General features: G+C 39.4%; 16 protein-coding genes and 9 long non-coding RNA genes across 30 annotated transcripts; 11 read left to right on the forward strand and 14 right to left on the reverse strand.

Moving 5' to 3' along the window:
- Positions 1 to 2,045: 2,045 nt before the first annotated feature.
- LOC106090844 (early boundary activity protein 2) lies at positions 2,046 to 3,499 on the reverse strand. The gene has a single exon (XM_013257178.2). The coding sequence runs from the start codon at positions 2,868 to 2,870 to the stop codon at positions 2,046 to 2,048; it is 825 nt and encodes a 274-aa protein (XP_013112632.2). The 5' UTR covers positions 2,871 to 3,499.
- A 77-nt stretch (positions 3,500 to 3,576) lies between these two features.
- On the reverse strand, positions 3,577 to 15,167 carry LOC106090848 (uncharacterized). Its single transcript, XM_013257181.2, has 3 exons — positions 14,849 to 15,167; positions 14,495 to 14,788; positions 3,577 to 3,999 (listed from the first exon to the last, which is right to left on the reverse strand). The coding sequence occupies exons 1-3, from the start codon at positions 15,140 to 15,142 to the stop codon at positions 3,817 to 3,819; spliced, it is 771 nt and encodes a 256-aa protein (XP_013112635.1). The 5' UTR covers positions 15,143 to 15,167; the 3' UTR covers positions 3,577 to 3,816.
- Positions 15,168 to 28,408: 13,241 nt separating this feature from the next.
- On the reverse strand, positions 28,409 to 29,952 carry LOC131996328 (uncharacterized). Its single transcript, XR_009397776.1, has 2 exons — positions 29,794 to 29,952; positions 28,409 to 29,683 (listed from the first exon to the last, which is right to left on the reverse strand). It is a non-coding gene; the product is annotated as an uncharacterized LOC131996328 (long non-coding RNA).
- A 557-nt stretch (positions 29,953 to 30,509) lies between these two features.
- On the forward strand, positions 30,510 to 33,470 carry LOC106090845 (protein insensitive). The gene is made up of 3 exons (XM_013257179.2): positions 30,510 to 30,657; positions 30,717 to 31,092; positions 31,500 to 33,470. Exons 2-3 carry the CDS (start codon positions 31,078 to 31,080, stop codon positions 32,922 to 32,924), a joined length of 1,440 nt encoding a protein of 479 aa, XP_013112633.1. The 5' UTR covers positions 30,510 to 30,657; positions 30,717 to 31,077; the 3' UTR covers positions 32,925 to 33,470.
- A 2,808-nt stretch (positions 33,471 to 36,278) lies between these two features.
- On the forward strand, positions 36,279 to 50,928 carry LOC106090851 (uncharacterized). The gene is made up of 5 exons (XM_013257186.2): positions 36,279 to 36,754; positions 43,377 to 43,558; positions 43,654 to 43,777; positions 43,949 to 44,279; positions 49,422 to 50,928. Exons 1-5 carry the CDS (start codon positions 36,699 to 36,701, stop codon positions 49,698 to 49,700), a joined length of 972 nt encoding a protein of 323 aa, XP_013112640.1. The 5' UTR covers positions 36,279 to 36,698; the 3' UTR covers positions 49,701 to 50,928.
- A 6,064-nt stretch (positions 50,929 to 56,992) lies between these two features.
- On the forward strand, positions 56,993 to 59,010 carry LOC131995692 (uncharacterized). Its single transcript, XR_009397552.1, has 3 exons — positions 56,993 to 57,325; positions 57,399 to 57,759; positions 57,836 to 59,010. It is a non-coding gene; the product is annotated as an uncharacterized LOC131995692 (long non-coding RNA).
- An 8,204-nt stretch (positions 59,011 to 67,214) lies between these two features.
- On the reverse strand, positions 67,215 to 70,294 carry LOC106093898 (NADH dehydrogenase [ubiquinone] iron-sulfur protein 6, mitochondrial). Its single transcript, XM_013261063.2, has 3 exons — positions 70,121 to 70,294; positions 69,828 to 70,004; positions 67,215 to 67,382 (listed from the first exon to the last, which is right to left on the reverse strand). The coding sequence occupies exons 1-3, from the start codon at positions 70,256 to 70,258 to the stop codon at positions 67,311 to 67,313; spliced, it is 387 nt and encodes a 128-aa protein (XP_013116517.1). The 5' UTR covers positions 70,259 to 70,294; the 3' UTR covers positions 67,215 to 67,310.
- A 5,200-nt stretch (positions 70,295 to 75,494) lies between these two features.
- Positions 75,495 to 84,777, reverse strand: LOC106093896 (sorting nexin-2). Of its 2 annotated transcripts, none has more exons than XM_013261061.2 (8): positions 84,653 to 84,777; positions 77,853 to 77,974; positions 77,622 to 77,776; positions 77,382 to 77,551; positions 77,207 to 77,323; positions 76,693 to 77,136; positions 76,476 to 76,628; positions 75,495 to 76,411 (listed from the first exon to the last, which is right to left on the reverse strand). In XM_013261061.2, exons 2-8 carry the CDS (start codon positions 77,951 to 77,953, stop codon positions 76,361 to 76,363), a joined length of 1,191 nt encoding a protein of 396 aa, XP_013116515.1. In that variant the 5' UTR covers positions 77,954 to 77,974; positions 84,653 to 84,777; the 3' UTR covers positions 75,495 to 76,360. The 2 variants fall into 2 exon arrangements, with proteins under 2 accessions (XP_013116515.1, XP_013116514.1); XM_013261060.2 differs by lacking the exon at positions 84,653 to 84,777 and adding an exon at positions 83,929 to 84,223.
- A 452-nt stretch (positions 84,778 to 85,229) lies between these two features.
- On the reverse strand, positions 85,230 to 86,052 carry LOC131995693 (uncharacterized). Its single transcript, XR_009397553.1, has 3 exons — positions 85,533 to 86,052; positions 85,348 to 85,469; positions 85,230 to 85,275 (listed from the first exon to the last, which is right to left on the reverse strand). It is a non-coding gene; the product is annotated as an uncharacterized LOC131995693 (long non-coding RNA).
- A 268-nt stretch (positions 86,053 to 86,320) lies between these two features.
- LOC106093897 (ras-related protein Rab6) lies at positions 86,321 to 87,489 on the forward strand. The gene has a single exon (XM_013261062.2). It carries the CDS (start codon positions 86,598 to 86,600, stop codon positions 87,237 to 87,239), a length of 642 nt encoding a protein of 213 aa, XP_013116516.1. The 5' UTR covers positions 86,321 to 86,597; the 3' UTR covers positions 87,240 to 87,489.
- Positions 87,490 to 103,914: 16,425 nt separating this feature from the next.
- Positions 103,915 to 105,666, reverse strand: LOC131995691 (uncharacterized). Its single transcript, XR_009397551.1, has 3 exons — positions 105,332 to 105,666; positions 104,877 to 105,021; positions 103,915 to 104,806 (listed from the first exon to the last, which is right to left on the reverse strand). It is a non-coding gene; the product is annotated as an uncharacterized LOC131995691 (long non-coding RNA).
- A 3,141-nt stretch (positions 105,667 to 108,807) lies between these two features.
- LOC106093893 (ras-related protein Rab6) lies at positions 108,808 to 110,457 on the forward strand. The gene has a single exon (XM_013261056.2). It carries the CDS (start codon positions 109,304 to 109,306, stop codon positions 109,928 to 109,930), a length of 627 nt encoding a protein of 208 aa, XP_013116510.2. The 5' UTR covers positions 108,808 to 109,303; the 3' UTR covers positions 109,931 to 110,457.
- A 7,099-nt stretch (positions 110,458 to 117,556) lies between these two features.
- LOC106093899 (threonine--tRNA ligase 1, cytoplasmic) lies at positions 117,557 to 127,921 on the reverse strand. Of its 3 annotated transcripts, none has more exons than XM_013261065.2 (5): positions 127,821 to 127,921; positions 124,349 to 124,406; positions 119,471 to 119,910; positions 118,736 to 119,406; positions 117,557 to 118,680 (listed from the first exon to the last, which is right to left on the reverse strand). In XM_013261065.2, the coding sequence occupies exons 1-5, from the start codon at positions 127,872 to 127,874 to the stop codon at positions 117,765 to 117,767; spliced, it is 2,139 nt and encodes a 712-aa protein (XP_013116519.2). In that variant the 5' UTR covers positions 127,875 to 127,921; the 3' UTR covers positions 117,557 to 117,764. The 3 variants fall into 3 exon arrangements, with proteins under 3 accessions (XP_013116519.2, XP_013116518.2, XP_013116520.2); XM_013261064.2 differs by lacking the exon at positions 127,821 to 127,921 and adding an exon at positions 127,557 to 127,814; XM_013261066.2 differs by lacking the exon at positions 127,821 to 127,921 and adding an exon at positions 124,698 to 124,805.
- Positions 127,922 to 128,222: 301 nt separating this feature from the next.
- On the forward strand, positions 128,223 to 129,686 carry LOC131995681 (uncharacterized). Its single transcript, XR_009397547.1, has 2 exons — positions 128,223 to 128,475; positions 128,648 to 129,686. It is a non-coding gene; the product is annotated as an uncharacterized LOC131995681 (long non-coding RNA).
- Positions 128,598 to 130,655, reverse strand: LOC131995680 (uncharacterized). The gene is made up of 2 exons (XR_009397545.1): positions 129,238 to 130,655; positions 128,598 to 129,148 (listed from the first exon to the last, which is right to left on the reverse strand). It is a non-coding gene; the product is annotated as an uncharacterized LOC131995680 (long non-coding RNA).
- Positions 130,656 to 131,135: 480 nt separating this feature from the next.
- On the forward strand, positions 131,136 to 135,728 carry LOC131996064 (uncharacterized). Its single transcript, XM_059365511.1, has 3 exons — positions 131,136 to 132,698; positions 132,893 to 135,559; positions 135,723 to 135,728. Exons 1-3 carry the CDS (start codon positions 131,136 to 131,138, stop codon positions 135,726 to 135,728), a joined length of 4,236 nt encoding a protein of 1,411 aa, XP_059221494.1.
- A 60-nt stretch (positions 135,729 to 135,788) lies between these two features.
- LOC106090661 (uncharacterized) lies at positions 135,789 to 139,470 on the reverse strand. The gene is made up of 3 exons (XR_009397546.1): positions 139,395 to 139,470; positions 137,760 to 138,333; positions 135,789 to 137,699 (listed from the first exon to the last, which is right to left on the reverse strand). It is a non-coding gene; the product is annotated as an uncharacterized LOC106090661 (long non-coding RNA).
- A 469-nt stretch (positions 139,471 to 139,939) lies between these two features.
- On the forward strand, positions 139,940 to 141,432 carry LOC131995682 (uncharacterized). The gene is made up of 2 exons (XR_009397548.1): positions 139,940 to 140,221; positions 140,394 to 141,432. It is a non-coding gene; the product is annotated as an uncharacterized LOC131995682 (long non-coding RNA).
- LOC131995679 (uncharacterized) lies at positions 140,344 to 141,890 on the reverse strand. The gene is made up of 2 exons (XR_009397544.1): positions 140,984 to 141,890; positions 140,344 to 140,894 (listed from the first exon to the last, which is right to left on the reverse strand). It is a non-coding gene; the product is annotated as an uncharacterized LOC131995679 (long non-coding RNA).
- An 869-nt stretch (positions 141,891 to 142,759) lies between these two features.
- Positions 142,760 to 152,575, forward strand: LOC106093901 (engulfment and cell motility protein 1). Of its 2 annotated transcripts, none has more exons than XM_013261067.2 (3): positions 142,760 to 142,993; positions 150,113 to 151,663; positions 151,722 to 152,575. In XM_013261067.2, exons 1-3 carry the CDS (start codon positions 142,882 to 142,884, stop codon positions 152,219 to 152,221), a joined length of 2,163 nt encoding a protein of 720 aa, XP_013116521.1. In that variant the 5' UTR covers positions 142,760 to 142,881; the 3' UTR covers positions 152,222 to 152,575. The 2 variants fall into 2 exon arrangements, with proteins under 2 accessions (XP_013116521.1, XP_059221185.1); XM_059365202.1 differs by lacking the exon at positions 142,760 to 142,993 and adding an exon at positions 143,095 to 143,194.
- Positions 152,576 to 157,297: 4,722 nt separating this feature from the next.
- Positions 157,298 to 178,944, reverse strand: LOC106093892 (uncharacterized). Its single transcript, XM_059365512.1, has 4 exons — positions 178,921 to 178,944; positions 173,170 to 174,549; positions 167,875 to 168,366; positions 157,298 to 157,887 (listed from the first exon to the last, which is right to left on the reverse strand). Exons 1-4 carry the CDS (start codon positions 178,942 to 178,944, stop codon positions 157,696 to 157,698), a joined length of 2,088 nt encoding a protein of 695 aa, XP_059221495.1. The 3' UTR covers positions 157,298 to 157,695.
- Positions 178,945 to 179,733: 789 nt separating this feature from the next.
- LOC106093894 (methanethiol oxidase) lies at positions 179,734 to 181,841 on the forward strand. Its single transcript, XM_013261057.2, has 6 exons — positions 179,734 to 179,840; positions 179,977 to 180,140; positions 180,239 to 180,708; positions 180,773 to 181,265; positions 181,331 to 181,456; positions 181,524 to 181,841. The coding sequence occupies exons 1-6, from the start codon at positions 179,828 to 179,830 to the stop codon at positions 181,710 to 181,712; spliced, it is 1,455 nt and encodes a 484-aa protein (XP_013116511.2). The 5' UTR covers positions 179,734 to 179,827; the 3' UTR covers positions 181,713 to 181,841.
- Positions 181,842 to 184,830: 2,989 nt separating this feature from the next.
- Positions 184,831 to 188,364, reverse strand: LOC106093895 (TBP-related factor). Of its 2 annotated transcripts, none has more exons than XM_013261059.2 (3): positions 188,176 to 188,364; positions 188,015 to 188,100; positions 184,831 to 185,517 (listed from the first exon to the last, which is right to left on the reverse strand). In XM_013261059.2, the coding sequence occupies exons 1-3, from the start codon at positions 188,224 to 188,226 to the stop codon at positions 184,998 to 185,000; spliced, it is 657 nt and encodes a 218-aa protein (XP_013116513.1). In that variant the 5' UTR covers positions 188,227 to 188,364; the 3' UTR covers positions 184,831 to 184,997. The 2 variants fall into 2 exon arrangements, with proteins under 2 accessions (XP_013116513.1, XP_013116512.1); XM_013261058.2 differs by having other exon boundaries at positions 188,170 to 188,363.
- A 2,019-nt stretch (positions 188,365 to 190,383) lies between these two features.
- LOC106090418 (protein purity of essence) lies at positions 190,384 to 221,286 on the forward strand. The gene is made up of 11 exons (XM_013256585.2): positions 190,384 to 190,510; positions 190,694 to 190,788; positions 195,147 to 195,649; positions 195,717 to 197,877; positions 197,934 to 198,446; positions 198,504 to 203,560; positions 209,691 to 211,030; positions 211,100 to 211,304; positions 211,372 to 212,112; positions 215,064 to 220,884; positions 220,943 to 221,286. Exons 1-11 carry the CDS (start codon positions 190,389 to 190,391, stop codon positions 221,065 to 221,067), a joined length of 16,683 nt encoding a protein of 5,560 aa, XP_013112039.2. The 5' UTR covers positions 190,384 to 190,388; the 3' UTR covers positions 221,068 to 221,286.
- A 17,200-nt stretch (positions 221,287 to 238,486) lies between these two features.
- LOC106090416 (lectizyme-like) lies at positions 238,487 to 239,549 on the reverse strand. The gene is given in 1 exon segment (NM_001311243.1): positions 238,487 to 239,549. A coding segment is annotated over 1 exon segment (828 nt). The 5' UTR covers positions 239,531 to 239,549; the 3' UTR covers positions 238,487 to 238,702.
- Positions 239,550 to 257,297: the final 17,748 nt, after the last annotated feature.

Here is a 257,297-nt window from a genome sequence, read left to right on the forward strand (position 1 = left end):
AACTTGGTGTCAGAGATTTTAGAATGAGCGCAGAAGATCGATGCGCTTGGAACGCTATTCAGCGGTCGGTTAGTGGAACAAATGTTCTGTCATAGCCCATTTAAGTAGGTTAGGTTGAAAAGAGGGTGGCACTATGGACATACATCTAAGCCAGTAATCGGCTTGTTGTGCGCTCCAAAATCTATAAAGTAACCTCTAAAAAGAAAATTTTAAGTTAGGAATTCCGTGCTACTTACAAAATCCTTAATTGTTTTCAATACCACTCCCCTAAGTTGATTCATGTCTGATATTGTGTCTCCACCTAAGTACCGGTATCAGTTGGACACGAAAGCCCGATTTTACATTAGTGAGCTCGTAGTCCGTTATGATACCAATAGCTATACTGACCTCCCTTCTTGCCTCCTTTCAGAAATAGCCTCGTCTTCTCACGATCTGGACCCCCGTAGGATTTTCGCCGTCCTACCAACCGTTTCGCTGTACCACAATGTTGCATGCGCATTCGCCGCCCACTCTTTAAACTCGGACTGCGTCGTACCGAAAGTCTTCGGGTTAACCAAGTTTATTGACGGCAGTCCTCTGGCCTTCACCGCCAAATCGTCTGCCCTTTCATTTCCCCTTACTCCGTTATGGCCCGGCACCCAAACGATGTGGATTTTCCCATCCTCAGAGAAGGCGTTAGTCTCCTTCTTGCATTGCAAGACTGTTCGTGACCTTACCGTCCTGGTTGTTATTGCCTTTATGGCAATTTTACTGTCGGTAAAGATGTTCACACTCGATGTGCTCGCGTTAGCACCATACCACTTCACGCATTCCGTGATCGCCCAGATCTCCGTCTGCAGGACCGTATTATGGTCAGGCAGTCTAAAACAGATCTCAGTTCTTTTGGATTCTCAATTAAAAACCCCCAGGCCCATTCTGTCCTTTAGCTTTGATCCATCCGTGTAACATGATCCTCCAGATGGCAATACAAGGGTTCCGTCAATCCAAGACTGTGCCGATGGCAGCAGAGCCTCGCACTCGACTTCAAGGTTAATCTCAGGTATGCGATCGGAAACCTCTTCCCTTCCTTCCAGATTTCTTTTCGTCGCCTCGATTATACCGCGGCAAACGTAAGTGTAACACAATACTTGCTCTCATAGAAAAAGGTCTGCTGACCAAAAAAGATTTTACAAAATTTGACTTTTCCTTACACTGATAGGAAGTATGTGTGCAAAATTTCAAGTGCATAGCTTTACTCCTTCGAGGTAGCATGTTTTCCACAGACAGACAGACGGACGGATATGGCTAGATCGACTTAAAATTTTATGGCGATCTAGAATATATATACTTTATGGGGTTTTAGAGCAATATTTCGATGAGTTACAAACCGAATGGCGAAGTTAGTATACCCCCATTTCAATGGTGAAGTAGTCTATTTGAAAGTAAATATGGGAGGAGCACACAAAATTTCCCCGAGCGAAGCATGGATGGGATCGTAAAACTATTTTACCAGAGCTAGATTGAAGCCAAACACAGTAAAGTGCAAAAGAGGAAGCCGCTCCATATGCATGCCCTCAATATTCGAAGCTAAGATGTTATATGCAAGTTTTTAAAGTATTTATTTCAACGTTCCATCTTCTGAAAAGAACAAAAATGTTTGCTGCTTTAGCAAAAAATTAGAGCTTTTCCTTTTTAGGCAGATTTTCTGTGGTTATAGCAAACATTTTTGTTATGCTTGCCGGTTGTGGAATCAATCAAATGTGGAGTTCTTTAACATCATCGAGAAAGTTTCACACGTGCACCAACTTTTATCATATGATGGTAAAGATATTCGTTGATTACTTCGCCCCTACGAGTTTAAGGCATTAACCTACTGATTCAGAATGTTTTGTTTACTGGTCATTGAGTTGAGGTGATGCTAAAGATTCAAAAATCATCAAATATCTTTAAAATTATGTTCTTATTTATTATGTATATACAGATTCATAAAAAAAACACTTAATACTATCATAACACATAAATATTTACAAATTATACGAAATCCGTAACACCCGCTAACTAGAAGTTCACATTTTATTCATTGAAGTATCTATTTGCTTCTGACAACGTCTTTTATATTTTTTGGATGTATCCGAGCATTTGGTTGTGATGGCTGCTCGGATTTCGCGTTCGGTACAATGAAATTTGGATTTCACGCAGTGGATGATATCGGCAGCTTTAATGGGGTCCAATTGCATTTTCGCGGGTCTTTCGCGGCCATAGAAAGCAGGTGACGGCTTACCAGTTAGAGTGTGGGTGGCCAAAACATCGCTACTGAATACGAAGCCCAATAATTGCCTGGTGGCTGAGGCGGATGATGACCATATAATGCTGCTGTAAGATCGGACATCAATTTCGGTGCCATTGGGTCCCAAAACAACCACATCCCCAACTTGTTGGGGATATTTATCGGCTAAGCTTTGGTGATTTTGGTTAACTGGGGAAAAGGCCATATCATCTTCTGCCGAGAACTCCTCGTATTCGTCGTCAATTATTTTACGTTTCGCAGAGAGGGAAGTGGTGCGTTGGTAGCAGCGATTTTCGTTTCTTGACGGTGGCGAGGCTGTAGAAGACGAGGATGAAACGCCAGACGATGCATTGGAGTACGCATAATTGTGATCGGCAATGAATGTAGGATCTTTTGTCATCACTTGGCTACAGACGGCTGGTTGAAAGTTTTCCTCAATTTGATCGATGATCACTTGCAAGCGACTGAACATAGAGGTACTGTCCATTTGACGCTTGGTAATGCGTTTCAAACGCATCTCAGCGGTCAAAGCATCCACATACTTATTGCAGTATGAGGGTTTTGCGGATATGTGCAAATTGCAAAGAATTTGTTCGAATGCCATTGGGAAGAGGAGAAATGTGCAATGCTTCGAAGGTCTGATGTGTTGTGTATCGCTCGATGTTCACGAGGGAACTGTGCTCAATTCATTGAGAAGTTGATGTTTAAATACCACGCTTTCGCTTGAAGAGTTTAGGTTCTTCGCTTCGCTGTGCACCTTGCAGCAACCTGTCTAGGTCGATTTGCAAACAGGTACACTGGTGAAAACAAAACGTGTCCATTACCAACATGCCATCATGCAATTGTGTATCTGCACATCCTTATATGCATCTTAGTCATAATCCTTTTCTACCTGTTGCACGCACCAATCTCAGGGATCATAAATTGCACCTTCTCCAGATGCAAGTTACTGGTGATGTGGTGCAAGCTGAAACCTTGTTTTATGACATGAATGATCTCTCTGCCCTAGGCAGAAGAAGTAAGAAAATGCAAAAGCATCCATTTTGCGATTTTCTTTGTAAACTCAATTGGTCTTCACTGTCGTATTTGCTTTGGGCAAATCTGGCCCTGGGTCGAAGAACGAAAGAACAGCCGACCGACCACCTATGGTTTTGTTGTGTGCTGTGGGCGTGTATGAATGACAATGCTGGCAATGTTTAAGCGTTTGTCACCATAGCGGAACACAAAAGCCAGAAAGACGCACCAATAAAAACAAGCCATGCATAAGCTAAAACGCATCCCTAGTCCTTACTTAAGAATTGCACATCTGCTTAAGGATTAGCGCATTTATTAGGCATTAAAGAAAATATTCCTAAAAAAATAACAAAAACAGGTCACTTACATACAAACATACTTACAGCTGATTCTTAACAATAAAATATTCACTACATTCATGGATCTTTTATGCGGTGCGCATTTGTGCACGTTGTCAGCGGGTCAGCAGGTTACGCAAACTCATATTCTACGTATAATGACAATGATGGAATAAGTTTCTGTATAACGCAACACTTTCATTGATTCATTTCAATAAGGTGCTGCAAATACTCCAATCGTTTTTCCAAACGCATTTTACTCTTATCCACTGCCTGGAATGCCTTTAGAAGCAGCTTACTTTCGCAATACATTCGATTGTCTAGTACGGCTATTTTTTCATGAAACTCTTGAAATTTTTTTGTCGGATCCAAAAGTGTTTGCTGTAAAAGATGAATTTCACTCACATTAATATTTATGCGGTTAAGTGTTTACATAGGTTGTAAAATCTACACCTAGGCAAATTTGTTAGGTTAGGTTAGGTTAAGTGGCAGTCTGCCGTCAGACTCAAATGCAAATTTTGCCCATGAACATTCCACTAAGGAACAGGGGCAAACTTCTCACATATCAATGAGTGCAGTTCGATTCAAGTTAGAGCTCAATGATAAGGGGCCTCCATTTTATAGCCGAGTCCGAACGGCGTGCCGCAGTGCGACACCTCTTTGGAGAGAAGTTTTACATGGCATAGTACCTCACAAATATTGCCAGCATTAGGTTTCCCCTCCTACCACCGCTGCCATCAGACTCACTTACACGTTTTCGTCCATTGTGATACCACAGGAACAGAAGAAGGAAGATGCCATCCGCTAAGTCAGACAGGTTCTCCAAAAAATGAGAACCTAAAGTGGAAGTCTTTCTGACTGCTAGTGCGGGTCACACACAAAGAAGGTGTTCTATAGTCTCTTCTTCTTCGATGTCCTCACAGCTCCTGCAAAAGTCGTTGCTGGCAACCTTCAGTCTGTCAGAATATTTTCCGATTAGACAGTGAGCTGTCATGACGGACACAATGACTGAGACGTCTGTTCTAGCCAATGATAGCAAAGCGGTAGACCTCTTTGAGTCTAGATTAGGCCACGTAGTTTTGAAATGCTCACAGCCCCCTCTTTGTGACCATATATCATTCGTTGTCCTTCGGGCCTGGTCCTGAAAACTTAGCTTACATGTCGCTAGAGGCATACTCACAGATTCCAGTATCCCTGGAATGGTTAGGGTAGTTTATAGTCTCGCAAGAATTCCCTGGGATATCTCTGTGGTCCGGCACCCAGAACAGGGGAATTTTGAACTGTTCAGCCATCTCGTTGAGAGATCTGCGACAGTTGAGGACGGTTTTTGTATTCAGAAATACGTTCTCAAGGGATTTAATGGCTGCCTGGCTGTCTGAGAAGATATTTATGTCAATCGGTAATGACATTATATCTTAGCCATTCCACCACTTGCTTAATTGTAAGGATCTCTGCTTGATACACACTGCAGTGGTCGGGTAACCTTTTCGATATGACCAGTTCTAGATCATTAGAGTACACTCCAAAGCCCACCTGGTCGTTTAATTTACGTAAAGAAGTATATGTAACTTCTCTTGCCAGGGATATCGTAGTTCCAAGTGGGGTCTATCAGGAATAGTGGTACAGTAATTTTTATCAAAATTATCATCCTTTGGATCCGGTTAAGTATTGAGCAGTAGGTGGATTTTTTAAGCACCGTCCTCCAGACCACAACACCATATAGCATTATAGGTCTGACAATTGCAGTATATACCCAATGCGTGACACGCGGTATAAACTCCCAACTTTTGCCAATGTCTCTCTTGCAGGTGTATAGGGCAAAAGTGGCCTTTCTTGCCCTTTCCAAAATCTTGGATTTGAAGTTAAATTTACAGTCCAGCAAAATACCCAGATATTTTGCGCTTTCTGTAAATAAAACATTCTCTCCATCTAAGGAGACAGGTTCCACTGTAGGCAATATATCCTGCTGAAAAGAACTACTTCTGGGATGCACAGATTTATACCTAGACCACTTTCGGTAACCCAAATTGCTGTTGCACGTAGAGCTACCTGAAGTATATCTCTTAGAGTGTAGAGAAACTTTCTCCTAACCACAATTGCCATGTCTACAGCATACGCGACCACTTTTACCCCTTTTTCTTCCATAGAAAATAATATATTGTTAATGGCTATATTCCAAATTAGAAGAGACAGTACACCTCCTTGAGGTGTTCCTCTGCTGACCCATCTTTTTAGATCCACAGATCCCAAGCCTGCCGTAATGTTCCTTTTAGTAAGTAAGTTATTAATAAACTTTTTTACGGTAGAGTTGATGCCTAGAAACTCCAACTCCTTCATGATTGACGTCGGTTTTACATTATTGAAAGCACCTTCAATGTCAAGAAATCCTACCATTGTATATTCCTTGACAGCGAGAGAAACCTCTATGTAGCCGACTAGGTCGTGAAGGGCTGTTTCAGTGGATTTGCCTTTACTATATGCATGCTGCCGCCGCGACTGGCGATCTCCAGGAATCTTTTCCCTAGGATATGTTTCTATCAACCACTCAAGAGTCTCCAGCATAAAGGATGACAGATAGGACGAAAATCTTTCGCCTTCGTGTGGTAGGGTTTTCCAGCTTTCGGAATGAAAATGACCTTAGTGTCCCTGAATCCCACATGTATATATGACATGCTGATACAAGCAAAGTATATCTCCCTATGCCAGGGATCCAGTCTATCAGACACAGCTTGTAATTTAACCGGTGATACATCATCAGGGCCTGGCGACTTAAAGGAGTCGAAACTTCTTATCACCCAAATGATTTTCGACTCAGACGAAATTTCTCCAATAGCCTCCGACGAATGCATATCAGTGACAACCTCCTCTGGCGCCACTTTGTCCGTTGGAGAATTTCCCGGGAAATGTGTATCAACGAGTAGTTCTCGTGTTTCCTAACTAGACATTGTCCATACATTCTCTGACTTCTGAATATACCCTACCGTAATAGGTCTCGGACAGAATCATCCTTAGCCAAGAGGCCTTAGACGTATCCTCCACGGAGCTGCAGAAATCTACCCAGGATTTGTTCTGAGACTTTCTGAGCTCTCCCTTATATTTTCTTAGCTCAGCCTTATAGATGTCCCAATTGTGGCTTTTGCTCTGTTGAAGAGTTTTCTGCAGTCTTTTCTTAAACCAACCAGCTCTGGGGTCCCCCATGGTGGTCGCTGTTTGCCCCTTGACTTGGCACTAGGACATGCTGCCACAAGACACTATGTCTATACCCTCCACAGTTTCCACTTCCTTTTCTGATCTTGAAAGGATAGACGTGCAGAATTTGTGCCGAAATTTATCCCAATCCGCCTTTCTTCTGTTTAGCCGACGGACCACTTCTGCAGTATTTTCTCCAAGGCTGAAACTAATAGAACGATGATCAAAGAAGCTGTGGTCATCCAGCATTCGGAGCAACCCTGCAATCAGTAGCAACGCGCCAGATGAAGGAGAGGTATCGGGAAAAAAGGAGAGACGAGAAACGTCTCTTCCACAGAAAGAAAAGGAAATGGAAAGTCGCGAGTGTGAGCGATTTGAGATGTACAGGAGTTAAAATGAAGTCCGGAAATTCTACCCAAGAATCAAACATCAAGCCTATGGCTCTGGTGCAGGCACATCCTCCTGCGGATACAAAGAAAGAAATTCTGGTAACTGATACAGAGAGTGGGCTTGGGATATGGAACGATGGCGGCGTAGAAGATACCGCAAGACCAATCCCTAATGATGGTATAGAATGTTTACCTCGTAGTCAGAATGAGGTCCAAGTAGCAGTGACTGAAGAACAACAAGGCAGCAGGAGCCGATGGGTTGCCCGCTGAACTATTTAAGACTAGAGGTGACACGCTTATAAGGCGTATGCATCAGTTCGTCTGCGCGATCTGGGTAGAAGAACACATACCCTATGATTGGATACTATGTACAGTAGACAAGAAAGCAGACAAGATGGAATGTACCAACTACAGAGGAATAAGTCTCCTCCCCATCGCATACAAGATACTATCGAGCGTACTGTCTGAAAGATTAAAGTCTTAAGTCTTCGTTGACTATAAAGGCGCTTTCGGCAGCTCTATATGTTCAAAGGTATTTCAAGCCATGTCTGAGTTTGGTAACCCTGCAAAATTTGTTAATTTAATTTTAACAGTTTGTATAAGCAATATTGCTTCCAAGTCATAACACCAGTTTAAAGCTATTTCGTACAAACGACATTTGTAATTGCCAGATAATCAAAGTTTTGTGTCTAACGATTTAAAATGAAAAATACCAAAATCGAAATCGATTCTCAATCATCACACATTGATGGCAGAATACAAATTGGAATTTCTAGATTATCTGATATATTCGGATTAATTGGAGATAGATTTGCAGATCGTTAGTACAGATAGCGTTCGTATTAAATACCATTTCCTGATCCGCAATTGATTTACCCTTATATACTCTGCATCAATGATTTATTCTTTGGACTACTTACATTTATTAATGGGATCTAAAAACTTTTCCACATTATCAGATAAGAATTGCACTCCCCAGGTTCTTAAAAAGTCTACTCTGGAGATCGGGTTTTTTGGATTATAAGTCACAACGAAGTCATGCTAGCATGTCCACCTATGACGCTGAACGCTTGGTTTCGAATCCTGGCGAGAACATCTGAAAATTTTTTCAGCGGTGGGTATCCTCTCCTAATGGTGGCCTTGGAGGTACTTTCTCATGTAAAAACTTTTCCCCAAAGAGGTGTCGCTCTGCGGTACGCCGTTCGGACTTGGATTGCAAATTTGCAAAATTTGCCCATGAACATTCCACTACGGAACAGGGGCAAACTTCTCACATATCAACGAGTGCAGTCCGATTCAAGTTTAAGCTCGATGATAAAGGACCTCCTTTTTATAGCCGAGTCCGAACGGCGTGCCGCAGTGCGACAGCTCTTTGGAGAGAAGTTTTACATGGCATAGTACCTCACAAATGTTGCCAGCATTAGGAGGGGAAAACCACCGCTGAAAATTTTTTTCTGATTGTCTCGCCAGGATTCGAACCCAGGCGTTCGGCGTCATAGGCGGACATGCTAACCTCTGCGCTACGGTGGCCTCCGGACTTGGATATTAAGCTTAAACTTGAATCGGACAGCACTCGGTGCCCTTAATGCCCCTGTTCATGAGTAAATTTGCATCTCACATAACAAAATCTTTTTGCACAATTGGCTTACTTGGGAGATATCTACATACGAGACTTGGCTCATCAACTGTTTGACATCAATAAGAAGCATTGGTTCTGAAATTAGAGCAGCTAGCTATACGTGTTAAAAAGTTAGCGTGATTTCGCCAGAATCACACATCTTGGCGGATTTGATCTACTTAAAATATAAGTATCTTATAGAGTCTTACACCAATATTTGAGTAACCTATTCCATTCTGTAGTGTTTAAAAATAAGGTAAGCGGAACACCCTTTTGTATAAGCAAGGTTAGGTAAGTTTGAAAAGAGGTTAGTTGTATAAGCAAGATTAGGATAGTTTAGTTCCAGTGTCTCTTAGCCGCAAAGGCCCGGCAATGACATAGGATGTACTCCAACATCACATCCTTCCTGCATGCCCTATACATGCTATCACTTGCCGCACCGATTTTGCATAAGTGAAATCGTAGTCCTATGTGTCCCGTTATGATACCGAAAACTATACTGACCTCCTTCTTACTTCCTTTCGGTAATATCCTTGTCTTTTCGCGATTCGGATCTCCCCATAGGATTTTCGTCGTGACCGTTTCCACAGCGTTAAACGAGCGTTCGTAGCCCACGCCCCACTCGGACTGGGTCGCACTGTGGGATATAACCCCCAAAAAAAAAAACTAGTAAAAAATATGCCATTTGAGAACGGATAGAGATAACTCTTTGCAACGGTTAGAGCTGAGGTTATCAAGATCATTTGAAAAATTTCAAGGCCCTATGTGGTCATACAAAAGTTTTTAATTTTTAGTTTAATATGATCAAACAATGTTTGCTAATATCAGCAAAAAAAAAATTTTCCGGATGTTGTATAGATTTGTGTTAGAAAGGAAAGTAGTAATTTTTTACGAAAACACCAAATGTTTTCAAATGGTTAAAAATTTAATTGTAACCTTAAATAGTAAAAAATGCTTTAAATATCTGAAAAACTTACAAATTATTATAAGATTTTACGGTTATATGCATACGAGATTTTTTTCTAACGATTTGATATAACAGCAGACATAATATTTGTTGAAATCATATTTTAGACTTCAAAACAAAAAACAAATTTTTCTGTGTGTAGCACAAGATTGAGTTAAAAAAGAAAACTGTGGTGTTTTGCTAAAACGCCAAACGTTTTCAAATGGTAAAAACATAACTGTTACTTTAAATAGTAAAAATTGCTTTTGATAACTGCAAAACTTACAATTTATTGTAAAATTCTACGGTTATATGTATACGAGTAATACGAAAATTTTTCAACGATAGTATTTGTTAAAATCATATACGTATTAAGTTATAAAAAAACTTAAGCAAATGCTTTAATTGCCATATCAGGTTATGCAACAATTCGGGCGCACATGGTTACAGAAGATTTTCAACTTCCTGGTCCAATTGATCAGGCACGTCTTCCCATTTTATGTGTGAGATACTCTTTTAAAATTTGTTATATCCCTTATCGTTAGATGGGGGCATACTAATTTCATCATTCCCTTTGTAACACATTGAAATATTTGTCTAAGACCCCATAAATTATATCTATTCTTGATCGCTAACTTTTGAACCAGTAAAGCTAGGACCTGGAAATTTTGCACAAATACTTCCTATTTGTGTAGGTCAGTTGGGATCGTTCCTTATTTTGTTATAGCTCCCATATCAACCTATCTCCCAAATATACTTCTTGAGCCTCTAGATGGCGTGAATTCTTATCTCATTTGGCTTAAATTCTGCACAATGTTTTATCCTATACCTTCAACATACATGCCAAATATGGTCTGAATTGGTCTATAACCTGATATAGCTCCCATATAAACCGATCTTCCTATTATATTCCTCGAGTTTTTATAGGGCGTAATTCTTATCCGATTTGGCTGAAACTTTTTACAATGACTTCTGCTATGGTCTCCATCACCCAAACCAAGTGTGGTCTAAAACCTAATATAGCTCCCATGTAAACCAATCTCCCCTCTATACGGGGCAATTCTTATCCGATTTGACTCACATTTTGCACAATGCCTTCTACTACTAATCGATCCCTTGCTTGATATAGCTCCAAAAGCGTAGCAGTTCCTGTTCATTATTGTTTTTGTTTACACCCTACACCACTACTGTGGTACAGAGTATTATAAGTAAGTGAATTTGTTTAAAACACCCAAAAGGAAGTGAGATAGACCCATTGATAAGTATAAGTATACCAATCGACTCAGAATCACTTTCTGATTCGATTTAGCTATGTCCTTCTGTCTGTCTGTCCGTCTGTCCATGTTAATTTGTGTACAAAGTACAGGTCGCAGTTTTTATCCGATCGTCTTCAAATTTGGTACAGAAATGTTTTTCGGCCTAGAGACGAAGTCTATTGAAATTGGAAAAAATTGGTACAGATCTGGATATAGCTCCCATATATATGATCGTCCGATTTTCCGTAATAATACAATAAAATAGTCATTTGTTAACCGAATCTCTCGAAATTTGGCAGGAAGGATTTTTTACGACTCTCAACATTACTGGCGAATTTCATGGAAATCAGTTAAGATTTAGATATAGCTCTCATATATATATCGCCCGATTTTCACTCTTAGAGCCACTGCAAGCACATTTATTGACCAATCTTGCCAAAATATTGCACAACGCTTTCCTCGACGACTACCAAAATATTCATAGAGTTGGGTCAAAATCGGTTCAGATTTAGATATAGCTCCCATATATATGTTCGTCCGATTTGCAGTAACATTGCAATAAAATGGTCATTTGTAAACCGATTTTCTCGAAATTTGGCAGAAGGGAATTTCTCTTGATTCCTAATTTTTCTGGTGAATTTCATAGAAATTGGTTCAGATTTAGATATAGCTCTCATATATATATATATATATATATATATCGCCCGATTTTAACATCATTTGTAAACCGATTTTCTCGAAATTTGGCAGAAGGGAATTTCTTTTGACTCTTAATAACACTGGTGAATTTCATAGAAATCTTCATAGAAAATTTAGATATAGCTCTCATATTTATATATCGCCCGATTTTAGAGTCTTCTAGAGTCACAGCAAGCGCATTTATTGACACATCTTACCAAAATTTTGCAAAACGCGTTTTCTCGGCGACTGCCACAGTATCTGAGGAGTTTGCTCGAAATCGGATCAGATGTAGGTATAGCTCTCATATATATGTTCGTCCGAATTTGAGAAATATTGCAAAAAAGTGCTCATTTGTTAAGCGATTCTGTCTACATTTTCTCAATATTCTCTCAATATTACTGGTGAATTTCATAGAAATCGGCGCAGATTTAGATATAGCTGTCATATATGTATATCGCCAGATTTTCACCTCAAAAGCCACTACAAGCGCATTATTTAACCAATCTTGCCAAAATTTTGCACAACTTTTTTCTCGACGACTACCACATTATCTGAGAACTATGCTCGAAATCGGTTCAGAATTAGATATGGCTCCCATATATATGTTCGTCAGATTTTGTAATTTGCCATGATGTTGTAATATGTCAACAATAGTTTTTACAGTTTGAACATATTTGCTCGCCAAAGTCCATCAAAATTGGTTCAGAATCGGATGTAGGTCCTACATTGTACTTAAAGCGTAGGTGTAGGGTATTATACAGTCGGCACCGTCCCAATTTTGCCCTTCCTTACTGGTTTGTCTATAAAGTGATACCAGGCAAAGAACTTGACAAAGACGATCCGAACTTAGCACGCTCTTTGTGCAAAAATAAATTTTCTTGAACTTCAGGAGATTGCAATTTTAACAGCTTAACAGTTTCCAACAAATGTGCCTAGTGTGGTCTAAATCGGTGCATTGGTCGATCCACATCGCAATTATTTTATGTCAATACCAAATCGGTGTATAACCTGATATAGTTTCTCTAGAAACAGATTTAACTACTTGAGCACTCTAGACAACATATTTTTTTAAACGGAATTGGCTGAAATTTCTCACGATGACTTCTGCTATCAACTTTCAACGTTCATGGCAGATATGATTCTAATTATTTCATAGCCTGATAAACCAATCTCTCCAACATCCATGTCTTGTATAGTCCAAATCAGGGCGCGATATATTTATGAGCCACCCCAGAGTTGAAAGACAAATGGGCAGAACTATTTATATTGCAAATTTGCGCATGAACATCCCAGAGCTGCTGTCCAATTCAAGTTTAAACTCAATGCTAAGGGACCGCCTTTTTTAGCCGAGTCCGAACGGCGAGCCGAAGGGCGACACCTCTTTGAGAAGGGGTTTTTATATGCCTTAACACCTCACAAACCATCACTGAAAAGCGTTTTTCATGTTCTCGCCAGCATTCGAACCCAGGCGTTCACACGGGCACGCTAACCTATGCGCCACGGTGGCTTCCTGGACTATTTATACCATGATTAATTTCTCTACACTTCCCCATAAGTTACAAGTATATAATATTCATAACTAGCCGAACCGGGCCTGCTCCGCTGCACGTTTTTTAACTCTCTAATGTCTTTTTAGGGTTGGGACACTTCTCCCTTAATGTGTCCGCTAAATGCCTGCGTACGAAAACGTTGGTTATGCTCTCTTAATGCTGGTGAAATTTGCGGGGTCATGTAAATTCTCCCCAAAGAGGTTTCGCACTGCGGCACACCACTCTACTCCCAAATGTCTTTCCTTTGAGACCTATATTTCCATTTTGGTAAATATTTCCTGTTTACGGGGTATTTTGTGGGTGGGATGGCCACCCAATCACTTGGCCCTTGAAGTTTTTGATTCTACGGAACAAACAAACAAACCGAGTCCCATATAGTCCTAATAGGTTAATGTGCCCATTTGGGGAGTTTTCGGTGGGTTGGTGTGAGTCCCTATATCTTATTTTGCATACCAGATTCGTAATCTACTCACGAATACCTTTCATTTGAGCTCCATATGGATATGAACATTCAATTTGTCTGCTTGGAGGAGTTTTGGGGTTAGACCGACTTCCTGGGTACTTGGACACAATTTTTAATACCATATTCGCATTCTACTTTTCAATACCTTTCATTTGATACCCATATTGTCATTAACGGTCCACTTTTGATTTTGGGTGGCGTTTTTGGGGTTAAGGGGGAGGCTCCGTCCCCTTCCGATATCAATAATTTATAAATACTTTTCCTCCCTCCTGCCCATATTCAAATCTACTCCCGAATACCTCCCATTTCGGTCCCATATTGTCATGATCGTCCAAAAACCTATTGTAGGGGTTTTTGGGTTGGGGCGGCCCCCTAGTTACCTGGACCAATTCTTAATATGAAATTCGTACTCTTCTCCTGAATATCTTTCATTTCAGTCCAATATTATCGCCACACTTTTATTTTTGGGTAGTACTTTTGGGGTAAGGGGGAGGATCCGCCTTCTCTCCGATATCAAAAAATTATATAGCCTATGTTTCCTTCCAGACCAACCTACACAATCTGTGAAAATTTCTAGGTAATCGGTTCAGCCGTTTTTGAGTCTACATGGAACAAACAAACAAACCGAAAAAAAACACACAAACAAACACAAATTGATTTTTATATATAAGATTTTGTCTTCAGTCTTTCGATATGCCATTATTATGTGAATTTCAAGCAGTTGCTGCAAATAAACCTAAATATGTTGTACGCTGTATTATAAGTCTTCTCTACAAGAACTCACCTCTTGAAATGAATTCACCAATTCATTTCTTATGATGTCCATCATAAAAATCATGTCACTTAAATCGTTTGTTATCTTCACCACTTGTCCCTTATATGTGGCTTCGCCCTCCTGGACAAATGCCATCAGAGCATTTGATTGGTCCATTTTAATAATCACATCGTTTTTATTCAACACCGCATAGACTACCTGCTCTTCTTTTCTGGAGCTGCGGCTGTACATTACCAAAAGCCAAAAACTATGATTGAAATGTAGTCGATCCATAATGTCGCCATTTTCATGAGGCGAATACAACTGCAATTAAAATAATCCATATCGAAAAAATTGGTTTCAAAGCATCTTAAAATCACTTACCAATTGCATGCAAATTATCTGTAGAAATGTGTGATGATCGATGCATTCCTTCTGTGTACATGCTTTATAAATCACACAGCCCAAATGTAATTTCCCCTGATCCCGTATAAGAACATGCTCCTTTTTGCGTCCTCCAGCGTCTGAATATTCAATGTTCTGTAATTCCTCATTCCATATGAGATCGTCGAATTTAACTATTTTGCGCGTTAGCTTGTGTGGCTCTTCATCATATTGCACCAGAAACCATTCATTGTTGGATTTGGATATATCTATTGCAAAATCTTTGGAATCCATTGTAGTGTGTAATAATTATACAAAGCTGAATTATGTGCAAAGTCACACTATCTTTCTGTTATTGCTTGCGTGTAACAGTAACTGTTATTTATGCATGGTGTCCTCTTTTACCTTCTTTTCGTATGCGATCGTTGAGTTGCAAATCAGGTTAAGTCCATTGAAATGTCACAAATTCAAAACCGTAAATATCTAAGTACAAACGAGTTTCGATAATGTTGGATAGTTGTAAATCAGGACATAAAATTTTGCTTTTAAAATAATCTCAGATATGTTGGTGGCAACATTTGGTATGGCAGCCATGTAAAAACTTCTCCACAAAGAGGTGTCGAACTGCGGCACGCCGTTCGGACTGGGCAATAATAAGGAGGCCCCTTATCATTTACGCTTAAACTTGAATCGGACAGCACTCATTGATATATGTGAGAAGTTTGCCCCTGTTAATTAATGGAATGTTTATGGGCAAATTTGCAAGTTCATTATATGTATACAATTTAGTATATGTTACACTCAGAGAAATTTGTTAGTAGAAACAAGAAAACAGTTTGCTGTAAAGAGTTTCCCAATAGAATTTTTCCGAACTATCTAAAATTTAATTATTTCGTAATGATTTCAAACAACAGCATCAAAATATCTACTAAAATCATATTTACGCTTCTAAACAAAAAATAAACCCTTGCTAATATAAGCAAACACAGTCTGCTTATTATACCCTGCACCATGGGATGGGGTTGTACTAATTTCGTCATTCCGTTCCGTTTGTAACACTTCGAAATATGCATCTAAGACCCCAAAAAGTATATATATTCTTGATCGTTATGTCATTCTAAGTCGATCTAGCCATGTCCGTCCGTCCATCCGCTCGTCAGTCTGTCTGTTGGAAGCACGCAAACTTTCGAAGTGGCAAAGTTAGACGCTTGAAGTTTTGCACAAATACTTCTTATCAGTGTAGGTCAGTTGGATATTGGATCTTGACTTCTGCAGCCTTATTCGGTTTGGCTGAAATTTTGCATTAAGTGTTTTGTTATGATACTGTGCCAAATATGGTTCAAACCGGCCCATAACCTAATATAGATGCCATATAAACCGATCTGGGATCTTGACTTATTGAACCTCTAGAGGGCGTTATTATTATCCGATTTGTTGTATCAAAACGCACTCTTTCAAATTTCATCCAAATCGGATGAAAAATACTTATTTTATAGGCTCAATACTAATATGTTTCCAAATATTCAAATATGTTTCGATCTGGACGATATTCAACAAGCAGGTGTAGAGGTCCATCAATACTCACTGTTTAAAATTTCATCAAAATCGGATGAAAAATGCCTCTTTTACGGATTTAATACTATATATCTGGAGGTCGGTTTATATAGCAGCTATATCCAAATATGGTCCGATCTGGACGATATTCAACAAAAAGGTTTTATAGGTATACCGGAAACTCGCTGTGCCAAATTTCATTGAATAGGATGAAAAATGCTCCTTGGTGGTCGGTTTAAGGGCAGCTATATCCAAATATAGTCCGATCTGAACCGCATTTCCGGAAATAAATAGGGGTCTACCAGAACTTACGGTGCCAATTTCATCGAAATCAGATGAAAAATTATCAATTTATTGCCTCAAGACTTTAAGTCTGGAGATCGGTCTATATAGCGGCTATATGAAACTAAAATCCGATTTTATGAGATCAGAAGATCAGGTTTATATACAAAGAATACGAAATCATCAAAAATTTTTTATACCCAAGATATCTGCAAAATTATAAATACTCATATAAATACCCAAAAAAAGTATTTATTGGGTATTTACCAAATAAATACCTAAGCGTTGGATATTTACCCTGTAGAAACCCATCTCTAACTGTGCTCTCCAACATTCATTTCAATCGGACCATAACTTGATATAGCTCCAATAGCATAACAATTCTTATCCATTATTCTTTGTTTGGCTGAAAAGAGATGCCGCACAAAAAACTCGACAAATGCAATTCATGATGGAGGGTACATAAGATTCGGCCCGGTCGAACTTAGCACGCTGTTACTTATTTTAATTGATTTTTTTTTTCATTTGCAGTATAACGTTCCAAATACTTTAACAAAGCCTTTGTGATATATTAATATAACTTTTTGGTAATTTCAAATACATATTTTATCTGCTGTAGTAAATTGGAAACATTTTACGATAATACCCTTAAAATTAAGTGATAAGATGATGAATATACAATTTGATCAAGTGTTTTTTTTATTTTTTAGGCTACAGTCAACTTTTTACCATCTGAAAACATCATAAAATGTTTGCTGTTTTAGCGAAAAAATACTGCTGTCCCATGTTCAGCAATCTTTCTGTTTTTACAGCAAACATCTTTGCTGATTTGAAGTTATGGCTGACCACATATTGTGCTGTTTAAGGTATTATGGTCGGGGCCACTGTGACGCAGAGATTAGCATGTCCGCCTATGACGCCGAACGCCTGGGTTCAAACCCCGGCTTGAACATTAGAAAATTTTTCAGCTGTGGTTATCCCCTTACTAGTGCTGGCTACATTTGTGAGATATCCTGCCATGTTAAATCTTATTTGGCGGCACGCCGTTCGGACTCGTCACAAAAAAAGGAGGCACCTTATCATTGAGCTTAAACTTTAATCGAAACTGTACTCATTGATATGAGAGAAGCATCGCCTTTTCCTTAATGGAAGTTCATGAGAAATTTAGTTTAGTAGTTTAAGGTATAAGGGTCAGGCATATTTCAGCCTTATACGGGAATTCCAAATTAGTGTTTTATTCGCACTAGATTATGTGCTTTTTAGGTTACGCAAAACCCAAAAAGGTACGACTTAGTGTCAAATGAAAAAAACACAAAGTGGACGCTTTTTGCATTCTTAGTTATTGTCGCAATTTTGCTGTCGCTTTTTATCAAGGGGAGCCTTTTATTTAAAATCACTATTGAAAATTTCTCCCAAACACTCCTTTAAGGGACTCATCAATGAACAGAGTCCTACTTAAGTTTTGGCTCAATGGTGAAACCATTTTTGCCGAGACTGAATGGGGACCGCTTAGCGACACCTAATTGTATCCAACTTTAAGATGGCTGAATACCTTACAAATTTCGCCAGCATTAGTGAGGGAATAACCACCGCTGAACATGTTTTGATGTTCGTGTCGGGATTTGAACCCAGGCGTGCTGATGTGTCAAAAAAAACGATAACAGGGAGGTAGATGCGAAAACATTCAGGGGCGATGCCCCACTATTGGGCATCTATTCATACGGTGGTTGTAATTTTTTTGAGCTTTTTGGCGTACTCAAAGAGCTATTTAAATTTGAATCCATAATCGTAAATATTTTTTGTTAAAATTATATAAAAGTATTCATTAGGTTTGTAACATTTCCCAAAAATCAAAGTTAGTATTTTTTTAAGGAAGATTTGACTCTTTTTACCCTTTTTAAAAATTTTGTTATGTATTTTGCTGGTAAACTAAAAGAATAGTTGGCCCAAAATTTAGAATTTTTCCTGATTCCTAAGGTGGGGATCCAGATCGTGGGAAGACGAGGCTGTTACTGAAAGGAAGTAAGAAGGAGGTCAGTTTAACTATTGGTATCATAACGGTACACATAGGACTACGAGCTCACTTATGTAAAATCGTGTAGAGCATGCGGGGAAGATTATGAGACATTGGAGCATTTCCTTTGTCATTGCCCGGCTTTCGCGTCTAACAGATACCGGCACTAAGGTGGAGACACAATATCAGACATGAACGAACTTAGCGGAGAAAACAATTAAGGATTTTGTAAGTAACACGGAATTCCTAACTTAAAATTTTCTTTTTAAAGGTTACTTTATATCTGCACCCTCTTACCTCAACCTTACCTCCTTATTCCTAAGATTTAAGCTATTTTAGCTTAGATGCTATCTTTAAATGTAATCCTGTTTAGTAACGGACATGACCATCCGTTTCAAATTTTAATCGCTGATTAATTTCTATTGGGTTGCCCAAAAAGTAATTGTAGTAATATAGTCGGCGTTGACAACGGCTTGTGACTCTGCAATTGCATTTTTCTTCTGTCAGTTATCAGCTGTTACTTTTAGCTTGCTTTAGAAAAAAGTGCGCGAAATTTTGTTTACATTTGTTTGTTTGGCGTCAATTTTAATATGGGTACCACATGTATTGAAAGAAATTCATTTGACAAACTGAATCAACGCTTGTGATATGCACCTTAAACGCAATGAATTCGATCCGTTTTTAAAACGAATCATACCTGGAGATGAAAAATGGATTGTTTACTACAACGTTAGTCGAAAACGATCATGGTCCAAGCATGGCGCACCAGCTCAAACCACTTCAAAGGCTGATATCCACCAAAAAAGGTTATGCTGTCTGTTTGGTGGGATTGGCAGGGTGTGGTATATTTTGAACTGCTTCCAAGGAACCAAACGATTAATTCGGATGTTTACTGTAAATAATTGGACAAATTGAATACAGCCATCAAGGAGAAGCGACCAGAATTGGTCAATCGTAAAGGTGTCATATTCCACCAGGATAACGATCTTTGCAGAACTCCTTAAATGGTAAAACTTTCGGCAATGATGAGGCTATAAAATCGCACTTGGTTCAGTTTTTTGCAGATAAAGGCCAGAAGTTCTATGAGCGTGGAATACTAAATTTGCCAGGAAGATGGCAAAAGGTTATCGAACAAAATGGCAATTATATATTTGATTAAAGTTCATTCGAAGTCTTATTAAAAATGCATTTACTTTCTTTTAAAAAATCCGCAATTACTTTTTAGGCAACGCAATATTTTACTTCATAGATGGCTTCCAATTATTATTTTTTGAATTTTTTTAACTTAGCATCTAATCTTAAAAAAAAATAAACATCCGAAGACGCTCCTATTTGTAAGACTATTTTGCGTCTTTAACTACGGTTTACTGTTGTTTTGTCCCAAGGTTAATTTCCTAACTTTCAGCGATATTTTAACTTTCACTTTAGTTTTTTGTCTTTAAAAATAAGATTCAAAATTAAGGATTTATTAACTTACCATTTAAAACAAACCAGCAAGGAAGGGCAAAAGTCGGGCGGTGCCGACTGTATAGTTCCCTACACCTACCCTATAAGAACAATGTGGGAGCTATATCCAATTCTGAACCAATTTTGATGGACCTCGGCGGATGTTTTAAGTTTGATCATTAAAAAATCCGTATCAAATTTGGAGCAACATTATTGCAAATTACCTAAAACTGACGGACATATACATGAGAGCTATATCTAAATTAGAACCAATTTCGAGCAAACTCAGATATTGTGGTAGTTGTCGAGGATTTTTTGCCTAAATTTTGCCAAAATTGCTCAATAAATGCGCTTGCAATGGCTCTTGGAGTGAAAAACGAGCGATATACATATGTGGAAGCTATATCTAAATCTGGTCCGATTTGTATGAAATTCATCAGTAATGTCATAAGAAAATCCTTCCTGCCAAATTTCGAGAGAATCGGTTAACAAATGAGCACTTTATTGCAATATTTCTCAAAATCGAACGATCATATATATGGGAGCTATATCTAAATCGGAACCGATTTCGAGCAAACTTCTCATATATTGCGGTAGTCATCGAGGAAAGCGTTTTACACAATTTTGGGAAGATTGGTCAATTAATGCGCTAACATTGGGTCTAGGAGAGAAAATCGGGCGATATATATTTATATGACAGCTATATATGAATCTTAAACGATTACTATGAAATTGACCAGTAATATTAAGTCATAAGAAAATCCTTTCTGCCAAATTTCGAGAGAATCGATTCACAAATGAGCACTTTATTGCAATATTTCTCAAAATCGGATGAACATATACATGTGAGCTATATCTTAATCTGAACCTATTTCGACTTAACTTTATAGACATTGTGGAAGTGGTCGAGGAAATCGTTGTACACAATTTTGGGAAGATTGGTCGATAAATGCGCTAGGATTGAAAATCGGGCGATATATAAGAGAGCTATATCTACATCGATTTCTATGGAATTGACCAGTAATGTCGAACGTCAAGAGAAAATCCTTCCTACAAAATTTCAAGAGAATCGGTGAACAAAAGATAATTTTATTGCATTATTACTGCAAATCGGACGAACATATACATGGGAGCTATATCCAAATCTGAACCGATTTTTTCCAATTTCAATAGGCGTCGTCGCTAGTCGAGAAAAAAATGTCTGTACCAAATTTGAAGACGATCGGATAAAAATTGCGACCTCTAGTTTGTACACAAATTAACGTGGCAAATCGAATCAGAAAGTGATTCTGAGTCGATCGATATACTTATCAATGAGTCTATCTCTCTACCTTCTCGATGTAACAAACAAATGCACTAAGTTATAATACCCTGTACCACAGTATTGGTTTAGGGTATAAAAATCCTTAATATGAAGGAAAATATTTTTTACCAAAGCGAATGTTTCCTTAAAAAGTTAGAAAATTTACAAACATTTTTCCAGGAATCGGCTAGTTGCCACCTAAGCCAGTTAGTTGTGTTAAGGCTAGTTGTGCGCTCTACATAATATTTAAATAGTAACGTCGAAAAAGAAAATCAGGACGGTATGGTCACGAACAGTCTTAGAGTGTAAGAAAGAGATTAACTCCTTCTTTAAGGATGACACAATCCGCATCGGTTGGGTTGCCGGGAGAATGAAAGAGCAGACGATTGGCAGTGAAGACCAGAGGACTGCCGTCAATAAACTTGGCTAACCCGAAGTTGGAAAATTTATCATCTTCAAATTAAGTTTGCTAAACTTTGGCTCCAATCTTTAAAATAAGAACAAAAATTTTTTCAGTGTAAGTTGTTGGCATCACTGGTCTTATCCCACCTCTTATCTGCTTGTCTAAGATAGTACTTGGAGATGTCCCTTTTAACGACTCCGAATGCTTTTTAATTCTCGATAAGTCCCTTATACCTGGGGTTCCAATTCAATGAGAACTTCTGTAGCCACACGACCTACGAATGGTAAGGTTAGGTTGACAAGATTAATCCGCCCCATGCCACTAAGGACATACACCTAAGCCAGTAATCGGCTTGTTGTGCGCTCTAAGTAATAACAAGTGAAATCGTGCTAAGTTCGGTCATGCCGAATCTTATATACCCTCCACCATGGATCAAATTTGTCGAATTCTTTTCCCGGTATCTCAGGCTTTATTCAGGCTATACCCACGATGCTGTTTTAGACTATAGACCGATTCAGACCATATTTCATACGTATATTGATATAAGCCATGGGAGAAACCGTTGTACAAAACTTCAGCCAAATCGGATAATAATTGCACCCTATAGAGGCCCAAGAAGTCAAAATCCCCGATCGGTTTATATGACAGCTATATCAGGTTATGAACCGTTTTGCACCATACTTAGTACAGTTGTTGGAAGTCTTAACAAAACACTTCATGGCAAATTTCAGTCAAATCGGATAGGAAGTACGCCCTCTCGAGGCTCAAGAAGTAAAATAGAGAGATCGGTTTATATGGGAGCTGTATGTTATGGGAGAAACCGTTGTACCAAATTTCAGCCAAAACGATAATTACTGTTGTTGGAAGTCATACCAAAATCGGATAAGAATTGCGCCCTCTAAAGGCTCAAAAAGTCAAGATCCAAGATCGGTTTATATGGCAGATATATCAAAACATGGACCGATATGGCCCATTCCCAATCCCAACCGACCTACACTAATAAGAAGTATTTGTGTAAAATTTCCAGCGGTTAGCGTGCTTTCGACAGACAGACGGACGGACGGACATGGCTAGATCGACTTAAAATGTCATGTCGATCAAGAATATATATACTTTATGGGGTCTAAGACAAATATTTCGAGGAGTTACAAACAGAATGACGAAATTAGTATACCCTCATCCTGTGGTGGGTATAAAAAGTAGCATCGAAAAAGAAAATCTAAGTCACGATTTCAGTGCTACTTACAAAATCCCTAATTGTTTTCCATACCACGCCCCTAAGTTGGTTCATGTCTGGTATTGTGTCCCCACTTGTGCCGGTGTCTATAAGCCGCGATTAGATTTTGCAGATATCTTGGTTATAAAAACATTTGGCAAAATTTTTTTGATGATTTCTTATTCTTTGTATAAAAACCTGACCTTCTGATCTCATAAAATCGGAATTTAGTTGTATAAAGCCGCTATATAGACCTTTCTCCAGATTTAAAGCATTGAGGCAATAAATTGGTCATTTTTTATCCGATTTCCGTACCGTGAGTTCTGGTAGCCCCTACCCATTTCTGTGAAGTGTGACCAGATCGGATCATATTTGGATATAGCTGGCCTATAGGCCGACCGCCTGATCTCCTGATATAGGGTATTAAGACCATAAAAGATCCATTTATTACCCGATTTCGATGAAAATTGGCACTTACCAATTGCTGTCAAATGTTGTCAAGATCAGACCATATTTGGATATAGCTGCCATATAGACCGATCTCTTGAAATAGAGTATTGAGCCCATAAAAGTCATATTTTTCATCCGATTGTGATGAAATTTAAAACAGTGCGTTTTGGTACAATTCTTCACCTTCGCGGATAATGTCGTCCAGATCGGACTATATTTGTATATAGCGGCCATATAGGCCGATCTCCCGATATAGAGTTAGAGCCCATAAAAGGAGCATTCTTGATCCGATTTTTATGGAATCTGAAACAGTGAATATTGGTAGACTTCTACACCTTTTTGTTGAATATCGTCCATATCGGACCATTTTTGTATATAGCTCCTATATAGACCGATCTCCCGATATAGAGTTTTGAGCCGATTAAAGGAGCATTTTTCATCTAATTTTGATGAAATTTTAAACAGTGAGTTTTGGTAGACCTCTACACATTTTTCTTGAATATCATCCAGATTGTACTATATTTGGATACAGTTGCTCATAGATTGAGCCTATAAAAGGAGCATTTTTCATCCGATTTCGATAAAATTTGACACAATTAGTTTTGGTAAACCGTAGGGATTTACTGAATAGTACCATATTTTGGATATAGCTGCCATACAGACCGATCTCCCTAAATAGCGTATTGAGCCTATAAATAATTTTCCATAAAATTTCGATGAAATTTGAAACAGTGGGTCTTGGTATGCCTCTACACCTTCGCGTTGAATATCGTCCAGATCGGACCATATTTGGATATAGCTGCCATATAGACCGATCTCCCGATATAGAGTTTTGAGCCGATAAAAGAAGCATTTTGATACGATTTCGATGAAATCTGAATGAGTATTGGTAGACCTCTACACCTTTTTGTTGATTATTGGGCAGCATTGGGTATTTACCCGATAGAAACCTATCTGGCCTATTAAATTAATGACCATTAATAGAATTCTTCAGCATAACATAAGTCCATAAAGAGGCCACCGTAGCGGAGAGGTTAGCATATCCGCCTATGACTGTGAACGCCTGGGTTCGAATCCTGGCGAGACCATTAGAAAATATTTTCAGCGGAGGTTTTCCCCATCGAATGCTGGCAATATTTGTGAGGTACTATGCTATGTAGCACTGCGGCACGCCATTCGGACTCTGCTATAAAAAGGAGGAGCCTTATCATTGAGCTTAAACTTGAATCGAACTGCACTCATTGATATGTGAGAAGTTACCTCCTGTTCCTTAGTGGAAAGTTCATGGGCAAAATTTGCAATTTGTATAAGTCCAAAATGCAAGATCGTTGATAAATACTTTCGACAAAATTTAATTTGATATATGAATGTAGTAATTGAACCGAGATTTTTATTTTTCCTGAATACCACTTTGAAACCGCAAGCAGACTTTTATGCTTCATCCAACGCAAATCACAAAACGCAGCAGCAATAGTTCTACGTACTAAGAGTAAAATTCAGATTTATTTAACAAACAGCAAATCAACCAGTTCCTTTTGTGATATAGGGTACAAATACAAATTATTTTAATCTCTTAAATCTTTAAAAGTAACAAGTGGAAGGGGTGTTAAGCAAAATAAAATCCAAAATACTAATCAAGCAACATTGAGAATCAGCCTAACGTTTGCGAGGATGCCACTTTTATACCAACAAAAATGTTCAACTCTAATTTCAACAAACCTACATTCATAGACATTTCGTCAAATACAATGCGTACAATCACACATACCAAACTGCATGAAGATCCTTTTTGATCCTTACAAGACAAATGCAAACAAGAATCCTCAAAGCAATTCCAACAACAACCTCTAAAATTCCTCTGAATTCTATTCATAAAATCCAATACGCACATTTTATAGATATATGTATATGTGTGTACATGAAACTATGCCTGTATGAATGTATATGTAATGCTTACCGACTTCCTTAATAAAAACAAGACTTACTGCCATCGTATTAGGATCTGACACCAGCAAGCAATGTGTCACGCAGCATGCAAATGCTGCCCTATTTGGAAGTGCATAGTCAGTCCTTGAATTGGGAAATTCCCAGTTGTAAACCAATGTCGAATGCAAGCAAGCTCTTACGATGCACGACGAACACTTTCTACGAAGTAAAAAAAAATGCCTTTTATGACCCTGTAGTTTATAATATGTCTCTGCAGCAAAATCAGATAGACAAACGAAGACACACTCGAAACGGTGCACTGCTACCTGAATTATCCTTAAAAAAGATGTATGAAAGGTAGAGGATAATATAACAACAAAACCTATGGCAACCATCGTAATCATAGATCCTAAACCTTGAGTATTAGCTCCTTGTAGAAAGTAATCTGGTCGCAAATGTGATTCATATATATCCACATTCCTATGTATACATACTTAGAGGAGCCATACAAAATGGGCTTCTTATTAAGGGTTTAGTGTTTAATTTTGTTTTTGTATTTTAAGTCCTTCTACTCTGATATGAGAGCAATGACAAGCTGACACCGTCTTCATTCCAATAAGATATGCACCTATCTACATATCCAAAAATTAACACACACACGCACCAATTCAACTATCTGTCTGCATGTCCTTTTTCGTTAGTGTCTGCGCAAAGTATGAGTTAGTTTGATAGCTCAAACCAGCGTTGAGTGTATGTTGCTGGCCTAACTTAAATTGTAGGGAATATTTTAATGATACAGCTGTATTTGATTTAAGCGTGGATGAATGATAACTCCAATCTGTTGTATATTTTAAATAAATAAATAATAATTTTTTAAGTTCTCTCGCTAGTTGCATATGACGAAAATGGTTATTCTCCCAGAAAGGAAGATTGGCAATGTACAATTTGGTAACGGATGATGAAACTTTGGACAGGCGGCTTTAATTTGCAAGGGATGCGAAATTTTAGTGATATCACTATCCGATCAAAACTGGAAATTTTCCTTGGAATTTTTATTTTCGACTATTAAAGAGCTTTTAGTGAAATACCATGCTACGAAAATAGAATATCGCTTGACAAACAGTTTAACAATATAAGTGCCTTTATCTGAATCCCATATGATCTTTATTGGTCTACGAATTTAAGTTTGGATGTAAAGTGTACTCCATTCTTAATATACTTTATTTCGGCCGGATATTCTCATGATGTCTGATTTAGGGGTGTTTTTGGGGATGAGGTGGTCCCCCAGACACTTGGCCCTGAAAAATATCAGCATCGTGCTCTTCTCTCAATTACCATTTATTTAAACTCATTTTGCAATTGGTTTTGAGGGGAGTTTACAGGATGAGGCGTCCCCCAAACATATGGCCCCAAGATTGGTTATCAAATTCGTTTTCTAATCTCAAATACCTTTCATTTGAGCCACATATTGGCGTGGTCGAAAATTTTTTTCCTTTGGGGTGATGCCCTAAATACATGGTCCTACATTTGAATATCAAATTCGTATTCTACTCCCAAATACCTCTTTTTGAGCGCCATATTGCGAAGGTCTGTAAAAAAACATGTCCGGTTTGGAGAGTGGTTTGGGGGATGGGGCGGCCACTCAGTGACTTACCTTTGAAAATATATATCAGATTCGTATTATGCTTTAAAATACCTATTATTTGAGCCTCATATTGCAATATCAGCAAATACTTCCTATTTCGGTGGTGTTATGGGGGTGGAGTGGCCCCATAGATACTTTTCCCGAACATTGATATAAGATTCGTGCTTTAATTCCAAAGACCTTTCCTATGAGTCCCATATTGCTATGGTCGTAAATTTGTCTTCTTTGGGGTATGTTCTCGGGCGGTCCCCCAAACACTTGGTCCCACATCTGGATATCAGATTCGTATTCTACACTCAAATACCTTTTATTTAAGCCCCACATTGCCATGGTCAGTAAAGAAGTTATGTGTGGGGGTGTTTTGTGGAAGGGGAGGACCCCTAGAAACTTTGTCCCAAATTTGGATATCAAATTCGTATTTTACTCGCAAATACCTTTCATTTGAGTCCCATATTGCCATGGTCGGTAAATATGTCCGATTTAGGAATGTTTTGGGGTGGTCCCCCTAACACTTGGTCCGACAATTGGATATCAGATACGTTTTCTAATCTCAAATAGATTTACTTTATAGTTCTTAGAGCGCACAACAAGCCGATTACTGACTTAGGTGTATGTCCATAGTGCCATGGGGCGGATTAATATCTGCACCCTCTTTTCAACCTAACTCAACCTAATGCCTAGTACTATGATATATCAATTTATCTCGTCTAGTACAGACTTTATTCGCAGCAACAATGCCTATTAAATTATTGCGAAATCCGATGTACCCAGAACACAATTCGCTTTTAGCGAAATTTGTTCATGATTTCTTTTTGTAGATAATAGATTTTGAAGGAAAAAAAAAACTTGCTGATTTCATGGGGTCATTCTTTCATTACTTATGAAAAATTTTCATAAAAGCATTTTCATTGAGATTTGTACAGTGTTTCAAAAAAGTAACCGTGAAAAACATGAGTTTTCACCTGTGAAAAACGATTATGGTATCAGTCTTAAGACATAACAACTTTGAAACAGAGTTGATTGGTATCCATTTCGTGAGCATTTATAGTAATACAGCGACATGTCGCTGGTATTTTACTCATAAAACTCAGTACCACCTCTAAGGAATGTGTTTGCATGTCTTCGTCACCATTTTTTATAATGCTTTTTGACAGGTTTTCGTACGAAAAGATGAAGTCATTACTAGACTTAAACCAGAGCTTCTGTTCAGCTTTCGGAATAATTGTGAAAACCTTTAACTATCATAATTTTTTAAACATAATTACATGATTTTTTTGATTTTTTTTAAGCTCAATCTTCATTCATTCATATAACAATAGGATTGGTTGTTTTTAAGTGCTCCTTTTAAGCCATTGGCGTAAAACTAGCATTTATTTATTTCACATGTTTTTAGCTTATACATTTTTATGGAGTTTGACAGTTGTGCACGTGAAAAGCTGAAAAGAATACCAACCCTAAGCTATTATAAAGGGTGATTTTGTAAGCAAGATATATTCATTTACAGGTAGTGGCAGTTGCCCAACAACAAAATATTGAGTGCATTATCTGTCAAAATCAGTGTTTAGCGCAACTCTGTTTTTGAGTATGTTACTAGTTCGCGCCATTTTTCGTTGTTTGTGTATATTATGCTTCTTAACTATAATACACACACACAACCAAAACTAGTTGACAGATAGTGTACTTCGCGAGAAAAAATTTTACTCAACTGTTTACGGTACACTACCTGGTAATTATGTCATGGGACATAGTATGGTAAGATTCTAATCATGGGGTATGCGTTCTTTCTTCAGCTGGCAACCCATCAGCCCCTGCTGCCCTGTTGTTTTTCAGCAGAGTCACTGCATCGCAGACCTCATTCTAACTATGCAATTACATTCTATTCCATCACCATCAAAGATTGGTTCTGCGGAAACCTCGCCGACGCTGCTATCAAATACCAGCAGCTGGGCAATTCCATGGCAGCCGCTTGTACGATTGAGTTCTTCATCGGCAAGGGCTGCCACCTGTTTCAATGTACAACGCCTATTGTAACAGCAACCAGCAGGGGGAGGAAAAGTTTTTTCCATATCCTCAGCACACTATCTGTAGTTTTTATCAGATTTCCTTCTTTATCTCTGCAGGGAGTTGTGCCTGTTCCAACGTCATCGGTGCGGTATGAAATTTGTTTTCTCACTATTGGATCTGGCTGTAACCATATGGCCTTGCGAATATCTCAAAGTTGTTGTGGTTGTAACCTGGTGGACAAGGTCGTTCCACACAAATTGAAGCTCTAAATTGCGTCCATACATGTGTGAGATACTCACAGTTATCCCGGACCGGGTATCAAGATATTGAAACCTGGTGCCACCTACTACCATGTTTTGCATGTATGTGATTGTTTCAGCCCCATTATATCATGCGGAGGTAGCGATCCTCGCAGGCTGCTATAGGTGAGCAAGCTCGTTCCGGTCAATATGACCGATTGCCGCGGAAACATGATGGTCATTGGCCCTGAAGCTGACGTCTGGCTTTTCACTGAGAATCTTCACTCCATACCACTGCTTGTCCACGACTACATTTGGAGCTACTCCGTATGAAGCATTCCAATATCCGCAACCTATGGACGAAACCGGTAGCCTTCAACTGAACTTCTCATAATAATGATAATCACCATACAGATTGATGCAAAAAATATCAAGCTGTGTGGTGCCCATAGTTACCTCGTACCTAAGGCACATTTAAAAAGATGATCTCACACGAACAGCTGTTAACAGCCGGTCAGATTTGATGGTATTAAGGGTTGGTATTCTATTCAGCTTACGGAAATTTTTAGTTATTCCGCGAGCGGAATTCGACAGCTATCAAATGTTTTTATTTCCATACCAAACACGTTTTTTTATCTGCACTAATTGTTTTCTCTATTTTATATTTTTTCTCAAATAAATAAAGAAAAACGAACCATTCAAACCAATAAATCAAACAAAAATGATGCCGGCAGTAGCTTCAAGTGTTGCCACTACAAAAGTTTTTTGCCATATTCCTCACTATAAACAGAGAACTACTTTTCCGCCTATTTTCAGCCAACGTTTCGCTGACGTTTTTTATATGGAGTTTGACAGCATTCCGCTTGAAAAGCTGAACAGAATATTCAGCTTAGGATGTCCGATTTTTGTTTGCATTTTATTTGTTCTTATCTTTTTTCTCGCACATTCGCACACATACACAAATTTCTTGGTTTGTGTTGGCAAAATGTCGATCAGCTTGATGGTAGGATGGCAATTTCACCACATGGTTTTTATGTTGTTGTGCAAATGAGACAACCTTTAAAATGATTCGTGCAGGGGTTTTGTATGTACTGTGTTGTTTTGTAAAGATGTATCGTGGAAATTGTCCTTAATACGTCAAGAATTTTTGCTATTTATACTTTACTCTTTTAGCGTACCCATCATCCAACCAACCAACCATAGTTTTCTGACAGGATAAAATGAGCGGATCATAAACACCTACATTCACACACAGAAGGATATATGGATGTACCCTTCCTTAACAGCGTTGTTGGATTGTAAATGGAATTTGGCGCGCTCCATTCAGGTAAATAAATGTCGGCGACTACATATCCATACACAGAAATAAATAGGATCTCATTGCAGTCAGAATAGTACCAAAGGAAAGCGCGCACACTCGCATAAAATTATTCGAGAAGGCAAGCTGTTCGTGAGGATGATCACTACCTATCCACCCTTAAAATTGATATGCTCTGTTGTAAAACGTACATATTGCATGCAAGTAAACAAGCGGCTGCCCAAGGGTAGCATTTGTAATTCTGCATGCGTGCTAGTTTGAGATACCTTCGTAATGGAAACGTTTTGCCAGTACCTAACAGAACGACGCGGAGCACAGTTGTCTTGCAAAATTTTGATAAATATTCTGGTTTGAATTTTTCTGTTTGTGTTAACTGGATTCTTTGATCTCACTTTATAATATTAATTCCAAAAGGATTTTCGAGTAAAAATGGAGCCAAAAATTGTAAGTATACAAATATAAATTTGAGTTGGAATGCATATTTTGTGGTAAATCATTTATGTGAATTTTGTAAAAATGATACCAAGCATACAATCCATAGAATATGTGTATTTAATTAAAATTAAAAAAGAGGGGTTATTTTAAAATATGCGCTTATAAAGTCGGTTTCTTTTTATAGCAAAGATAGGCGTTGGGCACAATTTCTTGTGTAGAACCCAATATTTACCCAAAAATAAATAGAAATGTAAGAATTATTATTCAGCATTTTTAATATATTTGGATAAGAAAAAAGCCGCCTTTTTATATTGTATTGTAGTATATTAAAAAAACGCATATTTTTAGACGCATGCAAAGTCTTCTATTGCGCCAACTGAAGTTTTATTGACTGTCTTTATCTTACACGTTAACAGGTATCGTCACAAATTCTTGTAAAACCTCAACAAAGATTCCCCCCAAAAATTATAAGCGGGTCTTCTCAAAACTTTCAGTCCACGCCGGAGCCAGGAGAAAGACATGAGCGTCCTCTTATGGTAAATGCCTGGACGCAAACAGTTGGGAACGATTTCACATTCTTGCATGAACTTGAAACAAAAGATCAAACATCGAAACGAGAATTAGAACTAATGGAAAAGGTTAGAGTGTTGGAGGAAAATCTGAAAGCCCACACCGAATTGCTCTCTCAAATACATGCCACATCAGCAATGACTTCAGCTTTATTGGGCCAACCACAGCAACTACAAGTTCAGATAAAGCCAACCGTGCAATTGCAGACTACTAAACCTCACCATGACACACAAATGAATAACAAGGCATCGAATTCAAACCCGCAAAACAGGAGCAATCACAATTCTCCCACTAGTTCGGTAATAAATCCCTTGCATTCCACAGGATCTGCTCCAACGGAAAGTGTAAAATACACCATAATAGCTGAAGGGACAGGTGACGCTCATGGAGAACCTATTGAAATACAATTAGCCGAAGATGATGGGGCTCTGAATCTAAACAGCTCTGCCGATTCTGGGCGACTGGAAATTTGTCTGGCACCAGAAGAAGTGGAAATCAAAACGGAATCTGTGTCAATGCCTTCCAGCTCATCTACACTATCGCAAAGTAACTCGACAGCGTCTTTGGCTTCAACGGAACATAATTTCATAAAAAGGAGAAAATTAGAAACATATCAGAATGAGGTGCGAGTGGACAATGCAAATTATTACTTTAACGAACAGGGAGTTTTAACCCAGACTCCAAATGCAAATGGTAGTGGTTTCAATCAGCAATCTCAACAAAAACGGCGCAGCAATAACAGTCTTCTGAAAGAAATTAGGACTGAAAATTATAAAGGAAGTGCACAATTATCAAATACACCATCACCATTGATGAATACATCTACAATTAATAATGGCATCTTAAATAGAGGAAGTATGGATAATAAAATAGATACGGATTTGGTTATGGTCTCCATTGGTCCCAACAATACCCGAATTCCCGCAAAAACTTATGAGGGAATGAACTGGAATTCCGCATCGATTGCAACCCGAAAGTTGCTCATGGCAATATTCGATAGAAAAACCTTGGCTACACATTCAATGACGGGCAAGCCATCGCCTGCCTTTAAAGATCATGGAAAACCCTTAAAGCAAATGTTAGATCCAATGGTTATACAGGATATCATATTTGCTGTAACACGCAAATGCAATGTGTCCGAAAAAGAAGTTCGGAATGCTATTACAACAAAGTGCGCCGACGAAAATAAAATGATGAAGCTTCAAATGAACAAGCGAACTCCCATGAGAGAAATTAACAAAGAAAATATTGTTTTTAAATCAGAGTCTTAAATACATACATATATGCGACAGGAAAATTATGTACAATTTTAAACTTAATTTAAGTATTAAATATCCCAAGGATTATTACGTACTTAGTATAATTTTGATAGCCATAGATATTAACAAGCCCAGCACTAAAGTACAAATTTTTTCGCTATCCTTTCCTAGAGGTTCACATAAGCGTGTATATATGTTTTATTGTTACTTATCGCAGACTTTGCATATTGGTTAGTATGAACTATAGCTGCAACAAATTATTGATTAAGATGTAAATACTATTTATTAATATATTAAGATATGTACGACATTTCAAAAGCTAAACCTAAGATTATACCAAACCAAATATTAAAAAGTTTGTCTACACTTCATACATAGGTATGTTTCGAGTATTTACTACTAATGGTAGGTACGTATGTATGTCTATATGTTATTAATATTTAATACCACAAATGGGATTGTTTCAAAAGTTTTAAATACTAGGTAGGTGTTATTATCTACTGCGGAATTAATGCCTCGGCAGAAATAAAATTAACTTTATTTTTTTATGTAACTTAAGACGGGAGCCAATTTGGTAGCTTTTCTTTTGTGTGGTTATACAGATATGGGGTAATAAAGGCACATATGTTTACATGTCCGCTTGTTGCAAATATACCCTACATACATTAATCATAAATTTGGGAAAAGCATTTTTCCACGCAATGAATAACATAATATTCTGGAAGATTTTTACGCAACTATTCTTCCGTATGAGACGCGAAAAACAGGATATCATTGGACAATCCATTGCGTGTGCGGAAGTTTTAGCAGATCTTCGCGGCGATTCTCTTTTAACTCATCGCCACATTTGTATGTGGAGGTGGCGATCCTCTTTAAGCTCCATATGTGAGAAAGCTCGCGCCGGTCCTTAGAACCGATCAGTATTTATGAAAGAGCCGGTTCATGCCGATCTCTCACTGAGACTACACTCGATGCCGCTGATTGTCAGCGCCTGCAGCTACGGGGCATTCCACTATCCGCAACCTGTGAGGTCCCGGTAGATCTCAGCTTCTCGTAACGACGATGAACACCAAACAAATCGGCACTGAGGGTTCTAACCGTGTGGTGCTCAAAGTCATCCCATGCCGGGAAGATTTATTTCTTGTTATTGCATGTTGCATTTGCATGTGGAGATGGCGATCCTTGTCAAGCTCTTAAAACAGATCAAGTTCGTTCCGGTCTATACAACCGATTGCCGCGGAAACATGATGGCCATTGGTTATTAAAAGTTGCCAATAGCTGTGTTGGAGGCCACCGCAGCGCAGAGGTTAGCATGTCCGCCTATGACGCTGAACGCCTGGGTTCGAATCCTGGCGAGACCATCAGAAAAAATGTTCAGCGGTGGTTTTTCCCTCCCAATGCTGGCAACATTTGTGAGATACTTCTCTCCAAAGAGGTGTCGCACTGCGGCACGCCTTTCAGACTCGGCTATAAAAAGGAGGCCCCTTATCATTGAGCTTAAAACTTGAATCGGACTGCACTCATTGATATGTGAGAAGTTTGCCCATGTTACTTAGTGGAATGTTCATGGGCAGAATTTGCCATTGCAATAGCTGTGTTTTATTTAAGTACTATATATATATATATATATATACATATATATACTCCTTCAACGATAACTTTACATCAATTGGAAATCGGAATAGCCTTCATTTCATTAACCCGGGCAAAGTAAGAAGCCTCATTTCCAACATATAAACAACAAGAAATCATATGGGCCTGATAAAATCTCAAACTTTATTGTAAGGAAATTAACTGTCCCCCCCTACAAGAAGGCTGTGTAGCACCCCCAGAAAATATATGTAAGTATATATCATCTGCAGACAAATAGGGTCGGCAAATATAATAAAAAGAGAACAAGGCCCATAACAGACTCTTTTATTTCATCCCAATGTCCATTTAACTCAAAAATTTCAATATCAACAATGATCAAAGCAATTAATAACTTTGTTAAAAATATTTTTATCAATACCATGTTTAATTGGTAAAATTTAAATCAATATTTTTTCTGTGTTCTGCAAAAAAAACTTCTAAAATTAAACAAAGCATGTCTAATCAAGTTTCTAGAGAGTTTTGTTAGAGGGAGCGTGTGTCGAATGATAGCAATCTCCTACGGTGAGATGTAAAAATGACATAGGGGGTTGTTTTTTACACTGACGAGAAAAAAAATTAATTTTGGTTTGGCAAAATTCAAAAGTAAACAAGATGTGCGCGCCACATAATAATACAGGAAAAAGCCAGAAATAATAATTATTTGCGTAATGAAAAATTTCCATTACTGCTAGCAGTTATATTGCAAATGCGAGCGTTTAGGTCTTGCTTTGAAAAAGACAAGTTTTGTTATTTTAAAGAAATCTGTATTTATTATTTCCCAATTTTAGGAAGTTTTGTACATGGAACCTTCTTCATTATTTCACGAAAAATGAATGCAAATGCAAAATTGCTTCTATTTTTTTCTATTGTTAACATGAAAATGATGAACGAAACTGATGCAAGGTGAACAAACTATTGGGTTGCCCAAAAAGTAATTGCGGATTTTTTAAAAGAAAGTAAATGCATTTTTAATAAAACTTAGAATGAACTTTAATCAAATATACTTTTTTACACTTTTTTTCTGAAGCAATCTAAAAGTAACAGCTGATAACTAACAGAAGAAAGAATGCAATTACAGAGTCACAAGCTGTGAAAAAATTTGTCAACGCCGACTATATGAAAAATCCGCAATTACTTTTTGGGCAACCCAATAATTACTCCGCTATAGAAAAATCACTACACGGCGGCGTCATCATTTCAATAAACTACAAACACAATACTGTACTTTTGTCCATTATTCTTAAATAACTACCTTTTAGAATCCCGTTGCCAATAATAATAAACAATAATTTTACTTATTTTATGCCAAATAAGTCGTTTACATTTAGTGACGTCTGCTCACAATGTAGGCGGCTAAGTTATGCTGCTCCCAAGTTGGTTACCAAAAAGCAAATGAATTTACATTACTGACATGGGGCTTTGCTCAATGAAACGTCAAAATTTGCTCTGCTGTCAAAAAACTTACTAGCCCCTGGGCTACTCAAAAATTATTCACCACACTTAACGTCATATTTTTACTATCCCTACAACTTTGCTACCATTCGACATACAGCCAGAGAGTGAAAATTCAAATTCATCTATATCAATATATTGTCTGTGACTTTAATCAGCTCTTAATCTCATAATCGACAATGCATTCATGAAAATATCGATTAGCGGTCGATTAAAACTGTCGTTGTAACAGTTGCTTGTTTTGGTACTGTAAACATTGTCTAGTTCTGTCACTTTTATATATATTTATTAATTGAAATAAAATTCATGCGCACTTCGCATAAAAATACACTAGAAAAAATCTAGCAACATCTTACTCTTCATAGAGAACGTGACATCTATTATTGACAGATTAGATTGGACAGACGAAGTGGACAGACGTAATCTACGGGATAAAATAGTGGCGGAGCAAAAGAAATTACGGAATAGTCAGTGTTTGAGAATAAAAATAAAACAAAATTGGAGAGTGTCGTCCGATAGAGCAAAACAATAATTTTCGAGCATATTCTGCAAAAGAAAACGAAAGATAATCAGAAAAACAAACAAATTTGCCAAGAAAAACTGCGAAATAAACTTTGGTTTAATTTTGTTTTATTTATAAAATTTGTGTTAATAAACTTTTATCGTTTGACCACTGAGACGAGCTCTCTTTAAATAATTATTATGGATATACTGAAGAAAATGTTCCAGCAAAACGAGGAAGATGGAAAGGAAAGGGAGTAAGTATTATAAAATAACAAATATATGTTGTGTGTCTTCTAATAATACGTCTTTTTTGTAATTTTGTTTTTGCATGCATATATTGCATAAAGGAAAATTAATGTTTCGCTAGAACCCCCCATACACAATATATATGAGGGTGGCCAGCTGATTGGGAAATACACTTTGTCCATACCAATAAGATCGATGATAGCACCTGACTGGAAGTCACATATATTCCTTTTTTTTTGTTCATTTTTAAAATATTCTTCCTTCTTCCGGTGCTTCTTGGGCTACCGAAGGGTTTTGTGTGTGTATTTTGTGGACCATTTAAGTGTAGACAATTTCATTGTTATTGTTGCAATGATTCCATGTTAAGGATTTGAACTAAGAGTATATGCATGACTGGTTGATTGATGGAGGCTGCGCACTGATTATATGCTTGAAGGAAGCATCAATTTAAAATGTATATTGCAGAAATTTATAGATTTTAAGAGGTGCTACTGTTAGATTGACATGTACGAATATTTTGGTGTATTCACAGGTTTCGCTGCATACATACTTATGGACGAATGTTAAGAGCGACTTAATATTTGTTTTTATTTGCACCACCAAAGGTTGGGAGTATATTCCTTTTAAAATTCTATTCACAAAATAGAATAGAATGTTATATTCTTGATCGTCGTAAAAGTCCTAGACTATCCAGCCGTGTCCGTCCGTGTGTCTGTTAAAATACACAACATTCTTTAGCATGTTAAGTTCGAAAAAGCACTACATCGTACCCGATCTCCCGATATAATGACTTGGGCTCACAAAGAAAGTATTTAATAACCGTACAAGGAGTTATATTAGAACCCTCGAAATCCATGGCAATGTCGTCTACTCAGACCCGGTCCGGCACGGGCACCACGCGGTCTAGTACTTTAAGCTCTGATCGGCGTGGTTTTCATTTTTATAACGAGAAGCTTGGCTGCGAGCTTCCGGTCGCGTCCACAGTTTGCAGATAGTGAAATGCTCCATACGGAGTAGCTGCAATTACAGTCGTGGACAATCGGCGGTATGGAGCGAAGAGTTGGTAGAGCTTACATGTTGGTAGAGACATACCCACAGATTCCAGCATCCCTGGAATGTGTAGGATAGTTCCTAGTCCCTGGGATATCGCTGCTGCCCGGCACCCGGCACCCAGATCATTTTGAATTTTGAACCGTTCAGCCATCTCGTTGGGAGATCTGCGATAGTCGAGGGCGATTTTTGTGTTCAGAAACACGTTCTCAAGGGATTTAATGGCTGCCGGGCTGTCTGAGAAGATATTTATGTTAATCGGTAATGACATTTTATCTTAGCCACATGCTTAATTGCAAGAATCTCTGCTTGATACACAATGCAGTGGTCGGGTAACCTTTTCGTTATGACCAGTTCTAGATCTTTAGAGCCCACCTGGTCGTTTAATTTGGAACCATCCGTATAGAATGTAATTTCTGTTACCAGGCATATCGTAGTTCCAATCGATTCTATCAAGAATAGTGGGTGGTACAGTAATTTTTACCAAAAAAGTAAGGGGCATAACCACCGCTTATCCAATCCAATCCCATCCCCGATGATACAATCCCATGGCAGCCGGTTGTACGCACCGGATTGACCCGATGGAATCTTCATCGGCAAGGACTGCCGCCTCAGTGTACGTGTTCGTCTTTTTGCGTCATGGGAGAGGCACATCCTGGAGTGCCTTCTCCGTATGCTTCTGGTCCGAGCCGGGATTGAAAAGAACCCCGGACCCCGGTTCTGTTCCGTTTGCCAGAACCGCCTTCATCATCGGTCAGTGTCGGTGAGGTGTAACCGGTGCCTGGAGTGGGTACATTTCCGTTCTTGCTCTGGCCTAACTTCGCTACGGGAGTATAGTCATACTGGCTATGTCGCTAGGTGCTGTGCGAACATAGCCAGCAGTGGGTCACAAGCGTCGCCGTCGTCGCCTTCGGCGTCCTCGTCGTCGGACTATGTGACCCCCCCGACCTCTCCCGTACGGCAATTTATGCAACGACAGCACCCTAGCCCTACTATTGCCAGGCCAGTGTCGGGAAATGTATCGTTCTTGCAGTTAAACTGCAATGGACTGCGAGGCAAGATTGATGAGATTGTAGATTTTATGAGTCGGAAGAGCATATCGGTCGCAGCGATCCAGGAGACAAAGCTGACTAACACCTGCAGCTTGCACAGTTGTCACGGCTACAATGTGCTACGTAAGGATCGCTCAAGGAATGGAGGTGGGGGATTGGCCTTCGTTATACACCATTCCGTGCAGTATAGACCTATCTCGCCTGCGCTTGACGCTAGTGACCCATACATGGAATGTATGGGGGTAGCAGTCAGGTCTGGTACTGCCGAGATAGAGATATACAACGTGTATATACCGCCGGTTGGTAGCTGTGTCCCGATTAATGGCCAGGCCTACAGCCCCGACATAAGTGGGTTGCTATCTGGCCATAGTCGTCTGGTTCTGGGGGATTTTAATGCACATCACTCGTCATGGCATTCTCCCCTAGGTAACGACCAGCGTGGCATAGCTTTGGCAGAGCAGATAGATAGCTCCACGTTTTGCACGGTGAATGAGGATGCCCCCACTAGGATTACGAGGAGGTGCAGCAGCTCGCCAGACATCTCAATCGCATCCCCTGATCTCCTGAGTGACGTATCCTGGCAAGCCGTCATCTCTTTGGGGTCAGACCACCTCCCCATAATCCTCACCATCGACCGACCACCCGACTTCATAACCTCTGAGCGCCGGACGTTCATCAATTACAAGAAGGCCAATTGGACTGGCTTCAGAGAGTATACCAATCGCCGCTTCAACGAACTGCCACCCCCCTCTGATGTGCTTGTGGCCGAGAGGAAATTCCGAGACATCATCAACGCAGCAGCCGCTCGCTTTATACCAGCCGGTCGAATATCGCAAGTGCGACCCAATTTCCCGGTGCAAGCAGTGGTACTCGCAGACGAGCGTGATGGGATTCGTGCTATGGACCCCGCTAACCCCAGAATCAGCGAGCTGAATCTGGAAATAAACAGGGTAGTCAACGAACATAAGCGGAATTTGTGACTGGAACACTTGGAGCAATGTAACTTAGGCACCGGTGCAGGCAAATTGTGGGCCACTGTTAAGTCTCTCTCGAACCCCGGTAGACGGGACGACAGGACCTCAGTCACTTTTGGCGAGTTAACCGTGACTGATCCGAAGAGATGCGCCAGGTTGTTCAACCGTCAATTTATTGTGCATCCCGAGAGAGACAGGGCAAGGAGGAGAGCCATTCGCCGTATTCGTGGTCTCCGAGCCGATGAACAGCCATCACAATTTACCGTGGGCGATGTTACGAATGTCATCCGTGGCGCCAAACCTTCCAAGGCGTTGGGCCCCGACGGAATCTCTACATTGATGCTGAAGAATCTGGATTTACCTGGAGTTGAGTACCTTACCACTGTCCTTAATCTGTCATTGAACACTCTTATAGTTCCCGATGTCTGGAAAATGGGCAGAGTGATCCCGCTACTGAAGCCTGGTAAAGACCCGAGTTTGGGAGAGTCGTACAGACCGATCTCCCTTCTCTCACCAGTGGCTAAGACGCTTGAGGCATTACTCCTCCCGAGCCTCGTAGGAGAATTTCCATTCGCCGAGCATCAACACGGATTTCGGAGACTGCACAGCACAACAACAGCTTTGCATGCCATCACCACACACATTTGCCGTGGCTTCAATCAACCCAGGCTATGTGATAGGACGGTCCTCGTGGCACTGGACCTATCGAAGGCATTCGACACGGTCAGCCATGCCAAATTATTTGAGGACATCGCCAACACGTCCCTCCAGCCAGGCCTGAAACGTTGGGTCGCGAATTATCTGTGTGGCCGCCAGTCATTTGTGGAATTTAGGGATAAGAAGTCAAAACACCATAGAGTGAAACAGGGAGTTCCCCAAGGTGGGGTGATATCTCCGGCTCTGTTTAACCTCTACCTATCCTCCATCCCACCTCCTCCAGACGGCATAGAGATCGTATCATATGCGGACGACTGTACGATCATGGCATCAGGCCCCCCACCCATTGATGACATCTGCGATAGGTTGAACGTCTACCTCAACGAGCTTGCCTCATATTTCGCTGCAAGAAATCTGAAGATATCCGCCACCAAATCTTCAGCCACACTGTTCACTACAAATACGCGTGAGGTGAATTCTGAGCTGACTGTGATGGTAGATGGAGAAATGATTCCGACCATCAAGTGTCCCAAAATACTTGGCGTCACATTTGACAGCTCCTACACTTTCTCCCCACATGCCACAGCAATCTGCAATAAAGTCAAAAGTAGAAACAAGGTCCTCAAGTCACTCGCTGGCAGCACTTGGGGTGCAGACAAAGAAACCTTGTTGACCACGTACAAAGCAATTGGCCGGTCTGTGGTAAGTTATGCAGCGCCAGTGTGGTCACGTCAACTTTGTGACACGCAGTGGAATAATATTCAGATCTGTCAGAATGCCGCCCTCCGAACTGCGACGGGCTGTCTGCTTAGTTCTCATGTGGACCACCTCCATCAGGACACAAAGATCCTACCAGTGCGAAGACATAACTACATGCTGTCTAAGCAATACCTTTTGGGCTGTTATCGCAGAAATCATCCAAATCATCATCTTGTGGATAGATACCCACCGCCCAGAAGCCTTAAGGTTGATCTACACGATCTAGAGCGTGAGGTCCAGCGCTACAAGAGAGAACCTCTAGATCAGGCGGCATATCAAGCGGGTCTGAACAACATTCATGCAGACACGGTAGCAGACGCGTTAATTGGCTACCGGGTGAATGTAGTCCTTGGAGAACGACCGCCACCCATTGCACCCGAAGAAATCGACCTCCCCCGGCAAACCAGAGTGGTTCTGGCTCAATTACGTTCCGGCAGATGCAGCCGCCTCAATTCCCACAGAGCTAGGATTGATGCCGACGTGCAAGATGTATGTCCCGATTGTAACCAGGGACCGCACGATACACGTCACCTGTTTAACTGCCCGGCCAGACCCACTCGACTCAGACCCAGATCCCTGTGGACACACCCCATCTTAGTCGCGGAGTTCCTGGGTCTTGACACTCAACAGAATCAAGCAGACGAAATATAGTACACAATAAAGTGCTACAACAACAACAACCACCGCTGATAAATTTTTATGGTTTCCACTTTGGGATTTGAACCCAGGCTTTCGGCGTCATAGGCGAACATGCTAACAATTCCTACAGAACAAGGTCTGATGTCAACGTGCGGGATGTGTGTCCCAATTATGACCTGCGACGTCACGTCAATTGTTTAACTGCACCTAGAGAAAACAGCGAAAAACGAGACAGCAGTAAGTTTTTGCTGAAACAGCAAATATTTTCTGCTGTTTTAGACGCCAAGAAGTTGAAATTAGATTTGAATTTTGAAAATATTTCAAAAACTTTTATGTTGCCTGTTATCTTTAAGTATTAGAGGTATAAAGTATATATTTTGTTCTAATTTTCTAAAATTTGAAAATATTTTAACGATTTCAAATAATAGCAAACAAAATATTTACTAAAATAGCTATTAAAAAAAATTTTCCCACATAATGTGTATAAACATATGGGAAACTTGGTTAACTCGAAGCCTTTCGGGTCGACGCAGTCCGAGTTAAGGGAGTGAGCGACAAATCCGCATGCAACATTGTGGAACAGCGAAACGGTCGGTAGAACGGCGACAATCCTATGGGGGGATCCAGATCATGAGTAGACGAGGCTATTACTGAAAGGAAGTAAGAAGGAGGTCAGTATAGCTATTGGTATCATATCGGGACACATAGGACTACGAGCCCACTTATGTAAAATCGGTGCGGCAAGTGATAGCATGTGTAGAGCATGCAGGGAAGATGATGAAGACGTTGGAGCGTTTCCTTTGTCATTGCCCGGGTTTCGCATCTAACAGATACCGGGACTTAGGTGGATACACAATACCAGACATGAACCAACTTAGTGGAGTGGTAATGAAAACAATTAAGGATTTTGTAAGTAGCACGGAATTCCTAACTATAAATTTTCTTTTTAGAGGTTACCTTATAGTTTAAAGAGCGCACACAAGTCGATTACTGGCTTTGGTGTATGTCCATAGTGACATGGGGCGGATTAATATCTGCTCCCTCTTTTCAACCTAGAATCAGGCCATAGTAAGAAGTATTTAGATATATATTGCCTACAAATGTAACAATGCCTCTATACTCTAATGCATGAAACACATGAAACAGTGTTAGAATTATTAATAATTAAGAAATGCAATTTATACGGGGACTTAATTAATAGGTTTGCTAAATAAAGTATAAAACCAACAAAGTGAAAGACAAATATTTTTCCGTTGTATTTATTTTCAATTCACACTCGACATTAAATCCTACGTGCAATGATACTTGATTTTTTTTTTATAAAGTAAAAATATGCACACTGATTTAAAGAATTTTCTCAATATTTTTTTATTGCTCTTTCTCATTATAAAAATTAATTATTGATTTTTTCAATATTATTTCAATATGCCAAGAACAATTTGTAAATATGCTCTTGAGATTTCTACTTACATACGTTTTTCATCGTCATTTAAATACAGTTCTCTGGCCAAAGATGAATTCCGTAAGCCTCAATGGTTCGAAGAAGCTGAAACCGATGATGAGCTATTTGACGATGATCGTAAATTTGCTTTTCAAATATTCACCAATCCCATGGAACTGCAAAAGCATTTTGAACGTCAAATGCAGCAGATATTAGAGGCCGTAAGCGAAATGGAAGGAGGTAAATTACTTACACGTCTATCAGAGCCAACCGCATACATTTACGTTAATGAGAAGCTTTAAATTATTTTTATACTTTGTGTGCTATGTTTCCAGATAAGGGTGTCGTTGTTGAGAAGAATATAAAGGAAAATTACTTGAAACCCGGATTTGAGAGTGAAATTTTGAAGGAATTTGAAAATCAAAAAAATTGTTATTTTGATACGGATTTGGATGGAGAGTAAGCATCAATAGATATTTATTTTGTATAGTTGTATGAAACGCCAGAATTGAGGAAGGTAGCAGCATGCATCAATCACACATTCGTTTTTGTACCTTTTAACACAAACTGTGTCGCGCCTTATCAAATCTCAAGTCCTTGGGTTTAACGAAACTATTTTTTCTTCTGCAGGATCTATCCAGACCAGTTACATTCTCTACTTCAAAGATTTGCTAATGGCGAGGGGGAAGTCATAAAACATCTAAAGGATCCTGAAACTCCGGGGCATATTTTGCCACGCAATGATAATAAATCATTTCGCAATTGGATGCACAAGCCGAAGTTAAGTGATGAGGAAATAATCATGGGGAAAATTCATGGAACCTTAGATGAAGGTAACCAACATAAACCTGCTCCTCCGCCCTCTAATATGATGCCACGTCGCCCGGATATTATGACCCCCATGACGCCGATGATGCCGAGGGGATCGTTTGGTGGTGGCGCCTTTGAAGGTGCCTATCATGTAAGTAATACCAAATGTAAGGGCCACAAACCTTGTTTGAACATTCCTATAAATAATAGATGTGTTATGATTTAGCCTTATTCGTTCGTAAGGACAATGTAATAGGTCTTTTAACTTACATACTGTTTTGACAATACACTATCGGACTTCTTGATATAGCCCTACGGAAACCGATATCCCTATATGCCATATAGAGCTTATAAAACACGTAATTTTCATCCCATTATGGCGAAATTTGGTACAATGATTTATTTTCGGTACCCGGACAAGTATTGGTTAGATCGGACAATATTTGGATAGAGTTGAACTCATAAATGTTGCTAAAATTGTAGGATTAAATTGTTTCAGACCTCTCATCTTTCTTAAAGAATATGGTTCAAATGTGCTAATAGTTCGATATAGATATGTTGACTAATGATAAGGGACCTACTTTTTATTACCGAGTCCAAACGGAGTGCCACATTGAGACACTTCTTGGGGAAAATTTTTCACTTAGCTTCAATCCATTGTATAGAACCTCACAAATGTCGTCACGGTAGGGGAAAACTACGGCTGAAAATTTTGTTTCTAATGTTCTCGCTAGGATTCGAGCCCAGACGTACAGCGTCATAGGCGAACATGCTAACCTGTGCGCCATGAATAATAGGCTCGTCTTTTCACGATCCGAATAGCCCCCTAAGTTTTTCGTCGTCCTACCGACCATGTCACTGTTCCAAAGTGCTAAAGTGACTTGGACACCATCGACCGGATTCGGATTAACCGGTTTATCGTCACCTTTTTTATTCCCCTTACTCTACAATGTCTTGCTAGCCATATAATGCGTATCCAAGACTGTTCGTGACCTTAGATTTAGATTTAGATTTATTTGTTCGTTTTCACATACAACAAGATAACAATGATCTTATAATTACTGTATGTGAGATATCAATGACATTTAACACAGTTCAACAGAGATTAGTAGTATATAAAGTAACATTTGTAATATATAATTAATTAACAAATAATTTTGACAATATAAACATTATTTAATTAAGACATTATCAATATTAAGATTATTTAAAGATTTTTCTGTAAAGCTTTTTTAAATGAATTTGCGTTGCAAATAGATTGTATTGACAAGGGTAGTGAGTTCCATAGGCGGATCGCATTTGTTAGATATTGCCATTGTGATATCAAAAGACGATATCGAGGCATCACCAATAGTATCCTTCTGTTTGTTCTCCCAAATTGCAGCTTTTGGTACAGGTATTCTGGACATTTTTCATAAATGATTTTATGCAATAGTAACAGATTTTTTATATCTAGAAAAACGCCAAATTTCATATTGCATAAGCTTTTTTCATAGGGTGAACAGCTCTCGTATCGATTTAGGCCATGAACATATCTTATTATTGCATTGTGAGCTGTCTCCAGTCGTCTAGTGCTCCTAGAGTCACATTTACTAAACAGTTCACTTCCATAGCAGAGCACAGGCAGTAAGTACGTTTTAGCCAAAAGGAGGCGAATGTGTTTTGGCGTAAACGATTGTATTTGGTACAGTGTTCTTAGCATACCAAATATTTTTCCAGTAGTCGCAACTATGTGATCGGTCCATGTCAGTGAGTTATTGAAAGTTATACCAAGATTTTTAGCCTTTTCGACTAGCTGTATGTGTTGCTCACCAATTAATATATGTTCTTCAGTAATAATATTATGGTTGCGATTTGAAATTAAGATGCAGTTTGATTTTTTAGGGTTTATGTTAAGATAGTTGGCATGAGCCCAGTTGGAAATAATGCCCAAATCTTCATTTATTTTTAAAAAACCTTGACGTATTTCAGGTTTAGCAAAACTCAGATAGAGCTGGACATCATCAGCGTATATATGTATAGAGGAGTATCTGAGCCGTGGTGGTAGGTCATTTATGTACATCGAGAAAAGCAGTGGTCCCAAAATCGAACCCTGCGGTACACCCTTATTCAATTGAAGAGATTTGGACATTATATCCTTGACTACAACCGACTGAGTTCTTTGGCAGAGATAGTTTTTAACTAACAATACAGCAGATGCAGAAAAATTAAAATAGTGCTTCAGTTTCAAGCACAACAGCTCATGGTTAACACAGTCAAAAGCTTTTGAGTGATCCAACAGTACTAGGCAAGTAGCCAGTCCATCATCAATATTTGACCTAATATCTTCGGTAACATCGATTAAAGCAGTAACACAGCTGTGTCTTGGCCTAAAGCCAGACTGTTTGCTGGATAAGAGGCGATGCTCGTTTAAGTATGCGCTTATTTGCTTGTGAATTATCTTTTCAAAAGCTTTTGAGAAGAAAGGCAGAATTGATATGGGACGATATTCATTTCCATTTTTCGATTTTGGCACAGGTATAACTTTTGAATGTTTCCATGTGGTCGGATATATGCCAGTTGTTAGAATTGTGTTGAAGAAGTATGTGATATACGACAGTGTGTATGGTAAGGTGGATTTTATGAATTTTGGGTGTAGGTTATCCAAACCAACTGCATTTGATTTTATACTCATGCAACCCTCATAAACATCAATAGGCCGAATACATGCAAATTCAAAAGTTGTAAAGTCAGGAAATGCTGGTGTGTTTGATATGACATTTATTGGGTTTGTTTCTATATTATTATCTTCAAGATATGTTGTGCTGTTTAGGAAAGATGCGTTCAGTTCATCAGGATTTGCTTACCGTCCTGGTTGTTATTGCCCCTATGGCAATTTTACTGTCCGTTCACACTCGACGTCCTCGCATTAGCTCCACAACACTTCAAGCATTCTGTGATCGCCCGAAACTCCGCCTCCAGAACTATATTATGGTCAGACAGTCGGAAACACATCTCAGTCTCTGGGTTCTCAATGTAGGCCCCCAGGATGCCTCTGTCCTACATCCGTGTAGAATGAGCTTCCGGATGCCAATATCAGAGTTCCGCCAATACAATACTGTGCCTCTGGCAGCAGTTCCTTGCACTTTACCTCAAATGTTGTCTCAGGTATCCGATTCGAAACCTCTCCCATTCTTTCCAGGTTCCCTCGATTATACTGCGAAAGTATGACCTTCTCCTATTCTCTATTCATTCTCCCATTGTCTTAAGTCTCATATTCGCAGTCGCTGTCTCACACTTACTGACTGTCCCTTGTGTCACTGAAAATGAGCGGTTTTCGTTTGCTCCTATGTCAAAGCAAGCTGATTTCATAAAGGAAAAATAGATGTTTGAGTGATTCGAGTCACTCACAGTGACACAAAGTTAGTGGGACAGGCAGTTAATCTGTATGTCTTTCGTCGCCAGGAAATGCTGTTGAAGCGTTCAATATGCAAGTTTTGGCGACGTCTCAATCGGAGTGGAAAAGTGCCTCGACAATTGGTTTGAGCTCAATGACAAGTGAATAAATCCTGCTGGAGGATACTTTAAACAATAAAAACAATTTTAATGAAAATAATTTCCATTTTTATTATTAGTCCAGAAATTTACATAGCATCCCCCGTATTAGAAAACTATATATACATGCAAAATAGAAGTTCTTAAGCCATTATATCTTTAGAGAACTTAATTATATAGTATAACACAACCGCGTTTGCCAAATAATAGATGGCACATTTTTGATTTTACATAAAAATTCGGATTCTCTCTAAGCAATGAAGATGGGCGTTTTGTTCTCAGCGGCATGCACAAGTGTAGATTCATTGTTCCTCTTCTATCTCTGCTAGGATTTTCCCTTTAAGGCTCCTTGAGGAATTTTATATTATTATTAAGGTAAGTGACGTCCTTTCTGCTCAAAACCAAGGAACGTATTGCGAACTGCTCAAATACAAACAGCATGCCTAGGTCAAGGGACGGTCGGTGGAGACTGCCCTGCACGAGGTTGTGCATAAAGTAGAAGAATCCTTCGATGCCAAAACGTACACCCTGGCGGTATGTATTGACATCGAGGGGGCTTTTAACAATGTGCGAACCGACACACTGATCCAATCCTTAGACCAGTACCGGTTGGACCCGGTCCTTAGAGACTGGATAGATAAACCATATGCTAAGGAAAAAGTGGATAAATTGTGTGTCCCATGGCATAAATCTAAGGGAGAAAGCGGCACAAGGCACGCCACAGTGGGGAATTTTATCGCCACTCGTATGGGTCACCACCATAAATGACCTATTACGAATGCTGACTGAGGAGGGATTTGAACCCGTCTGCTATGCAGACGATGTTATAATGCTTCTAAGGGGTAAGGATCCGAATGAACTATGCAGAAGGGCCGAAAGGGTCTTGCATATGGCATATGAATGGGATAGACCCAGAGGTCTCAATGTTAAATGTTCACGAGGAAGACGAATGTGTGCCAATTTAACGCACCACGTTTCCTTAATAAGACTATTTCGATATTTGACAAGGTCAAACACTTAGGTTTGATCTTGGACAGGAAACTGAATTAGAAGAGTAACATTCAAGCGCGTACTGAGAACCCTCACAGATGTTGGGCACTATGTAGACGGACCGTAGGCTCGAAATGGGGCCTGAAGGAGGTCAGTATAGCTAATGGCTTCATAACGGGACACATCGGATTACAAGCTCACTACTTTTTTAGCATTTAGAGCGCACAACAAGCCGATTACTAGCTTAGGTTTATGTCCATAGTGGCATGGGGCGGATTAATATCTGCACCCTCTTTTCAACCTAACCTAAGCTATGTGTCTTAAGACATGATTGGTGTGGAACACCTAAGCAAGCAAGCACCAAACATCCATTTTATTGGTGCATTTTGTTGTTTTAATATAAGAAACATGTTTTTCGACGTCTTAAGATTATTTTTTTTTCCAGTCGCTTAAAATAAAAACCTAAAATACAACAGTTTAAATTTTCGCATAATCTTGTTATGGCGGGGAGCCAGTGAAAATGAATTAGGCTAAGAATTTTACATCTTTTGTAACTGTGAAGTATTTAACTTTTTAATGTATATTTAGGAGTATATATCGTTGTAATACGTTTTTTTTTGGCTGAGGAGGCTTATGTATTACTACTAAAAAAAATGAAAAGCTTTAATAGACCACGAATTTACGCATTCATGCTCAAACAAATTTGTGATCATAATAAAAAAAACAACAACATTTTTACCATTTTTCTTTACTTTTTATAATTTTTCAGGGTCCTAAAATGTTCAGTCAAAGTGTTATGACTAAAACCATACGCAAGCCAGATGGAACGTATGAAACTACAAAAATTACCCAAGACTCCCAGGGTAATAAAACAACAACTGTAACACGTACGGTAGATGGTAAAACTGAAACAAAAACAACTCACGATGGCATTGGTGGCACCAAAAACGAGGTTATGCTGCAATCGCCTCAAGAAGCTCAAGTCTATTCGGACCGCAATGTGTATGTATCCAAAGAAGGATATGCCTTACCACGGAATCTCTGGTGACCAGTGGTTGGCCAATTGCAGATAACTGATAATTTGCAAAATACTACTACTATTATTATTATCATCACAACTAATATGCAGCAGCAGCAGCAAAAAGAAACCTTGCGTAAAGCCCCTCTATTTATGGACACTTCATTAGCTCTTATTGTAGTTATTATTGTAGTAATGAAGGCTTTAGCTTCTTCTAAATCAACAGCCACAGCAACTATTTATTTATCAACTACACCCGTCGTCGTCGTCGTCATCGTCTCCAACGATGTTTTAGTTTATAGATTACCACGTATTTGGTGTTTTAGATGAAGAAAATCTTATTGAGAAACACAGTATGAATTCAAAAGCCGTAGAAACTAAACGGACATTTTACTGCTACTACTACTACTACTACAATTTGTTACAAAATAATAATGACTTTTTTCAGTTTAAAGGTGAAACAAAATCAGTCATTGTCGTTTTTGTTAAAAATTGTATTAATATTGTTTGAAGCGTCTCACATATCGATCGAGATACATCGGTGATGATGCATTGTACTTTGTGATGGGATGCCGCGCATGCACCGCCCCATCTTTTGTGCAGCAGCAATCCAACAAGCAACCAACAACACTTGAGATAACGAAGCAACAACGTATGAACGAATGCAATATGAACTGTAGAAGATATTTATATATATTTTTTCGAATTACAAAATACTCTACGTTCTCATATGATTTGTATAATTTCTGTTAACCCCAAGACAGGTTTGAATGGGTATCTGAATGAAATCCCTCATCCAGCATAGTTCGGTTCGGAGAAGTGGAAATGTTAATGTATTCAAAGAAGGCAGCAAAAGGATGGAAAATTATTCCCAGAAGATAGAACTTTGTGGCTTTTTACACATTGACACACACACATACATATATGATTTATGTAGAACAGCAAACCAAAGTTTTGATGTGTATTTTAATGTTATCGTTTCTAAGATTTCAATCATTGTAAGCGACAAAAACAAACAGCCATTCTCATGAATATCAGCTAAAGACATTCACGCGCATACAGTCAATCAATCGTCTGTCGTCTCAATAACGAAACAAAACGCTCATCTAAAATACCAAAAACAAAATCCATTATCATTACTAAAAGTAAATGACATTTTTAAGTATAAATCTCTCTTTCCCTTTATAAAAACATATTGATGTTAAACTATTATTTGAAATATCTCTTAATAAAACGAAGCTCTTTAATCCCTTAAAAACCCGCATATTGAAATCATGTAGTTGAACAAATTTGAGAATACCTATTTATTTTTGAGTTATTGTTCACATTTATTTTATTTATGTTCAACAAATGTTGTGTTACGTATAAATTACAACAAATTGAATTTGTTTTTCTAACTTTTCCGTTTTTTTGTTTTTCTAACTTTTCTTTTTTTTTTTTTGTTTTTCTCTATATAATAATTTATTTAATTGACTATAAGATTTTGAAAAGGAATTTCGATTGTTTTTTAGGACCGTAATATCGTAAAAAATATATATTATAGAAGATTTATAGAAAAAGTGTGGCAATGTAAAAACACATTTCTTCCATAAGCCTTCTATAATCAATATAAAATAAAGTTTTACTTTTTAAGTTCAAAAATGTATAGTTTTTTTTTCAATTGTGATTAATGATTTTCAAAAAATTCCAAATTATAAGTATACTTAAAGACATGAAATTTATTTTTAGTTTAAGACTATAGTAGACTTTTAGTTTGTTTTTTTTCTTAAGTTGTAGTTTTACTGTAGTCACATAGCAATAAAAATATTTTTTGAAAAATGCAAAGCAAAGAGTGCAGTCTTCGATTTTTGATTTGTTTTTATTTTGACTAGCAGGTAATCCAACCTGGTTTACCTCAAAAAATGCATAAGAGAAAAGTAAAAGCGCGTTAAGTTCGGCCAGGCCGAATATTATAGAGTACTAGCTGACCCGGGGCCGCTCCGCTGCGCCTTCTTTGACTTTATATGGAACAAAAGTTTCCTTGGAATATTTATTTTCGACAATTAAAGAGCTTTTATTGAAATACAACGCTACGAAAATAGTATATCGCTTGACTAACAGTTTAACAACATAAGTGCCTTTATCTGAATTCCATATGATCTATATTGGCCTACGAATTTAAGTTTTGATGTAAGGTGTACACCATTCTTAAAATACTTTATTTAAGCCCGATATTCTCATGATATCTGATTTAGGGATGTTTTTGGGTCTGGGTTGGTCCTCCAGACACTTGGCCCTGAAAAAATATCAGCATCGTGATCTTCTTTCAAATACCATTTAGTGTACACGATGAGGCGTCCCCCAAACATATGGCTCCAAAATTCGTTTTCTAATCTCAAATACCTTTCATTTGAGCCACATATTGGCATGGTCGAAGAATTTTTACCCTATGGGGGGTGTTTTGGGGAAGGGGTGATGCCCCAAATTCATGGTCCTACATTTGGATATCAAATTCGTATTCCACTCCGAAATACCTTTATTTGAGCCCCATATTGCGGTGATCAGTAAAAAATTGCTGTTTGTGGGGTATTTTGGGAAAGGGGTAGACCCCCAGAAAATTGGTCCCGAAAGTGGGTATCAATTCTTGCTCTACCCCCCAATACCTTTCATTTAAGCTCCACATTGACATGTTCGATAAATATGCCCGATTTAGGGGTGCTTTGGGGATTGGGGTGGTCTCTCAAACACTATGCCCGAAAAATATATCAGCAACGTGCTCAATTCTCATATATCCGGTCCGGCTTGGGGTATTGGTCGTAAAAACTATAAATATTTAGTTCCACTCTTTAAAACCCAAATTGTCTTGGTGAGCAAATACGTCCTATTTGGGGGTTGTTATGGTGGTGGGATGTCCCTAGAAAGGTGGCCCTTAATGTTGATATCAGATACGTGGTCTACTCCCAAATACCTTTAATTTGAGCCCCATATTTCCATATTCGGCAAACATGAGTTGGCCTTGAAAATATATATCGAATTCGTGTTCTACTCTAAAACCCCTCTTATTTGAGCTTCATTTTGCAATAGTTAGCAAATACTTCCTATTTGGGTGTTGTTGTGGGGGTGGGGTGGCCCCATAGACACTTCTAGAATATTGATATCAGATTCGTGCTTTACTCACAAAGACCTTTCATTTGAGCCCCATATTGCTATGGTCGTAAATTTGTCCCCTTTGGGGGTTGTTTTTGGGAAGAAGCGGTCCCCCCAAACACTTGGTCCCATATTTGGATATCGCATTCAAATTCTACTCCCAAATATCTTTTATTTAAGCCCCATAATCCCATGGTCAGTAAATAAGTCCTGTTTGGGGGGTGTTTTGGGGAAGGGGTGGACCCCCAAAAACGGGGTTCTACATTTGAATATTAGATTAGTATTCTACTAGCAAATACCTTTCATTTGAGTCTCATATTGCCATGGTCGGTATATATGTCCGATTTAGGGGTGTTTTGGGGGTTGGGGTGGTCCCCCTAACACTTGGTCCGACAATTGGATATCAGATACGTTTTCTTATCCTAAATACTTTTCATTTGAATCCCATATTGTCGTGATTGGTGTAAATATATGTTTGGTAGGTTTTAGGGTGGGGCAGCCTCCCTAGGTACCCTATCCGAAATTTGGATACCAAATTTTTATTTTTAGGGTACTACATGAGAGCACGCAAAATTTCGCTTAAATCGCACCATCCATCTCCTAGATCTGGAGTTTCTGTAAATTAGGGTAAGGGGGAGGGTCCACCCTCCCTTCAGATATCAAAAAATGTAGTGCCCTATTTTCACCACGGGGTCATTATACACAATCTGTGAAAATTTCAAGAAAATCGGTTCAGCCGTTATTGAGTCTATAACGAACACACAAACAAACAAACAAACCTACAAATACAAATTGATTTTTATATATAAGTTATAAGTTTCAGATTCTTTGAATGGCTTTTTCATATATGCCATATTGCTATGGTCGTAAATTTGTCCCCTTTGGGGGTTGTTTTTGGGAAGAAGCGGTCCCCCCAAACACTTGGTCCCATATTTGGATATCGCATTCAAATTCTACTCCCAAATATCTTTTATTTAAGCCCCATAATCCCATGGTCAGTAAATAAGTCCTGTTTGGGGGGTGTTTTGGGGAAGGGGTGGACCCCCAAAAACGTGGTCCTACATTTGAATATTAGATTAGTATTCTACTAGCAAATACCTTTCATTTGAGTCTCATATTGCCATGGTCGGTATATATGTCCGATTTAGGGGTGTTTTGGGGGTTGGGGTGGTCCCCCTAACACTTGGTCCGACAATTGGATATCAGATACGTTTTCTTATCCTAAATACTTTTCATTTGAATCCCATATTGTCGTGATTGGTGTAAATATATGTTTGGTAGGTTTTAGGGTGGGGCAGCCTCCCTAGGTACCCTATCCGAAATTTGGATACCAAATTTTTATTTTTAGGGTACTACATGAAAGCACGCAAAATTTCGCTTAAATCGCACCATCCATCTCCTAGATCTGGAGTTTCTGTAAATTAGGGTAAGGGGGAGGGTCCACCCTCCCTTCAGATATCAAAAAATGTAGTGCCCTATTTTCACCACGGGGTCTTTATACACAATCTGTGAAAATTTCAAGAAAATCGGTTCAGCCGTTATTGAGTCTATAACGAACACACAAACAAACAAACAAACCTACAAATACAAATTGATTTTTATATATAAGATATAAGTTTCAGATTCTTTGAATGGCTTTTTCATATATGCAGGAGCTCTAACAAGTTATGGACCGTACATGTCATGGCTTTAAGTAGTCATAAGAAAATACCACGTTCCAAATTTCAGCCAAATCGTGTAGTAATTTCGCCCTCTAGAGGATCAAGAAGTGGAATCGGGCGATCGGTTTATATGGGTACTATTTCAAGTTTTAAACCGATTTAGATCGAAACAAAACTCTACGTGTAGAATTTCAGCCAAATTTGATAACAAGTACTCTAGAGACGCGACATTGAAAACAAACAAAAAGTCAAATTGAGCTCTATCGATTGGACCATATTTGGAACGCTTCTTGAAAGTCATAAAAAAACAAATCGGGTGTGGTAATTGCGTCTTCTAGAGGCTCAATAAATCGAGGGGTCCATTATGGATGGCAACTCAACTGTAGATGCATTGCCAGATGATAAAATCATGAAATAAAAATTTATATAAAGTTGAAAATTTTTGTCAGTTTTATTTAATATCATTGTTTTGAACTTTCAGCTATTAGGTTCATTGTAAAAAAGTATGCAATTCAATACAGAAACAGAATTTTCTATAGCTTATTTGCCCGTTGGCAACTCAACTGAATTTGAATTTGAAGTTGCAATCCATAATCGACCCACTAATCTTTAGATCAGTGTATATAACAACTATATCAGAGTATGAACCGATTTGGATCACACTTGACACAGTTGTTGGAAGTGAAAACAAAACTTCTCGTGCAACATTTCAGCCAAATCGGATACGATTTGCGCATACTATAGGCTCAAGAATTTAAGTTGGAAGATTGGTTTATATGGGGCCATACCATATATGGGACGAGTTGGCCCGTTTACAATGCAACCGACCTATAAAATTGCAAATTTTGCCCATGAACATTCCATTAAGTAACATGAGCAAACTTCTCACATATCAATGGGTGCAGTCCGATTGAAGTTTAAGCTCATTGATAAGGGGCCTCCTTTTTAAAACCGAGTCCGAACAGCGTGCCGCAGTGCGACACCTATTTGGAGAGAAGTTTTTACATGGCATAGCACCTCACAAATGTTGCCAGCATTAGGAGGGAAAACCACCGCTGAACAATTTTTCTGATGGTCTCGCCATGTTTCGAACCCAGGCGTTCAGCGTCATAGGCGGACATGTTAACCACTGCGCTGCGGTGGCCTCTCCAACCGACCTACACTTATAGGAAATGCTAATTTGCTCATGAACATTCCATTAAGGAACAGGGGCAAAATTTTCACATCAACGAATGCTGTCCGATTCAAGTTTTAAGGTCAATAATAAGGAGTCTGCTTTTCATAGCCGAGTCCGAAGGGCGTGTCGCTTTGTTAGAGGCAGTGTTGCAGATATTTGCATGTCCGGGTTCGAAACCTGGTGAGGTCATCAGCAAATTTGCATCGATGTTTATCCTCTCACTAATACTGGCGAAACATTTTGAGGTATTCAGCAGCGATATAAAGATTTATAGCTGACATGTAGACTGACAATGCAGGTTACTTATCCTTCGGTAAGAGTAGCTTATGTACCCATTCCTTTGGTTAAGAGTAGTTTACGCATCCTTTCCCTTGGGCAAGGGTAGTTCAGATCCTTTTTCCCTTGGGTAAGGTTAATAAAAGTATCTTTTCCGGTGGGTAAGGGTAGTTTAAATACCTTTTCCCGTTAGTAAGGGTTGTTTAAGGCCTAATTCTCGCATCCGCTACCGAGCGAGCTTTTGTTCGAGAATATTTTCGTTCCATAAGTACAAATTGGATCATGGCTTACAATCGTAATTTGGAAAAAAATCGATACGCCAAGCATATTTTGCCATCTCAAAGGTTAACGAAGCAAGTGGTGCTTATTAAAAAAAGTTATGTATTGGGTTGCCCAAAAAGTAATTGCGGATTTTTCATATAATCGGCGTTGACAAATTTTTTCACAGCTTGTGACTCTGTAATTGCATTCTTTCTTCTGTCAGTTATCAACTGCTACTTTTAGCTTGCTTTAGAAAAAAAGTGTAAAAAAATATATTTGATTAAAGTTCATTCTAAGTATTAATAAAAATGCATTTACTTTTTTTTAAAAAATTCGCAATTACTTTTTGGGCAACCCAATATATGTGGATTACGTCCCCTCTAGCACAGCACACGGTACTTGTTTGATGTTTGTTTTTCTGGCAGGCACAAGGAGAACAACAGCCAAATTACAATTGGATAAAGTCAGAACATTTCCATTGAAAAAATTCTGCTCCGTTAAATTTAGTGTTAAAAAAAACCAAAGTATTCCATTGCAATAACTTGAAAACGACTGTTCTGTGATATTAGTAATAAGTTTAGACTTTATATACTTCCCTCAAAGTGCAATTATTTATATTATTATATTTTCTGTGTCGTGGTGTCCAGTTTTTATAGTAATATAAGTAATTCAACGAAGATGTAAAATTAATCGAACTTCAATAAACTCTGTCCTGATGAAGTTGGAAAAAATAACCAACGAAACGTCGAGAGAAAAAATGAAAACGATTTGTTTTATTTAAAAAATCCTCAACCTGACCAAAAAAGCCCATCAACAAAACAAAAAAACGTTGTCTCTTTTGGTTTGGTCATGTTTGTAGATGATTTGATAAAAGTTAATTTTTGTCCAATTTAAGGCACCAACAACGTGAATATATTATAATTATAGTTTTATTTTATAAAAAATGGTATTATGGTTGTCGAAAGCGAAAAATCTTTATGGTATCACGTAAGTCGAATTTGACTACCAAATTTGACAAAAATAATCGATATGTAAAGCAATTGCCCTATAAGGTTGTTGTTGTAGCAGTGTGTTGTACATTGAGGCGGCAACCCTTGCCGATGAAGGATATCAACGGGACAATCCAGTATGTACAACCCCGTATGGTACTTCAGGTGTGTTTGTAGAATGAGAATGGAGCCTACATTTATATTTTTTATTACAATATATTTCTTCTTCTTGTTGTAGCACATTTTCATGTGGAGGTGTCCTCGTTGAGCCCCTGTAGAAAATGCTCGTTCCGGTCCAAAGGACCGAACGCCGCGGCAACATGGTGGCCATTGGTTATTTGAAGGCGCCGATAACCCGCCTTGCAATATCAAGCATCATAGGAACTCAGTATTTGTGTTAGAGCCAATGCCGCCCGGCCTCTTATTGAAACTCTCCGCTCGTTACCGCTGATTGTCCGCGACTGTCGTTACACCTAATTATCGATGTGTCTTTTTCCCTTGGCTACTTTTGTGGAGGATTTTATTACAGAAACCACATTTATGGGGGTTCATTAATTTGGAAGTTTTGAATAATTTGCAACGTACACGTGCTAACTCAGGTATATAGCCATCATAAAATAAGATGCGGACATTCATAAATATCTGTTAGTAAAATATTGAAAATATGTACCATAGGTTAGGTAAGAGTGGCACTCCTTTACAGACTCACTTAGACAATTTTAAGTCCATTGTGAAACCACAGTAGCGACAGACCAAGGCTTCTGGCGGGAATCGAACTCACGACCCCTGCACTGATAATCTAAGCACGCTACCAACTCGGCCACCGGGGCGCTCGTACCATAAATAGATGTTTATTGCGATTTGTGTCATTCCACACGTTCAGACATACCTGAATAACGGCAAGACATTTTCCAATCAAGTTATTGAATACAATACAACATGTCATGTAAGAAGGGCTTTTTAACACTCAGCAGAACAAGGAAATCAAGACCAAGAACCTAGCCCGGTTACAAGCACCATCAAGAAGATGCGATGTGGGAATTGTTGATGGATCGTTAAGTGAACGGAATCGCATGCCAATGAAAACCAACTTCTTTGGACGCTTTAAATTTCTTAGATCCACTACCAAAGACTGGAGAGAGTGGGGCGATTTAATTGCTATAGAGCTTAATATATCTGATCAAGCCATATGAACAAAACTAAGAAAACTTATGAAAGAAAACGAGCGCTGCAGAGGAAACAAACTTTGATCAATTGAAGAAAATTTTGACAAAACCAATGTAAAAGGCTGCACAAAGAAATATGAGAACTATTACAAACTAAAAGTTGAGAGCAAAGGCTGCATTAGTGGTAAACCTAATGGTGCCAATACCAGCAATGGGAGCAACTGTTTCCATACTAACCAACTTTGCGATACTTGATGGTTCTGAAAGTAGCACAGACTCATTCGACAACAGTCCTAGGGGGATAACAATGCAACACCAATACGTTATTTACAAGGAAGCTGTTCGTATGAAGGAGTACTTGGTAAGCACGCTTTGTCTGGGGTAGTGGGGCATGCATTGCCGGCAAACACCTTGAGAGCGTTGAATATCAGGCCGTGGTCATCAAAAGTGAATCCGAAGATGGGAAAGCTCAAACAATCGCAGAAGGGCTCTAGAATGTGTTAGATGAGTTTAACCTGCGGAAATGAGTTGTAATGATTGTTGCCGATACAGCAAGCGTGATTTAGATTTAGATTTAGATTTATTTGTTCGTTTTCACATACAACAAGATAACAATGATCTTATAATTACTGTATGTGAGATATCAATGACATTTAACACAGTTCAACAGAGATAAGTAGTATATAAAGTAACATTTGTAATATATAATTAATTAACAAATAATTTTGATAATATAAAATTATAAATAATATAATATAAAAATTAATTTGGCTCTCTTAGAGTACGGTCGTGTTCAAAATAGCTCCAAATAAATATTAATTAAACTGATTGTTTTATTATATAAATTCCACTTGTTTGTGTTTATTTATTAATAAAAATTACTGTTGTGTAGTGTATACTAGATATTGTTGGAATATTCATCTGGTTTGTGAACAAAACAAAAAACAAAAACGAAAGAAATTTTAACCAAGCAAAGTAAAACAGATAAAAGCTAAATACCATACAACAACAACAAGGTAATAGAAATATTGATCATGTCTGAAATGCCACTCATAACCATTACAACTGAAAACAACAACAACGCATCTCCTCAAGAGATGTTGTTGATGGCGCCAAAAAGAATGAGAGAGGGAGTAAGCATAAGTGAGGGTAACCTCAACAAAACTCCGCGACTCTCCCAATACGATTCCCCTCAGCGCATAATTCATCTGATTGACAAGAGATTTGAGAAACAAACAGAGCTTCTTAAATCTCTGTTAAAAGAGAGTGAATCTCGTCTCTTAAGTGTCATTGATAAGAGTATGGTTGACATAAAAGAAGAGATTGGCAAACTGAATGAAAAATATGTCAAACTGGATGACAGGGTTCAAAAGCTTGAGACACTGGCGGATAAAATTGAACATAAGCAAAGTGAAATTACTGATCTGCGTAATGAGATGTATGCAATGAAGGCTAATCAGCAAAAATTTGAGAATCAACAGGTAGCGTGCGACCTGCGGATAAATGGTATACCGTATGATAACGGTGAAAACCTTTATCAAATTTTTGCAAATATATGTGATACAATAAATATTTCTATTCCTACGATAAAGGCGATGTATCGTATGAATAATATTCGTAACCAAAATAGTGCGGCAGATCCTGTGATTATTGTGAATCTAACTACTCCGTCTGACAAAAATGTTGTCCTGAAAAACATTGCACGTTTTAGAAAATCGAATAATTCGAAACTGATTTTAACTCATGCCGGTTTTGATTCAAATAAACCATTTTATGTAAATGAAAATCTTACGAGTCACAACTACAAGATTTTTCAAAATGCATTGAAATTGAAACGACAGAAACACTTGGAGTCCGTTTTTTCACTTCGTGGATTTGTTTATGTTAAACGTACTGGAACAGATCCTCCTACTCTAATAGAGAATAACGAGCAGTTAACACAACTTTTTCGAGAAACACCAGATCGCACCATCAACGATAACTGAAATGAATCTTGCAATATCTTATAATAAGTCCCAATTAGTTTTGTTAATTTTATGTTTCTTCTTGTTATTAAGAATTTTTTATTATACTCAAAAATTTTATATGTGTTGTACAACTATATTTATTAATGCTAACTTTAATAGAGCTCATAACTACGAAGAACAAATATATACATTACCAGCATTGCTTATCCAATTGACTTGTGATGCCAAGTAATACTGCTTATGGTTCCAGAGATAATCTAAACTGTATGATTAGAATTCTTAAAAACCAGAAATCAGGATTAACGATTGTCCACATCAATGCCCAAAGTCTAAATAATAAATTAGATGAACTTCGTGATATATTTGTTAACTCTGATATAGATATAATATGTATATCCGAAACCTGGTTCCATCCTGAAATATCTGACAATTTGTACTCTTTACCGGGATATAAAGTTTTGAGAGCTGATAGGCACTCCCATGCTGGTGGAGTTGCAATATATTTAAAAAACTGTATCCACGGTACTATAAAACTGAAGTCTGAGCAAGGCAACTGTATTGAATACCTCTTTGTTGAAATAACTGGCATTTCTAACTCGTCAATGCTTATTGGATGTGTATATAGGCCCAACAGCAGCACACCGTTTGACATGCTGATATCGTGCCTTGAAAGAATATCATTACGATATAATGATATTGTTATTGCGGGAGATTTTAACAGCAATATTTTAATTGAAACGCAATTTTCTGATGCTATGGAACTTCTTGATCTGGTACCTACTAACCGCTCTGTTCCAACCCATTTTACTAATCATTCGTCTACTCTTTTGGACATTTTCTTTGTGAACTGTGAGTCAAAGGTTCTTTTATATGACCAAATTGCTGCACCGGCTTTTTCTAAACATGACTTGATATTTCTTGTGTATGACTATCACATAAATCAACAAGACGAGGCAATTACATTCCGTGATTTTAAAAAACTGAACTATAATCTTCTTAATAGCCTTACTGATAATGTCGAATGGGATTCTATATATCAGTTAAATTCTGTGGATGACCAAACAGCATTTTTGCAGCATTATATTAGCTTAATATATAGTCAATGTGTTCCTGAAAAAACCATTACCATAAAAAATCAGCAACCCCCATGGTTTAATGAACAGCTACGTGCACTAATCGATGAAAGAAATATTGCATACAAACGATGGAAACGATACAGAACAACACAACTGCATGTTGGGAAAAGCATAAACGAGGCCAAAACGCTATTCTTTCGGAAAAAATTTCTGAATGCTGTTAACAGCAGATCTAAATGGAAGGAAATTCGTAAAATTGGCATAGGAGCGAAAACAAACACCAACTTTCCGCTCAATCTAAACATCAATGAACTGAATGAGCATTTTGTATCTGTTTGCTCTATATGTCCCCATGAAAATATATATGAAAATATGAACACTGTACAAGTGGAAAATCCATTTTCCTTTTGCTGTGTAGACCAAACTGACGTTTTGAACAGCATACTCTCAATAAAATCTGATGCAACTGGAACTGACGGAATAAATCCAAGATTTATCAAAATTATCATGCCAAAATTGCTGCCATATGTAACATATATTTTCAATACTGTTCTGACCAAGTCCACCTTTCCGCATGAATGGAAGCTCGCTAAAATCATACCGACTAGAAAATCGAATAATGAATACCGCCCCATTGCAATCTTACCGTTCTTATCCAAAGCGCTAGAATGCATAATGGCGAATCAAATCGAACAATTCCTGTGCACTCAAAATCTATTATCAGAATGGCAATCTGGTTTTAGAAAAAAGAGAAGTTGCACATCTGTCTTAATAGACGTTGTTGAAAATATTAGACAAAATATGGACAACAAGATGGTATCTTTTCTCCTTCTATTGGATCACAGTAAAGCATTTGATACTGTAAACCATCAAATTCTTGTAGTCAAGCTCTCAAAACTATTTAATTTTTCCCGAACTGCCTGTCAACTGATATCATCGTACCTGTCTCAAAGATCTCAGTCCGTATATTGTAATGATATCTGGTCAAATACGCTTCATGTTCCAAATGGTGTGCCCCAAGGCTCAATCCTGGGCCCATTGTTATTCACCATGTACATTAATGATCTGCCCGATGTACCTTTAACATGTAAGATACAAATGTATGCTGATGACGTTCAACTGTATACCTGCACGAAACTGAATGACTTTCAAACATGTATTTCTAATGTAAATAATGATTTGAATTTAATATATTGTTGGGCTGTTAATAATGCCTTACGTTTAAATCCTACCAAATCTAAGCTGATCATCATACACAAAAGAAGTGTAACAATCCCTGACCAAGTTGAAGTAAAGATTGAGAACACGATTGTAAACCGTGTTCAAGCAGCAACAAACTTGGGTTTAACATTCAACTCTACCTTAACTTGGACGAATCATATAAATGCAGCTGTGGGAAAAGTTCGTGGTATGCTGCGGAATATGTGGGCAGCTCGTCTGTCAACTCCTTTCGAAATTCGTATGCTACTTGCTAAATCTTACTTAATCCCAACTCTTCTATATAATTGTGAATTATTTGCAAGTTGCAGTGCTGATGACAATAGGAAAATCAAAGTTGCCTACAATGATATTGCACGATATGTATACAACAGACCACGGTATGACCACATATCACAATTTGCTTATCAGATTTTTGATCTTTCAGTTGAAAATTTACTAAATGTTAAATGCTTGCAATTACTACATAAGGTTATTTATAACAAAGAACCTGAATATCTTTACAAACACCTACAATTTGCTAGATCAAATCGAGGGCGCAAACTGATTCAACCTAGATTTGAATCTCAAATCACTGAAAGGCAATTTATTGTAAACAGTATTCGTCTCTGGAACACCCTCCCATCATATATACAACTCATAAGCAATGCTATTGAATTCAAAAAGGAGCTACATGATTATTATAAGTAGAAATTGTATGTAGTCTAGTAGTATAAGTTATAATTAAATTATTTATTTATTTTTTTATAAGTTATAGTTTATAATGGAATTAATTGATGAAACTGCACTGTTGTGAACCAGCACAGTAAAATATAAGATATAATCTTGTTGTGCTTGGTGTTAAATAAATGAAATGAAAATGAAATGAAACATTATTTAATTAAGACATTATCAATATTAAGATTATTTAAATATTTTTCTGTAAAGCTTTTTTAAATGAATTTGCGTTGCAAATAGATTGTATTGACAAGGGTAGTGAGTTCCATAGGCGGATCGCATTTGTTAGATATTGCCATTGTGATATCAAAAGGCGATATCGAGGCATCACCAATAGTATCCTTCTGTTTGTTCTCCCAAACTGCAGCTTTTGGTACAGGTATTCTGGACATTTTTCATAAATGATTTTATGCAATAGTAACAGATTTTTTATATCTAGAAAATCGCCAAATTTCATATTGCATATGCTTTTTTCATAGGGTGAACAGCTCTCGTATCGATTTAGGCCATGAACATATCTTATTATTGCATTGTGAGCTGTCTCCAGTCGTCTAGTGCTCCTAGAGTCACATTTACTAAACAGTTCACTTCCATAGCAGAGCACAGGCAGTAAGTACGTTTTAGCCAAAAGGAGGCGAATGTGTTTTGGCGTAAACGATTGTGTTTGGTACAGTGTTCTTAGCATACCAAATATTTTTCCAGTAGTCGCAACTATGTGATCGGTCCATGTCAGTGAGTTATTGAAAGTTATACCAAGATTTTTAGCCTTTTCGACTAGCTGTATGTGTTGCTCACCAATTAATATATGTTCTTCAGTAATAATATTATGGTTGCGATTTGAAATTAAGATGCAGTTTGATTTTTTAGGGTTTATGTTAAGATAGTTGGCATAAGCCCAGTTGGAAATAATGCCCAAATCTTCATTTATTTTTAAAAAACCTTGACGTATTTCAGGTTTAGCAAAACTCAGATAGAGCTGGACATCATCAGCGTATATATGTATAGAGGAGTATCTGAGCCGTGGTGGTAGGTCATTTATGTACATCGAGAAAAGCAGTGGTCCCAAAATCGAACCCTGCGGTACACCCTTATTCAATTGAAGAGATTTGGACATTATATCCTTGATTACAACCGACTGAGTTCTTTGGCAGAGATAGTTTTTAACTAACAACACAGCAGATGCAGAAAAATTAAAATAGTGCTTCAGTTTCAAGCACAACAGCTCATGGTTAACACAGTCAAAAGCTTTTGAGTGATCCAACAGTACTAGGCAAGTAGCCAGTCCATCATCAATATTTGACCTAATATCTTCGGTAACATCGATTAAAGCAGTAACACAGCTGTGTCTTGGCCTAAAGCCAGACTGTTTGCTGGATAAGAGGCGATGCTCGTTTAAGTATGCGCTTATTTGCTTGTGAATTATCTTTTCAAAAGCTTTTGAGAAGAAAGGCAGAATTGATATGGGACGATATTCATTTCCATTTTTCGATTTTGGCACAGGTATAACTTTTGAATGTTTCCATGTGGTCGGATATTTGCCAGTTGTTAGAATTGTGTTGAAGAAGTATGTGATATACGACAGTGTGTATGGTAAGGTGGATTTTATGAATTTTGGGTGTAGGTTATCCAAACCAACTGCATTTGATTTTATACTCATGCAACCCTCATAACATCAATGGGCCGAATACATGCAAATTCAAAAGTTGTAAAGTCAGGAAATGCTGGTGTGTTTGATATGACATTTTCTGGGTTTGTTTCTATATTATTATCTTCAAGATATGTTGTGCTGTTTAGGAAAGATGCCTTCAGTTCATCAGGATTTGCATCAATTTCAACTATAGGAGTGGACCCGACACCAATTTCTCGTATTGTTTTCCACTTTTTTTTTTGGAATCGGTAGCCTGGCGGAATTTGTTGGCGTAATAGCCAGCTTTTGCGCGATTAATTGTTTTATTTACATCAGTTCTGAGTGTTCGGTATTCTTCATGGAGCATTGGGCATTTAAAACGTTTCCATCGTCTGTAAGCCAAATCTCTCTTGTCAATTAATTTTTTAATTGACTCACTAAACCAACAGTTCTGAGCTTTTCGAGGACGTGGTGTGCAAATAGGTACGGTGCAGTCAAGAAGATACAATAATTTTTCACTAAGAAACGTTAACTGATCATCAGTAGAATAAATGTCATATATCTTACTCCAATCAATGTTGTGTATTTCAGAAGCAAGTGTATCATAATTTATTTTATTAAAGTTAAAATAACTTGTCTGTTTTTGTTCTGGTGTGTGCACAGCATCATATGTCAGAAATATGAGATCATGCTTAGAAAAACAGGGCATACTAAGCTGATCGTATAGTAGAACATTATCAGATTTTGAAACAAGAAATATGTCAATCAGGCTGTTCGAAGTTGTTGTATAGTGAATTGGTATTGTAGTATTTACCCCATACAATCCCATGGAGTTAAACGACTCAATAAGTGTTTTTTCCTTTAAAAGGTTAGAATTGAGATCGCCGGCTATTATAACATCATCGTAGTGCACAGAAATATCAAGGATAGTGTCGAAAATACATTCATACGGTATATGACAATTTGGTCTATATGCACAACCCAATAGAATTTTACGGGTATTAATAACAAGCTCGACAAAGATTGATTCAATTTTCTCATTTTGTTCAGATTTAAAAATTACTTTGCAGGGTAAGTTATTCTTTACATATAACGCCACACCACCTCCAAGGGAGCTTCGATCATTTCTATATACATTATATCCTTCAACACTTATTATGCTGTGATAGTAGAAACAAGGTCCTCATGTCACTTGTCGGCAGCACGTGAGGTGCTGAAAAAGAAACCTTGTTGACAACGTACAAAGCAATTGGCCGGTCTGTCGTAAGTTATGGAACACCAGTGGGGTGCCGTCAGCTTTGTGGCACGCAGCGGAATAATATACAGATCTGTCAGAATATCGCCCTTCGAATTGCGACGGGCCGTCTCCTCAGTTCTCACTTGGACCACCTCTATCAAGAGACAAAAATCCTTCCCGTGCGAAGACATAACTTTATGCTGTTTAAGCAATACCTTCTGACCTATTATCGCAGAAACCAGCCGAATCATCATCTTGTGGATAGGTATTCACCGCTCAGAAGCCTTAAAGTAGATCAACATGATGTAGAGCGTGAGGTCCAGCGCTACAAGAGAGAACCTCTAGATAAAGCGGACCTAGACAACATTCATGCAGACGCGGTAGCAGATGCGGTGAATAGCTATCGGGTGAATGTGGACCTTGGACAACGACCGCCTCCCATTGCACCTGAGGAAATTGACATCCCCCTGCAAACCAGAGTAGTTCTGGCCTAATTACGTTCCGGCAGATGTAGCCGCCTCAATTCCTACAGAGCAAGAATTGATGCCAACGTTCAGGATGAATGACCTGATTGTAGTCAGGGACCACACGTCATCTGTTTAACTGACAGAGATCCAGAGCCATATGGACGCACCCCATTTTAGTCCCTGAGTTCCTGGATCTGGACCTGACACTCAATAGAATCAAGCAGACAAAAGATAAAACACAACACACTGCTACAACAACAATGAATGGCGCGACACGTATAGCTGTGAGCAACACACAGGCTGGAACGGTGAGGTACGATCTGTGTGGTGTTGATTACTGTCACGAGAAGCTTACCTACGTCCACAGAAAGCGGATAGTGGTGCAACGGCAGTCGCGGACAATCTAGCGAACTCTCAATGAGAGGTCGGGCGGCACCGGCTCACAAATGCAGCCAACGCTAGCAAAAGAATGACATTGCTGAAATGAGGTTTCGTTTATATTTTCTACACAAGTGAAACACATTCTATGAATTAGGCTGTTTGGATTTGAAGGTATGGAATATAAAAAAAACGGAACACTTTAAATTTTTGTACATTAATTCAAATTCAAATATTGGAGTTATTTTATTTAAAGAACAAACATTTTTTTTTAATATTTTCTACTAATTCAATTATTTAGTGGTGATGGCCTTCTTTCTTAACAAATCTCAAGCCACAATAGCCACAGATGTGAGCACCAGGTTTGTCCTACAAAAGAGAAAAAAAAACGAAAGGTAAATTTTATAAATTAAAAAAGAACGAATAATGCATATTACAACAAAATATTTTCCTATATTAAATCTTGTATTCCCGAGTGAAACAATTATGTATGGTCAGATCCATTTATATCTGCCTTACGATATATTAGATATATATTATATTATGTTATATATAATAAGATACAATAAAGTTCGATTAAATAATTGCAAATTTTGTCACGAACATCTCGGAAGGAAAGAAACTTCGGGGAGAATACTTCCTTATCAATGAGTGTTGCCCGATTTAAGTTATAGCTTAATCATAAGGATCTAAGCCCAAATGTCGTCCGCCCGTAAATGGATACATTCACGAAAGTTTTAATGGTCGTCTCGCCAGGATTCATGGATTGGCTGAGTGTGGGAAAGATTTCGTTTGGGAGGTACTCGTACCACAAAGAAAACCATATGACACGGCTTGACCTGGATGAAATCTTGCTTATGAGTTTGGTGATTAAATGTAAAGGGGAAATTAACAAACCCCTTACTTGAATACTCACCTGGCTCCACTAGTGGAATCACTCTGACCATTTTGCAGACATTTGGAATAAAGTGAGTAGTCAAAAGCAAAATGTAATGCATGGCAAGGTATAAAACTCTTCAGCATCATATTAGAGATTAAGTCAGGGCCTAGCGCCTTGAACGATTTGGCGCCGCGACCGTCAGCCTCAACTACGACTGCGTTAAATTTTGGTGGTAAACCAACAACTACAGTTATTTGTTGTTGTTGTTGTACCATAGCCTTTTTTTTAAAGCTAAGTCCGAACAGCGCTCTGAAGTGCGACACGTCTTTGGGGAAAAATTTTTACAATTCTCCAGCTTTAGGAGGGGATAACTACTGCTGAACATTTTTTCTGATATTCTCGCTACGATTCAGCGTCATGCTAACCTCTGCGGCCTCCGCAAATTTTGAATAGATTGTCAAATAAGCATCTAGGGACCAATCGGCTTGATCACTTTTTCAAAAGATAGAGCTAGCAAAAGCTTACAATAAAACATCCTTAGCTGTTTGGAATATCTCCAACCGTTTATGTGATATTGAAGATCTCAGAACTTTTTTTGATTTTTTTCTATCTTCAAAGGGACTTAAAGCATATGCGCACAATGTTTTGCTGATCAATTAGCTATTATATATGTACATGCAAATTGCAAATTTTTCCCATGAACATTCCACTACGGAACAGGGGCAAACTTCTCACATATCAACGAGTGCAGTCCGATTCAAGTTTAAGCTTGATGATAAAGGACCTCCTTTTTATAGCCGAGTCCGAACGGCGTGCCGCAGTGCGACACCTCTTAGGAGAGAAGTTTTACATGGCATAGTAAGTAATAAATATTGCCAGCATTAGGAGAGGAAAACCACCGCTGAAAAATTTTTCTGATGGTCTAGCCAGGATTCGAACCCAGGCGTTCAGCGTTATAGGCGAACATGCTTACCTCTGCGCTACGGCAGATATTTTTAAATTTTTTCCAAAATTTAAAATTTTAAGACAAACAAAAACATTTTTTCCTCATTTTATCGTTTGATGATCATGTTTTGATTTTCCGATTTTTCAGCCGAAAGTTATGCGGGTTAGAAATAAAAAATTTTTAAACTTTGTTCTGATTTCCGTTTGATTTTCGCAAAGAAATCCATATCTTTGGTAATAGATTTTGATCAAAAAACTTGATCATTCATTCAGTATCTCATTTCCTAAATACTTTTGAAAAAATTTTGATGAAAGTATTATGTTATCATTATAATTTTTGTAACTCTTCAAAAATAAATCTTAATAAAAAACATAATTTTTCTCTGTGAATCACGAACATAGTACCGGCTTTAAAGGGAAGAAGCTAATAGCTTACATTATCTGTCGAATATAAGACGAGAGATTTTACTATTCCCGTTTGCCTCATTTAGGAAATAAGAAATTTCCTGCTTTGCACAACTACCTCCAATAATGCTGATTCTATTATTAAGCTACTGAAACTATTACTATTTACTCTAGATTTAATGACCTTGAATTACAACAAATTTTGATAAAAACCAATGTTGTTAGAACTTTTCATTGTACCTGTTTAATACCATAATTTATTAATGATATTAAATTTTGTAAATCCAAAATAAGAAATTTAAACCAAAATCCAATAATAATGGCTTTGTATACGTTATTGGTTTTCTGTGAAGCACTGCATACATAGCTTACGAAAAAATCGCTTAATTTTTCCTGCACTGATTTTTGAATTACATTCAATTCCCAATGGAATGTTCATGGGCAATTTGCAATGGCAAATAAATTGTTAAACAAAAATCTTCCAAACTTTGCGATGCCATTTGTGTAAGGTCGAGTGTATTTATTTATGTATAATACCCAGATACCTTCTTTGTATGGAAACAGCAAGGTTAAGACGTACTTACCAAATTAATGTAAACCTTTGGATGTCCTAACGGACCATCACCTCCGTCACAATAAACAACGCGTTCCGTACATTCTTTGGGTGGAATTTCATCGACCAACTTAATACCCCAGTTCTCATTCACATAACGTTTTGCATTGTTAAAGCGCACATTGCGATAATCCTTTTCGTCAAATACCTTAAAAAGAACAAATGACTTAGTTACTAAAATCTTCTTGCCGGAAAAATAGTTCATCCAAGAAAAACGTTTGCGTAACAGAGCACCTACCATCTGTAAATTCAGTTTCAACTTACTTGTCCAGTGTGTGTGACACTTTCGACATCTTTCCGTGCTGAGTAAGATCTCACTGGACTGACGGCCAGAGGTGCAAGGATCTTCTGACCATTACGGCTCAGATGTGGTAAATCACATATAATTTTGCGACAGGCCATACTGAATTCCAATCCAAATAATAAGAAGTCCAATCCAAATAGGTAAATCGATAAGAGATCTAAAAGTCGATTTTCGAATCGAATCGATTAATCGAAATTTATAATCGATAACACCGAACAACAGCCACAGACAAAAGATATACACCGGTATTCCCAAAACTTAATAGGCAGTTTTAAATACCCTTTAAGAGGATTTTCTCGCTAATTGGCTGGTACTATGTTCGTTTTTCACAGTTTAAAACCCTTCTTTTTCGCAATTACTTTTTGAAACATTGCGAAAATAACAATGATAAAAAACAATTTTATTAAAATTTTGCCATAAGTAATGAGGGAATGTGCTACCAAACGAAATCAGCAAGTTTTTGTTTGAATTCTATTCAATAAAGTAATCGGCGAAGAATATGGAGAAAAAATACAAAAATTAGCAAAGCGCTAATCTTATCGCCGTTTATTAAAGGATATGTGTCATCATTCAATTCGAATGACAAAACTAAAAGAGGAAAAACGCAACACATTTATTCACTGATTAAACGTTCTGAAGTGGTAAAATTGCTTAAGATTTTAATAATATCAAATGTATAAACTCCGAGAAACATTTATTTAAAATAAAATGATTTATTTTGTTTCTTTTCTTGATATTTAATATTTCAGATGTAATATCAGTGCTGCCAACGTTAAGAGCGTTTTATTTATCCATAAATCCCCGTTTACACTGCTCTTAAAATCCGGATTAAATGGCTCGATGATCTGTTTTCCCTTTATAAAATCAACTGACGAGAGCCTTATATCCGGACTTAATGGGTAGTGTAAACGGGGTTTAAGCTAGCGAACCCGCTAGACTGTTAAATAAAACACAACAAATGTAGATTTTAAATATGTAGGTTTATTTGACAGATTACCTTTATAGAACTGTCATATAAACCAATCTATCTGTGACAATAGCTAATCACCAAAAGGGTTTAAAGTTCTCCAGTCAAACTTTCTTTTAGGACCTTTTTAATATGGCCTGATAAAATGACGAATGGTACCCATATTTTCATTTCATTATTTAAATTTATAAATTTAATTAAGGAAAGCCAACAAGGCTCATGATTAAATATTAAACATTATACGGAATATTAATAACTAAAAAGTTACCGCAAGTTAATTTACAACTCGTTTTAAATTATTACAGTCGAACTTCTCTATAACTGTTACGCGTTCACGTTGTAATAAAAGTAAGTTTATTTCAGTAAAACTAAAGATATTTAATTCAAGTTGTTTCGTTTTCGAAAGAAAGTGCTGGTATACGTTTTTCACTCAACATTGCATTTGGCTCTCATCGGTGGGTGAACAAAACAATAACTTATAAATTTCTCTGGGCCAGAAAAATTATTAAACGTTTTTCCTCTTCTAACCCTGGTAGACATACTGCTGCCCAGCCGGCATTTGACATTACGAATTGTAAACAATCCACCAGGGTTGCAGAGAAAAATGTTGTTGTTGGCCAAATGACCCTACCCTCTAAGTTTTTGTACCATGGCCAAGGAGGATTTAAAAAGGTGGTCGCACGCGAACAGCTGTTAGCAGCCGGCCAGGTTTGACGGTATTAAGATGTCAGGTTTCTGTTTGCATTCCCTTTGTTGAAATCTTCTTCTTCAAATTTATTAAAATTTCTTTGTGTGCGTTGGCAAAACGGTTTGCAACATATGATTTATAGTTGTTGTACAAATGAGACCACCTTAAATTGTTTCGCCATGGCCAAAAACTAAAAAAAAATGATGTCAGCTAATCTCTTGGCCTAACCTTATTCAGCACGAAAATTTTAAATAGGTACACTGAAAAAATATCACGTAAATTTTTTCAATTAAAAATTTAATTGATTCAATAATTATTTAATTCAATATTTTTTTTTTATTGAATCTGAACTTTTTATATCCTCCATGGTGGCAAACTAATTTCGTCATTCCGTTTGTAACACCTCGAAATATTTGTCTAAGACCCCATAAAGTATATATATTCCTGATCGTCATGACATTTTAAGTCGATCTTGCCATGTCCGTCCGTCGGTCTGTCGAAAGCAGGGTAACTTTCGAAGGAGTAAAACTAGGCGAAATTTTGAACAAATACTTTATTAGTGTAGGTATTTTGGGATTGTAAATGGGCTATATCGGTCCATATTCAGATATAGCTCCCATACCGATCGATTTGGCTCCAATCGGTCCTTAACCTGATATAGCTTCCATATAAACCGATCTCCCGAATATAATTCTTGAGGCTCTAGAGGACCCGATTCTTATCTTACCATATAAAAACCCCATGGGCATTTCTTGTAATTACCTCCCATTATCCTTTTTTTAGTTTCTGCCTTTAAAGAGAATCCGCCAAAACAACTTGACAAATGCGATCCATGGTGAAGGGTATATAGGATTCGGCTGGGCCGAACCTATCACATTTTTATTTGTTTCAATTACGATCGAGATTGAAATTTTTGTCATTTTTAACCAAAAAATAATAAATGTTTCAATAATTTTTTTAATAGAATCTGAACTTTTTTCAATAACGATCGTTATGAAATTTTCAATTAAGAAATTAATTGATTCAATCATTTGTTTAATTGAATCTGAAAAAAAATTTATATTCAAAAATGTGATTGAAAATTAAATCTTTTTCAGCTAAACAATAACGGCCGAGACCAAAATGCGAATTTTGCCCATGAACAGTTCGCTCGCCAATTAATTGAAAACAGCTAATTTTATAGCGTCAAAACAGCTGTTTTCATTGAATTGGCCTTTCCAGATTATGGATTTAGCAAATATTTTTGGCGAAAGAGTGTGCGTTAGACTAATTTGCTAATTATACCCTACAGCACCACTGTGGTTCAGGGTGTTATAACTTTGTGCATTTGTTTGCAACGCTTAGAAGGAGAAGAGCTAGACCCATTGATAAGTATACCGATCGGCTTAGAGTCACTTCCTGCTTCGATTTAGCTACGTCCGTCTGTCTGTCCATGTATTCTTGTGATCAAGTTACAGGTCGCATTTATTGTTTGACTGTCATTTTGCACAAGTCTCTTTTATTTGGCTCAAGGACGAACGCTATTGATTTTTAACGGAATCGGTTCAGACTAAGATATAGCTCCCATATATATCTTTCATCCGATATGGACTTTTAAAGCTGCAGAAGCCACAATTTTTGCAAAATCCGATCTTTGCAAAATTTAGCATGGAGTGTTTTATTCAACTTCTTTATATGTGTGCAAAATTTCATAAAAATCGGTTCAGATTTAGATATAGCTCCCATATATATCTTTAGTCCGATTTGGCCTTTATAGGCTGTAGAAGCCACAATTTCGGTCCAATCTTTACAAAATTTGGCCTGAGGTGCTTCATTTGACGTCTTCATACGTGTGCAAAATTTCATTAAAATCGGTTCATATTTAGATATTACTCCCACATATATCTTTTATCTGATTTGGACTTTAAAAGCTGTAGTAGGCACAATTTTGGCCCGATCTTTACAAAATTTAGCGTGAGTTGTTTTATTTAATGTCCCAATGCGAGTGCAAATTGCATATAAATCGGTCTAGATTAAGACATAGCTCCCATATATATTTTTCGTCCGATATGGTCTTTTAAGGCTATAGAAGTCACTATTTTAGTCCGATCTTAACAAGATGTAGTGCGGGGTGTTTTATTTGACGTCTTAATACGTGTGCAAAATTTCATAAAATTCAATTAGATTTAGATATAGGTCCCCGATAAATCTTTCATCCGAAATAGAATTTAGCCTGTAGAAACCACAATTTTCGTCCGGTTTTGCATGAGACGTTTTGTTTGACGTTCCAATACGTACGCAAAATTTTTTATCCGATATGGCCTTTTAAGGATGTGGGAATCCAAATTTGTTGTCATATCGTAGGAAAATCTTACAAGGTTCTGGGTAAACGTCAATACTAATAAACTACAAAAATGAACACTAATATGGCAAAATGTATGTATATAGTCGGCGTTGACAAATTTTTTCAACGGCTTGTGACTCTGTAATTGCATTATTTCTTCTGTCAGTTATCAGCTGTTACTTTTAGCTTGCTTTAGAAAAAAAGTGCGCGAAATTTTTTTTACATTTGTTTGTTTGGCGTCAATTTTAATATGGAGCCCACAAAGGAGCATTTTCGTCATATTTTACTTTATTATTTCCGTAAAGGAAAAAACGCGGAGCAGGTTGCTAAAAAGTTACGAGATGTGTATGGTGATAAAGCCTTAAAAGGAAGACAGTGTCAAAATTGGTTTCGCAAATTCCGCTCTGGAGATTTTTCACTTAAAGATGAGCCACGTTCAGGTCGGCCAAATGAAGTTGATGATGACCAAATCAAAGCATTAATCGAATTGGATCGTCGTGTAACTGAGCGTGAGATAGGAGAGAAGTTAAATATACCAAAATCAACCGTTCATTATTACATAAAAAGTCTTGGACCACATGTATTGAAAGAAATTCATTTAACAAACCGAATCAACGCTTGTGATATGCACCTTAAACGCAATGAATTCGATACGTTTTTAAAACGAATCATAACCGGAGATGAAAAATGGATTGTTTGCAACAACGTTAGTCGAAAACGATCATGGTCCAAGCATGGTGAACCAGCTCAAACCACTTCAAAGGCTGATATCCACCAAAAGAAGGTTATGCTGTCTGTTTGGTGGGATTGGAAGGTTGTGGTATATTTTGAGCTGCTTCCAAGGAACCAAACGATTAATTCGGATGTTTACTGTCAACAATTGGACAAATTGAATACAGCCATCAAGGAGAAGCGACCAGAATTGGTCAATCGTAAAGGTGTCATATTTCACCAGGACAACGCTAGACCGCACACATCTTTGGTCACTCGCCAAAAACTGAGTGAGTTTGGCTGGGAACTTTTGATGCATCCACCATATAGCCCTGACCTTGCACCATCAGACTACCATTTATTTCGATCTTTGCAGAACTCCTTAAATGGTAAAACTTTCGGCAATGATGAGGCTATAAAATCGCACTTGGTTCAGTTTTTTGCAGATAAAGGCCAGAAGTTCTATGAGCGTGGAATACTAAATTTGCCAGAAAGATGGCAAAAGGTTATCGAACAAAACGGCAATTATGTATTTGATTAAAGTTCATTCTAAGATCTATTAAAAATGCATTTACTTTACAACCCATAGCTGTCAATTTAGCTTACCTTCAAGCACAATTTTTCCGAATAATAAGAACTTTGTACTATTTTAAACATTATATACATTGTATTTGTGTTTTATGGAAAATAATTTTCGATTCAAATAATAATGGAATAATACACAATTAGTTTTGTTTGATAATAAATCATATATGTATACATTATAATAGGCGCATATAGTTTTAAGAGAAGAAAATTCTACGGCTCCTTATGCGATATCCCCATATCCTAATCCATACAAGATTTGAGTGAAGGCAATTTTTGTTTTGTTTTTAATTTAACTTTTTCTAATACCGATTCTCTTCCTTTAGAACAATTACATTTAAAACGTACTCTGCTACAAAACTAGGAAGGGCCTAAACATACATTAATAATAATAATAATAATAATAATAATAATAAGAGTGAACTTTATAAGTTTCATGTGTAAAATAAGGTGTAAATGATAAGAGATTTTTTAACATGTGTCTACAAATTACCATCTGATGGAACGTATAAAGTATCAGATTTTTAATTCACAGCAACACAAAAAAGAATATTAGGTCAAACTTCTTGTTATATTGAGGAAATTTGAACAACAGAAAAAAGGATTGGCATTGACATTTTTTACCGATATTTCCAAAGCAATATGGACTTTTGTTTAGCACAATGAAGAAGATCTTAAAGACGTAAGCGAAGGCAATTTGTCCGAAATCAGGGTGGTGGTACATAATAAAGTCTGTTTGTTGTCTTAACGCATTTGGTCCCGCGTATTAATTGAAAATAATAGTAATTTTGAAAACGAGGCAAACGAATATCGTCGTCGTGGTCACTTGTAGTGTATTCAAAGTCTTGAAAGGAGGGAATTATTCAAAAACAACAAATGCTGACTTGAGTTTAGAGAGAAAATGCGTTGGGACTTCATTCTGACTTTTAAACTATTTCACGAGCACAGGGCACAAATGCTTCCCAGTATGTGATAATCTGAAATTAAGAAATAAATTTTTACAATTTTGTTTGATGTAAGACGAACAATGTAAAAATGTACCTGTTGTTGATGGGCCATCTGATCTTCAAGGTATTTGACCAAATTTGCCTTAAACTCCTTTATTCTGTGCAACTCGAAACGTTCCATTTCCTTCTTAATTTCCGATGAAATTTCTTCAAACTGCTGTTGACAACGTTGAACTTTTACTTGCCACTGATGGAATAGAAAAATTTAAAATAATGTAAATGGCATAAATATAGGAAAATTGGTTACTAACTTCTTCAACTTCTTGATGCGCTTGTTCTAATTTATCAGTTCGGTTATTTAATTCGTAGCGTCCACGATTTTCACGCCTTTTTGACAGCTGCATTTGGGCATGCTGCCAATTTTGGAACACCTTAACCCGTTCGTGAAACACAGATTTAATAGCAACAAATAATCCCAAATAATCTTTGACAAATTCAGACATGATGTAGTAATCCGAGTTCGACTGCTCAGAACGTAAAATTTCGATTTTTTCCTCCACGTCTGCCAAACTTGATAGAGCTCTTGACAGACCTGTGTGTTCTTCACAGGTGCTTAACATGGCTGCGGATTTAGCCACCAACCCAGTGAGATTGGCAAGTTCTTTTCGCGTGGTAACCAAGGATTTCAGTGCGGAATGTAATTTCTGCAAATTAGTATCTAAATTCTCCACTTCAGTAATCTTGTCATCGAACCACTGTAAAAATAAAAGAAACCGAAAATTATTATTCCACAGACATGTATGTGATTACAGTTGAGTAACTTACTGGATCGTTTTCATCCATTTTGTATGTTATCTTGTTTACAGTCTCACCAACTTTATTAAATAATCGAACCACAGCAGCGCCACTCAGAGCAGCGGTATTCACAGCACGTGGTAATTCCTAAAATAAATACACACCTTATGATTTGCTTCAATAATCTTTTCAAAAATGTTTTTACCTGATCACTTTCCAAAAAATTTATAAAATCCAAATCGACCCTCAAGACTGGATGTTGGGCGGTACGATTCATGTAGCGTTCTAGGGCGGCTCGGCGTTGTTCGACCCATTCAACATTTGATCCATTACCAGGTTCACTCTGTTGTGGACTTATTTTTACTTTCGTAGTGCCTAATTGTATACACACGAAAGAAAAATTAAAAAAAAAAAAAAACACACATTTCTGTTTTTTATCCCTTACCAAAAATATTCTTCGAAGGTGCTGGTGGTACAATTTTACCCAATTTAATATATTTGCTAGCCAACAACGAATGTATGCCTAGAAAGTCACTGAAACGTCGAAGAGTACTGAATTCCGTACGTTGAAACTTGGGAATGTTTGTTTTGGTTGATACTCTATGGACAACAAGCAAGTTATGGAAACAGTTTGTACACATATTAAAGATAATCTTTTTTTAATGTATCGACTTACTTGTAAGTTAAATATGATCCCATCCCATCGCCAATTTTTTGTGGTTCTGATATGGTTATTTCTACAAAATAGTCCCCATTGTCGGAAAGAACATCTTGCATGTTACTAGATGAAACGCGGCGCTAAAAGATGCCAAATAAATTTATTGCCATTGTTGCCAAATTTTTGATTTGTTTTATTTTAAAAATAAAACTACATTTGACGAACATATTTATGTATATAAGCAGGTGATCGAAGCCAACCAGCCCATTTATAAATTACAACTTTAACTCTAAACTCGTTGTTTGGAACATAACATTCCGATCTTAAGATCAGAATGGACTCAGAACCGCAATACTGGAAACACATCTTTCCATGCAAGGTTATGATTCCAATCTGATCTCACGCTTTTGTGTCATAATACTGTGCACAACAAAATTTATTAGTGGATCACAATCATCCTCACCATATAGTCTGAGATGCTCTGCAGAAGCTCTGTTAATCGAGTTAGTTGGAGGAAAAAAATCAAACATTCCAATTCTAATTTATTGCTCAACAGATCTGCGTTCAAACCAGAGAAGTCCATAAGACACAAACTTTGAGACCTAATAGCCATCTGTGCCAAAGCAATTGTTTGTTACGCGTGCCACCTAAAAACTAAAGCTGTTTTCACACTGTATGTACTTGTCATATGGCATGTCAAATTTGCATGCCATCACCGCACACCTTTGCCGTAGCTTCCAGGCCATGTGAGAGAACGGTCCTCGTGGCACTGGACCTGTCGAAAGCATTCGACACTGTCAGTAATGCCAAATTATATGAGAAGATCGCCAACATGTACTTCCAGCTTAGTTTTTTGTGTGTCGACAGCCATTTGTGGAATATAGAGATAAGAACTTGAAATCCAGTAAAGTGAAACAGGGAGTACCCCAAAGCGGGGTGATATCTCCGGCACTGTTTAATCTCTACCTATCCTCCATTCCATCCCCTACCGACGGCATTGAGATCGTACCATATGCGGAGATTGTACGATCATGGAATCTGGCCCCCAACCACTGTTGGCATCCGCGATTGTGTTAACGGCTATTTTAATGATCTTGCTGCAAGAAATTTGAAAACTGCATGCAGTCCAAGCAATACCGTCTGGGCTGTTATCGCAGAGACCATCCAAATCATCATCTTGTGGATAGGTATCCACCGCTCACAATCTAAAATCTGGATCTACATGCTCTAGAGCGTGAGATTCAGCGCTATAGGAGAGAATCTACCTTAAGTTTGGTTAGATTAGGTTGAAAAGGGGGTGCGGATATTAATCCGCCCTATGCCAATATGGCATACGCCTAGCCAGTCCCGACAAGGGATAGTTGTGTGCATCACACAAGCTGGAACTTTGAGGTCCGATCTGTGTGGTGTTCTTTGCTGTTACAAGAAGCTTAGCTGCGAGCTACGGGGAGCGTCCGCAGGTTGCGGATAGTAGAATGCCCCATACGGAGTAGCTGCAGTCGCGGACAATCAGCGGTTTATAGCGGAGAGTCTCAGTAAGAGGCCTGGCGGCACCGGCTCTTGCACAAATACTGAGTGCCTATGATGCTCGATATGACAAGGCGTTTTTTTGGCGCCTTTAAATAACCAATGGCCACCCTGTTTCCAAAGCGATCGGCCCTTCGGACCTGAACGTGCTTGCTCACCTAGGATCGCCACATCCACATGAAAATATGGCTACAACAACAACACCTAAGCTAATACTAAAAAGTACTCCGTATTACTTCAAAATCCTTAATTGTTTTCCATACCACGCCCCTAAGTTGGTTCATGCCAATGACATAGGAAATGCTCCAACGTCTCATCATCACCCACATGCCCTATCTAAGTCGCATAGTTGCTGGATCTGGATATTCAACAGAACCAAGCAGACGGAAGATAAAACAAAACACACTGCTACAAAAGCAACAACCACTTCAAATTTTGGTTGGCCCACATAATTTTGGAGCTTTTACAACCCATACTTTGTGACCATATGTCATTAGTTGCCCTTCGGGTCTTATCCTAAATTCTAGCTTACATGTTGCTGGAGGCATACCCACGGTACTCCACATTCTGTTTCCATAGAATATTAAAGATAGTTCCTAGTCTCGCAAGCTCGTCTGCTCTACTATTACCTGGGATATCTCTGTGGCCCGGCACCCAGAACAGGTGCATTTTTATCTGTTCATCATCATCTCGTCATCTCGTTGAGAGATCTGCGATAGTCAACGGTGCTTTTTGAATTCAGAAATGCGGTCCCCTAGAGATAATATAGCTGTCTGGATGTCTAAGAAGATATTTATGCCAATCGTCGTTAGATCTTATTACTTATCCATTTCCTCACTTCTTCAATTATAAGGTTCTCCGCTTGATTAAAATTACAATGGCCGGGTAACCCTTTCTATATGAACAGTTCTAAAGGGAGATTTTTTAAGAGCTAAAGGAAAGTTATTCAAAACAAATAAAAGCGTGCTAAGTTCGGCCTGGCCGAATCTTATATACCCTCCACCATGGATCGCATTTGTCGAGTTCTTTTCCGTGTATCTCTTTTTAGGCAAACAAAAGATAAACGAAAAGAATTGCTATGCTATTATAGCTATATCACGTTTTGGTCTAATTCGGACCATAATTGAATAGAAAGTTAGCGACCATAGTAGAAATTATTGTATAAAATTTAAGCCAATTCGAATAAGAACTACCCCCTTTAGGGGCTCAAGAAGTAAAATAGGGAGATCGGTTTATATGGGAGTTGTATCAGGTTATAGACCGAATCAGACCATATTTACCACGTATGTTGAAGGTCATGAGAGAAGCCGTTGTGCAAAATTTCAGCCAAATCTCAAGAAGTCAAGATTCCAGATTGGTTTGTATGTCAGCTACATCAGGTTACAAACCGATTTAAACCGTACTTGGCATAGTTGTTGAAAGTCATAACAAAACACGTCATACAAAATTTCAGCCAAATCGGATAGGGATTGCACCCTCTAGAGGCTCAAGAAGTCAAAACCCCAGATCAGTTTATATGGCAGCTATATCAAAACATGGACCGATATGGCCCATTTAAAATCCCAACCGACCTACACTAGTAGAAAGGATTTGAAATTTCAAGCGCCTAGCTTTACTTCTTCGAAAGGTAGCGTGCTTTCGACAGACGGACGGACATGGCTATATAGACCTAAAATGTCATGAGGAGTTACAAACAGAATGACGAAATTAGTATACCCCCATGGTGGGGGGTATAAAAATATACATAAAATTCAGAAAAATTCATGGAATCTTCATTTGAATCGATAGTATGGTCCATATAATCCATCCGTTTAGTCAATTTTACCATACTCTTTCCAACATTTCGGCCGAATATATGCTTCAATGTTGTTTTCCAATGCCTCAATTGAAGCGAGCTGTATAGACATGAGTTTTAAAATAGCCTCAGAAAAATTAGTCTGAAAGCGTTAAATCGCACGATCTAGGCGGGCAATTGACAGCTTGGAATGTGAAAAAAATGTTCGCCGAACTCGCCTCTTAATAAGTCCATTGTTACGCGTACTGTGTGGCATGTGGCACCGTCTTGTTGAAACTACATGTCATGTAAGTCAAGTTCTTGCATTTTGGGTAAAAAAAAGTTTAATATCATCTCACATTAGCGCTCACCATTCAAAGTTACGTTACAATTCGCATCATCTTTGAAGAAGTACCGTCCATTGATGCTACCAGCCCAAAAAACGCACCAACCTGTGACTTTTTCTGGAGGCATTTGTAGCTCTTGCAATGCTTCTGGCTGATGTTACCTCTAAAATCGACAATTCTCCTTATTTACGTACCCATTCAGCCATAAATGAGCTTCTTTGTAAAATGGAAGAAGCGCGAGATGAACTTTCTTAACATAGCCCGCATTTTGATAAAAAAAATCAATAATTTGCAAGCGTTGTTCGTTTGTAAGACGATTCATGGTTAAATTATATACCAAACTGAAGATGTTTGACAATGAAACAAAACGTGCGTGGGCTGTTTAAACAAGTGTTGCCAAAAAATCACCCTTTAGTTCTTCAGGGTCCGCCCTAAAGCCCCCTTGTCATCTAGTCTTGAACCATCCGTATAGAAATCTACTACCATCTATCACCAGAGATATTGTAGTGTAGCGTTCGAAGACACTGACACAACTTCCATAAGATGCATATCTAACATGTGTATACAATGGAAATAATTCTAGTTGTATGGACAAAAAATCCATCACTACACTACACAAAACTCATTCATTGGAAAACAAAGCTGGTGTGTCAAGTGTAGTACTTGGCAATACTCACATCGTAAAGGCGTTTTCGCCGTAGATTTGATAAATGTATGTAAGACCTACCAATATACGGTCAATACAGCTTTCACACCCAATGCAATTGATAAATCCCCACCCATGACAGGTATAAAACTTGAATACTTTACTACTGTTGTTAATATGAGAACCAAAGTAGAAACAGGCAATTCTTGGGAAAGAAGAATAAAGGGAAATCCTATTATTGTGTCTCACCAAAGAGTAGAAAGAGATTTTATGGATATGTGCATTGGCATAATTGAAAATATGCAATAAGTTAGGACCAAATTGGATTTTCAGCCGTCTAAATTCATATATTGTTAATGCCAACGTTTGGTAGGTGTATTTCGCTTGATTCCTGTGAACACACGAAACATGAGGCTAGCTAGAATTACTCAACATCAAAATCTAATGAAGCCCAATTATATTTGCATTATCAAAAAATATAATGAAGCTACGGGACTTATGCATGCATACACCCAATATGTACATATATCAGTAATGAATCATGTTTTTGGTTTTTTAATTCCCCTAATTTTATGCTGATAATGCATAAAACAGCAGCGACAAATTGATAAACACTGTATAATGGAGTATTTTTTTTTGGCAATTTATGAGTCGTTGTCGTTAGGACACTGGGTACTAAGGCTACAATTATTGCAATCTCGTGGCAGCCGGTTGTACGTACCGAAATGACTCGATGAAGACCTTCATCGGCAAGGGCTGCCGCATCAGTGAACAACACACTGCTACAATAACTACAATTATTATGTTCCCGGCGCGGGATAGCTGTGAGCACCACACATGACAGGGACTTTGAGGTCCGATCTGTGCGGTGTTCATCACTATCACGAGAAACTTAGCTGTGAGGCACCGGGCGCGTCCACAGATTGCGGATAGTGGAATGCTCCATACGGGGTAGCTGCAGTCGCGGACAATCAGCGGTACTGAGCGGAGACTCTCAGCGAGAGGCGGTGTGGCAATGGCTCTTGCCTAAATACGGAGTGCCTATGATGCTCGATACTACAAGGCGAACAATTGGCGCCTTCAAATAACCAGTGGCCCATGTTCCCGCGGCGATCCGTCGTATAGACCGGAACGAGCTTGCTCGCCTACAGGAACTTGAAGAGGGTCGCCATCTCCACATGCAAATGTGGCTAGAACAACGATACAACTACAATTATTCATTCCCATCTGCAAGGGCTGACGCCTCATTGTACTGATACAACTACACCAACAACAACAACAACTACTACTAATACAATTATTTGAATAAGAAGTGGGTTTAAGTGTACCCAATTTAAATGATTTAAATTTTTTGCTTTCATCGGAATGAAATGGACATACACATTACGCCTATCTTAAAATAAATATTTATGTACATATTCAACAAATATATGAATCAAAGAGATAAGTTGCGAGTAAAGTTGAAATCTATTAAGGGGCTACTAAACAAAGCCGATGCTTGGTTTTTTTGCATTAAGAAGAAAAATAATACGATAAATTTTAAAAATGGCATCAAGGGAGTCTTGTATTAAGGTTAGTACTAGTTAAGAATTGTTAAATATATTAATATATATACATATATATGTATATGTACATTCTTCGTCATTGTAGTACTGTTTATTATAACCGCAAGACATGGTGCAAACTGCAGGCGACACCGCCCATTAATTTTAAAAATTGCTCTTCTAGAGTCCAGAATGATGAAATGGCCAAGATATAGAAGATCAAATCATTGTGGAAGCAGATTGGCTTATAACTTACATGTATCGTAGGTTGGTTCATGCCATTATTATTATTATTTGAGACAGGAGAAGGAACCTGCTCATCTTGTTCATCATCATCATCATTTGACCCATTATTTATATCCACATCAGCAAAATCGCGTTGCATATCTTCGACATTTTCCATGGACATGATGATGAGGTTTTGACTCGGCTATATTATTTTATACGTGTTTCGAACTTCCTTTTTATCTTTTTCTTTAATTATTATTAATCAATTTTTCGCGACGATAAAAAATAAAATTCCTGTGTACAAACGACTATCAGCTGATTTTGTAAACCGCGTTGACATTAACTTAATTATTGAGTACAACGTGACGTAGCGTAGCAAATAAAGGAAAAAACAAACGAGCAAATAGCACGTTCAAACCCCAGACATAATCACCTAGGTAGTGTGCAGTAAACAGCTGAGTACAATTTTTTCTTGTCAAGTGTACTATCTGTCAAAGTTTGAATAACGTTCTGTTATGTGTGTGCATTATAGTTAAGAAGCATAACACAAAAAAAGGAAAAATGAAACGAACTAGTAGCAAACTCGAAATCAGAGTTACACTTAATACTGATTTTGACAGATAGTTCACTCAACTTTTTGTTGTTGGGCACTGCTACTTCCTGATGAATTTATCTTGAAAGCGTCATCAATAATGAAGGAGCTGGAGTTTCTAGGCATTCACACTACGTAAGAAAGTTTATAAATAACTTACTTTTTAAAAGCAGCATTAATGCAGGCTTGGGATCTGTAGATCTATAAGGATGGGTCGGCAGAGGAACACTTCAAGGTGTACTGCCTCCTCTACTTTGGAATATAGCCATTTCCAATTTATTATTGTCTCTGGAAGAAAAGAAGGATGTGATTTTAAGTGGTTTTAACTGAGACATGAACGAGGATGGGTAAATTTGAAACAAATATTTCAAATTAATATATCTCATGGAATTGTGGAAGTATTTCAGATTTTGTATCCAAAGAAAGCTTAAAGCGAGACAAAAACGAAACAATTTTATCGCTCACTATCATCACTGACCTAGCCCCGCACTTTCCGGATTATCGACGCTCAACTGTATTTAAATATAAATTTCAACTAAGAAATAACAAGAGATTTTTAAAATCATAACATCAACATATTAACTCGTCTTTAAAATATATAGCAAGATATTTATATAAATAAATACATACGTATATTAATATGATTATAAAGTAAATTGCAAGTATAACATTGTTTATTAGTTTGAATGCAGAATATATTGCTATATTTAATATTTCTTTAAATTATAAAATTAATTCCTAATCCTATGGGTGGATCTAGATCGTGAGAAGACGAGGTTATTACTGAAAGGAAGCAAGAAGGAGGTCAGTATAGCTTTTGATATCATAACGGGACACATAGGACTACGAGCTCACTTATGTAAAATCGGTGCGGGGAAGATAATGAGACGGTGGAGCATTTCCTTTGCTATTGCCCGACTTTCACGTCTAACAGATACCGGCACTTAGGTGGAGACACAATAAAAGTCATCAACCAACTTAGAAGAGTGGTATTAAATACAATTAGGGATTTTGTAAGTAGCACGGAATTCCTAACTTACATTTTTCTTTTAGAGCGCACAACAAGCCGATTACTGGCTTAGTTGTATGTCCATAGTGGCATGGGGCGGATTAATATCTGCACCCTCTTTTCAACCTAACCTAACCTAAAATTAATTAGCGCAATAAAATAAAATTAGAGCATTTATCACAGCATACTTCAAAATACAATTTCCTTTTATTAAGATGCAGCAGTTTTTAATCAATTTCTATTTTTGTATTGCATTGAGGGGCTAACATCGTTAATTCAAGTCTGCAAAAAAATACTTGATTTTAGTATTAATTTCTTTGTTTTAAGGATTCATGCATTTTTTATTTTAAAACGTCGTGTACTTGGTTTATATCCACACTACTTATTTTATGCTAGGGCGCAATCCTTGTTAATAAGTTGCATATCTTTGACTCGAAATTATTACCAAAATCCAAAAATTAAGGACAAAATCTTTAAGTTTGAGTTCGAACTTTTTTTTTTTGTGTGAACACATGACCTTCTTTTAATAAATATAGAAAAAAAAACAAACAGAAATTTCTCAATAACTACAAAACCGATTTTAATGATTTTAAAACTAAAAGAAATCTTCATGTGCCATTTTTTACATTACAAATTTTTGGCCAGTCAAAAACTATACTAAACCATTGTGCGAAGCTCGTTTTGTGCATTTTATGGCTTTGCAGGAAATAAAACAAAGTTTAATTTATGATAAGCAGTTATAAATTGGTTTTGATATATTGATGGTTCCTGACATTCTTACATCCTTTTTCAATCAGTAAAAACACAAAACTGAATACTTATATGTTCATCAACTAACAGAAAAAAGAAAATGAAAAATAAATTACACATAATTATTTCCCATGCCTAAAGATAGATTTGGCCGGCAAAACCGCAAATATGTATAACAAATAAGGGCGTGCTGTTGATATTATTACCACAATATGCTCCGCAAATAGCCCATGCTATAGAATTTGAGAGCTATATCATAGCTAAGAAAGCCTTGCAGTTTTACTTTTAGCGTGTCGCAGTCCGTACACATTTAGTTGAAGTTGATAAATTTTAAGTTAAACCAACGATGGGGTCCGGTGAATTTAGTAGTCCTATGCGGAAATTCAAACTGGTATTTTTAGGAGAGCAGAGTGTAGGAAAAACTTCTTTAATCACGCGTTTTATGTACGACAGTTTTGACAATACCTATCAGGCCACTATTGGCATTGATTTTCTCTCAAAAACTTTGCATCGTGATGATCGTACCATTCGATTGCAACTATGGGATACCGCCGGCCAAGAGCGATTTCGTGCTTTGATTCCATCTTATATACGTGACTCAACAGTGGCCATTGTAGTCTATGATATTACGAATACAAATTCATTCCAACTTGTATCGAAATGGGTGGATGATGTCCGGGCCGAAAGAGGTAGTGATGTCATTATTATGCTGGTGGGGAATAAAACAGATCTAATTGACAAAAGGCAAGTTTCAACGGAAGAAGGAGAAAACAAGGCGAAAGAGTTAAACGTTATGTTTATAGAAACCAGTGCAAAAGCCAGCTATAATGTAAAGCAGTTATTTGATCGAGTGGCTGACGCATTACCAGGAATGGAGGACTTGCCCACAAATACAGAATATAAAGCCAACGGAATAGCAGAAGAAATCCAATTGAAAGCAGTTGATGCAACTGAGGAAGATCAACGTTCAAATTGTTGTAAATGCTGAAAGCTGCTGGTGTTATACACTTTTTCGATTTCTTTGCAACTTTAAACTGTACAAGATTATATACCAATTAAAATAAAAACAAAATACTTCCCGAAACGCTAGGTTATACTGACCAGAAACAAAACCGACATTCAAGGCGTATTTAATAAGGTGGCCGCATCAGCACTGCTGATTGAATTTGAATTCAAAAATGATTTTTGAATTCGCCCTATAAAAATTTAAACTTCAAAATAAATATTTTATAAATAGATGTTTGTGTTTGCTGCTATTTTGATTCTTAAACTTAGGTTATATAATGGTACGCGGCAAACAACCTCAATCGCTATCAGCTTCACTCAAGGAATTTAGGTTTATTGCGTTTATTGTTACTTCATATTGGTGAATAGCACCAGCTTTATCTTTCGGGGGTGTACGTCAAGCCCATTGGATAATCTTGGCAGCATACTATATGATCTCCCAACGGCTATACACCAAGATGAAAACGTTATCCTCGTAATCAACAAACTTTACCCCCCTCCTTTTCAAATGACCTAAAAATCCCACAATATCCAAGAGCCCCAAAAAGAGTTACAAAAACTGTCTTTGAGCTCTAGTCAAAATATTCCTATTGGAGCGCTTTGCTAGTGGTACGCTAATTAGCCTTTCCATCAACATCTTATGAACTCAATTCAGGAGGAATCCTCATATCCACTAGAGAGTCATGCATTTGACACATGTAATGTGTGGTCCCTGATTATAATAGAGATGTTGGAATCAATCCCAGCCCCATTGAAATTGAGCCCTGAGCCTGGTCTACCGTGGAAGGTTTAATGCACTCTTGGTAGCTAGTTTACCGCTACAACAACCTAGTGAAAACTATTAAAACCTGCAATCTTGATAGTTTTGTATGGAGCAAATAGGAATTTTGAACATTTTTTAATTTGTTTTTTCTTGCTTGACACTCAAAATTAATAAACTTCTTTGTTCTTGCTCTGATTGGTCGAAGGAAAATTTCCCACAATTTTAAATGTCACGGCGAATTGAATTTTCTTTGCACTGTTTAGAAATATTGACATATCAAGTTCCCAAAAAAGATGTTTGTTGTAGCAATTTGCCGATTCGGTCACCTTATAAATACGCCTCGCAGATATTAATTCGAATTTTGGATTTGCAATTAGCAATCACTTCGATATTGTACGTGATTTGAAAGTAGTTGTTAGATTGAAATGTTTGAAATTTTGATAAAACTTTTTGTAAAACTTTTTCTTTAAACAAAAACTAAAAAATTACTTATTGTCGGTTATTATTTTATTTCGGCATTCCAAAATGCCATATTTTATAATGTAACTACGTCCCCTCTTGAAGTTTAGAAACTTGCACAACCTTATTCACAAAAAATTTGTAGGACCTTATGCAAGAAAAATATGGCTTTAAAATCTCTGTTGCGGAACGACTAATTGGCTTCAACTGGACAGCTGTTTTTGTCCTTTATTTACATGTCCAGTCTATTGTGAATGATCTCAGCTTTTCACACCTGCTTATCGCAGTTCGTTTACATTTTCAAGGGCAAGATCATTTCATTTTTGATCTCAACGAAGAAAGGGGGAAAGATTCATAAATAAAAACAATTGTTTGAACTATTGTGTTTAACCCAAGCCTCCTGCCTTCAAGTTTCTGCCAATCTCTCTTTTAACTCTTGCTCACTTTTTCCTTAAAAAAAATTTTTTAAATTTAGTATTCACAGACATGTAATAACAGTCAAATAACTATTGAACGTTTTTCGAATTTGTTTGTTTTTCTTGCAATTCCGGTTATTGACAATGGCTAGAGATGGGTAAATACCCAAAAGGTATTTACTCGGTAAATTGGGTAAATACTTAGGTATTTACCCATATACACCCAAAAACTAGGTAATTATAATTTTGCAGACGTCTTGGGTATAAAAACATTTTTCAAAAAATTGTTGATGATTTCGTATTCTTTGTATGTAAACCTGACCTTCTGCTCTCATAAAATCGGTTTTTAGTTATATATAGCCGCTATATAGACCGATCTCCAGACGTAAAGTTTTGAGGCAATAAATTGGTAGTTTTTTCAGCCGACTTCGATAAAATTTGTGTAATATAATGAGCCTATAAAAGGAGCATTTTTCATCCTATTTCGATGAAATTTGGCACATCGAGTTCCGGTACCCCTCCGTTCAGATCGAACCACATTTGAATATAACTGCCATATATTGGGTTGCCCAAAAAGTAATTGCGGATTTTTTAAAAGAAAGTAAATGCATTTTTAATAAAACTTAGAATGAACTTTAATCAAATATACTTATTTTTACACTTTTTTTCTAAAACAAGCAAAAAGTAACAGCTGATAACTGACAGAAGAAGAAATGCAATTACAGAGTCACAAGCTTTGAAAAAATTTGCCAACGCCGACTATATGAAAAATCCGCAATTACTTTTTGGGCAACCCAATAGACCGATCTCCCGAAATAGAGTATTGAGGCCATAAAACAAGCATTTTTCATCCGATTTTGATGAAATTTGAAACAGTGATTTTTGATAGACCTCTACAATTGTTTATTTATAACAAGTTGTTCGTTAATAAAAATTATTGCTAAACCTGCGCTTCATACAAAAACTGAAAAAATTGCTTATTTTCAGTTTTTACAAAAATGCCATGTTTAATAATGTAGCTTAGTCCCCTCTTGAAGTTTGGAAACTTGTTGAACCGACTTCTTCCCAAGGTCCTTTGAACGTTTTTTTTATTAGTCTTTAGATATTATATTCTCTACAGACTAGTCTATATACGATATATAGAACTACACATAATTTCTTTTTCATATAACACACATAATATAACTACGAATAAAACAAAGGAATGAGTTTCCTCTTTAAAGAATATTTGATTTTCGCATAGATCTATCTTATTATAATAATTATTAAATTTAACGTATAGAAGGGTTATTGTTCGCAAAATGTGTACGATATTATTCAACATGAAGAAGTTCAGAATTTCGTGTTCCTATCAGCGGTATGTTTAAGTAACTGTGTTCCAATAGAAACTCAGTCTTCAGATTTCCATTTAGAATATTAATTATTGTTACGTTTTAACCAGGATGCACTTATAAGGTGAGGTCATGCGAGCAGCTGAGTAATATTTTTTTTACCATAGCGACATAATTAAAGGTGGTCTCATTTGTACAACAACCACAAATCATATGGTGCAATTCGCCATGTTGTCATCAAGCTGATCGACGTTTTGCCAACACACTCAAAGAAATTTGTGTGCGTATGTGTATATGTGTTAGTACATGAGCAGAGAATATGCGAGAAAGAAGATAAGAACAAAGAGAATGCAAACAAAAACCTGTCATCTTATTACCGTCAAACCTGGCCGGCTGTTCGCGTGGGACCAAATTGGCTCTAAACCAAAAAATTAGATGAGCTATTTGTAAAGTGATTTTCATATGTTAGTTTCGTTTGTATCACACGGCGTGTACAACTCAACATGTGCTAAATTAAACATGTCATAAGACAACTACATGCCGTGTAATAGAGCCTTACGCAAAAAAATCCGCTTAATGGGTAAATAATGTTAGAGTTAAATTTATACTGAACACAATTTGTACTTTGTCTAAATATTTTTATATTCACATGTATGCATTGAATTATTATTGGTAGACATTTGTACAATACAGAAATAATTTTTTCAGTTGTCTAATAATAAAAGCTTCGTTGAAGATTGTTTTGTAAATTGCTCTAACGCGTACTCTAATAGGTTATTGGGCCACCATGGATTTAGTTAAGACGTCGTTTACGAAGCTTAACGCGGATAATTATCATCTTTGGAAGTATAAGATGGAATTGATTTTACGAAGGGAAGGAGCTTGGAAGTGTGTTGTGGAATCTGCTCCAGACGTACCAGATGAGTCATGGATGAAAAATAATGAAAATGCTTTGATTTTGATTGGATTATCTGTGGAGGACAATCAGCTCTTACTTATCAGGAAAGCTAAATCTGCAAAAGAATCTTGGAATATCCTGAAGGCACATCATGAAAAGAACACTCTTGGAAGTAGTGTACAAATAATGCGTAAGATATGTGGAATGAAATTTAGTATGGAGAATACCATGGCTGATCACATCGCGAATATGAAAATTCTCTTTGAAAAGCTGGAAGCGGTTGGCGAGACATTTTCTGAACGATGGGTAATTGCTATGTTACTAAGCAGTTTACCACCTTCATATGACACGTTGGTGACGGCATTGGAAGCTCGAAAAATAGAAGAGTTAACGGTACACGTTGTCGAAAACAATTTGCTGGAAGAATATCAACGTCAATCAAAGAACGTCGAACCAAATTCCGTGATGAAAACATTCAAAATTCCTCAAGTCAAATCAAGTCAGGATGATGCTAATGGAAAGCGGTGTCACTTTTGCAAAATAAAGGGTCATCTCAAGAAGAACTGTTGGAAATTCAAAAAGAAAAGAAACATCAATGAATCCAAACAGCAAGCTAATAACGTTGAGAATAAAGAAAATTATATTTTTTCTTCTGCTGGTGACAAATCGCATTGGATTGTAGATTCTGGGGCTACTTGCCACATTAGCACAAGACGGGAGGATTTTATCACGTTTGATGGCAGTGTATGTGAATCTGTTTCAGTTGCCAATGGGACTGCCGTAGTGGCTAGTGGTAAAGGATCTTGTAAATTGGTAATGTATAATTTTAAAAATGTCAAGTCAGAAGTTACCATGGAAGATGTTTTGTACATACCGTCATTTCACGGGAATTTGATATCTATCTCAAGAATTATGAGAAACGGTTTTAAGGTTGAATTTCAAAATAAGCAGTGTAAAATTAAATCTGCAAATGGCAAAGAAATTGGTGTCGCAGATATGCATAATGGATTGTTTTGTCTCAGACAAAGGACTAACCAGGCAATGTTAGCCAAATGTAGTTCTCGAAACTGCATACATTATTGGCATAAGGTTTTCGGACATAGAAGCGTCAATGCTGTAAAGGAGATGCAAACAAATAAAGCAATGAGTGATTTTAAAATTGTTGATTGTGGTATAACGCAAACGTGCGAGGTATGTGTTGTGGTGTGCGCCGAATAATGGCGCTACAGCGCCACCTGGTTGTGACTTGCCTTACTCCAGCGACACCTACTGGCTATGGTTGGCCCTCATCAGGGAGAGGGAGACAACCAGCTGACACCAACCTGTCATTATGGCTGCCCCCATATGTTTTGTTGGTGCCGGCTGGAAGACCAACTTCATGATGGAGACCAACCAAAGCCAAGCTGGCTAGAGTCCCCAAGATGAAGCGTTCTTTTTGGTTATGGACAGCAAGCTTACCGGAGGTGGAGTGAGACCCAAGTGGAAATAAATAAAGAAAAAGACGAGACGAAAACCGCGGTGAAAAAGTGTTGTTTTATTGAATATCAAAGCGTTTGTTTGTCTAATTGATAAAAAGCAAATAAAAGAACTTAAAATTAAACACTAAAAAACAAGCTTTGAAGAATATTTAATGGCTGTGTTAAGTTTTAGAAAAGACTGAAAAGAAAGAGATATTAACACCTGAAACGAAAGAAATGAATAATTAACATTGGCTAAAATCCGAACAAAATTGTTGATAAAAGTAAAGCACCTGAAGTTAAAACCTATAAGGAAATTAAAAACATTAAAATGCTTAGAGAAATAAAAGACGATAAAAATTGAAAGTTGTTAGAAGGCGAAAAAGACAGGAACGTAAAAACCTGTAAGGGAAGAAAACACTAAACACCTGAAAAGAAAACGATACCTGAAAAGAGAAAAAAAAAAACATTAACCTGAAAAGAAAAGAAAATAAAGTTATCTGTAAATAAATAAGATAAAACGAAGAAAGTAAATACTTAAAAAACCCAAAACTCCACCTCCACTGTCCCGACGTTGGAACATCAGCCAACCAGGCGATAACAGCACAGCGTTGGTCAGCCGACAACGCCAAAGGTACCCTCTATCAGAGCCCTTTTCCCATACATAAAACAGGACAATACGCTTGACTTAGACGGACGGACAGACAGCTACCTGACACAAAACTTCTGAAAATAAAGGTTTTAAATAAGGAAACCATTATAGAAAAGTTGTTGAGGCAGGGCTGACATCATTTCTTGTATTTTATTTAGCGCCAGGAAATTAGGAAGCGCCCTTTCAGCTTAGGTTGAGCTCACCCATAGGCCAGGAAGGTTTCAGTAAAAGGTACGTGGGGGCCCTTGCTCCATCATAGATGTCCACCTTGTTTTAGCGTTGACCAACAACATCCTATAAAAGAAAGCAATACAACTTTTATTTAAAGAACACCTACATAGGACTACAGCAACATTATACTTACCATCAGACGGACGGACAGGAAATAGGGTAGACGACAAACAGGGTCGGTACCATTGCAGGACTGGTGCTACAGCTAGGCAATCCCAGCTCCGACATCAAGGCCATCACTAGGCGAGACCAGGAAGAAGATTCGATGACCCATATTGCTGGAAGGAAGAAGAGAGAAAAGAAAACGAATTAAATGCTGAATTTCATTTGAATTTAGGACATGAAATTTTGAATCAACCTATATTTTAAATTGATTTTTGAATTGCTTCATTCGATCTTCCTATTTGTTTTTTATTTTGTTTATTTATTTAATCATCATTATAAAGATTTGTTAGAAGTTAGCTACTGCGAAAATGCAATAAAGCCAAAACTGGAATTTTATAACGTTTTAACATGAAATAGTTCAGTTTTATCTTATGAATATGGAAGGCTAAAAAGCAGGTAAGAAAAAGGGTAGCTCAAACTTACCGGTCCAGGACAAACAGGTGTATTTGGGGTGTCCTCATAGATTATGACGCAAGAGGGCACCATGGTGGGGTGGGTGCGTCCAGACACCAGCTGAATGCTAAGTGGTGTCAACATGGTAGTGTGTGTCTGTCTAGTATTGTTCATGGTTGTTGTGTAGGTATCAGTGTCCCTCCATCAGCTGGTTGATTTTGGTTTTTTGTCACCTGCTTTGGAGGAGGTGAACTGGCAAGAACCGCGCCCTTTTCGACTGAGCCACAGCCGGTGCTCGAACGCCAGCAGCCAGCGCCCGTCAGTTCATTTCCTCCCCTCCAAGCAAAGCAGGGTTCCTTCGGGAGCACGACAAGAATGGCGCCCGCAACATGGGGCCCGAGAATTCGGGTGACCGTTTCATTTTTTTATAGTGGCTGTTACGATGTGTCCTTTGTGAGTGTACTTGTGTGTCTCGACAGTTAATGTTTTAATACAACATTGGTCGCAAGCCCCAAGGAAAGCGAAGGATATAATTGTGACAGAGTTTCCTGCCCATTGCTTATGTGCGACACTGAGTCTGTAGTAGGCAGTATGTATGGATGGCCTTCGACATAGCCTTGTGGCCATAGGGATGGAACAGGAAACATCCATTTCATTCAATAGCACTTCAATAGCCCAATTTGTGTTGGCCAGTCCTCTCTTCAGGACAATAGACCGTCTCTCCTGTTGAGTCCGGCAAGTAGGGACGTTGTTCCACGCCGATTAGCCGACAGGCTGGTTTGTTGGCAAACACAAACCCAGTCTTTTCAATTTCCTGATACCGAGATTTTAACCTATAAGAAGAAGACAGATTCAGAATTTATTTGGAGATTTCTGTTTTATGTTTGTTTGCACATACTACCATGTTTTTTGTTTGTCCTGGATGATATGAGGGAGAGCTACCATTTTTCTTTATAAATTGAATTGTTGTTAGTAACACATAGTTTTTACAGGATCTGGTAATCCGATTACCTGTAGGAATTTAAAGAAGCAGAGAATTTATTTAGTTGTAATTTTTGAAGTAACATTTAGGGTTAGATGGTGAATACAAGAGCGAATAGTTATTCGAGCGCAACTACTCTTGCAAACGGCGAAGCGATGGCAACAACAACAACCATAACCACGACGGTCCCGTCAGCAACGGTGTCAACCACAACAACAGCCATGGCTCCCATGATGGTAACTTCCGCGGTGGCGACTCCAGCTCCATCCGAAACGAACACCTCTGGCTCTTCTTTGGGTCAGTCAACTCCCGAAACACCGAATTTCAGCAGCATAACAGCGCGAACAATCCAGCGGGAACGACGAGAACAGGGAGACCAAGCAGGAACTGGTCAAGAGCACGCCACTGTGTGTCAAGAGAGTCAAGCAGACGCGCAGCTCAACGCAGTTATAAACTCTGCAATTGGTGTGGGGCAGATGGAGCTTGTAAGGCTTTTGGATGAAAGGCTGCGGTTGTTAGTTCCGCAGTTGGTCCATCAAACATTGGAAGGAACCCGAGGTCCTACCATGCAGGGTTTTGACCAGCGAGCGAACCGAGAAATACAGGCGAGTGATCAACAACCAATCGGACTGGCGGCAACGCATGTAGTCCTCACAGAAAGACCGCATCTACCACCTGTAGGTCATGCAAGGCAAGCCTGTCAGATAACGCCACATCCACAAAGCGCCCAGCCAGTGCAACAACGCCAATATGGCACAGCGGCAGAGAGTCAATGGCCAGTGTTTTCAGCTCACCAGCGAGGACAACCAGCAGCTGAAATGGAATATGGTGGAGATTACCAGTACAGCCAGCCACCAATCCAGTCACATCCAGCAGCAGCTCATATGTCTCCCGGCCGATTCCAAGCACCTGAGTATCCACACGCGCCAATGCGCGCAAGCCCGAGGAAAGTGGACATAGAGAAATGGAGGCTGAAGTTCGATGGAACTTCAAAATCGATAACGGCCGAAGATTTTATGTTCCGGCTCGAGCAGCTCCGTCAAGATTTTGCATGTGATTGGGATGAAGTGCTGGTAAAGTTTCCCCAGCTCTTGGATGGCCCTGCTGAAGACTGGTACTGGATGCAGCGAAGACTAGGACGCATCAAGAGCTTCCCTGATTTGAAAGAGGCCTTTCTCAGCCAGTTCCGCAAATTCGAAAGCGATTTTGACGTGCAGCGGAAAATGATGGATCGTCGACAGGCACCGCATGAGTCGTTCGAAGATTTTTGCAACGCCGTGCTACGATTGCGGAACCAGCAGCGAGAGCCTCTACAAGAGCAAATGCTGGTAGAAATGATGAAGGGGAATCTGAAATCATCATTAGCAGCCCTGGTTTTCCCTATACGCATGTTTGGCCTACAACATTTTAGAGAGGAATGCCGCAAAGCAGAGCTTCTGCTAACTAACCAAAGGCAGGCGGCCATGGCGCATCGGCAACAGTTTGCTCCTCGAGTGAGTGAGTTAGAATATGAAGAAAGAGACGCTGAGCTTGAGGTGGAAGCTATATCAAGGCAAAACAATTATATCTGCTGGAATTGCAGAGAAAAGGGCCACGGTTTCATGGATTGCAGATCAACCACAAGGAGTTTGTTTTGCTATGGTTGTGGTTTGGAGAATGTGGTAAAACCAAACTGTCCTAGGTGCAAGGGAAACCGACAGACGGGCACGACGAAGGGGGAGACGCGCCCGCACTTTGCGAACCCCCAGTAGTTAATGTCTCCTCCGAATTGCAAGAGGAAAGTGCCAAAATAACTATTTTAAGTAGGAATAAGGATATCATAGATTTAGATGAGGGTGAAGGTGAAAATAGTTTAAGCAATGAAGTAAATAATGAATTCAAGAATAGTTGTAAGATTAGAGAATTAAAACCTTGGAGTAGCAGAATGGAGGAGTATCAAAAAGCTCGAAATATAATCTTTAGCATACCCGAAAGCCGGAAGATGAGCAAGAAAGTCGAAAGGGCAAGAAACAGATACTTGGACCGAAAAAGGCTTAGGAAGGAAATAGCGGCAGCCCGATTGTATGAGGGGGAAGACACCAGGCTATACATGCGTATTAAGATTGGCGATGAGGAAGTTGAGGGGCTCTTGGACAGCGGAGCCACAGTTAGTTGCTTGGGCAAAGATTGTCTAGGTAGAGTAGAAAGAGCTGGAGTTCCAATCTACGCGTATAGCGCCGCAGTTCACACGGCAGACGGTACACCCTTAGAGGTACTGGGCCGGATTAGGCTGAAGGTTAGAGTTAAGAAATTAGAAAAGGAAATTGATTTCTTTTTAGTCCCTGCTTTGAGTAAAGCCTTGTATTTGGGTGTCGACTTTATGAAGGCCTTCAATCTTTTGGCTAGTGTGGAAAGTCTTTCTCTTGGTGACGAAGAAGAGGAAGACACAAATGATCCATCCCGTCATCGTCTTAGCGTTGAGGAGGACAGAAGGCTCGCCGATATCATTAGCCTTTTTCCATCTTTTGAGGTTCGGGGCTTAGGCAAGACGTCCCTAGAAATGCATACCATTGACACGGCAGATGCGGAACCAGTGAAGCAAAGGCACTACCCCGTTTCTCCAGCTGTGCAACGCTTAATGTTTGCCGAGCTGGACAGAATGCTTGACATGGGGGTCATTGAGCCTAGCCAAAGTCCGTGGAATAATCCTGTAACCTTGGTCCGAAAGGGCGTCAAGAACAGATTATGCCTGGATGCGCGAAAGCTCAATGTCCTCACTGTCAAGGATGCTTATCCGCTCCCAAACATTGAGGGATTGCTTAGCCGGCTTGGGGATACACATTTTATATCGAGTGTGGACCTGAAGGATGCCTTCTGGCAAATCCCACTCGATATAAAGAGCCGAGAGAAAACTGCCTTTACGGTTCCCGGAAGACCCTTATACCATTTTACAGTCATGCCTTTTGGGCTGTGCAACGCAGCCCAGAGGCTATGCCGGTTGATGGATAAGGTGATTCCAGCGCATCTCCGTGAAAGGGTATTCGTTTATTTGGACGACTTGCTGATAGTCGCCCCCGACTTTGAAACTCATCTAGTCCTTCTCCGTCAAGTGGCGGATTTGTTGACGAACGCCGGCCTGACCATAAACGTCGCAAAGTCGAAGTTTTGCTTTCGGGAGTTGCGCTACCTTGGGTACATTGTGGGTGAAGGCAAATTAAGACCGGACCCAGGAAAAATTTCGGCGATTATGGATTTTGATTACCCCAAGAGCGCCAAACAGGTGCGAAGTTTCACCGGTATGACCGGATGGTACCGCAGGTTCATTGCGGACTACGCTACCATCGCAGAGCCGATATTTAACACCCTGAAGAAAGGCAAGACATTTGAGTTTGGTGACGCAGCCAAAGTGGCTTTTTGCCGATTAAAAGAAGCCCTAACGAAAAGCCCAGTATTAAAGCACCCGGATTTTGACAAACACTTTTACATACAATGTGACGCTTCGGATGTTGGCGTAGGCGGGGTGTTGTTCCAGAAGGATGAAGAGGGTGGAGAACATCCAATCGCATACGTGTCCAAAAAGCTGACTTCGGCCCAAAGAAACTACTCCGTTACGGAGCGAGAGTGCCTGGCAGTAGTGGTGGCTCTTAAGAAGTTTAGGCCCTATGTCGAACTTATGCCCTTTACAGTAATAACAGACCATTCCTGCTTGAAGTGGCTAATGTCCAATAAGGAGTTGAGTGGACGATTGGCTCGGTGGAGTTTACTGCTTCAAGGGCATAGCTTCGACATAGAGCATAGACGTGGGAGTCTAAATGTAGTGCCAGACACTCTCTCAAGGTACAACATGGACGAGCTGGAGTTCAGCAGTGCAGTGGATTTGGAAGCACCTGAGTTCAAGGCTGACAATTACTTGGAGAAAATTCGCGTAATAGAGGAAAACGGAGAAGCCTTCCCAGACTTAAGAGTGAAAGAGGGTCGGATTTACAAAAGGACAATTCCGGTGGCGGTAGACTTGCCGTCCGAGGAGTTTGCTTGGAAACTTTGGGTGCCCGAAGAATTAACAACCGAGACCATTACTAAGGCCCACAACCCGCCTTCGTCAGCGCATGGAGGATTCCACAAGACGCTGAAGCGGTTGAAACAGTTATATTATTGGCCAAATATGAGTGCCCAAGTCAGAGCCTACATACAAAGATGTCACACCTGCAAGGAGTCAAAGCCTAACTACCAGAACATGCAACAGCCTATAGGTGAAGAGGTGAAGATCGATCGGCCTTTCCAAAAGATCTATGTCGATTTCCTGGGCCCATATGTCCGATCTAAATCGGGGAATTCATTTATATTTATTGTTTTAGATCACCTATCGAAATATGTGCTCCTAAAGCCCATGTCAAAAGCTACATCTCGCAACGTCATCAAGTTCTTAACAGGAGAGGTTTTTCATAAGTTCGGGGTGCCCGAGACACTTATGTCCGATAACGGGAAACAGTTCACCGGAAATGATTTTTCTACATTCCTTGACGCCTTCGGCGTGAGACATTTCAAGACTGGTTTGTACTCGCCCCAAGCTAATGCTTCAGAGCGAGTCAACCAGTCCATCTTGGCGGCAATAAGATCCTATTTAAAAGATGATCAACGCGACTGGGACCAGAACCTGACCGCTATCGAATGCGCGCTTCGGTCATCTGTACACGCTTCCACCGGGATGACACCATACTTTGCCTTGTTCGGGACAAGTATGATAACACACGGAAGTGTCTACAGAGTGGCTCGCCAGCTGGACGCACTGAAAGACCCAGAATATACGGCTTTACCTAAGGCTACGCAGTTAGAGTTAATCAGGGAACAGCTCAGGAAGAACATGGCAAAGAGCTACCTAGGTAGGGCCAAGAAGTACAACACGAGAGCCAGAGTAGTTAAATTTTTCCCCGGCCAAGAAGTTTATCGTCGAAACCACCAGTTAAGCGATTTCAGCAAGAATATTAATGCGAAGCTGAACAGAAAGTACTTGAAGTGCAGAATAGTGCGCTCAATAGGAAGATGCCTTTATGAGATAGAGGATACTAGGGGTAAACTAATTGGCGTTTATCACGCCAAGGACCTAAAACAATAGAACACCTTTTTTTTTTAAGTGAGGAACAGGAGGTCTGGAAGCCCATGACTCATCCGCGAGATTTCACCTAACACCTGCCACCAGAGCAGTCTTCAGAGATTCCAAAACAAGATTACGATGGGAAGCTCCCCGCTGTCTGACTCGAGCGGGAATGTATACATTTATGGGATAAGACAAGTATGTCTGTCGTTGGCGCAAGGTTCAGCTCATCTCGCTAAACACCGCATTGCTGCGGATGCTTAAGTATCCGTCTGGACTATGCCACGGGATCGTGAGCTGTGATAAACAAGGCCTCGGAGCTATCGGTATGTATCGAAGCTGAGTCAGAGATGGGGGAGAACAAGTATCAAGACTCACCGCGGTGTACCTGATGGGTTATCGTATCCGGTATCGGTGGCTCTGGATAGTGTTCTGGTTGGTGGTGGTCGGTTTCATCTTTTGGATGTGTGCACGAAGAGATATAAGACCTGAATAAAATCCTATGTTTAAGAGGTTTTGAAAGTTTGAAGTTTTTCCAAAAAAGCTTCGCCATACTATGCGAGCTTCAAGGTTTCTTACTAGAGGGTGATCACTAAACCGTTTTTTTTCCTAAAACTGGTTATCGAACTATCCGAAAAATGAACTTTTTAAAGAGCCGGTTTGAGTTTTGAGATTTAAAAAAAAAAAACCGGTTTAGGCGGTTATTTTTTTTATAAACGTAAACCATTTTAAAATTTTTAAATAAGCCTTAGGTGAGGTCAAAAATCTAGCAGCGTATCCTTTTTCAGTGGCTGAAAAAGGTTTGCTGAAGGATTTTTGAAATTTTTGAGAAGACGAAATATCGAATGAAATTTTCTCTAACGACAACATTTTAATAAAGTTGATTATAAAGACCAAATTTCAATGAAAATTTTCCTTAAATCAATTTTCAATAAAGTTTTTTTAATTATTTTCTTTTATGTCTAAATAGTCATCAAAGGTATTCTTTTTTGAATTTTCAACAAAAGAAATTGATGAAATTTTTCCAATTAATTTTTTTTCCAACAGAAGTTATTTTATTTTTTTTTTTTTTTTTTTTTTTTTTTAATCTTTCTCTTTCTCATTTTTTTTTTTTTGTTTTCTCAGGAAAAATGGAAAAAAAATTCCAAAGAAAAGTTTTAAGTAAATGATCGGTGGAAACAAAAGTTAAAATTTTTAGACAAATGTAGATAAAATTTTTAGACAAAGCTTCGATTAAATTTTTAAAACAAAATTTCAATAAAATTGTTCATAGACCAAATTTTAGTTAAAGGTTCCATAAAATAAGTTTGATTCTTCAAAATTTTTCCAAAAATGGCAATTTTTTTTTTGTTTTGAAATTCTCTCAGCAGAAAAGTGGTAGTTATCATAAACATGGTTAAAAATTAAATATTAGTAAGAAACCGGTTAATTTTGGCAAGAAACCGATTTACCAAATACCCGGGAAATGGCCATCTTAAAGAAGCCGATTAGTATAGTGAGCTCAAAAAAAAAAAAAAAAAAAAAAAAAAAAGAACAACTGAAAACCCGGTTTTCAAAAACCGAATTGATCACTCTAGTTCTTACACGCGAAGCTCTCTAAGACTATTGCTTGGTTAGGAGTAATTCATTAGTGGAAAACCGGTTATGTTTTTTGCGAAAACCCGATTTGCAAGAACCGAATTGGCCATCCTAGGTTATATGGACTTACCTTGAACTAGGGGTTTTCCACGAAGACTCCTTTTTGGGTGTTTTCTACCACTGCGGCTTCAGTATTGGGTGTAGCCGCATGCTTTGCGTGCGGAGAACCTGGAATGAGGACGATATATTTAGTACAAGCCCGCTCGAGGGTTGGGTTGGAACTGATACTTACCTGTTTATCCGTTGATCCCAACGTGCTTCCTTGGTCACTCCAGGTTTTACTTCAATCCGTCGATCTGAAACGAGAATGATGAGGAAATGCATTATTCACTTTGTTTAATTAATGGAGAAATGTTGGTATAGGGTTCTATATGAATTCTCTTGGATATAGTTCCAGATGGGTACGATTCTTTTTTCTGGCAAATGATAATTTTTGTTATTTATTTTGGATCTTTCTTTTGCATTTTATTATTTAATTTTTTTTATTTGTGTTTTTTATCATATTCGAGTGCGGCTTTGGTATTGTTGATGTACTGGCCTTAGGGCACAAGGTTCGTATTTTATGACATCAATTTTACATTTAACACTTAGCCTTTTTCCCGATTGTATGGACGAAGACTAAGCATGCTGATACACCTTGAATACTGGTACACTTTGCATACTGGTACACTTTTTCCCATTTTCTTATATTTCAAGTCACAGATACTGAGGAGTGTATTCCCCCCACCTCCATTGATAGTTTAACTGGTCTTACGCATACACTAATAGGATCATCGTAACACCATACGATCATTGTAATAGAATACCCGTTTTCACAGTTGCAAATATAGGCGAATATACCCACGCGGTGCCAGGAACCGTTTTTTTTTTCTCGTAACATGTTGGCTTCACATTTCTTTTGTTGAGGTTACACGTTTTTTCTGTATACTTTCACTGCCTTCTAATGTGATTCCATTCTTTTTATTTTGCGATTTTGGGTTTTTTACAGAGAACTGGCACGGTTTTTATCTTTTTCTCATCGACGGGCACATAACCTTTGAGGGTAACCTTTTCTTAGTGTAGCCGGCTTAACGAGAAACTTAGGAACGCCACAAACACCGAAATATATTTCTTTTCTGGCCAGGGCTATTCGGAGCTTTTTAGCTCCCGTTTTTGTTATTATTTTCAGTTAGTGTTATTTTGTTTTATGGGTAATTGTACAACGAATTGGCCCATTCATGAAAAACGCACACACACGCACATGCACAAAACCTTTTTAGGCCCAGTGGACAATAGTTTTTTATTATTTTTTCCCCTTTCTTTCACACACAATATCTTCTTACACAGATTTTTTTTTTTTACACACTTTTCACTGTCACTTTCGTTTTAGTCACTAAATACTTACCTTTTTTTTTCATCCATTTTAATTTTTATCAGCAGCCGGTCCGTGTTGTGTTGGTTTTTTTTTTCATTTAATTATGAACGACAGCGGCCATTCATTAAAATGATCGGCGTAAATCAGTGCTGCCATTCATACCGTAGCCAGCGCGGTTCACAATGAAAGCGGCAGACGCTTTTTGACAGGCGGCAAATTTGTCGCAATAGTGGGGCGTATACACTTCAGGTCATGGTTGGTTGTAATTGATTTTAGAAAACTACGGTTTTAATCGGCAGGGAATGCTAGAATTTCATATAAGGAGTCCGAGAAGATTGATCGGATCATTTTTATTGATGAATACCACCGGAAAGAGATGTTTTTTTTGTTGCTACAAATGGTTGAACGACAGTTCCGTGCGATTTTCCGTTTCGACAGCGCCGTAAAGATAGGGATTGCAGATAACAGGAATCCAGTGGGAACCGCACTTTTTCCCTCCCATCCTTTGATAGGAATATCGGCAGGATGGTTGGGTTTGTGGTGTGCGCCGAATAATGGCGCTACAGCGCCACCTGGTTGTGACTTGCCTTACTCCAGCGACACCTACTGGCTATGGTTGGCCCTCATCAGGGAGAGGGAGACAACCAGCTGACACCAACCTGTCATTATGGCTGCCCCCATATGTTTTGTTGGTGCCGGCTGGAAGACCAACTTCATGATGGAGACCAACCAAAGCCAAGCTGGCTAGAGTCCCCAAGATGAAGCGTTCTTTTTGGTTATGGACAGCAAGCTTACCGGAGGTGGAGTGAGACCCAAGTGGAAATAAATAAAGAAAAAGACGAGACGAAAACCGCGGTGAAAAAGTGTTGTTTTATTGAATATCAAAGCGTTTGTTTGTCTAATTGATAAAAAGCAAATAAAAGAACTTAAAATTAAACACTAAAAAACAAGCTTTGAAGAATATTTAATGGCTGTGTTAAGTTTTAGAAAAGACTGAAAAGAAAGAGATATTAACACCTGAAACGAAAGAAATGAATAATTAACATTGGCTAAAATCCGAACAAAATTGTTGATAAAAGTAAAGCACCTGAAGTTAAAACCTATAAGGAAATTAAAAACATTAAAATGCTTAGAGAAATAAAAGACGATAAAAATTGAAAGTTGTTAGAAGGCGAAAAAGACAGGAACGTAAAAACCTGTAAGGGAAGAAAACACTAAACACCTGAAAAGAAAACGATACCTGAAAAGAGAAAAAAAAAAACATTAACCTGAAAAGAAAAGAAAATAAAGTTATCTGTAAATAAATAAGATAAAACGAAGAAAGTAAATACTTAAAAAACCCAAAACTCCACCTCCACTGTCCCGACGTTGGAACATCAGCCAACCAGGCGATAACAGCACAGCGTTGGTCAGCCGACAACGCCAAAGGTACCCTCTATCAGAGCCCTTTTCCCATACATAAAACAGGACAATACGCTTGACTTAGACGGACGGACAGACAGCTACCTGACACAAAACTTCTGAAAATAAAGGTTTTAAATAAGGAAACCATTATAGAAAAGTTGTTGAGGCAGGGCTGACATCATTTCTTGTATTTTATTTAGCGCCAGGAAATTAGGAAGCGCCCTTTCAGCTTAGGTTGAGCTCACCCATAGGCCAGGAAGGTTTCAGTAAAAGGTACGTGGGGGCCCTTGCTCCATCATAGATGTCCACCTTGTTTTAGCGTTGACCAACAACATCCTATAAAAGAAAGCAATACAACTTTTATTTAAAGAACACCTACATAGGACTACAGCAACATTATACTTACCATCAGACGGACGGACAGGAAATAGGGTAGACGACAAACAGGGTCGGTACCATTGCAGGACTGGTGCTACAGCTAGGCAATCCCAGCTCCGACATCAAGGCCATCACTAGGCGAGACCAGGAAGAAGATTCGATGACCCATATTGCTGGAAGGAAGAAGAGAGAAAAGAAAACGAATTAAATGCTGAATTTCATTTGAATTTAGGACATGAAATTTTGAATCAACCTATATTTTAAATTGATTTTTGAATTGCTTCATTCGATCTTCCTATTTGTTTTTTATTTTGTTTATTTATTTAATCATCATTATAAAGATTTGTTAGAAGTTAGCTACTGCGAAAATGCAATAAAGCCAAAACTGGAATTTTATAACGTTTTAACATGAAATAGTTCAGTTTTATCTTATGAATATGGAAGGCTAAAAAGCAGGTAAGAAAAAGGGTAGCTCAAACTTACCGGTCCAGGACAAACAGGTGTATTTGGGGTGTCCTCATAGATTATGACGCAAGAGGGCACCATGGTGGGGTGGGTGCGTCCAGACACCAGCTGAATGCTAAGTGGTGTCAACATGGTAGTGTGTGTCTGTCTAGTATTGTTCATGGTTGTTGTGTAGGTATCAGTGTCCCTCCATCAGCTGGTTGATTTTGGTTTTTTGTCACCTGCTTTGGAGGAGGTGAACTGGCAAGAACCGCGCCCTTTTCGACTGAGCCACAGCCGGTGCTCGAACGCCAGCAGCCAGCGCCCGTCAGTTCATTTCCTCCCCTCCAAGCAAAGCAGGGTTCCTTCGGGAGCACGACAGTGTCTGTTGTAAGATGACGAAAACGCCATTTCACAAAGTTTCAGAAACACAATCGAACGCAGTTATGGATTTAGTTCACTCGGATGTTTGCGGGCCTATGCAAACTGAAACTCCTGGAAAAAAGAAGTACTTTGTCACGTTTATTGACGATTTTAGTCGTTATACAATAGTTTATCTTTTAAATAACAAAGCTGAGGTTTACGAGAAGATTCAAAACTATATGGAAATGGTGAAAAATAAATTCGGCAAATACCCTAATATCCTCAGATCAGATAATGGAGGGGAGTATGTATCGAAACACGTCCAAAGTTATCTGGAATCAAAAGGTGTTCAATACCAATATACTGTTCCTTACTCACCCCAGCAAAATGGAGTATCAGAACGTAAAAACCGAAGTTTGGTCGAAATGGGAAGATGTTTGCTAAAGGAAGCAAGTATTGGAAATAAATATTGGGGAGAAGCAATTATGACCGCGAATTATTTGCAAAATCGGTTGGTAAGCAAGACAATTGTATCAACACCATTTGAACTATGGGAAAAGAAAAAGCCATCTATTGAACATTTGCACATATTTGGGTCGAAAGCTCATGTTCTTACTCCTGAGGTAAAACGGAAAAAGTGGGATAGTAAGACCAAGATATTGACTTTCGTTGGATATGATGAGCATTCAAAGGGTTACAGATTGGCTGATCTTAGAACAAATAAGGTCGTAATTAGCAGAGATGTTAAATTCATAGATGTTGATTTACATGAAACCGGAAAAGAATCTAAAGAGACCGATCATAGTGAAATATCTATTGAAAAAATTAATAATCAACGTACTTCAAATGACTTCATTCAAGTTATATCAGATCAAATTTCATCTGATGGGGAATCTTTTTATAGCCTGGAAGAACATAATGCAGTTGATTCTGAAGAATTAGTTACATCTACAATGAACACGATGATCTCAAGCGATAACTCAGTTCCATGCGAAGTTTTTGAAAGAGATAAAAATTCACTTAGATGTTCAAACCGCATTACTAAGGGAAAACCACCAGAGAGGTTGACGTATATAAGCTCTAATGTTTCGAGCATTGCTGAACCAAAGACGTATAAGGAAGCGATTTCATCGGTACATCGCAACGAATGGATTCAAGCTATGAATGAGGAGATGTCATCTTTAAAGGCAAATAAGACTTGGGATATTGTTGACAAACCTGACAATGCAAATATTGTGGGATGCAAATGGACTTTCAAAATTAAACGAGATGTTACTGGAAAAATACAACGTTTCAAAGCCCGCCTAGTAGCTCAAGGTTTTAGTCAAAAATTTGGTTTTGATTATGACGAAGTATTTGCTCCTGTTGTTCGACAAGCTACGCTTCGAACATTATTGTCTGTCGCTGGTGTAAATGGTATGTCAGTTGTTCATTTTGATGTAAAGTCAGCTTTTCTCAACGGTGAGCTTGAAGAAGTTATATATATGAAACAGCCACCAGGGTTTGAGGAAGGGAATAATAATTTTGTCTGTAAACTTCGAAAAAGTTTGTATGGATTGAAGCAAGCTGCGAATGTCTGGAATAAAACACTTCATGAGGTCCTAGTGTCTGGCGGCTTCAAGCAAAGTAATGCAGATCGATGTTTATACACAAAATACACCAACGAGGAAGGGTTAGTATATATATTAATCTACGTTGATGATATTTTGGTTGCAAGCAAAAAGCAAAACAACATCTGTGAAGTGGAGAAGTCACTGAAAGAAAAATTTGACATAACCAATCTTGGCAAAGTACATCATTATCTTGGTTTGGAAGTTACGCAGGATAAAGAATCTAATTACTGCGTTAGCCAAAAACTCTTTATTGAAAACTTATTGCAAGAATTTGGAATGCAGGATTCAAAAATTTCAAAATATCCACTTGATCCTGGGTATGGTAAAAGTTCATCCGAACTCTTACTAAATAACAATAAATATCAACAACTTATTGGCTCACTGCTGTACATCAGTGTAAATTCAAGACCTGATATAGCAGCAAGTGTTTCAATTTTGGCGCAAAAAGTCAGTTGTCCAACTCAAGAAGATTGGAATGAATTAAAGCGTGTATTAAAATACTTGAAAGGCACAGTTAATCACACCTTACACCTTAGTAATAAATGCGTTGCAAATAAAAATGTTCTTATTGGTTTTGCCGACGCAAATTGGGCCGAGGATAGAATCGACCGAAAATCTAATTCTGGATTTATTTTCAAAATTAACGGTGGTTCAATTAACTGGTCATGTAGAAAGCAAACTTGTGTATCTCTCTCATCAACTGAGGCAGAGTTTGTATCTCTATCGGAAGCATGCAAAGAAGCAATTTGGCTACGATCACTTTTAAGCGATATGATGCTTAAACAATGTCAACCGACAACAATTTTTGAGGATAATCAAAGTGTTTTGCGTATGATAAAAGATGAGAAACTTAGCAATAGGACAAAGCACATTGATACCAAAATCTATTTTGTCAAGGACTATGTAAAGAAAAATCAAATCGTTTGTACGTATTGTCCAACAGAAACAATGATTGCTGATATGATGACCAAACCACTTTCAACTATCAAACTAACAAAATTCCGAGAGGAGGCTGGAGTTCAAATTGAGGAAGGGTGTTAGAGTTAAATTTATACTGAACACAATTTGTACTTTGTCTAAATATTTTTATATTCACATGTATGCATTGAATTATTATTGGTAGACATTTGTACAATACAGAAATAATTTTTTCAGTTGTCTAATAATAAAAGCTTCGTTGAAGATTGTTTTGTAAATTGCTCTAACGCGTACTCTAATAAATAAAACACCCCCATTGAAGCAAGAAAATTTGCTTATTTCATTCAGCAGGACATTGCCCCATAACCTGCGAAACATTTTTCAAAAAGTATTATGTTATCATTGAGATTTTTGAAGCGTTTCAAAAAAGTAATCGCGAAAACAAATTTTTCAACTGTGAAAAACTAACATAGCAGCCATAAATAGAACAAAGTACCAGCCTTTAGTAGTTTTTTTACATATTTTTCGACTCCCGACTCTTTGATTGCGTTTAAATTTTACACGTCGCAAGCAACATATGACAACTGTGGGTCGATAATACAGTCAATAATCAGTGGTGACTCAGTTGAAAGAGGAGAATGTAATGTCAATTTAATTGAATTTTAAACAAAGTTAAACATCATCTTTATTAGCAATATATACATAAACCAAACAGAATTTTATATGAAAAGTGCAATTTATATAACAAATTTACAGAAAAAACAAAACAATCACAGAAGAAAAGACGAGTGTCAGAACAGGAGAATACAATTGAGGTGGTGAGAAAAAAATGTAAAAAGCATACGCAGGCGAAAATTTCAATTACAAACAGCCCAGCCCGAATACGAAAGCACTTAACTTTTCGTCTTTTACACAAACTATCAGTTTTCAAAGTAAATAGGCAGCGATCACAGAGAAAAAAGAATACAATTTGAAAAAAAGATATACGACTATCAAGAAGAGGTAGGCAAACTTTACCCTCATTAGAGAAAGCGATAATTACAAACCCTCTTTTGTTATACGAAACTGGAAGTTGGAAAAAGTGAACCAGTTGTAGTAGACCAAATAAAACATAAAAATGTCATCTGGAGATTTTGGCAACCCCTTGCGTAAATTTAAGCTCGTCTTCTTGGGCGAACAAAGTGTGGGAAAAACTTCTTTAATCACTCGATTCATGTACGACAGTTTTGACAACACATATCAGGCCACGATTGGTATTGATTTCCTCTCAAAGACAATGTACTTGGAAGACCGTACAGTGCGTCTGCAATTGTGGGATACTGCTGGACAAGAACGCTTTCGATCCTTGATTCCATCCTATATACGCGACTCAACAGTGGCAGTTGTAGTCTATGATATTACCAATACAAATTCATTCCACCAAACTTCCAAGTGGATCGATGACGTGCGTACTGAAAGAGGTAGTGATGTCATTATCATGCTGGTCGGCAATAAAACTGATCTGTCGGACAAACGACAAGTGTCTACGGAAGAAGGTGAACGCAAAGCGAAAGAGCTAAACGTTATGTTCATAGAGACAAGTGCCAAAGCCGGTTACAATGTTAAACAATTGTTTAGACGCGTGGCTGCAGCATTGCCGGGCATGGACTCTGCGACAGAAAATAAGCCCAACGAAGATATGCAAGAAATTACACTGGACACACAGAAAGAGACAAAGGACCCCGAAGGAGGCTGTGCCTGCTGAATGCTGCTACTAGTTTATTTTCAATCTTGATTCCTTTTTTGTATCCCACTTCATCAACGACGACGTCTCATTTTCCACCTCCTATGATGCCCTGCGAATGGTAGCAGGCCAAAGGATGTTGTCAGCAAAGATAACAACATTTTTTCATTTGTAATTACCCGATATCAATTCAATCGTAAACTGAAGATAAGACTTTGTGAAACTTAATTTTTTTATTAGTAAAGTAGCTAAAAACACTCCCAAAAAAAAAAAAGAAAATGTAACATTGTTTTTTAACGAGAGAAATGTGTGTGTGAAGTTTAAACACAAAAACTTCCTAAACACCTTCAGATTTCTCACTCTTATGATCAACTCATCGTTTGTCTTCATTTACATATATACAATCTTCAAAAGGCTATCGATCTAAACAACACACACATTTCAAATTTTATTACATTCATTTTACTATATTTTTATTAATAAATATATGTATAATATTTAAGTTTATTTATAACGAAACATAAATAAATAACTATATCACAAGGAAAATTATGGAAATCCCTTTAATAAAAAGAGAAATAACACATTCTTACAAAATAAGTGTATCTTTTATCAGAATAGATCACAAACACACAAGGAGGTAACAAAACAAAAAAAAAACCGGCTCGGGATAACTAAGAGCTCCACACCCGGTGGAACTTTAAGCTCCGATTTGTGTGGTGTTCATTGTTATCACGAGAAGCTTAGCTGCAAGCGTGCACAGGTTGCGGATAGTGGAATGTTCCATACAGAGTAGCTGCAATTCCAGTCGCGGACAATCAGCGGTATAAAGCGAAGAGTCTCAGTGAGAGGCCGGCTCTTGCATAAATACTGGGTGCCTATGATGCTCGATATGACGAGGCGAATTGTTGGCGCCTTTAAATAACCAATGGCCATGGTGTTCCCGCAGCGATCGGTCCTTTGGACCGGAACAAGCTTGCTCACCTATAGCAGTTAGATGAGGATTGCCACCCTCACAGTAGACATGTGGCTACAACAACAACAAAACAACAACAAAGTCTGAAAATGTAGTTACCACAGCTTTGGCAAAAGTTTTTGGTCACTAAATATTGGCATGATTATACGGCCAAAACAAATATAACCCTTTTATTTATTTATGAAAATATGTGTATAATGTTATCCTTCGCAAGATGCTACTTTTCTATTTGGGCCATTTTAGAGACCAAGGTAAGCGCATTAGATTCGTGCAGCTTGTGACTGAGTCAGAGCAATCAAAAAGTGAATGATTTCCATTGGCGTCGCTAGGGGGTCCTTGGGGCTTAAATAATCCATATTTTTCTTATTGTTGTTGTTGTTCTAGCAGTGTATTGTACACTCAGGCGGCAGCTCTTGCCGATGAAGGCTCCATCGGGTCAATCCGGTACGAACAACCGGCAGCCATGGGAATGATGTACAACAGCTTTAGCACCTATGTAAATCGATCTTCCTATTTGACTTCTTCGTGTCCCAGAAGCCCATATTTTACACAATTTTGCAAAAATTGTGTAACAAAAGATTTGTTATGACTTTGAGCCTACAAATCCGATCTCCAGTTTTGACTTATTACGAACCTGGGGAATGCAATTCTTATCTTCTGTGCATATGTTTTTAGTTTCAGCTTATAAATCTATGTGGTCCAAAGAATACAATCGTGTGTTCTGGGGTTTCTTTTACCCCTAAAAAAACTGCTTATATCATGTAATAAAGTTTCAAAAATTTCCAATTTTTCATCAGGAAATTTCTTAGACAAAACCAAATAAGGAACTTACAACAAATAATTAATTTGGACATTTTGTTTGCATGATAATAACAAATTTATCTGAGGGTAAAAGTGAAAGTGAATCACGAAACACACCAGACTAAATCTCTGGTAGAGAGTTTATAAGGGTAAATCAATTTCGGAATAGGAAATCGTTTTATATACGCGTTCTGTCCTAATGATCCTGCAAATATATTTTCAAATAATCAATAACTCGACTTCTGCTGCAAGAAAGTCTAGGCCGAATGTATCAGATAATATTAAAATCTGTTGTCAACGTCTGATCGTTTAGAAAAGGGGCCTTATTACGGCATCCGTGATCGTAAAAATCGTTCAAAATCTGTCTATTGTGAATAATGTATTTCTTTGCTAAACAACATGTTTTGATTTGTTTAACGCGGGAATTTAAATCGAACATAATTTTTAAACGATATAAAATTGCATTCGATATTAAAGCGTATTCTATCACTGATGTGGTAATTAGGCCCTAGTGTTTGAATTGCTGACTTCAAAATAGAGGCAGCAAAGCAAAAATAACTTTGCTTTATATTGAAAAATGTTCAAGCAATTCAAATCCTGGTTCAGAATAGATTTATGCTATCGACTTTGACGAATATTTTCATTATAACCTACACCACTACTGAGGCACAGGGTATTATAACTTGGAGCATTTGTTTGTAACACCCAAAAGGAGGAGAGATAGACCCATTGATAAGTATACCGATCGACTCAGAATCACTTTCTGATTCGATTTAGCTATGTCCGTCTATCCATGTTAATTAGTGTACAAACTACAGGTCGCAACTTTCATCCGATCGTCTTCAAATTTGGTACGGGCATGTTCTTCGGTCTAGAGACGAAGCCTATTGAAATTGGTAGAAATCGGTTCAGATTTGGATATAGCTTCCATATAAATGTTCGTCCGATTTTCAATAATAATGCAATAAAATGGTCATTTGTTGACCGATTCTCTCGAAATTTGACAGGAAGGATTTGTGCATGACTCTTAACACTACTGGGGAATTTCATAGAAATCGGTTCAGGTTTTGATGTAGCTCACATATATATGTTTGGCCGATTTGCAGTAATAATGCAATAAAACGGTCATTTGTTAACCGATGAAAATTAGTAGGAAGGATTTTTTCTTGACTCTCAAAATTACTGGTGAATTTTATAGAAATCGGTTCAGATTTAGATATAGCCGCCATATATGTACATCACCCGATTTTCATTCCTAGAATCACTGCAAGCGCATTTATTGACCAAACTTGCCAAAACTTTGTACAACGCTTTCCTCGACGACTACCACAATATCTATAAAGTTTGGTAAAAATCAGGTCAGTTTAAGATATAGCTTCCATATATATGCTCGTCCAACTTTGAGAAATATTGTAAAAAGTGCTCATTTGTTAACCGATTCTCTCGAAATTTGCCAGGAAGGATTTTCTTATGACTCTTAATATTACTGGTGAATTTCATTGAAATTGGTTCAGATTTAGATATAGCTGCCATATAAGTTTACCGCCCGATTTTCCAATCCCTTGGCAGGCGGTTGTATGTATCGGATTGACGCGATGCATCCATTCATCGGCAAGGGCTGCCAACAACAACAACAACACTGCCCGATTTTCACTTCTAAAGCCACTGCAAGCCCATTTATCGGCCAGTCTTGGCAAAATTGTGCACAACGCTTTCCTCGATGGCTACCACAATATCTAAGAAGTTTGGTCAAAATCGATTTAGATGTAGCTCCCATATATAAATTTTAGGTAATTTGTTGTCATTTGCCAACTGTAGTTATTACATTTTGAACATATTTGCTTTACTCGAATTTCGATACAGGGATTTTAATTACCCATCTGAAAACATACGCCGAGGTCCATCAAAAATAGCTCTCACTTTGTATTTATAAGGTAGGTGTAGGGTATTATTAAGTCGGCACCGCCGACTTTTGCCTTTCCTTACTAGTTTTAAATCGGATAATCAAAACCTCTGGGGACGAACTACCGCATACGTGAACGAGTAAAATCATTCGAAATCTCTCGATTGTGTACTATGCATTTCTTGATCTTCTTACAATCTCAAATGAAATGTGGATGCAATAGCTTTGACCCAATATTGTGACTTTGGAAGCAATAATACTTCTGTTGAAATAGTTTTTTTTTTTTCTTTTAATCGAATTGTTTAAATTAATTTTTTTTCTATAACACTCGATCCCAGCCGCTTCATTCCGAGACTATTGAACCTGCAATTTAAATCAAAAAGGACCTATTTGAAGTAAAGTCGCCCAGCTGCCGCAAACATTGAAAAAAATTTACAATGAAATATTGGCAAAAATTGTCAGCATTAAGTGATAGAATAAACAACGCTGAAAATTTTTATTCGTATTCCCTCCAGGATTCGATCCTGAGCGAACATGCTAAACTAAGAGAATTCAATGTGAGACTGAATTTCCTCTGCAAAGAAAAGTCATTAATATTAACTGTGACGATCATTTACAAAAAGTTTTTTTTTTTTTTTTTTTTTTTTTTTTATTTCTTAGACATAACAATGTTGCTTAAGTATAATACTACAACTAGTCATTTGAATTAGGACTAACTAGTAGTTTATTTAAATTATATAATTATGTATGATACAGCTTATGCTTTAAGGCACAAGTAGCTGGGTAAACCTCCTCTTCAGATCGAAGGGTTTATATCTATTGAGTCTTCGGGTTATATTTGCCTCCATAAGTTTTGGGATCTCCGGATTTTTGTGATGGTGCAGCCTTTTCTCATAGTTAACTGCTACTTGCTGTATTTCCTCTCTTACAGTGCTGATTTTAAGATCTCTATGTATGTCGCTATTTCTTATATACCATGGTGCCTTTACTATATCTCTTAAGATTTTGTTTTGGAGTAACTGTATACTTTGAATGGTACTTTCATTGGCACATCCCCAGAGTTGGATACCATATAGCCATATCCATATTTACAAAAAGTGAATTCTCCAACATTTGGTTTATCTTATCGTTTTTAAATGCATCGTTGACGCCGTTCTACTTACCCAAATATGACACGGTTTCCATGAGTGCTAAGTATGCTTATATTATTTTAACGAAATCCGATAACGAAACACTATTGGGAGTTATAGATTGAATTTTCTTATATAGTATTTGTAATACAAAAACAACCACTTAGGTTGATATTGAAAATTTTTAAGTTTTAAAGCAAGCCGACTTAGTATACTACGCAAAAAGAAGGATGGTTGGTATTGGTGTGGTGTTTGTACTACAGAGCAATTTAGAATGTTTGATGGCTACATTATTGAGAAATGATTGCCAAGTAATACAGTTAAACCTCGATTAACCGGGCCTCTATTAACCGGTTACCCCTTTTAACTGGCATTCAGGGCTTTTGGTTTTGTACCTCTTTTTTAACCGTGGTTTACCTCTATTATCTGTGCTTCAAAAATGCTACCTCTATTAACCTTGTTTTCCTCTAATATCCGTGCACAACTCACATTTTTGGAAATAAAATTCTGGTATTCCCCTTTTTATTTGGAGTAATTGAGAGTTAAACGGTCAAAGTATTTGTTCGAAAAAGGCTCCAATTACAAAAGAAAGAGCACGTAACGTTTTTTCAACACAGGAAAAATTAGAACTTAATAAAGATCACTGTAAAAACACATCTTCGTTGGTTTGTTATCATCAAAAATGTCACAAATGAACCACCGCTGAAAGTTTGCCTCTAGAAATTCTACAACACATCGTCTGCCCTTTTATTCCCCCTACTCCGTTATGGCCCGACACCCAAACGATGGGGATTTTGCCATCCTCAGAGAAGGTATTAATCTCCTTACACTGCAACACTGTTCATGACCTTACCGTCCTGGTTGATATTACCTTTATGGCAATTTTACTTTCGGTAAAGATGTTCACACTCGCCATCCTCGAGTTAGCACCACACCACTTTACGCATTCCGTGATCGACCAGATCTCCACCTGCAGGATAGTATTATGGTCAGGCAGTCTAAAACAGATCTCTGTCCCTGTGTTTACAATGTAGATCCCCAGGCCCACTCTGTCCTCTAGCTTTAATCCATCTGTGTAACATGATCTTCCAGACGGCAATACTAGGGTTCCGCCAATTTATGACTGTGCCGATGGTAGCAGTACCCCGCACTCGACTTCAAGTTCATCTCAGGTATCCGATCGGAAATTTCTTCTCTTTCATTAAAATTTTGTTTTAGAAAAAATTTCATCGAAATGTTATTTTTGGAAAAATTTTATCAAAATCTTGTCTCTATGAAATAATTGTGTGAAGATCGGTTGATAAATGCTCTTGAAAAGGCTATCGAAGGGGAAATCGGGCGCCACATATACATACATGGGAGCTGTATCTACATCTGAACCGATTTCTATGAAATTAACTAGTGATCAGAAGAGTTATAAGAAAAACTTTCGTGGCTAATTTCGCGAGAATAGATAGGCAACATATACATAATGGGGGCTATATCGAAATCTGAACCGATTTCTTCCAATTTCAAAGCAAAAAGACACGACAGATGGACATAGTTAAATCGAATCAGAAAGTGATTCTGAGTCGATCGGTTTGCTTGTTAGTGGGTCTACCTCTCTTCCTTGTACCGCATTAGTGGTGTTGAGTATAAAACTGTTAAAAACTTGCAACCGTTTTTTGAGTAAGCTCAATTTTGGAACTATCCCGGCACGGGTCCGATCTGTGTGGTGTTCATTACTGCCACGAGAAACTTACCTGTGACCTACCGGTCGTATCCACAGGTTGCGGATAGTGGAATGCTCCATACACAGTAGCTGCAAGGGCAATCGCGGACAATTAGCGGTATCGAGCGGAAAGTCTCTGTGGGAGGGCGGGCGGCACCGGCTCTTGCACAAATACTGAGTGCCTATGATGCACGATAAGACAAGGCGGGTTATTGGCGTCTTCAAATAACCAATGACTGTTCCTGTTCCCACGGCGATCGGTCCTTTAGACCGGAACGACCTTGCATACCTACAGAAGCTTGACGAGGATCGCCACCTCCACTCCACCATTAAAATGTGGCTACAACAATAACCTACATCATTAAGAAGTATCTATGACAAATTTCATGTGGATAGCCTCATTCGTTCGAACGCTATCGTGATTTCGGCGATCTTTTGAACGGACCGACGACTAATTTAACCCATTAACGACGATTGGGTAGCAATTCATTTCAATACCTTGTTTACTCCATAATAACAAATTGTAGTTAAGGGAAGTGGGAAGTGAAACCAAGGAAGTTGTGTTCCGTATTTATTTTCTGTGTTGCCAACAAATATGACACATACATCACGGCACGGGATGATTATGAGCAGCGAACAGTCTGATACTTTGAGCTACGATCTGTGTGTGGTGTTCTTGGTTATAATGAGAAGCTTAGCTTGGAGCTTCCGGACGCTTCCACAGGTTGCGGTTAGTGGAATGCTCCATTCGGGGTAACTGCAACTGCAGTCGCGGACAAGCGGTATCGTGTGGAGAGTCTTAGTTTATGGCCGGGAGGCACCGGCTCTTGCTTAAATACTGATAGCCTATGATGCTCGATATGACAAGGCGGTTTATTGGCGCCTTTAAATAACCAATTGCCAGGATAAATTCTATGGACCGAAACGGACTTGCTCACCTATAAGAGTTTGACGAGGATCGCTACCTTCGACATACAAATGTGACAACAGCAACAACACACAATAAAGTTTCTGGTATTTGGTATATCCCATTTAATTAGATATTGATGTGTATTGTCATTTTACCTACATTAGGGGACTTATTAGCATCTAACACATGATTAAATAATTAAGATGACAAAAGGAATTTATTGTTGTCCGCTTCCGAGTGTATTTATTTCACACACCACTGTTATGGTATGGAGAGACGAACAATATATTTATTATTATTACTGGCTTTAAGTGATTAAATGTAGCATCTAGTTCCATTGAAGTTCCATATTGAAGTAGAGTTACAATGCAAATATATTGTAATGCAATAAATAAGAAGAAAATTAACAAAAGTAATGAGATATTTAAAAATTGTCTTCATTGGTAACGAAATCATCGCGTATTTTCTGCAATTTAGTTAACAAATCCGATACAGACACTTCACCGTGAACTTTGTTATCACGGGTACGCACATTAACCGTGTTTGAAGAGCGTTCTTTTTCGCCAACCACCAAAATGAAGTTGAATTGGGCCAGCTGAGCATTACGAATCTTTTTATTCATTGTATCGCCAGCATCACAATCTGCTTCGACCATAAAGCCAGCGGCATGCAATTGTTCCCGTACAGATTGGGCATATTCATCAAATTGTGGACCAACGGGAACAACCATCGCTTGTCGAGGCGACAACCAGAATGGCCATTTACCTGCGTAATTTTCTGTAAGAATTGCAATCATGCGCTCAACGGAGCCGAGAATGGCTCGATGTATAATGACGGGTCGTTTCTTTTCCCCATCATCGGCAATATAGTTCAGGTTGAAACGAATTGGAAGTTGGAAATCCAATTGTATTGTGGCGCACTGATGAGCTCTTTTCAGGGCATCCATTATGGTAATGTCGATTTTAGGGCCATAGAAAGCACCATCGCCTGGATTCTCTTTCCATGGCATTCCGAATTCATCGAGAGATTCGGCTAAAGCCTTTTCGGCATCGTTCCATTGCTCCAACTCCCCTAAATATTTTTCAGGTCGGGTGGAAAGAACCAAATTGAAGGAAAATCCAAAAATGGTATAGACATGTCGCAAGAAATCCAAGCATCCCTTCATTTCACTCTTTATTTGGTCGGGTGCACAGAATATATGGGCATCGTCCTGTTGGAAACGACGCACACGAGTGAGGCCAGTCAAAGCTCCAGACAATTCGTTGCGATGCAATACACCAAAGTCGGCCATGCGCAAGGGCAGTTCACGCCATGATCGATTTCGTACATCAAACATAAGACTAGAGTATATATGAAAAATAAATTTCTAAAATAATTGTATAGTATTCTACATACCAATGTCCTGGACAGTTCATAGGTTTTAAAGCAAACGTTTCCTTTTCCGCTTCAAATGAAAACATATTTTCGGCGTAGTGCTGCCAATGACCTGAGGTAACCCACAACTTTGAATTGTAGATGTTTGGGGTTACAACTTCTTGAAAGCCTCTTTTTCTATACTCAGACTTAATGAAGTTCATTAAAGTATTATAGATGTGGGCACCCCTAGGTAAGAAAAAGCATGAACCTGGTGACAGTTCGTGGAAAAAGAATAATTCTTGCTCCTTGCCGATCTTTCGATGATCACGCTTAGCTGCTTCCTCTTGCAACTTTTCCCATTCCTTCAGTTGCTTAGGATCGGGAAAGGAAATGCCGTATACTCGTTGTAAAGTTTCGGCATCAGCTTTACCTTCCCAGTAGGTGGACGAATTCTTCGTTACCTTTAAAGCCTTCACTTTGCCCGTATGCCGAACATGTGGGCCCCGGCATAAATCAATTAAAGGTCCACATTTATATACTGTCGTGGTATCGGTCTGAACTTTTTCATTGAGAATGCGTACTTTAAACTCGTTGTACTTGAACATTTCCAATAAATCGGACTTCTTCATTACCAAACGTTCAAATGGTTGCTTTTCCTTAACAATTTGCTTCACTAAACCTTCCATAACGGGATAGTCATTGGTAGAAATCTAAATAAAAAAAGTTATACAATTAAACAGATTTGATAAAAGTTTGTGTATTCTGCAAACATACGCCTTCCCCATCTAAATGCATATCGTAGTAAAAACCTTCCGCAATTGGGGGGCCATAGCACAAATGACCACCATAAATGCGCTCCATTGCTTCACCCATTATATGAGCTGAACTATGCCAGAAAACCGCTTGAGCATCAGGATCATCAAATTTAAGTAAATGTAGAGTACAATCGCCTTCCAACACCCGATCCAAATCCCATACTTCACCATTAACTTTAGAAATTACAGTATTATCAGCTAAGCCTTGACTAATGCCTTTGGCGACTTCATAGGGTGTAGTCTCCCACGATGTTCCATCAACTTGTTTGCCATCTGGCAATGTAATTTTAATAGGATTTCGCGGTTTGGCCGCAACTTCAGCCAGATATTCTGCTTTACATTTTTCCCACAATTTGTTGCGCTCTTCAATATAATCAGGCCAAGGATTAAGCTCTTTAACTGGAATTGAAAAAATAAAGTAATGTTCAGCTAAGAGGAAAAAAAAATATTTAGAAATAATGAGAAATTGAACGCGGCGAAGAAAATAGCAACTCCAGGAATGACATATACAACTCCATGAAAGAAACAACAGAAAAAAGTTTAGTGCGGTCTGTGCAACAAAAAATTGAATTCAAGCATAATTTCCATTTTTATTGCGTACAGTGTTTTCAATAACATAATAGGATGGAGGTTCTTATAACAACTTTAGAAATAATGACAAATTGAACGCGGCGAAGAAAATAGCAACTCCAGGAATGACATATACAACTCCATGAAAGAAACAACAGAAAAAAGTTTAGTGCGGTCTGTGCAACAAAAAATTTAATTCAAGCATAATTTCCATTTTTATTGCGTACAGTGTTTTCAATAACATAATAGGATGGAGGTTCTTATAACAACTTTGTCGTTACGTCACTTAACCAGGCTGTTTGTGTAAAAGTTATTGAGAAAGTTGCGGGATCAGATTGCTAGTGCGAGGATCGTAGGTTCAATGCTACAATGTCCAAAAATTGCGTAAGTCCAATATCGGACTGGCATCATTAGACATTTTCATTTCTGATCCCATAGCTTGGATAGTTTAGGTTGAACTCGCTCCATGCCACTATGGGCATACTCCTAAGCCTGTCAATCCCATGGCAGTTGTACGTACCGAATTGACCCGATGGGTTCCTTCATTGGCAAGGGCTGCCGCCTCAATGTACAACTCACTGCTACAACAATCAAAGCCAGTAATCAGCTTGCTGTGCGCTTTACATACTAAAAAGAAGCCTCAAAAAGAAAATCTAACTCAGGAATTCCGTGCTACTCACAAAATTCCCAAATTCTTTTCCATAACACGACCCTAAGTTAGTTCATATCTAGTATTGTGTCCCCACCTCAGTTCCGGTGTCTGGTAACCGCGAAAGCCGGACAATGACATAGGAAATGGTCTAACGTCTCATCACCCTCACTACATGCCCTACACATGTTATCACCCTCACTACATGCCCTACACATGTTATCAATTTGGATAACAAAATGCGTATTGCTTATGCGTATTTCGCTTAAATTTTGCTGAAGATTTATTATACCCTCCACCATAGGATAGGGGTATACTAATTTCGTCAATTAATTTAAAGAATATATATATTTGATCGTCATGACATTTAAGTCGATCTAGTCATTTCCGTCCGTCTGTCTGACGAAAGCACGCTGATTTTCGAAGGAAAAAGCTAGACGCTTAAAATTTTTTTTTTGGGATTGTAAATGGGCCATAGCGGTCCATGTTTTGATATAGCTTCTTGAGCTACTAGAGGGCGCAATTTTTATCCGATTTGCCTGAAATTTTGTAGAAGGTGTTTTGTTATTATTTCCAACAACTGTGCTAAGTGTGTATGAAATCGGTCCATAACCTGATAAAGCTATTAATTAACCCGATCTTGACATCTTGTGCCTCTAGAGGGCGGAATTCCTTTCCGATTTGGCCGAAATTCTGCACGACTTGTTTCGCTGACTTCCAACAACTGTGATAAGTATGGTTAAAATCGGTCTATAACCTGATATAGCTGCCATATAAACCGATATTGAATATTGACTTCTTGAGCCACTAGAGGGCGCAATTCTTATGCGATTTGTTTTGTTATGACTTCCAACAACTGTCCCAAATATGGTTCAAATTGGTCCATAAACTGATATTGCTGCCGTATAAACCGATCTGGGATCTTGACTTCTTGAGCCTCTAGAGGTCGCAATTATTATTCGATTTGACTGAAATTTTGTAGAACGGCTTCTCTCCCATATAAACCGATCTCCATATTTTACTTCTTGAGCCCCTAAAGGGAGCAATTCTTTTTCGAATTGAAAATTTACAATGACTTTTACTATGGTCTCCAACATTCAATTCAACTATGGTCCGAATTGGACTTTAACTTGATATAGCTCCGACATCATAGCAATTATTTTCTTTTATCCTTTGTTTGCCTAAAAAGATATACCGGGAAAAGAACTCGACAAATGCGATCCATGGTGAAGGGTATATAAGATTCGGACTTAGCCGAACTTAGCACGATTTTACTTGTTTTTTTTTTTAATCTTCTGACGAATTTCGAATGTTTAGTGAAATTGTCTGTAGACAACAGGAACTCTGCGACTAAGATGGGGTGCGTCCAGTGGAATTTGGGTCTGATTCAAGTGGGTCTGGCTGGGCAGTTAAACAGGTAACGTGTGGTCCCTGGTCACAATCGGGACATACATTCTGCACGTTGGCATCAATCTTTACTCTGTTGCAATAGAGGTTATCGTAATTGAGCCAGAACTACTCTGGTTTGCCGGGGGAGGTCAATTTCTTCAGGTGCAATGGGTGACGGGTGTTATCCAACGACCTCATTCACCCGGTAGCTATTCACCGCCTCTGCTACCGTGACTGCATGAATGTTACCCATCCATAAGAAAATTTGGATGGCCTCTGCGATAACAGCCCAGAAGGTATTGGTTAGACAGCATGTAGTTATGCTTTCGCACGGGTAGGATCTTTGTCTCCTGATGGAGGTGGTCCAAGTGAGAATTGAGGAGACAGCCCGCCGCAGTTCGAAGGGCGGCATTCTGACAGACCTGAGTATTATTCCACCGCGTGTCACAGAGTCTTTTTGGTAGTCATATCCAAATATAGACCGATCTGAACGGATGTCGAAAAGCCTTACATATGTCACTGTGTCAAATTTCAGCGAAATCGGATTATAAATGTGCTTTTATGGGGCCAAGATTTTAAATCGAGAGATCGGTCTATATGGCAGATATATCCAAATCGGAATTGATCTAGGCTATTGAAGGGCCTAACACAAGTCCCTGTCCCAAATGTCGGCGAAATCGGACAATAAATGCAACTTTTATGGGTCCAAAACCTTAAATCGAGAGATCGGTCTATATGGCGGATATATCCAAATCTGGTCCGATATGAACCAAATTGCAGAAAGTTGTTGAAGAGCCTAACACAACTCACTGTCCCAATTTTCGGCGAAATCGGACAATAAATGGGCCTTTTATGGGTGTAAAACCTTAAATCGAGAGATCGGTCTATATGGCAGCTATATCCATATCTGGACCGATCTGTGCCATATTGCAGAAAAATGTCGAGGGGCCTACCATAACCCATTGTCCCATATCTTGGGGACATCGGACAATAAATGCGCCTTTTATGAGCCTAAAACCTTAAATCGAGAGATCGGTATATATGGCAGATATATCCAAAACTGGACCGATCTGGGCCAAATTGAAGTGGGTTATCGACTGGCCTAACACAACTCACTGTCTCAAATTTCAGCAAAATCGGATAATAAATGTGGCTTTTATGGGCCTAAAACACTAAATCGGCGGATCGGTCTATATGGGGGCTAAATCAAGATATACTTCGATGTAGCCCATCTTCGAATTTAACCTGCTTATGGACAAAAAAAAAAAAAGAAATATGTGCAAAGTTTCAGCTCAATATCTCTATTTTTAAAGACTGTTGCGTGATTTCAACAGACAGACGGACATGGCTAGATCGTCTTAGATTTTTACGCTGATCAAGAATATATATTTTATAGGTTCGAAAATGGATATTTCGATGTGTTGCAAACGGAATGACAAAATGAATATACCCCCATTCTTCGGTGCTGGGTATAAAAAAGGGTCAAACGTTTTTCCTCAAATGTTCACAGATGGTGTAGAATGCTGGCCTCCCAGTAAGCTGATAGTAACCTAAAAAACAAAAATCGGAATCCAAAACCCCCAAATGGATATGTAGACCAATAACTACAATACGGAACTGAAATGAAGGGTAGAAAATGAATTGCGCAGCCTAGGGTTTGAGTGGGTCATTCCACCCCAAAACAACGTCCAAATCGGACATATTTGCGACCATGGTAATATGGGGATCAATTGAAAACTATTTGAGAATAGAGCACAAATCTGATATCCATTTCCAGGATCAAGTGTTTAGGTGGCTCCGTTCAACAAGTAAAAAAATACATTTGGAACAGACAGTTGTTTCGTATCTCTTGGCATCGAAATATGACGTATTTTGTATTTTAAACAGTAAGACCCAAACATTAAATTGCGTTTTTCTCAAAACAAGGAATGACGTATAGAGCCCTAAGCATGCATATAGTATATATCTATATCAATCAATGTGTACAATATCAAGGCTGGTATTGATATAGCTCACTAGAGTGTAATGACAATACTTTTTTTTAAATAAAATTAAAGTTTTACTAGTGATCCGCACATTGAGCCGTTTGTGGTTGTTTGATATTTCACTTACTTTATATACCCCAAATAATAGTTATTCTGCTATCATCCAATGTATGTTTATAGTTGTTACTACACGTTCGCCCCAAGAAAGTTTATAGCAAAGCATTTGAAAACAACTTCGACTTACCTTTCTTGCCACCATCGACCGCAACGTTCTTTTGCTTCTCTTTCTTCATTTTGCTGGACTGTAAGAAGACAAAAAGAAAGATTTGTGAGAAAAATCAATAGCTCCAATAGTTTGTAACAGAAGTTTGTTAGTTGAAAAAAGCATCCACAAAAACACTTGAATTATTGAACATGAATCAGATTTTACCATGATACATTTCTTTTATCAATAAAAATGTTTTTTTTTTCTTCTAAAAACAATTCCATTCTGTTCAAAGAGTAAATGTGTATGTATATTGTATATGTATTTTTTTAAGATATATCATAGTTAAATTGTTACAGATAAAATTGTTGGACAAAAAGCAACAAACCCGAACAAGCAATTGTTATTTTTTTTTCTATGAAATTCAGAGAAGGCAACGTGTTATGAGTTTAAAGTGGTCGCGCTGTGACTAAACATTTATTTCACAGCTGAGCCTTTTTGATTGGTTTGGTGGATGGTTTCGTTCGATTTCGCCGAAAGAAGAATGATGTTAAAAATAAACAAAACAAAAACAAATAAATGAAGGGCTGATGCAATGACGTTTTGAATTGTGACATCCTTTTAATCAGAGCTGCAAAATAGTTGTCGATAAGAAGCTATCTTCTATACTAAGTTTGCCTTGCTTTAGATAATTTTAAAACAACGTGTGGCAAGATATCTTTTCAATTAAATTTTAATTTATTTAAAATAACAAACAACAAAGGGTATAAATAAAACATTTATTATTACCAGTGCGACGGTTCGGTTAATATGTTAGCTATATCAGATTTTAGTTTCTTTCGATTCTTATATACAATATTACATAGATTAGGGTCCTAGTCCTTTCATGGTGTATTTTTTCAAAATTTGTACTTTAGATTCGATTAATCATACTACTTAGATGCAGTAATGGGCTAACATTTCCAAATCTATTTCGATTGTCATTCTTACCTAACTTATCTTTGGCAAGGCACTCTTTTAAACCCATAAAAATTTAACTTTATTTTAGTACTATGCATATAAAAAGGGAAGTACATATCCACACAATATCAAACTTCTCACATATCATTGATTGCTGTCCGATTCAAATTTAAGCTCAATGATAAGGGCCTTTATTTATAGACGAGTTCGAACGGCGTTTCGCTTAGCCTCACAAATGTAGCCAGCATAAGTAGGAGGAAAACCGCAACCTGTGGCCCGGTAGCTCTCATCTTAGCTTCTCCTGATAACGAGGAATGGATTTAACTGTCATATATACCGATCTTCCGATATAAGGTCTTGGAGCCATTGAAGGGCCATTTATTAACTAATTTCGCTTAGTTTTGGTATAGTGAGTTGTATATTCATAAATGGTGTATTTTTCACCGGACTTGAATTAATGATATTAATATGTACATATGTCCTTGGTGGTGAGTATCTTAAGTTCGTCATGGCCGAAATTATGCGGTTTAATTTGTTCTTTTTTTAAATTTTTTGTTTTTTATACAATGGGATATTGTCCGGCTGCAGACCGTAGGGTAATCAGTTTCTATTATGAATAGACAAACAAAGAACTTTTTTTTTTTTGTTTTTGCTTTGCATTTGACTGGTTTCCTAGAGCGCGATCAAACCAAACTCTTCAGTAGCAGCCTTTCGATGTGTTTGGTGTGATACCAAATGAAATCGCGATATAGGAAACCAGTCAAATGCTGTTACAAAGCAAAAACACATTTTATTCCCACTTTTAGCTCAAGTGCAGTTTACTGGCCCCTCATCGATTCCTCTGAAAATGACATGTATTGTACAGCTTTGCGAGCTGATTACAAAAAATGAAAAATTCCCGGGGGACGGACGTGGGTCTTGAGAAAAGGCCTTGAAAGGGACAGTCAAAATTATTGAGTAACTCTTAGGTTTTCCATCCGATTTTTACAAATTTGACATCTGGATGGCAGAGTTTTAGTTAAAATACTTTTGGCTTTTTCCCACCGTTGGACATATGAAGGAGAAGAAAATCTTAAATCCGGCCGACTGCCGTCAAATTTGTCCAATTTTGGATGACAAAGAGAGTTTTAATTTAAGTACTTTTGACTTTTTCCCAATGTTGGACATATCAAAAAAGAGAAATTGTATATATCGTTATTTAAAAGTTATCTTGGTATTTTTTTAGTTTTGTTATAAGTTAGTAAGATAAATTATACTTCAAAAGAAAGATTAGCGGTGTGGCTATTGTGATCTAATGTGATTTTTATAGGAAATTTTTGAATAAATTGTCGTTTTTTAAAAAACAATTGTTAAAAATTTTACTATTCTCATAAAACTAACAAAGTTTTAAAGATTTTTTCAAAATATTTCATATTGTCTTAATCTACGATATGATTTTTATTTCTTCCAAATCGGTTTATAAATAAAAAAGTTATAAGCATTGACATTTTGAACTTTAAATATCTTTATCTCATGGACTAGGCCCTTCCCCAACAAAATGTTTGTACAGTTTCATTCTGCACATCGAACTCTATCACCTGAAAAATATTACCTCATTTGACGAGGGGCCCGTAAACTGCACCAGCTCCCTAATTTCAAAGAAATAAAATAAGGGGTTTTCTGTTTTTCTATTTGTTATAGAAACAGATTTCACTACGGCTTGAGTCAGGACAGTATCCGACTGTATGAATTATTTAAAGAACGAATAAATTTAGGGCAAACTTGCTTTTTGTTTTTTTTTTCCAACAATTCCCAATTTCCAACATTTTGTGAATTCTGGATATACTTTACGATAACTTGAGTAAAATATCATCTTGGTAATGGGAGTCGAAGAATTCATTAGCACTAATGAGGGGTCATAGCCAAACTTAAAAGCATCTGACATTGGCGTTTTGTCTGTAAACTATCTATTGTCTTGTAATTTCTTCAATAATCAATAAATAAATCCTTCAATTTAGCAATTTCTTTTGGTAATGGTCAAATTATTTCGACAACGATTTTCTTACATATTCTATAAGGTTATAAATTCCAAATTAAAAAATCACTCAAATTTGTGTACCCTTTAAATGTCACAACCCTAATGGTACAACTCTGAATGTATCAAGCATACGTAATTGGAAATGCACATGCATTTTTCTCTGAGTCACTTATGAACGTGCACCACACATATCTATGCAATTGAATTAAACATAAAATAAGTATTGGGTAAGATTAAAAACAAAAACTATTATTGCCGATTAACACCAACCAAAGTAGCGAAATTCCTTATTAATGTCCCACAATTAACTTTATATAGATCCGGCAATCTCCTCTCGGTTGACTCTTTGGCAGGTGACGAAAGACCGACAACGTTACTTAAAAGCACACGCAAATTTTGGCAAGTTGTGAGCGAGCGCAATCGAATTGATTTCTTCTCTTTTAATTTCAACACTTGTACAAATCTATTCATCACTTTGTAGTAAATTTTTGATCAAGTAAACTTTCTATTGTTTAAAATAATCACTTAACATGCCTTTTCTTTATTTAAATCCAAATTTTGTAAATCGGACTCCACGTTGTCAACCATGGTCTTGCTGTCAATATAATAAGAATAACGAAAATGTTCGACTAACCGAGTACCCGAAATCTTTTACGTGTTGATAAAATCCCCCCACCACTTCCAAAAAATATCGCAAAAAGTCGGATAATCGATTAATCAAATGTAAACAGCTGTTTAAGGGTGGTATGCACCCCAAACGAAGTTTTCGGTAGCAAACACATGGTGAAAAAAGTGATTTTTATAAAAATCCTAAGCAATTTTTGCATTCCAGAACGACAGAGTTGCGTACCTCGTGTTGAACTTGACATGACATAATTACCAGGTAGTGTGCCGTAAACAGCTGAGTAAAATTTTTTCTCGCGAAGTTGTGGTGTGCGGCTTTCCGGCTGTGTTCATCCCCCTTTACACCATATGTATCGCTATTGTGAATGATTTCGAGCATACTTGAACAACCCTGGGAATCAGGTGTTCAGTGATTGAAACGGGTGGAAGAGGAGGAAAGCCGTCAAGGAAGGACTGGTCGAAAGCCTGCCATGACGGGAAATTTGCGAAAGATGGCCGACTTCCTGGCCGGTTTGCCTGCTCTTGGACCTTGGAATTGGAGTTGGCTGGATGCAGAAAAATCGTGGTACGAAAAAAAAGTATAATTTGTTTTTTTTTTTTGCGAAGAACTGTGCGCCCGGTGACACGAAGCGCTGCCACCGACTCGAATATAAAAAGACCCCGATAACCAAAGAAAACCAAAAGTGATAGAAGATGCCTGAAAATGGATTTTTTTTATTCTTTTTAAATTCATGAAGGAAAATCGAACTTACGAACTACATATTAAATAATCTGAAAATAAAGAAAAAATTACATCCTAAAAAAAAAAAATATATAAGAAATTATAAAAATAATCTAAAACTACAAGCTTAACTTACCTAAAGGCTACATACTAAACTTACCTAAGAACTAAGTTAACAAAACCACAAGCAAAAAAAATACTTAAAATCTACAAGCTAGATAAAAAAGAAAAAAACAAACAAACAGTGAATTGAATACATCTTAAAGTTACGAAGATATCTAAGAATTGAGCATACCTAAAAGAAAAATTACAATCTAAATAAGACTAAAATCTTACAAGCTACATAACGCTACATCTTAAAAATAAAGTTAAAAAAAAAAAAAAAAAACAACGGATACACCATCATCAACCGCATCTAGCCACCATCGCCTCTCCAATCAACGTGGGAGCTCCAGATGCTTGTAACCTCCTCCGGGTTGCAGGGGTAAATGCCGGACTTCGGACTAAGACGGACGACCTATAAAGACAAACATTTTTATTACAGTTTACACGTACACATATAAATATATTTGGGCCAAATAATATTTAAATATACATTGTTCTTACCTGGGGGAGACAAGAAGGGCTATTTGTCCCAACTCAGTTGCAGTGGGTTCCGTTTTAGAAGGAGCCGTAGGCGCTAGGATCAGAGCTCTAATCCGGGTAGGTCCTCAAAACGTTGAATAGGGAGTTTTTGCCCACCGGGCAAATATCATCTTGTCCAACCAGAAAAGAAAGGAGTAATTAAAAAAGAAAATAGAAAAAGGTATGATATGTTTATATTGACAACACGGACGGACAGAACAAACAACGGACGGATACTAATACGCGGACGGATATTAGCGGCAGCCCGGCCGAAGCGGGTGGAAATCCTTACTTCAGCGGAGGAAGATGACTAGACGATGCCAGATCAAAGGCGAAATGGGGACCCCATGGTCGAAACTTTGATTATTGTTATGATATGTATTTTCTGTTGATGCCAATAAAGGCAGTTTTATAATGTTTTTACAAGGCAACAGTATGTGTTCAGCCTAAGGCTGTTTTTGAAAGGTGGTGTGGGAAGGAATGAGTGAAAGGTAAGTGAAGGTAAATCAGCGAAGTTGGGATGCCCAGGATACGTATGAGGGGCATCAAGGTATGGGAACCCAGGGGTTCCTTGGGGGAGGGCTAATGCTTGGCGAAACAGCTGCCAAGCAAGCTTCGCGGTGAGTGTTTGCGTTTGACATCCCCAGTAAGTTCGTGATTCTGTTTCCGGTTTGTGTTTCCTTTTCCTTACATGTTTCGGGCTCGCTTTTTTTTTTGTTTGAATCCTTCTGTCTTAAAGTCCGGTATGATTTATGTTTTTGTTTCGTGACAGCGTATGACCCGTGTTGTTGGCAAGAACCTACCCCCCATCCGGCGAGCGATAGCCGCGCTGAAAGCCAGCATACCGGCAAAGCCGACACCGGGCAAATATCAGCTCAGAGTATGAACCGTGCACGTAACAAAATGGCGCCCAACGTGGGGCCCGAAACTTGTTGTAATAGTCCTAATTTCCGCTTGGTCACTCCGTTTTTATGTTTTGCCGAAAGTGTAGTCCCGGTTAAGTAAGCTTAAGAGTCCTTACCGCGTTGCATGCTGTAGGCAAGGCGTGAATTGGTTTGTCTTTACGGAAGGCTTAAGTATCAGTAAATATACGCTTCGGGAGTCTTAGCCGTTGGTCAGTAAGTAACCGGCTAATTGCTTTTCGGAAGACAGAGTTTCGCGGATACTTTCAAATCAACCTTTATTGCTATAGACCCATAATTTAATATTCATTTTGTTTGCCCTCAGTATAGAACGGTGGCGTCCGAGTCGTGAATGTACCTAGTGGTCCCGCCTAATCAAGGTTATTTGCTTGGAAGTGTAGTAGCCGCGGGTACATTAACGAATCGGTTTCCGTCGATTTGAATCCTTGCTTTTTTTTTATTGGTACATAGATACAATAGCCCGAAGATGGTCGTTTTTTTTTTGCAGACTTACCTTACTCCGTTGGGAGAGTTTTCAGGCGTAGGGCCGAACTTCATGCAACCCCAGCGATCGTGGCTATAGTCCAGTGGGCTGTGGTGACTGCACAGGGTTAGTCCTTGCTTGTACTGCCGTATACGTCCATCTACATATCCATATCTGTAATTTTTGTTTCACGAACTTACGCAACCTGGAAAAATATCTTTTGTCAATTTTTGTTTATAAATCGTATAGAAAATCAAACACTCACCTTATTTTACCATTACTTGCCTCTCCAATAGTTCCTTCCTTTCACCACCTAGAACATATGCTTTTCTTTTAGTTGGCTCGTATAGAGTTTTTTTGTTGCCCTCATAGGGGTTATACATCGTTTCTACTTTTACTTGCAGATTTACATTTTGGTCATTGTGTAGGAATTTTTGGCTTGCTCTAGACCAGTCTTCCTACGCACTATCTATTTGGTTTGAATCTTTGTCGAGATGGTAGGCACGAGGTCTGGTAGTAGGGATGCGGCAGGCCAGCCGGCCTGCACCTCAGGCGCAAATCCAGTTCAACCGCCGGTGTTGAATATGCCTATATCGGGGGTCACCATTCCCGCGACAACTACTGGCAATGGACCACCGCCGTCGTCGTTGGCACCGCCCATTGACCCAGTCATGGAGGAGGTGTCCCGTATGTTGAGTAGCTCTTTCCGATCACAGGATTCCATTGCACCACCTAGTTTTAGTTCACTAACTGGCTTGAATGCACCTGCCCGTCCAGTGGACCCGGCAATGGGGTCTGCGATGCGCGAGATAATCAATTCGGCTGTAGGTTTGGCTCGTGCAGAGTTCGAGAGGGAACAGGCGGAGAGTATCCGTAGGCTTATACCCACCATAGTAGAGGCCACCCGTCGCTCCTTAGGAGTTGGAGGCATTTCCGCAAGGGGAAATATACCAGTGGAGGCACCCTTTCCGGCTGCTCCACCGGTCCAGGGGCCTCCTATCATACCGCCGGTTTCACGAGCTCAGACCGCACCCCATCCACTTAACACGGCTCGACCGATATTGGGTTTTTCACAGCCACCGCCCTCGATTTCTGCACCTAGGATTAGCAGTTATATTCCCCCACCGAGCCTTGACCCACGGTCACAGGCTTCCGCGCATAGGGAGGTCAATCGGATGGCGAATGAGGGTGCAGCTTTTATGGATCCCCCGATACAGCAACAGTTTCCCGGCCATGTTGAATATCCTGCTGCTCAGGGTTCCTCCGGTTTGGAACAGGGCCCGGCAGGGCACAATTTTGCGCATCATATGCCACCTGGGCAGAATGTGGAGTTTCCACCGCCAAATCATTCGCAGCGTGGCAGCGCAAGGCGCTCGACGACTCAAAACCCAGAGAATGCCGCCAGAATTACTTTGGCTAAATGGGGTGTCAAATTCGACGGCACTACCAAGACAATGAATGTCCACGAGTTCATTTTCCGGGTAGGCGAACTCAAGCGAGATTATGAGTGCCCAGATGAGGATTTCATTACAAAGTTCCATCAACTTTTGGAAAGTCCGGCCTTGGATTGGTATTGGGGGCACCGGAAGTTTGTCCAATTTCGAGACTGGAACGAACTACAAACGGCACTTCTCAATCAATACCAACGTTTCGAGAATGAGTTCCAAGTGCAAACTCAAATGCTGAACCGCCGCCAATTACCTCACGAGTCCTTTGAGGACTTCTATAACGCTGTTATGCAACTAAGGACGCAACAGAAGGCACCCTATTCCGAGGACGAAATGGTGGAAATTATGCGGGGGAACTTGAAGTCGTCGTTGGCCCAGATGATTTTTTCAGCACGAATCTCGAACCTCGGTGAATTTTACCGAGAGGTGAAAAGGGCGGAAAACTTGATAGCAAGTCATAGACAGCAGTATAGTCGTCCCGGCCCGCCACAAAGAGTACATGAACTGGCCTGGGAAGAAGCTTTGCCACCAGAGATCTTAGAGGTTGATGCGATACAGGACAGAACTAAGATAAAGTGCTGGAACTGCGAGGCCGAAGGTCATAGTTGGGTAGACTGTGCCGCCCCACGCAAATATTTTTGCTATAGATGCGGACACGCTGGTGTTACCGTAGCGAATTGCCCTAAGTGCCAGGGAAACCGACCGAGGGGCTCACCTCATACTGGGGGGGTGAGGTCCACACCGGTCTAGACCCAGTCCACAATTCAGCCGATGCCGCATGCAAACACATCACCATTTTACAGAACACGGATCGGCCCAAGGCAATAGCGGTACCGCAGCGCGAACTGAAACCACTACATGTGCGGATCAAGGAGTACAAGGAGGCTAGAACAAGGATTTTTGGCACGGTGTCGAATAAAATACGAAAGGCGAGAGAGAGATATAAAGCCCGTAAGAGACTCCGACAACACATAGCCGCCGCAACCTTATATGAGGGAGAGGACACAAGATTCTACACCAAGATTTCGATAAACGGACAGCCGATTGAAGGTCTGCTAGATAGTGGTGCCACGGTGTCGTGTCTGGGCAAGGGTTGTGAAGATTTTGTGGACAAAGCGGGGTTGGAGGTTTCACCTTTTGTCTCCGTCATCCAAACAGCCGATGGCACACCCCATCGCATTAAAGGTAGAGTCAGCGCCGCTATCAATTTTAACAAGAGAGAGTGTGCAGTGACATTTTATTTGGTTCCTTCCCTTAGGCGTGAGCTTTTTCTTGGAGTGGACTTCATGAGGTCTTTTAATCTTTTCGCTGGGGTCGACAGTCTTTCAACCAACGATATTGGCCTCTGTGGCGACGCTGATGATAGGACTGATGATGAAATCAAGCTACACTCCTTAACAGACCAGCAGCGGAAACGCTTGAATGTGGTGATGGAGATGTTCCCTTGCTACACCAAGAAGGGACTTGGTAAAACCTCGATTGAAGTCCATACAATTGACACTCGCGATGCTTGCCCGGTGAAAGATAGGCATTATCCCGTATCCCCGGCAGTGCAAAGACTCATGTATGCGGAATTGGATAGGATGCTTAGCCTGGGAGTGATTGAGGAGAGCGAGAGCCCATGGAGTCACCCGGTGACGCTAGTCCGCAAGGGCGAAAAGAACCGGTTGTGCCTGGACGCTCGGAAGCTCAATGCTCTTACGGTTAAGGACGCCTATCCCCTTCCGCATATAGAGGGTTTGCTCAGTCGGTTGGGGGACACCTATTTTATTTCAAGTGTCGACCTAAAAGATGCGTTTTGGCAGATCCCCTTGGATCATGCAAGTAGAGAGAAAACGGCATTCACGGTGCCTGGTAGACCACTTTACCATTTTAAGGTGATGCCTTTTGGGCTGTGTAATGCAGCTCAAAGGCTTTGTCGTCTAATGGATAGGGTGATACCAGCCGCGCTTCGGGATAGAGTTTTCGTCTACTTGGATGATCTATTGGTGGTATCTCCAGACTTCGACACACACATGGGGTTGCTAGAGCGAGTGGCCAATTGTTTATCAAATGCAGGCCTCACAATTAACGTAGCTAAATCGAAGTTCTGCTTCAAAGAGCTACGTTACTTGGGGTATATCGTTGGTGGAGGAAAATTGAAACCAGACCCTGAAAGGATATCGACCATAATGAAGTTCTGTTATCCAAGGACCGCTAAACAGGTTAGAAGCTTTATGGGTACGACGGGTTGGTATAGGCGCTTTATCGCCGATTACGCCACCATTGCTGCACCGATTTTTAACACCCTCAAGAAAGGGAAGCAGTTTAATTTTCCTGAAGATGCCAAGGAGGCGTTCAACAAACTGAAGGAGGCACTGGTGACAAGCCCAGTCCTGACGCACCCGGATTTCACAAGGCACTTCTATGTTCAGTGCGATGCCTCGGACTTGGGCATAGGCGCTGTTCTATTTCAGAGAGACGACTCAGGAGGAGAACATCCAATAGCGTATTTCTCCCACAAGCTAACCTCCGCTCAGAGAAACTACTCAGTGACTGAGAGGGAATGCTTGGCCGTGGTGATGGCCATTAAGAGATTCCGGCCATACATTGAGTTGCTGCCTTTTTCGGTCATTACGGACCATAGCAGTCTCAAGTGGCTGATGTCTCATCGGGATCTGAGTGGTAGGTTAGCCAGGTGGAGCTTGCATCTGCAGTCGTTCTCTTTCGAAATAGAGCACCGCCCAGGTAGCCAGAACATAGTCCCGGATACACTGTCCCGATACAGCATGGAGGAGGTCGCCATGGACGTTAGCAGTTTCGTGGACCTGGAATCCTCTGCATTCTCGACCGAGAGTTATATGGATCTTGTGGCCAAGGTGAAGGATACTTCCGCTCAGCTGCCCGATTTGAGGGTAGTGGATGGGTTGGTCTATAAAAGGACCCAGCACGATGATGGAATTCCCCTGAATGAGGACTTCGCCTGGAAGTTGTGGGTTCCAATGGAGCTTACACGAGACATCATCCGAAAGGCTCACTGTCCCCCTCAAGTTTCCCATGGTGGTTTCCACAAGACGCTGAGAAGGGTAAAGGAGTACTTCTACTGGCCGAATTTGAATACTCAGGTTAGACAGTTTGTCCAGGAGTGCCAGACCTGCAAGGAGACGAAACCATCAAATACTACCCTTAGGCCACCCATGGGGAAAGAGTGTGTGACAGAGAGACCCTTTCAGAGGATCTATGTCGACTTTTTGGGGCCTTACCCCAGGTCGAAATCGGGCAATACATTCATCTTTATTGTGCTAGACCACCTGTCCAAATATGTGCTTCTGAAAGCGATGCCCAAGGCGAGTACCCGGAACGTGGTGAGATTCCTAATATCGGAGGTTTTTCACAAATTTGGTACACCGGAGACTTTGGTGTCCGATAATGGCAAGCAGTTTGTCAGCAAGGAGTTTGCAGAGCTTGTGAGGAATTTTGGCATCAACCACGTGAGAACCGCGGCTCATTCACCCCAGGCGAATGCGTCCGAAAGGGTGAACCAGTCCATTTTGACGGCCATTCGCTCCTATTTGCAGGAAGACCAATCGGACTGGGACAAACACTTATCAGAGGTGGAGTGTTCGCTCCGTTCCTCTGTGCACTCATCCATAGGCGTAACCCCGTACTACGCACTCTTTGGCACGAATATGATAAATCACGGGAGTATGTACACGATCGCTAGGAAACTTGAGCTGCTGAACGACCCCGAATTGAACTTCCTGATGAAGTCCGAGAAACTGGATCTGATAAGAGGCAGAATCAGGGAATGCCTGCACAAAGCTTACCAGCGTGGCGAGAAGGCGTATAATCTACGGTGTAGAGTAGTTAACTATATTCCTGGTCAAGAAGTCTACCGTCGGAGCTTTAGACAAAGCGATTTTAAGAAGGGGTACAATGCTAAGCTGGATAATAAGTTTGTACGGTGCCGCGTAGTGAAGCCGATTGGTAATTCCCTTTATGAAATAGAGGATTTACAAGGGAAATCCTTGGGTGTCTATCACGCCAAGGATTTGAAGCAATAGTTAAGGCCATAGTTGCTTGTTAGCTGTAAGTTTATGTTTATTGCAATGAATTGCCCTGTTCTATTTTTATTCTTTTTTTTTATTTTATATACGTTTTTTTTTTGAATTGATTTCTTTTTTTTGCGATTTTAGTTATAAGGTTGTAGTAAGAAGTTGAGTTTTTTTACTCGATTGTACGGGTCGGCAAAGTATCCCATAGCTAGAGTAGCGAGTGCTTTGGAAATCTGATTTAGGCATTAATTAGGGTTAAGATTTACTGAAGAATGAAATGAATTATGATGATCATAGGTTATAGTTTAATTTAAGGAAATGTCTTTAGATTTAGAATGGGAATGGATTAGCTTTTATACTGTTTAGTTTTTCTTTCCGATTACAGTTTTGTCTTTTTCCAATTTATTAGACACAAGACACAGGCTGAAAAAAAAATTTTTTTTTTTTTCAAACAATTCTTTTTTTTTCACTTCTGTTTTATCTACGGAAATGCGAATTTAGGCGTTCTTTTCTTTCCACGTCAGTTTATTTTTCTTTTGTCTTCCCGACACCAGGTTCCGTGTGGTTTCTTCCAAACACGAGTCCTGGGTCGGTTTTGTTTTAGACACCAGCCGACAGTTTATTGCTAGTTGGCTATGACCTATTTTTTTTTTGGTTTTTCTGGGGATACCAGCACAATGTGGAGTTAGATATGGCTTTCCACAGAAACCTTTTTTTTTTTCTTTTAGTTCGGAGGGGTGTCAAATAGTTGTTACTGTTTGAATTTTGGGTGTGCCAAATGGTACTTATTTTTCTCATTTCGCGAATTTTCCGTTTCTTCTGGAGCAGAAATAAAGCACGCTATTTTAGGTGACCCGGAGTTAAGGGCAGTGCTAAACCTTATTTTTTTTTTTGCTGGTTACCTTGTTAATATAACAGATTTTAAGGCAAGGAAACACGCCGATTTCATTCAGTAGGATATTCCCTCATGGCTTACAGTGGGGTTTTGAGAAAATTGTTTTTATCATTGGTATTTGTATAGTTTTTCAAGAAAAGGAAGTTACCGCGAGGAATATGGGTTTTCCCCGGTGAAAACCGAGGTGAGTACCAGCCATTATGCGAAAGCGCCTATTACTGCCCTAGGAGAAATCGTCTAGGGAAATTTCACTAAGGACACTTAGGCTTTGTTCACATGAAGACAGTCCAATGGAATTGATTCCTTTCTTTTGTGCCAGGATTTCATTGGCGTACAAATACCAAATTTCTGTTTTATGTCGACGCCGTCCGGAAGATAGTTCACACAACGATGGCTTCGTATTTTATTTAGCCAGTTTTCATCAATTTTAGATGGTAACGTCAGATTACAGTAATGATTCGTGTTGACCGATTTATACGACCGAACATTTTCTTTTTGCACGAGATGGCGCTATTTCTGAGAGCGCCTTGGACTTGGGAGTTCCCTTAGTTACCCGGGGCAGATGACGTTGTGGTAGGAGCAAAGTGTTCAATGGAAGTAGAGGAAGATAGTTGACTCACCTGGTTCCTGGCCGGTCCGGGGGGCTGGGGAGTGTAATCCCTTTTGATTCCGCGGTGAAACCTGATGAAAACGTGAAAAGGTGTTAGTTTGGAATGGTTTTCATGATATGCGTAGGCTTACCTTCCTTTTCTTTATTTGGTCCAAATCGTCTGCCCTTTCCTTTTGGTCCCATTGGTGGTTTGTGACACAGCTTGGGGTGTAATGCAATTTCCGCAGAAGGTGTACTTCGTTTGGTTGGCTGTAAAAAAGGGGCTAAGAAGCTATACTTACCCGACACTTACCTGGAGAACTCTGCGGTTGGAGGATGCTGGACGAAGACTACCAATCTTTCGCACCGCCCTCTATGAGAGGATGGCTTGGGGTCGGCCACTGTGAAGTGTTCGAAGGGTATTATTTGACAATCGGCTCACCCTCACACTGCGTCCCGGCATTGCGCGGCCTGCTACGGGACACCGCACGCGAGCCCTCCGTCCTTCTATCTCTATGGCATTAAGAACATGGTATAACATGTTACCGCGCGGACGCGTGGAGAGGAGGCGTAATGGATGCGTCCATTACTCACCATGTCAATTATTGCCCTTCTAATACTTACAGAGCCGTTGCACCTCACCGGGTCTCAGAAGGCTCGCGAAGACTGGTTGGTCAGCTTCGTCATTTTGGTTGTGGGCAATTCCTTCTGTAGTGGTTTCCGGACCTGTAAGAGGCAGAGAGGAAATGACGCGTTAGAGTTGTTTTAGTTTTGTTTTTATATGATTTGGGGTTGTTATCGTTTTGTTTTTTCCCAATCTGGATACTTGATTTGGTTTTTGCTTTTTTCGGTTTGATTTTACACAAAACAATGTTAGTGGTTTTCCTTTTTATCGTTTCATTTTTGCCTTTATTTTCTTTTTTATCTTAAAACTTTCACCAGAAGGTTCATTGAACTTGGTCACAACACTCACGAAAAGAGAAATTTTTCGTTTATAAATTTGCTTTACAGGTGACATTCTTCTTCTCTTTAGCTTAGCACCTTTGTTTTTACTTTTTCTTTTACTTGGAGTTTCAATTCAGACGTTCCCCTTCATACTCCATTGCACATATCTGCACTAGTGTTGTTGGTACCCTCCACCCCCCCCATTCATCAGTTAAATGGGTCACACGCATCGGCGGATAGTACCGTTGGCCCACACTATTATACTATCATATTTACACACTATGCACGCACTAGCACCAGCACCATTGATATGTTGGTGGGTGCATTTTTGTTTTTTTGTATAGGGGTATAGGTGTATTGGACTGACGCCAATTTTTTTTTATTTTTGGGGACCACGCGACTTTTCGGGTACTGTACCTCTTTGGTTATTTGGGAACACTATGTACATATATTTTATTTTTTATTTTTTTTGGAGTTTTAACTATTTTTCTGGTCATTCACTTAATAGCCTGGTTGTGTCGGGCCAGGTGACCTTAGCCACTGGTGGCTACTGGGGACACTTTTGGTTTGAACGCATTATTATTTCTTTTATGTCATTCGGTGGGGTTGTTTTTTTAATTGCGAATATTTTTCGTACTATTATTTTACGGCTGATTTCATTAATTTTTCTAGAATTTTTTTCACACACACACACACCACTAGGGTTTCAATGGTTTAGCTTTCGATATTTTTATTTCGTTTTAAATTCACAATTTATTTATCTGGTATTTTGCACAGAGTTTTTTGTTGAACTTTAGTTTAGTCACAGTTTTGTTCTTTCTTTTTTTTTTATAAATACTTACCTTTTTATTTCCATTGAGCGAGTTTCGTCCGTCCCGGTTAAAATTCCAAATTTTTTTCATTACCTCTTCTTCGTTTTATCAAGTGCTACACATTTCATTCACCAAGAAGTGAGGCCCATAGGCCCTACCCTAGTTGCGAACGCGTATGTCAGAGTGCTTAGTAGAGGTTCACACGGCGCGATAGGGCATAAATAGGGTAGGCACACTAGCGGATGTTAAAATTTTGGATATGAAGATTATAATTTCATGAGATTTACTTAATGTGGCAGATCATAACGCTCCCCTGAACATGTTTTCCAATAAGTCGGATGTCGTAGGTGCTAACGTATGTGAGATAAAATGGCCTAGGGAGACTGAGCAGATTGGTCGATTAGTTCCCCCAAATTGGACGAAAGGTTCCACTAGTTGTGCGATAGATTGGTTTGCTGGAGTAGGGATGTCAGTTCAGACATGCTTTTAGGGATGTACATGCACGAGCAACCGGATTTTCCTAGGAATACACAGAGAGAAATCGCACTTTTTCCCTCCCATCCTTTGATAGCGATACCGGCGGGATGGTTGGGTTTGTGGTGTGCGGCTTTCCGGCTGTGTTCATCCCCCTTTACACCATATGTATCGCTATTGTGAATGATTTCGAGCATACTTGAACAACCCTGGGAATCAGGTGTTCAGTGATTGAAACGGGTGGAAGAGGAGGAAAGCCGTCAAGGAAGGACTGGTCGAAAGCCTGCCATGACGGGAAATTTGCGAAAGATGGCCGACTTCCTGGCCGGTTTGCCTGCTCTTGGACCTTGGAATTGGAGTTGGCTGGATGCAGAAAAATCGTGGTACGAAAAAAAAGTATAATTTGTTTTTTTTTTTTGCGAAGAACTGTGCGCCCGGTGACACGAAGCGCTGCCACCGACTCGAATATAAAAAGACCCCGATAACCAAAGAAAACCAAAAGTGATAGAAGATGCCTGAAAATGGATTTTTTTTATTCTTTTTAAATTCATGAAGGAAAATCGAACTTACGAACTACATATTAAATAATCTGAAAATAAAGAAAAAATTACATCCTAAAAAAAAAAAATATATAAGAAATTATAAAAATAATCTAAAACTACAAGCTTAACTTACCTAAAGGCTACATACTAAACTTACCTAAGAACTAAGTTAACAAAACCACAAGCAAAAAAAATACTTAAAATCTACAAGCTAGATAAAAAAGAAAAAAACAAACAAACAGTGAATTGAATACATCTTAAAGTTACGAAGATATCTAAGAATTGAGCATACCTAAAAGAAAAATTACAATCTAAATAAGACTAAAATCTTACAAGCTACATAACGCTACATCTTAAAAATAAAGTTAAAAAAAAAAAAAAAAAACAACGGATACACCATCATCAACCGCATCTAGCCACCATCGCCTCTCCAATCAACGTGGGAGCTCCAGATGCTTGTAACCTCCTCCGGGTTGCAGGGGTAAATGCCGGACTTCGGACTAAGACGGACGACCTATAAAGACAAACATTTTTATTACAGTTTACACGTACACATATAAATATATTTGGGCCAAATAATATTTAAATATACATTGTTCTTACCTGGGGGAGACAAGAAGGGCTATTTGTCCCAACTCAGTTGCAGTGGGTTCCGTTTTAGAAGGAGCCGTAGGCGCTAGGATCAGAGCTCTAATCCGGGTAGGTCCTCAAAACGTTGAATAGGGAGTTTTTGCCCACCGGGCAAATATCATCTTGTCCAACCAGAAAAGAAAGGAGTAATTAAAAAAGAAAATAGAAAAAGGTATGATATGTTTATATTGACAACACGGACGGACAGAACAAACAACGGACGGATACTAATACGCGGACGGATATTAGCGGCAGCCCGGCCGAAGCGGGTGGAAATCCTTACTTCAGCGGAGGAAGATGACTAGACGATGCCAGATCAAAGGCGAAATGGGGACCCCATGGTCGAAACTTTGATTATTGTTATGATATGTATTTTCTGTTGATGCCAATAAAGGCAGTTTTATAATGTTTTTACAAGGCAACAGTATGTGTTCAGCCTAAGGCTGTTTTTGAAAGGTGGTGTGGGAAGGAATGAGTGAAAGGTAAGTGAAGGTAAATCAGCGAAGTTGGGATGCCCAGGATACGTATGAGGGGCATCAAGGTATGGGAACCCAGGGGTTCCTTGGGGGAGGGCTAATGCTTGGCGAAACAGCTGCCAAGCAAGCTTCGCGGTGAGTGTTTGCGTTTGACATCCCCAGTAAGTTCGTGATTCTGTTTCCGGTTTGTGTTTCCTTTTCCTTACATGTTTCGGGCTCGCTTTTTTTTTTGTTTGAATCCTTCTGTCTTAAAGTCCGGTATGATTTATGTTTTTGTTTCGTGACAGCGTATGACCCGTGTTGTTGGCAAGAACCTACCCCCCATCCGGCGAGCGATAGCCGCGCTGAAAGCCAGCATACCGGCAAAGCCGACACCGGGCAAATATCAGCTCAGAGTATGAACCGTGCACGTAACAAAGTACACTATCTGTCAACGAGTTTTGATTGTGTGTGTGTGTGTATTATCGTTAAGAACCACCACACACACACAAACAACTAAAAATGCGGCGAACTAATGACATACACAAAATCAGAGTTGCACTAATCACACATTTTGACAGATAGTGCACTCAATATTTTGTTGTTGGGCAACTGTCACTACCTGTAAATGAATATATTGTATCTTGTGTGTACTTGAGCATGTCAAAAAGGAAAATTAAAATAGGTTGGTTTGTATCTGACGCAATAAGTTGACCAACTCTCACCTTCGAACGCGTTTCAGGGCGCAAAACATATAATTTGAATAAGTTTACTGTTCAAAAATTGTTTTGTTTTCCGTAAATTAGAGAAATTATTCTATTAGAATTATATTAATTCACATTATTGCTTCGCCAACGTTTTTTTTAAATGAAGTTTGTCAGCATTCCGCTCGAAATGCAGAACAGAATACTCAGCTTATTCCGAAAGCAGAATAGATTACCAACCCTTAACGGAAATTTCACCAGAGGTGCATACTGCACTTTAGAGCGTGTAATATTCCTTCGGACAAAAACATTAAGAATTCCGCTGTTTTTATTGTCAGTCCAATGAAAGCAACCCCAAATTATTTTTTTTTAACAAAATTTATGATTTAACCACTTTCTCAAAACTTTAACAATTTTTGCACATAAAAAAAAATCATAATGCTCACATTGCTGTTAACATTGTACTGTACCAAAAGAACACATTTTATTATACTAAAAGTAGCAACCATTAAAACGATACTATGTAATCGACCACAAATCGATGAGTTCAAGTGCCGATTTGGCCGATCCAAAAAAGTCAAACAATCGGTTTTATTTGTATAAACAACAGAGATACATTTCATTTTCTGAAGTCTGTGGGGTTCAATAAAACAAAATATTTAATAGAAAAAATCTTAAAAAAACGAGGAGCACAATCTAACAATATTACAACATGATACCGAAAAAGATGCCAGTGAAAGATGCTCATATTGTAAAAATAGCAGTGGAGTGTGATAATCACATAGCTCAGTTAATAAACTTGGATCAGAGACAACCTTTATCCGGTAAAAAACATTCCTCCTATATCAATTCGTAGTCGTAGTCCAATCCACATCATAAATAGTTACTTGTAGAAAACGCCTAATTTTGATAAGTTTAAATGACAGTCCTAAATACTTAAATGTATTTAGAAATAACCAACGCCCTGTCCGATTTTCTCTCATCGGACCATACACACACACGTACTACTTACATCAAAAAGAAAGGTTGGTTGCTTGCGGTAACGACAGTTGTCATTTGTGACGATGATTAATTAAATATTCTAATAAGATAACAGGAAGTGATACTACTTAAAATAATAATCGTTGAACAAGCGGTGAGAGGCCATCTATGATGTCTCCTATAATGCTGAACGGCAGGGTTCAAGTCCGGGCGAGAACATAAAAAAAATTGGTGGTGGTGACATTTGTACGAGACCACCGTAGCGCAGAGGTTATCATGTCCGCCTATGGCGCTGAACTTTTCCCCAAAGAGGTTTCGCACTGCGTCACGCCGTTCGGACTCGGTCATAAAAAGAAGGCCTCTTATCATTGAGCCTAAAATTAGAATCGGACAACGCTCAGTGATATGTGTGAAGTTTGGCCCAGTTCCTTAGTGGAATGTTAATGGGCAAATTTGCATTTTGATGGTGACATTTGTAATGTATTTACTTACTTTAATTGGCTATGACAGAATATTTCTTCCTCTAGCCGAACGTAAAATAGCGTCCCAAACGCCTCGATCTTTTGCGCTCATTCTAAAATCTCTGACACCAAGTTTCGAGGTGTCTCCCACAACTTGATCTGTCCATCGGGCTTTTGGTCTTCCCGGTTTGCGTGTACCACCGTGTTTGCCTTCAAAAGACTTCTTTGCTGGAGCTTCTTCATTCATTCTGACAACATGGCCTAGCTAACGCAGCCGTTGTATTTTGATGCGTGTAACTATGCTATCGTCGTCATACAGCTCATACAGCTCGTGGTTCATATGTCGCCTATATTCTCCGTTAACGCAAACTGGTCCATATATTTTACGAAGAATCTTTCTCTCAAATACTCCAAGCACTGCCTCATCTGCTTTCACAAGTACCCATGTTTCAGAACCATATAACAGCACGGGTAGTATCAGTGTCTTGTAAAATGTAGTCTATGTCTGTCGAGAGGTGGCTTTGTTTCTAAACTGCTTACTTAGTCCAAAGTAGCACCTTTTTGCCAGTATTATTCTTCGCTTTATCTCAAGACTGGTGTCATTCGTTTCAGTTACGGCGGTGCCGAGGTAGATAAAGTTACTGACTATCTCAAAGTTGTGGTTCCCAACTTTCTCCATGTTCTTTATCTGCTCGGTTGTGCAAGGCTTTTTGGGAGTTAAAACCATCCATTTCGTCTTATCTCCATTTACTGCCAGACCCATTTTCACTGACTCTCTTTCGATTCTTTCAAAGGCTGCAGTTACTACCTCCGGTGACCGACCTAAGATATCGATATCGTCGGCATAGGCGAGTAGCATGTGCTCTCTTGTGATTAGTGTGCCATATCTATTCACTTCTGCATCTCGTATAATCTTCTCCAGCAGGATATTAAGGAGATCACACGATAGGCTGTCTCCTTGTCTGAAACCTCGTTTGGTATTAAATGGTTCGGAGAGATTCTTTCCTATTCTTACTGAGGAACTCGTATCAGCAAGTGTCATCCTGCAGAGTCTTATTAATTTTGCAGGGATACCAAACTCAGACATACCTTTGAACGTAAAGGAGTATCGAAGCGGCTTTGTAGTCAACAAAGAGGCGATAGGTGTTGATTTGTCCTTCTCGGGTCTTTTCCAGGATTTGGCGCAGTGTGAATATCTGGTCTAGGGTGGATTTACCTGGTCTAAAGCCGCATTGATAGGGCCCAATTATCTCATTGACTTTAGATTTTAATCTTTCACACAGTACGCTCGAGAGTATCTTGTATGCTTTGGGGAGGAGACTTATTCCTCTGTAGTTGGCACATTCCGTCTTGTCTCCTTTCTTGTGTACGGGACATAGTATGCTGAGGTTCCAATCATCGGGTATGCGTTCTTCTAGCCAGATTGCGCAGATAAGCTGATGCATACGCCTTATCAGCGTGTCGCCTCCGGTCTTAAATAGTTCAGCGGGTAACCCGTCGGCTCCTGCTGCCTTGTTCTATAGTCGGGTTACTGCTACTTGGACCTCATTCTGACTAGGAGGTAAACATTCTATACCATCATCAGGGATTGGTTCTGCGGTATCCTCTTCGCCGCCAACATCGGACACTAGCAGTTGGGTAAAATGTTCTTTCCATATCCTCAGCATGTTGTCTGTGTCAGTTACCAGATTTCCTTCTTTGTCTCTGCAGGAGGATGTGCCTGCATCAAAGCCATCGGTTTGGTGTTTAATTCTTTGGTAGAATTTCCGGACTTCATTCTGACTCCTGTACATCTCAATTCGCTCGCAATCACGTCTTTCCAGTTCTTTTTTCTTTCTGCGGAATAGACGTTTCTCCTCTCTCTTTTTCTCCCGATACCTCTCCTTCATCTGGCGCGTTGCTACTGATTGCAGGGTTGCTCTATATGCCGCATTCTTGGCGTCAGTAGCATCTCGACACTCTTGGTCGTACCATGGGTTTTTTGGAGGAGGCTTCCGGTACCCAAGTACGGATTTCGCGGCATTTTCCATGGAGTGGGCAATTGTTTGCCACTGCGTCATTATATCCTCGGAACAAGGAGTGCTTTCATCAAGCAGTTGGGTCAGTCGAGAGGAGTATACCGCTGCCATTTGTTGTGTCTGCAGCTTTTCAATGTCCAGCTTCCGTGCAGTGTCAGATCGTACTTTCCTCGTCATGTTCAAACGGGTGCGAACCTTTGCTGCAACAAGGTAATGATCCGAATCTATATTCGCTCCACGGATCGATCGTACATCTAACACGCTGGATGAATGCCTTCCATCCATCACAACGTGATCAATTTGGTTTCTCGTGTTTTGATCGGGTGACAGCCATGTGACTTTGTGGATATTTTTATGTTGAAATCTTGTGCTACTAACTGCCATGTTTTTTGCCGCGGTCAAATCTATCAGCCTCAACCCATTACTGGGCGTTATCTCGTGGAGGCTAAACGTTCCAACTGTAGGACCAAAAAGTCTTCCTTCCCTATTTTCGCATTAAAATCTCCCAGAACGATTTTAATATCATGGGCGGGGCAGCGGTCATATTCTCTCTCTAGGCGCTCGTAGAAAATATCCTTGGTCTGCTCGTCTTTGTCTTCCGTCGGGGCATGGGCACATATACGGCTGATGTTGAAGAATTTGGCTTTTATGCGAATTGTGACTAGCCTCTCATCCACCGGAGTAAAGCTGGAGACTAGGTGTTTCAGTCTCCGACTAACCACAAATCCGCAGCCAAATTCATGCCTCGTGTTATGGCAGCTATAGTATAGTTCGTCACCGTTTGGTGTTGTAGTGACGCCATTCCCGGTCCATCGCACTTCCTGTAAGGCGGTTATATCTACCTTGTACTTCTCTAATACATCCGCCAGCGCGTATACTGCACCTTCTCTATAAAGAGTGCGGACATTCCAGGTGCAGATCCGCAAATCATGGTCCTTTTTTCGTTTGCGTGGGTCGTCAACGTTGGGGGTCCGTTTTTACTATTCCTTTGTTTTTCATAGTAGTTCTATGTTTTCCGGGGGCGGGTTACTGGCCCAGCGCCCCAACCGCATGGGTTTGTATGATTGCATGTATCCCTTGTTGTGGCGAGCCGCTTGCTCCAAGATCCGAAGCTCGCCGTCAGCCGCTCCTAACCTGAGAACAGACGCTGATGTTGACCATTAGTTATTTGAAGGCGCCAATAACCCGCCTTGTCACCTCGAGTATTATTGGCACTCAGTATTTAATTAAGAGCCAGTGCCACCTGACTCCTCACTGAGACTCTCCTCTCCTACTCCGTATAAAAACGGAGCTTTCCACCATCCGCAACCTGTGGACGCGACCGGTAGCTTTCAGCTAAGCTTCCCGTGATAACGATGGGCACCACACAAGTCGGAGCTCTAAGTTCCAGCCTGTGTGGTCATCCTGTATCGGCCGGGTAAGGTATTCTGCCTGTAAAACATATTTTCTAGAAGTGTTATACTGCGGCATGCTGTTAGGACTCGGCAACAAAATGGAAGTCCTATATCATTGACTTTAAACTTGAATCGGATAGCAAAATCAATCACTATAAACCGTACTATACAACTTACTTGCTAATACGTTGGAGTAGAACAAATATGGTTACTCTGAACTGTTACTCTGAGCTGAAATATTTGCAAGGCACCTAAAATTTAACCTTTCAAAAAATATTACGCTATTTTCGAATTAATCATTGTTGTTGTAGCAGCATTTTCATGTGGAGGTGGCGATCTTGTATGGGGGGAACACGGGAACACTCGCCTTGTCATATCGAACATTGTAGGCACTCAGAAAAGCTGAGAGAAGTCTCTAAAATAACCGGCATGCAGGTCGATTCATGATAGGATAATCATTATAAGTGTGAATATTGGTCCGCGGATGGTGTGTTTGAGGAAGACGTTAAATCTATCTTTACGGATGGCTCCAATGCATTTGGTATTTGCATTATGATAGCCTCTGAAATAAATTTACAACCTATGATTGGGGCCTTGAATCCTGAAATCTGTACATTGTCGCATTATTTGGATTCTCTTACCTGTCATCAACCGGGGAAATGCGGATGAATTGCTTGCTTTCGGCAGGATATGACTGACTACGTAAGTAAGACAGTTCGCTGCGTGATAAGGTCTATGTCGCGCGAATCCGGGATAATAATTACGGTAGAGCCTGTGTTGATGAGGCTTTTTGTTGTTGTAGCAACAACAAATCCAGGAGGGGGAGACGGTGGAGCAAATTATTTCAGATGTGTAGGAGCACATTGCAGCATAAGTTCTCCGTTCTCTGAAAGGTCTCCGATTCGACCCTTCATTCAGGCATTTGGCCGGGTATGGAAGGGTTACTTCCACATAACAATAACATTATGGGTTTTGCCTAAATTCTTGCCAACTTCTTTATTCCTACTTGTTTGGTAGAAAGCAATATGACATTTATCGCACCTTTGATATTTATTGTCAAGGTTTCTGTTGTTGTTGTAGCAGTGTGTTGTGATGAAGGAATCCATCGGGGTCAATCCGGTACGTACAACCGGCTGCCATGGGCTCATGCCGGGTTGTATGGCCCATGCACAGTCGTAAAAACGTACGGATCTTCTTTATTTTTGGATCAGTGTCGGATATGGCTAAGAAAATGAAAATAATAAATGAAATATGCTGATGCAACGTCTGGATTTATTCTGCTGTAATGTTGGTGTTTGAATTCCATCTGTTTTAGATGGACACAAGAGCAAAGTTCTGTTATAATAATTATATAATTTTTTCGAATTAGCTTTTTCCAGCAGTGTATTGAAGATATGGAGGCCACCGTCGCGCAGAGTTTAGTATGTCCACCTATGACGCTGAACGCCTGGTTTCGAATCCTGGCAAGAACATCAGAAAAAATTTTCCACGGTGGTTATCCCCTCCTAATGGTGGCGACATTTGTGAGGAACTATGCTATTTGAAAAAATGGTATGGCAGCCATGTAAAAAACTTCTCTCCAAAGAGGTCTCGAACTGCGACTCGCCATTCGCCTATAAAAAGGAGGCCCCTTATCATTGAGCATAAGCTTGAATCGGACAGCACTCATTGGTATGTGAGAAGTGTGCCCCTTTTCCTTAATGGAATGTTCATGGGCAAATTTACATTTTGTATCGAAGATTAGAGGGAGAGAAATTGCATTTTTTTAACGATGATCCAATCTCTAATCCGATTGATTACATTCCAGCTTATGTTGGAAATATTTGAAACAACCTTATCCCCTGTTCCCGCGGTGATCACGGATCGCCAACACCACATGAAAATGTGGCTACAACAACAACAACCATAAATAACCTATAACGGGATGGTGACTGAGGAGGAATTTGAACACGTCTTCTACGCAGACGATGTTACAATACTTCAAAGGGGTAAGAAAAGGACTTGGGTAGACCTTGGTGTCTCAATGAAGACTGAAATCTGCCTGTTCACGAGGAATACGAAGTTGAGCCTATTTGACGCACCACGTTCCCCCAATAGAACGATTTCGTTATCTGACAAGGTCAAATACTTGGGAATGGTCTTGGGCAGAAAACTAAAATGGAAGTGCCACATTCAGAAGCGTTCCAATAAGACTCACAGATTTTTGGAACTATGCAGACTGGCTGTAGGCTCGAAATGGGACCTGAATCCGATGACAGTAAACTGGCTCTACAGGAGCGTGACTAGAACAATACTCAGTTGTTTGGTGGAGTGCGATGGAGAAAAAGTGTTTCGGTATAATGACAGGACTACAACTTTATTTATACAAAACCGGTGCGGCAAGTTATAGCATGTGTAGGGCATGTAGGGAGGATGATAATACGTTAGAGCATTTCCTATGTTATTGCCGGCTTTCGCAGCTAACAGACACTCAGGTGACTCGTTGCAGTCTTTCATCGGCAAGGGCTGCTGACTCAGTGTACAACACACTGCTACATCATTACATAATGAAAAAAAAATTAATCACCTTGTCATATCGAGTATCATAGACACTCAGTATTAAGCAAGAGCCGTTGTGCACGGTCTCTCACTAAGACTCTCCACTCGATATCGCTAATTGTGTTGACTGCAATTTCAGTTACACCGCAAACAAAGCATCTCACTATCCGCAACCTGTGAACGCGCCTTTTAGCTCCCAGCTGAGCTTCACGTACCGAAGATAAACACCGCACAAAACGGAGCTCAGAGTTCCAACCCGTCGTGTGGTGCTCATAGTCTTCCCGTGCAGGGCCATCAATTTCTTAATATTGTTAATATGTTTTTATATATAGGTTGGAATCGAATGGGAGACGCTTTAAAGATTTAGCTTACTTAAGTCAAGCAATAAAAACTCTTTTTAGTCTCAATCTTTTGGCCAGAGTATACAATTTTCATTCATTCTGGTGGTTTTGTCAACTCGTTCCCACTTATTCCATGACATGAATAGTGGAGTAAAATAAAGAAAAAACTCTTAATCTGACACAATAATATAAGAATGTCTTTTGTTTTAGGAAAAATACAAGAGATATGCAGTTTTTGGAACATAGTCGAACCGGAAAATTATGCTCTTCAGTTTTGCGAAGGCAACCATTTAAAATATGTTACCGAAAAGAACCGCAACGAAATAAAAAATGGATCTGTGTTGCGCCTTCAATATTCTCCATCCAAAACTGCCAATGATATTTTAGAGACTTTGAGGGCTGGATCATCGTGTATCAAAGCAGAATGCTTGGAGAAACTTTCATCTCTATCTGTAGATGTTACATTTGCATTGGAATTTATTAAAGAACAAGGACTGGGCATTATAATTAGCATGATTGAGGAACCCAGCGAAAAAGAGGATAAAATACTCATATATAGCCTGAAGAGTTTTGTTGAATTGATGGAACATGAAACGGTGTCATGGGAAATTCTGCAAAACAGCTTCGTTCAACGAAACATTCATATAGTTAGGAATTTTATGAGTTTTCCAAAGTGCACTGAGAGCGCCTTATCAAATTTGGAAAATATTGTGCAGAATAGTTCTAAGCATACGCTTGTCGAGCAGGAGGTGACATTGCAAGACCTCTTGATGTTGTTTAAAGATGCCAAATCACCCGTGATATTGCAAAATGCGATAGCTCTAATCAATGCTCTATTCCAAAAGGCCGATGAGGGCAGAAAAAGACAAATAGCCCATACCATAAGTGGCAAACAATATCGTTTGGCGTTGCTAAGCAATATTCCAACCACGGAGATGACTCACCAATTGTATGTTCTGCAAACCCTTACCTTGGGCTTGCTTGAACAACGCAAACGAATGAAAGTATCTAACCAGGATCAAGATGCCCATGAAAAGATTAAAGAATTGAGAAAAATTGCTTTTGATGATTATTCTGGTATGTCTGGGTTTGGCGGTAGTTCTGGCAACTGTTCCGGCTCAGGAAATGTCAATTTTGCCCAATATTACAAAAAATTAGGATTCAAATGTGACATGAACCCCTCACAAGATTTTATGGAAACACCACCCGGCATTTTAGCTCTGGATTGCATGATCTACTTTGCCCGAAGCTATACCCAGCAGTATACAAAAATTGTTCACGAAAACTCGTGTCGAGGCGATGAACACGAATGCCCCTTCGGTCGGACGTCAATTGAATTGGTAAAATTACTTTGTGATATTCTTCGCATTGGCGAGCCTCCCTCTGATCAATCAGTTGACTTTCAACCAATGTTTTTCACCCACGACCACCCATTCGAGGAATTTTTTTGCATTTGTATTAATACTCTAAACCGCACTTGGAAGGATATGCGTGCTACAGGGGAAGACTTCCAGAAAGTATTCAGTGTTGTACGCGAACAGATAACGCGTACTTTGAAACAGCGACCAGACAATTTCGACGATTTTCGCGGCAAAATAGCTTACTTTACATACCAAATGATAACCAATTTGAGACAACAGGAGAGAACTTCGAAAGAAGAATGCGATTCCACAGCATCAGCCATAGTGAAGCTGAAAGAAAAGATATCACCCGATATTTTGGATTTAATAAAACAACAACGTTTGGCATTTCTTGTGGATGGTAAGTATTTTGCAAAATGGATATCATGCCACACATCACTATTCTGTTATCGTTTTAGGCACTCGATTTTCCAAATATTCACGAGGAGCACGCTCTAAAGATAAATTTTGGTATGCTCGTCTCTCTCCCAATCACAAGGTTATACATTACGGTGAATGCGACGAGAAAACAATCCCAACGCTGGAAGAGTTAAATAATAAGGTGTCGGTAATCGACATTAAACAACTTTTGGAAGGCAAAGAGTGTCCCCATATGAAAGAAATGCGCACACGTAAATCAGCCGTGAACCTCGCCTTCTCCATTACATTCGAAAATATGGACCATTCAACTGTCGATTTTGTGGCTCCTGACGAAAACGTCTTTAACTATTGGACCGATGGCATAAACGCTCTCTTAGGCCAAGAAATGGTTAGCAAGCAAAAAAAGGAGGATTTCGACACCCTGTTATCTATGGAAATTAAATTGAGATTATTGGACACTGAAGGGGTTGACATAAGTAAAGATCCCCCACCAATACCAGATGATCCAGAAAATTATGATTTTTGCTTTGATAACTAAACGAGCGGCATAAAACGTTCGTTCAATCACTCGAGAATTTTAATGTAGATTGATACTTTGAATTGATCAAATCTCGTATTATTAGTTTGTCCTCGTGTATTCCCTGTCTCTCCAAATTGAGTAAAATGCCAAAGTTATTGTAAAAGTATTTTAAAATGCACATTTATGCAAAACGATAAACCACAATTTTGTATTTTTCTAGTTTATACGCAAACAGTTTGTATATCAAAGTACTTGTAGTATTTTTCTATACTTAAATATACTTATTCCATAAAAATAACATTTTATAGTTATGTGTGCAATTTTAACCACGTCGTTGTGTTAATCTATAATAAAAAAACTCTTTGTATTCAATATGTTGTTATATCGTCATTTAATTCGTGTAAATCGTTCAAAAACACGATAAACAATAATGGCCCTTGGTCGGACCCTTGGGGCACGCCGCTATTAATAGGGGAACATCTGAAACCACTCCATTCACATTAATATAATGATTTCTCTAACACAGGTAAGAAAAAATAAGCCTACACGCACTCGAAGAAATATGAAGCTTGCGAATGAGTATAGAGTAATCGATCCTATCAAATGCCTTCTCTAAGTCCAATGAAAGAAGGACACTGATTTTCTGACTGGAAAAATTGTTTCTTATGCAGTCGGTTAGTCCAACAAGCAACATTGAAGAGCTCCTATGACTTCAGAAGCCAAACTGAATATCGCTCAAAAGTCTCCTCTCCTCTAAGTACTAGTAAAATTGGCAGACATTTAGAGAAATAACATCTTGAAGAATTTCAATGGATAGCCATCGTGACCCGCAGCATTTGACTTCACGTTTGAGAAGGCGGTAAAAAGGTCATCAATTGAGACACAACAAAATGAGAACCCCAAATCAGAGGGTATAGACCTCAAAAAATCTCCCGATTCATATCCTGGGTAGTAGGTGATTCTGTACTTAAAGTACCCGAGTGGGTCAAATCATTATTCCTTATGATGCTCCAAAGAGATTTAAAATCCACGCAGCTATCGAACATAGCACCGTGTGTTTTATGTTTCATTTTTCTTTTGACAGTCTTCGTTCGGTTGCACGCCTTGCAGAATATCCTCCAGTTCTCCGGATTTCTTTCAGGGGTATATGCCCTATGAGCCGAATCGGATAGAGACTGGTGATAACGAACCTCCCGAGAGTTTAGCCAATCGTGAAGAATAGTCTTATGGGCCATTGCAACTTTTCTGGGAAAAGCAGAATGGATAGTAGTAACCCCACTCATAAAGACGTCATGTTGTACCTCAACATCTGAGGAGGAAAACATTCTAGAAAAGTCAACGGAATTAACAAGGGACTCCAACTCATTAACATCGAAACGATCATAATCAACATATTCATGAAATAACGGGCTGCGTCCAATTATAATCTCAATTGAGATGAATATAAAGGCATGCTTTGATATGTTAGGGCAAACTAATTGATTGCTGATCCTAATCTTGCGAGGATCAGAGAGAAGAAAGTAATCTAGAAGAGAAGATGAGCGATGAAATGAGTCGTAATGTGTAGGTTTAGAATTATGTGAAACTGAGACACCCAATCTAGCACATGAGCGACGAACAGAGTGGGCCTTTACAAGGCCGAACATATTATTGTTGAAATCACCCATTATAATGATATTGGAATAACGGACCAATAAATCCGCAATATCACACTCTAAAGACAGTCGCCATGAGGTAAATATACTACACCAATCAACACCTTCTCAACGCCAACCATAATTTCGACAAACAAGTCCTCCACGATGAGATATGACCGACGTAAACAATCTTTCCCTTAAAACTGTCCGAAAGGAATAATGACACCTCTACGATCTGGACGATCATTAAGGGCGCCAATAACTCGCCTTGTCGTAACTAGCATCATTGACACTCAGTATTTAAGCAAGAGCCGGTGCCATTCGGCCTCTCACTGAGACTCTCCACTCGATACCGCTGATTGTCCGCGACTGAAGTTCCAGCTACTCCGTATGGAGCATTCCACTATCCGCAACTTGTGGACACTCGTGATAACACCACACAGATTGGAGGTCAAAGTTCCAGCCTGTGTGATGCTCATAGTTATCCCGTGTTGCAGATTGGTCCATACACATAGTTTGCGTACAAATTTTCTCTCGAAAGCATCTCCTCATCTGCTTTCGCAAGTACTCATGCTCGAAAGCATCTCCTCATCTGCGCTCCAAAACAACATGTTATTGTTGTTGTAGCAGTGTGTCGTGTTCTATCTTTCGTCTGTTTGATTATGTTGAGTATCCAGGGATCTTGGTCTTACTCGAGTGGATCTGGCTGGGCAAATAAACATGTGATGTGTGGTCCCTGGTCACAATCAGCACATACATCCTGCACGTCGGCATCAATCTATGCTCTGTAGGAGTTGAGGCGCCTGTCTGCATGAATGTTGCCTAAACGCACTAAATATGCCGCGTGATCTAGAGGTTCTCTCTTGTAGCGCTGAACCTCACGCTCTAGATCATGTAGATCTACCTTTAGGCTTCTAGGCGGAGGATACCTAAGCACAAGATGATGATTTGGATGGTCTATGCGGCAACAGCCCAGAAAGTATTGCTTAGACAGCATGCAGTTATTTCTTCGCACGGGTAGGATCTTTATCTCCTAAATGAGAGCTGAGGAGACAGCCCGTCGCAGTTCGAAGGAAAGCATTTTGACAGATCTGAATATTGTTCCAGCGCGTATCACAGAACTGACGAGACCACACTGGCACTGCTGAACTTACCACAGACCGGCCATTGGCTTTGTACGTGGTCAACAAGGTTTCATTGTCTGCACCCCAAGTGCTGCCGGCAAGTTACTTGAGGACCTCGTTTTTACCTTTGACTTTATCGCAAATTGCTGTGGCATGTGGGGAGAATTTGTTAGAAGCTGCCAAATGTGACACCACATATTTTGGGACATTTGGTAGTCGGTATCGTTTCTCCATCGACTATCACTTTCAGCTCATTATTCACCTCACGCGTATCTGTAGTGAACAATGCGGCTGAAGGTTTGGTGGCAGATATATTCAAATCTCTTGAAATAAAAGGCAAGTTCGTTGTGGTAGATATTCAACCTATCGCAGATGTCATCAATGGGTTGGGAGCCTGATGCCATGATTGTACTATCGTCCGCATATGATGAGATCTCTATGACGTCTGGAGGGCGTGGAATGGAGAATAGGTAGAGGTTAAACAGTGCCGAAGATATCACCCCACCTTGGGCAACTCCCTGTTTCACTCTACGGTGCTTCGACCTCACAACCACACATAATTCGCGACCCAGCGTTTCAGTCCTGGCTGGAGGGACGTATTGATGATATCCTCAAATAGTTTGGCATTGCTGACCGTGTCGAATGCTACGAGGACCGTCCCATTACATGGCCTGGGCTGATTGAAGCCACGGCATATATCTGCAAAGCAGTTGTTGTGCTATGCAGTCTTCGAAATCCGTTGTTGTTGTAGCTCCATCATGAATAACTTTCGCTTTAAATAAACTCAGATGCAAATGCTGTTGGTGGTTTGTAAACAATATAATAAAAAAAAAACTAATGTACGGAAGGGGTAGACCCCTAATGCCTTTCATTTGAGCCCCACATTGACGTTGTTGGTAAATATGCCCGATTTAGCGGTGTTTTGGGGAGTGGGATGGTCCCCCAAACACTTAGCCCTGAAAATATATCAGCATCGTGCTCTACTCTCAAATAACATTTATTTAAACCCCATTGCCATTGGCCTCAAAATTGGATATCAAACTCGTTTTCTAATCTCAAATACTTCTCATTTAAAACATTTATTGCAAAAGTCAGCATATGTCCGGTTTAGTGTATGGGCCCTAAAAACTATCAATATTAAGATCCACTCTCTTTAAGACCCAAAATTGTCATGATGAGCAAATACGTCCTATTTTGGCCTTATTATGGGGGTGGGACGTCCCCTAGGCAGTTGGTCCCGAATGTTGATATCAGATTCGTGGTCTACTCTCAAATTCCTTTCATTTGAGCCCCATATTTTTATAGCCGGCAAGCATGACCGGTTTCGGGGGTGTTTTGGAGTATGGGGCGGCCGTTCAGTGACTTGGCCCTGAAGATATATCAGATTCGTGTTGTACTATAAAATACTTCTTATGACAGCCCCATATTGGAATGGTCAGCAAATACGTACTATATGGGTGGTGTTATAGGGGTGGGGTGGCCACACACTTTTTCCCGAATATTGATATCAGATTCGGGCTTTAGTCCTAAAGACCTTTCATTTGAGCCCCATATTGCTATTGTAGTATATTTGTCCTCTTTGGGGGTTGTTTTTGGAAGGGGCGGCCCCCACACACTTGGTCCCACATTTGGATATGAAATTCGTATTCTACACTTAAATATCTTTTATTTGAGCCCCATACTGCCATGATCAGTAAATAAGTCGTGCTTGGGGGGTGTTTTGCGGAAGGGGTGCACCCCCAGAAATTTGGTCCCACATTTGGATACCAAATTCGTATTCTACTTGCAAACACCTCTCATTTGAGTCCCATATTGCCAAGGTCAGCAAATATGTCCGATTTAGGGGTTTGGGGTGGTCCCCCAAACATTTAGTCCGACAATTGGATGGCAGATATGTTTTCTACTGTTCAATACCTTTCATTTGAGTCCCATATTGTTATGATTGGTCTATATATACATTTGGTAGGTTTTGGGGGTGGGCTGCTTCCCTAGATACCCAATCCGAAATTTGGATAGCAAATTTGTATTTTTAGGGTACTTTATGAGAGCACACAAAATTTCGCTTAAATCGCACCACCCATCTCCGAGATCTGGCGTTTCTGAAAATTAGGGTAAGGGGGAGGGTCCGCCCCCTTCAGATATCAAAAAATGTAGTACCCTATTTTCACCACGGGATCATTATGCCTAATCTGTGAAAATTTCAAGAAAATCGGTTCAGCCGTTTCTGAGTCTATAAGGCACACAAAAACCAACAAAAAAACACAAATTGAATTTTATACACAATATAAGATTCATAACCGCCCCACCTTAATATGAAGCAAAAATGTAAACAATTATGTAAGTGTATTCTGTCATAAAGGCAATTTTATTAAGCTATGTTAGTATATAAGTTAGATTTCATGTATTTGTAGTACTCGTATAACATTATAACCGGCAAGATCTTTAGAATATGCTATCATATTGATTTGTGCTAACTTGTCTTCTGTACAATGCCATGGTATGTACTTGAGGCAAATCTATAGGTGATAAGTTGGAATTATTGTGCATTTATTAATAAACTTATAAGCTTGTTATTATTTTGCCATAATAGGAGTATTCATAGTCCTCGATTTCATTGCGCCCGTCTTATGCCCTTCGAACGACTTTGTGTGGCAGCAACAGAGTATTATCCCCTTGCTGGTGGTGCTTGTTGTCTGCGGCGGCGCGCCTGTTGGCGATCCTAGGTTCTTAATCAAATGTTATCTTCCAAAAGCAAATCGTTGTCATCACTGCGGTCGGGCAGGCAGACAAAGAACTCCAAAAGATTCAATATGGGGCCACGTGAAAAGGGATTTTGGTAGCGACCACGCTTGTCCCGCAGATATGGATAACGCTTGTAGTTGAACATTTCATTTGTTGTAAGATTCATGCAGGCATGAAGAATCTATTTAAAAACAAAATAGAAAGAGAAGTTAGACTACTGCGAAGACCGAATAAAATATCAAAAAAAACTCGATTTATGTTTAAAATTATACAACCGTAAAAGAATTAAAAGCAAAACAGAAACTAGAGAGAACAAGTAAAAATCGTGCTAAGTTCGGCCGGGCCGAATCTTATATACCCTCCACCATGGATCGCATTTGTCGAGTTCTTTTCCCGGCATCTCTTCTTAGGCAAAAAGGATATAAGAAAAGATTTGCTCTGCTATCAGAGCGATATCAAGATATGGTTCGGTTTGGACCACAATTAAATTATATGTTGGAGACCTGAGTAAAATGTCAGCTAATTCGAATAAGAATTGCGCCCTTTGGGGGCTCAAGAAGTAAAATAGAGAGATCGATTTAAATGGGAGCTGTATCAGGCTATAGACCGATTCAGACCATAATAAACACGTATGTTGATGGTCATGAGAGGATCAGTGGTACAAAATTTCAGGCAAATCGGATAAGAATTCCACCCTCTAGAGGCTCAAGAAGTCAAGATCCCAGATCGGTTTGTATGGAAGCTATATCAGGTTATGGACCGATTTGAACCACACTTGGCACAGTTGTTGAATATCATAACAAATAAACTTCGTGCAAAAATTCATTCAAATCGGATAAGAATTGCACCCTCTGGAGGGTCAAGAAGTCAAGACCCAAGATCGGTTTATATGACAGCTATATCAGGTTATAGACCGATTTGAACCATACTTGGCACAGTTGTTGGAAATCATAACAAAACACGTCGTGCAGAATTTCATTCCAATCGGGTAAGAATTGCGCACTTAGAGGCTCAAGAAGTCAAGACCCAAGATTGGTTTACATGGCAGCTATATCAAAACATGGACCGATATGGCCCATTTACAATCCCAACCGACCTACACTAATAAGAAGTATTTGTGCAAAATTTCAAGCGGCTAGCTTTACTCCTTCGAAAGCTAGCGTGCTTTCGACAGACAGACGGACGGACATGGCTAGATCGACATAAAATGTCACGTTGATCAAGAATATATATACTTTATGGGGTCTCAGACGAATATTTCGAGTAGTTACAATTAGTATACCCCCATCCTATGGTGGAGGGTATAAAAAAGTTTAATTGCTTAATTATGACTTTCCGGTTTCAGCAGACAAAAACTGCAAAAAACATAAATACATAAATTTTATTGGTCAAAAAGTTATTAATTTTTTTTCACGTAACCAACACGCAGGGGATGTCCCCTATATATGCAGTGTATATCATTAGCAATTAGAAAAGTTAAGGGTTGGAGGGGGGAAAGAGGGACTAGTGTTTATTGATATTCGTCTTTAATTTCTGAACGTCAATGTCGGTGGGAAAGACATTAGCCGGAAGTCGATTCCATATATGAATGATTCCGGCGAAAAATTAATTTTCTCGGTAATGCATGGTTTGGTCGACTGACCAATCAATTACAAACGGGTGTGAGTTCCTGGCAAGTCTTGTATTCCTGGTGAACATCTCAATGTCAGGGATAAGAAGACGAATATCCCTGGAATACACGCCATGAAAATAACGATAGAGCAATACAACGCTACCCACATTCTGGCAATGTTCAAGAGAAGCAATAGAGTTGGATACCCTACTGTCCCCAATCAACACCATCGCTCTCCGTTGAACCCGGTCAAGTAGCACCAAGGATGATTTTGGAGCTCCTGCCCATATATGAGAGTTATATTTCATCCTCGGTTTGATGTAGGTAGTATAGATATTGAGAAGATCAGAAGAGGTGAAATATTTCTTGTACCGCTTAAGAAGCCCAAACACTTGACTGCTTCTTTTGACACTTCAAATACGTGTTTTGACCAACGGACATCACATTGTATCTTCATGCCCAAAACATCAAGAGCATCTGACTGTTCAATATCTATACCGTCGATAGATATCGACGATTGTAGTGGTTCAGTGAATCGCTAGTGAGACAAGAAACAGCACTGTGTCTTCTGTGCGTTAAAGTCTACTCTGTTCATTCTACCCCACTCGGAAATGGCCAACAAATCCTGGGAGAGAGACAATTTCTTGAGGACTGGGCCTATGGTCGGATGAATATGAATGAGACAGACTACTGTCATCAGTAAATGAGTAGACTGGATTCGAAGTCTGATCCAATAGATCGTCAATGAAAATAAGAAAAAGGGAAGGGGAAAGGACAGAGCCTTGTGGCACACCTGCGGTCAATGTATACTCATCTGATGAGAACCCATCTACAACAACTCGTATAGTGCGGTCTCTGAGAAAGCTATTACCGACTCTGAAAGCGACAAGCTTTGATAAAAGTGCATCGTGGCAAACCCTATAAAATGCCTTGGAGATATCTACAGCCACGACCTTACTCTCACCAAACTGGTGGATAGAGCGAATCCATCGTTCCGACAAAAATGCCTTTAGGTCTACCGTTGAGCGATTTCTGCGGAACCCATACTGTCAGTCGGGAGTATGGTTAACCATACTCCCAATAACCTTGGAGAGCGCGGAGCATATCGCAATTGGCCGGTAAAGCGCAGGGTTGTTCGCCCTACATTTTTTGGGGATAGGGTGAACGTTCACAAGCTTTCAATGCGCCGGGAAAACTCCTGCACGGTAAGCAAGGTTGAAAAGGTTGCGTAGTGGATGAGCAAGCGTCGAAGAACACTTACAAAGGACAAGTGTTGATATACCGTCCCGGACCGGAGATTAACATCGAGATTCGCAAGGACCTTTTTAACATTAAATAACTGTCATATGTTGGCTAACACAGCAGACATATATGCCCATTTTCCTTTTTCGGAAGACTAAAACTGCACTTTAGCAACTTTTTTGCTATTTTGAATAACAATTTTCCTGAGTGTATACTAGGCGAGATTGTTAAACCCTTTCCAAATCAAAATATATTTTGTGCACTTCGTTATTTTTAGGTCAGCACAATCGATGATAAACTATATCCATCAGCTGGAGAGTTAAGTGCAAATTTCTATGGAAGTTTACAAAGTAACCATAGACACCATAACAATCGCGTATGAAACGCAGTAGACAGAGACATTTTCAGCCAACAACGGACCTTTCAGCTTTCAGTCTGCAATTCTAAGATTGCAAACATTTTGCTATAACAGCAAAAACTGTTTCTGAAATAGCAGCAGAATTGACTATAAACAGTGGGCAGACATTGTGTGCTAGGTGTACATGATGGCAGAATGTGACTAAAACCTAACCTAACCTAACTCTGTGTGCTATAACGTCCGGTTATATACAAATTGGCAATGGCTATCGGGAGGCTTATACAACTCACTCTCATATCTAGAAATGGGCGATGGGTAAATACCCATTTATAATTTTGCAAATATCTTGGGTATAAAAACATTTTCCAAACAATTTTGGATGATTTCGTATTTTTATACCCTACACCACCACTGTGGTACAGGTTATTATAACTTTGTGCATTTGTTTGCCACGCTTAGAAGGAGAAGAGCTAGACCCATTGATAAGTAAACCGATCGGCTTAAAATCACTTCCTGATTCGATTTAGCTATGTCCGTCGGTCCGTCTGTCTGTCTATGTATTCTTGTGATCAAGTTACAGGTCGCATTTATTGTCCGATTATCATGAAATTTTGCACAAGTCTCTTTTTTGAGCGCAATCGGCTCAGATTTAGATATAGCTTCCATATATATCTTTCATCCGATATGGCCTTTTAAGGCTGCAGAAGTCACAATTTTGGTCCGATCTTTGGAAAATTTGGTATGGAATGTTTTATGAAATGTCCTCATATGTGTGCAAAATTTCATAAAAATCGATTGAGATTTAGATATACCTCACATATATTTCTTTCATCCGATATGGCCTTTTAAGGCTGTAGTAGGCACAATTTTGACCCGATAAAATTTGGCACGGGGTGTTTTATTCAAGGGGCTCATATGTGTGCATATGTGAAATTTCGCCAAAATTCGCCCAGATTTAGATATAGCTATACAATTTTGGTCGGATCTTTACAACATTTTACACGAAGTGTTTTCTTTGAAGTTCAGTTCTTTGAAGAATCAGTTCAAATTTAGATATGGCACCCACATATGGAATTTTGAGGCTGTAGGCCGATATGGAATTTTAAGGCTGTAGCAGCCACAATTTTGGTCCGATCTGCAAAAAATATGGCACAGTTTTTTTTTGTTGCTATTCTTATTATATCTACAATTTTTCATAAAAATAGGTTCAAATTTAGATATAGCTCCCATATATATGCATCGCCCGATTTGCACTTAAATAGCCGTAGTAACTAAAATTTTCAACCGATTGTTTTGCTACTGATCTTAACATATCTGCAAGATGTCACCCAAATCAGTTCAGATTTGGATATAGCTCCAATATATATGTATCGCCCGATTTACACTTATAAGGCTGTAATAAACACAATTTGTTACCGACCTGCACAAAACTTGGCACGGATTGTTTTGTACTAATCTTAACATATCTGTGAGATTTCATTAAAATCGTTTCATATTAGAATGTAGCACCCATACATATTTATCGCCGGATTTGCATTTATATGGCCGTAGTAACAACAATTTTCAAACGATCGTTTCAGATTTAGATATATGTAGCTCTCATATACATATATGTGTATGTATGTATATTGCCCGAATTTATAATTTTAGAGTTGGTGTAGGGTATTATATAGTCGGCTCCGGCCGTCTTTTGCCTTTCCTTACTGGTTTATGTGTATAATTGGTCCCCCGGTAGCCGATTTGATAGCGAGCTCGGATTAACGGTGAGGGTACGATCCCATGGCAGCCGGTTGTACGCACCGGATTACCCGATGGAATCTTCATCGGCAAGGGCTGCCGCCTCAGTGTACGTGTTCGTCTTTTTTCGTCATGGGAGAGGCACATCCCGGAGTGCCTTCTCCGTATGCTTCTGGTCCGTGCCGGGATTGAAAAGAACCCCGGACCCTGGTTCTGTTCCGTTTGCCAGAACCGCCTTCATCATCGGTCAGTGTCGGTGAGGTGTAACCGGTGCTTGGAGTGGGTACATTTCCGTTCTTGCTCTGGCCTAACCTCGCTACGGGAGTATAGTCATACTGGCTATGTCGCTAGGTGCTGTGCGAACATAGCCAGCAGTGGGTCACAAGCGTCGCCGTCGTCGCCTTCGGCGTCCTCGTCGTCGGACTATGTGACCCCCCCGACCTCTCCCGTACGGCAATTTATGCAACGACAGCACCCTAGCCCTACTATTGCCAGGCCAGTGTCGGGAAATGTATCGTTCCTGCAGTTAAACTGCAATGGACTGCGAGGCAAGATTGATGAGATTGTAGATTTTATGAGTCGGAAGAGCATATCGGTCGCAGCGATCCAGGAGACAAAGCTGACTAACACCTGCAGCTTGCACAGTTGTCACGGCTACAATGTGCTACGTAAGGATCGCTCAAGGAATGGAGGTGGGGGATTGGCCTTCGTTATACACCATTCCGTGCAGTATAGACCTATCTCGCCTGCGCTTGACGCTAGTGACCCATACATGGAATGTATGGGGGTAGCAGGCAGGTCTGGTACTGCCGAGATAGAGATATACAACGTGTATATACCGCCGGTTGGTAGCTGTGTCCCGATTAATGGCCAGGCCTACAGCCCCGACATTAGTGGGTTGCTATCTGGCCATAGTCGTCTGGTTCTGGGGGATTTTAATACACATCACTCGTCATGGCATTCTCCCCTAGGTAACGACCAGCGTGGCATAGCTTTGGCAGAGCAGATAGATAGCTCCACGTTTTGCACGGTGAATGAGGATGCCCCCACTAGGATTACGAGGAGGTGCAGCAGCTCGCCAGACATCTCAATCGCATCCCCTGATCTCCTGAGTGACGTATCCTGGCAAGCCGTCATCTCTTTGGGGTCAGACCACCTCCCCATAATCCTCACCATCGACCGACCACCCGACTTCATAACCTCTGAGCGCCGGACGTTCATCAATTACAAGAAGGCCAATTGGACTGGCTTCAGAGAGTATACCAATCGCCGCTTCAATGAACTGCCACCCCCCTCTGATGTGCTTGTGGCCGAGAGGAAATTCCGAGACATCATCAACGCAGCAGCCGCTCGCTTTATACCAGCCGGTCGAATAACGCAAGTGCGACCCAATTTCCCGGCGCAAGCAGTGGTACTCGCAGACGAGCGTGATGGGATTCGTGCTATGGACCCCGCTAACCCCAGAATCAGCGAGCTGAATCTGGAAATAAACAGGGTAGTCAACGAACATAAGCGGAATTTGTGGCTGGAACACTTGGAGCAATGTAACTTAGGCACCGGTGCAGGCAAATTGTGGGCCACTGTTAAATCTCTCTCGAACCCCGGTAGACGGGACGACAGGACCTCAGTCACTTTTGGCGAGTTAACCGTGACTGATCCGAAGAGATGCGCCAGGTTGTTCAACCGTCAATTTATTGTGCATCCCGAGAGAGACAGGGCAAGGAGGAGAGTCATTCGCCGTATTCGTGGTCTCCGAGCCGATGAACAGCCATCACAATTTACCGTGGGCGAAGTTACGAATGTCATCCGTGGCGCCAAACCTTCCAAGGCGTTGGGCCCCGACGGAATCTCTACATTGATGCTGAAGAATCTGGATTTACCTGGAGTTGAGTACCTTACCACAGTCCTTAACCTGTCATTGAACACTCTTATAGTTCCCGATGTCTGGAAAATGGGCAGAGTGATCCCGCTACTGAAGCCTGGTAAGGACCCGAGTTTGGGGGAGTCGTACAGACCGATCTCCCTTCTCTCACCAGTGGCTAAGACGCTTGAGGCATTACTCCTCCCGAACCTAGTAGGAGAATTTCCATTCGCCGAGCATCAACACGGATTTCGGAGACTGCACAGCACAACAACAGCTTTGCATGCCATCACCACACACATTTGCCGTGGCTTCAATCAACCCAGGCCATGTGATAGGACGGTCCTCGTGGCACTGGACCTATCGAAGGCATTCGACACGGTCAGCCATGCCAAATTATTTGAGGACATCGCCAACACGTCCCTCCAGCCAGGCCTGAAACGTTGGGTCGCGAATTATCTGTGTGGCCGCCAGTCGTTTGTGGAATTTAGGGATAAGAAGTCAAAACACCGTAGAGTGAAACAGGGAGTTCCCCAAGGTGGGGTGATATCTCCGGCTCTGTTTAACCTCTACCTATCCTCCATCCCACCTCCTCCAGACGGCATAGAGATCGTATCATATGCGGACGACTGTACGATCATGGCATCTGGCCCCCCACCCATTGATGACATCTGCGATAGGTTGAACGTCTACCTCAACGAGCTTGCCTCATATTTCGCTGCAAGAAATCTGAAGATATCCGCCACCAAATCTTCAGCCACACTGTTCACTACAAATACGCGTGAGGTGAATTCTGAGCTGACTGTGATGGTCGATGGAGAAATGATTCCGACCATCAAGTGTCCCAAAATACTTGGCGTCACATTTGACAGCTCCTACACTTTCTCCCCACATGCCACAGCAATCTGCAATAAAGTCAAAAGTAGAAACAAGGTCCTCAAGTCACTCGCTGGCAGCACTTGGGGTGCAGACAAAGAAACCTTGTTGACCACGTACAAAGCAATTGGCCGGTCTGTGGTAAGTTATGCAGCGCCAGTGTGGTCACGTCAACTTTGTGACACGCAGTGGAATAATATTCAGATCTGTCAGAATGCCGCCCTCCGAACTGCGACGGGCTGTCTCCTTAGTTCTCATGTGGACCACCTCCATCAGGAGACAAAGATCCTACCAGTGCGAAGACATAACTACATGCTGTCTAAGCAATACCTTCTGGGCTGTTATCGCAGAAATCATCCAAATCATCATCTTGTGAATAGATACCCACCGCCCAGAAGCCTTAAGGTTGATCTACACGATCTAGAGCGTGAGGTCCAGCGCTACAAGAGAGAACTTTTAGATCAAGCGGCATATCAAGCGGGTCTGAACAACATTCATGCAGACACGGTAGCAGACGCGTTAATTGGCTACCGGGTGAATGTAGTCCTTGGAGAACGACCGCCACCCATTGCACCCGAAGAAATCGACCTCCCCCGGCAAACCAGAGTGGTTCTGGCTCAATTACGTTCCGGCAGAGCTAGGATTGATCCCGACGTGCAAGATGTATGTCCCGATTGTAACCAGGGACCGCACGATACACGTCACCTGTTTAACTGCCCGGCCAGACCCACTCGACTCAGACCCAGATTCCTGTGGACGCACCCCATCTTAGTCGCGGAGTTCCTGGGTCTTGACACTCAACAGAATCAAGCAGACGAAAGATAGTACACAATAAACTGCTACAACAACAACGGTGAGGGGGTCGTGGTTTCAATACCCACCAGAGCCTTTGGTCAATTGCTCTTGTGGTACCGCAATGAACTACAAATTGTCAAAGTGAGTCTGTAACAAGTAAAAGAGCGCTAAGTTCGGCCGGGCCGAATCTTATATACCCTCCACCATGGATCACATTTGTCAAGTTCTTTGAATGAATTTTTCAAATAGAAAAACACCAGTCATAAAAAAACACCACCTCCAAAATTACAGGCAAATCGAGAAATAATGGCGACCTCCAGAGACTCAAAAAGTCAAACTGAGAGATCGGTTTGCATGGCAGCTATATCAGGTTATATACCGATTTAGACCATACTTGGAATAGTTGTTGAAAGTCATACCAAAACGACATATGCAAAATTTCAACCATGTTGGATAGGAATTGCGCCCTCTAGAAGCCTAAGAAGTCTAATCGGGAGATCGGTTTATATGATCAGGATATTGACTGATTTAGACCATACTTGACACAGTTGTTGGAAGTGAAAATAGAACACTTCATGCAAAATTTCGGCCAAATAAGATAAGAATTGCGCCCTCTAGAAGCACCAGAAGTCAAGACCCAAGATCGGTTTATATGGCAGCAATTTCAGGTTATGAAACGATTTGAACCATACTTAACACACAAAACACGTCATGCAAAATTTCAGCTAAATCGGATAGGAATTACGCTATCTAGAGGCTCTGGAAGTCAAATAGGGAGATCGGTTTATATGGCGGCTATATCAGTTTATGGATTGATTTAGGCACAGTTGTTGGGAGTCATACCAGAAGACTTCATGCAAAATTTCAGCTAAATCGGATAAGAATTGGGGAGGCCACCGTAGCGCAGAGGTTAGCGTGTCCACCTATGACGCTGAACGCCTGTGTTCGAATTCTGGCGAGACCATCAGATAAAATTTTCAGCGGTGGTTTTCCCCTCCTAATGCTGGCAACATTTGTGAGGTACTATGCCATGTAAAACTTCTCTCCAAAGATGTGTCGCACTGCGGCACGCCGTTCGGACTCGACTATAAAAAGGAGACACCTTATCATTGAGCTTAAACCTGAATCGGACTGCACTCATTGATATGTGAGAAGTTTGCCCCTGTTCCTTAGTGGAATATTCATGGGCAAAATTTGCAATTTGCATACGAATTGCGCCCTCAAGAAGCTCAAAAAGTCAACACCCAAGATTGGTTTATACGGCAGCTGTATCAAAACATGGACTGATTTGGCCCATTTACAATCCCAACCGACCTACACTAATAAGAAGATTTGTGCAAAATTTCAAGCGCCTAGCTTTACTCCTTCGAAAGTTAGCGTGCTTTCGGCAAACGGACGGACGGATACGGCAAGATCGACTTAAAATGTCATGACGATCAAGAATATATGGGGTCTTAGACGCATATTTCGAGGTGTTACAAACGGAATGACGAAATTATTATACCCCCTATCCTATGGTGGAGGGTATAACAACTACTAACTTAACCTCGGTACTTTGGGCTCGTTTAGTCTTTTTCCAACCCATTGTGACAGCACAAACATGCTAAGGTCTATATTAATATTTTGATAGGAAATATTTTTTTAAGTGTATTGTAAAAGCTTTAACAAAGTAAAATTTATTTCTTACCGAGGTGCATGTCAAAATCCATCCCAAACCACAAAAGGCTATGGCTTCTATTAGGCCCAACACGTAGAGTAGGGTGAATCCTTCAATCATGACACAATAGCAAGCAAAGTAAATGGTAAATGAACAATTTACAGCAACCGACAACACGAAGAGAAAGAACCACATTCGATTTCGTAAACCTACGCAGTTGTAAATGAATGGACAATGGTGGTCGAAGTATGAAACACACCTGTTGCAGACGCGGCAATGCTTAGCTCTTAAGGGACGCAGACAGCGGCAGCTATGGCATAGGCGCGTCAATATCACATTGCGTTTCTTCAGCTTGTCGAAATAGGGTATTTGTTTGATGGCACGATAATAGGCATCCGAACTTAATGGTATATAGCCGGGATCTCGGCGATTCGCTATGATCCAGCTGATCCACATAACAGCATTCCAGTAGATGAAACAATAATGCGAACGCCTCAATATGTTCCAGGTTATGGGTATAGCCTACAATTAAAAAAAAAATATTTATCTTGTAGAAGGTTATTAAAACAAGAAAACACTGCGTTATGTTTAACAAGGCAAGACTTTTTTATAGGCACCATCATAGCTTTCTTCCAAGAACCTCAATACACCGAGAGAAAAATTTATTCCAAACGTGAAATTATCTTTACAATATATTGGGTTGCCCAAAAAGTAATTGCGGATTTTTCATATAGTCGGCGTTGACAAGTTTTTTCACAGCTTGTGACTCTGTAATTGCATTCTTTCTTCTGTCAGTTATCAGCTGTTAATTTTAGCTTGCTTTAGAAAAAAAGTGTAAAAAAAGTATATTTGATTAAAGTTCATTCTAAGTTTTATTAAAAATGCATTTACTTTCTTTTAAAAAATCCGCAATTACTTTTTGGGCAACCCAATTGTATTAAAAGCTTTTATTCGTCTGGAATCCATATTATATAACTTTGTATTCGATTGGAACCTTATATAGAAGAAGAAGGATTACTTATTTGTGTTACCTGGAAACTTCATTACTGTAAGATTAAATTTTTTTTATTAATAAAACCATAGTTTAAGTAATATTACATATTGGGTTGCCCAAAAAGTAATTGCGGATTTTTCAGGTCGGCCAAATGAGCGTGAGATAGGAGAGAAGTTAAATATACCAAAATCAACCGTTCATTATCACATAAAAAGTCATGGACTGGTGAAAAAGCTTGATATTTGGGTACCACATGTATTGAAAGAAATTCATTTAACAAACCGAATCAACGCTTGTGATATGCACCTTAAACGCAATGAATTCGATCCGTTTTTAAAACGAATCATAACTGGAGATGAAAAATGGATTGTTTACAACAACGTTAGTCGAAAACGATCATGGTCCAAGCATGGTGAACCAGCTCAAACCACTTCAAAGGCTGATATCCACCAAAAGAAGGTTATGCTGTCTGTTTGGTGGGATTGGAAGGTTGTGGTATATTTTGAGCTGCTTCCAAAGAACCATTGATTAATTCGGATGTTTACTGTCAACAATTGGACAAATTGAATACAGCCATCAAGGAGAAGCGACCAGAATTGGTCAATCGTAAAGGTGTCATATTCCACCAGGACAACGCTAGACCGCATACATCTTTGGGCACTCGCCAAAAACTGAGTGAGCTTGGCTGGGAACTTTTGATGCATCCACCATATAGCCCTGACCTTGCACCATCAGACTACCATTTATTTCGATTTTTGCAGAACTCCTTAAATGGTAAAACTTTCGGCAATGATGTTTTTTGCAGATAAAGGCCAGAAGTTCTATGAGCGTGGAATACTAAATTTGCCAGAAAGATAGCAAAAGGTTATCGAACAAAATAGCAATTATATATTTGATTAAAGTTCATTCTAATTTTTATTAAAAATGCATTTACTTTCTTTTAAAAAATCCGCAATTACAATTATATACACCCATAGAAAAAATCAAGCACGGAGTTGTCAAAGTGACCACATTCGTTCATAAAATTGAATCAATACACGGATGTTATTAGATCAACCATAAATATTTATAAACCAACAACAGTTATGTTTAACAAAACGTCCACAGCCGTTCACATTCTGACGACCTCTAGTGCACAATTTTTTAAAAAATTGCAAACGAAACACGAGTTCCGAAGAGTATTGAAGCTGTGTTCCATTAATCCCAGGTGCTTACCAACGTCTTGCCACATTGCACCACGGCCGGCTATGCACATACAATGTTTTAAAAGACATTTAAACTTAAGGTTGGTATACATACACATGTTCATCAGGGATGATGTTCACAACGGTCAGTGCCTGAAACAACAGCGCGTGTTCACAAAATCATCCACGCCTGTTGACTATATTACAAACAACGCCCGTATATGATAATGACAACGTTGGTGCATGATTTTGCAATATGATTTTCCTATTAGTGTACAACTATCCCGTATAGTATTGATGATACGAAGAATTTATACCGTTTGGTATTGGAAAAAGATATACCGACAGGTATTAATGACTTACCCCTTTTTAAATCAGTTTCTACCGGCTATAATAATACAATGAAATCCAACTATTTTATAAAATATGTGCAATTTTTTCATTTCTACGCATGGAGATTTAATGACATTAAGTCCGGATAATGGCATGTCGGCAAGCATACATACACACATTTTCCATTTCTCTTATAGCAATGAGTACAGTCCTATTCAAGTTTTAGCTCGTTAGGCCTCGTTTTTATGCCGAGTCCGAACGGCGCGCCATTTAGCGCCACCACTTTTTAGAGAAGTTTTAACATGCCTGGATACCTTACAAATGTTTCTACCATAGTGTGTGTGCTGAAGACTCTTGAGAGGTTGATAGAAACATATCTTAGGGCAAAGACCCCTGGAGATCGCCTGTCGCGGCAGCAGCATGCATATGTAAAGGCAAATCGACTGAAACAACCCTTCACGACCTAGTCGGCTACATAGAGGGTTCTCTCGCTGTCAGGGAATATGCAATCGTAGCATTTCTTGACATTGAAGGTGCTTTCAACAATGTAAAACCGACGTCAATCATGAAGGAGTTGGAGTTTCTAGGCATCAACTCTACCGCAAGAAAGTTTATTAATAACTTACTTACTAAAAGATGCATTTCGGCAGGCTTGTGGATCTAAAAAGATGGTTCAGCAGAGGAACACCTCAAGGAGGTATACTGTCTCCTCTAATTTGGAATATAGCCATTAACAATATATTATTGTCTCTGGAAGAAAAAGGCGTAAAAGTGGTTGCGTATGCTGATGACGTGGCAATTGCGGTTAGTGGAAAGTTTCCCAGCACTCTAAGAGATATACTTCAGGAAGCTCTACGTGCAACAGTAAAGTGGGCTACCGAAAGTGGTCTGGGTATAAATCCGTGCAAGACAGAAGTAGTTCTTTTCAGCAGGAGATACAAGTTGCCTACAGTGGCACTCGTCTCCTTAGGAGGAGAGAATGTTCCATTTACAGAAAGCGCAAAATGGAGGGACATTGGAGACATTGTGGCTTGACATATTGCGGCAACCACTGCCGTGAAGTTAAGGGAGCTTTCTTATTGGTCATGTGGCGGCTATGTACACTGTGTTATCCTTTATACGATATCCAAGGTTTACCTGAGCCGCTTTTTGATAAAAGGTACTGTACCACTATTCCGGATAGAACCGATTGGAACTATGATATCCCTGGTAACAGAAGTTACATGGATTTCTATACGGTTGGTTCTAAACTAGACGACCAGGTGGGCTTAAGGGTATACTCTAAAGATCTAGAACTGGTCATATCGAAAAGGTTACCCGACCACTGCAGTGGTGTGTATCAAGCGGAGATCCTTGCGATTAAGGAAGTGGTGGACTGGTGAAGATATAATGTCTTAACGACGATTGGCGTAAATATCTTTGCAGACAGCCAGGCAATTATTAAAGCCCTGGAGAACGAGATGGCTGAACAATTCAAAATTCACCTGTTCTGGGTGCCGGGTCACAGAGATATAGCAGGGAATTGTAAAGCGGACGAACTTGCGAGACTAGGAACTACCTACACATTCTAGAGATACTGGAATCTGTGGGTATGCCTCTAGCGACATGTAAGCTAAGTTTTCAGGACCAGGCCCGAAGGGCAACGAATGATAGATGGTCACAAAGAGGGGGCTGTGAGCATTCCAAAACTATGTGGCCTAATCTAGACTTGAAGAGGTCTACTGTCATTGTGTCCGTCATGACAGGTCGCTGTCTAATCGGAAAACATGCTGACAGACTGAAGGTTGCCAGCAACGACTTTTGCAGAAGCTGTGAGGACATCGAAGAAGAAGAGACTATAGAACACCTTCTGTGTGTGTGTCCCGCACTAGCTGTCAGAAGAAGTTCCACTTTAGGTTCTCATTTCTTTGAGAACCTGCCTGATTTAGCGGATGTGAACTTTCCAAATTATTGGGGTTTTTAAGCGATATGGATGATTCAACGGTTGGAACTAGAAGGCATCATCCTTCTTCTGTTCCTGTGGTATCACAATGGACGAAAACGTCTAAGGGAGTCTGATGACAGACTGCCACTTAAACCTAACCTAACAGTAATCAGAAGAGTCATATGTCGTGAGGGTCGGCTAACAAATCACCAAAATATTGGAGTAATTTTTAAAATCGAGCGAACATATATATGGAAGTAATATTGCAATCTGCACTTTTTCATCAACGATCGGCACAAATAGTAAAAGTTCAAAAAGAAGACACTGTGTAAAATTTTGAGAAAACCTGTTAAGAAATAAGCTGACAAACGCTCTGAAAGCCAAAATCGGGTGATATATAAATATGGGAGCTATATCTAAATCTGAACCGATTTCTATGAAATTCAATAGAAGTGACAGGAGTCATAAGAGAACCGTTTGTGCCAAATTTCGTGAGAATCTGTTAACAATTCAATTTCAATAGGCTTTGTTTATAGTCCAAAAAAGGTGCCATTGCCAATTTGAAGACAGACGGGCAAAGCTGAATCGAATCAGAAAGTGATTCTGAGTCGATCCGAACCGAATCAGAAAGTGATTTTGAACCCATCCGAACCGAATCAGAAAGAGACTCTGAGTCGATCCATCTATCTTCCTTGCGGGTGTTACAAACAAATGTAATACCGTGGTATAGGGTAATATTACTTACAGCACTAGTAGTGGTGAAGGTTATTAAAATATATTTTTTTTAATAATAAAAGTTGGGATGGGATGCAAAGTAAAAGCAATTAACAAATTAAAAATTTAGTTTTTAAGGTTATCTTCACTTAGCATTACAGACATTCAAATCTTACCCTTATCATATACATTGGATATCCCCATAGTAAGACTGAGAATAAAAATAGCAATAGAGGTCCTTTGGAATCACCGGCGCCACCAAACAGCCAACCCCAAATTTCCGACACGGATGGCATCCAACGTGATTTCTTCTTCACTTCCGTGTATAGAAGACGCACAATATCTTGGTGTTGATGTGCTTGGGCAAGCATCATAGGAGTTTTCCCGTTCTTATCTCGAGGCTCTAGGTCCAGATTAGATTTTTCACAAAGCAAACGAACACACGACATGTTGCCCGATAAACAGGCTAAATGCAGAGGAGTCGAACCAAAGTTATCAGTTTTTTGCAGTTCTACCCCAGAATACATCAGCAGACGCATCAGATCAGCATGTCCCTTATAGGCGGCCCAATGTAGGGCTGTATCACCATTGATATCTGTCAAATGGTTAAGAGCTCCCATGCCCAACAGATAAGCAGCAGTTGCAGTTCGGCCATACATGCAAGCCACGTGAAGAGGGGTTAAGCCCTTGAAATCGGCGGCATTTACATTTACCCCCGCCTGAAGCATAACTTGAACAACCGCAGCATGACCCTTACGGCAAGCCCAATGTATGGGTCTGGGTCCTTGAGTTCCTAGACATGGTAAGTCTATGGGCGCCAAACGCTCTATTAAATACCGCATCATCTCAACGTTTCCATTCAAGGCCACCCAGTGTGCAGGAGTGTAACCATGGCGATCTCTTGCTGAAAGACATTCTATACCGAATTTTTCGGTTAAGTTTTCCACATCGGTCACTTCACCGTTTTTGATGATATCGAAAATATCATCCAAATGAGCTACGGAACCATCGATGCCTTCGAATATCAAGAGATTTTCATCGACCGGAGCATCTTTATGGGCCGAATTGCCAGTGCCTGATGTAGCGTTAGGTCCTCCTACCGCAACCTCAACGCCCCCTACAATTTCGACCACTCGCGGTGTATGTGGTCGTCGTGGATCAACTTCGTGGTCAGTGTGGGCACCATCCTCTTCGGCCACCATGTTACAGCTATCATAGGTCAGGGGCAGGGCCCAAACACTTCGGGCGGTTCCTGCCCCTGGACTCGGGTGAACTTTGCTGTTTTGCGTCCTGATGCCGTCCGCAGAAGCCACGTTAAAAAAATCGTTGGACGCCGTTAATAACGTCGATGATGGTGTTGCAGCTGCTGGTGATATTGCTCCTCCAGCGGCTGCTTGGTGGCTGTGGAGTAGCAGCAACGGATTTTCAAGTAAGTGTGAAATTTTGTTGGCTATTATTTTCCCAGGCTCTTTAAAAAAAATGTGTAAAACACACACATCCACCCAATCGTGCACTCCGCCAAGAAAGTTTTTTAACCTTCTTTTGTCAATTTGAGTCTATTAGAAACCCAATATGTGGAACTTTCTTGCCAAGTTGTTTTGCGTTACAATTGTGAAAAATTATGTCAGCCTTTCTCAGAAAAATCGATAACCTTCTCGAAGGTGAGAAAGACCTACGAGATAAAGAGAGAAACGCAAAATGCTCTGGGACTCTCTCGAATAAGGGTTTGTTTATATTGTCCTCATTGTTTGGCGGAACCGGAACACATGTTGACAGCATATGTGTACACAATAAACGTAAACAAACATTTCCCGCCTTTTTTTCCTAAAGCAGTTTGTGAGAGAAATGATGGACATGCGCATGATTTAAAAAAATGCCTAAGTTTGCTTGACGTTGGCATGTTTTTTTTTTATTTTGAAAATTATTGTCATTAGCACTAGGCTCATTCGATTACTTTTCAGTAAACAATAAGACTGTTGCCCTCTCCCGTAAATATCAGAGGTAAACCACTATCTGATATTGTATAATTTTATTTTTTAGAGTGATATCGCTAACCTATGTTTAATTATACCCACCACCTTAGGATGGGGGTATACTAAGCTAGTCATTCCGTTTGTAGCACCTCATAATATTGATCTGCGATCCCATAAAGTATATATATTCTTGATCGTCTTGACATTCCAAGCCGGTTTAGCGATGTACGCCCGTCCGTCTGTGAAAATCACGATAGCGGTCGAACGCGTAGATCTAGCTGCACGAAACTGAAACGGTCGTTGAGAGACTAACCACAATCCGAATAAAAGCCATATTCTTCAACATCAGCCTAATTTGTGCTCATGCCCGACCGAAGACAAGGACGAGCAGACCAAGGATATTTTCTACAAGCACCTAGAGAGAGAATACGACTGCTGCCCCGACCGTTTCGGATCGTTAACTTATGGCACTAAAGCTTCGCATCCGTTTGAGAATGGCGAGAAAAGTACGATCTGAGACTGCACGGAGGCTCGACATTCAAAATCTGCAAATACAACAGATGGCAATGGCATTCTTCACTCGACTGACCCAACTGGTTGATGAATATACTCCTTGTCTCGATGATATAACGGTACAGTGGCATTTTCCATTGCCCACTCTATGGAAAATGCCACGAAATCCGTATTTGGTTACTGGAAGCCTGCCTCAAGAAACCCATGGTACGACCAAGAGTGTCGAAAAGCTACTGAAGCCAAGATGTGGCATACAGGGCAACCCTGCAACGCGCCAGATGAAGGAGTGGTATCGGGAGAAATGGAGAGAGCCACATCTTCTTGCAGAGACAAAGAAAGAAATATGGTAACTGATACAGATTGTGTGCTGAGGATATGAAAAACACATTTTATCCAGCTGCTAGTGTCCGATGTTGGCGGCGAAGAGGTTACCACAGAACCAATCCGTGATGAAGGTATAGAATGTATACCTCCTAGTAAGAATGAGGTACAAGTAGCGGTGACCCGACTAAAGAACAACAAGGCAACAGGAGCCGATGCATTGCTCACTGCACTATTTTAGATCGGAGGTGACGCGGTGATAAGGCGTATGCAACAGCTTATCAGGGCGATCTGGCCATAAGAACGCATATCCAATAATTGGAACCTCAGCGTACTATATCCCGTACACAAGAAAGTATACAAAATGGAATGTGCTAACGACAGAGGAATAATCTACTTCCCATCGCAAACAAGATACTATCGAGCGTACTAATACTTTTGACGCCTAAAGTCAATGAAATAATTGGCCCGACAGACGGGAGCTTAGAGAGCAACATTACGGTACTGAGGATAGCATTCGTCACGCTAGCAACGCATGCCGATGGCGTGTTGTCTGTGATCAAGTCCTATCTGCTGTCTGGCAATTTCTTTTCAGTATTCAATCAAATCCTTCAACTTCTGGTGATATTCATTCTCATGGTCATTGGCTCGACTCACTGCCATTTGGGAGAAATAACGTAAATACAATTCATAGACACCCCTTATAAATACAATAGATACAATTATTTTAATTTACTATTTATAAACTACACATAAAGGTTTATAATTCTGGAAAAGACCCGAGGAGGACAGATCATCTTTTATCATCTCTACGTTGACTGTAAAGTCGGTTCAAGCCATGTTTGAGTTGGTACCCTTACAAAATTAATAAAACTCTGCTGATACACGTTCCTCAGTGGGAATAGGAAAGAATCTCTCCGAACCATTCAATACCAAAAGAGGTTTCAGACAAGCAGACAGCTTTTCGTGTGATCTCTTTAATATTCTGCTGGAGAAGATCATACGAGATGTAGATGTGAATAGCTATAGCAAACTACTCACAAGAAACACATGCTACTCGCCTATGCCGACGTCATCGATATCATGGGTCGATCACGGGAAGTAGTAAATGTAGCCTTCGAAAGGATGAGGGTGGCAGTAAATGGAGATAAGACAAAATGGATGGTATCTACTCCCAAAAATGGAGAAAGTTGGGAACCACAACTTTGAGATAGTCAGCAAGTTTACCTACTTCGGCACCGCCGTAACCGAAACGAATGACACTAGTTTTGAAATAAAGCAAAGATAAATACTGGCAAACAGATGCTACTTTGGATTAAACAAGGAGTTTAGAAACAAGACCACCTCTCGGCAGACGAAAATTTTGCTATACAAGACACATAAACAACCCATGTTGTTGTATGGTTCCGAGGCATGGGTACTTGCGAAAGCAGACTAGTCATCCTTTTCTTTAAAAACTCTAGAAAAGATGATACATACATATTTAAGGGCGAAGATTCCTAAGGATCGCATGGTTGAAGTTCACAAATTTCAATTTAAAACGAGTAGACAGTGTTTTTTGACATTGGCATATCTTTTTGTTTCCTTTTACCTTCAAACCTTGGCTTAGGGAGATATACTTTGCTTGTATCAACATGTCGTACAGCTGTGGGATGGAGGGACACGAAGGTCATTTTCATTCCGAAAGCAGGAAACCCCTACCACACGAAGGCGAAAGTTTTCCGTCCTATTAGTCTGTCATCCTTTATGCTGAAGACTCTTGAGAGGTTGATAGAACCATATCTTAGGCTTGCTTATAGTAAAGGCAAATCCACTGAAACAGCCCTTCACGACCTACATAGAGGGTTCTCTCGCTGTCAAGGAATACACAATGGTAGCATTACTTGATAATGAAAATGCTTTCAATAATGTAAGATCGGCGTCAATCATGAAGAAGCTGGAGCTTAAGTTGTCGATCTTTAGATGTTTCTAGAAATAAAATTAACATACTTAATAAAATAGGCATTACGGCAGGCTTGGGATCTGTAGATCTAAAAAGATGGGCCAGCAGAGGAACTCCTCAAGGAGGTGTACTTTCTCCTCTACTTTAGAATAAAGCCATAGAAATATATTTTTGTCTCTGGAAGAAAAAGGTGTAAAAGTGGTTGTGTATGCTGATGACGTGGCAATTGCGGTTAGGGAAATGTTACCCAGCACTCTTAGTGATACGAGCACTTTCCCTATACACCTGCAATGGAGCCATTGACAAAAGTTGGGAGTGAAGTGTACCAATGCTATGAATCACCAAAATGCAGTTGAATGCAATGGTGAGGTGAGGCGGCCCGCTAGATATCCCACCCTAAATAAAGATAAAAATTTCTGTATTTAAGTTATTATTGTATAAACAAACTAAATTTCGCTTAATCGCCCCACCCATCTCAGAGATCTAGCGATTTTGAAAATAGGGTAAGGGGGGGTCCGCCCATTAAAGTTTGGATGTTAGATGTACTTTATTCTCCTGGACTTGGTGGTGGACCTTTTATTTCTGTCCTTGGTGGACCTTTTATTTCTGTCCTTTTCTATCCTGATCGGCCTTCATATATTATTTCAAATTATTCATATATTATTTTTAATTCTTTTGTTTTTTGGTAGGACAGGGGGAGGAGGGTTGCATTCTGACACGTCTATTCATTTGAGTACATTATATTCTCGGTCATCCTACATGACAGTTTGGTATTGCATTTATTGGGAGAAGAGGGTCGGTCCTCCCGACACTAAGAACCAAACGACAATTTATTTGAGTCTTTTATTGTCGCTATCTACTGTCCTGCGGAACGGTAGGACGTGGCCCAAACACTTGAATCCTTATACCAACATTAGATTCGAAATATACTGCAATAGACCTTTCTTTTAATTGACATATTATCTCGATCGAACTACACGTCCTATTGAAGGTAATTTAGTAGGTGGCCCGGTCGCAGACTTTGTCGTAATTTTGCATACCAAATTCGTAGTCAACTCCCAAAAAACCTTTCATTCGATGCCCATTTTGTGACGTTGAACATTTATGCCCGTTTTGGGTGTTTTTGGGGTTGGGGAGACCCCGTAGACACCTTGGACCAAATTCTTATAACAAATTACAAATATCTTACGTTTGGTACTCATATTGCCTCAAGCGGTAAATATGTCCCGTTGAGGGGTTTTGGGGGGTGGGGAGGGAGCATTGGACTCTACCTTTAAATAGCTTTCATTTGATATTCATATTGTCCCAGACCCCAAAATAATTTTTTTTTGTCAGATTTGTGTTCTCCGACACTTAAGATGTCGTTTGAATGCCAAGTTTGTAATCTACTCTTAAATACCTTTCATTTCATAGCCATATTGCCCAAAGCAGTGAAAATGTCCTCTTGGGGCTTTTTTGTGGGTGGGCAAATTAGAATTTTTTTGAACAAAATTTTCTGGGCCGAGGTGACCTACTTTGAGATTCCAATAGTAGTCCTCTGGATCATCTGCTTAACACCCACTACCCATTCCAAATTTTATGATGATAGCTCTATTCGTTCAAAAGTTGCAGATTTATTTTTCACCTTTTCTCCGGCACATCCCACTGTGCAGATATCGGTTCTCTGCATCGACTCAGCAAGCTGGCCAAAGAACTCAATCCCCACATGCAAGTACTCTGTGGCTACAACAACACACATATACTGCTAGGTTTTTGTTGTTTGGCAGTAAATGAATTGCTCTTGGCCAGTAATTAAATTCACTGTGTACTTTTTAAGAGAAAAACAACTGCAATTTGTTTGTTTTTTATTTAAATAAATCAAAATTTAACTTACACCCATACAGCAATTCGGTTCTCTTCGGTTGTGCTCTTTAAAGAGGCTCAATGCTTTAGTCTCTGCTCCAATCGGGTCGGCCACGAAAATAACAAATAAAGTAATAATGACGATCGACGTTCCGTTTTGGGGTTTTATTTCGATCAAGTGAATTTCATTCGGCTGTATCTTTTTTGTTTCTGCTTGGAGAAGACGTTATTTCGCACACCAAAATGGATAGCAAGAGTAGGTATTTTTCCACTACGCGTTTTGAAAGTCAATAATATACATTCGTTTATTGGCTAAATGGTTTGAGCATTAGTTAAACATGGGAGATTATAAAAAAATTTCAAACACCTATGTACATATGTGTCTATTTTAGACTGTTGTCATGGTCCTGGTTACCCCACCCCATTAGATGCCATGAAGAATGGACCGCGTGAGAAGTTACTGTATACCGTGACTATACAACCCAATTTAGAAGAAGCTCATGGCGACTATTTATCGACTGTCGATGTTGATCCCGAAAGTCCAACATATTCTCAGGTCTGTTACATTTTGTGTTGTTATTGATAACTTCACACGTACGTGTATTTCTCTTGTTATCAAGTGGGCCTCTGCTTTTCCTATTTCGTTCTATTTAGATTATCCACCGCACTTTCACAAATCGTACTGGTAACGAACTGCACCATTCAGGATGGAATGCTTGCTCCAGTTGTTACTATGTAGATAAGAATGCCAAACGTGTACCTAAAAGAGATAAGCTGGTGTTGCCGGCATTAAATTCGGATTTTATATATGTTCTCGATGTGGCCTCTGACCCTCGTAAGCCAGAGATTTGTAAGGTGATAGACGGTAGCGTCTTAAAGAGCCACAATGTCACAGCTCCGCACACTACGCATTGCCTGGCTGATGGCAACATTATGATTTCCATAATGGGCGATGCGGAGGGCAATGCAACATGCGATTTTATTCTATTCGATTCTGAGTTTAATTGTTTGGGAACATGGATCAAAGGCGATAAGAAGCCCTATTGTGGTTATGACTTCTGGTATCAGCCCTACTTCGATGTTATGGTATCTTCCGAATGGGGTGCTCCAAAAAAATTCCGAAGGTAGTAAATTTTGCATTACTCTTGGGAATTATGCATTTATGCACTATTTTTTGTATATCTAAAGGGGCTGGGATGATGATGATTTAAAAGATCTGACCCAATATGGATGTCGCATAAACTTCTTCAAATGGTCTACCCATACTTTATATCAGACAATCGATTTGGGCTTAGATGGATTCACCCCATTGGAAGTTCGTTTCATGCACGATCCAAAAAGACCAGAAGGATTTGTAGGTTGTTGTCTGAATGCCAAGGTGTTTTATTTTAAAAAGAAGCCGGATAGTGATGAATTCACATGCAAAAAAGTTATAGATGTGCCATCAAAACTGGTGAAATTCGGTGACAACAAACCACAACATATTGGAGGAATGGTGTCGGATATAATTCTATCCTTGGACGACCGTTACTTGTACATCAACTTGTGGCGGCATGGTGATCTGCGCCAATATGATATAACTGATCCTGAGAATCCAAAATTGACTGGCCAAATATTTTTGGGTGGAGCAATATGCAAGGACTTGACAGCTGTGCAAGTTCTTGAAGATAAAGAATTGAAGGTAAAGGCAAAGGACATAAAGCCCATCACTTGCATTAATGCCTTTTTATATTTTACATGCTGAAGGATCGGCCAGAGCCATGCGTAATCAAAGGGCGGCGTTTGGAAGGTGGTCCTCAAATGATGCAACTATCCTTGGATGGCAAACGATTGTATGTATCGTCATCGCTCTTTTCGCCCTGGGACAAAATGGTAAGTTTTTTTGACCGTTTTGAAAATTCAGTCATAATATCGCAATACCTATGTATCTTTTATTCAGATGTATCCCAAAATGGTTGAGAAAGGTGGTCATATATGCCTAATTGATGTTGATGTTGAAAACGGTGGCATGAAACTAAATGAGAATTTCTTAGTGGATTTCGGAAAAGAACCGTACGGTCCCACTCTACCACACGAAATGCGTTACCCCGGAGGTGATTGTACATCCGATATTTGGCTTGCCAATTAAATTTGGCTAGCAATAACCTTTACTGTGTATATTTGTATAATCTAATCACAAATACATATATGGAACACATACATACATGTGTAAGCGTGTGTGTACCGAAAAAAGTTTCTTTCCCAAACTAAAATCAAAGATTACGATTAATTTTGCTATAAAAAAATAGAAAGAGCATGAGGGGTCGCATCCATTAGAAAAAAAAAACTATGCCTCTACCAGTTAACATTTCATTTCATAAAATTAGCTTACATATACCCTGGAATTTGCAAGGTAGCTCCTTGTCTTGCAAGCTCGTCCGCCCTACAATTCCTCGGGAATCTCTCAGGGACCTGGCACCCAAAACAGGGATATGTTTAACTATAAATCTCTCTTATTGAGATTTTATGTTTATTGAGAAGATATTTATACCAACAGCCGTAAATACATTTTATATAAGCCATTCCACTTATTTAAATGCAAAAATCTTAGTTTCATACACATTATAGTGGCCAGATAACCTCTCAATACACCCAGTCCCAGTTCTTCATAGTACATCCCAAAGACCACAACGTCCTCTGGTCTGGGACCACCCGTATGGAAATCTAAGTATATTTTATTACCAGAAATATATCTCGGCACGGCATAACTATGAGCACGACACAAGCTGGAACTACGAGTTCCGATCTGTGTGGTATTCATCGTTATCATAAGAAGATGAGAGCTACCCGTCGTGTCCACAGGTCGCGGCGATCGGTCCTTTGGACCGGAAAGAGCTTGCTCACCTACAGGAGCTTGACGAGGATCGCCACCTGCACATGAAAATGTGGTTACAACAACAAGTTGCCAATATTGGAATGCTCTATACTATAATTGCAGTCGCAGAGTAACTGTAATTGTAGTCGCGGACAATCAGCGGTATCGAGCAGAGAGTCTCAGTGAGAGGCCGAGCAGCACCGGCTATTGCTTAAATACTGAGTGCTTATGATGCTCGTTGTGACAAGGCAAGTTATTGGCGCCTCTTCATATGGTCATCATGTTCCCGCGGCGGTCGGTCCTATGGACCGGAACGAGCTTGCTTACCTTAAGTAGATTGACGGGGATCGCTTCCTCCACATTCAAATGTGGCTATAACAACAACGGGAATGAAGTGCATACATTTCATAAATTTTTATGATAAGATTTTTTAAGCCAAATAAGTTGTTCACCACTAGGAACGCAGTGTAGACCTCAAGTCCTGATTAATCCAACTATTTTAAAGTATTGAAGTAGATTCCTCGTCTGAGTCCAACGTCTTAAGCTGCTATTACACGAAGCAAAGTCGTTCCGGTGCATAGATCCGATCGCTAGGGATATGTAACTGCAGTCAACTCTATCAGATATAGTGCTAATGTACTTTTTTTTTATCAAAAAGTGGCCCAGGCAATCGAATATGTTTCAGGATTTACTTTCCCTTCACCTCATGATTTCTTTTTATTGCGGGCTGAGTGCCACCCGTCACGTGCTCCGTTGCGGTTAGTGGAATACACCCTGCGGAGTAACTGTAATTGCAGTTGCGGTCAATCAGCGACATCAAGTGGAGAGTCTCAATGAGAAGCCGGACAGCACAAGCTGTTGCTTAAATACTGAGTGCCTATATTATGCGCGATATGACAAGGCGGGTTATTAGCGCATTTAAAGAATTAATGGGCTTTACGTAACCTCGGTGGTGGGTGCTGGTCAACCGGAGCGGGTGTCAACATTTCATAAATTTTTATGAAAAGATCTTTTTAATTAAACCAACACTAGGCGGTGGTTAAGCTGCTATCGCACGGTATATATCGTTATATGTATCGTCAAAGTTGGCAACTCTAAAAATTGTGCACATCGTGTGATGCGTACGAAAAAGATAAAAGCGATTAAAGCGAGCTCCGATTAGAGCGCGCTATATTCTTATTTGACATACATAAGAAAACTCTTATGAATACAAAAAGTGACAGCACACATCGTGTGATAGCAGCTTTAGAGGAAATGGATACTATTTATGGCAACAATCACTTTTTCTGCGGTAATTTGCATTGCTTGATCTAGGCTCGGATTGACAGATGCGACAAAGTGCGCTGACTAAACTATTGTAGCAATTGTAAAATATTATCCCTTTTATGGGTTTAAAACCTGGCTTGATAGCAAACAAAAGCTTACCTATTATGACACTTAATTACTTCAGAAATTCCGCCTGTGTTCGGTGACTACCCAACTTATATTTGAATTTAGTTCCCTGATTTTAGGGTCATAACTCTACAACGTGGATTGGGAGCGTCTGTTGCTGTTGTAGCCACATACATGCATGGGGGGTAACAATCCTTGGCAAGCTTCTTGTAGTCAGAAAAGACTTTCCGGTGCATTATAAACCATGGGTGGACTATTTGATTGTAAGTTAAGTTGACGAGCTTGGTGATCCGCGATTGGCAATTTCTTTCAAACAGAGCCACATTGTCATCATAAGAACTGGATTACATTTCGAACATTACCAGGTGTTGGAAGAAGAACCCACTTTCAGGCTCATAAAGGAAATCGATATTAGGTACGCCACTGATTCTATGAGCTAAGTTGTTGATGTGCATTCACGTTGTTCGGGTTTGTTTTTGTGCTTAGAGATGGTTGCGTCTTTCGCTTTAACAACTTCGGCGAGATGCAAACAGATGAACAAATTTATCGTTGGATATAATTACTGAACGCACAGTAAATAAGATTTTCTCTATCTTCGTCTCTCGTTATCAATATGACCTTCTTTCAAAAGCATGCTTTCGTCCGATGTGTAAAGATATTCAAATGTTGTACACTTTCAGTTCTTTAGAATGTCGAAATGGAAGCAATATTTGGTATAGTTTGTTTGATATCTGAACAATTCAATTGTGTTATCCGAATTTTTGAGACTTAATTATTTTCGGTTGGTTTTATTGCTCCTTAATCTCATATGGTGTCCAATTAAATAAATCATTCGGCGTGGATCTTTTAGACGGCACGTTGTTGAAAGTTGGGCATGAATCGCTTCCAGGGCTTTAATAATATGTGAAAAAATATCAATACCGAATTTGCAAACGCACGCACATACATTGTTTATGAAATGGTTTATATTTTTAAAACAAACACTTAAGCTATTATAATGTGTTGCTAAAATGTGAATCTCTTTATTTTTTCATAATTACAAAATAGTCATAGCATGTACGTAATCTTACAATATACATATATATAAGCCTTAAAAACAAAATGCATTTTAAATTAACTAGTAATAATGTACGTTATTCTTAATTTTGTTTTGGAGAAAATGTGAAATTAGTTTTTACGGAAACTTAGTAATATGGGGTAAATGGCATCTAGGCACTCTAAAATATCTCTACGCGCTTTAGCACCGGTAAATACAATTTTACCATTCACGAATATCAGTAATACCATACGAGGTTTAACCATTCTATATATAAGACCTGGAAACAACTCTGGTTCATATGAACTAAATTGGCCATGCATTTGATTTAAATGCTCTAAACGTATTGGAAAACGCAAGTCCACGGTCGCAACAATATTTTGCAGACGAAAATCGGAAAATTTCACAGGATATCCTAGTTTCTGTATAATACGAGCAAACTTTCGTGACCCCAATGAAGCCTCCGCTTCATTACGTGCCCCCGTGCAAATTATCTTACCTGTGCGAAAGATTAGTGCAGTGCATCGGGGATCGCGCATTCGCATTACAACGCCATGGAATCTTGAAGGGGTATATTCGGAGTTTCGTGTGCGGTTATTTATGTCTTGCAAATTTAACTCGCATGCCAAGGACACTGTAGCAACAACATTTCTAGAATTAAAGTAATTGTGCAATCAGTATTAAATATTAATTTATTTCGGAAATTAAAAACCCCTAACTATGAATCAAAATTGGTTAAAACTCAAAGAAGGAGATGTGGAATTTAGAAGTGGAATTTATTTATTTGTTTCTAATATAAGTTACAAAGATTTCTCTTTACCTTACTTTAATTGGCTATGACAGAACATTTGTTCCAATAGCCGGGTTCAGATGTCAATGTCTCTCAATCTTTTGCGCTACATCTCCAATTTCTTGCACCTAGTTCGAGATATCTTTCTGCAATTATTCTTCCAATCAAAGTTTTGATCTTCCCCTTTTGCGTATACCACAATGTTCACCTTCAAAGGACTTCTACGCTGAAGCTTCTTCATTCATTTGACAACATGACCTAGTCATACAGCTTGTAGTTCATATGACGCCGATATTCTTCATCGATGTAGACTGGTTCATAAATTATATGAAAAATCTTTCTCCATAGTCCACTATCTGCGTCCATAGTTTCCAGATAGTGAAATGTTCCCTATACGAAGGAACTGCAACTGCAGTCGCGAACAATCAGCGGGCGGTACCGAATCTCGCTTAAATACTGAGTGCCTATGATGTTATGACAAGGCAAGCTATTGGTGCATTTAAATGACCAATATGTACCGAAAGCAGCTTGCTCGCCTATAGAAGCTTGACGAGGATCACTACCTCAACAACACTACCGCACCATACAGGTTGGAACTCTTAGTTCCGATTGTTGTAGCCACAATTTCATATGGAGGTCGCCGCGAAAACAGGTAGGCCATTGACCTTGTCATATCGAACATTGTAGGCACTACGTATTTGAGCAGGAGCCGGTGCCGCCCGGCCTCTCACTGAGACTCTCCGCTCGATACCGATGATTGTCCGCGACTGCCGTTGCAGCTACTCCGTATGGATCATTCCACTATCAGCAACCTGTGGACAATCCCATGGCAGCCGGTTGTATGTACCGGATTGACCCGATGAATTCCTTCATCGGCAAGGGCTGCCGTCTCAGTGTACCACACACTGCTACTACAACAACAGCAACCTGTGGACGCGCGCGGTAGCTCGCAGCTAAGCTTCTCGTGACAGCAATAAATACCATACAAGTTGGAGCTAATTTTTCTAGCCTGCGTAATGCTCACAGATATCCCCCTAGGTTGGTCGTAGTGGGATGCTCCAAATACGAAGTAGCTGCAACGGCAGTCGCGGACAATCATCGGTATCGAGCGGAGAGTCTCAGTGAGAGGCCGGGCGGCACCGGCTCCTGCTCAAATACGTAGTGCCTACAATGTTCGATATGACAAGGTCAATGGCCTACCTGTTTCCGCGGCGACCTCCATATGAAATTGTAGCTACAACAATCGGAACTAAGAGTTCCAACCTGTGTGGTGCGGTAGTGTTGAGGTAGTGATCCTCGTCAAGCTTCTATAGGCGAGCAAGCTGCTTTCGGTACATATTGGTCATTTGAATGCACCAATAGCTTGCCTTGTCATAACATCATAGGTTACAAAAAGAACGAATAGTATCAGTTTAACAAAGGTAAATATAAAAAAAGAAATAAAAGAATAAGCGTCGGGCGGGATGGGAATTAATTTTTTTTAAGCGTTTGCACAAATTACAACAACAACAAAAACCACAATGGCGTTTGTAAACTACTGTTGACTACGTTAGCGCATATGCAAAATTTTCCCAAGAACATTATATTAAGGAACAGGGGCCAACTTCTCACATATCAATGAGTATTGTCCGAATCAAGTTTTAAGCTCAATGATAAGGGCTTCCTTTTTATAGCCGAGTGCGAACGGCGTGCCACAGGGCGACAAGTCTTTTTGTGGAGACGGTTTTGCATGGCTGCCATACCTTATGATACATTACCTCACAAATGTCGCCAGCATTAGGAGGGGATAACCACCGCTAATAATGTTTCTGATGTTCTCGCCAGGATTCAATCGGTGAACCCCTAGTGGTCAGTATTACAGTTTTCTCGTAACATAAGCCAGAGCACGTCCAACAAAGCTCTATACCTTATGCACCGACTAGATCTCAATGACATCTGCTGATGATGGCATAGCTGCGATGTACAGCAGCCCTTGACCAACACGACTTCATTGGGTCAAACTGGTCCATAAAATCGGTTGCCATAGGATTGTGCTAAGGTGAGAGTCCCGATAAGGCGGAACTCTTTTCAACTTTAATGGGGTGGTTGACAAAAATATACCATAATACTTTATATGGACCACTCATTATAATTAAAAGTCAAGAAGAAGAAAGCGAATCTATATAGAACACAATGGTATTCCCAAAATGGGAACATTTTTTCTAACATTGTAACTTAAACCAGTAATTTCAATAAAATAATTAATGACAGTAAAATTCCTAATTAAAAATCCATCTCTCTCAAGTCTATACCACACACGTTAAAAAAAATAACTTCGTTCAAAGTTGAATAAAATAGAACGATTAGAAAAATACATACTGTAATTTAACATCGTGCTGTGCTTCAAAGGTTTCCGCAGGAGCTACAGCCGGCTGTTGGTGCTGGAGACTTGCATGAGGATTAATCTAGGAATAAGATGTAAAAGGAGTTAGTCACAGACAATTCGTATAAGAAACATGACTATTATTTCACACTTTTACATTCTGGTGCGGTTTTTCCAGATGCTGTATTAAATCTGTGGATGAATCCATTGCATCACCTCATACTCATTACAAGGTAACAGTTTTTTTAATTGATTAAATTTTATGTATTTTAACTTATTTACAATTTTGGAAGAGTGAAACGTGTTTGTTTACGCGACAGCTGCTGTCGATGTTGCCGTACCGTACCGTATTTAATACAAACACATACAGTATGTGAGTTCGCGCACTAAAACATATGTATAAATTTGATCAATTTGTCAATAATGTTTCCATTTTTTTTCAATAACTGTACTCTATTCTACTTTCGGCATGAGGTTGCTACTATATTCGGTTTTCTCTGTGAAACTCCATATAAGAAAATATGCGGAAAATTTTGATGAAAAGTGTTTGTTTCGCTTTAACTTGTTTTTTCATCTAGCGAAAATTTACATTTCACGAGCACAATCACAATTGCTGCGCAACAAGTCGTTTTATTATGTAAAATAAACGCGATCGCCAAACTTCTAATTTGTAACAGTGTTTGATAGTGTGAGTGATCTTGCTCACATGTACTTACTCGGGGTGGAAAACAATTTGCTATATATGGATACATAAATAAAAAGAATTTTGTACATAAATATAAAAAAATATAGTTCTAAAATAAAAAAAAAATTTCCTCTCATATTGGATAATCTGAAATTGTAATATTTCATCAGCTGGGTAAGTGACTTAACCTTATTTAAAGCTTTTCAGGCGGAATGCTGTCATACTCCATTTAAAAAAACGTCGGTGAAACGTGGGCTACAAATAGGCGGAAAAGAAGTACTCTGCTTTTGGTCATGGCGAAACAATTAAAGGTGGTCTCATTTGTACAACAACCACAAATCTTATGATGCAATCCGCCATCTTGCCATCAAGCTGAACGACGTTTTGCCAACACACACAAAGAAATTTGTGTGCGTGCGTGTATACGTGTGCGTACATGAGCAGAGAATATGCGAGAAAGAAGATATTCACAAAGAGAATGCAAACAAAAATCTGACATCTTAATACTGTCAAACCTGACCGGCAGTTAACAGCTGTTCACGTAAGACCACCTTTATAAATCCGCCTTGGCTTATAGTGAGCAAAATGCCAAAAATCAGCTGTTCACGTGAGACCGCCTTTTTAAATCCGACTTGGCTTATAGTGAGCAAAATGCCAAAAAAAACTATTATAGTGGCAACACTTGAAACTATTGTCGGCATCATTTTTTTTTAATAAATAATGTAGCATTTTTTTGCACAAATAAAAAGATTTTGTAGTATTTTCACAGTTATAATTTGTAGTATTTTCACAGTTATAGTACAGATTTATTGTAATAGCTTGCATTTTTCATTTATTTCATTTCTTCTTCAGAAGTATATTTATAATATATATATGTTCTATATTTTGGAAGTATATGTCCTCCGAGTAAGTACATGTAAGCACGATCACTAACATTAACAAACACTTAGTTACAATTACAAGTTTGGCGATCGCGTTCTTAACTTGTTGTGCAGCGACAGTGGTTGTGCTCTTTTTGAGCGTCGTGAAATGTAAAGTTGAAGCAAAACGAACATTTTTCATCAATATTTTCCACTTATTTTTTTATATGGAGTTTCACCGCGGAAACCGAATATAGTACCAGCCTTAATAAGGGATTGTCCTACTCAAAAGAAATCAGCAAGTTTTCTCCTTCAAAATCCACGAAAACATGTCGCGAAAAACGAACATAGTATCAACCATAATTCGGCTTCTATTTCTGGATGTGGTGTCTCGTTTCCATGAAAGGAAATGCTGGTATACGTTTTTTACTCAACATTGAGTGAACAAAACAAAAACTTATGAATTTCTCTGGGTCAGTAAAATTATTAACTTTTTTCTTCTTTTAGCCTCGACAGTCGTATTGCTGCCCAGTCGGAATTTGACATTACGAGTTGTAAATAATCCACCAGGGTTGCACAGAAAAATTTTGTTGTTGGGCAATTGACGCTATCTTCTAAGTTCTTGTACCATGGTACAAACCTTAAATAGGCAATTTTAACACACATGAAATACGAATGATAAATAAAAAATGAAATGTCATAAGACAAGAACAGGTAGTGTGATAAAGCCTTTAGTAAATACTGAATGTGGGTAACGAGTGTCAAGTAACCTGCAAAACAGTGAACTTTGGCAACTTCATACTTTTATTAAGTCAAATTGAAAAAATGTCTGCTCATAGCGGTGGTGCTATCGATTGGGGTTCTGTAGTTAAACCCCTTTTAAATAATCGTTTTGGATCAACAAATAAAAATGAAATCCTCAATATCATTAAAGCCATCACCCGGTGGTAAGTAAGCTTAAATTCTGTGCATTTGAAACGGTAAAGCCTATTTTATATTGCGTATTTGATGCATGAAAAATAGTGTGTGTGGTTGTGCCCCAGACTGTCAGAACAAAGAAAATAAATGATTTGCTAATTTTGTGAAATTTATATATATATTAATTTTGCTTTTAATTTTTCTGATTACAGTGAAAATGAGTTTTTTGATGAGGAAAATAATTACTTGCAATTTTATACGGCTTTTGCTGCTTTGGCCGCAGATAAATTGAGCCAGTGCAAATATGGTAAGTGCAAGAAAAATTATGTATATTTGAAGTTTGCTATGCATGTGTGAGTGTAATGCATTCATACCGTTATGCCAATGAGAATCACCCAATTGGAATTTTTACGACTACGATGCTGAAAAATCCTTTTTTTCACACTAAATTACCAAAAGTAATGAGGGAATAAGCCTTACATCCTTTCTACTCAAAACCATGGAACGTATTGTGGGCACCATGATAAAGAGTAGGACATCCAGCGAAATGCTCAAACACAAACAAAATGCCTATGTCAAGGGAAGGTCGGTGGAGACCGCCCTGCACTAGATTGTGCATAAAATAGAAGAATATTTCGATGCCAAAACACTGACGTTATGCATTGACATCGAGGGGGCTTTTAACTATGTGCGGACCGACACACTGATCCAATCCTTAGATCAGTACCGGGTGAACCCTGTCCTTAGAGACTGGATAAACCATATGCTAAGGAACAGTTGGATAAATTGTGTGTTCCATGGCATAAATATAAGGGAGTAAGTGGCACAGGGCACGCCACAGGGTAGCATTTTAACGCCGTTCCTATGGGTAAACACCACCCGTCTGCTAGGCAAAAGGTGTTATAATACTTCTAAGGGATAAGAATCCGAACGAGCTATGCAGAAGAGCCGAAAGGGTCTTGTATATGACATATAACTGTGCTAGACCCAGAGGTCTCAATGTTAACCCAGAGAAGACTGATATATGCCTGTTCACCAGGAAGACGAAGGTGGACCAATTTGACGCACCACGTTTCCTCAACGAAACAATTTCGATATCTGACAAGGTTAAATACTTAGGCGTGATCTTAGATAGGAAACTGAATTGGAAGTGTCACATATCGGAGTAAAGGGAAATGAAAAGGCAAACAATTTGGCGGTGAAGGCAAGAGGACTGCCGTCAATAAACTTGGTTAAACCGAAGCCTTTCGGGTCGATGCAGTCCTAGTTAAGAGAGTGGGCGACGAATGCGCATGCAACATTGTGGAACATCGAAACGGTCGGTAGTACAGCGAAAATCGTATGAGGGGATCCAGATCGTGAGAAGACGAGGCTATTACTGAAAGGAAGTAAGAAGGAGATCAGTATTGCTATTGGTATCATAACGGGACACATAGCACTACGAGCTCACTTATGTAAAATCGGTGCGACAAGTGATAGCATGTGCAGGGCATGCGGGGAAGATGATGAGACGTTGGAGCATTTCCTTTGTCATTGCCCGGCTTTCGCGTCCAACAGATACCGGTACTTAGGTGGAGACACAATATCAGACATGAACCCACTTAGGAGAGTGGTACTGAAAACAATTAAGGATTTTGTAAGTAGCACGGAATTCCTAACTTAAAATGTTCTTTTTTGAACATTTTAAGTTATATTTTCATTTTTCAACCTAACCTGCTTTAATGGGCTATGACGGAACATTTGTTCCACTAGCCGACCGTTGAATAGCGTTCCAAGCGCATCGATCTTCTGCGTTCATTCTAAAATCTCTGACACTAAGTTTCGAAGTGACTCCCACCACTAGATCTTTCCATCGGGCTTTTGGTCTTCCCGGTTTGCGTGTACCACCGTGGTTGCCTTCAAAAGACCTTTTTGTTGGAGCTTCTTCATCCACTCTGACAACATGACCTAGCCGACACAGCCGTTGTATTTTGATGTGTGTAAGTAAGTAAGTAGCACGGAAGTAGATGTTACTTCACAGTTTTTAGAGCGCATAACAAGCCGGTTACTGGCTTATATGCATGTCCATAGTGGCATGGGTCGGATTAATATACGCAAACGCTTTTCAACCTAACCTAATGAGTGAATTATTAAATTCAATTATTAAAAGTAATGATGGAGTGTCCTACTGAAGGATATAAGAATATAATGTCTAAAAAAAGTAATCGTGAAAAAATGTCGCTAAAAACGAATATAGTACCATCCTTATTAATGGCCCGGTTTTTGGTATGTAAAGGCGCTATTACACGGCATGTAGATGTCTTACGACATGTCACTTTTTGTATTCACATACAATTGAAAATATTTGTCACAATTGTCAATTTACATACGATTCATCATTTTTGCTATTACACCTGTATGTTATTTTCGTATGACATTACCTAAAAATCTTGTCTTATGCACACTCACGTCTTTCCACTGCATTTTTTCATGGAGTGGGTAATTGGGTAATTATTGGGATAAGGCATGCTTTCTTTCATCAAATGGGTCAGTCGAGTATGGTGTTGTTGCTTTAGCTATATTGGAACAAGAATAAGGTGACCATTTTTTTCTTATGGCTATGGCTATGTTCGCACAGCACCTTGCAACGTGTCCAGTATGACTATATTCCCGTAGTGAAGGGAGGCCAGAGCAAGATCGGAAATGTACCTACTCCATGCACCAGTTACACCTCACCGACACCGACCGAATATGGAGACGGTTCTAGCAAACCGAAAACAACCAGAGTCCAGGGTTCTTTTCAATCCCGGCACGGACCAGTAGCGTGCAGAGAAGGAACTCCAGGATGTGCCTCTTCCATGAGGAAAATAGACGAACTCGTACACTGAGGCGGCAGCCATTGCCGATGAGGGTTCCATCGGTTCAATCCGGTGCGTACAACCGGCTGCCATGGAATACTCCATTTTTTTAATACTTGAGTTGGTACTTTAAAAGGGGTTTAGCCATATTCTTGTAGAGTTTTTAGTCGGGTTTCCTGTTTTGGTTTCTATGGTAAATTTGTTCTATGCTTACATTACGTTTCATATTTCATATTATTGGGTTGCCCAAAAAGTAATTGCGGATTTTTTAAAAGAAAGTAAATGCATTTTTAATAAATCTTGGAATGAACTTAAATCAAATATACTTTTTTTACACTTTTTTCTAAAGCAAGCTAAAAGTAACAGCTGATAACTGACAGAAGAAAGAATGCAATTAGAGAGTCACAAGCTGTGAAAAAATTTGTCAACGCCGACTATATGAAAAATCCGCAATTACTTTTTGGGCAACCCAATAGTTCCCAAGTTCTTATTTAAATTGCATTTGTTAAATCGATAAAAAAATCATTTAACATATTAAAACGGAAACGGAAAAAATCACCGAAAAGGATGTAAAAAAATGTTGCATTGTTTAACGAAACCCTATGTAACTATCACAAGGTTTCTTAGTCTCCGGCAGCTAAGAGTCCAACACGTCATTTCGGTAATTGTTTTTCTTTCGTTCCGACGTCTCCCCACATGTCCCTGCCGACCAAGGGGGCGCCCAGCCCATGCGTGGAGATCGCGTACACATCAAATTCCGAATGGCGGCTGGTGGTTAGTCGTGGTTTTATAGTACCGGCTACAGATAGTATCTCAATCAGTAATGTGAGTAATACATACATACATAAAAACAAAAAGCATATAAACAGTGATTTCCGAAAACAACACAACAGCGAGGTTAACATCACATAATCAGAAGATAGCCGTCAATTAGCAGTGCTCTACTGGTCCGCAGATGGAGTTGTAGACTAAGTGTCGTATGATCAAACGGCCTATGCAATAGGCAAAGTTCTACTCGTCCGCAGTAGTAGTTGTAGATTAAGTGTCAGAGTACATGTGAGAGGTAAAGAAATAAATACGAAAATGCATATGTGGCCATGAACATTAAGGAACAAGAGCCAACTTCTCCCATATCAATGAGTGCTCAATTATAAGGGACTTCATTTTTACAGCCGAGAACGAACGGCGTGTGACAGAGCTACATCTCTTTGGGTATGAATTCCAATTATAAGATAAACAAAACAAAAATGGCTGTTACTTTGTATACAATCTTACATATGCAATATCAAATTCTAATTATCTGTTATACTCAGGTTACTGAAATGTTTTTATGTAATTATTTTATGGGCCTTATTGTCTTTATATTACATATTTGGTTAATAAAGGAAATGAAATGAAATTCTTTTTGACATGCAACGTATAAATTAAATTTAACTTATACATAAGCTTTTAGTGATATAAGGGTCATTGAACGTCTTCGACTAACGTTTATTGAAACCTAATAAAGACTTAGCTTTATTAACGCAAGAATCGATATTACATATTACAATTTTGTAACAATTTTGACATTCAACTTCGCCATTGCCAACCAGAATGTGAGGGATTGTCTCTCAATTACAACATTTTATCTAAGTCGTGTACAAATTAGGGCTTATATACGTGGATTTAAAGCGTAATTCTTATAGTCGTTAAACAATACAATTGACATATATGCCCTATAAACAATTATAATTAAATTTTAATATTATCGTTAAGATTTCTTAAAAAGCAGTATTTTTATTATTTGTATATATATTTTTTCTTGTTTCTCCTCTCACTATGAACACAGTATCTCAAGCACAAATTCACGAGGCATGTGCCATACTCATACGTTTTATGCTTCTACGTTTGGGTAAGGTCAGTGTTTACGAAATCAAATGGTTATTGCCAGCATTGAAAACCCTCTGCGAGGGGAAATCATCGAATACACCAACAAAAGGTGCTGCTTCAACAACAGGAGGAACATCAGGAGGATCAACTGCAGGCAGTAATAATGCAAGCGCCTCTAGTCCCAGTTGCGCTGTTGCGGGTACAAGTGTATTGCAATTTGATTATAATGCTGTAGCTGCTGTTTTGAAAAGTAGCAAATATCCTGAAAATACTAAAAGCATTGTCGCAGCCAGTAGTACCTCTGCTGCTAGCAACAATGCAGGCGACAAGGATTCTCCCAAATCCGAGATTAAAAGATCGCGATCTGATTTGTCCTCAATAATTATTCATCAACTTACTGCACCGCTGGAAGCCGGAAAAATGACTTGGGCTCCCCTAAGCGAGGAAATGACAGATTGTACGGTAAGTTTTAATATCTGATTTTGCCATTAGGAAATGTGTAGTAATCGATAAATCTCTGTACTCCCAGGAAATATTTTCATCAAATTCAGCATACCTACAATCTCTGAATGGGGGCGACATCATATTAGATGTCTGCTCTTCTCTACCTATTTTGACACGCTACCGTCTCAAATATCAAGAGACCATAGCCAATTTGGCGGGTAAACCGTTGTACTTGCCTTTGACTCAGGTTGAGGCCACACAAATTCGTAATACCTTGACACATATGGTCACAGACATCACGATTTTGTCGGAAGCCTTGACATTACCGATTTTACAGCCTTTGACACCAAGCCGCATAGCCAAATTATCTAAGTGTGCTATATCGGCCCTGTATTGTGCTGTGCTCGCTTCAATTGCCAGCAGTGTTTTAAATATGTCATCTACAACAAGTACACAAAAATCGCAAAGTTCTTCAGCCGGCGGTGGTTCGACAGCATCCGTTTCCACACAATCATCGGCCAAGGATGGTGACGATAGCGAGGAAAACGCCCGTAACGTAGTCGACAAAGCGTTGGAAATATACACAACGATTGGTCAAATGTTTAAGGACTCAGCTCGGTCTCATATATACCAAAACCATTTATGCTTTGGTGCATGGCTCTTGGTGAGCGGAATTCAAGGAGCTTTGGGAGCTTCTGGCAGTACCAGCGCTGGCATTGGCAAAGACGACTGCAAGCAGGCAAAAGCTAAACAGGGTGAAGCCCAACCGACCGCATCAGCGCGTGTAAATCTCTTCAAGGTGCAGCAGGGGTTTGGTGTTTTAAATGCAGCCATAGCCAATCATTGCATAAAGCTATTAACTGAACTAATTGATGATCTAAAAATTGAGACAACTTCGTCCACAGATGTGCCGCAAACGGGACAGGGACAGGGCCAGCAAACTACTGCGGCTCCTTTGCCAGAACCCGCCAGTTTTGATGTATTGGAAAACTACACAACGTTGCAACGAGTTATGCGTGTACTAAATACGGCCACTTTGCACCAACTCTTTACGTTCCTGGCCACAGTAACGTATCGGAAAGCTTGCAATTTAAAACGAGCCAATGCCAAAGACCGCACTGAATGTGAGGCTATTAGCTATTCTGATTCAACGACATACTTTAATGATACTCTCTCGTGCTCCGACAACTCCGAGGAGGACGACAGTGAAAGCTATTTGGGACATTGGTTCAAAGAGACGCTACAGCCGGAATCTGTCGAGGATAATAATACTTCTGAAGCAGTGGAGAAAAATAATGAAGGCCAAAGATCCAATTTGGTGCCAGCTTTGGATGAACCTCACGAATATCTCGATTTGGCGGCGCAAATCTTTTGTTTTATGGATCAATTTTTCTCTCAAAAGCACAGCTATTTGCAGAGATACGTCAAAGCGGGCCTATCCGACCAGCAAATGTTGCTAATGGCAAATATATTGAAAGATCTAGATCGTGACTCTGCCCGTGGAGGGGAAACTGATTCTTCGGCGGCATGTAATAAATGGCAATCGGCTATGATAAGATTTTCGGGAGCAGTTGGTCGTTATTTGCATAACCTGGTTTCTGCCTCTTTGTTGAGCGAGTCATTACAATCCAATCTGTTGCAACATCTCGGTGTGTCGCCATGGACGTCGGAAACCAACACATGGCCACTTCAAATCTATCCCAGTACACTGTCCGTATTAGTGCAGATTCTACTGTTGAAACCAACTCAAGAAAAGGAAGCAGCGTGTCTTTCCGTTTGGCACCGTTTGATTAATACCCTGGTCGAGGGAGTTTGTGGTTCGTCTTCTACAAATCCACCAACAAATGTTGATTATGAAGATTTGAACATGGAACACGCACAATTACTATTGTTCCTCTTTCATTCGCTGAATCTCATGCAAAAGAAGTCCATTCTTTTGTTAACCGCCGGCGGTGTTATACGTTGTGCCGAGGTATGTCGTGAACTTTCAACCGGCAAACCTATTCGGAATAGCCAGATAATGCTGTTGTCTCGCCTATTGCTTTTCCTCGAGTATCTTATGAAGCACTTGTATAATGCTCCGCCAGAGCTGTTAGATTCGGTACGCTGGAATCTCTTCAGTATAAGTACCATGCATGAAAATCAAAAAATCGCCGATTTGTTGAACAACAAAACAAAACTGACATCGTTCTGTCGCAAGGAAATAGAGGACGAATTTCGTCGAAGTACAGCCGATTGTATGTCAAGTAAGTGATGGTTGTTTGAGTTGGATTCTTTATTAAACGTTTGTTTTCCTTTTTAGATATACGACCCACATTTTATTCGCTGACTCTTGTCGGAGATGCCAACCAGCAAACAACAAATCCTGAATTTAAATTAGATGGTTTAGCTTGGAATTTCATACTGTGTACACCGGACAAACTAAAATATCCCCTTCTGGTGGACGCTCTTATCGATATTCTGGGTATTACAGATATGACATTGTCATGGCATTCCTGCGACAGCACACATACCCTTTGCGCTATTCGCTATTGTTTTGGCATATGCTGGAAGCTGTTGCTTGGACTGCCGCCGTCCACTACTCACGTTGAGCAATTGCAGGTGGAAAAAACACCAAATTTGCATTCTCTTCTGTGGTCCATTCGATGTCCTACATCGCATTATCTAATTGTTAACAGCTTGATTAAGCAGGGCATGTACACACAATTTGCAGAGACATTGTGGAGTAACATATCAGATCGCGTCAGTGATATTCGTTTCAGTTTAAAACAGACATTGTTGGGAATCGAATCCTGCAATGAAAATATAAACAAAGGTGAGTGACTTTTCGACAGATTGAAAATGTATGCTAATACGTCGCTTCGTTTTTCAGCAAACCCCCCATTGTCGTATATAATTTTATTGGACGCACTGCTGTCTCACATGCAAGCTGTAGCCTGGGCCGAAAAGGAGGGTATAAAACCACAAAGATCATCCTCCAATGGCAGCACATCTGGAACTAGTCCCACAACTGGAAATCCACCAATGGCTGCAGGTGCTGGGTCTGATGAAGCCTATGCAACATCGTCATATGATAACAGTGAACAAAAGGCGGAGGCTGAAGCCAGTAATGCAACGCTACAGGAACGGCAAAAATCTACCAAAGAGCTGCTACAGATGCTGGTCAATTCTTTCAAGGTTTTGCGCGACACAGTGCGTCATAAAATGGTACAAATCCTACCATTGGCCAATGTGACACCTGACCACATTTTGGAATGTATTTTGGCCATAGTAAATTCAAATAACTTCTATTGCACCGATTTATGCTCACAGTTTTTGAAACTACTCGATAATAAAAATAAAGAAGTCATAACAGGCGAGTGGTGCGAGTCACTGCCAGTTTCGGATGCGATTTTCAACAAGCCAGCCAATGCTCAGCAAACACAGCAATATCCCGCCGAATCGTATACCTTGACAGTAATTGAAGCTCACATTGCAGAGCTTACACGGGATACATACTATTCGACCCTTAACTCATTTAAACACTGCCTAAAGAGCCTGTTCAGTTTAATGAACCTGTTGCTGACATCGCCGCAACACCAGTGGCAACAAGATGCCGCCTGTAAGTCATTAATCGATGATCAATTAAAGCCAATGCTGATTGAAACTCTAATGGATGCCCGCATGGAATATGTTTTCGATACTGCTGAAAAATGTCTCCAATCACTTATGCAAGGTGTGGATCAGGCAGCTGAGCAGCAACAGCGCATGTCATACAATTATATTTTGAAATACCACTACCGTTTCTTAATGGAGTACGCGGATGAAGTGAAAAATTCCCCTCAAACCGAGCAACAAAGTGTAATTTTCAATGAATCTCTTTTGTTTGCTGTCGTAAAGTCAATGACGCAAATGTTGGAGAAACCCATGGGCGTTAGGGCAATACATGAGTTCTTCACCAAACGGGAATCGAGCGAATTGAATAATGAACCAAGTTTGGTCGACCTTTTACTGTCCTTTACCGGCACTAACCTCTCAATGACGTACGCCAGAAAGTTACTTCAGTTTGTTGAGAAACTGTTTCACATTGCTCAACAACCAGATTCTGGATTTCCCATGGAAGACCTGGTACATTGCTTTGGAGATTTAGCTAATGTGGAGCAGCAGCGCATAAAATCGTGGCTAACTCATGTCATATACGGACCACAAAGCGTACACACACAGCAAGCAGAAACGCCGATGGAAAAACAATCATCCGCAGCGGGAATGCCGCCAGCCACATCCAGCACTTCGTCAAGTAATGCTCAGACGCCCACGAATATGGCGACAATTTCGGCCATAGCCAGTCTTTCAGAACAGTTTGGCAATCAATCGTCTACTCTTGACAATGCTGAAGCTATGGACATAGATGAAGACAATGCCGCTACGAATCAACCATCAGTTCAACAAAACAGTTCGGCCGCAGCTCAATCGTTAAGTCTTTGGCCGCCACAATCAACCACAGCTGGCAACAGTAGTTTCCTAGCTACAAATCAGTCGGAGCCACTTTCCACAACACAAGACGAGCAATTGCAAAATCAACCACAAACCGAAAGGAACGGCGCCCTTCTACAAAGTGTTATAAAATACATTGTACACGACAGCAAAGGAGGGCCAAATGGTGTGGCTATGTTGCTATTCCAAGCTTTGCTACAACTGGGACAGACACTTATCACCCCATCATCCTACGAGACTAACGACTTCTCTGACATTTTGCAAATTATGATTTGTTTGGCGGACTGTGCACAAGGCAAGGGTCATTCAACACTTTTTAATGCCACCATAATGTGGCTGGAAATTACAAAATTCCAGATACTAGAGAAGACCCAATATTTACAAAATTCCCCTATGATGCCCTCAAATATTTTGGAAAATGTCAATGCATTGCTTCGTTACTTGCATGACTTGCTGCAAAGTTTGGGATTCAGAGGCAGCAAACATCAACAGCAGCCTGCCTGGGATGATGATATCCAAACCGACTTAGAAGATCTGATGGATGATCTGGCTAATGAACAGCAAGGCGACGAGGATTCATTTGTGGAGGACTCCGACGAGGATAGCCTTAACAACAAGTTATGTACTTTTTCACTGACCCAAAAGGAGTTTATGAATCAACATTGGTACCATTGTCATACATGCAACATGGTGAATACAGTAGGAGTCTGTTCGGTGTGTGCCAGAGTTTGTCATAAGGGTCATGATGTCAGTTATGCCAAATATGGCAACTTTTTCTGCGACTGTGGCGCTAAAGAGGATGGTTCGTGCCAGGCTTTACGGCGACGTATTGCCAGTAGTGGTGGTATGCCCAGTGGAGATGCTCGTGGCCAACTAAATGATTATTCATCGTCGGTATATGCACAGAGCAGTGGTTGTGGCGTTCTGTCTCAAGCCAAACGCGCACAAACGCCCCCAACGCAAAGTTGTCTAAGCCAGCAGCAACAACAACAGCAACTACAAGGCATGAATACGACTCTACAATCAGCAGGAGGAAATAACTTACTTGTGTCTTCCTCGCAGACCAACGAACGCATTGCTTTACTGTCGAAGCTGCTCGAGTCCTCCAAAGAAGTGCTGCAGAACTCGGAACAATGGACAGTTATTGTTAAATGCATATTAGAGTTCTTTGACGTCATCATGCCCGCCATCAAAGAGAATTGCGACCTCTTCTCCATTGTGGGTTGCCATCGCAGGGCAAAATCTGCCCTACAGCGTCTTCACGGTGAACAGACATTCCAACATACCGATCAATTAATGTTACCCACTTTAGGGTCTCAAGAAGGTGCATTTGAAAATGTGCGCATGAGCTACTCCGGCGACCAGGGACAAACTATTAAACAACTCTTGTCCTCTGGTCTCGTACGTCGTGTTGCATTGTGCTGTCTCTCGTCGCCACATGGCAAACGACAACATTTGGCCGTGTCACATGAAAAGGGCAAAGTTACAATACTGCAATTATCAGCTTTGCTTAAACAGGACGCAGCAAAAAGAAAACTGACGTTGACGCAGTTGTCTTCGGCACCGATACCGTGTACGGTATTGTCCCTGACTGCAAATCCAGCCAATGAGGATTGTCTTGCTGTATGCGGCCTAAAGGAATGCCACATTTTGACCTTCACCAACACAGCAGCGACCAGTGATCATATTGTTTTGACACCCCAATTGGAAAATGGAAACTTCATCAAGAAGGCACTGTGGTTGCCGGGATCGCAAACCATGTTGGCTTTGGTTACAGCTGATTATGTTAAAATCTACGAGTTGTCAGAGGATACCTACAGTCCTAAATATTACTTTTTAGTGGCAGTCGGTAAAATACGCGACTGTACGTTTGTCTATCAAGATGGTGTCTACTACATGCTGATTATTGCCTCCTCCGGCTACATATACTATCAGAAATTGGACGATCAATCATTGGCTAAGCATGGTGACTTCTACGTTACCAATACTTTGGAACTTAATCACACCCAAATAAAAGACGTCAATGGCCAAGAGGGTGGCGGTGGTGTTTCCATATATTACTCGCATACATTGCAACTGTTGTTCTTCAGCTACTCTGTAGGCAAGAGTTTTGTGGCGCCCATGACCGACGTTAACAAGGGCGTCAAGGGCATAACTCACCTGCAAACTTCACCAACTACAAAGAATTCATCAAAGGGACCTCCGCAAGCTTTGTGTCAGTGGACGGAAATACCTGGTCATCCAGGTCTAATCTGTGCCATGATGCAAACTTCAAACAATCCTGTCATATTTATGTTCACTCCCGACCGCATTTATATGCAAGAAATCAAAGCCCAATCATCCAAGTCTCGCATAATGGACATGGTTGCCATTCGTCATACAGTGGCTGGGGTAGAAAAAACTACTCTTATTTTGCTCTGCGAAGATGGCAGTCTAAGAATATTCACCGCCAACCAAGAAACAACATCATTCTGGTTATCTCCACAAGTTCAACCATTGACAAATCAACTGTATTCATCAAATCTTAGCAGCAAGTCATCGTATGGCAATGGCGCACACAAGAAATCGAAAAGGAAATCAAGCCATCAACAGAAAACCACAGGCCCCAATGGCAATCCAATTTTCCCCATAGACTTTTTCGAGCATTGTACTATGTTGCCAGACGTCGATTTTGGCGGCAATGATCTTCTGCAAATCTATAACAAGCAGAAACTAAAGACAAGGCTATTCTCAACTGGAATGTTTGTGGCATCTACAAAAGCCACTGGTTTCACTTTAGAAGTGTACAACAATGATCCCAACATAGTTATTGTGGGAATACGTGTATTGCTGGGCACACAAGATCCTCATCGTACTCCACAGAGTGTGACAATTCTAGGAAGAACTATACCGACTCCTGTGCGCCGGGCAAGATGGTTCGATATTCCACTGACACGTGAGGAAATGCTGCAATGCGACAAGTGTCTGAAAGTGGTTTTTGGTAAATCGAGAGATCCTGAAAATGTTTGTATGCTGGACTCCATCGAAGTTTATGGCAAGTCAAAAGATCTGGTCGGTTGGCCCGATGATACAGACGAAGTGGCGGCACAGTCTACTTCGGCGAATGCGCCAAATGGGACGGTAGCAAACACCTCATACGGCATTATGGGTGCATCCAGTTCCAGCTATGAAGGATATAACTCAATAACTCAATTGGATAAAATGGTGACCATCCTTTTGGAAGTACTCGATTGCTCCCTCGGCTTGCTAAGTCAAAGTCAAGGATCAACTAATGCTCTATCCAGCACCATAAAACAGAAAGCAACTAATACGGCCACATCATTGCTATTGCTGCCAACAGCGAATCAGGTGCAAGTACAATCGAGATATGTACTTGCAACTTTGTTTGGCAATAGGCAGGCTTACCACAACTACAAGGACTATGAAATGTTGGTGTATGTTAACGACGAATTAAAAGTAAGTTTAAATGTATTTTATTACACATTTTAATTTATTTTTTATTTGGTGGGTGAGAGTCTACATTTAATGTTGTGGTTGTTGTAGCAACCTTTGTATCTTTGCTCTAATTGATGGGTAAATCAACATTCCATTAAGGAGTGGAAAAATGCTCACACTCCGCTTCATACATTTCTGCCAAAAGAAGACATCCAATCTATATTGCCCAACCATTACCTTAACAATAATCGATTGCGGAAGAGTAAGTTTTCAATATAGGCATATTCAAGCTTGCACTGTTTGTGGCATACCATTCGTTCATTCACATGTTTTGCGCTATATTTATTCGGTCTTGAAATATTTATTTATTTTTTATTTATAATTTAACTTAATTTATAGTAAATATAAGAGAAGTATTAAAAGATAATACAGTTGTATTGGCTGCTATGGCCATCAGCTAAGTCTATTAAAAATTGTATATCTACTTAAGTAAAATGCAAATTTTGCCCATTACCATTCCACTTAGGAACAGGAGCAAACTTCTCACATATCAATGAGTGCAGTCCGATTCAAGTTTTTTAAGCTCAATGATAAGAGGCCTCCTTTTTATAGCCGACTCCGAACGGCGTGCCGCAGTGTGACACCTCTTTCGAGAGAAGTATTACATGGCATAGTACCTCACAAATGTTGCCAGCATTAGGAGGGGAAAACCACCGTTGAAAATTTTTTTCTGATGGTCTCGCCAGGATCGTAAGTAATTGGGTTAATTCGGGATATAAATTCGAATACTATGCTAATCTTTTCTTCGCTAGTGGTTTTTAGAATATTCACTCCTTTATTGCGAAGCAGCATCTTATCTTGCGGAGATAAAAAGCTGCATGATTCGAGAAGATGTTTTACGGAAATTTCGTTTCTGCATTTTTGGCATATATTTTTGTCGTTTCTATTCAGTAGTTGTTGATGAGTGCTGATAGTGTGTCCCAAACATTGGCGTGAAAAAACTCAAATTTTCTTCTTATCAACTTTTTTTGGATAAAGAGGTTCTGTGTAAGAAGGACTTATATATGTATAGTGTAGATGGTGATAATTCATTCAACTTTGTCGAGACTTTTGATGATGATCTGCTAATATATATTTTTTAAAGTCTTCGATTTCAATCAATGGGCCAGTTAGGCCAGAGTCAGCAAAAACTTTCCCTTGGAGCCCAGCGTGCAACTCGTTAAAATGTCTCGAATTCTATTTATAGAATTCCAGTTTTTATTAGAGATATTAATTGGATGTATGTAATCAGAAATTATGGTAAGCTTTATGTACAATGTTTAAAAATTTCGATGAGTTAAATATACGTTTGTGAGATATATTGTTTTTTTTTTTATAAGAACGGCGATATCGCCTTTAGCACTAATATTCAACGTTTTATTGGAGAAAAAACCTGTATGTGGGTTAGGTGGAATTGGATGTTGGTTGAAAGGTGTGTGTGTTTCTTGCCAAAAGATGAAGGATGGCGAATGATCCTTGATTCATAGTTGAAGATCTATGTATTTATTAAACAAACCTTTAATGTTCCATAGGATGACATCAAAGCCTGGCATTAATAGGTTCACTAAAATGATATGTGGGTGTTTCTTTATCGATACTTTGCGTTTTAGAATCAAAGTCTGCAATTTTTGTTTTAAATTTGGATAGGAGTTTTTCTGTTTCGGAGTTGTTGTTATTATTCTCTTCTGTGTCTGTTTTGGTAGTAGACTTAGGACTTGTGTGTGATGCTTCTTTAACATTGTCTCAGTTTTTCTTTATTTTGAGTGTTTGATTTTTGTGGAAAGTTATTGCTACCGTTAACGGGCGGCTGTATGTTGTTGTTCATATGTTTCAAGGTTTTCAGGATGACCATACTTCGCACATTGATCAGTTTTTCCAATATTTTTTCGAATGGCCTAATTTGAAACAGTTTTTGCATTGAATGGGTTAAGGTTCGGAGGCCACCTTAGCGCAGAGGTTAGCATGTCCGCCTATGACGCTCAACGCCTGGCAACATTTGTGAGGTACTATGCAATGTAAAACTTCTCTCAAAAGAGGTTTCACACTGCGGCACGCCGTTCGGACTCGGCTATAAAAAGGAGGCCTCTTATCATTTAGCTTAAACTTGAATCGAACTGCACTCATTGATATGTGTGATAAGTTGGCCCCTGTTCCTTAGTGGAATGTTCATAGTTAAAATTTGTTTGTACGTTAAGGAACATATTCTTTTACTTGGCAAGTTATGACACCAACATCGATGGTTTTTGGTAGTTCGAACTTAAGATGTGTAACGGTGTGTTAATAACCTTACCTTTCAGGTACTTCGTTATTTTTTGGCAGCCAACTACTACTTCATCTTTCATACCTTTACAAATATCATGTTCGGTGAGGTCCGTCAACAAATCGATAATAAGCCTTTAACAGCGTCTAAGTTGGGATGGTATGAACATTCGATTGGACAAATATCAGGGAGATTAGTGGTAGTTGTATATAAAAAGCAAGTGCAACAGAAAGCACCACTGTACACAATGAGTGTTGACTTGCCACTGTGAAATATTTCATATAATTTATTTTTAAGAACTTAGCATTTGTATTTGCTGGCGTTTTCCTGAATATGAAAGAAATAAATTGCAAGATTCTTTACAAAGTAACACCTCGAAATATGCGTCTTAAAAGGAACTTTGCTAGGCGCTTGAAATTTTGCACAGATACTTCTTATTAGTGTAGGTCAGTTGGGATTTTAAATGGGTCAAATCGGTGCATGTCTTGATATAGCTGCCATATAAACCGATCTTGGGTCTTGACTTCTTGAGCCTCTAAAGGGCGCAATTTTTATCCGATATGGCTGAAATTTTGCCCATGGCTAAGCGGGTTTTCACTGAAGCGAATTGAACGGAACCAAAACTCAATTGTACTTTGTGTTCGTTTGTAAGTGTTTCAGAAAAGTGATCGCCATAATAATACAGGTTATAAAATTCGCCTTATTCACCCTAAGGCTGGCAGGCTAAGAAGGTAAAATAGTTCTCTAAAGAAATTACCATGGTAGTGAAGGGCTGAATTACCGCATACATGATCGAGTACGCCTTTGTATCGAATGAGATTTCGTCACGTATCGAATGGAAGTATTACAGCACTGAAAAGCTATCGTATCGAAAATTTTCAGGTGGCTACCGATTATTTTTGGCATCAGAATTGATTTGAACATATACACAAATGAAAATTTCATATCATAACAAAAGTCGGGGTTTTGTAAAAAATATGAATTTATTGAAAATTTTAGACATAAACGTGAATTTATTTATAAATAAAAAAAGCATGGTTACATTGCTTTCGTTGTGCTTGTCGTCCTCTGAAAAGGACAATAACTTTGTGCCTATTTGCAGATAAATGATAGATAAAAGCGATCCAATGTCATTGCCGAATAAAGCGTAAATAAATAATCTAAATAAAACATTTATATTATTAATAAAAAAATGCATGTTATTAAGATTTACCAGGTAGCTGACAAACGACCACATTTTTTGTGTGAAAATATTTTTTATTGATTCAAAGTACGAAAGTATGTGGAAATGTTTTTGATTCCATTCACTTTTGTGCGATATGAACACATTTCCATTATCATTTGTTCTGAGTCGTACAAAAAACGAATTGCAAGCAGCACGAATGTAATCTGCCGGTATGTTGGCCTATTCCCGTATAATGTATTTCTTCAGCGCATCCATACGGGCATATTTTGTAGTCCTTACCTTGCTCTCAAAAGAGGCCTTAATAAAAAAGTCTGTCGGATTGGCATGTGGCTAATTGGACAGCCACTCTGAGGACCAAATGAAGTATAGAACATGATTTTTTTTAGCCATTCTTGGTTTACACGTGCTAAAGCACGGCGCCGAGTCTTTTTGTGACGGTGCCGAGTCTTATTGGTACGTCCATGGTCTGCGGCCGAAATATTTTCTTGCCCACGGCTCCAAAACGGCGACCAACAAGTTTTAACAATACAAAATTGCTTTTACTTCGATTGATTTGACTTGATTCCGCTAAACTTCAAAGGGCTCATATCCACGACGCTACCACCAAAGCTGCATTTGGCCGTTTCTTACATTTCTCCATCATCATTTGGCATCATTTGTTCTTTAGCTGTTGCCTTCCCTTGGCTACAATTTGCAATTTTTCGCCAAATTTGGATGGCCATGAATTGAGTCATTTCAACCTTTTCTAGCCCATTTGTTTTGCATAAATTATTACTAAAAAATGTGAAAAAGTATGTATTTATTTATTTCTTATTATAAAAACACTCAAAAACTTAAATTTTTACTTTTATTTTAACTATTTATGTCAAGTAACAATTCTATTTGTTTGCTCCGAGCTCACGAGTGGATTTCGAACATCTGATTCTCGATAATCTCGAATGTCGAAAGTGCTTATTCGTTAACGAATGCGGTAATGCCAAAACAAAAATTTTCAAACAATTTTACTCGTTCACATATGCGATAACTCGGCCCCAGGTCTTTTTCAAGACTAGATAATAATATCAGTATAGACGAGAACTCTTTCCCCATGGTCAGAAGCTTGTGTTATAGCTGATATGACGGCGGCCAGATCAGCTGAGAAGTTCTGCGTACCGTTTGGAAAGGGGCCTCGCTAATAGTCTCAAACTCAAAGTGGGTAACTTGTCTTATAACAGAGAAAATAGCTGTCCGTAAAAGGTCCATCTATGGCCTGTAAGCAAAATATTATTCGCCCAGGGAGTCTCAGACTGGTGAACTCTTTACAATGTAAACTAAGGTCATTGTCAATCTGAATCTCGTCGTTAAAAGCGGAGGGTAGAACAGATCTCTAAGAAATATGGTAGCCACACAATCGCTACCCCCAATTGTGGATTAGGTTGTTTAGGAGAAACATTTCTATAACACCGCAAACTATTATTCTTATTAAGATATTTATCTGATGTGGCTGATGTAAATATTCGTGAGTTATCAGCTTTCGGTTAGTGGACTAAAATGTTCTAAAAACGAATAATCCAAATGGTTACTTAGACTATTTGCAAAGAATATTTTCTAGAGCTGTTTTTCTCTAGGTGGCCGATTTATACAAATGACATTCAACTACTCATTATGTTGAAACTACAATATGTTAGGCATAATTACATAAAGCGTGATTTTTTTGAGGTTAGGATTTTCATGCATTAGTATTTGACAGATCACGTGGGATTTCAGACATGGTGTCAAAGAGAAAGATGCTCAGTATGCTTTGACATTTCATCATGAATAGACTTACTAACGAGCAACGCTTGCAAATCATTGAATTTTATTACCAAAATCAGTGTTCGGTTCGAAATGTGTTCATTCACCGTAACGTTGCGTCCAACAGCATCTTTGAAAAAATACGGTCCAATGATTCCACCAGCGTACAAACCACACCAAACAGTGCATTTTTCGGGATGCATGGGCAGTTCTTGAACGGCTTCTGGTTGCTCTTCACTCCAAATGCGGCAATTTTGCTTATTTACGTAGCCATTCAACCAGAAATGAGCCTCATCGCTGAACAAAATTTGTCAAAATTTGAACACATTTCGAACCGAACACTGATTTTGGTAATAAAATTCAATGATTTGCAAGCGTTGCTCGTTAGTAAGTCTATTCATGATGAAATGTCAAAGCATACTGAGCATCTTTCTCTTTGACACCATGTCTGAAATCCCACGTGATCTGTCAAATACTAATGCATGAAAATCCTAACCTCAAAAAAATCACCCTTTATTAAATATATAATAATAAATAAAATGCAAATAATTATATTGGGTTGCCCAAAAAGTAATTGCGGATTTTTCATATAGTCGGCGTTGACAAATTTTTTCACAGCTTGTGACTCTGTAATTGCATTCTTTCTTCTGTCAGTTATCAGCTGTTACTTTTAGCTTGCTTTAGAAAAAAAGTGTAAAAAAAGTATATTTGATTAAAGTTCATTCTAAGTTTTATTAAAAATGCATTTACTTTCTTTTAAAAAATCCGCAATTACTTTTTGGGCAACCCAATATATATGTTTTATTTATCAAACAAACATTGCACCTAACATTTCTATTGTTAACATATAATAATTCGGTGCTGATATGGTATGTTCACCCTTTTTTATGCAGGTCTTAAAATCGAAACTCGCCAATCGTGAAACCCTTAGAGACATTGACCCCGAAGCTTTTTATCGATTAGTGTTAATGGTACGTGGAATTGCTACCACTAGACCGATGACATTAACAAAAATATGCTTGGATAATAAATTCGAAATTATTTCCGACCTAATGGAATTTGTCGAAAAGTTATATGAGATTACGCCAAATGTGGATGAACCAACATCGATTGTGCGGCAAGGTCTATCACATACGGAAACCATTGTGCACTGTTTGGTGGAAATAATGCATGCGTTTGCCTTGGCTGATGCGTCGCAAGTAGATAGGGTCACATTGATGTTTATTGCCTTGCTGAAGAATGAGTCCAGCGTTATATCACATAGCGCCAAAGAAGCTATAATCTTATTGCTTAGCCCGCGATCAAAGCGAAGAAAGGTGGCTATAATAACGCCCACATTGTGCTCAACACCGACTCCACCAGCACTGTCTACCAATGCCAGCATGGTAAATGCTTCAGCTGCTGCTATTGTCGGCGGCGGAGCCAATGAGGATGATGCTCTCGATGAAGCTGCTGGCATTGTCAATCCTATCGTAGCCGCCGTTGGAGGTGGCGGTGGGTCATCGTCACCACCTTCTTCAGTACAACGTAGTAGCAGCACAGAATATGTGTCTGTACCCGGGGCCGTCGCTAATGATCCTAATGCTCTGGTGGATCCACTAGAAGCTTTCATGGGAAGTGGTTTCCCACAACTTTTGGGTCTTCAGCAAGATGCCGATGAAGAGGCTATTATGGATATAGCCATAGCATTGAGTTTACAACAGCACGATGGCAGTGGGGCCGAACCAGGCCTTCAACAGCTTCAGCAAGGGCTATCAAATTTACAAGGAATGCGAAATGCTGCCGCTCAGTTGCAACACGCCCAAGCCGCTGCTGTTGCTGCTGGTGGAGTAAATGTAGTAGGTGCCGCAGTTTCATCTGCTGCCGGTTCCGATGATGAAGGTTCGAATGTGGCTACTGATGGTTCAACATTAAGGACATCGCCCGCTGAACCGGTTGGAAGTGGCGGCTCAGAGAGTGGAGGTAGTGGTGTTGAGTCTATTGGTGGCACTTCTGGCCGAAGCAGTACTTACGAAGGAGATGGTGGTGCCACAGCTTCGCCCCCTCGCGCCAGTGGTGGTAGTTTAACGAGTGGCAGTAGCATCAGCAAAGGAGCTGTTGGCGGGTCAATACCCAGTACGGCCACCGAGATGCCAACAACGAGCAGGGCAGCATTGGAAGCCTGTCAAAGTAATGACACAGAGGAAAATGATGCCACGGAAGATGAAAAATTATCCAAGTTACACGATTTAAGGCAAGTATTTCTATTGCTCGATTCATTTGAGAAACTTATTTTTTTTATAATGTAATCTTTCCATTGCAGAATTGCAATTTTGGGCAGTATAATTTCAAACATCCATACTCTCGATGACTGCAATGGCTTGCAGTCGATACCATTAATTCAGGTTATTCTAATGTTAACCACCGATTTGAATGGTAACAACGAACGTGATCAGAAGATATTAAACGAATTACTAACAGCTCTTGTAGAATATGTTGAAATGGATTCTATTTCAAATGCTTCAAAGGTACTACAATGTGGCACATACAAGTATTACAATTCGCTATATTTTGGTAAATATTCTCCTTTTTTAGATGAAAGATAAAAGTCTTAAAAATGAAGTACGTCTGGCCCTGCTCTCGCTATTCGGCGTACTAATGGGTAAAACTAAATCTAAACAAGCTGGCACAACCTCTCCACCACATCAGTTCAAGGATAATGCCTCATTTGTCGCTAGCACAACTGCCAGTATTTTGAGTAATAATGGCGCATTTACATTCTGCTTAGTTGTAATGGAGACTTTGCTGCAACATTGGAAACGTGTGTCCAGTGAACAAAATCAAGCACCTAACCCGGCATCAGGGGTTGTAAGTGCAATTGCCTCGGGTTCTAGTAACAGTGTCAGCACACCCGTCGTGCCAGGTTCGGCCGTCCCTCCTACTCAGAACAGCCTCCTAAAGCCTGTGAGATATGGGCCTAAACCAGATTTGTCTACATTAATTCCACACAATTACCTAAAGAACTATCCCGATATATTTGAGTCATATGATGCTTTGTTAACTGAAAGCTCGGTGCGTTTGCCATATCAAATTTTACGGCTATCGGCCACACATCCAGGTACATACGATTGGTATCATAGCTACTGTGAAAATATGACATACACACTATGCGAGTATATGATGCTTAATTTGAATGCATTGCTGCGGAGGCAAGTAAGAAAGTTGCTAATGTACATTTGCGGCAACAAGGAAAAATTCAGAATGTTCCGTGACGGACACTCGTTGGATGTGCACTTTAACTATGTCAAGGATTTGTGTAGCCTGTACAACACAAAGGTAAGATGTTTTTTTTTTTATTGATAATTAAACTAAATGGCTAGCAAATTAGCGGTTTAGCAATATTGAAACAAAGTGCTTTATATTATTTTTACAAAAAAAAACCTACAAAACGGAAATAGACAACAAGTCAAGCGGACATTAGCAAAGCAATGGTATTGAGACTTGAGCGCTCATGTCTGTTCTATATAAATTGCTATATATTTTGATATAGTCAATATAGATTGATCGACTGTTTCTTAAACTCGCTTAAAGGCATATTTAACAGATTTTAAATTTTCAGAGATAAGGATTTTAAAATCCTACCAAAAGGCCAATATTGATTTATATATGATCTGCGGACATTTTGTGGGTATCATGTTGTTGTTGTAGCGGTGTGGTGTACACTGAGGCGGTAGTCCTTGCCGATAAAGGACTTCATCCGGTCAATACGGTACGTACAAACGTCTGCCGTGGGATTGAACATTGAATCATTACTGTTTAGAGGCAATCTCATGGCTGCCGGTTGTATGTACCTGAATGACCCGATGGAGTCCTACATCGGCAAGGGCTACCTCCTCAGTGTACAATACACTGCAACAAAAACAAGTCAAAACAGGAAGTTCACTCTTCCGAAATGCGGAAAAATGTAAGGTTATGACGAAAAGAGGGTGGGGTTATTAATCCGCCCCATGCCACTACCAACGTACACCTAAAACGCCGTTTACACTGCTCTTTAAATCCGGATTTAATGGCTCGATCATCTGTTTTCCCTTTATAAAATCAGCTGATTAGAGCCTTAAATCCGGATTTAATGAGTGGTGTAAACGGGGTTTAAGCCAGTAATCGGCTTGTAGTGAAAAATTTTAACTTGGTTGCTTTTTTACGTTCTTCTCTCTGGTTTTCTGTAAGAAAGTCAAGTTTTCGAAAGAATCAGGCGTTCGCTTGACCGAGTGTTCACTCCATCCCGACTACACTGCTTCGCTCGCCTCTATTGCAAATGTTCTTTTCGATCGCATGTTGTTGTAGCAATGTGTTGTACACTGAGGCAGGCCTTGTCGATGAAAGACTCCCCATCGGGTCAAACCGGTATAACGTATAACCGGTTGCCACGGGATTGTCGCACATAAAGACCATATGTAATTAATAATGTAGCATCACAACGTAATGATTAATACTTTTAAACAATAATTAATTCAATAAACTCAAAATAGTTTGGTATACATATGTACATAATACTAAAGGTACTATTGCACGGCATGTATTTGTCGTACGAACTTTCACTTTCTGTAGTCACATGACATTCCTTATGTAAGTCATATACGAATAGCCACCTGTTTTGTATTTTTTATATTTGTGGGTCTTCTTGCATGTTCGATGAAATAAATGTTTCCTACGTATCACACGACGTGTACAACCTTCACATATGCCAAATTTGACATGTCTTATGACAAACACATATCTTATAATAGCCCTTAATTATTAAAGGTGTAAGGTTGAATTATATTTCGCAGAAAATGGAAAGACCATTTATATAACTTACTAGCTGTCCCGGTGCGCTTCGCTACACCCTTAAATGGCATTTTGAAAGAAGAAGATACCCTCCACCATAGGATGGGGGTATACTAAAAGCCTGTTTGTCGACGTCGAACGCAGGCTTTCGTTCGGTCTACAAACGAAAAAACTGATTTCGATTTGTGTATCTCATTTTAAACGACAAATTTATCGAACGACAAGCCGAACAAAGACGTAAGCATTCCGTAACATTTTTCAACAAAGCGAAGCAAATGTCAAAACTGTCACTTGGTAATTTGCTTTCTAGTGAAATTTTTTTTTTAAACAAAAATGCAAAGGAAATTACAAGTGAAATTATAAAATTATACTAAGTTTAGCGGACTTTATGATAAAATTAGGGAACCAAAAAGGTTGTCTATAACAATTTACGGACATTTCTCTTTAGCGTACTTCAGCTGCAAAAGTAAAAATTGTTCCTTTGTTCCTCTAGGTTGTTGCGATCCTTGTCAACTCCATAGATGAGCAAACTCGTTTGCCGCCCGAATAAGATGGCCCTTGGTTATTTAAAGGCGCCAATAAATCGCCTTTTCATATCGAGCATCATAGGCACTCAGTATTTGTGCAAGAGTCGGTCCCGCCCGGCTTTTCACTGAGACTCCACTGTCCGCGACAGTGCTCCATACGGAGTATGTATGGAGCATGCAAATGTGGTTTCAAAAACAACAACCAAGACCTTGTATTTCATTAGATGTCATTTATTTCAACACATGTAATGTAAAACCATAAGACTATAGGCCTAGTTATCGTCCCGTAAATGTAGAAGAGTCATCTGTTTTGTTTTTGTTTTGTTTGAAAGCACATGAAAACGATTGTCGAAAGCCTGTCGGCCGTTACTGAACACAAAATTTTACATTCCGCTTTCGTGTCAGCTGATAAAACTTGAAGTTTGAACCAATCTCAAATCCTAAATTGTGCAATTAGAAAACTGCTAGTCCTATTCTATGATTTCAGTGTGTAACTTTAGATCAATTTGTTGCAAATGGCTTGGATTAGGTTGAATGAATTGCCGTTCGGACTTGGCTATAAAAAGAAGGCCTCTTATGATTGAGCTTAAAAATTTGAATCGGACAGCACTCATTAATATGTGACAAGTTTGCCCATGTTCCTCAATGGAATGTTTCAGATTCATTCTTTTCGCTTACAACATCAAGCACTTCTCAAAATTGGGGCCTTTGGCCTTTTTAATATTTTTGTTTTTATTTTACACATTTTTTCTATTTGCTCCATAATGCAATAGACATTTGTATGAGTTGTTACGTAAACATTATAATGCAATCAAATTGTTTAATTTGTAAATATAACTTATTTAAAATTTTTTTTTTTAATTTATACCTTACCTTACACATCTAAATCCTTCTAATGACTCTGGTGTATATCACTTGTATTCTTACTTGCAGAACATGGTTTTAACAAACCAGTCGATACCTATGCTAAGCTATGACTCGCTAGTCGAACTTACCGAACATTTGAGAACATGCCAGGAAATATCTCAAATTCGCACAGGAAATTGGCAGAAATTCTGTCTCATACATGAAGACGTTATTCCAGTACTTATTGAGATTGCTTGTTACCAGTTGGACGATGGAGTCTCTCCCATTATTCTGCAATTGTTACAAGCAGCTTTGTGTAACAACATCCAGGCCGTCAAACAACAGCAACAATCGGAAAATACGGGAACAGGCGGATCTTCGGGTAGTGGAAAAACGCGCTCGGACCGCGATAAGTCGGAAGAAATTGAAATGACTTTTGATTCCAAATTTGATTCGACACACTGCTCTACATTTGTGCATCAAATATTCCGCTTTGTGTCGGACGCACTTTTGAATAAATTTGTGCGAATCTTCTTGTTGGAGACAAATATCACCTCAATCAGATGGCAAGCTCATTCTTTGGTATATGCCATCTACGATTATGCGAACGAAAGACAGAGAGAGAAGCTGATTACTATTCTGTGGAACATGTGGCCCTTAGTGCCGCAATTCGGTCGTCGTACGGCCCAATTTGTTGACATTTTAGGCTATTTAACCCTGAGTACGAAAACCATTTCGGAGCGTTTGCCCGAATTCACTGAAAAGGCTGTTGAAGTCCTTAGACAGCAAAATGATCTTTTATCGAAGCATCCGAACGCTTCTATATACACTGCCCTGGAACAAATATTGCAAATGAACGGCTACTATTTAGAATCGGAACCCTGTTTGGTGTGCAACAATCCTGAAGTACCAATGGCAAACATAAAGTTGCCATCAATTAAATCTGACTCCAAATTTACAACTTGCACCATGATTGTCAAGCTGGTGCAATGCCACACGATTTCCAAGCTTATAGTGCGTATAGCCGACCTGAAGAGAACCAAAATGGTAAGAACCATCAATATTTACTACAACAATCGCACTGTTCAAGCTGTGGTCGAACTAAAAAATAAGCCAGCCATGTGGCACAAAGCTCGTACTGTCACCTTGCAGTCGGGTCAGACCGAGGTGAAAGTTGATTTCCCACTTCCGATTACAGCATGCAATCTAATGATTGAATATGCTGACTTTTATGAGACCGTTACGGGTTCTTCGGAAAATCTCCAGTGTCCCAGATGTAGTGCTGCCGTTCCATCGTACCCAGGTGTATGTGGAAATTGTGGTGAGAATGTATTCCAATGCCATAAATGTCGCGCTATCAACTACGATGAAAAGGATCCCTTCCTGTGTCATTCATGCGGATTTTGCAAATATGCTAAATTTGACTTTAGCCTTTACGGACGCATTTGTTGTGCTGTGGATCCCATAGAATCTGCCGAGGATCGATCAAAAACTGTACACATCATCCACTCATCGCTTGAGCGAGCAGATCGCATTTATCGCCAACTATTGGCCAACAAGCAAATGTTAGAATTACTTTTGCAAAAATATGCCGAACATGGATCTTCCGATCGCCTAATGGACGAAAGTTTAGGCACCATACACAGCACTTCGCAAGTAAACAAAATAATACAATTTTTGGCTCAGAAATATTGCGTCGAGTCTCGATCGTCTTTCGAAGAGTTGTCAAAGATCGTGCAGAAGGTCAAGGCCTGTCGCAGTGAGCTCGTCGCCTATGACCGCAGCCAAATGGATCAGAGCAATTTGCCGCATTCACCAGATAAACGAGACAACTTTAACATCAACAAATGCTATGGTTGCGCATTGGCCTCCACCGAACAGTGTCTGACATTACTACGGGCTATGGCCTCAAACTATGACTGCAGATTGGTTTTGTACAGTCAAGGGCTCGTCGAAGAGTTGGCTCAGCATAATCTGCGCCGAGGAACAGCTCAGATACAAGATGAAGTACGCAATCTGCTAGTATTGTTGACAAAGAACAACAAAGATGCCTGCATGAATCTGCTGGAGTTAATCAGTGACAGAGTTAAATCTGCTCTTCTAGGATCCATTCCCTTGAACAACATCGACTCTGCCATCTATCATGAAATGGATTTGTTAAGGGTTTTGATATCCCAAGATGATTTCTGTTGGGAACAGAAATTAAAAATTGTTTTCGAATTATTTTTGCACACATGTCGCTGTCCGCGAGGTCCAGCCTACTCTGTCATACAACCTTGCCTCCACATCATGCTTAAGCTTATTTCACCCACAATACCCTCAACAAAACTCAATCGCGATTTGAGCCCTTCGACGCTATCCTCAATTAATTGTGTCGAGGGCCTGAGCGTTGATTTCCAGAAATGGTTGCAAAACGACCCTCAACATTCATTTGAAGCTTGGAAATCTCGTATGCCCTCAAGTACGTTGGCACAACAGTCAAAGAGTTACAAAGCTTTTGTAGCGGCTGCAGCTCAAAATTCCTTGCAAGATGAGAACATTTTGGCTGCCGTTTTGCAGTCTGTTCAAAACGCCGAACAAATGCATAGCAGCAAACCGCCAGAGAGACAAATCTCAAATGAACCCCCGACGGTCATCAGTAATGCAACGAGCACCGAAAGCAAAGAGAGCCGTAGAAAGGCATTAAGAGAGAATTACCTTAGAGAGAAATACGGTCAGCGATGGCGTTTGCGTCATCTTAATCGCGGACAACCGTATAAACCGTTGCAGTTGAATGCTACTTGGCTACAGCCGATACTCTTTAACAACAATTCACGATTTAGAAGACCATTGGTATGCACCCTAATTACGGTTCTAAGCAGAACCCACGATCGCAAACGAGAAATACTGAACCTTTTAACGAGCTTCTTGAAATATGTCGGAGAAGCGGGAGAAGCCAGCACTGACTTTTTGTCCCTTTATCGTTTGTTGGCTGTGGATACCCCTTGGCGTCAATATTTGGCATTAAAAGGAGTTCTGCTGGAAATTTCCCTACTATTATCTGAAGAAATTAAAAAGATTCACCGTTTGGAAGAAACCACTCTGTCGTCCGATTTGTCACAGGGCTATGCATTGCGCCAGTTCGTAGAGTTACTTGCCTTGTTCCTAGACAATCCACAGATAAGGCAAGTTTACAAAACGCGACTGCTGGGGCCAGTTCTTGAAGGCTATCTGTCACTGAGGAAGCTGGTTGTTCAAAGGACTCGACTAATAGACGACGCCCAGGAGAAACTATTGGAAATGTTGGAAGAAATGACCAGTGGCACTGAGGAGGAAACCAGGGCGTTTATGGAAATTCTTATCGACACTGTGGAGAAGACCCCCGTGAAAGACATAAAAACGCCAGTCTTCATATTTGAACGACTATATTCCATAATACATCCTGAAGAAAATGACGAATCTGAATTCTTTATGACCTTAGAGAAAGATCCGCAACAAGAAGACTTTTTGCAAGGTCGTATGCTGGGCAATCCATACCCTTCAACTGAGCAAGGCCTGGGGCCTCTGATGAGAGATATCAAAAATAAAATCTGTACTGACTGTGAACTCATTGCTCTTCTGGAGGACGATAATGGCATGGAGTTGCTGGTTAACAACAAAATTATTAGCCTGGACCTTCCAGTGAAGGATGTGTACAAGAAGATATGGCTAGCAGAAGGTGGCGAAAGGGATGCCATGCGAATTGTATATCGCATGAGAGGTTTGCTGGGCGATGCCACCGAAGAATTCGTGGAGACTTTGAACAACAAATCGCAGGAAGAAGTCGATACCGAACAGTTGTATCGTTTGGCCCATGTGCTGGCCGATTGTAACGGCCTCAAAGTCATGCTCGATCGTATAGGAAGCCTTCAGAATATACCACGCTCTCGTGAACTTATTCAGGTTTTGCTTAAGCTATTCTTGATATGTGTTAAAGTTCGTCGTTGTCAAGACGTCCTATGTCAGCCGGAATTGGGGGCGGTCAATACATTACTGAAGGTATTGCAAATGTGCTTGCAATCTGAACCGGACTCCATACAATCGTGTGTAACCGAACAACTACTGGAAATAATGGAGACCATTTTGTCTAAGGCAGCGAGCGACACGCTCGATTCGTTCCTGCAATTTTCTTTGACGTTTGGCGGCCCGGAGTATGTTACCGCGCTAATTTCCTGCACTGAATGCTCCAACGTTCGCAACAATCCCTCAGTGTTGCGACATCTAATACGAGTATTGGCCGCATTGGTCTACGGAAATGAGGTAAAGATGGCACTGCTGTGCGACTATTTCAAAGACATCTTGAACTTTGATAAATTCGACAGTGAACGCACCACTGAGGAAGAATTCAAGTTGGAATTGTTTTGTGTGCTAACCAATCAAATTGAGCATAACTGTATTGGTGGCACTCTGAAAGACTATATCGTGGGTCTGGGTATAGTCGAGAAGGCAATCGATTACATTACTCGCTATGCGCCCTGTGTGAAGCCCACACTTTTAAGAACGGACTCCGATGAACTTAAGGAGTTTATCTCCCGACCAAGTCTTAAGTATATACTGCGATTCCTCACCGGTCTGGCTACTAAACATGAAGCAACGCAGGTGGCGATTAGCAAAGATATCATACCCATCATACACCGTTTGGAGCAGGTCTCAAGTGATGAACATGTTGGCAGTTTGGCCGAAAATCTCTTGGAGGCATTGTGCACAGATACGGCCACAGCTACGCGTGTGCAGGAAGTGCGCGATTTTACCAGAGCTGAAAAGAAGCGTTTGGCCATGGCAACACGCGAAAAACAATTAGACGCCTTGGGTATGCGAACAAACGAAAAGGGTCAAGTCACCGCCAAGGGATCCATTCTACAGAAGATTGAGAAGTTGCGCGATGAAACTGGACTCACTTGCTTTATATGTCGCGAAGGCTATGCATGTCAGCCGACCAAAGTCTTGGGAATTTATACCTTTACCAAGCGCTGCAATGTAGAAGAGTTTGAAATAAAATCCCGCAAAACGATTGGCTACACAACGGTTACCCATTTCAATGTGGTGCATGTTGACTGTCACACTTCAGCCATTCGACTGGCTCGTGGCAGAGATGAATGGGAGCGTGCTAGTTTGCAAAACGCCAATACCCGATGCAATGGTTTGTTGCCACTATGGGGACCCGAAGTTTCCGAGGCTGCATTCTCGGCCTGTATGACCCGCCATGCCAGCTATATGCAGGAGAGCACTCAACGTTGTGACATTTCCTACACGAACAGCATCCATGACTTGAAATTGCTGCTTATGCGTTTCGCCTGGGAGCGCAGTTTCCACGAGGATGCAGGTGGTGGTGGTCCACAATCCAACATGCATTTCGTTCCTTACTTGCTCTTCTATGCCGTCTATTTGCTGCTCTCTTCGCGCTCTGCAGCTCGAGATAGCAAAACCTTGGTGTCTTACCTTACGGCTCCTCCATCTGAGAAATGGCTCGAGAGTGCCTACGAAGTAGAGGGTCCTCTCTACATGTTGACAGTCTCGCTGGCCCTGCACTCGCATGAGACATGGCAAAAACATCGTGTTGCTCACTTGAAACGTCTCATTGCGGTAGCTCAAGCCCGCCATATATCACCTTCCGTAGTATGCAAGGCTTTATTGGCTCCATCGGATCGTCAAGAAAAAGAATACTCTGTCTACAAACCCTTCTTGATGATATGGGCTCTATTGGACCTGCTGTATGCAACACTTTTTAAAGTCGTTGCAACGCCCAAAGAAGAAGACTGGTCAATTTCATTGTTTAATTACATTCGCAAGAACGATGAAACCATGTTGAAGCACACCGACTCGATACTGGAGACCTTTACCGATGACTTTTTACCCTGCGCATCATTTGAAGAGTTCTGTGATGTTGCTGGTAAGTTTATATTATCTTCTAAGTCAACTAATGCTTAACTAATTTGTCTTTGTTGTAGGTCTTTTTGGCGATATTGAAAATCCTCAAACATTTATAGAGAATGTTTTGTCGTCGTTACCCACAACAATAACGGCATCATCAAACGCAACTGCAGCATCATCTTCGTCATCATCAAGTTGTTAAACTAAATGAAATTGTCGAAGGAGCAGTTCATAGGAATCACATAAAACGAATTATTAATTGCACTTATAATAACCCTTACTAACCCCGCATTGAAGCAGTTAGTGTTGTAGTAGTAGTGGAAACTGCTTAAGTCCGCAATAAAATGAATTAAACGGACATATTTGCAATTTAACAAACAATTATATTAATCAATAAATTATTCATTTAAATGTAAAACTATACTTGGCTCTTATATTTTTAAATTTACGAGTCATATGGTATCAATCCCACCCACAAACCTCTTTGGAATAAATAACCATAAAGCAACCATAAAAAATAGAAAGACCACAAGAGCCCGGGTGTGTAGGAGCCAACAACAAAAATATGCACTAAGCAGTTGTTAGTGCGTATTCAGTTGCGAAACGCCAAAAGAAAGAAAAACAAAACAAAAACATAACTGGTTAAAAAGCGTATCACATTGGTAATGTTTGTGAACCAAAAACGATTGGAGCTGCGAAAAAACCAGTCATTTGAAACAATGAAATCACACAGAGAGAAACAAGAAGCGATAATGACCCATAAAGAGATTTTGATCCGAACGGCTGCAGGAATTAGATTGTGGTTGCCAAACTTGGAATCTTAAATACAATTTCCGTTTGCATTTAAGTTCGACGTTGCAAATTATCAAGCAATGAACTGTCGCCCCGACAGAGCAACACTACAGGCCTGTTGTCTGGCAATGTGCCCAGGGCCTGTTGTCTGGCAATTTTTTTCAGTAATCAATTAAACCCTTCAATTTCTGGTGATATTCATACTCATGGTCATTAGCTCGATCTTGGGGAGAAATAGCGTAAAGTATATAATTCATTGACCAGGGGCCTAATCACGACATTCGATGAGGTATTCGTTTTGCTCCGAGCAAATGGTTGGATCATGATACTCGATCGAATTTACTACCAATTTGTACAGCGCTGCCAGCATTAAAAAGCGATTCGGAATCAAAACAAATAAGGAAATTTAGTTGGCGACAGTAAACTAAAAGTAAATCTTATCCTGTTTTGTTAATCTAAATGCAAAAATTTATTCCTCTAGCATACTTACAACATACAAAACTTATTTGGCGACAAAAAGTCAAGTGGTTGGTTTGGAGTAGGTGTATGGAGAGGTGCAAAAAGCTAATGATTTTACGTGGAGAAAAGTTTTCCTGCCAACAACTTAAATCTTTTGGAAATAAAAATCTCTATGGAATATGGTAAATGGCTTCCATAAAAATATAACAATCGGACCGCACTCCTAAATGGAATGTTCACGGGAAATTTAGTAGTAATAGCTACCAAGTTGGAAGTCAAGGCGGATTTAAAAAGGTGGTCTCACGCGAACAGCCGGCCAGGTTTGACGGTATTAAGATGACAGGTTTTTGTTTGCATTCTCTTTGTTGTTATCTTCTTTCTCGCATAATCTCTGCTTATTTAAGCACACGTGTATACACACACAAATTTCTTTGCGTGTGTTGGCAAATCGTCGATCAGCTTGATGACAAGATGGCGGATTTTACCATATGATTTGTGGTTGTTGCACAAATGACGCCACCTTTAATTGTTTCACCATGGGTCGTTTCGTAGCTTAGACTCGATCGTCATGATAACGAGCGATACTTTTTTCGCAGCAGGAGCAAAGAAAATCTCCGATCACTAAGCTCGTCTTGAAAGAGAAACAAACAAAAATTGTAAAATTTAATGATCTTCGACCTAACAGGCAAAAAAACTTGAAAATGAAAAAAATCGGCAGAGCCCGGCCGGTATTTGAACCTGGGCACGCGGAGCAACAGCGAGAGCCATCAATACCACTTCCAACAGATGCACAGAATCATGTGCACCGCGGAAGTAGTGTAATTGTCACAGAAAAAAGTCTGTCATTAGAGAAAAACACATGCATTGGGAAAAAGTACAGCTAATAGACAGGGTTGTCGAGCGTGGTTAATGTGGAAATTGTATCATAGAGGCTTTTTCGCAATTAATACGATTCCTATACAACATACTAATGAAAAGCCCTTGAAGCCATCACACGTTATATGGTTGAAAAGACTTTTAACCAAAGACGAAACGCGTCCCATAGTAGTTGGTGTGTGTTGCTATCTTTGGCTTTCCTTTTCGATTTGCAAAGAAAATCTCCGAAGTTGCCTTTCTCGAAAGAGAAACAAACAAAAGGAATCATTATTGTTTGTTTCATTTCGTGGAACACTTGCAAAATGCTTTATGCACACGCGCAACAAGTAAAACGGTTGGAATGTTGTTCCGATAAGCAAATCCATTTTATTGTGTATTGGGTTGCCCAAAAAGTAATTGCGGATTTTTTAAAAGAAAGTAAATGCATTTTTAATAAAACTTAGAATGAACTTTAATCAAATATACTTTTTTTACACTTTTTTTCTAAAGCAAGCTAAAAGTAACAGCTGATAACTGACAGAAGAAAGAATGCAATTACATAGTCACAAGCTGTGAAAAAATTTGTCAACGCCGACTATATGAAAAATCAATTACTTTTAGGGCAACCCAATAGGTTAGGTTTGGTAAGGTTGAAAAGAGGGTGCAGATATTAATCCGCCCCATGCCACTATGAACATACACCTAAGCCAGTAATCGGCTTGTTGTGCGCTCTAAAATATAAAATAAAAAATGGATTTGTTGTCCGATTGCCTAGAAATTTTACACAAATCTCTTTTTGGTTCAAGGACAAACGCTATTGATTTAGAAAAAGTCGGATCAGATTTAGATATAACACCTATATATACCTTTCATCTTATGAAGGCCGTAGTCGTCAACATTTTGGTCCGATTTTTACAAAATTTTGGATGACATGTTGTATTTGACGTCCCAATACGGGTGAGATCAAATTTGATAAAAATTGGTTCAGATTTAGATGTAGCTCCCATTTATAACCTTCATCCGATATGGAAGTTTAAGGCTATAGTACCCATAATTTTCGTTTGGTCCGATTTAGCTTGAAGTTTTCTTTTCACGTTCCATAAGATTTAGATTTAGCTCCCATATATATCTTTCTTCCGACATGACTTTTTAAGGCTAAATGCAAATTTTTGCCCTGAACATTCCACTAAGGAACAGGGACAAACTTCTCACATATTAATGAGTGTAGTCCGATTCAAGTATAAGCTCAATGATAAGGGGCCTCCTTTTTATTGCCGAGTCCGAACGGCGAGCCGCAGTGCGACACCTCTTTGGAGAGAAGTTTTACATGGCATAGTACCTCACAAATGTCGCCAGCATTAGGAGGGGAAAACCACCGGTGAAACTTTTTTCTGATGGTCTAGCCAGGATTCGAACTCAGGCGTTCAGCGTCATAAGCGGACATGCTAACCTCTGCGCAACGGTGGCCTTTTAAGGTTATAAAAGCTACAATTTTGGTTCGATCTCTATATAATTTAGTCTGAGGTTTTTAATTGAAGTCCTAGTACAATGCTAAATTTCATCAAAGTCGGTCCAGATTCAGATATAGCTCCCATACATATATCATTCATCCGATATGGACCTTTAAGGCTGTAGTAGCCACAATTTGGGTTCTAAGAAAATCTCTCAAGATTCTGTTCAATACTTCAATAGGTTTGAAAAATTTAATTCTGACTGCTTTTCAGCGTAGCTTCCATATACTTAAAGATGTACGCAGACTCGGTGATGTAGGGTATAATATAGTCGACTCCGCCCGGTTTTTACTTTATCAAATTCGTTTATAAGACCGATTTCAGCAAACTTTTTAATTGAATGTTTTCTTAATTGAACCTAGTTTTTATACGCTCCACCATAGGATGGGGGTATACTAATTTCGTCATTCTGTTTATAACTCCTCGAAATATTCGTCTAAGGCCTCATAAAGTATATATATTCTTGATCGGCATGATATTTTAAGTCGATCTAGCCATGCCCGTCCGTCTGTTTGTCGCAGCACGCTAACTTTCGAAGGAGTAGAGCTAGTCGTTTGAATTTTGGCACAAATACTTTTTATTAGTGTAGGTCGGTTGGGATTGTAAATGGGCTATATCGGTCCATGTTTTCATATAGCTGCCATATAAACCGATCTTGACTTCTTAAACCTCGAGATGTCGCAATTTCTATCCGAAATTGCAGAAATTTAGCATAACATGTTTTGTTGTGACTTCCAACAACTATGCAAAGTATGGAAATCGGTGTGTCACCTGATATAGCTGCCATATAAACCGATCTGGGCTTTTGACTTATTGAACCTCGAGAGGGCGCAATGCCTATCCGATTTGGCTGAAATTTTGCGTGACGTCTTTCGTTATGACATCCAACAACTGTGTTAATAATAGTTCTAATCGGTCAAAGTTTTGATATAGCTACCATATAAACCGATCTTGAATCTTTACTTCTTGAGCCACTACAGAGCTCAATTCTTATCCGATTTGGCTAACGTGTTTTGTTATGACTTTAAATAACTGTGCCAAATATGGTTCAAATCGGTTCATAAACTGATATAGCAGTCATATAAACCGATCTGGGATCTTGACTTTTTGAGCCTCTTAAAAGCGCAATTATTATTCGATTTGGCTAAAATTTTGTACAACGGCTTCTCCCATGACCTTGAACATACGTGCCAAATATGGTCTGAAGCGGTCTATAACCTGATACAGCTTCCATATAAACCGACCTCCCTATTTAACTTCTTGAGCCAGTAAAAGGCGCGATTCTTATTCAAATTCTCTGTAATTTTACACAATAACTTCTACTATAGTCTCCAACATTCAATTCAATCTGACTTACTTAACTTTAATTGGCTATGATAGAGCATTTGTTTCACTAGCCGAACGTAGAATAGCGTTTCAAGCGCCTCAATTTTCTGCGCTCATCATAAAATCTCTGACACCAAGTTTCGAGGTGTCTTCCACCACTTGATCTTTCCACCGGGCTTTTGGTCTTCCCGGTTTGCTTGTACCACCGTGTTTGCCTTCAAAAGACTTCTTTGCTGGAGCTTCTTCATCCATTCTGTAACTATGCTATCGTCATCATACAGCTCGTTCATACGTCGACTATATTCTCCATTACCGCAAACTGGTCCATATATTTTACGAAGAATCTTTCTCTCAAATACTCCAAGCACTGCCTCATCTGCTTTCACAAGTACCCATGCATCAGAACCATATAACAGCACGGGCAGTATCAGTGTCTAGTATAGTGTAATCTTCGTCTGTCGAGAGGTGGCCTTGTTTCTGAACTGCTTACTTAGTCCAAAGTAGCATCTGTTTGCCAGTATTACTCTTCGCTTTATCTCAAAACTGGTGTCATTCGTTTCGGTTACGGTGGTGCCGAGGTAGATAAAGTTACTGACTATCTCGAAGTTGTGGTTCCCAACTTTCTCCATTTTCTTTTTCTGCTCGGTTGTGCAAGGCTTTTTGGGAGTTGAAACTATCCATTTCGTTTTATCTCCATTTACTGCCAGACCCATTTTCACTGACTCTCTTTCGATTCTTTCAAAGGTGCAGTTACTACTTCCGGTGACCGACCTATGATGTCGATATCGTCGGCATAGGTGAGTAGCATGTTCTCTTGTGATGCCATATCTATTCACATCTGCATCTCGTATAATCTTCTCCTGCAGGATTTTAAAGGGATTACACGATAGACTGTCTCCTTGTCTGAAACCTCGTTTGGTATTAAATGGTTCGAAGAGATTATTTCCTATTCTTACTGAGGAACGCGTATCAGCAAGTGCCATCCTGCAGAGTCCTATTAGTTTTGCAGGGATACCAAACTCAGACATGACTTGGAATACCTTTGAACGTAAAGGGGTATCGAAAGCGGCTTTGTAGTCAACAAAGAAATGGTAGGTGTTGATTTGTCCCTCTCAGGTCTTTTACAGGATTTTGCGCAGTGTGAATATCTGGTCCAGGGTGGATTTACCAGGTCTAATGCCGCATTGATAGGGCCAAATTATCTCATTGATTTTGGGTTTTAATCTTTCACACAGTACGCTCGAAAGTATCTTGTGTGCGATGGGAGGAGACTTATTCCTCTGTAGTTGGCACATTCCGTCTTGTCTCCTTTCTTGTGTACGGGACATAGTAAGCTGAGTACCAATCATCGGGCATGCGTTCTTTTAGCCAGATTGCGCAGATAAGCTGATGCATACGCCTTATCAGCGTGTCGCCTCCGGTCTTAAATAGTTCAGCGGGTAACCCGTCGGCTCCTGCTACCTTGTATTGCTTCAGTCGGGTCGCTGCTACTTGGACCTCATTCTGACTAGGAGGTAAACATTCTATACCATCATCATTAATTGGTTCTGCGGCAACCTCTTCGCCAACGTCGGACACCAGCAGTTGGGTAAAATATTCTTTCCATATCCTCAGCATGCTATCTGTGTCAGCTACCACATTTCCTTCTTTGTCTCTGCAGGAGGATGTGCCTGCACCAAAGCCATCGGTTTGATGTTTAATTATTTGGTAGAATTACCGGGCTTCAATCTGACTCCTGTACATCTCAATTCGCTCACACTCACGTCTTTCCATCTCCTTTTTCTTTCTGCGGAATAGACGTTTCGCCTTTTCTCCCGATACCTCTCCTTCATCTGGGGTTATTACTGATTGCAGGTTTGCTCTATATGCCGCATTATTGGCTTCAGTAGCATCTCGAAACTCTTGGTCGTACCATGGGTTTCTTCGAGGAGGCTTCCGGTACTCACTGAGACTCTCGTCTCGAAAATCGCTGACTGCCAGCGCCGCATTTGCAGTTACTCTGCATAAAAACGGAGCTTTCCACCATCCGAAACCTGTGGACGCGCCCGGTAACTTTCAGCTGAGCTTTCCGTGGTAACGATGGACACCACACAAGTCGGAGCTCAAAGTTCCATCCTGTGTGGTACTCATAGGATTCATAACCTGATAAATTTCCAATGGCATAGCAATTCTTTTCTTTTATCCTTAAAATACCGGGAAAATAACTCAAGATTCGACCCGGCCGAAGTTAGCACGCTTTTACTTGTTTTTATACCCACCACCGAAGGATGGTGGGTATTTTGTTATTCCGTTTGCAACACATCGAAATATCCATTTCCGACCCAATAATGTATATATATTCCTGATCAGCGTAAAAATCTAAGACGATCTAGCCATGTCCGTCCGTCTGTCTGTTGAAAACACGCTACAGTCTTTAAAAATAGAGATATTGAGCTGAAACTTTGCATAGATTCTTTTTGTGGCCATAAGCAGGTTAAGTTCGAAGATGGGCTATATCGGACTATATCTTGATATAGCCCCCATATAGATCGATCCGTCGATTTAGGGTCTTATTTATTATCCAATTTTGCTGAAAATTGGGACAGTGAGTTGTGTCAGGTCCTTCGACATCCTTCTTTAGTTTGGCTCAGATCGGTCCTGATTTGGATATAGCGGCCATATATATTTGGATATAGCTGCCATATATAGCTCGATTTAATGTTTTGGGGCCATAAAATACACATTTATTGTCCAATGTCGCCGAAATTTGGGACAGTGAGTTGTGTTAGGCTCCTTGACAACTTCCTGCAATATGGTCTAGATCGGTCCAGATTTGGATATAGCTGCCATATAGACCGATGTCTCGAATTTAAGTCTTGGCCCCATAAAAGGAAAAGGTTTTGTGCCCATAAAAGGTGCATTTATTGTCCGATTTCGCGGAAATTTAGAACAGTGAGTTTCGTTAGGTTCTTCGCCAACATTCAGCAATTTAGCCTAAATCGGTCCAGATTTGGATATAGCTGCCATATAGACCGATGTAGTGTGTATATGTGTGAGACAATTGTCTGGCCTTGGTCATGATCATTGTCTGGCTTAGGTAATCTGATTCGCGCATATGGACACCCATCCGCGTTGCCGTGTGAATATACATACGTTGCATATTCACACAGGTGAGCAACCCAACAGCATGGGAACATGCTGCCTAGGCTTAAGCTAGCTTAGAAATATTTTGTTTAAATAAAATTCAATTTAAGAACAACAGCCAATTGAAGTGGTCCTCAATTCTTTCACATGGCGACCGTGAAAATAAAAAAAATAAACCCTACTCGCCGCCATTTAGAGCACAGTGAAAAAAAAACGAAAAACGATTTTTTTAATTATTCAACGGCAAAAACAACACATAGAAAATAAACATAAATGAAATACAAAAAACTCCATAAAAAAACTGAAAAAAAGCAAACAAAAAGAATTAAACAAGAAGAAAACATTAAAACACAACAGCAACACCAAAAAAGATGAGAACTGAAGCACAATAAAAAAGGATCTTTTTAAGCAAAATCAAGCAGCAATTATAAAATGAAACACTGCGCCAACAACAACCATCATTTGTTGCTAAACCAACAATCAGTTAATTGCATCTTTTCCAATCCTTTATTATTACCAACAACAAGTAGCAGCAACAACAATACAAATAGAGGGACCGCATCTACAACTTCCACCACCACCACAACCAGAAACGTAAAGATGTTCCAGCATAAGCTAATTCCAATTGTTAAAAATAGTTTAACTGCTTCCATCGCAAAGAGTTTCGCAGGACAACAACAACAATAACGCATTCAAAAGTTAAGTAAAATCCATATATTAAATATACATATATGTATAGATTTTTTTTAAGGAGAAAGACTATTTTTGTCTCGAAAAAAAAGTAAAAATTTTAATTTATATTATGTACAAAATAAGAAAAGACCATGTTTCAGTTTATGTATTTGTGGACACAGTTTATTTTGTATTTGTATTTGTATTTGTATTTTATTATGATAAAACCCATACAAAAGACAGTGTCTTATATAAAGCATGGGTTAGTAAATTGATAAATACAATGAGTTCAACAAGTTTTCATTTAAATAGAACAATAATAGAAACAATAATTTCATTTAAATAGAACTAATAAAATAAATTTAAAAAAAAAATAGTTATAAAAAAAACAAAACAAATAATTAATTAAAATGATTATAAATCAAAGATTTGAACTGACGTTCATTACTTATAATTTGAATACTATTGGGAAGATTATTCCAGAGACGTATAGCATTAACAAAGAACTGTTGTTCAGATACACGATATTGATGACGTATTTGTATTACTTGTTTACCTCTTGTAGAGTTAGCAAAACGCAAAACAGAAGCCAGATATGACGGTTCATTAGTATAAATTATCTTGTGGATCATTTGCAACAAGCGTATCTTAAGGAACGAGTTAAAAGAGACACCATATAACTGCACAAGTGATTCGTTCAACATATTTAGACTTTAATCGGCGTAATCATTTAAGAGTATAGTAATCATGGGTAGTACGGAATCAAAGATAGAGGATCCCAATGCCAATGTGATTAACGACATTGTTGTAAAGGTAGAAAGTCCTACCAACTACTTCTTAATCATAATTAGTTTATTGGCAGCCCAGCTATTGGTAACTCTTTACCAACTGCATAAGAGGGCTCTACGGAAGAATTATATAAGGGCCGCTTCTATAGTAGAATAATATAGTAGAATCAACTGAAGTTATCACAGCAAAAATTTTAAATATTAGACAAGGAAATAAGACGGCAAACTCGTTTGTGAGTGAAATTGAGGAGCTTACGAAAGCACTGTCTAACGCCTACATTTCTGACGGACTACCTGTAGAATTAGCACAGAAGTACTCAACTCAAGTAGCCGTCAAAACGATGTCGAAAAACGCATCCAGCGATAGAGTTCGGCTTATAATGGAGTCTGGGAACTTTAGCACAATGAATGATGCGGTGTCGAAATTTGTATCATCTTGCACCGAGGGCATGTCCACCTTTGATGTAAGATACTACAATTCGAAATGGTATGGACGCGGAAATAGTCGTGGACGGGGTAATGGCCACTATAGAGGACGAGGTCGTTACTATAGAAACAATCGAGGACGTGGCTCCAATAACCACAATTTCGACAGTCGAAACAATAAAGGTAATAGGAACCGCAACGTGCGTATCCTTACCGAAGAAAATAATGATTCGGGAAACCTGAATCTTCCCTTGGAAGAACAATAGTCCAAAATCAAACTATACATCATATAAATCTAAATCAGAGCATATTTGTGAAGGCAAAAAAAAAAACAATTTTTCTAATAACATTCTCACATTATTAGTAGATACAGGAGCGGACATATCCTTATTAAAGCAATTTAATAAAGAATATAGTCAATTAATCAAGTCTAATACCACAATAATAAGTGGTATAGGTGAAGGAACAACCAAGTCATTTGGATCAATTGATTTGGATCTCCAAATTGATAAATTCTTAATCCCCCATGATTTTCAGGCGGTGGATAGGAATTTCCGTATACCTTGTGATGGTATTCTTGGCATGGATTTCATTAAGAAATACAACTGTATTTTGGATTTCAATGAGCACCATGATTGGTTGATTCTAAGACCTAACAACTTTCATTGTAATATTCAAGTCCCTATTATATTTTCTGACGTTGACCATAACATTTTGTTACCTGCTCGTTCTGAAGTAATTAGAAAAGTACATATAACAACAAACGAAAAAGAGTTTTTAGTGATGAATCAGGAACTTCAACCTTTTGAATTTGTTCGAATTTTGAATACAACTTCACAAAATGTTATACTAAACACCAAGAGTATTGCGACTGAGAGTTTGACAAATTATGACTTGATTGAACAAAAATATCTACAAAATGACAGAAAAGAGGAAATTCTTTCAAGGTTGGAAAAGAATTGTCCCAAAGAGTTTAAGGATCAACTTCACAAATTGTGTTCTGATTACACGGATGTTTTTGGTTTAGAAACAGAACCAATCACAGCTAATAATTTTTATAAACAAAAGATAAAACTCAAGGACTCTGACCCGGTATATATAAAAAACTATAGGATTCCACATACACATAGAGCAGAAATAAACGAACAAGTAAATAAACTTTTGGCTGATGGTATAGTTGAACCATCCGTATCAGAATTTAATAGCCCATTATTTCTTGTTCCAAAAAAGGCGCTTCCAAATTCTGAACAAAAGCATTGGCGTTTAGTTGTTGATTATCGCCAAATTAATAAAAAGGTAATAGCAGACAAATTTCCCCTCCTGAGTATATAAAGTCATGACAAGTATATAAAGTCGTGACAAGATCTGAAACTCGTCGAAATAGTCCAAACCACGTTTATGACGATACTCGTGGAAATATTTCAATCGAAGAGCCCAACGTTTATGACGTCATTAATTTTAATGATGTTAAAAAATTCGTAAAATTAAAGTTATCTTTAAACCAGTGTTGCTTAAAACATGGCAAAGTGATTTTAAAACGAATTCATGTTGTGGATTTGTGTGCTAATGGGAATTTTGATTTAGATCAATTTTTCCACAGGCTTAATAGAGAAGCTGGCGCACTGAAAATCTCCCAACTTCAGATGGCACCAAGCGAACAAATATTTAAATTTGTTCCACTTGATTTATTCAAGAAAACGGGCAAGAAAATATTAAATAGGGTAAAAGTAGCGCTACTACCTATGGTGACCATTATAAACGGAAATAATGAGAAAGAAAAAAAAGACTATTTTGACAAGATACCATGATGATGCCGCTGAAGGAGGTCATGCTGGTATTACACGTACTTACGGGAAGATTAAAAGACACTATTATTGGAAAGGTATGGTTCGGGATATTACCAGATATGTTAAGGCATGCAAGAAATGTCAACTTTCAAAGGTAACCCGACATACCAAAACTCCGATGACATTGACACATACGCCAGCACAGCCCTTTGATATTGTGTTGATTGACACCATTGGACCCTTCCCGAAGTCCGAAACAGGCAATGAGTATGCAGTAACACTTATTTGTGATTTCACAAAATACTTTGTTGCTTTGCCAATACCGGACAAAAATTCCAAAACTGTAGCTAAAGCAATCTTTGAGTCTCATATATTGACTTATGGGCCTATGAGAACTATAGTTACTGACATGGGTACTGAATATAAAAACAGTTTGATTGAACAGTTGTGCAAATATTTGAAAGTGAAAAACATTACTTCCACAGCCTACCATCATCAAACTCTTGGGACAGTAGAGAGGAGCCATCGGACTTTCAACGAATATGTAAGGTCTAACATATCCATTGACAAGGACGATTGGGATGTGTGGTTAAGGTACTTCACGTATTGTTACAATACGACACCTTCAGTTTCTCACGGATATTGCCCTTATGAACTGTTATTCGGCAGGGTTCCGAACAGGTTTCAGGTATTTAATCAAATTAAGGATATTCAACCATTGTATAATCCTGAGGATTACTCCAAGGAAGTAAGATACAGGATGGAAATGGCGTATAAAAGGGCAAGGCAATTGCTAGAAACGGCAAAAATAGAGCGTAAAGAAAGGCATGATAAAGGAAAAATCGAACCAATTTTCAATATAGGTGATACTGTGCTTCTTCGTAATGAAACTGGTCACAAATTAGATAGTAAATATTTAGGCCCTTATAACATAATTGACGTGATGAAAAATGGTAATTACGTTATAAAGGGCAAAAAGACTATTACTGTTCATAGCGATAGATTAAAAATATTTAGAAAATAGATTAGAGACAGGCCTGTTCACCAATTTATTTTCATAGTTTTTTTTTGGTATTTCTTTTTAAATATATTCAAATTCGTGTACCTTAATTAAGTTAATTTTAGCATTTATTATTAATTTTTTTTTTTTTTGTAATTTTGTTAAATGTATATCCTGTCATTTTAAGAAAATTAATCTAACTAACACATAACATTTAATTAAATTGTAGAATTAATAATTAATGTTTTTTTAACTTTAAGATTTTATTAAAAACGTTTATATTTTCCATAAGAAATAATTATCTATTAAGTAATTTTGTACATATTAAAAAATGATTAGCAAGTAATCATTTTTTTGTGAAAAGGGAGATGTAGTGTGTATATGTGTGAGACAATTGTCTGGCTTAGGTAATCTGATTCGCGCATATGGACACCCATCCGCGTTGCCGTGTGAATATACATACGTTGCATATTCACACAGGTGAGCAACCCAACAGCATGGGAACATGCTGCCTAGGCTTAAGCTAGCTTAGAAATATTTTGTTTAAATAAAATTCAATTTAAGAACAACAGCCAATTGAAGTGGTCCTCAATTCTTTCACACCGATCTCTCGATTTAAGGTTTTGGGCCCATAAAATACGCATTTTTTGTCCGATGTCACCGAAATTTGGGACGGTGAGTTGTGTTAGGCTCCTCGACATATTCCTGTAGTATGGTCTAGATCGGTCCAGATTTTGGATATAGCTGCCATATCAACCGATCTCTCGATTTTAAGTCTTGTCCCCATAAAAGGAACATTTATACCGATTTCGCTGAAATTTGAAACAGTGACTTATGTAGGCTTTTCGACATCCGTGTCGTATATGGTTCAGATCGATCTATATTTGGATATGGCTACCAAAAAGACTAATATTTGGTTCTACAAAATTGAACAATGACTTGTACTTAATAGACCACTCAATGTCCGTGTCGAATTTGGTCCAAATCGGATCATATTTCGATAAAGCTGCTATGGGAGCATAAATTATGCATTTTTCACCGGATTATGGCGAAAAGTGGTTTATATATATACCCGAGGTGGTGGGTATCCAAAGTTTTCGGGTTCGTTCCCACGCCACTAACACCTGCCACTGCCGAGGGGGTCACTGCCTATTACGTAGGGATGCATACACCCCATAGTCCGAACTATGGAGGGTTGTTAGAGGATTAGGGTAATACTGGCTTAAGAAATTTCACAGCCAGTTAAACACTAGAGTTAGATTAAGATACACGTTCTGTCTAAAGCAACATAGATATTACACAACAATGAAAGGGCCTTGAAATTTTCACAGATTGTGTAGGTCGGTCTGGAAGGAAACATAGGCTATATAATTTTTTGATATCGGAAGGGGGCGGACCCTCCCCTTTACCCCAAAAGTACTACCCAAAAATGAAAGTGAACCGCTCGGGACAATATGGGTTTCAAATGAAAGGTATTCAAGAGTAGAATACGAATTTCATAATAAAAGTTGGGTCCACCTAACAAGGGGGTCGCCCCAGCCCCAAAACCCCTTCAAATAGGTTTATTTGACGATCATGACAATATGGGACTCAAATGAAAGGTATTCGGGAGTAGATTACGAATATGGTCAGGAAGTAGGAATAGACTTTATAATTTATTAATAATGGAAGGGGCCGACCCTCCACCGTTACCCCAAAAACACCACCCAAAATCAAAATTGGACCGATAAGGACAACATTTGTATCAAATGAAAAGTATGCGGGAGGAGATAACGAATCTGGCATACAAATTCATGTCGAAGTATGGGGGGTCACCCCTCCCCCGCAACAACGCCCATAATGGGCACATTAGCCTATCAGGGATATATGAGACTCGGTTTGTTTGTTCTGTATAGACTGAAAAACGGCAGAAACGATTTTCTCGAAATTTTCGCATATTGTGTAGTTTAGTCGGAAAGGAAACATAGGCTAAATAATTTTTCGGTATCGGAAGGGAGACGGACCCTCCTTCTCATGCCAAAAACACAACCCAAAATCAAAAGTGGACCGATCGGGACAATATAGGTATTAAATTAAAGGTATTGGAGAGTAGAATACGAATATGGTATTAAAATTTGAGTCTAAGTACCCATCGGGCCGCCCCAAAGGCGGACCCTCCCTCTTACCCCAAAAACACCACCCATATCCGAAAGTGGTCCGATGGGCACAATAAGGGTATCAAATGAAAGGTATTGGAGACCAGAAAACGAATATGGTATTAAACCCCCCCAACCCCAAAACTCCTCTAAACAGATATATTCGAAGTCATGTCAATATGGGACTCAAATGAAAAGTATTAGACAGTAGATTACAAATATAGCATAACACATTAGGTCGCCCGCCCCAAAATACCCCCAAATAGGCATATTAGCCGACCCTGGCTATATGGGACTCAAATGAAAGGCATTTGGGAGTAGACTACGAATATGATATTAATATTTGCGTTCAAGTCTAGGTGGCGCTTTTCCTCCTAAAGATACGTCAAATAGGTTATTTGACCCATTTTGGCAATATGGGACTCAAATGAAAGTTATTTGAGAGTAGAAAACGAATTTTATTTCTAATTTTGGAGCCAAGTGTTTTGGGGTACGCCATAAAGCACCCCCTAATCTGAACTTCATTTCGGTTGGGAATAAAGAACGAATTTGATATCTATTTTCAGTGCAATGTGCCGGTGGCCGCCCCAGCCCAAAAACACCCTCCAAACGGTTCATATTTACCGGCCATGGCAATATGGGGCTCAAATTAAAGGGATTGAAAGTGCAGCACGAATTTGATATCCATGTTTGAGTAGAAATATCTGAGATGCCATCCCTCCCCTAATGAGAACATAACCCAGAGGAAAAATATTACCACCAGGAACCGAGAAGGGGCAAATTCTCACACATCAATGAGTGTTTCCCGATTCAAGTTTAAACTCAATGATAAGGGACCTTTTTTATAGCCGAGTCCGAACGGCGTCCCGCAGTGCGACATCTCTTTGGGGAAAATTTTTAAAAAGACCATGCAAGGCATTGTAACTCGCAAATGTCGCCAAAATTAAGAGGGGATAAACACCGCTTTGTCCAATGTTCTCCAGGATTCGAACGCTTTCAGCGTCATAGGCTACAATGGCACGAATTCAATATCCGCATTGAGGGCCAAGTGTCCCCAACCTAAAAAGATATTAGAGAGTTAACGAAGGCGCAGCGGAGCTAGTACTATTATACAATTTGTTATATACATCATACAAAGAGCAAAGCGGTTATTTTGATTAATAATTAGATCTCACTAAAGGTAGTCTAATTGTTATGTAAAGCCGAGTATTTCGGAACAAATACAGGGGCAAACTTCTCACATATCAATGAGTGCAGTCCGATTCAAATTTTAAGCTCCGAACTTCGTGCCGCAGTGCGACACCTCTTTGGAGAGAAGTATGCATAGTACCTCACAAATGTTGCCAGCATTGGGAGGGGAAAACCACCGGTGAAAATTTTTTCTGATGGTCTCGCCAGGATTCGAGCCCAGGCGTTCAGCGTCATAGGCGGACATGCTAACCACTGCACTAAGGAATATTAAAATTTAATTCGCCAGTTAAGAATTGGGAATTAATCCGACCATACAATAATGCGGCTCTAAGCATTAAGCGTCTCCTTTCGAGCGTTGGTAAATCAATAAGTTTCAAGCGGTTCTCGTAGCGTGGAAAAACTCCAGCCGAATTCCATAGTAAGCCCCTAAGCGCAAAAAGAAGAAATTGTATCTGGATTGATTCAATCTTTTCTGAGGAGCACTTGTTGAATGGGTTCCAAATCACACAACCGCACTCCAATGTAGGCCGGACTAAACTTGTAAACAAACGCTTGATCACATAGGGATCATCAAACTCCTTGGACCACCGTTTTATAAACAACGACTTTGCCTTACTGATGCACGAGCCAATGTGGAAATTAAAATGTAATCTACCCTCCAAAATAACACCAAGATCAGTAAAGGAATTTACGTTGAACGATAGAAAGCATGTAAAGATATTTTCTTATCGCACCACTTCAAAGTGCTACCATCGTATTAAAGATTAACGTATAAAAGCCGTCAAAGTAATTAATTTATCAGATAACAGTTCCACATTTCCCACCTACCACAAAGGGAAGTTTCGGAATACACATCCCAGAAAACCAGAAGACATACATACTCGTACATACATACATACAATATGCTGTTTATCTATTGTTGTGATAATAATTATTGTATTTATTTCATGATTATTTTTTTGTTTACACCCAGAGGAATTTGTTAATAAAATCAGCAAAAATGTTTGCTATAACAGCAGAAAATTTGCTGAAAATAGAACAGCAGTAGTTTTTTGTTAAAACAGCAAACATGTTATGCGCGTTTCAGATGGTACAGTTTAAATTTTACTCTATTTTTTCTACAATTAGGTAATTTTTTAAAAATTAAAAAAGAACAACAGATAAAATAACTATTCATTAAATTGTCGGAAATATATATTAATATATATACCTAGCAATTCGATGGCTATATAAAATATAAAAAGAGCCTATCTCGTTTTTTTTTTTGATACTTTACGGGAAAAGGAAAAAATTGACAAGGCCTTTCTTTGAAATCGTTACAGCTCTGTTACTTGCAAATGTATCTGCCCGAAATTTTGAGGGACGGTGCTTCTGACATTTGTCTTTCAAAAACTAACTACGTGTTTTGTTTCTTTACAGGAGAAGGAAAAACTTGACCTAGGCCGTTTTTAGAAATCGCTATAAATCCGTTATTGGCAATTATATCCATTCGAAATTTTGGAGTAGGTTGCAACTGTTATTTCTCGTTCTGAATAAACAAAAAAAAAATGCCATCTTGGTTAAAACTGAGTTCGGTCCTTTTTTTATTGAGCCATCGAATTGCTTTAATTATCGTTTAGAAATTGAATAATTGGAAATGGATTTCCCCAAAAGTTAAACATTTTTAACTTCATATCAGCAGACGGTGTTTGCTAAATTCAGCAAATCTATTTCTCTAGGTGTATAATAGCACTTTGCAGACAAATATCGTTTTTCCAAGACCAGCGCAATAATTAAGCCAACGAGCTTGGTACCTTCTGGTTTTGGGCTATCCATGTGTTAAATTGTGATACCTGTACATAGACAGATGGAGAATTTGTTTGGCCGCATGGCAGTTTGCCCCATGAAACGATTCCAATCAAAACATTGACTTTGTTAACCACTTGCACCAAGGGACCGCCGGAATCCGAAGTGCAAATGCCAACACCTCCTGTTAGCGGGCCAGTGCACAGATTTGTTGTGTGAACATCTGTGCCCAATGCACTTTCACAGGTACTCAGAGATATGATGGGGACAGTGGCAACCTGAAGAGTTGTGGGATATGAGGCAGTATTGGTCGTTGAAACACTTCCCCAGCCATACAGAATGGCGTTGCCAGTGGGAGTGGAGCCGCCGGTGGGCAAAGTAACTGGCGCTACGGCACTGGACCATGTAAATGGAGTTTTAGTATACACTAAACCAATATCATAGGGCGATGTACCGCCCAGATATAGATCGTTGACCACAAAATAGTTAATAGCACGCTTCTGAGTGGTAGTCGCTGTGCCAGCCACATATATACTTCCGGCCACCAAAGTACTGCTCATCACTTGGCTACTTGAAGCTAGACAATGGGCGGCGGTCACAACCCAATTTTGATTCAATATGCTTCCAGCGCAGTAGTGGATTCCATTTTGTTGGAATGACACAATGTACGGAGCACTGTTCACAGCAGCATTGCTGCCACCAACAACACGACCCATCCGCTGTTCGGGACCATTTGTTGCCACCGCAATCGAGAACTTGGTGGGTGCCAGTAGAACAGCAAGCCCAAGGTATAAAAACGTGCGTACGTTAGCCATTGCTATGAAAAGTAAACTGACCAAGAAAGTTCAATTTTATCGCTTTATTATTGGCGCAAGTGTTTTTAACAGAAATAAGTTGATTCGAGATAACAACAACAACGACTTTGGGATTCCCTATAATGCGCTTTTGTTTAATCAATTCTTTTAATTTGGAAAAAGAAATATAAATAAAATCGAGGAAGTGATTTATTTGGTGGCTATATCTATTTGTGGACCTTTTTGCCAAATGAGATAAAATTGAGGCTTTTGGGCAGCGATGTCCAGCTCCTTACGGTAGTGGTGATGGCAAGTCAAACGTATGCTCATTCTCTTTGTTTCAGTCGTTGTTGAGACAACAATGAATAAACATGGGTTTTTCTATTTCTTATACCCACCGCCATAGGATAGGGGTCATATTCATTTAGTTATTCCGTTTGCAACACATTGAAATATCCATTTCCGACCCTATAAAGTATAATTCTAAGACGATTTAACGTCCGTGTGTCTGTCCGTCCGACTGTTGTAATCACTCTACAATCTAAAAAAATTTTGTAATTAATCTGAAATTTGGCGCAGATACGTCTGTTTGGTGCACGCACGATGAAGTTCTTGAAAGGGCCAAATCAGATTATTTTTGGGTATAGCTGCTATATAGACCGATCTGCCGATAAAGGGTCTGAAGCCCATAAAAGCTTTATTTTTTATCCGATTTCGTTGAAATTTGAAACAGTGAGTAGTTTTAGGCCTCCCGACATCTAACCCAAATATAATTCAGATCGGACTATATTTAAATATAGCTGCCATATTCACCGATCTGCCGGTTAAGGCTCTAAGGCCCATAAAAGCTGCATTTATTACCCGATTTCACTGGGCACTTGAACCCAAATTTTAATATCATATTCGTTCTCTGGTCTTCAATGCCTTTCATTTGATACCCTTATTGTGCCCCTCGGACCACTTTCGGATATGGGTGGCGTTTTTGGGGTAAGGGAGAGGGTATGCCTCCACCCGATATCTAAAAATTATGTAGCCCTTGTTTCCTTCCAGGGGGGGGGGGGTCCGTTACCCTTCCGATACCGAAAAATTATATACACTATGTTTCCTTTCAGATCAACCTACACAATATGTTAAAATTTCGAGAAAATCGGTTCAGTCGTTTTTCAGTCTATACGGAACAAACAAACCGAATCCCATACATCCCTGGTTGGCTAATGTGCCCATTTTGGGCGTTTTTGTTGGGGTGGGGTGACCCCCATGCTTCGACATGAATTTGTATGCCAGATTCGTTATCTACTCCCGCATACTTTTCATTTGATACCCATATTGTCCTTATCAGTCCACTTTTCATTTTGGGTGGTGTTTTTGGGGTAACGGTGGAGGGTCTGCCCCCTTCCATTATCAATAAATTATAAAGCCTTTTCATACTTCCTGACCATATCCGTAATCTACTCCCGAATACCTTTTATTTGAATCGGAGGGTCCGCCTTCTTTCCGAAATCAAAAAAATATATACCCTATATTACCTTCTAGACCAACCTACACAATCTGTAAAAATTTCAAGGTAATCGGTTTAGCTGTTTTTGAGTCTATACGGAACAAACAAACAAACACAAATTGAATTTTATAAATAAGATAATTTATTAAAATGCTTTTGTTAGAAAAATAATTTTGAGCCGGGCCAAATATTGTAATATCTTTAGATGATTTTTCGCTGATATGTTTTCATTCGTGTTCAGAAAGTTTTTTCTTTAGAAAAAATAAAAAAATTAGAAAACAACAAATGTAAAAAAAAATTTATTACAATTTTGTCTTCCGAAAAAATGTCATTGAAGTAACGATTTCATTGAGATGTTATCTTTAAGAACAAATTCTTTTAAACTTTATTTTTGAAATATTATCTTTAAGAAATAATTTGGAAGCGTCCGCCTGGGCTAAATTTTGTCATCGCAAAAAATTTCGCTAAAATTTTATCTTAAGAAAAACTTTCATTGAAATTTTACATTTTGAAAAAAATTGCATTAATATTTTATATTAAAAAAATTTTATTGAAATTACGGTAGCCTCCCATCATTACTTATGGTAAAATTTCAATAAAATTGTTTTCGCAACAAATATGGGGTTTTAACAGTGAAAAAAGAACTAGAACCAGCCTTTAAGAGAAAAATTCATTATATTCTGTGTCTAGCAAATTTTGTCAACATTGCCAAAAATCCAAAAATTTAATTTTATCTTTAGAAAGTATTTCCAAAATTTCAAATATATATTTTAGAAGGGCCGGGTATAGGCCAAATTCTGCCTTTTGAGAATTTTTCACTAAAGTTTTGGCTATGGAGAAAATGTCATTAAATTTTTTTTTCATTCTGTGCTCAAAAAAATTTTATTAAAATTTTGGATAAAAAAATTCAAATGTTGTCTTTAAAAAAAAAAATTAATTAAAATTTTGTCATTAGAAGTTTAATTTTCATTTAGAAAAAAAAAATTATTGATGTCTACAAAAAATTTTTTTACAAATTTGTGAAGTCTGAGAGAAAAATATGTCTCCAGAAATTTTATCGTTAAAAAAATTGTCAAAAGTCTCAAAGAATCAAATTTTAATTTTGTCCTCAAAAAAACAAATGGCAAAAATCTCATAAATTACTTTGGAATAATTTTTATGAGCAGGCGGTTTCTCTGGGCCCCTTTGGCTATGTCCCTGGCTCCCATATATATAATCCGTCCGATTTACACTTATAAAATTATTACAATTTTCAACGAATTTGTACGAAATTTGGCTACTTGCCTGCCGCCAGAAAACTCGCAAAGTGTTGGGTTCACTAATTCAGTAGTTGCTTCGTTCCTCGTCAGTTTCAAGAAGCTTCGACCTCATGTTTGGGTTATACACCAGAGCCTTAAGCGACACTTGGCTGTCTACGCATAGAGCTGCCGTGGCGCATAGGCTAACAATTCCATATACTCTGAAAGCCTGGCAAGAGGCAAGGGTGGTGTTTATACCCAAGCCCGGCAAGGCAAGTTATGCGACACCAAAGGCCTACAGACCCATAAGCCTTACATCCTTTCTACTCAAAACCATGGAACGTATTGTGGACACCATGGTAAAGAGTAGAACATCCAGAACAAGGGAAGGTCGGTGGAGACTTCCCTGCACGAGGTTGTGCATAAAAAATAAGTATCCTTCGATGCCAAAACGTATACACTGGCGGTATACATTGACATCGAGGGGGCTTTTAACAATGTGTGGACCGACACACTGATCCAATCCTTAGAACAGTATCGGGTGGACCCGGTACTTAGAGACTGGATAAACTATGTGCTAAGGAACAGGGGGATAAATTGTGTGTCCCATGGCATAAAAATAAGGGAGAAAGTGGCACAGGGGGGCATTTTATCGCCACTCCTATGGGTGACCACTATAAATGACCTATTACGGATGCTGACTGAGGAGGGATTTGGGCCCCTCTGCTATGCAGACGGTGTTATAATACTTCTAAGGGGTAAGGATCCGAACGAGCTATGCAGAAGGGCCGAAAAGGTCTTGCATATGGCATATGACTGGGCAAGACCCAGAGATCTCAATGTTAACCCAGAGAAGACTTAAATAAAAGTGCAACATAAGGACCATACATGTTGTCTTGGCATAGGCGGAGCGATGAGGACCACGCCCACTAGGGCACTGGAGACTATTCTAGATTTCCGACCCATTAACATACAGATTAAGTGTGAGGCAACCACTGTGGCTATGAGACTTAAGGCGATGGGAGAATGGATTGAGGATGGGAACTGCTCATACCATCGCGGTATAATCGAGGCAACGATAGAAAACCTGGAAGGAAGGGAAGAGGTTTCCAATCGGATACCTGAGATAAACCTTGAAGAGGAGTGCGAGGCACTGCTGCCAGCGTCACAGTCTTGGATTGACGGAACCCTAGTATTGCCATCTGGAAGATCATGTTACACGGATGGATCAAAGCTAGAGGACATCTTTACCGACAGTAAAATTGCCATAAAGGCAATAACAACCGGGACAGTTAGGTCACGAACAGTCATGCAGTGTAAGAAGGAGATTAACGCCTGCTCTGAGGATGGCAAAATCCGCATTGTTTGGGTGCCGGGCCATAACGGAGTAAGGGGAAATGAAAGGGTAGACGATTTGGCGGTGAAGGCCAGAGGACTGCCGTCAATAAACTTAACCCGAAGCCTTTCGGGTCGACGCAGACCGAGTTAAGGGAATGGGCGACGAATGCGCATGCAACATTGTGGAACAGCGAAACGGTCGATAGGACGGCGAAAATCCTACAGAGGAATCCAGATCGTGAAAAGACGAGGATATTACTGAAAGGAAGCAAGAAGGAGGTCAGTATAGCTTTGGTATCATAACGGGACACATAGGACTAAGAGCTCACTTTTGTAAAATCGGTGCGGCAAGTGATAGCATGTGTAGGACATGCGGGGAAGATGATGAGACGTTGGAGCATTTCCTTTGTCATTGCCCGGCTTTCGAGTCTAATAGATACCGGTACTTAGGTGGAGACACAATATCAGACATGAACGAACATAGGGGAGTGGTATTGAAAACAATTAGGGATTTTGTAAGTAGCACGGAATTACTAACTTAAAATTTTCTTTTTAGAGGTTACTATCTAGTTTTTAGAGCGCACAACAAGCCGATTACTGGCTAAGGTGTATGTCCAAAGTGGCATGGGGCAGATTAATATCTGCACCCTCTTTTCGACCTAACCTAACCTAGGTTATCACTGTCTGATCGCAAAACATGCTGACAGACTGAAATTTGCAAGTAACGATTTCTGCAGAAGCTGTGAGGACGTCGAGGAAGAAGAGATTATCGAACATCTGATGTATGTGGGTCCCGCACTGGCATTCAGAATGTTCCACTTTAGGTACTCATTTCTACAGAATTGTTTTAGCGGCTGTGAACATTCGTAAGTTGTTGAGCTTTTTAAAGCAATCTGAATGGTTCAACGGTAGGAACTAGAAGGCAACTTCCTTCCCCTGTTCCTCTGGTATCACAATGGACAAAAACATCTAAGTGAGTCTGATGGCAGCCACATAAACCTAACCTAACCTATGTCCTCACTAATGCTGGCCATGTCTCCCAAGTATACGTTCGGGATTTGGAGGATTCGTTGCTATCCACGTGGGAGCCATTGGTTGAGAAGTGATATCTTCATTCTTGACCAAATCAGGTCAAATTTCACCAATCTTTTTAGGACGCGGCGGTACAAGTTGGCTAAACGTTGAAATCGAAAAAAATTCTATTGTAGTTTGAATCGGCTGCAATACCAGTCTTTATCGCCACAACCTGGAGGAAGCGAAGTTCTGGCAATTCCGTGAGTGCTGGTATCGGAGTTTACCGATGACAGTCCATGGCAGCCGGTTGTACCTATCGGATTGAGCTGATGGAGTCCTTCATTGGTAAGGTTTGATGAAGAACTAATGTCGCTAATGACAACAATCATGTCGTCCTTAGCGTCAGTAGCAAAGGTTTTTGGGCCCACAATACTATTGCTCCCCTTAGTTTGTTTGTCTAGGAGGCTTTTAACAATGTTCGGAACACTGATCCAATCCTTGAACCAGTATCGCGTGGTCCACCCGGTACCGGATAAACCACAGGAACAGGTGGATAAATTGTGGGCGCCATGACATAAAGATAATGGATCTGTTTTAGACTGCCTGACCATAACACGGTCCTGCAGGCGAGAGATCCCGGAATGCGTGAGGTGGTGTGTTACCCACGCGAGGACGTCGAGTATGAACATCACTACGGACAGTAAAATGGCTATAAGGGCAATAATAACCAGAACGGTAAGGTCACGAACAGTTTTGCAGTGTAAGAAGAAAATTAACGCCTTCTCTGAGAATGGCACGGCCCGCATGGTTTGGGTGGCGGGAGTAAAGGGGAATGAAAGGGCGGACGCTTTGGCAGTGAAGGCCAGAGAACTGCCGTCGATAAACGTCTCGAGAAGTACACAATCTGTCAAAGAGTTTTGGTTGTGTGTGTGTGTATTATAACCCAGCCAGCATTTGGATGATCGAATTTTTCGATTGTCTCCATACGGACTTCTTTTTGATTACTTTAGGTGATTAAAAACTGAGGTTCCATACAATTAATCACAATAGACAATCAAATGTGTTTGCTCATTGTGATTAAAAACTGATGATCATTTTTACATCAGTTTAACTAGCCATATTTTAACACATTTTGTGATCAAAAAACGATTATTATGTGCGTGAGTTTTTATTTGCAACAAAAATTACAAGGAAATCATTTTTATGTCTACAGGTGATTCAAAAGTGATCGTTGTGTTTTTTTGTGTTTATTTTAGTAACGGGACATATTTGGAATGTGTATAGCGTGCGGAGAATGAGTGGAAAAGCAGTCGATATTCATTTAGTTGGAAGTGTTGAAGTGAGAAGTTGCGTTTATTAATACGGGAACAAATAAATAAATAATTAAAGATAGTGAAAATAAGGTGAGTGAATATAATAGAAAAAAAACAATTTAGAAAGGAACAATGTCAGCCAAAAAAATTAGACGTATAGCTAAAAGAGAAGCTCAAAAAATTTTAGAAAATAATGATACAGTTGAGCAAAGTATGGGAGGGGCGAATGAAATTTGCTCAGACATTATTAATAGTGGATTTAATACTAGACTTCAAACAGAATGTGACAGAAGTGAACATGAATCCCCCTTTTCCAGCAGTGGAAGTGAGGGAGAGGATTCTGACATTTGTGAAGAATTGGGTAAATGGGCAGGTGAATTTTCAATAACTTTCGCTGCATTAAATTCTCTATTATGTCTGTTTATTATTACAGTTATTAAAAGTATGAAAAAGTTGTAACCATTAAAAATATAAACTATTTAAGTGTATCTTTATTTACAGATATTTGTCATCTGAAATATAATGCTGAAGACAAGGACATAAAGAGCATACTTCAAAAGTATTTTGTTCACTCTAAGGAACGTTTAAACAAACGTAAACGTCCTTAGATTTATAAAATTTTAATGAAATGAATTTAATTTTAATTTATATTTTAATGCTTTTTTTGACTTAATTTAAATTTAATTAATAAATTTAATTACACTTAAGGTACGTTCAGATTGATCAAATATTTGATCCATCTTGTTTTATTATTTATGCCCAAAATATGTCAAAATTTAAAATTCTTCATTTTAACAAAATAAATGTAAATAAAAAGACTGGTAAATGTAATGAAAAATTTTGTTTCAAATTATTATTGGATGTGGGTAAAAATGGGTCGGAAATTATTTACAATATGATCATAAAATTATTTAATATTACAGTAAAATATGGTTTAAAAAGTGTGTCGAAAATGATACAAATTATGATCAGAAAATTACTTAAAATGTCACTAATATGAGAACAAAATATGAGACCAAAATGGATCTAAATGTGATCATAAAATGATCGCAAATGTAAGCAAGAAGAGACTTGACTAAACGAGTAAAAATGATAACAGTTATGCATGAAAACTGCTTTAAAGCAGATATCATAAATGATTCCTCAAGAATAATCATCTGCAGGGTACCATTTCCTCCCGACGACAGATTAGTTTTTGATTATAAAATGTTCGCATATCTGATTGTTTTAATCATCTAGAATAGTCAAATGTGACTATCTTTTGATCAAAATTTTCCCAAAATGCTGGCTGGGAAGTAAGAACTATACCCACACAAACAACGTAAAATGGCGCGAGCAAGTAACGTACTCAAAATCAGAGTTGCACTAATCACTGTTTTTGACAGATAGTGAACTGAATATTTTGTTGTTGGGCAACTGCCACTACCTGTAAATGAATATATTTTTGCGATAAATTTGGTTAACCCAAAGCCTTTTCGGTCGACGCAGTGCGATTTAAGGACGTGGCGACAAACGGAACAGCGAAACAGTTGGTTGGACGGCGAAAATCCTATTCGGTGATCCGGATCGTGAGAGGACGACGCTATTACTGAAAGGAAGTAAGAAGGAGGTCAGTATAGCTTTTGGTGTCATAACTCGACACATAGAAACACGAGCTCACTTATGGGAGAAAGTGGCATAGGACACGCCACAGAGGTGCATTTTATCGCCACTCCTATGGGTAACCACCATAAATAACGTATTACGGATGCTGACTGAGGAGAACCCCTCTGCTATGCAGACGATGTTATACTACTTCTAAGGGGGAAGGATCTAAATCAGTTATACAGAAGGGTCGAAAGGGTCTTGAAAGATGGCATACAATAGCATGAGGCTATTACTGAAATGAAGAAAGAAGGAGGTCAGCGTTGTTTTCGGTATCATAACGGAACACATAGGACTACGAACTCAATTGTGCAAAATAGGTGCGTCAAGTGATAGCATGTGGGGAAGATGATGAGACGTTGGACCATTGCCTATGTCATTGCCCGGCTATCGCGTTCTAACAGATAACGGCACTTAGGTGGGGACACAACACCAGATATGGACCAACTTAGGGGCGAGGTATGGAAAACAATTAGGGATTTTGTAAGTAGCACAGATTTTCTTTTCGAGACTCAATTTTGTATTTAGAGCGCACAACAAGCCGATAGGATGGCATGGGGCGGATTAACCCATTTTCAACAGGTGTAGCGTTTTCGCATCAGTGACTTGGCGAACATTTACTTGTATGTATTCGCTGAATGTTGCTAACTATATTGATTAAACAATTTTTGCGGATTGCTCTGACTCTACAGAACAATATAATAGAAACAATAATTTTTTTCAATAAGTTGTCTGTCGAATTTTTTTATAATTTCTCATAAAAAATCTAAGGAAAATTTTTTCGGAAAAAATTTAAAAATTTTCCTTGTTTAAAATTTTTATATTTTAATAGAAAAAGAGAAATATGTCATAGTATTAGTTTTAATACATTTCAAAGTCCACTCGAAGATGGGGAAAAAATTAAAAAATATATATTTATCTTTTCAATTTTATTTTTGATATTAAATATAGTGTTTGGTGTACCTTTTTAACAACCCCGATTTCTCGGGAACTATCTTGTGTGTGTCCCTTATAGACTCAAAAATGGCTGAACCGATTTTCTTAAAATTTTCATAGATGGTGCATAATGATCCCGTGGTGAAAATACTACATTTTTTGATATTTGAAGAGCGGGCGGACCCTCCCCTTTACCCTAATTTTCACAAACGCCAGATCTCGGAAATGGGTGGTGCGATTTAAGCCAAATTTTGTATGCTCTCTTAAAGTAACCTAAAAACAAAAATTTGGTATCCAAATTTCGGATGGGGTACCTAGGGGAGCCGCCCCACCTCCAAAACTTACCAAATATATATATAGACCAATCACGACAATTTGGGACTCAAATGAAAAGTATTTAAGATTGGAAAACGTATCTGATATCCAATTGTCGGACTAAGTGTTTGGGGGACCACCAAAAAACACCTCTAAATCGGACATATTTACCGACCATTGCAATATGGGACTCAAATGAAAGGTATTTACGAGTAGAATACGAATCTGTTATCAAAATGTGCGACCAAGTGCGCCCCTCCCTAAAAACACCTCCAAACAGGACTTATTTACTGATCATGGCAATATGGGACTCATAAAAGGTATTTTAGTGTAGAATACGAATATGATATCGAAATGTGGAACCAAGTGTTTTGGGGGCCGACCCAAAGAGCATTTACGAGCATAGCAATATGGGGCTCAAATGAAAGGTCTTTGGAAGTACCGAAGTACGAATCTGATACTAATATACGGGAAAAAGTTTCCCATCCCCATAACAACGCCCAAGTAGGACGTATTTGCTTACCATGACAATTTGGGTCTTAGAGAGTGTAGCTCTCCACAAAGCGGACATATTTGCTGACTTTTGCAATAAGGAGTTTAAATGGAATTAGTATTTGAGATTAGAAAACGAATTTGATATCCAACTTTGAGTCCATTGGCAATATGGGGTTCAAATAAATGATATTATGAGAGTAGAACACGATGCTGATTTATTTTCAGGGCTAAGTGTTTGGGGGACAACCCCACTGTCCAAAACACACATAAATCGAACATATTTACCGACCAGGTCAATGTGGGGCTCCAATGAAAGGTATTGGGGAGTAGAGCACGAAATTGATACCCATTTTCGGGACAAATTTTCTGGGGGTCTACCCCTTCCCAAAAACACCGCACAAACAGCAATTATTTATTGACCATCGTAATATGGGGCTCAAAATACCATTTATTTGGGAGTAGAATACGAATCTGAAATCCAAATGTAGGACAATGTATTTGGGGCACCGCCCCTTTTCCAAGAGTACAAATTTACCCACCAAATGAAAGGTATTTGAGATTAGAAAACAAACATGATAACCAATTTTGGGTCAAAGTGATTGGGGTACGCCTCATCCCATAAACTTCCCTCTAACAATGGCAATATGGGGTTAAAATAAATGGTATTTGAGAGTAGAGCACGATGCTTAAGTGTCTGGGGACAAACTCACACCGAAAACACCCATAAATCTGACATATTTATTACGGGTCCAGGCAATATGGGACTCAAATGAAAGGTATTTGGAAGTAGATCACGAAATTAAACCCACTTGCGGGACCACCAACCGCCACCCTGGAAGTCGTCTTACTCCCATAATTCCCATGAGAATATCGGGCTCACATAAAGTCTCTTAAGAATGGAGTACATCTAACATCTAAACTCAAATGACCCTCAACCCGTTGAGCGAATTCATAAATCAGTAAAGGGATTCAGATAAAGTCATTTAATTGTTTAACTGTTAGCCAAGCGATATACATACAAATACTATTTTCCTAGCATGGTACTTCGCTAAAAGCTCTTTGATTGTCGAAAATAAATATTTAGAGGATAATTTTGTTCCATGTAAAGTAAAATAAGGCGCAGCGGAGCGGGACCGGTTTAGCTGGTACTGCATAAAAACAACTTATGTACCTTTTATTTATCAGGGAACCGAAAGCTTCTTACGTGTAAAGTTTCAAGGCGATTGCATTACAAGAAGGGGTAGTGAACTTAAATGGGCTAATATCCGTACCATCTTTTTAACCTAACCTAGTTCCCTTGTGGATGGAATATTCACAGCGCGATTGCAGTCTTTTGGATGACAAGGTATCCTGGCCAGCTAATATATCCCATTCCCAATTAAGAGAGTTTGTCTACTTATTGGTGGTAGTCTTTGGATTTAAATTCCATTTAGGTTTACTTGTTCGGTTAAAAATACAAAAAGATAAGAATAATCGTAAAATTACAGTCATGGTGAAACAATAAAGGTGGTCTCATTTGTACAACAACCACAAATCATATGGTGCAATCCGCCATCTTGTCATCAAGCTGATCGATGTTTTGCCAGCACACGCAAAGAAATTTGTGTGCGTGTTTGTATACGTGTGCGTAAATGAGCAGAGAATATGCGAGAAAGAAGATAACATCAAAGAGAATGCAAACAAAATCTGTCATCTTAATACCGTCAAACCTGGCCGGCTGGTAGCAGCTGTTCGCGTAAGACCACCTTGTTAAATCCGCCTTGAATTACAGTATGCGAGGTACCAATGAAATGCAATGGATTGAATTGATGTGGCCAGAGTGCTCCATAAACGAACTACATTTGTAAGATATTGATATCCTGCAGATTGTTCTTCCAAAGTGTAGTTTTTGGATGATTTTGCATATGCTTTCCTCATAGGATGAATAGCTCTCCTACCGATTTAGACCTTGATCATATCGTACGATAGCATTGTGAGATATCTCCAAACGTCTAGTGCTCCTAGTCATATTTACTACACAGTTCACTTCCACAGCAGAGCACAGGCAATAGGTAAGTACGTTGTAGCCAGAAAGATCCTTCTAATAGATTTGAGATCAAGTCCATTCGTCCACCTCTTCGAGAGGCCTATGTTTTTACCAGTGAAAGTGAATCGGACCTGGGCGCAAGGCCTGAACTCGTTGTATTCGCCAGAAACCTCTGCGGCCCAGTCGCCTGTCGGCTAGTAGAGTCTGATGAAGCCACTGCACTTGTTGATGTTTCAATAGCAAACAACATTCTACGGCCTTTTACGTCCACCGCAACTGTAAGGTCTTTAGAGTTTATTCTCAGCTTATTCCCGGGCTTTAGATCTGGTGCTTCACTGGAAAGAGACGCAGACTACCAACCGCTTATATGATAATACTGTTATCTATATATCTCTCCTAAGTATCTGTAACATTTTGACGTAAAATAAGAACCCCTAACGAGATATGCAGAGATATTCCTGCGTAGCGAATTAAAAACACGTTCGCTGCGCTCAGCAGCTCAGATAAGAATCCAGCCTAACTAAAGAAACATGTCTTTAGACGAAACTATGCAAATGGGTTTCAAGTCATAAAATGGATTGGATTCCAATCAAGCCAATCGAAGAATGTAAATTGTCCCTCAGACCCTTTTGTAGGGTATTAAAAACAATAAGTTATAGATAAGACAATAAAAGAAATTTAAATGTATTTTCTCCATGCGCCATTATTTATTTGATTATAGCGGAAAGTCAATTTAATTAAAAACGACAATGACATCTACAGATATGCGCAGATAAGCATTTGGTGCATCTTTTTCGCAGAACTCCATAATCTTAAATAAACATTTCAATGTACACATCCATATGTGCGAACGAATTCCCACTTTCATCGATATTTGTACATATTCCGAATGAATTGTTATAATAGAATACAATTAAAAAATTACAAAATAAAGGAAAAACTAATAATAGTAACCAGCATTCGCCCGGGAGCTTCGCTGCCCCCGATGGTATACCCAATATCAAGGTATCAACTATATTGCAGTTCTAAAAGCTTTAGCCTAATCCGTAATGAAAATAATACTTGAAAAGTTTTAGTGCTAAGTTCGACGGGGCCGAATCTGATATACCCTCCACCATGGATCGCATTTGTCGAGCTCTTTCCACGGTATCTCTTTTTAGGCAAACAAAGAATATTGAATAAGAACTGTTATGCTATTGGAGCTATATCAAGTTATAGTCCGATTCCATAAATGAATGCTGAACGTTGTAGAAGTCATTGTGTAATGTTTCAGTTCATTCGGATAAGAATTGCGCCTTGTAGGAGCTCAAGAAGCAAAATCGGGAGATAGGTTTATATGGGAGCTGTATCAAGCTATTGATTGACTCAGACTATATTAGACACGTATGTTGAAGGTCGTGAGAGAAACCGTTGTACAAAATTTCAGCCAAATCGGATAAGAGTTGCGCCCTCTAGAGGCTCAAGAAGTCAACATCACAGATCGGTTTATATGGCAGCTATATCAGGTTCTATACCTACTTACGCCATACTTAGCACGGTTTTTGGAAGTCCCAACAAAACAACTCATGCAAAATTTCAGCCAAATCGAATGAGAATTGCGCGCTCTATTGGCTCAAGGAGTCAAGTCCCAAGATCGGTTTATATGACAGCTATACCAGATTATGAACCGATTTGAACCATAATAAGCGCAGTTGTTGGAATACCAAAACACCACGTGCAAGATTTTAGTCAAATCGGACGAGAACAGCGCCATCTAGAGGCTGAAGGAGTCAAGACCCAAGATCAGTTTATATGGCAGCTATATCAAAACATGGACCGATTAAAACCATACTTAGCGTAGTTGTTGGAAGTGCTTTCAAAACACTAAGTGCAAAAAAAAGTATTTCTGCAAAATTTCAAGTGGCTAGCTTTACTCCTTTGAAAGTTAGCGTGCTTTCGACAGACAGACGGACATGGCTAGATCGACTTAAAATGACATGACGATCAAGAATATATATACTTTATGGGGACTTAGACGCATATTTCGAGGTATTACAAACAGAATGAAGAAATTAGTACACCCCCATCCTATGGTGGAGGGTATAACAAGTAGAAGCGTGCTAAGTGCGGCCGGGTCAAATCTTATATAGACCCTCCACCATGGATCGCATTTGTCGAGCTCTTTCCATGGTATCTCTTTTTAGGCAAACAAAGGATAAAAGAATATTGAATATTGGAGACCATAGTAGAAGTCATTGTGTAAAATTTCAGCCAAATCTAGTAAGAATTGCGCACTTTAGGGGCTGAAGAAGTAAAATAGGTAGATCATTTTATAGGGGAGCTGTATTAGGCTATAAACCGATTCATGCCATAGTCGACACGTATGTTAAAGGTCATGGGAGAAGCCGTTGTACAAAATTTCAGCCAAATCGGATAATAATTGCATCCTCTAGTGGCTCAAGAAGTCAAGACCCCAGATCAGTTTATATGGCAGCTATGTCAGGTTATGGACCGATTTAAACTATTCTTAGCACAATTGTTGAAAGTCATAACAAACTACCTCATGCAAATGTTTAGCTAAATCGAATAATAATTGCGTCCTCTAGCGGCTCAAGAAGTCAAGACCCCAGATCGGTTTTTATGGCAGCTATGTCAGGTTATGGACCGATTTGATCCATTCTTAATACAGTTGTTGGAAGTCATAACAAAACACGTCATGCAAAACTGCAGCCAAATCGGATAGCAATTGCTCCCTGCAGAGGCCCAAGAAGTCAAGACCCCAGATCGGTTTATATGGCAGCTATCTCAGGTTATGGATCGATTTGAACTATTCTTAGTACAGTTGTTGAAAGTCATAACAAAACACCTCATGCAAAATTTCAGCCACATCGGATAATAATTGCGTCCTCTAGTGGCCCAAGAAGTCAAGACCCCAGATCGGTTTAAAAGGCAGCTATATCAGGTTATGGATCGATTAGAACTATTCTCAGCACAGTTGTTGAAAGTCATAACAACGTCGTGCAAAATTTAACCCAAATCGGATTGGAATTGCGCACTCTAGATGCTCAAGAAGTCATGACCCCAGATACGTTTATATGACAGCTATATCAGGTTATGTACCGATTTCAACCATACTCAGCGCAGTTGTTGGAAGTCATAATAAAACACCTCATGCAAATTTTCAGCCAAATCGGATAAGAATTGTGCCCTCTAGCGGATCAAGAAGTCAAGATTCCAGATCGGTTTATATGGCAGCTATAACAAAACGTGGACCGATATGATATGATATAAGGTTATGCTGTCTGTTTGGTGGGATTGGAAGGGTGTGGTATATTTTGAGCTGCTTCCAAGGAACCAAACGATTAATTCGGATGTTTACTGTCAACAATTGGACAAATTGAATACAGCCATCAAGGAGAAGCGACCAGAATTGGTCAATCGTAAAGGTGTCATATTCCACCAGGACAACGCTAGACCGCACACATCTTTGGTCACTCGCCAAAAACTGAGTGAGCTTGGCTGGGAACTTTTGATGCATCCACCATATAGCCCTGACCTTGCACCATCAGACTACCATTTATTTCGATCTTTGCAGAACTCCTTAAATGGTAAAACTTTCGGCAATGATGAGGCTATAAAATCGCACTTGGTTCAGTTTTTTGCAGATAAAGGCCAGAAGTTCTATGAGCGTGGAATACTAAATTTGCCAGGAAGATGGCAAAAGGTTATCGAACAAAATGGCAATTATATATTTGATTAAAGTTCATTTTAAGTTTTATTAAAAATGCATTTACTTTCTTTTAAAAAATCCGCAATTACTTTTTGGACAACCTAATACAATCCCCACCGACCTACACTAATAAGAAATATTTATGCAAAATTTCAAGCGGCTAGCTTTACTCCTTCGAAAGTTAGCGGACGGACAGACGGACGGACATAGCTAGTTCGACTTAAAATGTCATGACAATCAAGAATATATATACTTTATGGGGTCTTAGACGCATATTTCGTGGTATTGCAAAAAGAATAACGACATTAGTACACCCCCATCCTATGGTGGAGGATATTATAAACTCTAGTCAGCCTATATATACTGTCAAGGGGTAACTGTATAAAAATGTTGTAAGCTCTAATTCCATCCGCAAAGGAACTACCATTTTGTACGTTTTAATACCTGAATGTACGAAAAAATGTGTCAGGCTCTAGCGCAATCCGTAAGTACGTAATAGTACCTAAAGTAGAACTTTTTCCCATTTTCCGTACGTCTTTTTCTACCCTATTGTTTAGGATGTCATTTGTGCCATTGTAGACCAAGATAAATCATAATGTCTTAATTTGTACTATTTATTGACTAAAGTCAAACAGTCTAAAGAACAGCGAGCAGAGATCATGACCTACTCCCAAGATGCCCATTTACTGGAGGACCAATAATTGAGGTAATCCAGATAAACCTCCATCGGAGCGAGACTGCTACACACGGTCTGATGGAGAAAATCAGCAGGGGCAAGATTCATATTGCCTTAATTCAGGAGCCATGGACGACCCGGAACAAAGTTTCTGGACTGAACCATATCAACTACCAATTATTCTATGCTAACACTGGTACTCGGCCGAGGACCTGCGTTATTTGTCATAAAAATTTGAATTACATATTTTCCCCAGAGTTGTCAACGTCGGATGCAACAGTGGTGAGACAGGGAGACGGTGGAGCATACCTGGCATCACTTTATCTGCCTTTCGTGGGGTAGTACCGAACACTAAAAAGCGGGGCCAAGCCCTGGCAGAGTTCTTGAATACTAACGACCTAATTACACTTAATATTGGTAACACCGCTACCTTTGTTAATAGGATTAGGGAGGAGATATTAGATGTGACTATATGTTCGTAGAATCTTATCGATGAAGTTCCAGATTGGGGGGTCTCCACGCTCTTTCTCTGACCATCGCTACATTAGGTTCAGAATAGCACGGCCAGCGCCGAATCCGAAAAGCTTCCGGAATTAGTTGAAAACCAACGGGACAAAATTCGGAAGGCTACTCAGAAGAAGACTAGGCCAAGATAATTAGATTGTCCAAGCACAGAAGACATTGACGAAAATGTCAACAGGTGGGGTCTTTCAAAGATAGTTGTCCTCTTCGGGAAAGGAAATTAGCCCAAGAAAAACCCTGGATGACCCGGGGAGATTCGCAATATTGGGAAAAAGGTCCGCAGACTTTTTAACAGAGCACGTCGTAAAAAAGCGGAAGTTTATTGGGGTGTGTATTACACACGGCTCAAGGAATACAATAAGAATACCAGAGCGGCAAAACGTGCCTCCTGGAAGCTTTTCTGCGAACAGGTCGATAGCGTTAATGACGCCGCCAAGATAAAAAAGTTTCTCTCAAAAACCCATGTCTAAACTGAAACTTTAGTAGACGGCATGGGAGTGAGAGCAGAGACAACGGAGGACATGTTGAGGCTTTTGATGAAACCCATTTTCCATAGGATACGACGGGACTCACGGAGACACCGGAATCTTGGAATTATTACCTTGATCGAAGGTTTATAATTACGGAATTTATAGTGAAGGAATCCTTGAGGAGCTTCAAACCATTTCAGTCACCCGGACCTGATGGAATATTTCCGGCGTTACCACAGAAAGAGGCAGACTATCTGGCGCCTCATCTGGCCAAAATTTTCACAGCGTGCCTAGGACTTGCATATACTTTGAAAGCCTGGCAGGAGGCAAGGGTGGTGTTTATACCCAAGCCCGGCAAGGCAAGTTATGCGACACCAAAGGCCTGCAGACCCATAAGCCTTACGTCCTTTCTACTCAAAAGCATGGAACGTATTTTGGACACCATGATAAAGAGTAGGACATCCAGCGAAATGCTCAAATACAAACAGCATGCCTATGTCAAGGGAAGGTCGGTGGAGACTACCCTGCACGAGGGGGCTTTTAACAATGTGTGTACCGACTAACTGTTTCAATCCTTAGACCAGTACCGGGTGG

The sequence above is a fragment of the Stomoxys calcitrans genome, chromosome 3, assembly GCF_963082655.1.
Source record: "Stomoxys calcitrans chromosome 3, idStoCalc2.1, whole genome shotgun sequence".
Lineage (NCBI taxonomy): Eukaryota > Metazoa > Arthropoda > Insecta > Diptera > Muscidae > Stomoxys > Stomoxys calcitrans.

Excerpts from the sequence above, each read along its gene's own strand:
- LOC106090844 (XM_013257178.2), bottom strand. The coding sequence starts at position 2,870 with ATGGCATTCGAACAAATTCTTTGCAATTTGCACATATCCGCAAAACCC.
- LOC106090848 (XM_013257181.2), bottom strand. The coding sequence starts at position 15,142 with ATGGATTCCAAAGATTTTGCAATAGATATATCCAAATCCAACAATGAA. Across the intron at positions 14,789-14,848 it reads AGATAATTTGCATGCAATTG|TTGTATTCGCCTCATGAAAA; the intron begins GTAAGTGATTTT and ends TTTTAATTGCAG. Across the intron at positions 4,000-14,494 it reads TGGTGAATTCATTTCAAGAG|CAAACACTTTTGGATCCGAC; the intron begins GTGAGTTCTTGT and ends CATCTTTTACAG.
- LOC106090851 (XM_013257186.2), top strand. The coding sequence starts at position 36,699 with ATGGATATACTGAAGAAAATGTTCCAGCAAAACGAGGAAGATGGAAAG. Across the intron at positions 36,755-43,376 it reads GAAGATGGAAAGGAAAGGGA|TTCTCTGGCCAAAGATGAAT; the intron begins GTAAGTATTATA and ends ATTTAAATACAG. Across the intron at positions 43,778-43,948 it reads GATACGGATTTGGATGGAGA|GATCTATCCAGACCAGTTAC; the intron begins GTAAGCATCAAT and ends TTTCTTCTGCAG.
- LOC106093898 (XM_013261063.2), bottom strand. The coding sequence starts at position 70,258 with ATGGCCTGTCGCAAAATTATATGTGATTTACCACATCTGAGCCGTAAT. Across the intron at positions 70,005-70,120 it reads GTGTCACACACACTGGACAA|GTATTTGACGAAAAGGATTA; the intron begins GTAAGTTGAAAC and ends GTTCTTTTTAAG. Across the intron at positions 67,383-69,827 it reads CAAAGGTTTACATTAATTTG|GACAAACCTGGTGCTCACAT; the intron begins GTAAGTACGTCT and ends TCTCTTTTGTAG.
- LOC106093896 (XM_013261060.2), bottom strand. The coding sequence starts at position 84,081 with ATGTCCATGGAAAATGTCGAAGATATGCAACGCGATTTTGCTGATGTG. Across the intron at positions 77,324-77,381 it reads ATTTTTTGGAAAGTGATCAG|GAATTACCACGTGCTGTGAA; the intron begins GTAAAAACATTT and ends TATTTATTTTAG. Across the intron at positions 77,137-77,206 it reads AAATGGATGAAAACGATCCA|TGGTTCGATGACAAGATTAC; the intron begins GTAAGTTACTCA and ends TTATTTTTACAG.
- LOC106093897 (XM_013261062.2), top strand. The coding sequence starts at position 86,598 with ATGGGGTCCGGTGAATTTAGTAGTCCTATGCGGAAATTCAAACTGGTA.
- LOC106093893 (XM_013261056.2), top strand. The coding sequence starts at position 109,304 with ATGTCATCTGGAGATTTTGGCAACCCCTTGCGTAAATTTAAGCTCGTC.
- LOC106093899 (XM_013261064.2), bottom strand. The coding sequence starts at position 127,757 with ATGAATAGATTTGTACAAGTGTTGAAATTAAAAGAGAAGAAATCAATT. Across the intron at positions 124,407-127,556 it reads TAAGGAATTTCGCTACTTTG|TCCAGCAAAATGAAGAAAGA; the intron begins GTTGGTGTTAAT and ends GTCTTCTTACAG. Across the intron at positions 119,911-124,348 it reads GGTCGATGGTGGCAAGAAAG|TTAAAGAGCTTAATCCTTGG; the intron begins GTAAGTCGAAGT and ends TTTCAATTCCAG.
- LOC131996064 (XM_059365511.1), top strand. The coding sequence starts at position 131,136 with ATGGTAGGCACGAGGTCTGGTAGTAGGGATGCGGCAGGCCAGCCGGCC. Across the intron at positions 132,699-132,892 it reads AGGCCGAAGGTCATAGTTGG|AACACGGATCGGCCCAAGGC; the intron begins GTAGACTGTGCC and ends ACCATTTTACAG.
- LOC106093901 (XM_013261067.2), top strand. The coding sequence starts at position 142,882 with ATGATACCGAAAAAGATGCCAGTGAAAGATGCTCATATTGTAAAAATA. Across the intron at positions 142,994-150,112 it reads TCAGAGACAACCTTTATCCG|GAAAAATACAAGAGATATGC; the intron begins GTAAAAAACATT and ends CTTTTGTTTTAG. Across the intron at positions 151,664-151,721 it reads TTTGGCATTTCTTGTGGATG|GCACTCGATTTTCCAAATAT; the intron begins GTAAGTATTTTG and ends TTATCGTTTTAG.
- LOC106093892 (XM_059365512.1), bottom strand. The coding sequence starts at position 178,944 with ATGAGTACCAAACGTAAGATATTT. Across the intron at positions 168,367-173,169 it reads ATCCAATGTATATGATAAGG|GCTATACCCATAACCTGGAA; the intron begins GTAAGATTTGAA and ends TTTTAATTGTAG. Across the intron at positions 157,888-167,874 it reads GGATTTTGACATGCACCTCG|ATTCTTCATGCCTGCATGAA; the intron begins GTAAGAAATAAA and ends GTTTTTAAATAG.
- LOC106093894 (XM_013261057.2), top strand. Across the intron at positions 180,709-180,772 it reads GCTCCAAAAAAATTCCGAAG|GGGCTGGGATGATGATGATT; the intron begins GTAGTAAATTTT and ends GTATATCTAAAG. Across the intron at positions 181,266-181,330 it reads TTGAAGATAAAGAATTGAAG|GATCGGCCAGAGCCATGCGT; the intron begins GTAAAGGCAAAG and ends TACATGCTGAAG.
- LOC106093895 (XM_013261058.2), bottom strand. The coding sequence starts at position 188,226 with ATGGATTCATCCACAGATTTAATACAGCATCTGGAAAAACCGCACCAG. Across the intron at positions 188,101-188,169 it reads AACCGCACCAGAATGTAAAA|ATTAATCCTCATGCAAGTCT; the intron begins GTGTGAAATAAT and ends TCTTATTCCTAG. Across the intron at positions 185,518-188,014 it reads CAGCACGATGTTAAATTACA|AAATGTTGTTGCTACAGTGT; the intron begins GTATGTATTTTT and ends CTTTAATTCTAG.
- LOC106090418 (XM_013256585.2), top strand. The coding sequence starts at position 190,389 with ATGTCTGCTCATAGCGGTGGTGCTATCGATTGGGGTTCTGTAGTTAAA. Across the intron at positions 190,789-195,146 it reads ATTGAGCCAGTGCAAATATG|TATCTCAAGCACAAATTCAC; the intron begins GTAAGTGCAAGA and ends CTATGAACACAG. Across the intron at positions 203,561-209,690 it reads ATGTTAACGACGAATTAAAA|GTCTTAAAATCGAAACTCGC; the intron begins GTAAGTTTAAAT and ends TTTTTTATGCAG.